Source organism: Nilaparvata lugens, chromosome 8 (assembly GCF_014356525.2).
Source record: "Nilaparvata lugens isolate BPH chromosome 8, ASM1435652v1, whole genome shotgun sequence".
Lineage (NCBI taxonomy): Eukaryota > Metazoa > Arthropoda > Insecta > Hemiptera > Delphacidae > Nilaparvata > Nilaparvata lugens.
The window spans coordinates 37,281,751-37,564,701 of record NC_052511.1 but is presented as its reverse complement, the minus strand read 5'-3'; the positions used below and the strand labels follow the sequence as shown (position 1 = coordinate 37,564,701).

At 33.5% G+C, this 282,951-nt stretch overlaps 5 protein-coding genes and 4 non-coding genes across 12 annotated transcripts; 8 read left to right on the top strand and 1 right to left on the bottom strand.

Moving 5' to 3' along the window:
* Positions 1-66,576: 66,576 nt before the first annotated feature.
* LOC111047912 (amphiphysin) lies at positions 66,577-105,892 on the top strand. Of its 3 annotated transcripts, none has more exons than XM_039434672.1 (9): positions 66,577-66,697; positions 70,705-70,840; positions 81,696-81,886; positions 85,388-85,678; positions 87,973-88,097; positions 90,288-90,319; positions 95,248-95,703; positions 98,950-99,092; positions 102,370-105,892. In XM_039434672.1, exons 3-9 carry the CDS (start codon positions 81,722-81,724, stop codon positions 102,448-102,450), a joined length of 1,293 nt encoding a protein of 430 aa, XP_039290606.1. In that variant the 5' UTR covers positions 66,577-66,697; positions 70,705-70,840; positions 81,696-81,721; the 3' UTR covers positions 102,451-105,892. The 3 variants fall into 3 exon arrangements, with proteins under 3 accessions (XP_039290606.1, XP_039290608.1, XP_039290607.1); XM_039434674.1 differs by having other exon boundaries at positions 66,578-66,697; positions 95,269-95,703; XM_039434673.1 differs by having other exon boundaries at positions 66,579-66,697; positions 95,266-95,703.
* Positions 105,893-109,536: 3,644 nt separating this feature from the next.
* On the top strand, positions 109,537-133,236 carry LOC120352730. 2 transcript variants are annotated; one of them, XM_039434670.1, is made up of 10 exons: positions 109,537-117,246; positions 121,349-121,495; positions 123,972-124,122; positions 124,863-125,020; positions 125,476-125,628; positions 126,818-127,016; positions 128,228-128,413; positions 130,121-130,355; positions 131,975-132,143; positions 133,013-133,236. In XM_039434670.1, the coding sequence occupies exons 1-10, from the start codon at positions 109,547-109,549 to the stop codon at positions 133,119-133,121; spliced, it is 9,207 nt and encodes a 3,068-aa protein (XP_039290604.1). In that variant the 5' UTR covers positions 109,537-109,546; the 3' UTR covers positions 133,122-133,236. The 2 variants fall into 2 exon arrangements, with proteins under 2 accessions (XP_039290604.1, XP_039290605.1); XM_039434671.1 differs by lacking the exons at positions 124,863-125,020; positions 126,818-127,016; positions 128,228-128,413; ... (1 more) ...; positions 131,975-132,143; positions 133,013-133,236 and having other exon boundaries at positions 125,476-125,612.
* Positions 133,237-135,033: 1,797 nt separating this feature from the next.
* LOC120352729 lies at positions 135,034-145,781 on the top strand. The gene is made up of 6 exons (XM_039434669.1): positions 135,034-135,295; positions 138,449-138,592; positions 139,855-139,974; positions 142,220-142,353; positions 144,107-144,288; positions 145,663-145,781. Exons 1-5 carry the CDS (start codon positions 135,116-135,118, stop codon positions 144,177-144,179), a joined length of 651 nt encoding a protein of 216 aa, XP_039290603.1. The 5' UTR covers positions 135,034-135,115; the 3' UTR covers positions 144,180-144,288; positions 145,663-145,781.
* Positions 144,188-280,177, top strand: LOC111047913 (dynein heavy chain 7, axonemal-like). Its single transcript, XM_039435139.1, is given in 54 exon segments — positions 144,188-144,253; positions 145,663-145,710; positions 145,712-145,818; positions 146,853-146,960; positions 147,733-147,845; positions 150,322-150,473; positions 151,634-151,809; positions 153,435-153,663; positions 155,402-155,575; positions 155,577-155,609; positions 157,617-157,786; positions 163,238-163,517; positions 168,341-168,580; positions 170,344-170,509; positions 172,195-172,418; positions 178,586-178,720; positions 180,738-180,892; positions 182,160-182,346; positions 187,007-187,230; positions 201,613-201,803; positions 217,292-217,493; positions 220,413-220,590; positions 221,952-222,118; positions 223,458-223,650; positions 226,715-226,920; positions 228,121-228,277; positions 229,803-229,978; positions 231,051-231,214; positions 232,113-232,303; positions 233,312-233,506; positions 235,480-235,598; positions 236,563-236,740; positions 237,759-237,987; positions 241,076-241,236; positions 241,537-241,671; positions 242,236-242,331; positions 243,204-243,420; positions 245,640-245,775; positions 246,835-247,014; positions 248,071-248,250; positions 253,448-253,665; positions 259,108-259,300; positions 263,129-263,288; positions 264,392-264,600; positions 266,084-266,242; positions 267,250-267,401; positions 268,734-268,885; positions 270,126-270,815; positions 272,306-272,545; positions 273,698-273,886; positions 276,856-277,164; positions 278,568-278,806; positions 279,917-280,049; positions 280,051-280,177. Coding segments are annotated over 54 exon segments (9,807 nt in total). The 3' UTR covers position 280,177.
* On the top strand, positions 162,018-162,158 carry LOC120352890. Its single transcript, XR_005572118.1, has one exon. It is a non-coding gene; the product is annotated as a U4 spliceosomal RNA (small nuclear RNA).
* LOC120352895 lies at positions 166,800-166,961 on the top strand. Its single transcript, XR_005572122.1, has one exon. It is a non-coding gene; the product is annotated as a U1 spliceosomal RNA (small nuclear RNA).
* Positions 175,784-175,904, top strand: LOC120352891. Its single transcript, XR_005572119.1, has one exon. It is a non-coding gene; the product is annotated as a U5 spliceosomal RNA (small nuclear RNA).
* On the bottom strand, positions 187,843-196,277 carry LOC111047929. Its single transcript, XM_022333770.2, has 3 exons — positions 196,091-196,277; positions 194,763-194,910; positions 187,843-191,400 (listed from the first exon to the last, which is right to left on the bottom strand). The coding sequence occupies exons 1-3, from the start codon at positions 196,144-196,146 to the stop codon at positions 188,623-188,625; spliced, it is 2,982 nt and encodes a 993-aa protein (XP_022189462.2). The 5' UTR covers positions 196,147-196,277; the 3' UTR covers positions 187,843-188,622.
* LOC120352896 lies at positions 203,814-203,975 on the top strand. The gene has a single exon (XR_005572123.1). It is a non-coding gene; the product is annotated as a U1 spliceosomal RNA (small nuclear RNA).
* Positions 280,178-282,951: the final 2,774 nt, after the last annotated feature.

Here is a 282,951-nt window from a genome sequence, read left to right as displayed (position 1 = left end):
TTGCTCGTAAATCGTAATTGTATCGTGGACTGTTCTATAATGTGAATGTGATGATGCAATTGAGAGACTTGGATACGTACTTGTGTAGTGCTTTAAAGTGAGATTCATTTTTAAAAGTTAGCATTGATTGGATAAGAAGCTTTGATGTTACTTGAAATGAATATTAGATTCACACCATTCTGTGTCAGCATTGATTCAATGAGAGGTATTGATGAAAATTGATGACATTGAAGTATTGATGAAAGAAATTTGTTATTCATTATTCACTGAATCAACCAAAATTTCCATCAAATCTTGAATGTTCTCATGATAGTCTCAGTTTCTCACTGTAGAAAATATTCTCCGGTGTTGGGTAATCTCTCATTTTATGATGTAATTAATTTTTCTTTGAGTAATTGATTGATTGATTGATTGAGTACTTTACTTATGTAGATTACAATATATACTGGCTTATACACTTATATATAATAGCTTACAATATAGCAAAATTATAGATGAATTTACATAATATAGACTAAGAAAATATTGAACTATATATGATATGAAAAAGAAATTTGTAATAAATTATAATAACTATAGATAATTATTTTGTTATGCATCTACATAAATTGGCGGAGCTTTGGACATATCAATGTCCATTCTTCGGAAAGAATATTTAAAATATCCTCCCCACTAACTCTCTACCAAATTGATTTGATATTTATAGAGCCCAAGCTATGTGTAGTTATGTCACTCTATTACTGTACCGTGATCTTATTGACTTGATATCTATATACAGCCCAAGCAATGTCTAGTTATGTCACTTATTATAGCTGTTCCATAATCTTCTTCTCGTATTTTTTGTGTGGATCATCATGTTTTGGTATGCAGAAATGCAGTCAACTAATTTATAGTGTTGGTTCCACTATATTTAGATTCACTTTATATTCATAATAAATAGTATTATTCATAATACTATTCTATATTTCATTCATAATAAATAGTATCAATATTTGCCAATCAAATAGTGCTGATGATTTGAAGTAAATCTCACTAAATATGTATTTCTTCCAATAGTTTTAACCAATTAAATTACTCATTACAAGAATTCACTCGTGTTTTGAAACGTATCTCTGTAAATAAATAGGGGAGGTGGAAGGTTAAGAATCTAGTCAAGAGGATTAAAATCGTGGGAGGGAAGGTGGAAGGTGAAGATGGTAATTAATTATAAATCCGATTAATGAATTAATTGAAAAAAGTGTTCAACATTGATTAGTGTAATTCCATCGCAATTTTGAGTAGATGTCACACAAAACGTCACTGATACGTATTACTTCCAGAATTATTAATGTTTTTTAGAATAATTAATTAACACCACTCAAATTATTCATTACAAGAATTCACTCTTGTTTTGGATCGTATCTCTCTAAAATCAATAGGATGAATTAATAACAAATATTAATAAATTCGATTAATGAAATAATTGATAAATAGTATTTAACATTGATTAGTGTAATTCCATCGCAATTTGAAGTAGATCTAATTATGTATTACGTCCAATAGTTTTAACCAATTAAATTACTCATTACAAGAATTCACTCAGGTTTTGAAATGTATATCTCTAAAATAAATAGGTAATTGATAACAAATATTAATAAATTCGATTAATGAAGTTATTGATGAAAAAAGTATTCAACATTGATTAGTATAATTCCATCCCAATTTGAAGTAGATCTCACTAAATACGTATTACTTCCAGTATTCTTAACCACTCAAATTATTCATTACAAGAATTCACTCGTGTTTTGAAACGTATCTCTGCAAAATAAATAGGGGAGGTGGAAGGTTAAGAATCTAGTCAAGAGGATTAAGATCGTGGGAGGGAAGGTGGAAGGTGAAGATGGTAATTAATAATAAATCCGATTAATGAATTAATTGAAAAAAGTGTTCAACATTGATTAGTGTAATTCCATCGCAATTTGAAGTAGATCTCACTAAATACGTATTACTTCCAGTATTCTTAACCACTCAAATTATTCATTACAAGAATTCACTCTTGTTTTGGAACGTATCTCTCTAAAATCAATAGATATTAATAACAAATATTAATAAATTCGATTAATGAAATAATTGATAAAAAGTATTCAACATTGATTAGTGTAATCGCAATATTAAGTAGAGCTAAATATATATTACGTCCAATAGTTTTAACCAATTGAAGTACTCATAAGAATTCACTCAGGTTTTGGAACGTATCTCTCTAAAATCAATAGGTAGTTAATAACAAATATTAATAAATTCGATTAATGAAATAATTGATAAATAGTATTTAACATTGATTAGTGTAATTCCATCGCAATTTGAAGTAGATCTAATTATGTATTACGTCCAATAGTTTTAACCAATTAAATTACTCATTACAAGAATTCACTCAGGTTTTGAAATGTATATCTCTAAAATAAATAGGTAATTGATAACAAATATTAATAAATTCGATTAATGAAGTTATTGATGAAAAAAGTATTCAACATTGATTAGTATCACATTTCCATCGCAACCAATACTCAAGGCTCCTCTTGCATAGCTATAATCATTCTCTGTATTTCTATAAATATTCAGACGCTGATTCCACATTGGCAATGCATGGATTTCTCATACTAGGTTATTATTGATGACGCTCACCACAAAATTCTCTACCTTCTAATTTCAAAGTGGCGAAGATTTAATTTCAAGACGTTCCGCTCATCAATAGTGTACATTTCTGAATTCATTTGTGCCGTTGAAAGCTCACCTTTTTACTTACCAACCTGTGTGGTTCTCTATATATTTCTGCATTCATATGTGCCGTTGAAAACTCAGTTTATTACTTACCAAATTTCTATCACTATATATTTTTATGTATATTCATTTCTCGCACTTACTTCGAAGACTTATGTTAAGCCGCCTATGTCTTGAAGTGGGAATCATTCAAAACTCTTGTCAACATGCCTTTCGAAACTAGTGAATGCTTCGCATTAGAACATAGCTGACAGTTGTAAGTGAATGTAAACCATAGTAGGTTGTCGTTACTTTGCCTCCTGGGTGTGTCCCGGTCTCATTTGCATTCCAAATTCCTATTTCTTTGAGCGAAAGACTTTGTGTGAAGTACACAATTATTGTTTGTATTCATTGCTTCGTCTGTGAGTTGTTGCCGTGTAGTGCTGTTGTTGCAAGCATTACATTATTCTTGTTGACTTTCACTATTCTGATGGCCTGAAGTGTTACTCGTACATGGTATATCATGTATCAAGGTATAACATTGCTTAAATGTATCTAGTAGCCTAAACAGAAAAAGATAGGATTATATTAGATTTCTTTATTTATGTATGTATCAATATCTAAAACTCTATCTAGGGTAGAGGAATATAGATGGGATTTACAGAAATATTAATTAAACATTACTAAAATTTATCTAGTATACAGAAACGATATGATACAGAAATGCAGATGAGATTCACAGAAAGATTGATAAATTGGACATGGAATTTCATTTATTAAACCGATCTATTCATATGTAACAATCACAATGTTATGATGCGCTGTTTGCATCAGATAAAGTTCTACTTGTACATTGTATCTCGTACATTTCTAATATGTATCTAGTGCTAGTCTATTATGAAATATGGGATTCCATTTATTTATTCAAGCGATTGGTAACAATAACAATTCTCTAGTGAGCTATTTGCATCAAATAAAATTCTACTCTTCTTAAATTTCTAAAATGTATCCAGTAACTGATATGGAAAAGATGAGATATTCCATTAATTCAACATGGAATCACATTTATTCAACACATAATAATAATAATATCAAGTGACCTGGCTGACTCAGGTCTGGTGTCAGAGTTTTCAGGTCGCAACTGATCAATTTCAGGGCCTCTGACATGAGCTAACGACTGCTTTTTAGGCAGCCGGGACCGACGGCTTAACGTGTCCATCCGAAACACGGATAAACACATATAAATGTTATAGTAACAAATCATAACAACGATTGATTGGTAGTGAAACTATAGGCTCATCCTAAAACTGGTAAATTATTACTAAAATGCATCTAGTTTATACATTAAAAAAAAAGATGAGAAATTCTATTAATTCTACATGAAATATTATTTATGAATATCATTCTTTATTCACAATAGCAAATCATAATAGTGATTGGTAGAGGAGCAACAGGTTCGGAAGGAAATAATATTATTCATTCTATTATTCCAAAATTAATTATTATCAGCTGTTTTCCCAAGGATGAATAATAATTATCTTTTCAATGTCCTTCAGCGAATTTTCCCAGGGATGAGACCTAGTGCAATCGAATTTTTATATTATAAACCTACTATGCTCTGAATTTCGTGAGAATCGTTAGAGCCGTTTTCGAGATCCGGTGAAATACAAACATATAAACAGAAGTTGCACGTTTAATAGTATAGGATAAGTAACAGCAGTTTGAATCTGGGTGAAAGACAGATTCGAATGTATAACAACGAATTGAAAATGGGTGAAATAGAGCGAATGATAGTCAGGTTGAAAATTGACAAATTTGAAAAAAATACTAGGCAGATTGAAAATTTATATTGCAATTTCCTTACCTAACCTTACCTACGGAAATTTCCTTATTTTACTATAATTATTGAACTCAATAACCGGCAAGATAGAAGAATAACAGCCAGTATGAAATAAGTAGAAATTGAACGAATATCGGATTAAAGAGGAATATAGATTAAAAATCGACATAAAATGATAATTTGTATGATACGATACTATGATTGTATGATTTGTATAATACTTTATATCATCCGCTGGCAAGTATTCCCTCATATCATACATCAAGAGCAGTTTAATGTTGAAGGTATTGGAAAGAGTAGAGGCACTCAAAGCTAGCTTTTGATCGGAGAAGAGATCGTGTATGTATTATAGTATGTGGGAATGTATATAGTAATGAATATATAAATATAGTATGTGTGTATATTGGACGTGTGACCGTTTGAGTGGGACTGAGAAGCGGAACTTTCTCCAGTCAGAGCTCTTCATGTGAGACGGTTCTTCTTCTCTTTCCTCATTCCTCTCTTCTTCATCTTTTTATCTCTTCACTGCTTCCTTCAGTCGGCTCTTTACTTCTCCTTCTCTTGTGTTTTTCCTTATACTATCTCCAGTCAGAGACCGTTCTTCTTCTCTTCCTCATTCTTCTCTTCTTCATTTTCTTGTCTCATCCGATATATTCTCTCCTTCAACATGTTGTTTTCTCACTCCTTTGGTAGAGAGTTAGTGGAAAGGATATTTTTAATATTCTTTCCGAAGAATGTACATTGATATGTTCGAAGCTTCGCCAATTTATGTAGATGCATAACAATATTATCTTTAGTTATTACAAATTGCTTTTTTCGTATCATATACAGTTCAATAATTATTTTCTTAGTCTATATTATGTAAATTCATCTATAATTTTGCCGTATTGTAAGCTATTTTATATAAGTGTATAAGCCAGTATGTATTGTAATCTACATAAATAAAGTACTCAATCACTCCTTTCATCACTTATCTCTTTAATTTCCATTCTCTTGAGTTTCTCCTGCTTCTACTATCTTCAATCAGAGCTCTCCATGTTAGGCTGTTCTTCTTCATTTCTTCATTCTTCTCTTCTTCATTTTCTTTTTCTTATGAAATCATTCATATCTTCAATCAGAGCTCTCCATGTTTGACGGTTCTTCTTCTCTTTCCTCATTCCTCTCTTCTTCATCTTGGTGTCTATTTTATTTATTTATTGATAGATACAATATAATTCTCAATTATGAATGATTGGGAAAGGAACAACAGCCTTAAAGCCCAAAACTGTTCCTTTCCCAAATTTAGATGGAAATTGTCCAAAAATAGGTTATGTTTACACTTCATGTCGTCTCTTCACTCCTCTCTTCACCTGGTTCTTTATTTCTCACACTCTTTTATTTCTCCTGCTTCTGCTATCTTTCTGATTCGAGGATTTCCACACTTGAAAAATTCCATAGCAAAAATCTCCACCCTTAACACCACCTCTTTTTTATCCAATTTCTATCTACAGTATTTCCTCTTGTAGTATCCTCCTACTTTTCTTCCCTATTCTCCTTTCTTCCCTTCTGTTTTTCTCTTCTCCTTCCTATTCTCATCCTTTTCCTCACCTTCTCTCTCAATAGGTATTTTTCCCTCCCTTCAATCGATTCCTGAGGTTGAGTGGTAGAGAGGACTTGAAAGTCCTAACTCCGCCTAATGAAGATTTTTTTCATTTTCATTTTTCCTCACCTTCTCTCTCAGTAGGTAATTTTTCCCTCCCTTCAATGGATTCATTTATTTTCTCTTTCTACCCTATTCTTCTTTCTTCCCTTCTGTTTTTCTCTTCTCCTTCCTATTCTCATCCTTCTCCTCACCTTCTCTCTCAGTAGGTAATTTTTCCCTCCCTTCAATCGATTTATTTATTTTCTCTTCCTACCCTATCCTCCTTTCTTCCCTTCTGTTTTTCTCTTCTCCTTCCTATTCTCATCCTTTTCCTCAGCTTCTCTCTCAGTAGGTAATTTTTCCCTCCCTTCAATCGATTCATTTATTTTCTCTTTTTACTTCCTCTTGTCATATCCTCCTACTTCTTTCCTTCTATATTCTCCTTATTTCCATTCTGTATTTCTCCTTTCCATCCTTCCTCACCTAACCTTTCCTCTGTAGGTTATCATTTCCCATCTCTGCAATCTTCTCTTTTCAATGTATTTTCAATCTCTTATATTCTTATCCTTTCCTTCTTATCTTATTCTTTTCCATTCCTCTACACTCCTCCTCCAATCTTCTCGCGTTTTCTTTAAATCATTCATTGATGTAAGTTTTCAAATTTTTGTCTTCCTCATCACTTGTTCTTTCTTAATTCCTCATAATATTCTCATTATTCATTCATTTATTCATACAATAAGTAGCCTAAATCATCAAAATAATATGGAGAGAAAAATAAGATAACATTGTGCTATTTCTCTCCCAAATTTAGATAGGGTTACACATAGTCCAAAATAGTTTGTCAAGTCTTGTAGTTTTTCACTTCACAAAATTTTCACATGTTCACAAGGTAGATTTTCAAATTTAGATGCTTCTTTATTTTCTCATCATATTTTCCTCATGTCTTTTCTTCTGCTCTTTACCTCTTCTAACATACTGTACTTCTCTCCCTCTTATTCTCATATCTCTTCCTATATTCCTCCTTATCTTGCTGTGCCACTCCTGTGAGAGATTCGCCTCTTCCACGTCACAGTCAGCATTCCTCCAAAAAATATCAATGCCTCCCACTCCATCAATGCTGACAATTTTATGTGAATCTTACGATAGTAGTACCAGGTGCATATGGCCTACATTCCGGAAACGGACGCCAACAGGACACACTGCTCTTGCTCTCTCCCACTCACTCACTCTCTCTCTCTCTCTCATTCTCTCATTCTTTTTCTCTCTCTCTCTCTCTCGAGTTCACTCTTGACTTGTACTCTCGTACTACTTATCGGTGTCATTCATTCGTTTGTTGATATGTTTGTTTATTGATGATATTTCTTGCTGTGCTGTTCATTGATTTTGCCTCTCTCAATATATTTTTGTATTATTCATTGACTGCTCTTGTATTTTTATTATAGACTAGCAGGTAACCCGTGTGGTCCGCAAGGATCTCATTGAAAACTTGACAAACTGAAAACTTGACCTACTGAAATCTTGAAGAATTCAAAATAGGCCTATGCTATAACCATTCGTGGTAAATTTAGAATCAATAAGCAAAATTTTCAGTTAATCAGTCTTACTGAAATCTGAAGGATTTAAAATAGGTCTATAACCATCTGTGGTAAATTTAGAATCATAAGCAAAATTTTCAGTTAATCAGTCTTACTGAAATCTTGAAGGATTTAAAATAGGTCTATAACCATCTGTGGTAAATTTAGAATCAATAAGCAAAATTTTCAGTTAATCAGTCTTACTGAAATCTTGAAGAATTTAAAATAGGTCTATAACCATTCTGTAAATTTAGAATCAATAAGCAAAATTTTCAGTTAATCAGTCTTACTGAAATCTTGAAGAATTCAAAATAGGCCTATGCTATAATCATTTGTGGTAAATTTAGAATCAATAAGCAAAATTTTCAGTTAATCAGTCTTACTGAAATCTTGAAGAATTAAAAATAGGTCTATTCGTGGTAAATTTAGAATCAATAAGAAAAATTTGAAGTTAATCAGTTGAGTAGTTCAGACATGATGATGCGTCATTCGTGATTTTCCTATCCCGTACGTGTATAAGCCAATTCTTTCCTTTATTATATTATAGACTAGCAGGTAACCCATGCTCCGCAAGGGTCTATTTTAAAACTTGACAAACTGAAAACTTAACGTAATGAAATTTAGAAGAATTGAAAATAGGCCTATAACCATCCTCGGTTAATTAAGAATTTATAAATGCAAAATTTCAGTTTGCAATCAGTCCAGTAGTTCAGACATGATGATGTGTCACTCGTGATTTTCCTATCCTGTACATGTATAAGCCAATTCTTTCCTTTATTATATTATAGATTTTAATTTTCAAAGCTGTATTTAGAGATTGGCGACGTATTCCACATTCATTAAAATAGTTCCACAAAATAATACAGTTTAGTTTCGTGTACCTACCACATCCAGCTACAGTATTTCCTCTACTTTCTATAATATAATATATTAATAATATAATAATATTATTATTACGCTCTTCGCTATAATAAGCTAAAGGTGCTGTGTTATCTATCTATACTACAAAGGAAAGAATTGGCTTATACGAACGGGATAGGAAATTCAAGAATGACGCATCATCACGTCTGAACTACTGAACTGATTAACTTGAAATTTCGCATATTGATTCTTAATTTACCGAGGATGGTTATAGACCTATTTTAAATTCGTCAAGGCTTCAGTAGGTCAAGTTCTTAGTTTGTCAAGTTTTTAATTAGACCCTTGCGGACCACGGGTTACCTGCTAGTCTATAAGTTATATATATATATATTATATATATATATAAGCTAAAAATGTATATATGTATAGGTAAAAATAAAGGCAGCTATTCTATTCTATTCTATTCTATAAGCTAAGTACTCTGCTATAAGCTGAAGCTGACGATATAGTAGAGGAAAGAATACTTGAGATATTATTTTGTCTTTGGTGCTATGTTCATTTACAATAAAGCACATCACGTGCATATGCATTCGCTTATCAATTAATATGCATCTTGGAGACACCGTATACTCTTTTTAACGGTACTTCTAGCCGCCCTGCCCTGCCCTACAAATATGGCGTCTCCTTCCGCCGGAAATCAGTCTGCGCTTAGAAAGAAGTTGATAATAAGCAATTGACTACTTTGAATCGAAGCTGATTGTTATTTACAACTGGTGACCGTGAAATTGGTTGCTCGATTTCAACTTGACTTTGAACTCTGTCAGCATTGGTTGAATGTGAGGTGAGGGTAGCAAAGTATATGGAATACTGACAGTTTGAAGTGGATCTCACTGTAGTCTGACTCATAAAGTGTTATGTTAACTGCGGACTGCAAATATCGTTATCTAATTTAATAACTTGTAAGTTGAGTTATAAAACTGCAGGCAGAATGTAGAATGTGAGTTTTAGTGTACTGTATCAGATTTAGGTACTTGTATGTTAGTTGGAGTTTGAAAATTTGAAATATTGTGGCTGGGAGTTTGAGAATTTGAATACTCAAATAATTGAATCTGAAAATTTCTGGTTTTTATTCATTCTATTTCATGAATTTCCATTTTCCTTAGGACTTTTATTCTGAGATTTTCAGTTTGATAATTTGAAATATTGTGGCTGGGAGTTTGAGAATTTGAATACTCCAAATAATCTAAATAATTTAATCTGAAAATTTCTGGTTTTCATTCATTATATTTCATGAATTTCCATTTTTCTTAGGACTTCTTCATTTATTCAGAGATTTACAGTTTGAAAGTTTGAAATATTGTGGCTGGGAGTTTGAGAATTTGAATACTCCAAACAATCTAAATAATTAAATCTGAAAATTTCTGGTTTTTATTCATTATATTTCATGAATTTCAATTTTCCTTAGGACTTCTTCATTCATTCATAGATTTGCAGTTTGAAAATTTGAAATATTGTGGCTGGGAGTTTGTTAATTTGAATACTCCAAATAATCTAAATAATTTAATCTGAAAATTTCTGGTTTTTATTCATTCTATTTCATGTATTTCCATTTTCCTTAGGACTTATCTTATACCCAACTATCTAGAATCTCAAATAATATATTCTTTATTGTATTGGAAGGATTAAGTTCAATTTTCTCATTCCATTTTCATATAGGCCTAACTTGATTGATTGCTTTCTTTTCAGTATTATTATCATTATTATTCATTTCATTGACAATCACAAATCATAATTAGGGCCTATAATATCAATTTAATAAGTTGCAAGGAAGGCACTATACCTATTCAATCATTTAGCACCAAAATTATATAATCTACTTCCTGCAAACTTTAAACAGATTAATCATCCTAGAAAGTTCAAAACAATAGTACACAATTGGTTGATGAGCAAAGGAAGACAGAACATAGAAAACATTATTTTAAATAACAACTAACCGCCCAATGACTTACCAAACACTAACTAATTAATAATACGCACAAAAAAAACTAACAAAACCTACTCTAGAACATGGTACGCAATAGTGGAGTAGGTCAATTTCCACACAGAAAAGTAAACAAGTAGAGGACACATTATAAAAATTTTTTTGTAACTAACTATTGTATGTAATATTGTAATTTATCTAATATTTTGTGTAATTGATGTTGTAGTTTTAGTTTTTTTGGGAAATAACCATTTTATTTATTTATTATATAATATGATTGGGAGAAGACAACAGGCACAGCCCAAAACTGTCTTCTCCCAAATTTTTACAAATAAAAGTTTCAAAAAAGAATGAGGTTAAGATTTCTCTTTCACTTCAAAAAGTCTAATTTCCACTTCAAAACTTATTACTAAGTTAAAAATTTTAAATTTTTATATTCAAAAATTAATTAAAATTTAGGGAATTAATTGTTAAAATACAGTATTAAAAGAACTTGAGCAAGAATCACAGTATTTCATTCTTTTATCATACATTTGAAGTAATTGTAAAGAATAATCTATAATATAATAAAAGAAAGAATCGGCTTATACACGTACGGGATAGGAAATTCAGGAATGATGCTTCATCACGTCTGAACTACAGTAACTATATTACAGTTACTATATTATCTGGGTAATATAGTTACTGTATTCTTAACTGATAAACTTAAAATTTTGCATATAGATTCTTAATTTACCGAGGACGGTTATAGGCCTATTTTGAATTCTCCAAGATTTCAGTAGGTCAAGTTTTCAGTTTGTCAATTTTCTAATTGGACCCTTGCGGATCACGGTTTATCTTCTTAACTTTAGTACAGAATTGCACACCATAATCAATTATTGTATTGCTAGAAGGTGACTCTAAAACATTAAACTCACTCTTTCAAAAATCGTGAGAAACCTATAAACCCAGACTTTCCCTTTCTTATTAGCTGCATCAGAAAGTTAGAAATTTGCAAATTATAGATGAAATAACTGAAATAATGCCAGGTGAACATTATTGCCGTGTTTGGGATGGTCGTGAGCATATAGCATACATTATCGCACCGCTTTATACCGTACAATACTTGTACTAAAGAAATTCAATGGTCAAGCTATTATTATAACTGTCTACCCTCTCCATTGTGATAGTCCGTGAACAATTCTAGTAAGGTACAGTGGTACTACAGTATACTATAATTTTGTATAGTAAGCTACTATAGTTTAGTGTGGAAGCGACAATAGATAGTAACTACAGTAGATAGATAGTAAGTGCTACAATAGATGAGACCATGGCTATTGTAAGATTGTAGGCCATTACTAGTTTCACTTCAAACTGTCAGCATTGGATGAATGGGAAGCTTTGATGTTCTTATATGAGGAATGCTGACAGTTGTATAGATGTGGTTATAATGGAGAGACTGTATTGCACTATTATGGTCATAGAAATGTATATTTATATATATTCACTTAATCTTAGAAACATGTATTTCCTCTTTTTTAGTTGTCGTAGTATAGATGAATGAGTAGGTTCGCTTGGGATGTCGATCCTTGGGGAAAATGTTGAACTTCTCAATTTCTTCATAATTTGGAAATCTAAATAATTCAGTAATCACTTAATATTTTATTGCCCGAGCGAAGTGAGGTGTAAGATTCAAGTCGACGGTTTGGAATTTCTCTGAATGTTTATATGTTAATATGTTGCGCATTTACGGCGAAACGCGGTAATAGATTTTCATGAAATTTGACAGGTATGTCCCTTTTTTAATTGCGCGTTGACGTATATACAAGGTTTTTGGAAATTTTGCGTTTCGAGGATAATATGAAAGGAAAAAGGAGCCTCCTTCATACGCCAAAAAGAGTAAAAATCAGACTTAAGAATTATTCATCATAAATCAGCTGACAAGTGATTACACAGATGTGTGGAGAAGCCAGTCTATTGCTGTATTTCCATAAGGTCTATTAGTTTCAATCAGGTACTTGTGGATGAGAATACTGCGTGAGGTCTACTGTTCACAAAACAACATAGAGTAGTTCTGTGAACAGTAGACCTCACGCAGTATTCTCATCCAAAAGTACCTGATTGAAACTATAGACCTAACCATAGACCTTATGGTCTATAAACAGCATAAATTAGTTCTGTGAACAGTAGACCTCACGCAGTATTCTCATCCACAAATACCTGATTGAAACTATAGACCTTATGGAAATACAGCAATAGACTGGCTTCTCCTCACATCTGTGTAATCACTTGTCAGCTGATTTATGATGAATAATTCTATAGTCTGATTTTTACTCTAAAATTGGCGTATGAAGGAGGCTCCTTTTTCCTTTCATAGTATCCTTGAAATGCAAAATTTCCAAAAACCTTGTACATACGTCGACGCGCAATTAAAAAAGGAACATACCTGTCAAATTTCATGAAATTCTATTACCGCGTTTCGCCGTAAATGCGCAACATATAAGCATTTAAAAATTTAGAGAAATGCCAAACCGTCGACTTGAATCTTGGACCTCACTTCGCTCGGTCAATGATAAGATATACATATCTTAAGATGGTAATAAGATGTGTTAAGAGGAAAAAGAAGAAGAAGAAGTCCAAGTAGAAGAAGAAGAAGTTTAAGTAGAAGAAGAACTAGAAGAGGAGGAAGAGGAATAAGAAGATAAAAGGAGCCCCGCCCACCGCCTTCTTGATTTGGGCAGTAGGTGACATCAACTAGCAGTCAGATAAAAAGAGGAGGATTCAAGGATTGTCAATACCAAATACTGCACTGCTTCTCAGCTGAGGTATTCAGGACACCACCGCAGTCTGTGTCAGTTCTGCTTTTCTCCTCATTCTTCTTCTTCGCCTCCTTCGTTTTCGACTCCTTCTTCTTTTTGGCTTCGTCCTCTTCTCTTTTCACTGCTCTGTTACAAGTGTATTTCACTGATTGTTTCTCATCGCTTCCATTTCTACTTCTACTCTTCAACCTTTCTATCTTTTTCTGATCCTTATTACTTTTCGATGCATTTCTGTTGTCTCTTCCACCCTTCTTCTTCCTTATTTTTTTCTTCTTCCAGCTCTTCTAACTCCTCCACTTCTTCCTTTTCATGCTTTCTTCTGTATCCTTTCTATCAACGCTTCTCCACTGTATCGTTTACATCCTCCTCTATTTCTTCTCTCTCTTCCTTCCTTGCAGTTACTTCTACAATCTGTATTATCAAAAGGTTAAGATGGGAATGCACAAGAATGAAATTATTCCTCAAAACGGTGAAAACAGGTTGTTAGATCTGCCCGGAATATCTGGTTATTATTTCGTATTTTTTTACATGTTTTCGCAGTTTTTTTACACACTTTTTACACGTTGTCTGAGATTGGACTCTGGGCTACTGTATGATCTGCGATGCATAATTTGCAGTTGAAGCAAATTTATGAATAAGTGATGATGAGATTCCTGCAAGCAGCTCGCTTTATTCAAATTTGGCCCCCAATTTGTGAAAACTGACTCGACGGAATTTCCTAATTTATGATGGATGCACATCCTAATTTTTTTGCTGCTGAATTGTGGATCTTGGTTCAAGGCGTAGGCTACTACACCATTTCAATTTTATCTTGAAAAATAAAATAAATTGATTAATAATAATTAATAATAATAATAATAAATAATAACTATCAATAAATAAATGAATAATTATTAATTTTTTGTATTTTCAAGTTCAATGCACTGTGAATCGAAATTGAAGTACAGTGTATTGGGAATGAGAATTACTCATTTCTCCAATAAACTATTTCATTTTTCAAGATAATAGAATTTTAAACGAATTAGAAGATATATAACTACAGAATTATGAGACATAAAATTGGATATGAGAATTGCAATTTATTTGTTAAATTATAAATTTTATAATAAATTATGAGTTTCTTTATCTTACTGTTAGACCTTTAATAAATGCAAACGCACAATACTTGAGAAAACAAAATAATTTACCTGTCATTAAATTAGCAAAGATCAGCGACTAGATGGTACAAATCATTGTGATGAAAATTAATTTGAATCATGCAGTCCTTGAAATGAATGAAAGTAGGTCTTTTTCATTGACTCTTTCCAAAATTTGCTGTGTTGAAAATTTTTGACACAGATAATTTGGAAGCTAAATTTAGAACATTCATTCATAAATGTTGTATTACAATAGTTAGTAGTGAAATTGATCTCAGTTTTGTAATATGAGTATTCTATATCAAACGATTAAACTAACTGTTTCCAAGATTTTCATAGTGGGCCTACATTTGATTGAAAACTCTGATTCTCTAGAATATTCCATATCATGCACTTTGAACTCTCTATAGTGAATTACAATGTTCTTTGAATTTTAAATATCTGTATTAAAAACTAGATTTTTGAAGAGTTTCAAACTTATTACAAGAGTTCTTGTAATAAAACTCTTCAAGAGTTTCATACTATTACATACTGTCACAGAGAGGGAGACATAAGGAACTTTTTATTCATGACACTATTAGACAGTTCAGTTTGAAAATCTTAAAATATCTCCTGATTGTTATGGCTTTTCCAAACTCGGGTAATGCACCTAAAATAGGTGTAGAAGTCGAGGAGTACAAGTACACATACATTGTTGTATGTGGTACTAGCATTCCTTTCAAGTAATCCCTCTGTTTCAGAAATTGTGTGCAGAACACTACATTGTCTAAACTGTTAAAGTACTAGTACATAAATAAACTATTGTAGGCCCACTTGTTTCTGCATGTGACTGTTGTTCACCTTGCTTATCTAAGCTAATCGTCGATTAATATTCGATGGGAGAATTGCCGAGTTTTAAAACGGTTTTTGCTATTTTTCGTGTGCAACCACCGTGTCTTCATTGGCCTTAATAGAGTTCGCTGAGAGTTTCCCATCTTTGTCATTCTTATGGCTTGTGCTCATATACTTCCACGACACTCAATTTGTATAAGTTTTGGGTGTTTTGTTTGTTTAGAATGGTTTTAAATTGTCAAATCCTCTATAGAGAGAGATTCACTTGTTTATTGACCGAGCGAAGTGAGGTCCAAGATTCAAATCGACGGTTTTGCATTTCTCTTTATGTTTAAATGTTTATATGTTGCGCATTTACGGCGAAACGCAGCAATAGATTTTCATGAAATTTTACAGGTATGTTCCTTTTTAAATGGCGCTTCAACGTATGTACAAGGTTTTTGGAAATTTTGAATTTCAAGGATAATATAAAAGGAAAAGTAGCCTCCTTCATACGCCAATATTAGAGTAAAAATCAGACTATAGAATTATTCATCATAAATCAGCTGTTGAGTGGATTATTAATTGCATGCCTCATTGAATGCAATTTTTCATGCACTATTGAATGAACTGTTGATTGCATGCATTAACGCGTGCAATTAATAACTAAAATAATATAGTATTGTCTCTCGACCTTTCTCTGCTTTGAACTTGGGCTTTCCTGTTGCCAGTATGTCTTGAAGGAGATCAGCTCTTGATGTTGGCATTTTGATACACCACCCCAACAGCCATTAGCAGTTTTCACACAGATATCTCGCCGACACACATACAGACAGGATTTACTCTGATGGACAGTATAAGAGGAGGCTGTGGTATATAACTGCGCGAGATATACTGTTCACAGAACTACTAGTTTTGTTTTGTTTTTGAATTGTCAAATCCTCCATAGAGAGTTTCACTTGTTTATATTTATTTATGTATTCGTAGATACAATCACAAATCATATAAATATGATTAGGTAGGAGCAACAGGCTAATAGTAACATGTTCAAAAGGACGCAGACTGCATCCTTGACATTTTTGGGCGAGTGCTCAAAATCAAATCTTGGAGTCATATGTGTATAGTATAAATCAAAATGTGTCTCTTATAGTCTAACCTAAATTTTTGGACTGTATTGTATATATTCTAATAGGATCAGTTTTTGATATTATCCTGTTGTTTCTCTCCGCAAGTGTGTTGTTTGTACTCAATTTAAACGAGAAAATAGTTGAATAATCCAACAGAAATGGAATCCCTGATGAATTCTATTATCAATACTTGAAAACATACATTGGATTGAATAGAATTCATCCTCGTTACCATTTGTGATGGTAACCACTGAATTCTCAATTGTTTTCCTGAAAACCTAGCGGAAAAATCATATATGATAAAGGATTTTACAATTGAATTCTTGTTATTAGGCCTACTCATGCCATGACCCACACTTTTTCCCTCTGTCGACATTACTAGAAGCCATAACTTGTCACGAAGGTGTCTCTCCCCTCTGATTTCAAGATGGTTTTTCAGCTCGATAAAAAGGAAAACGAGAATTTATTTGACTTGTTGAGGGAGATCGATCGTTGTAGAGTATTTGTGATTACATTTTTCGATAATTGATTGAAATATGGCATGATCTTTCAAGTTTGTATTGGATATTATATTATTGATAAGATATCAATGAAACTGAACTAAATTTCTAATATTGAGATAACTTAAACTAATAAAACCAATATAACTTGTAGTACCCTTTTCTTAAAACATTTTACAAACTGAAAAACAGTTTAACGACTAGTTTCGACCTACTTTGGCGATTTTCAAGTTAAAATGTCACATTTTGAAACTGGTCAAAGTAGGTTGAAACTAGTCGTTGAAATGTTTTAAAATGTTTCAAAGAATGGGTACTACAAGTTTTATATTGTTTTATTAATTTGAATAAAGTAGCCCATTTAAGTGAAGTGATTTTATGAGAAAACTCAATTTAAACATTTCTTTCTCTTATGATAAGCTGGATGTGAATCGGAACAGGTAATAGCCTAATCCCTGTTTGAAAGAAGAAGAATATTATATTGAAAACATAGATTTTTAAAATTAGAGGTAATAGATGGTGTGAATAAATAAAACCCCTCAACTAGCTGCAGCTCTTCAGAAGAGAGAGGAAGAAATACTAGACAATAGTAGGTCATCTCTGTTATTTTAAAATTTGTGATGATTCACCTGTAGCTGAGTTTTGGACTGCTTTTGGAACACAAGTTCAAATTTGGGTTTAGTGCAAATTGAGTTATTTTGAGGAAGCGTACGTGTAATGAAGTGAGATAGTTGTGTTGAAAACGAAGCAAGAAAAAATAGTAAGTTGGTTCATAGATGTGGATATTAAATGCATTCAGGATATTAAATCTTCAGGCACTCAATAAAAGTATCTTGAAATCTCTCAAGAATGAATTTATTAATAAAACCATAAATTAATTACTAATATAGGAAATTTCAAGTAAAAGAATCATATCAATAAGAGAATACTTGCCGATTGTAAAATTGTTATATCTAATGGATATTATTATGCTGCAATATTTTGCTCAACTCTTATCAACTTCATTTCGATAGAGTTCACTCTCCAACTAAATTTCATTTGTTCAAATATATTTTCAAAAGTATGGATCAATGAATAAATTGAACTCTACTTTCTATATTTCATTCTTGAACTTCATCTTCCAACTGAACTTCGTTCATTCTCCAACTATCTCTCAACTTAATTTCATTCTCCAACTTGACTTCATTTCGATAATTCTTTCTCCAACTGGATCTTCCAAGTCATCTTAATTTTTATACCCTATTATTCTTCAACTCTATCTTCCAACTTAACTTAATTTAAATATTTCATTCTCAAATCAACGTCGTCTCCAGCTTCATTCTCCAACTTTATCTTCCAAGTCAACTCCATTTCGATAATAACTTCATTCTCCAACTTTATCTCCCAACTTGAATTCATTTCAATATTTCATTCTTCAATTTCATCTCCCCACTTAACTTCATTTCAACATTTCATTCTCCAATTTCATCTCTCAACTCAACTTCATTCCTATACTTCAATTTTCCAACTTCACCTCCCAAAACTCTGGTTCTTTGAACTCTAGTGAACCTTAACTATAAATCCACTAAACCGAAATACTGCCATACCTGTTCAGTGAGTGATTCCAATTTAGTAGCCTACTCTGTTGAGCACAGGCGTCACTCTGCCATTGTAAAGGGCGTGGGTTTTATTAACAAATACTTTCCACACACACAAACACACTCACCACATAAATACTACACACAAACATAGAGAGACACAACACATTCACAAGCACACAACAGTTTATGTATACACAAATAACACAACACATTTACAGATATATCACTTCTGATATACCACATATATACACCTTGTAATATACATGTCACACATGTATAAAAAGTGGCAGACGCACGGTAATACACCTGCATGGTACTGCCTACACCCTTTGCCCTATAAGGCCTCTCACTCGGCCAGGCAAGGCCGCGAATGCTAAATACGTCGGCGTATAATACGGCGCGTGTATCCTATGCATCTACCCGAAATTATCATTGTTTTGGCTCTATAATGGCTTTGTTCAATTTCGATTGATTTATTTTCAAATACAATAATTTCAATAGAAACAATATTATACATAGTATATATTTTGAAATTCATCCAGGTATTAGCTATTTGATGAATATTCTTCAAATTGATGTTGAAAGTGTTCCTGGAGGAGTGATTCTGGTACAACCGTCACCCTCTGCAAATTGAAGCAAACAGTAACATTGTTGGTTTAATGAGTTTCATTTTGAATTTATTTATTTATACATTGATAAATGTAATATCATTCTCAACTAGGAATTGTCAGCATTACTTGAATGGGAAGAGATGAACAATTTAAAAAGAATCCTGTTAAAAATATTGTTTTTATAATGAGTTTTACCTACTTCAAACTGCCAGCATCTGTTTAAAGGGGAGCGATTATGTAGTTTCAAGAGAATGTCGATAGTTTCAAGTGAATGTCATTGTAGAATAATGATTTCTTTTTCTTTGTTTTTCTAAAATCTTCGAAACAAATGAAGCAGTTGATATATATTATTTCACAAGCTCATATTATCAAGTCTCTATAAGTATTTATTTAAAGTATTTATTTTCATATCATTTTATTTTTATATTATAAGCTCTTCAGTGATTATAATGTATTTCTCTATTTTCCTATTGTATTAGTGCATAGCTTAGGAATTGATGTATTGATGCAGATTGATATTGATGTAGACACGTGTTCTGTCATCTTGATGAACCAGTTTGAGTGTCTTAAATTTCTCAGTCTAAAAAAAACAGTACTTGACGATTCTGAGCGAAGTGTACTGATTGGATAAGTTACGTGCTTCCCGTATTTTCTTTGGAAGGGTGGCTTCCAAGAGGTCGGCTTCACTTTAGTACCATTTTTTAGCTTTAAAATCACTTCCTTATTCACATATTTACAGTCAGTCATAGTGTGAACAGTCCTATGAGAATTAATTATATTCTCTTTCAACTCAGCAGATCAGAAATCCATTGGAAAACAGGAGGGCTCAATCAGAATTATTGAGATCATGTGGGACTCATCCATAGTGAGATAAACTTAGAGGTGCAAGATTCGTGGTGTCTCCTACCGCTCCCTTACTACATGACCATAAAGCATCACCGAGTATATATTTAACCACGTCACACCAATCCTACACACTGCACATCCCTTCATCAACTCCTACAAGTTCAATCCACTCAAATTCTAATCGGTATTTAAACCGGAAAAGGTATCTCATATCATACCTACGTTCTCTTTTTAGAGTTTGGACAATCTCTTTTACAAAAATATAATTTGAAGTGTCTGTCATCTCCTCCTACTCCTTCTTCTTCTTTTTCATCATCATCATCATCATCATCATCATCATCATCATCATCATCATCATCATCATCTTCTTCTTCTTCTTCTTCTTCTTCTTTTTCATCTCATCTTCGTTATATTATTATTATCATCATCATCATCTTCTTCTTCATCTTCTTCATCATCATCATCTTATTCTTCTCCTTCTCTCCTTTCTCATTCTCCTCCTTCTTCTTCTTCTTCATCTGCCTTCCTTCTTCTTTGCCTTACTCATTTCATTTTCAATTTCCGTTAATGCTGTAGTCTTTGATGCACTGAACCACGTCAAGGTCTTTTGAAAATGACTCGATATATCCATGTAAGTAATACAGTTATAGAGTGATGTATGCAATATGTATAGTTTGTTGTACAAGAGAAGCGCCATATGAGGTGTGTCTCAGAGCCCTCTAACCGGTTACTGTATTGAAAATACAGAATGTGATACGTGTACAAATCCCGATACTTGTTACCCCTGTTTGGAAGAAATGTTTAATAAGTGCATTATGTTTGTTTATTAATTTTTATTCATCTATTATTCACTTTTTGGATCATCCTCTATTAAAATACACAAATACTGTACTTTTATACATACGTGTACTGTGTACATTTCCCGACACCTGTTATCTTCGTTTAGCTCTAGTCTGTAACAAATGTATAAATTTTCATTATGCTTGTTTATCGAATTTCTATTTGATTATGATGTATTTTTCCACTCTTCCTTCATGTATCTATCAAATGTGGTACCTTACATTAAACTTGATAGGAAATACGAACATACAGGAACTTATTTTCTTCCTGATTGTAATATAAATAGTAGGCTCACACATGAGAGATCTGTCAACTTAAGAGTTGGAATAATCTCTTCAAAAGCTTTTTATTTTCAATTTCAATTTATATTTATTAAGGCTGATGTAGAAGTACAAAATAATACAGTACAACTAGTATTAAATATTTGAAATTATTATGATACTTTGAACTTGAAATTTAGTCTTAGTAGTTTATTTTCCATATGTATGGATCTGAATTGTAATACTATTGTAGGCGTAATTGTTGTTTGTTGTCTGTAGAAATTGTTAAGAACGGAAACATAACTGTTTGTAAAGTACGGCTTTTAGTGATTTTGATTCAAAGGTTTGGAAATTGGTTTTAAATATTCCATACCTCAGATCGTTCTGGTGGCCATCAAGGATCTTGCCTTGTCCCCGGGCAATTTTTCTTCATCTTCTTCTCATTCTTCTCCTACTCTTTCTTATTTCTATCCTCCTCCTCCTCCACCTGCTCCTCCTCTTCCTCCTCCACCACCTCCTCATCCTCCTCTCCTTCCTCCTCCCACCCGCCTCCTTCTACTCCTCCTTCTCCTCCTCATACCTCCTCCTCCTCCTCCTCCTCCTCCCCCTCCCACTCCTCCAACTACTCCTCCTCATCCTCCACCTCCTTCTCGTCCTCCTATCTTGTTTTTCTTCACTCCACAGGACTAGCCCACGGTCCTGTTTTATTGGTGTTTAATAGAATTATTCTTGTCTGATGCTATATCATAGTTACAGACTCACAACAAACTGTCAGAAATCCTTGCAACTATTACACCGATGCTTTCCATTCAAATAATGCTGACAGGTTAGAGTGAATCTCACTATAGTAAGATTCACAACAAACTGTAGTAATTCTTGCATGTAACACCAATGCTTTCCATTAAAATAATGCTGACAGATTTTAGTGAATCTCACTATAGTAAGATTCATAACAAACTGTCAGCAATTCTCATAACTAACATCAATGCTTTCCATTCTTACAATACTGACAGTTTTAAAGTGGGGCATTGCGAGCCTACCTTCACCTTGATCTTGTGGCTGTGCATACTACTGTACTATGCTTTATTGTCAGCATTGCTTGAATGGGATGCATTGGTTTCAGCTATGAGAATTACTGACAGTTTGTTGTGAATCTCACTATGGGTTGATTCACTATAACCTGTCAGCATGGGAAGAATTGCTGTAATAGTTGCAAGAATTTCTGACAGTTTTATGTGAATCTGACAACGATAGCAGCGATATTCAAATGATCAACATCTCGGTTATTGGTATGAGAAGGTTTTGAGGGAAGGTATGGGTAGGTGAGGGGGTTTGGAGGTCCCCGGGGGGTGATAGGGTGAAGAGAGGGAGTGGATAGTCGCTCAGGATAAACCTGTTCCCAGATTGTTGACAGCTATCCATGCCATTGAGAGGTTTGGCTCTTGAGGAAACGTTAGTTTGTTAGGGAAATGTGAGTGTTGAAGATGGATTTACTGCGATGAGTTACTAGAAATAAAATAGAAGGAATAAATGAAAATTGACAAATTGAAAGGTGTTTGAATGAAGAAGTATAAATAGGGTACTTGTGATTTCTATATAGATTGAATAAAAGGAAATTTATCACATTATCGAGTTCATAATAAATATCGGGGCACCGAGCTTCCCTTATTATTTTTATTCATTGATAAACACTATAAACAGAACACAATTCTTTAAAATTATCGTGTTTATATTTTACAGCTGGCTATAGACCCGTCAGCTTATGAGTTTCGGGGATGAGATATTTTGATTTTCCACAGACGCACTTTTTTACTATCCACAGACGACGAAAGTCTCAGCTGTTTTTCCAAGGATGAATTGTCCTTTTAATGTCGTTCAGCGAGTTTTCCCAGGGATTAGACCTAGTGCAATCGAATTTTTATATCATAAATCTATTATGTTCCAAATTTCGTGAAAATCGTTAGAGCCGTTTTCGTGATCCGTTGGACATAAATAATAACCATAAATATAAGTAACCAAATATAAAAATACGGAAAATGCTCGCTGAATATAATAGGATTATCAACTAATTTAAAATTGAGTATCAAGTTGAAGATATTTGTATGAATTATAATCAATCAAGAATAATTATTCTTTATTCCACAATACAGTAAGTACAAAAATGATGAATAATATAAAATACAAATAGTTCAGAATGAGTCTGCATGGGCACTGTGGCCTGTGCGTAGACTCGAAAGTTATCAAGCTATTATAACTGTTATTATTATTAGCGTATGGCTTTGAATGGGGGGAGACCCAAGGGTAGTTCCACCTCGCCGTATTATAGTCCAAAGTTCCCTAATGGGAAACAGACACTAAGGTTATAGTTAGCACAATACTTTAAATTTACACTGTTCACTTCGGTATTAAGTTCATTTTGATGTTAAAAAGTCCAAACATATACCAAAACAAAACACAAAAACACTAAGCCATATTATAACTGTGATTGTGTGTAATATTGTGGTTGATTACATCATAGCCCTGTTGCAGGTACGTCTATTAAATTTAACCGTGATTAACTGCTGGTTAAAGACGTCTTCCGCTTTTCTCATTTGTTCTCAAGACATCATAGTTTTGTTAGATGACGTCATTTAATCACGGTTAATTGTAATAGATGTATACGGAAACAGGAGATATTGTTTTAAAACATGTACATGCAAACAGTAGTCCAGGCAACGAATGCTCAAATAAAGGTATAGAGGGAAAAGTTTGGAACACAATTTTCAACTCCACAGATCTTTTAAGGATAGTTAGAGGATTAACATATCAAAAGTCCTCATCCAAAGTCCATATCAAAGTCCTTCAAATGGTTTGAAAGTACCATTTTTTCATTTTTCGCATATATCTCGGAAACGATGCATCTTATGAACATTTGTATTCTGTGCAAAATTGAAGCTTTCAAAATTACCAACAAGGTTTGTCTTTTATAATTTTTTCCATATCTCTCATAGTTTCTGAGATATCCGCTCTAGAAGGTGAGAATTTTTTTGAAAAAACACTTCTGCCTCAAGTATTTCCATCTCTTTGGCCTTATAATTTTTGTTATAATTTTTTCCATATCTCTCATAGTTTCTGAGATATCCGCTCTAGAAGGTGAGAATTTTTTTGAAAAAACACTTCTGCCTCAAGTTTTTCCATCTCTTCGGCCTTATAATTTTTGAACGTTTGATGAAAAAAATCCGTGCTGATTATGAGCTGATAGAGCTTCAAATTATCTTCAATTTTAAGTATATTTTACGCATTTCCCTACGACTGTTGCAGCAGTTTTAGTGTTGAGAGTGAAATTTTCTGTTCAGCAACAATAGATCAGTTGACAATGAAATTTGGAGGGAATGTTTGGAATACAATTTTCGACTTTGCAGCTTTGTTGAGACTAGTTTGGAGGTAAGCGTATCAAAAATCCCAACCCCTACATTATGTGCTAAAGGGATGAGGGTGGTTTGAAAGTTAAATTTTCCACTTATCACTTACATGCTTATATCTTGGAAACAATGACTACAAACTACAGATGAATTGAATATTTCAGTTGAATCACTCAATACAGTGATATATTTCTCAATTAATGAACTGTTGAAAGGTCACTGGAGATTTTAGTAATGTTAGAATGAATGAAACTAGTTGAAAGCTTGAACTGTTGAAAGCTTACTAGAGGTTCTAGTGATATCAGAATGAATGAAAATAGTTAACCAATGTAAATGATGTAGTGTCCTTAAGGTGTAGGCTATGATCAAATTATTCAAAAATCCATTCTTTTATATTAGTTTGACTTTCCAGTAAGACAGCGTGAGAAAGACATTGCGCATAATAATTACTCCGTTCCCAAGGTAATGGATAGTCTATTAAAACGTTAGATGAGACTGTCGTTCAGATTGACTTGTTATTCTTCGTTTTTTCATCTTCCTCGTTTCCTTCCCTTCCTCTATATTTTATCCTTGTCATTTCATGTTCTCTGTGTCATCCTATTAATCCTTCCATAACAGTCTACTCGTATTTATTCACTTACATTTCTTCTACTGATGATTATGCATTTGATCTATCTTCATCTCATTCCTTCTAGTCATTCCTCCTTATTATCTCTGACTTTCTTGATTTTGTGTTCTGGTTGTACAGTACTTCTATCCTACCTTCTCCTTCTGAGTCATTTATTTGTCACTTCCAATCCATATTCTATTCTTGTTTTCCCTTGCTATTAGGGAAATAATGATTTATTCGATCGAAAAATATACATTGTACAAATTGAAATAAAAAACATAACTGGTGTAACCAACACCTACCCATCTGAACAAAACCTATACCTCTCTGATTTTCTATACAATCTCTCCATCTCTTTAGTCATATTCTCTTTTTACTATAAATTTCTCCAGTTCTGTCTTAGTTGTTCCACTATCGATACCTTTACTATCGATAGTATCGATACCTTTACTATCGATTACTATCGATTCTTTACTCTTTTACACCTCTTCTCATACTTATTCCACTTGTCTAGATGAAGAGGAGATTAGATTTCTAGATTTTAATTTCTTTTTAAATTCTACACTGTTTTCATATTATATTTTCCTCGTTGAGATGAGATTTTGAGCACATTTTCATGAGTTTAGTGTGAGTAAAGAAGAAGAAGAAGAATAAGAAGGGGAAGAAGTAAACACCAAGATGGGAGGTGATAATAAATGAAGGAAAGGAGATGAAGATTTACATGACAAGTGGAAAAACAAGAGAAAGAGGTGTAGAATAAAGTATTCAAATTGAAAAAGCAGAAGGTAAAGGAAGGACACAATTTCATTGATTCATACATTTAGTATGATCTTTTTGTGTAGTTGAGAAGTTGATATTGTGGTAATTATTCATATTGAATGAAAAAGACTAAGAAATTGTCAAAAACCACAGATTTATTGATACTTAGAAAGACCGGTTTCGGTTATTACACCATTGTCAATCTCTGTCAAATCTCTTTCTAAGTATCAATAAATCTGTGGTTTTAGACAATTTCTTAGTCTTTTTCATTCAATATTTAGTATGATCATTAAAATGATAGGGAGAGAAAAATAAGGTAACCTTGTGCTATTCCTCTCGCAAATTTAGATAGAAATTGTCCAAAAAAGGTTACACTTCAAGATTTTTGTCCAATTTTGAGTCCAAAATATTTATAAACTAGGAATTTAGAATTTAGAAAAGCTGAAAACCAAATTAAATAATAAAAATACTTCACTAAATTATCACTGATAGCTGAAAAATACTGTATTAATAATTGAATTTTTAAACTTGAAAAGAAACTGAAACTTACTCCTAAAATTTAGTTGCTGTAGTGAGATGCACTTTAAACTGTCAGCATTTCCAATGAATAACTGAAATTCTTCTCATTTAAACAACGCTGACAGAGAGTTTCACATGAGCCGATAGCCGTTAATACACACATGAGTATTGAGTGCCAACCTGAAATGCCACTAGAGTATTGCCAACTTAATTGTTTCCCACTAAGTTACACATATGTTTTGTGAAAGACTAGTGGAGTTGTACCTTGTGTATAAGGTTGTAATTTCAGATGGATGAAACTAGAGAAAATTTGCTTCTTCATTGTTTCCTACAACTTCAACTGCCGGCTGCTCGTACGTGTATGAAATTCAACCACGGTTAAATGACGTCATCTATAGGTGCGTACAGATTTACGCGCCGCGAACATGAGAAATTCACTTTTAATCAGCTGATGCCAAGCTTTTTATATCTGTATCTTACCGTTTCTGTAAAATACAGATATAGTCCAGCTGATTAAAAGTGAATTGCTCATGTTCGCGGCGCGTAAATCTGTACGCACCTATAGATGACGTCATTTAACCGTGGTTGAATTTCATAGACGTACGAGCAGCCGGCAGTTGATGTTGAAGGAAACAATGAAGAAGCAAATTTTCTCTAGTTTCATCCATCTGAAATTACAACCTTATACACAAGGTACAACTCCACTAGTCTTTATTCACGAATTTGCACAAAACATATGTGTAACTTAGTGGGAAACAATTAAGTTGGCAATACTCTAGTGGCATTTCAGGTTGGCATATCCGTATATCCGTTGTATATCCGTACGCACCTTTAACGTGATCAATGACCCGGACGAGTGTGATGACGTCACTTAACAATGGTTGAATTTGATAGACACACGTGCAGCCGGGCGTGGAAATTGTGAATGAAATATGTTGTTGAATGGTATAGTAGTAAAATTGGTAGTAGGCTAATTGCAAATGAAGGAAGCAATGAATTTAAATTGGTGAGTTTTGGCGCGGTATCATAACGGATGTGACTTGAGGCGGCCAGGAAGCCTAATTGAGCTAAATAATTCTTTGAGGAAAACTGAAAACTGATTGGTGGAGAAGATGGATAGAAAAGCGGTTGTGATAGATCACAATTAATAATAATTAAAGGTGAATTTAAATCGTTTGAATCAAGATTGACGAAGATTGAATCAAGATTAACGAAGATTGAATCAAGATTAACGAATATTGAATGGAGATTGACGAAGATTGAATCAAGATTGACGAAGATTGAATCAAGATTGACGAAGATTGGAGTCAAGATTGACGAAGATTGAATCAAGTTTGACGAAGATTGAGTCAAGATTGACGAAGATTGAATCAAGATTGACGAAGATTGACAAAGATTGAATCAAGATTGACGAAGATTGAATCAAGATTGATGAAGAATGAATCAAGATTGATGAAGATTGACGAAGATTGAATGAAGATTGATGAAGATTGAATCAAGATTGACGAAGATTGAATCAAGACTGATGAAGAATGAATAAAGATTGATGAAGATTGACGAAGATTGAATGAAGATTGACGAAGATTGAATCAAGATTGACGAAGATTGAATAAAGACTGATGAAGATTGAATGAAGATTGACGAAGATTGAATCAAGATTGACGAAGATTGGAGTCAAGATTGACGAAGATTGAATCAAGATTCACGAAGATTGAATCAAGATTGACGAAGAATGAATCAAGATTCACGAAGATTGAATCATGACTGATGAAGATTGAATGAAGATTGACGAAGATTGAATGAAGATTGACGAAGATAGAATCAATATTGTCGAAGATTGAATCAAGTTGAAAGCTTGTGCTTTTAGAACTAAGTTTGTTTTTTGGTCCTTCAAAATGATTTCTCTAATACGTAAATATTTCCTATTTCAATGGTAATAATGTGAATATTTCCTCTATGCTTGATTTTGAATCATCTAAATTTAAAAATCTAATTTGTGAAAATAATGACTGAAAATTTCGTGAAGTGTACAACAACAAGACTTAAACTAGACTTGAACTTTTCGAACTAGGTGTAAATCTATCTAAATTTGGGAGAGGAATAGCTCAAGTTACCTTATTTTTTCTCTACCTATCATTTTAATGATGTACTTATTGTGTGAATCTAAAAAAAAAAACAATGAAATTCAAAGATTGAAGAGGAATAATTGAATCCATCAGTAAAAAAGTTGGAGAAATGTGTTAGAGGAATAATGAAGAAAAAGAAAAAATGGAATCAGATTTGAATAATTCTTATGACGAAGACAAATGTAGTTAAAAATTGATTAAAATAAATAAGGATTAGAATATACGAAAAACAGAGTAAAATAAATGAGGATTAGAATAGAAAATGAAATTATGGGACTGAGTCAAAGTGGCACAGCGAGCAATGAACACTCTGACACTGGTCAAGCCGACTGACGACAATCTGTGACGCCGGCGCATCTTAGCATGTCGCATATACATAAATATATTGTGCATGAATATTACTGATTAGATGTATATGTAGAGTGGACGCCGGGCCAAATATTTGGACGGTGATTCCGATAAGAGAGTGGAGATAGGCGAGTGAGAGAAGAGAAAGAGCCACCTCTCTAAATTTAGAGAGCGACCGGGTCGTCAACCGTCACACTCCTCTTTTTCATCTTTCTTCTTCTTTTTCGTCAACTTTTCTTCTTTTTCTTCTTCTTCTTCTTTTTCGTCAACTTTTCTTCTCTTTCATATTCTTCTTCTTTTCCTTCTTATCATTTATCTGTCAATTTCGTCTTTTACATCGTGTCCGTTGGTACTTGCTACCCCTCGTTTCTCAAGTAAGGTATAGTGAATTATGTAAATATTCCTCTTCTCACACGTTGAATACAGTATAGACAGTCATAGACTGGTAAAAATAAAATACCTTGTTTTCTTGTTACTAATTTTTACTTTCCTTGCCCTATTACCATAGGTAAGGAAAGTATTGCTTTCCAAAAAAAATTAAGGTACCCTGATTTCAAGTTTTCTATACGTTTCAAGTCCCCCTGAGTCCAAAAACATGATTTTTGGGTGTTGGTCTGTGTGTGTGTATGTGTGTATGTGTGTGTGTGTGTGTATGTGTGTGTGTGTGTATGTCTGTGAACACGATAACTCCATTCCTAATCAACCGATTGACTTGAAATTTTAAACTTAAGGTCCTTATACCATGAGGATCCGACAATAAGAAATTCAATAGAATTCAATTCAAGATGGCGGAAAAAATGGCGGATAATTACTAAAAAACCATGTTTTTCACGTTTTTCTCGAAAACGGCTCTAACGATTTTCTTCAAATTCATACCATGGATAGCTATTTATAAGCCCTATCAACTGGCATGAGTCTCATTTCTGGGAAAATTTCAGGAGCTCTGTAATATTCTTGAGAAAAATGGCGGATAATGACGAAAAAAACCATGTTTTTCACGGTTTTCTCGGAAACGGCTCTAACGATTTTCTTCAAATTTATACCATGGATAGCTATTTATAAGCCCTATCAACTGGCATGAGTCTCATTTCTGGAAAATTTCAGGAGCTCTGTAATATTCTTGAGAAAAATGGCTGATAATGACGAAAAAACCATGTTTTTCACGGTTTTCTCGAAAACGGCTCTAACGATTTTCTTCAAATTCATACCCTGTATAGTTATTTATCAGATCTATCAACTGGCATGAGTCTTTTTCCTGGGAAACTAATGGGGGTCCACCCTATCCTTGAGAAATGGACTTTGTAACCTCCATCTCGTGCATGAGGTAGGTAGGTAGGTAGAGTAGTTTATAAAAAGTACACAGTTATAGTCAAGATATTTCATCTGTAGAACAGCTGTTTTGACGACTTTTAAAAAAAATCATCGAATTTCACAATTTACACGAAGGAAAAAGTACTCTGAAAACAATAATTATATATACACATATACAGTAGTCTGATCGTAGTTGCAAATAATATGTTGCCGCCAATAAATTGTCATGGTGTTATTCCCACAAATTATTCTCGTTTGAGAATGAGGCTTACAGTTCAATGAGCAAGGAAAGTTGTGTGAGTGTACCACACCAGATTTTTTGATTGGGTGACTCCTCATCTGCATTACAGTGTCATTAGAAGACAGTGCTTATAGTTGAGAGGTTGATTCCTAATATTCGTATCTTATGATCAGTTCTTAGAGATACACTGAATTGTATAGAATTTCACAATTCGTCGTCCCGGTTGCACAAAAGCCTGTTAAATTTTAATTATAAATTAATGCCAGAAGGGCATTTATGGTCTGATTAGTTCTCTAGCATTTAATCATTTAATCATTCAACGGGTTTTTGTGGAAGCGAATCGTGAATTTCTTTACAAGCACTTCTCAAAATGACTAGAAAGTACTTGTTATGAAGTATAGGTTTTAGAAGACGTTGATAGTCATCATTGCTTGTTCTTATCGGAAATTGTAATAAAAGAAATATGAAGCAAAAATATATTAGCAAAATATGAATAATAGAGAATACTATGAATAAGAAGAAGGAAATAGAGGTTAGATTTTATCATGAATTGAAAATATATTGATGTTGTTTTCCATGACAAAACTCTTAATAGTACTTTACGTCACAAGTCCGGTAACGGTAATTTACCGCATAAGTATGATTGTTTCTGCCCGAAACGTAGTTGAGGGCAGAATTATCATACGAATGCGGTAAATACGTCACCGTACAAGTTACGTACAATATTTTTTGTCATATTTATCTGAGAAAGAATAATATTGCTGAGAAACAGAAACTATTACCAGCTTATGCTGGTAACAGTCAGACCCATCGAGCTCAAATAAAATAATAAAGGCCTATATTATAAGACTCCAGATGAGTTCTTATAACTTGAAACTTATTAGACGAGTTCTTAAATTATTTGAGCTATTATAATATTAACATAGGACTATATTAACTATAGAACTAGGGAAACATACTCGACTGTAAAGAAAACATATGATCTCTTTACAGTATGGTATGCTGTAATGAAAATCACATGTTCTCTTGTTCTGCAAACAGCTGTTTACCGGCTTGATTTAATGCATGGAAAACAGCTGCAATTGAGTAAGTATGACAAAACTTTTTATAGTTTAGACACTGTAATGAAACATATAATTATTTATTAAGATGTAATAATTAAGATGTAATAAAATTAGTATCAGATAGCATTAGTATTAGTATCACTGTGTTTCCACGTAAAGGCTGATGAAGCTCGTTCCTCCTTAGAAGTGAAATGCATTCCTTATTTCACATCAGATGTATATGTAGAGTGACGCCGGGCCAAATATTTGGACGGTGATTCCGATAAGAGAGTGGAGAGAGGCGAGTGAGAGAAAGAGAAAGAGCCACGTCTCTAAATTTAGAGAGCGACAGGGTCGTCAACCGTCACACTCCTCTTTTTCATCTTCTTCTTCGTCATATTTTCTTCTCTTCTTCTTCTTCTTCTTCTTCTTCTTCTTCTTTTCTTCTTCTTCATCTTCGCCTTTTTCTTCTTCGTCTCCTTCTATGTTCTTCTTCGTCTTCTCCTTTTTTCTTATTTTTCTATTCCATTATCTTCTTCGTCTTCTTCTACTTCTCCGTGTTTTTCTTATCCTTCTACCTCATTTTCATAATAATTATTGTCTATTTTCACACATATTGTCTATTGCTACTTCTTGTTTCTCAAGTGAGGTGAGCTAGTGAATAATTTATACAGAGTATATCCCTTCTCACTCTCTGGTCTGAGAATTTGTAGAAAATGAAAATCTGTATTTGGGCAATAATTAAATTATTCATTCATTTATCACTTCAAAATAATGTGTAATAAACATTTAATTAATTAAGACGGCCTGTTGTGAGGTGACAAAATTGACATCGCTAATTCATAGCGTTATGAGCAGCAACACCAATTTGAAATATTTTCATTGATATCAGCGCTTGATTAATACATTATAAATACTGGACACGAAATTAAAATTTTGTGAATAATTAGTCTCTATGCTTTTTTAAGTGACAACAAAATGGCGGATAAAGAGTCAACTAGATTATTCAGGACATGGAAAAGTATTCGAGTAGTATTGAGTAGTATTAGTAGTATAAGGAAAAGTATTCAAGAGCATTCAAGAATTATTAGAAAAAGACATACAAGAGCTGTAATTCAAATAATATTAATATAAATCATTTAAGGGCTATACGAAAAATCATTCAAGAATTCCATGATTTTAATGTACTTAAATTTGTTGAAAAGTATAGGTTTTAGGAGTTGATGTCCTTATTACTTGTTTTAATCGAAAGTTGGAAAAGAATATGAAGAATAGAGAAAAATGTCAATAAGGAGAAAGAAATTGATTTCATTATGAATAGAAAATAACTAGTGAACCAGATTATAGAGGAAGAGACTCAGATGAACCAGGAGTTGAAGAATAATGAAATACATGGTGAAATAGGCAATTAATGAATTATTGTATTAGAAATGAAACAATATCAACTATACCCAATGAGGTAGACTCTAACTAGGAGATGAAGAATAAGGACGTATAAGAAGAATGTCTTCAAATTAAAAAACAGAATGGCGTAGAATAATTAAAAAATACGGAGATGCAGGAAATTATTGATTTATTATATTAGAAATAAACCAGATCAACTGTACACGAGAGGATAGACTCTAACCAGGAGATGAAAAATAAGGATGTACTGAGAAAAATGTCAATAAATTAAGGAACAGGATGATGCTGGTTATTAAGTCTTATTAGTGTTAGCGAAAGAGTAATTATAGTGCAGCAGCATTCCTGGTGCAGTTTTCTCCGGGAGAATGTGCATGCATCCTGACTGACTTCAATAATATTAATTCAGTTCAGTTCAGTTGTGAGGTAAATAACAACCAAGATGGGAAATCATCCGTGATTCTGTGTGGTTAGATTCATGTTGAGCTGTCAGCTTTCATCATTAATTGATATTGAGGCTTGCCATTCATCTGTTGCTGACAGTGGATCTACCTGTAGCAGAAATCGCGTGTGTGAAAGTGAGAGTCTTTTGTTTTCCGCTTCCTTCTCTTGGTTCTCTTCCTCTTCTTCAGATTCCTCCTCTTTTCTTATTTTTTTCTTCTTCTTCTTCATCTACTTCTTCTTCTCTACTACTACTCCTCCTCCTCCTTCTGGTACCTCGTCTTCCTCTACTACTACTTCTTCCTCTTCTTCTTCTTCTTCTACTACGTATTCTTCTCCTTTTTCTTCTTCTTCTTCTTCTTCTACTTCTACTAATACTTCAACTTCTTCTAATACTACTACTTCTGCTTCTTCTCCTTTTTCTTCTTCTTCTTCTCCTCCTCCTTTTTCTTCTTCTTCTTCTACTTCTACTTCTACTACTGCTACTTCTACTTCTACTTCCACTTCTTCTTTTTCTTCTTCTTCTTCTTCTTCTTCTTCTTCTTCTTCTTCTCTTCTTCGTCTTATTAGGAAGTCATGTCAAGCTGGAAATGGAGAAATCTCAGCCACATCATCGATAAAAAATACAATTTTATTTTGTTCACTTTAGACCGTCAGTCCGTGCAAATAACTTCAATGCTTTCATTAAACGTATGTGGAGCTAAGGACATGAACGTTTTGAATGCATTTCACTACAGAAAAATTGAAATTACCTATTTTGTTACCGTATAAAATTCATGTAGAATGCTGTGTGAATACTTCTTTATTCGCGCTGCTTCATAGATTTATAAACTATTTTGAAGAGCGTCCTTAGCCAAGCACTGTTGGTCGCATAGCAACTATAGTCCGTACAAAGTTACTTCTGACTTGGAGTAATATGCGGCGCAGAGAAATGGAGGGAGATCAGCCAATTACAGTGATTGATAGAGTAATTGGTGGAAGCGCATCAGTTGCCAATTTGTCAGTCGTCTGACTGCTTTCAGACAGGAAACTTCGCATGTGTAGCACGAGCACATGAACAGTCACTAGAAGTTGGAGAACGCTGGCCGCTTCATAACGGCAACATCGCGCCTCTGTATCACTCTCGCTGTATGCTTTCTCTGCTGCGCATGTCCATCCCAAGTAAGAAGTAATTTTGTACAGAGTATAGTATCAGGAGTTGAAACTGAATCAGTACACAAAACAAAAAAAAACAGGTATATTCATTCTTTCATTTACAATACAGCAGTATATAAAATTTTGCGAAAAATAACGAACAATATGCTTATGGCCAAGTTTTCAGATTCTCTGGTAAAGCCCAAAACGTACATAGCTGTGAACGTTTCAATAATGCATATCATCGTAGCTGACTTGAAAAATCACTCCACGGTGGTTCGGAACCCACCTCGAAGGGAAGGTGTATTCCGCTCTTATTAGACCATCTATTTCTTTCTATTCCTCTCCATATTAACCATCTCTCTCATAATCCACTCAGAATCTTGATAATTTTTGTTTGATAAACAATTTATAAGTACAGATGATATTGAATTTTACGATTGTGAACCACAGAAATTGATACATATCTATAAATGTACTTTACAATGTAAACAATGTAATTTTGATGAAAATTCATTGCTCGCAATGTGGTGATATATTTTGTAATTTAGTGAGGGTCTTTTGAAGTTTTCCGTTTTTTTTCAGCCGTCAATAAATCGACTGAGAGCTGTAGTTTATGATGAAAATAATTTCGTAGACGTTAAAACTGGAGAATTTGACACGCGTTAAAAATAGAGCTCAACTGCAATTCCTTGCGACGGTATTTTTAAATTTGAATTAATCCCTCACTAGGTTTCTTTCTCTCTCACTCTCCTCTAGTTTCAGTTATCTATCTCTCTTTATCCACCTCCCAGAATAAGTGCTACTCCGTCAAATAGTGGCAATCGACATAGTTTTAACAGGTGGAGTATCATACACCATGAAGTAAGAAGCAGCAACACACATGTAAAAAGCAGATTTTAAAGATACGAAGGAATTCAATTTGGAATCGAAGTGAAGTTTTGGATTTTCAAAATCAACTATTGGCTACCACCTCTTTGATGTGTTCCTGGTTAATGTGAACGCATAAGTTTTTGTTTTGGATTCCATGTCAGGTCTGGTATTCTTCATGCTATTCCACATTCAAGATTGTATAAGAACTTCAAACGCTTAGAATATTATTATAAGAATCTCAAAAGTTTATTTCAAGTTCATACTTCAAGTTCATGTAAAGCAGTCTACTAGTAACCTTGTTAAATTCAAGTCTGTATCTTGCTTGCAACATTCATTACTGGCAATTTTCAATTTTTATCGTTCAACGTACTGAACTGTGTGATGAATCTTTTAAATAGATCTCATGAGAAGAGAGAAAATTGTGATTACCTTTTAAAATGAAAGAATTTGCTAAAGGAATAGTTAGCGACCGAGCGATAAAGCTTACTTATCAGTAACTGTATATTAGATAAGAGAACCGTTCTGTACTGAATATTTTCTAGAAAATTATTCAATAAAATTATAATTATTCTGCAAATAAAGCACGAATTATTTATGAATTGCTCATTGAATTTTGAGGTTACACTTTGTTTACTATCGATCAGATGTTTTTAAAGCAGTTCGAACGCAGCTGACTGATTCAAAGTATTGTCAAATATCATGTCAGATTCATGCAAGGTATAATATCATTTCTAAAAATTAAAAAACCATCAATATATTTGGATGAATGAATTCAGATAAGATATATATTATAAACTATTCAAATTGATTTTCAGAGTAGGATAGAACTTCTAACCTAAACCCCAAGTCAATGACAACAAGCATTGATAACGTTGACATTCATACTGGTCAAATTTCAAGTGTGCTAAAACAGCTGATCAAAAACTTTTATTTTATTAACGTTATTATTCAATAATTAAAACATTTATAATAATATCATCTTATTGTCATTTGAAAGAATAAAAAAGTATAAACTCAACCTCCCACATAATTGAACATAATCTTTTAGGTTATTTAGACAAATCAGAATAAAAAATACTTGGTCAATTTTCTGTTATTCAGATTACCTAAAATTCGATAGAGCTATGACCTTACACTTTTGCTTTCGGAAGTGCTTAATGAACAATTATTCTCATATATATATATATATTGTATATTTTTCTGTGTAGCGAAAAATAGCGTTCGCGTAACGGGCAAAAATGCCTTTCCGGCTCTCAATCTTTTCTAGTTCTCGGCCTACGGCCTCGGACTTAAAAACCGATTTCGAGCCGGAAAAGTCTCATTTTCGACCCTAGGTGCGAAATATACTATTACGATTGTGAACCACAGAAATTGATACAGATCCACAAATGTACTTTTCGCCACACTGCACAGAAAGCAGCTGTTTTCCAGTCCCTACGTAGATCTGAAAGACCTTGTTTGCAGACGACGTCAGAAAAGGGTTTCTTTTCCGGGCTAGGCCAGAAAGTTGTCTCTTTCCGGCCGCTTATGGCTGGAAACAACGCGCTAATTATTATTAATAAGTCATCCGCTAGATCGGGCGAGTGTCCACTTTCATAATAAGCTGAAGTCGCCATGATTTTAGTTCCAGTTTCGAATCAAACTAATTCGCTTCGCAACCAGTTTTATTCAATTATTTATTGTTGATTAGTGAATTCCGAATTTTCAAAATGCTTGAAGATGACTGTGGTATTCCAAGTGAAATTTTAAAAGAATCTGAAATCCTGACTGCAAATCTTCTACCACTAAAATCAAGAGATAGGTACGATAGCTTAACGAGTATTCTTTATTTTGTATTCTTTATTTATTTTGTCAGCAATACCTGTAGTGTGGCGAAAAATATCGTTCGCACCACGGGCAAAAATGTTTTTCCAGCTCTCAATCTTTTCTAGTCCTCGGCCTACGGCCTCGGACTTGAAAACCGATTTCGAGCTGGAAAAATCTCATTTTCTGCTCTAGGTGCGAAATATACTATTACAATGTAGACGATGTAATTTTGATGAAAATCTATTCCAGTTTTGTTAATTCGTTTTCTGAGTTCGATTATTTCTTAAGCCTGTCAATTATTGTGTCTGATACGTTCTATATCATCAAGAACCGATCGAATACGATCATTGAAATAATTAAATTAAGCTGGATATTGGAACAGGTCTAAGTGGATGTAGCGAGTGGGGTCAGATCGAGATATTTATTCTTTGTCCTTACCTGCTCATATATCAGCTTTTATCTGTTACCAACCTCGACTTAGGAGCGAACACATCAATTGTACAGCAGATGCAGCCAGAGATCATATAAATTCCTACAATAGAGCTTAAAACCCGACAAGACTCTGTTCTCGAAGTATATTCTGAACGATATTTGGTCCAAATACCGTATTTTAATCCTTCAGAACTTATTAGAGACGCAGTCCCGTAAATTATCTACATCGGGATTTTTGCTCGACCTGTATGATTTTGTATGCTCATTCTTCACAGGTAATAATTTTAAGGTATCCGTATTCAGTGTTTAGCGATCGCTACACTGCTTATAAAAATTTCATCACTATACAATCTGTCATTAGAAGAATCAAGGGTGAGCGAGCGTTTAGGCCTCCCGCGATTCCGACGATTGCATTGAATCTTGTAGTGAATCAATCAGTCTGGTGTACACTCAGCGTCCACGCACGCAATTACAAAATTTATAACCTCAACACCGTTGATTTAGTACAAGATTCACCCTACATATGTGAAGCCGTTAAAAAACGCTTTACATGATTTGCCGGCCCAACGTGAGGCATTTAGATACAGCACTACATGATTTGGCAAATCACCCTACATATGTGAGGCGAGTAAAATACCGCTTCATAACTGCTAAACAGTTATCCGTGGGAATAAATTGGTTGAAATATTGTAACAATTATTTATTTATCAAATAAATAACGGGGAGGAGATGGACAGGATTTTGTGGAGGAGACGACTGAAGGAGGAAAATGCCGACCCCTTATGATTGGGATAAGGCGTAGCCAAAGAAGATTTATTTATCAAATAAATCTGAGAAAGTAGCTAGTATCTTTGTTTAACCAGCATCACTTACTAGTAGACAATTAAGGTATTAAAACATTTAGCAGCAGAATATATACTGCAAATGAAGCCTTATGATTAGTAGAATGTTATCTAGTTGAAAGGCTGACACGCCCATAGTGGGGGAGCATTCAGTCTCTTGGCCAATGACAGCTTTTGAACTCTATCGATCAACCTACCGATAAAATTGCTCCTCGTACTGAGTATATTTTGCTGCTCGATGTTTAATATTCTAGTTTACTAGAGAATGATTTGATGTGTTACAACAGGAATTCATTTGTCATCGTTTCTACAATAAATACGTGAGTAAAGTAGCTTGTTTTGTATGAGAGTACAATGAGAATTCCAATTCGTTTTATTCAAGACGGATATCTGCCACAAAAACTATCAAAAGGGATACATATTTGTTCAACTCTATGTAAATTGAATGAGAATTAAATTTTGATATTGACTTGATTTTTCATTCGGCAATAAAGGTAAATAAGGAAATAAATTACATGTATTTTTCTATTCTCCTATTTTATTCAGTTACGGTATGAAACATGATTTGATAATGATTGCCAATCAACTCCCGATACAATAATTATTATTCACTGTTAAGGTGCGTACAGATACACGCGCCGCGAACATGAGCAATTCAATTTTAATCAGCTTTTGTATTCTGTATTTTTACAGAAACGGTAAGATACAGATATAAAAAGCTTGGCATCAGCTGATTAAAAGTGAATTGCTCATGTTCGCGGCGCTTATATCTGTACAAACCTTTAGAAATTATAATAACAACCTATCACTCGTCAGAAATCATTTTACAGCCTGTTATTGCTGTTCTTGGTTTTCTGTTATTCAAAACCCAGTTTGAGGAGCTATGATTGGCTAGTCTTCTATTGGTATCCTAGGCTTCTCATTGGTCGATGTCCTATTGGGTGAAACGTAGTAAGCCTGCAATTGACTAGTCGTGTATTGGTCAGAATTCAGCTTTCAAGCTTATGATTGGTTGGTCGCTATTGGAGGGAACAAAGTCATCTTCCAGTCATGCGATGTACTAGTTTCTTATTGGTTAAAATTCAGTTTCCAGACCTCTGATTAGGTAGTTTTCTATTGGTTGTAACTCTCAGATTTCATATATTTTCATTGGTTGGTTTCTGATTAGTCAAATTTCAGTATTAAGATCTGGGGTTTGGTCTTTTAAAAATTGATTGATACACATTTATCGGGACTAATTTCTCCTTATAGGCCTTAATTCTTATAGAGGACATGTTTCTAATCCCTAATTGAGAAGTTTTCTATGACTCGAAATTTTTCAACTTTTTGGTCTATAGGTGTACTATACCTTCTATTCAATCTATTGATTGACCAAAATTAACTGAATGAGTTGGGTTTGAATATTTTAGAATATTCATGGTTAACTGGAAGGATAATTTCTTAGTTGATTCTTAATCTAAGATTTATTTCATTCACAACGGAAATATGATTACCGATCTGTGAACATTTAAGAATAAGGAACTATCAATAATTAACAGATGATAAGGAATTGGGTGATAAGAGGTTAGAAACTGATCTCTCGAAACTTGAACTTTTAGAACAGAGCATCAAAATTTGATAAGTAATCTGAGAACTCTTTTATATATAAGAAATATATCATTAAATAGGGAATCAACAGATGATATGGTATTGAGTGATAAGAGGCTAGAAACTTTGAGAGCAGAGTTAAGGATGTAGTGAGTCTGGGTGTAGCCAGCACCCAACACCCAACAACCAGCATTTGACACCGCGCCCGAAATAGTTCCAAGTCTTCAAGCCCCTGGCCAACTGTCGCATCTGCAAATAGATTACTACTTTTCTCTTCTCTTTCCACTCTTATTTTCTCTCTTTTCCACTCTTATTCTCTCTGTTTTACTCTCTTTTTCCGCCGTTTCAGTGTATCACTCCGTTCTCTCTTTTCTCCTCTTTTCCCAGTCTTATTCTCTCTAGTTTACCCTCTTATTCTCTCTGCTTTACATTCCGTTCTCTCTTTTCTCCTCTCTTTCCATTCTTATTTTCTTTTCTCTCTCTTTTTTCCGCCGGCCCAGTGTACACGTTTTGCCTGTAACTGGACAAATGTTACTGAATTGTGAATCTGGGAATATTTTTAGATGAAGCGGCTGTTTTGTCTCAATTTAGGTGGCTCCTAACTAGATAGTGCACTATAATAGACTGCCATATTTTGTCTATCCAGATTCATGTAGGCTATTTAGCTGTTTTGATATTACTGGTGCAAAATTTTCGTGCAAATTCAAAATTTATGTACTTAGATATTCATTTTTAACAATTATATTCATCTATTAAAAGTCTCAAATCATTATCATTATCCTATCTATGATACTGCAAAGAAAAGAATCGTCTATACGGGATAGGAAGTACACGAATGACGCATAATCGCGTCTGAACTAATGAACTGATTAACTTGAAATTTTGAATAGAGTTTTTGAATTTACCGATGATGGACATAGTCTTATTTTTATTGCTATTAATCAATTGTAATTTAATGATTAAATCAGATTCATTCAATTTGTGATTCAAAGTTTATGTAACTATAAAATCTCAACAAAACAAGGCTATCTGCAATTGAATCCGTAGCTTAGTTGGTGGAGCACGCGGTATCAAAAGCTGCTGATTCTACAACTCATTCTATTTTCTTTTTGAAATTTTCAACTCTTATAAAGATTATCCAAGTAATTTTGATCAAAATAATAAATAATTATTATTTTTTTCATATTCCATGGACAAAATGAGATTGCTTTTTGCAAGATAAAATTTTCCCCAGTGCAAAGCACGGGTTACATGCTAGTATACACTAATATACTATACACTAATTATGAAGAGATGTCAACAGGCTGAGCCCAAAACTTTCTCTCCCGAATTCTCTCCAATAAACGTTCCCAAAATAATATTATGTGGATGATGTCGATTTATCTTTGTAAGAAATTGTATAAATCAGGTAATTGGTTCATGAGTCATGAATATATAATGGGATATGATATGCAATATGCCTTCATTAATTTGTATTATGCTACGAAGTTTGGCATTTATATGAATCAGTATTACGTCGACGATGGATATCATTAATGTTGTTATTGTTGTAATCATATTGTTGTAAGAAATTGAAGACATTATGAGAATCAGTTAGTTGTATGGTTGGCTTCAGTCAGACTACTCATGTTTTAAATTGGTCGGAAATATTAATTGCCATAAAAAATGACTAATCATTGATTAGTATTTGTGGTGGCAAGTCTACCGAAACCGAATATGACTTGTGGAAGTCGATATTTTTGTCGCGTTTTCTGCTCCTTTTTCTTCGTTTCCTTCCTTTTCTCATTCTTCGTTATCACTTGAGAACTGCGTACTTGACCTAATTGCTAAATGACGACAAAGTAACGAATTAGTTGTAAGCAGCTTGCTCGGAACATTTTGAGGCTATTCGTTGGATTTGTTGAAATTTGCAGATATTATACAAAAACTTGGCCTACTTTCCACAGAAATATGCAGTAATTCTATGAGTTTAGGACCTTGATTTAGGAAGAGAAGAAGTTTTGCTCCTGTTTTTTCTCCCCAATATTCTGAATTTTTGACCTAGTAAATGAATATGGATATTATTTGATACATTAGAAACTATCTTTAAATGTACTAAAAATGACGTAGATGAAAATAAATTGGAAGTTGCATTTGTTCAAATGATAATTAATGAATAATTATTATTAAACGAAAATCCCAATTAAATGATGTAAATCACCCCGAAGACTTCTGCTACTGCAAATATTGACATCTAGCCATTTACCCTGTTATCAATATTCGCAGTAGCAGAAGTCTTCGGGGTGATTTACAGCATTTAATTGGGATTTTCGTTTAAGAATAATTATTAAAAAATGACTAGTTTTCTTCTAATCTCGAGCAGTAATTCAATTTAACTTGTGTAATAATTCAGATCCAATAACTGTATTCAGATAAGCAACAATCAATCCGTTAGCTCATGATAAGGGTTTTCAATTTTTATTGAATGAATTACATTCCAGAGGCATAAAATTTCTCCTATAAGATACTGACACGTATAGTGTTTATCTAAGCACTATTCTCAGGAATATTCCCGTTAATTCTAAAGAGTTTCTAATTTATATTCAAGTTGAAAATTGAACATCACGATGATATAAATATTGTGGGATATGAAGCCATCTGGAGGTATATTATGCATTTAAATCCAAGGTTTCATCCTGTACAAATTGTCTCAGAAACCTGGATAGGTTTTAAAAGTATTCTCTGTTGCATATCCATACTTTTTCACTGTTGAAATTAAACTTGAATTTTAAAAAACACTCATGGAGTAAAAATGAACTTACATTGGTAGTGAGAATCGTTTCGACCTGTTGTGGGTCATCATTAGACTGTAGGAATTTACTCTAATGTCAAGTTTATGTGTGGTAAGGGATGAAGGTGGAGGAATAGGTCGTGGTGGGGGTTGGTGGATACTTAGTAGGGCGGTAATTTTGAACAGTGGACTATTTTGTCAAAGAGTGTAATTTTGAACTGTGGACTATTTTGTCAAAGAGTGTAATTTTGAACTGTGGACTATTTTGTCAAAGAGTGTGTGTCCTCATACAAAATAGTCCACAGTATTTTGTCCTCTTTGACAAAATAGTCCACAGTTCAAAATTACCGCCCTACTAAGTATCCACCAACCCCCACCACAACCTATTCCTCCACCTTCATCCATTACCACTCATAACTTTGACATTAGTGTAAATTCCTGCAGTCTGATGATGACCAACAACAGGTCGAAACGATCGTCACTACCAAATTAAGTGCATTTCACTCCAAAAGTGTTTTTTTTAAATTCATGAAAGTATCCTGTTGAATTTTAAGCAAATTTGAACGAATTTGATAAATTAATCAATCACTTGGGCAGTTTCAATCTCGTATGGAAATTGTTCATTCTCATTCTCCGGGGTTATAATTTTGTAGAAGTAGAACTACTGTAGGCTACATTTTCCTCATCATTGAAACTAAATTAAACTCTGACATCATTACTAGTCTTCATTATCAGACTGTTAATATGTAGAATATAGAGAACAATTTTGTAGTCCTGAAATGTCTTTCAGACTTGAAACTTGAAGAAATAGAATCCCGTAACTTACTGCTGCAGTTTGTGCCGATAGTTCAGTTAGTGCAGGCTTTTTGCAATTGAAGAAAAAGCCGCTTAAAATGTCAGGAATGACGTCATCACGTCTAAAATTAGGAAATAGAAGGAGAAAGAGCAAGAGAGCGATTGAGAGAGTGTGAGAGATAGTATGCGTGCATGCGTAATTGATGGGGTAAGCGAAAGAATGTGTCTTAGTACTTTCTTTGTTGAAATGCAATTCTTGGTTGAGAATTTGTTAGAGCTTGAAATTAGAATGTGCTTGTAGCTAGATAATGGGTTAGATTGATAGTCAATTTAGACTGCAAGATAGACATGTCATGAACATAGATAATAGATAATACATTTATTACATGTATACATTGGAAATATATTGGTGACCTATTTTTGGCACATGTTATCCTTCATCCAATTTTGGAAGAAGAATAGTTTTGGTGGAGCCTGTTGTTCTATCCTAATAATATTTACTTGATATGCAATTGTATTAATTATTAATAAAAATTCGACTGAGTCACTGTCGATGTTGTAGAACCGTTCCATAATGAGATAGAAACTGTAGAATTTGACGATATATGTGTGTTTTTATTTCATAATAAATAAAAGCAGAGAAAACTTCTATAATACTGATGTTTTCTGTGATAAAAGACTGTAAATAAATATTTTATCTGTGTTGTTGTAGTAGATATCCATGTAAACGACTTGATATTGTCAAAACCACCAATTTGAGATACTAGTTTCATTTGTTACACCTTCATCAATCTCTAGTAAACTTGTGCAACAAGTAATCTCTGTAAACTTGAACATTGAGCGGTAGAATATAGAGTAAGGGGAAGCCCCACGATTGGCCATTAGCTGTTGACCTATGAGCATTGAGCTGAACTGTCATTGGCCGAGAGTGACTAGACACTCCCACATGCCCAAGTATTCTAAATATGGTCATGTGAGAACCGTTCCTTCTTCAAATAACAAATGGAGAGAAACTTAGTAACTAACAAGACCAAATTGATATTGCGATAAATAATGGAAGGATATACAAATTTAAAAACCAGTAAACACGAAAATACAAAACTAAAAATTTATCAGTTCTATCCTATCAGTCTTTCTACCATTGTTTTTTGTTTTAGTTTTTGTATTTAGTCTAAATATTTCAGGAAAAATTAAGAGAATCATAGTACAAGATCAAATTAATGATAATATGAGAAATAATGGAAGTATATACAAATTTAAAAACCAGTAAACACGAAAATACAAAAACTTCAATTTATCAGTTCTCTCCTATCAGTCTTCTACCATTGATTTTTGTTGCAGTTTTTGTATTCAGTTTAAATATTTCAGGGTTGTCTGCTTTTCTCTCTCAATATTAAATATTGTCTCAGTACTTCATCGAATATAGAAGTCATTCTATTCTAGTATTTGAAAGCTACAAATTCATGATCAGAATTGATGAATTACTAAGGTATAAGGAAGTAAATAAACATTATTTTGTAGTGAGTTGATGAATGAATCATTACTTTGTAGATTGAATCACACTTTGAAGTTATGAATTACATCAGAAATGAATGAACTAACAGTACTTGAACTAACTAATTCTCTTAAAATTTGTAGTAAATGCATGAATGAAAGCATTCTGAAGTGACATTCATCATGTTCGAATTTGCAATGACTATAATTTTCTCGCAAAAATTCCTCAATTATTCAAAGTTTACCTTGTTTCATTGGCAAACTATTCATAGAACTCTCTCACCTTTCCTGCTAGGTTAAAATCTTCCACAAAAAGGCGGAATAGCTGTATGTTGCCTACGCTGAATAGTCAGTTACAATCCAGTGAAAGTTACATTGTTTAGTGTAGGAAGTTGCGGTTTTCCTATTTTAACTGAAAGCATGGGCGGTCTCCAGCTCTAGTGTGCATGTACTCAATGCAAGCAGCATTTGAATATTTCTGTCCAGAAGTGAAAACTGCAAACATAGTGTCTTTCACAGTGAATTGAAAGAGTTTACTTCTTTGAAACTCACATTTAAAACTAAAAACGTTGTGTCTTTCTTGTTTAAAGGAAAGCGTTTACTTTACTTTTTTGAAACTTACATTGAAGAAATATCCTATTATATTAAGCGAGCAATTTCTGTAAATGGTTATCTGGTTATGTATGTCCAACGGATCTCGAAAACGGCTCCAACGTTTTCCACGAAATTTGGAACATAGTAGGTTTATGATATAAAAATTCGAATGCACTAGGTCTCATCCCTGGGAAAACTCGCTGAACGACATGAAAAGGATAATATATTATTCATCCTTGGAAAAACAGATGATAATTTCGTCGTCTGTCGATAACAGAAGATGTGAGTGCCTGTGTGGAAGAGAGACAGAATTATGTTCAGCTGTTCAACTAGTTGCAATCAATCAGCTTATTCACGAGAAATATTAATCTAGAAATTTTAATCGATTCAATCAAATTAATCTGATTTGTTGACATGACATGGTATAATCATTCTAAGTAAGAGTATATCATAATTTTCAAAGTTAATCATTATTTAACAGTTTTAAGTGATTAGTGAGTGTTATTTTGTTATTCAATTTGGTTTGTAAACAATCTAAATTAGAACTTTTCTGTTTTCAAATGTTTACTCTGAAAATTGAACCTGAATTCAAGTGTATGGAACATGACCTGTTTTTGGAATATTTGTAGTATATAAATCAAAATTCAGGGAAGAAACAGTTTTGGGTTGTGCCTGTTAGTCCCCCAATCGTTTTAAAAAATTGTGTTCTGTTTATCAATAAATAAATAACGAGCGAAGCTCGGTGCCCCGATATTTAGTGTCTTACATGTTGAATGAAGAGCGATTACTTTGTTGAAACCCACATTAAAAACTTGAAACCTTGTGTCTGTGTCGTTTTCACAGTGACAATTTAAACTAAATTTCCTTTTAAACTGGATTAAATCCATATCAAGTCTAGTTTGTTATAATGTGATTCAATTCTAGTTTAAGCCACCAGCTGATTAAATTCGGTTTGAGCTTCGACTGTGCCAATGGCCATTTGACAGTCAAAGAGAGAGTTCCCTTTGTTGAAATTCACATTTCATTCCATCCATTGATTTTACAATAAATTATTTGTCATAATTGCAGTTTTATAATTCTCTCTCAATTAGGGTTGCCACACACCAGTTAGTCAAGACTAGTCACGCACGATTAGTCACAATACTTCACATAGTTGCTTATGAAGCAACACACACACTGATTAGTCATTGCAATTAGACATGTCTTTACAAGCAACTATGTGAAGTATTGTGACTAAACGCGTCTTGTCTTGGCTTGACTAACTGGTGTGTGCCTAGCCTTACTCTTCATCAATTGAAAATTACTTGTTCTATTGTCAATTCCACTTCATTAATAAAATTTATGTTTAAACAAATTGTTATCAATTTTGTTTATTGTCAATTTTACTTCATTAATCAAATTTACAAAACTGCAGTTTTGTGTTGGAACCAACACGTTTTCAGCTGTAATGGTGTGTAGTCTCTAGATTTGCAATTTTGGAGAAGTCCCACAATATCAATATGTTATTTAACATACTTTATTCTCTCACTTTTTCAAGTTACTTGTTACTTGCTATTTGTATTTGTCCTCCTGACAGTCTGATGGCTGAGTAGATGTCATTATTTTTCTTCACTGTGGGTGATTTCCTCCAAAATTATAGTTCACCTTGTTCAACTTCCGAACAATTAGGTGCTTGAAAAGATCAACAGCTTGAAAGCCTCACTTCTAATTCAGATCATGAAATTAAAATTTTATTTTTTCCTTTTTTATTGGTAAATTTAAATTATATCAGATCACTTACTAAACCAAAAGACCAGTAATAGCCAAGTGCAGTTTTATTATTTCTCTAACTAAAATTACTCTTAATGTTATTTTTTAATTTCAATTTAAATCATATCAGATCTCTTACTAAAACAAAAGACTTTGTAGCATGCACTATATTATTTTACTATTTTTTGATAGGATCATATTCTTCTCCTACTCATTACAAAATCAATTCTAATTTTCCCATGATTATAACAATGTTGGAACACTAGACAGCTGAGTTTCGGTTGGGCTGGATAACTGGACACGCGGAAATAGCCAATGGCCGCCAATCTAATGAGCTCTCATCTGCTGCCTTAGTAAAGTAGGATGACCTTAGTTGGAATGCAGCCGAAAGAAAGCTTTCTATAGTCGCATCCACTTCAAACTGACAGTATTGATTAAATACAAATAGTATTGATGTTATTCACAAGTAATTCTGACCGTCTATAGTGAGGTCCACGTTATAATGGCAGTGTTTGATTAGCAATGGTATTGGAATCCTTGTCTATCATTCAACAAAGCGGATAACGCTATCTCTTTCTCGCTTTGCTATGTTGCCAGATCGTCTTTTAACAATTTTGAATTAATAATTGATTATTAACAAAAAATTTCATCTTTTTTATGAAAACTCATTATTAAATTATTGAAAAATATAATTTCTTGCTTAATAAAATAATATCTGGGCACCGAGCTTCGCTCGTTATTTATTTATTGATAAACAGAACACAATTTCTTTAAAATGATTGGGGAAGGACTAACAGGCACAGCCCAAAACTGTTTCTTCCCCGAATGTTGATTTTTACACTTTAAATATTCCAAAAGTAGGTTATGTTCCATACACTTGAATTAGGTCAAATTTTCAGTCCAAATATTTGAAAACATAAAAGTTCTAATTTAGATTGTTTACATACCAAATTGAATAACAAAATAACACTCACTAAACACTTGGAACTGTAAAATAATGATCAACTTTAAATATTATGTTATATTCCATCTCATGTCAACAAATCAGATTATTTTGATCGAGTCAATTAAAATTTCTAGATATCTCGCGAAATACGGTAAGCTAATTGATTACACAGCTGAACTCCCACACAGGAACACGCATCTTCTGTTATAGACAGACGACGAAATTATCATCTGTTTTTCCAAGGATGAATTATCCTTTTCATGTCCTTCAGCGAGTTTTCTCAGGGATGAGACCTAGTGCAATCGAATTTTCATATCATAAACCTACTATATTCCAAATTTCGTGAAAATCGTTGAAGCCGTTTTCGAGAACCGTTGAACATAAATAACCAGATATGAATAAAATTTATTTTAATATAAATAACCAGATATAAAAATACAGAAATTGCTCGCATAATATAATAGGATCATTAAACCTGTATCAGCTACCGTCTATAGAAGGCATTGACAAGACAGAGGATCGGCAAAGTTGTTCTGCCATTTTAACGTGGACCTCACTATAGTAGGCTGGTTATTATTATAGTAAGATTCACTTCAGTATTTGGAAAATGTTTAACAAACTTGAATTGATTATGAACAAATATAGTGGTATTGACAACATCAATATTTGGTAACTGTAGGAAAAATTTAATGTGAAATATGTGCGCGGGTACATCTTCAAATGGAGATGTTCAACATCTATTTTTCCGTCCTTATAGATTCTATTAGATTGAACATAGCTTATCATACACATGATGAACATAATATGTGTTTATGAACATAATATACATATTATGTTTTTGTCAAGTTCAAGTTAAAGATTCTATTAGATTGAACGGAACTTGACGGAAAAACAAACATTTTGTAACTTTGGTGTAAACGCGGCTTTATTATTTTTATTTATCAACTCAACAAACTTCTAACAATTAGAAACATCGAAATCTTTAAAAGTAATCCATTCTCAATCAGTAGAGACTAGAGATTCAAATCTCAGTCGAGAAATAAAATTCGAAATTTTGGCAATCGCCGTGTTTCCGCTATCAAATTCTTTGCTTAGTAGCAATGCACTGAATTACCGCAGGTGAATAGTACTCGATGTATTTTGGCACAGTTAGTCACTTCGCCAGACATTGAGAAATAAATTAAATAGACAGAAATGAATAAGCCAGGAGTGGGGCAGGCCTTGATTTGTGGTCATCTTTTTACGAGTTTTATCAGTCGGCGCCCGGACTTGGAATTTGATTTAAGATTTTTGGTGACAATTTGAGGATGGATAAAGTGGTGAAGATGATGAGTAAGAAGGAGAAATAGGAAGGAAAGAAGAGTAAGAATTTGGAGTTTGATGAGGAATTAAGAGAAGAAGGAATAAATAAGAGAGGGAGAAGAATGATAAGGTAGGAGAAAATCTGAAGATCTAGCTGGAAGGAGATCGAGAAGAGAGAGAAAGTGATAGAGAAGAAACAGATGATGAAGAAGAAGAGGACGAATAAGGTGACCAAAAAGATGAAAATGAATATAAAGAAGATGGAGATGGCGATGAAAAAGAATAAGGAGGAAGAGATGATGTTAGTGAAGAAATAATATATAAGGAGAAGAAGAAGAAGAAGAGAAGACGATTATGGTGATGAAGAATAATGGTAAAAAGTATAGAAGGAGAAGGAAACCAAGGAGAATAACAATAAAGAGAGCATGGAAATATCATAGGGAGAGGGGATGAAAAATTATGATAGTAAAGGAAAAGTAAACTAAGATATTTATTTATACATTGATACATAGGTTACAATATAATTCTCAACTATGAATGATTGGGAGAGGAACAACTGGCTTAAAGCCCAAAACTGTTCCTTTCCCAAATTTAGATAGAAATTGTCCAAAAAAGAGAAATATTGTAGAAGGAGAAAAAGATAAGGAAAACTGTTCCTTTCCCGAATTTAGATAGAAATTGTCCAAAAAGGAGAAATATTGTAGAAGGAGAAAAGGATAAGGAAAACTGTTCCTTTTCCGAATTTAGATAGAAATTGTCCAAAAAGACGAAATATTGTAGAAGGAGAAAAGAATAAGGAAAACTATATTATAAATGAAGAAAATCCCGAATTTAGATTCTGATATGGAGAAAAGGAGAAAAGAGTAGAAGGAGAAAAGGATATGAAAACTATTCCTTTCCCCAATTTAGATAGAAATTGTCGAAAAAGGAGAAATATTGTAGAAGGAGATAAGGATAAGGAAAACTGTTCGTTCCCTAATGTAGATAGAAATTGTCCAAAAAGGAGATGTATTATATGAGGAGAAAAGGGAAGAAGAAAGGACGAGGAAAAGAAGAAAAAGAAGATGATGGTGATCATGAAGAAAGAGAAGATGAAGAAGAAAATATAAGTATGATGATCATGATGTGATGATGACCAAGATGATTGTGAAGAAAATGAGAAAAAAAGGAGACGAACTAGAAGAAGATGAGGAGAGGGAGAAGAATGTATGAAGAAAAAAAGAAAAAAAAGGAGACGAACTAGAAGAAGAAGAGGAGGGAGAGAAGAATGATTCATTTGTATCAACTTTTCTACCAACGTCTTCTTCATAATTTTAATTTTGCACACTTATAATAAAGATTGTCTGAGTAGAAATTGTTGGCAAATTCTGATTTTAACTGAAGGTCTGTCTCTTCTGGGGTGTAGCAGCGCCTTTGAGGTCAAACTGCTTTGAGGTTTTGGGGAGTGGGGAGGAGAAGCATTCTCGTCATTTTTGACAGTCTCTATAAAGCGTGCTTTTTGATCTTATATTTATCTTTCCCCTTATCATGTCTTCCTATTTATCCGTATTTGTAATCTACTCTTATTTCTTTCTTTTTCCTCTTCTTTTGTGAGTCTTCTCCTCATCGTTCTTTTTGTGACCCTAATTTTTAACCTAACTCATCCCTTTTTGTTGTCTTCCTTCTACTCCTCAACCTATAACTTCTCTTTTCTCATTTTATATTCCATCATATTCTCTTCTTTTTAGACCCCTTTTACTTCTCCTGCGCTTACTTTTATCCTCCTTCTCTCTCTCTCTCTCTATTTTTATCTTGTTCTTCTCCCTCCTTTTTCTCCTCATCCTCCTCCTCCACCCACTCCCTCCACCTCCTCCTCTTCCTCCTCCTACTCATCCTCCTCCTCCTCCCGCTCATCCTCCTCCCACTCATCATCCTCCTCCTCCTCCTCCTCCTCCTCCACTTCCTCCTCCTCAACCACATTCTTTTCCCTTCTCCTTTCTCCTATTTTTCGTTTCCTTTTTGATACCTCATTACGTATCCTCCTCTTCCTCAGTTTCGTTCACGTAGCTCCTCGTTCTTCTTCGTCACCTACTCTTATCCATCTACTTCTCTCTTTCTTCTGTTCCTCACTTTTCTCTTTTCTTCTTTTCCTCAATTTTCATCTTCTTTCCTCTAGTAATTTCTTATTTCACTTCTTCTCCTCCTTCATTCGTAAGACAGGTGCCGGCGACCTTCTGTGTATTTTTGCACCGGCCACTTCAGTGAAGCTGCCAAGTTCTCTCGCGCTTTCTCTCTCTTCCACAAATTTATCACACTTTTCTTGACACCATCCTACTCTCTCGCTCCAACAGACTTTAAACTAGACTATTAAAATGTCTAGAATGGCGGATGACTAATTTCATTGCTGTACAGAACTCCCATGTGCAGAAACATTTGCTAAATTTTTCCATGCAGAAATATTATTTAATATTCATTTTGAAAAAAATTGTGCAACTTTGGTTAGTCTCCTGCAATTAGATAGTTTTCTAGTAATCTTATTCAATCATCCAAGAAGCTACAAAACTGGGTAGGGTGAACACTTTTGTGAATTCAGTGTTCATCAAATCTTCTTGTTCAAATTCTCATTGAGATGATTGAGTTTCATTCACAGTTGTAGACTTCGCCATTTTATTCATAAATTCTTGACATCCATCTCACTTCTAAACCGTCTAGCTCCTACAATAGATGAACTGTGGTCAATAAATTGAATTAGTATATCTACTACTCAATTCATAAATCATGAGATATATCAACCTAACCTTTGGATCAATCACTTCAATTAGTGCAGTAAGAAGTGTTTATAGTATGCTGTATGAGGTGTTTGTTTATGTTTATTCATACATTATATTCAAGATTCGTCGAATTTAAGCTGAGGTTAAAAGCTGTTGCATCAGATTTCAGTTTTCGTCCTTAATAAGATTCTCAACTAGAGGGTACTGCGACTCACTATCAAAAACATAAGTTTTCTCATGTTGGCAGTACCTAAAAAATTCCTTTTGTAACTTCCAATTTGTTTCATTCAAAAAAGGTTGAATAATTTATATGCATTATACATTTTTTTGTAATCGTATTCTAGTTGTAATTGGTTTCTGGCAATAAAGTTTCATTCATTCATCCAAATTTCCAATCTTCATGTATGACTAGCTGGCCCGGCGAACTTCGTACCGCCAAATAGTTTATGCATTTCATGACAAACTTTAGCTGGATGCACACCTGACGAGGCGCGATGCGGAATTTTATTTATATAGATAATTTTCCAACTGCAAAATAAATAATTTACTAAAAATCTATTAATTCTGAACACCGAAGACAGCACAATTATTCGAAACAAAGCAATGTCTTTAGAGCATGTAAGTCTTTAACCTGAGGCCGCACTGCTGAATGGTTATACACAGAACAGTCATTTTGCTTTTAGTCTGGGCGTTTAGAATAGAATACATGGCCGGTTATGAAGCAGCACACACTCCTGTCTACTGTCTACCGACGGCTGTTGTATGACGCAAAGATTATAACAGCTGATTTTTATTTCTGTGTGTGGCCAGCTCACAAATCTTCTTCCATAAGGATTACATGTAAACTTTGAAGGACCGTAGGGAAGAGTCCTGGATTCGGATTATAAATTTGGTAGGCCATAAACCTGGTCCTGAACATGACGAACAAAACTAAAAAAATCATCAAATTCGGCGCACACATAAAAAGTTATTGTATGTCAAAATTTGAGGCTCGATTTTTATTTATATAGATAGATATAGATAATTCATATGCATATGCACTCTTGGGCCAATTTTCCTCTGAATATTAATAGGCCAAAAAATTATTTTGGTTAATAATAATTGGTGGATAGTATTGATTGGAAATTTTGGATAAATGAAACTTCATTTTTGATAATTATTACTCATCAATTGAGGGTCCATTCATCCAAAATTTCCAATCAATACTGTCCATCAATAATCAATCATAAATGAAGTTTAATTATCAAAATAAAGCTGCAATGAGCGTGATAACGGAAAATATGTACCATATCTACTCCATTCATAATTGTGACGTAACAGCCGTTCCAAAGCATAGTCGTCCGAGAAAGTGTTTGCTCTATTAAGTTAGTCAGTCAGTAAGTCAGAGGTGGTTGATTTCATAAGATTCGCTTTCAATCAGTGTTATTGTGTTGGTGGTTAGACTGTGGACAAGTGACAGTAGAGTAATGCCAATGATGGGAGTGTGATGAATGATCGGTATGTCTCACTTTGGCTAACTGCTCTAGATCATGGCTCTCTCTCTCTCTCTCTCTCTCTCTCTCTCTCTCTCTCTCTCTCTCTCTCTCTCTCTCTCTATTTAATAATCGTGACCGCTTCTGTTGAGAGATTTTTCTGGTAGTCACCCAGTCACCTACCTATGTCGTGATTGTCTGGTTATGATTGTGATGATGGGACGAAACAGAAAAAGAAGAAGAAGAAGAGGGAGTAGAAGAAGAAGAAGAGGAGGAAGAAGAAGAAAAAAGAAGAAGAGGGAGTAGAAGAAGAAGAAGAGGGAGAAGGAGAAGAAAAAGAAGAGTAAGAAAAGAAGAAGAAGAGGGAGAAGGAGAAGAAAAAGGAGAGGGAGTAGAGGAAGAAGAGGAAGAAAAGAAGAAGAAAAAGAAGAGGGAGTAGAAGAAGAAGGAGAAGAAGAAGAAGAAGAAGAAGAAGAAGATGGAGACGATGATGATGAAGATGAAGAAAAAGAAGAAGTGGAAGAATGAGTACAAGAGGAATAGGAGGAGAAGATGAAGAGGTGTGGGAGTAGAAGGGTGTGGAGGATAACAATAAGAAGGTAGGAGAGAAGAAGAAAATGATGAGGAGGAGGAGGAAGAGGAGCAGAAGTAAAGGCGGTGTGGGAGTCGAAGGATGAGGAGGATAACAATAAGAAGGAGGGAGAGAAGATGGTGAGGAGAAGGGGAAGAAAGATAAGATGAGGAGGTGTGAAATGAGGAGGAGGATGAGGATGAGGATGATGATAACAAGGAGGGTGAGAGAACTGAAAAAGATGAGAAATAAGATGGATAGAAGCTCTGAATAAAATCATAAGTAGTATAACTAGGACAATAAGAATGATGAGTCATAGGAGAAGAAGGATAAACACAAATTGAAAAGAATAAGAAGAAGGAAAAAGAGAATATTATTATAATATTAGAAATGAGATGAACATGAGGCTCATAGCAGGAGGAAAAAAGAGAAAAGTGGTAAAAAAGAATACGGTTAAGTGCAAATAAAGGAAGAATAAATTAAAATAGAAGTACATGAAAGATAAGAAGAAGAAGAAGAAGAAGAAGAAGAAGAAAAATATTTAAATTAAAAATTAATTGTAGATTAAAAAGTAGATTTGAAGTACATGATGATGATGATGATGATGATGATGATGATGATAATCACCTTCTGCTTCATGACGTCTGCCTTCTTATCACTCACCTATTTATTTATTGTTTGATGATGATAATGATGATTTTTGTCTGGTTTGAAAAGCGTGTGTAATATTAGTGCCAGTTGGCAGTTTCTCTTTAAAGTCTAGACTCTCTTCTGATGGTGATTGATTGATTGAAGGTTTTTGTCTGTCACGTTTGTGAGTAGGTATTTTTATTACCATGTGTCAATAGATTCTGGCTAAATGACAATGAATTTGTAAGGCAATTCAAATTAGTATAGTAGTTTTGTGTAGGATTTTTATTCTTATCTCAAGCAGTTACTTGGATTTTTTCCTTAATAATTAGTTTTATTTTGTTTTCATTCGGGCAACTAGTGTGCTTACTTACTTTTTAAAGGTTTTTGACGTTTAAGGATGTTTCTTTTTACCTGTAGTGATGTCCACGTTATAATGGTAGTGTTTGTTTAGCTATGGTATTGCTATCCTTGTCTATCATTCAACAAAGTGGATAGCGCTATATCTTTCTCGCTTTGCTCTGTTGCCAGAGCGTCTTTTAACAATGTAGAATTAATAAATTATTAACAAAATATTTCATCTTAATTATGAAGTTATTGAATATTATAATTTCTTGCTTGATAAAATATAATTGAGTATTTTAAAAAGAATGAACAGTTAATATTACATCAATAAACCTGTATCAGCTACCGTCAATAATACAAAATCATTGACAAGACAGAGGATTGCCAAATCGTCTTTTAAAAATGTGGAATTAATAAATCATTAACAAAATATTTCATCTCAATTATGAAGTTATTGAATATTATAATTTATTGTTTGATAAAATATAATTGAGTATTTTAACGAGAATGAACAGTTAATATTACATCAATAAACCTGTGTCAGCTACCGTAAATAGAAGGCATTGACAAGACAGAGGATCGGCAACGTTGTTCTGCTATCTTTCTTCACTGCCATTATAACGTGGACCTCATTGTTGGCTGAATGAGATTGAATGTACGTAAAAGAAGCAAAAAGGGTTGAATTGAAAACGGTTTGCTTCCTTTCCAAGACATTCGATGAACGTTGAATGTCTATGCTTATTATATTTTGTATTTACGATATCTTAAGGTGCGTACAGATATACGCGCCGCGAACATGAGCAATTCACTTTTAATCAGCCGACTATATCTGTATTTTTACAGAAACGGTAAGATACAGATATAAAAAGCTTGGCATCAGCTGATCAAAAGTGAATTGCTCATGTTCGCGGCGCGTAAATCTCTACGCACCTTTAGAAAATTTATTTTGACTGTAGGAACAGAGGACCCATATTTAGATCTTTTTTATCAGTTGATCAACCAGTAGCACTCATACAATGTTTATTTATAATAACACAAATGCTTTCACTTCTTCGCTCCAATGTAAAGTAGTTGTATTTGTATATAGTCACATCCTATCCTTCACCTTTCAACTATAACACGACTTATTGCAAATTTTTAACACGATTCAAGATGTCCACATTCCTCAGTATAATTTGTGTTGTAATCAAGCTCACGATAAAATTATATAAAATGAACGTGGAATGTAGATCCTCACTACATAATTCAATTTCATAAGTTATAGATGCAAGTAATTTCAACCCCGAATATAGGTGACTCTTCAGGCTCAAAATTTTCAAAGATATTCTATAATCTTTTCAAGCGGTTTGGTGTTTTCATTACCTTATCAATTTCAAAAAATCAGGATGGGACGAGTGGATTAGATGCTGGCTTTGTAATCCAGAGGCCCGGGTTCAAATCCCAGCCCGGGTAAGGCAATTTTCTCGGGTCACTCCCGTGTTTCGGATGGACACTTTACTCGTCGATCCCGGCTGCCTAAAAAGCAGTCGTTACGTCGTCATGTCAGAGGCCCTGAAATTGATCAGTTGCGACATGAAAATTCTGACACCAGACCTGAGCCAGCCAGGTCACTCGATATTATTATTATTCTTCAAACTTCAATTTGTCATATTTTTGGCAAGTGAAAATCGTGGACTTGGCCTTGTTTCGGGTAATTCTTCCAACTAAATTGAGGAAAGACAGATATTAGGACTCTTCATGTTTTTCCATCCATTTTCATTTTTAACATTCAAATTTCAAATTCATTTTATTGCATTAAATGCATGCATATCCATGTTGGATATATTTCACAATTAGTTCAATTTTGAATGAATTAACCAAAGACCTTAAAGATGCATAAACTCACATGCAGCGCTAGTGTCGTACTTGGAATTGAAATCGGCCATTGAGGGGGCAACCCGTAAGACTATTACATACCAATGCCTTTGTAATCTATAGTATTACAAATATATAGATATAATACCTCGTGCTGAAATACCCCAATGGTGGCCTTCAATTTCAAGTAAGAGCTATCATTGGGAAGGCATAGGCATTGTGGGTCTATAAATCTCTTTAAGGTCTTTGGAATTAACATGTACACTCATATGTTGTAGTCAATCATACTTTACCATAATAGGTATTATACAATGTATACATAATAATCCTTATGATACCAATATGTGAAAAGAGAAATAGAAATACATTCATCTCATCCACGAAGCCTTACAGTTGTGTTGTGAGTGATGTTGTAGTACTTTTCCATAATGAAAACACAAATTCAAATTGTCAACCACTTTTTATTATTATAAATTATTATAATATACACAGAACCTGGTTTCGTGGCTTTACCAACCACATATTTAGTGGTTGACAATTTAAATTGTGTTTTCATCATCCACGAAGGCTTGAGCCTGTGTGTGGATAGGAGTCTGTTTTTTATTGAGAGAATAAGCGTTTTGTAGTTTGAGAAGGATAAGTCATTCTTGAATTGATAATGCCATTATAAATCCATTTCCTATACTATAATATTATTATTTCCATGCGTTGATGGTCCATAATTGAGTGTCTAATTTTAAAATGTATTTATTATTTTTTTAAATTAGTAATGAGTAATTACTTACGCAATTAGACAGAGTTAACCGCTTCCCGATTACCCAATTTGACTCAACTCAACACGCAATTACTCCATTTCACATTGCAATAGATTTGGACTAATGAAACCTAGTGGTCGGTTTCCCTTTGTCAAACTTCTCCACGGAATTCAAATACATTCCATTGTTGGTTGGCCTAGTGAAGGTAGGCTACTACAGTGAGACTCATTTAAATTTGTCAGCATTGTTCGAATTGTAAGCATTTTGAATGAGACAGGTGGATTACACGAACTCGTAAGTAATGCATATGACGTCACACCTTCGTGTAATTGCTTCGGTAACTTGTCTTGTGCTTTAATTTATGGTCGAGATTGTTTGAAAAATAATTTGTGCCAATGTGTTTCTCCTTCAGGAACAATGGGTGTGTAATGAATCTTGAAAACAATGTAGTTGACGAATTCTTGTAGAAAAAAAATTAGTTAAAGATGCTTACGAATACTTGAAGTTTATTATTCATACGTTTTTTTACAGTTTTGTAGATCATCTCATCTAAACATTATATTATTTTATCACAATTTGGTCCACTTTTCTTGATATAATACTCCATTTACTTTGAATCAAATAAATATTACTTGTTTCACTATTGCTGTTGTTGATAACCAATGTAGCAAGTCATTAATAGGTGAAATTAGTTATTTTGAGTCGGAAAGAAAAATAGTTACTCTCACAATTTAGCTTGTCGACCAAGGCTCCAACAAAATAAAATTGTAATCAGTCATATTCACAATTTTGCTATTGATTCATAATTTTGTCGAACTATAAAAATGAAACCTGCTCTGATTTTCAACTGATATTTGGTAACAAATATCTATTTTGAAGCACTATTTCGTGAAAAATACGGCATAAAACTGAAAATCACGATCTATCCTTGCTAGTCTACTTACTTTTCGCAGGGAAATGTGTGTCAAGGACATGAGTGTTTTCCATTGTAATGCAGTTACGAGGCTTATGTAAGATGTTGGTTTTTGTGGAACACACATAATATTATTGTGATGGAATTACTCCAGATAACACCCAAGATAATGCACTCAATTACAGAGTGCTGTGAATATTATGGAAAATATAGTGTATGTTATTCTGTAAAAATTGGAATTGAATGTACTCGCTAGGATAAGAAATGAATATTAAAGCCTATTTCTAAATTCTTAATAATGTAGGCCCTCAATTCAAATCTGGGCTATTCTATATTAGGCTATAGAACTATGCTCCCTGTAAACTAATAAATTTGTCAATATGACAATTCAGATTGATTTACCTTCATTAGAAACATACACATTTACAACTTAAATAATACAGTCAATGTTTTTCAATATTTTTTAGAGGAATCCCGCCAAGAAATCATTTATGAAATACGACTTTAAACTGTCACAACCTCATATTCATTTCAAGTACTGTAAAATAGAAACTAAACGCTGTTTCTACATCAATATCAAGTGAACTAAAATATGTATAATTGGAGAGGTAGAATATATACTGTACTAAAAATTGGAGCGATATGATTGGTAGTTACTGACCCATAAAATAATTTGAAAAGCGCTATTGGACGAGACACCATTGTGGGCGGAGCATTCGTATGCTTGAAAGCTTCGCCCATGATGCTTGTCTCGGCCAATAACAGGCCTCCTCTTTGATAGGTCAGTCAACTACCTACCAATCGTAGGGCTCCATCCACAGTACAGATGCTACTCCTTGTTTACGATTTCAGTTAAATACAATGATGATAACGATGTAAAACTCAAAACTTTTATTTTCATTAAATAAGTTATTGTAACAAGTTTTAGTCGTTTTATGCTTAATATCTTTCAGTGTCACCTTCTTCACATATTCATACCTACAGGGTGTTCCAAAAAATGTATATTTTTTTAAAGTGTATACACACTTTGAACTTCCATAGAAAATTTATTTACCATTCTACCATTATTTTTTTTGCCTTGTAGATAGTTTAAAGTGTGTATACATTTTTTGAAACACTCGGTATTTCTCATTGGATTGTTCAGTAGCCTATAAAAGACCTAGTTAGAGAAATATTATTTTGATGTTGTCAACCACTATAATTTGTTCAATGTTTGTTGTACAACTTAACTAATTTTCCTTATAATTATTTGAGGACATCAATGTCTTATTCTTCCAATTTAGGATAAATACTACAACATTTCGTCCCATTCAAAAAAAAAAATTATTTTCTTGTAATCAATTTTGGATTTCATAATGTAGGCCTATGTCAAAAGTTTGTTTTGCAAAAGAAAGTTTGGAATCTAAACTATTACTTTCGAAGAAACTGGAGTGGGCCTATTATCACCTGTGAACAAGGATTTCATCCTTTTACTGGTTGGTACATGTGCAATCTTAGTTCTAAAATTCATTCATTATTGCAGAATATGTATTAATATAATGTTAAATACAATATATACATTATACGTAGATATTATATTCTGTATATGCCTTGTATGAGACAATTGTATTCTACCATAGAGAAAATATTTTTTCTCTATGGTAGAATACAATTGTCTCATACAAGGTACAATTTATTGTCGAAGTAGAATACAATTGTAGTATGAGACAATTGTATTCTACTTCGACAATTGTACTCATAAAGAAAATATTTTTTCTCTATGGTAGAATACAATTTATTGTCTCATACAAGGCATATACAGAATATATCTACGTATAATGTATATATTGTATTTGAAAATATATTTTTCTCTATGATTCTACTATGCCAATAATCAATATAATCCACTTCTTACCATAATCCTCAACCTTACAACAAGAGTATGTTATCAATATCAATCTTGTGTGAGATCGAGAGAAGACAAACTTATTGTAACCCTCTCTTTTCTTCACATCTCTTTCTATCTGGCATGTTGGCCTTGTTCCTTGTTATTAGGCGGGTCCATTGAGATGGTGATTGTATATGGCGAGCGGCCTTACTGCATTATTCATACTCCACTTGTTCACTTCTTATTGTCAAAATTGCCAATGAAAAGCAACCGCGTTGGCTAACCTAATACTATAACTACCTTTGCTCAAACTATGACTACCGGTCATGTGAATGGATATAGTAACTAACTAAACTTCGTGTAACTAAGTAATACAGATTAGATGAATGTGTAGAAGCTCTCTTTGTAGCCCTCTTTATTAAAAATCTTTTTATTGGTTGCTGTTTAAATGTGATCAATCTGTTTTGTATTTCTTGAGGAACATCATTGTTTGGTAGATCAGCTTTTATTAAGATGGTATAGTTGTTGGAGAGACTGAAATGTTTGTAGGATCTGACTATTTTATTACGTGATTTTTTTTCTGAAAGATCATTACTGCTGGGATGATTAATTCTAAAGATCTTGGTTGGGAAGGTATACTGTATGTAATTTATTAGGAACGCTATTCATAGGTTTATTTATCATGTGAGACATCTATTTTTTATTCTAGTTATTGAAAATATAATGTGATGTAGGATTAACATTAAGAGGTGATATTGTGTCCAATACATTGAGCTCTTTTCAATGTCAATAATTGGATTACGTTGTCCCGAGATTGCTGCCATCTCAAATCATCAATACTTTTAGTTTCAATTACTTAGGCTTATGGAAATTCGTTTGTTAGTTTTTCTTCTTCATTGTTGGTTATTTTTACGTAGAACCTTGATAAAATTACTTTTTAATTGGATGGATGTTCAAAAAAGAGTTAACAGGTTTTTGCCAATTTTGGCAGGTTTTATTCAATTGACTGGGATGCTGTTATGTTTTGATTAAACTATGTTTACAGTATTCTATGCTATCTTATTCTATTCTATAAGTAATTTTATTCTAAATGAAAGTGACCTGTATCCTGTAATCTATCCTATTTTCTACGAGAAATTTTATTCTGAATGGAAACGACCTGATATTGTCAAAACCACTTATTTATTGAAATATTTTGAGACATCACAGAAAGTTAATTCTATTCTCGTTCTCAGTAATTATTATTTTTCTGATAGAAGTATTCACCCGTGCTCCGCCCGCACGAAACTGTGAAACAGGAACACATTCTCTTTTCCTAGGTGGTATGCTCGTCACATCCTACATTATGCAAATAGAAATATTGTAATATTCGTCAAATTTACTCAATATCCAAAAATATGTGATTCATTTCTGTTCCTTCATGGAAATACATCTAGCCTATATTGTAAATATTGTAGATATGGTTATATCTTGTATTTATGAATTCCTCGAATATGGGATAAAATACCATTATGAGGAATTAAATTTATTCAGACAAAACCTGATTTATAAGGAAAATTTAATTTGTTATTGAAATAATTATCCAATAGTATAAGATGTGATATTGAACTAGAAGAGTAGGTTGTATGTTCGTATCAGAACACATACGTGCAATACTCTCAGTATTAGATACCAGCAAAGCATCAACTTCTATGGAAAAAAACACATATGAAAACCAGTCACCATGCTCTCCACACATGAGCTCCTCTCGTATGAATATGGAGAGTAGGTGCTGTTTACAGTGAGTTGGGGAGGTAGGAAAGAGAAAAATAGAGAGAGAAAAAGATAGGGCGATTGAGAGGTGTGTGTAAAAGAGAAAGAGGGTATAAGAGGAGAGAGAGTGCTATAGAGAGTATGAGAGAGAGAGAGAGTGGTATAGAGAGTATGAGAGAGAGAGAGAGTGAGTGAGAGGAGAGAGTAGGAAGGAGATTGAAAACAAAAATGAGAAATTTATCTGTAACCTGTTCCTCCCACGACCCTAGCCTTGGCCATCATAACACCTGACTTTTGATCCTTTTCTCTATAAATCTGTCCTTTCTTATTCCCTTTCTCTTTCTTAGTCTCTCTCGCTTTGTCTCTCAAAATACCTGGTCTCTGAAACAGTACTCACCTCTATCAATTTACCCTCCTTGTTGTTGTTGTAGTTTCATCTTGTCTTCTTATTTTTTTACTCCTCTTCTCCTTTCTTTATGTCCTTTCTCTTTCTCCCTTCACCTTCTCCTATCTTCTTCTTTCTCCACTTTCCTTTTCCTTCTACACCTGCTTCTCCTCTTGCTTCTCTCGATTTCTAACTTTTTCTTGCTTTCTTTCGTCAATTCCCAATTCAACCTTCATTCATCTTTTTAATCATATCCTCATTTTCATCTTCTTCTTACACTATTCCTCCTCTAGCTTCTCCTTCCCACCTTCAATCTCGTCTCCTCCTCCTTCTCACATCAATCTTCTCCTTCTAGTTCTTTGTTTCATTTCCTCTTCCAGTTCTTCCTCTTATCTTCATCCCTTCATCCTTCTCTTTCGCCTCCTCCCTTTTCTCCATTCTCTCTTATTTTTTCTTGATATCATTTTGTTCATGATCTTCTTTTTCAACTTATTCTCCCTCTTCACCATAGAGAAAAGAATACGTTATAGTAAGATCACTTCACTTGTATGGGCTACTTTATTAAAATTATTAAAAACTAGCCGTCAGGCTCGCTTCGCTCTCGAAATTTCGCTCCACCCCCTGGACCCCCGACTGGATCGTCCAGAAATGAGATCAGCGGGCTCGCTTCGCTCGCCTGCATTTTTCATTTGAGCATGCTTCATTCCATCAGAAAGTCAAAGTACTGAGAAAACGCAGAAAAGCTGAGAAAACGCTGATCTTGGGCGTATATTCGACGAAATATTAAAGTCACCTCATCACAACATTTTTAGACCCTACCTAAACCTCTGTCTAAAATTTGGACATTTTCTGTCTATCACTTGATGAAAAACTGAGAAAACGCTAAAAACGCTAATTTTGGGCGTTATTTCAAATTCCTTCTAACACAACATTATTACACCCTAGCTAAGCTTCTGTACTAAATTTGAACAATTTCTGTTCATTTGTTCTAGATAAATCTGAGAAAAAGCTAAAAAACGCTAGGAAAACGCTAATTTTGGGCGTATCTTTGACGTTATTGCAAAATTCCTTCCAACACAATATTATTACACCCTAGCTGAGCTGCTGTACTAAATTTGAACATTTTCTGTTCATTTGTTCTTGATAAAGCTGAGAAAGCGCTAAAAAACGCTGGAAAAATGCAGATTTTGGGCGTATCTTTGGAAATTTTTCCAAATCAGTTCTTAGTGCGCCTCTAAAGGGCCAACTGAACATACCTACCTAATTTGAACGTTTTTGGTCGGGTAGATTTTTAGTTCTGCGAGTGAGTGAGTGAGTGAGTCAGTCAGTACTCACTGAGTGCCATTTCGCTTTTATATATATATATATATATATATAATATATATATATATATATATATATATATATTATATATATATATATATATTATATATATATATATAGAAGACAATATGAAAAAATAGGCCGAAACTAGTTGTTTTAAATGTTTTAAAGTTAAAATGTTTTAAATAAAAGGGTATATCATGTTTTCATATTGTTTTTAATATTTTGTAGTCATATTTAATCTCTGTCTTCACCTCCTCTTCCTCCACTTCTTCCATTATTGTTCATCATCATCTCAATTTCCTGAACCTCTGATTTTGCTGTTGTTATTCTCCTCCTTGTTCTCTTTCTATTTACTCTTTCTCTTCCTCTTCTTTCTTCTGCTGGTGTTTTTGCCTCACATACTGCATGTACTGCATAATCCCACCTACTTTCATCTCTTCTTCCATCCCTTATTTCTTCTTTTCCCCATTCTTCTGCTACTGCTCACTTTCAATCTTCCTTTCTCCCTCCCTCACTCTCATTCTATTATCTCCTCCCTTTTCCTGCTCCAATCAGTGTGCATGATGGAGCAGTGAGGAGGTGGAGTGGTAGAATGTGGGTTCAAGGTCGCCCCCCTGCAATGTGGGCCGTGTCAGAGGTCAAATTGTTGCCACTATAACGGTGCTATGCTTAGCTGCTACTTTCCAGTAACAACCAAGCAGCAAGTGTGTCTATACTTACTTCCAGCAAGCACTTGCTACCTATTATTGGTTTACAACTCCCGGCTATGGAATGTGCTTCGCGAATTATTGCGGAAGTTCAGTATTTTCGTCCACTCCTGATGTTCCGAGATTGTGCTATAGTCAGTGAGTATAGGATGAAACATTCTATATTCACTATATTCTATACTCACTACCAAAGGACCTTAAAGATGCATAGTCTCACATGCAGCGCTAGTGTCGTACTTGTAATTGAAATCGGCCATTGAGGGGCAACCTATTACATACAAGATTATTACATACCAATGCCTTTGTAATAATCTATAATATTTCAAATATATAGATATGCCTTGTAATAATCTATAATATTACAAATATATAGATATAATATCTCGTGCTAAAATACCCCAATGGCGGCCTTCAATTTCAAGTAAGAGCTATCATTGGGAAGGCATACGCATTGTGGGTCTATATCTCTTTAAGGTCTTTTCTCACTACATTCTATCAGAGATGCCAGAAATAATCTGTCATAATTGTGAAGTATCGGAAAGTATGCTTTCACAATTTCGAAACGTTAAAAGAAAACAATAAAATTATTGATATTTATCACCATTTGTAACCAATGTTGTATTTTTTTTTTTAATATTGGGGGCTCCACCATTTCCCAGATGGGTAGAAAAGTTACAAAGGAGATACATAATCAATATTTCTTTACTTTATGATTCTATACTCACTGGCTATAGTGAGATTCACTATGATCTGTCAGTATTGGTTCAATTGGAACCATATATGTTATTCATCAGAAATGCTGATACAGTTTGAAGTGAATCTGATCATTGAAAGATTCACTCAAAATTGTCAGCATTAGTTGAATGGGAAGCATTGATGTTATTGATTAGGAATACTGACAAGTGGAATTTTTCTGTTATTGGGTCAATTTGTCACTGATATCTCATGTTATTTTGTCAATTCTTACAAGTCGTTTTGTTGTTGTTGTTCTTCTTCTTCTGTCTTCTACTTCTTCTTCCTCTTCTTCTTCCAATATCTTCTTCTCCCACTTCTTCTTCTTCTTCTTCTTCTTCTTCTTCTTCTTCTTCTTCTCCTTCTTTTTCCACTTCTTGATCTTGTCTTTGTCACTCTGGGTTTTATTGTTGTTATGTCAGTTTATACAATTTTGTTGGTTGTTGTTGGTCTGATCCCCAACTTTGTTAGTCACTTTTCCCAATTTCTTGTTGTTCTTGGTCTGGTTTACTAAATTTAGTTTGTTTTGCATCATTATTGTGCATGTCATTTATTAAGTAGTTGATACCTTGAGCATTTGAAATGAACTCATATAGAAAAAATATATTTAAAACCCCAGTAGATGTATTTTAGAAGGTATGCCAAATAAGTATGGAAGTATTGTCTAGTTCATGGAAGCGGTTTCTGATAATATTGATGAATTCTTATAGGTTGTATAAATCGGTTTATCTACTACATTCTACAGTATATCATTTGTTTGTTTCTTGAAGTTCTTATTATGTGTGGTATGGAAATGTTCACTCATACCTAAGACTGAGATCATAACTTCAATCTCAATTCCAATCCTTCAATTATATTACACTCCCATCTACCAAATGGAGAGAATGATTATTTTTTAACAAATCTAAATTTTACTTTTGATTAAACAAAATTTAATTCTTGTTTTATTTTTACCAAATTTTGCAGGTCAAAAGCAGTTCACTGCAGTTTCGGAAGGTAATTCAAGTTTTTGTAGGAGAGTTGAACTGCATTTTTGAAGTTTTTCTTGAGGGTATTTTTCTTTTTTGTGTTTTCCCTAGGTGGTTTTTGTTCCTTATCCCGTACGTTCATTTGTCCCTCTTGTAAAGTAGGCTATGCTATTGTGATTCAAGCATTGGTTTTCCTTCAAGGTATTCTCATTTTTAAAATTTCTCCAATTTTCCTTTTTCGTTCCTTTTCCTGTACTTTTATTTTTCATCGTGGAGGAAATTGTTATTGAATGTAATGATCGTATTCGATTTTTCCCTGTATCTTAGTTTTTTAATCGGTATGAATCACATAATCCACATGTATGAGTTTTTATCCCAGAAAAACATTTTCCTTTCTGATCTCTCCTGTATTTCCTATATCTATAATTTCCTATTCCTGTAATTTCCTATATCGCAGAAAAACATTTTGCTTTCTGATCTCTCCTCTATTTCCTATAGGGTATAATTTCTATAGGGTATAATTAGGGTATATTTCTCCTATGTCCTTTCGGAAGTATTCTGATGTGGTAGTGATTCAATATTGTAACTAGAACTCAATTCAAATTCTTAGGAAACGTGAATAATGAATCCTTATTAAATTGAATGACATGAATTGGCTGCTATTTTGAAGTATTCATTTGGAAGGATGATCAGAAAAAATAATTTTTGTTTCTCTTCGCAAATAAGCTTGTTTGGTGTTTCGGAATCCACCTAAAAATGAAGACCCACCACTTTTACATAAAACTGTTGAAATGATAAGATAAACTGACTGTTGTCTGCTAAATTATCCAAATAAATCGAACTTTCTATTTTGATTGAAAATTTGACTGACTCACTTCTCTATCATTGCATTCATTATCCATTCATGGCATCTGGTTTATTATTTCAGACCGTGATAACAAAACATGACTCATAGGCTCATGTGTCATTTGTCATAGAATATGAATCATGGTCTTAAAGTGAAGCAGATATATCACCCAAGAAAACTATCCATGATAAAAATTTATAACTGTCATAAAGATAAGATTTCCTCATGAAAATTTATCACTCCAGTGGAGATGTGATATTATGATAGGTTATTCGACTGAAATAGATTAAGTAGAGGAGCATAACCTACTTTCTGGAACTATTTATCAAAATTTGGGAAAAACAGTTTTGAGCTAAGTCTGTTGTTGCTTTTCCAGTCATTCATGAATATAATTTTTGTATCATCAAATGTATGAATAAATAAACAGTAGATGACTTGAGATTTGAAGTAACCTACTTTTTGGAACCATTTGTATCAAAATTTGAAAAAGGACAGTTTTGAGTGAAGTCTGTTTTCCTATCCCAGTCATTCATAAATATAATTTGTGTATCATCAAGGGTATGAATAAATAAACAGGAGATGACTTAAGATTTGAGGTAACCTACTTTTTGGAACTATTTGTTTCAAAATTTGGGAAAGGATCAGTTTTGAGCTTAGCCTGTTGTTGCTTTCCCAGTCATTCATAATTTCAATTTGTGTATCAACAAATGTATGAATAAATAAACAGTAGATAACTTGAGATTTGAGATTATTTGAAATTGTAAGCAATAAGCCACACAACAGTGATTAGTTATGATGATTAACAACCGAAGATAATTGAAGAGTCAGGATGCAATGATGATTACTTTGAAAGTGAAGGATAATGATATTAAGGAAGTATAGTGTCAGTAATTAGTAAGATATATAGGCCACCACATAGTTTTTCATCGTGTATTATGCAACATATTTCCCGCAGGTATGCTTCATTATTAATAGCTTTTCTCAGTTCAGTGGTTGGAATTGCAGTTGAAAGTGACGATTTATGTAACACCCAGACAGTAATGAAATAATGAATTACTCGTATATAGAAGTACAGACGTACCAGAGACGTATAATACAAGTATCAACTGTATTTTTCCTCTATGCCTATCTAAACCTTCTAACTTTTATACTCTAGTAATACCGTTATCTTCCGAGGCTTTGTTTTACCAAAGAATATACAATTTTGAATGGATATAGAATTGTTTAAACGTCAAATAGATTCATTTTTATTTAGTGAGATCATTATTATTATACTATAGTTCAATTTATATTATATTTCGTTTATATTTCAGTTGTTTAATGTTGGCAATAAAATTGCATTCAATAAAAAAAATTAAAATTTAATTAGAAGTATAAAAGTATTCTTTTATACTTCTGAATAAAAGGCATTTAAATTTAAGTAAATAGTTACTTAAATAGTAACTACTAGTTTTTAATAGTGATATTCATTCCAATTAACTGAACTGTCAGCATTCCTCACAGAATATATCAATGTTTCCCATTCAACCAATGCTGACAGTTTGAAGTGAATCTCACTGTAGCTTGTAATCTCACTATAGATTGTGATTAATTTATTGTTTAGCAGACTTATACTGTATATATTGAACTGTAGCTCGGATATTAATCTGCTTTGGAGTATTGTTTGGATAATGGTAGAAAATGAAAGCTGATTGATTTTACTATTGGTCATTAATATTGTTGTGACGACCCGTATTGTTCTGAGATTATGAATGGAGATTGAAGTTTAGTTGTACGGAAATGATGGTTACTGATGAATGGAGAGATAAGGTGTTGACAATTTCACTTTTCAATTTCCATCCAGTATAACGGTGATCGTATTTTTACTGGAAACAGTGGTGATGATATTATTCAGTAACTGAGATGGAATTAAATTACATTTATCAAAGTTGATTACGAATTTCATAATATTTACTGTACAATATTAGTTTATCAGTTCATGAGGTATAACTTTTTCAGTATAACGGTGATCATATTTTTACTGAAAACCGTGGTGATCATATTTTGTAACAGTGATGCTATAAAATTAAATTAAATTCTTCAACGTTGATAACGAATTCCTTAATATTTACTGTACAGTATTACTCTATCAGTTCATGAGGTGGATAATTATCGTATAGGCCTACTTTTGGGATCAGAATCCTGAAAATAAAATTATATTTTAATAATTGAAACTGTATTATTACTATTCCGAATTTTCAAATGGTTTGAATCCCAGTACAGTAGTTGTTGTTTGTACGAGTAATTATCCCTTGATATTTGGAGTGTAATATACTTACTAGCATTAATAATAATTATTGTTCCATAACCTAATATCTGTTGAATTCTCCTTTTAGATTGTTGTAAGGCTATGATTTTTGAGAAAATGTTGACGAATTTCAGTAATTGTAGTGTGAAATAGCATTTATTTGATTACGAATAGTTTTGAAAACGTTGTGTTTGTTGTCTTATTGCTACTATATGACAATAATTTCAAGTTTTCTCTTGATCACTGAATATTGAATCATTCCAAATCGAATATCTTTCAATCCGAAATCTCTCATATTCATATTATTGTATTTTTTCTCAAATATCTTATGATAATTTTTGGGTTAAATCAACTGCATCCCCGTCAATCATAGACATTTTTAGTTTTATATGAATAAATTATCATATTTTCAACTTATTCCAACAGTTTTGGATCAATATGTTCAATAAGGTTCGAAAATATTTTCCCTCCAACCTATTGGAAATATTGTAATTTGCGATAATATTCAAATGGATCGCACATGAATTTATTGTATAATGGGAGAATTCTTTTCCTCCAAAAAAATTCAAGTACATAATTTCATCTCAGCGAAAATCTCGCTGGAAATACAGTTACAAGACCGATATTTGATTAATACTGAATCATTACTATATTATTATTTACTTGATAATGATATTCAATGTAGTACTGATTTTCAAATGTATTCTTTGGATACGTTAGAGAAGGCTAGAACCAACCCTCTCATGCAAAACTACCCGTTGCCAAACACTTATAGAAACACTATAGATTAAACACTCATATTATAGCTGAAACATGAAGTGTCTTTTAGGGATACTAGTCAATTTATTTAGAAGTTGAAAAATGTTGGCTAATATTTTTGTTTTGTTTTTGTTTTTTTCAGATCCTGCAGAATTTAGGTAAAGTGGACCGAACTGCCGATGATATTTTCGACGAGCATCTCCAGAATTTCACACGTCAGCACACGGCTGCCACACGTCTGCAGAAAGAGTTCAACAACTATATACGATGCATCAGGGGTAAGCAACACCACAAATCTACTGTTACTATTTTCTTATAAAAAATACTTTTTGAAACCATTCAAAACCTTAAAAAATACTATTTGAAACCATTCAAAACCATATATCCTTCAAGGATCCCTTCAAGGTTAAGTAGTAGAGAAGACTAAAAGTCCTAAAGAATGTTTTCATTTGATCTCATTTCAAAACCCCTCTTCATAGAGAATACGTTTAGAACTGAGGTAAAAGACAGAACCACAGACGATAGAAGGAAACATTTCCTCGTATATAGTTCTTTGCTCTGTGCCAGATACAGCAGCAAACACTGTTAAGTGTAAGTATTTACTTAATTATATAATAGCTAACTTGAGTCTTGATTAAGAGGAATTTTATCAAATATTTGATTCTGTGATTGCACAATCAAATTGTGTGATTTCCAATTGGAAAATACTTACTAGAGTAACTAGAGTAATCTAGTGTATAATTATTTAAAGTCTTGTATGCGACTAGGAGGGTCTAGATTAAAAACTTCTCTATTGTGTAGTTTAGAATCTAGTTGAATGTACAATCTAGAATACCTGCATAAACCTGTATGCCGACTTCTCCAAAACTAAAAATAAAAATAATAAATATCTACAATACTATGTTTACAATTTTAAGGCAATAAAATCAATTTGAATTTCGAATCCATAATCTAGTCGTCATATGCTTTATGCTTTCTGAAGTCCAGGCGATAAGTCATTTTTGTCATTCAAATTATCCACATAGATGATTTTCTAATATTGTATATTATTTATTTTTATATTTTTTGCGTGTATCTCTTTTTACTTTCCTTGCCCTATTACCATAGGTAAGGAAAAGTATTGCTTTCCGAAAAAATTAAGGTACCCCAATTTCTAAAATTTCTATACGTTTCAAGGTCCCCTGAGTCCGAAAAAGTGATTTTGGGTATTGGTCTGTATGTGTGTGTGTATGAGTGTATGTGCGTCTGTGTACACGATATCTCATCTCCCAGTTAACGGAATGACTTGAAATTTGGTCCTTACACTATAAGGATCCGACACGAACAATTTCGATCAAATGCAATCCAAGATGGCGGCTAGAATGGCGAAAATGTTGTCAAAAACAGGGTTCTTCGCGATTTTCTCGAAAACGGCTCCAACGATTTTGATCAAATTCATACCTGAAATAGTCATTGATAAGCTCTATCAACTGCAACAAGTCCTATATCTGTTCAGGAGCTCCACCCCATCCATGCAAAGTTTGATTTTAGATTTCCAATTATCAGGTCTCAGATATAATTTGAACGAAAATTTTCGAGTGGAAAATATTGAGCATGAAAATCTCTTCAATTAATGCCCAGTAACATTTTCACCTAAAATTGAAAATAAGCTTGAAATTTGAATAAATGTGATTATTCAATTGCAAACTGTTGGCAACTGTTGATTCTATTAAATCTATGAAGAGATAGCAGATCTCGTGTGTATCCAGCGTTATTGTCCTATCACCAGCTGGCTCAGATCTTTGAATAGTAGACTTGTGATGCGCGGGGACACTAGCGTCAGGTTATCAATTTTCATAACGGCTAGGAACGTTGTGTGATACGCCACACCAGTTTTTTGTATGTTAATTTCCGGCGTTTTTCTAATATTGTACATTATTTATATATATTTTTTGCTGGTATCTATTTTTCTATGCTATTCTTATGTAAAACTGGTGTTGAACCGTTGGAAGTTGAATAAATAAATAATAAATAAGTGTCGCAAAATGTCCCAAAATAACTGTCTGGGAAAAAACGTATCCTCTTCCTCCTGTAACTGACTCATTCTAACTTGTAGAGTCATCTGAGATGATGATGAATTATGATGATAAATGATAGAATGATAAGCTGGAGACAGTAGTAGGGCTGTCATTGAATGAATGGGAAAGAGTTGTGTTGGTGACACTATGTCTGCCTGTTCAATTGTTCCATTAGCATTACTGCAGTATCTTTTATTGGCCCTAGAAGTGGCCAACAATGCAACACTTCATTCATAAATTTCCTCCTTACAACTCTTCATATTGGATTTCATCTTCAACATTTTCCTTTTGTGCTTCTTTTCCTTTCTCTACTTCTTCTTCTTCTAAGTTTTTTCTCTTTTTGGTTTATTATTTAGTTTGATTTTTTTCTCCACCTTCTCCTCCTCATCCTTTGGCTTCTTCTCTTCCTTCTTCCTCTCTTTTCATGTTTTTTCTAGTTCATCTTCAAGTTGTTATTTATCTTCTCCGTCTCCTTACGTTTTTCTAGTTTATCTTCTACTTATTCTCCTTCTACTTCTTCTTTGTTTTCTTCTCAATTTCCTCTTACTCCTTCTCCTTCATTCATAAATTTTCTCTCAACAATTTTTCATATTGTACTTCTTATTCAACATTTTCCTCTTGTACTTCGTTTCCTTCGTCTATTTTTCCCCGTCTTTATCTCGTCTTGGTTTATATATTTAGTTTCATTCTGCTAACCACCTTCTCATCCTCTTCCTTTGGCTACTTTTCTTCCTTCGTTCTCTCTCCTAACGTTTTTTCTAGTTCATCTTGAAGTTATTATTCATCTTCTCTATCTCCTTACGATTTTTTAGCTCATCTTGTAGTTATTCTCCTTCTCCTTATACTTTGTTCTCTTCTTCTCCTTTTCCTCCTCCTCCTTCTCCTCCTTCCCTTCTCATTCTCTTTCTTCTTCACCTCTTCCTCCTTCTTCTATCCTTATCCTCCTTCCTCTTCACATTTTTCTTACTTTCCACCTTGTTCCACTACATCATTCTCTTTCCTTCCTCTTCATTTCTACTACCTCTCCTCTCTTCATCCTTTTCTCCACTACCCCTCAGCCATTTACTTCTCCAACTTCTTCTTTCTCCTCCCAGATTTCCCCAGCCAAGTCAGCTGTTGGTTTGGAACAAGGAGGAAATTGAAAAGAATGTGAAGAGGGAGAGAGGAGATTAAGGATGAGGAAAAGGAGGAGGAGGAAATGGAGAAGAATAAAATCATATAACTCCTAGCTCTGCCACTATTCTTGGATCTCTTCTTTTCCTCTTTCCTTCTATCAGTAAAATTTTGACAGCTTTCAAAATTTGACGATTGCTTATCAGTAAAGTGTGACCTTAAGGTGATGAAATTAGTTTTCTGTTTATTTATTATGCTTATCTGTTATTGTCTGTTTATTTTGACAGGTTTAGATAAAGTTTCTAAAAGTAGTAATCCATGATTTATGAAGTTATCGGTTTTCTCCGTAGTTGCTGAAGAATAGTTAGTAAATATAATAAAAGTTTAAATTATTGATATTTCTGACAACTTCCCAGTGTTTCCATTATGGATAGATATCACAACATCTCACCAACAACAGTATCTGAAAATAATAATAGTTCATGAAATGATGCAGTCCATATATTTGAGCCATACTACTGTAAGCCTAACATATTATACTTGAAAACATGGATCAAGTAATATTTACAACATTTAGATTGGTCTGTTTATCATTTGTGTTATCATTTGCCTTAGGTAATGAGAAGGGTACGGATGAGAATAGGAGTACACAGTTCATTTAAATGAACCAAAGTTTTTAACAGTTCCTAATAAGTTACTAACATTTCCTAATAAGTTACTAACAGTTCCTAATAAGTTTGTAACATTTTCCCATAAGATCCGAACAATTCCTAATAAGTTCCTAACCGTGTTCCTAATAAGCTTTTAGTTCCTAATAAGCTCTTAGCAGTTCCTAATAAGCTCCTAACAATTCTTCATAAGTTCCTAATAAGCTTCTAACAATTCCTAATAAGTTCCTATCAGCTCCTAATAATTTCCTAAGAATTCCTAATAGGTTCCTAACAGCTCCTAATGAGCTTATAGTTCCTAATAAGTTCTAACAGTTTCTAATAAGAAGCTTTTAGTTCCTAATAAGCTCTTTACAGTTCCTAATAAGCTCCTAACAATTCCTCATAAGTTCCTAACAGTTCCTAATAAGCTCCTAACAGTTTTTTTATAAGTTCCTAACAATTCCTAATAAGCTCTTAACAGTTCCTCATAAGTTTGTAACATTTCCTAATAAGTTCATAACAATTTCTAATAAGCTCCTAATAAGTTCTTTACAATTCATAATAAGCTCCTAACAGCTCCTAATAAGCTTCTAGTTCGTAATAAGTTTCTAATAGGCTCTTAACAGTTCCTAATAAGCTCCTAACAGTTTTTTAATAAGTTCCTAACAATTCCTAATAAGCTCTTAACAGTTCCTCATAAGTTCATAACATTTCCTAATAAGTTCATAACAATTCCTAATAAGTTCCTAACAGTTCCTAATAAGTTCCCAACAATTCCTAATAGATTCCTGACTGTTCCTAATGAGTTGCTATCAGTCCCTAATAAGTTCCTTACAATTCATAATAAGCTCCTAACAATTCCTTTTAAGTTCCTAACAGTCCTAATAAGTTCCTAACAATTCCTAATAAGTTCCTTATAAGTTTCTAACAGTTCCTAATAAGTTCCTAACAGTTCCTCATAAGTTCCTAACAGTTCCTAATAAGTCCTTAACAGTTCCTAATAAGTTCCTAACAGTACGTAACAAACCAAACAATTTCTAATAAAATATTAGCAATTCCTAATAAGTTCCTAACAGTTCCTAATAAGTTCCTACAGGTTTAAATAGGTTCCTGAGTCATTGGAAAGCAACAGATTATTCTCTCCTCCACTCAAACTAATTCCTTCTAAAATTTTCACTTCAAACACTCGTGGAATTCAAAAAACAAAATCTATACAAATTAGTACAGCCTGACTAAATTGCTATTACCAAACTGGAGAAAGGAAGAGGAAGCTATTAAGGCTGAAGCATCTGGCCACCAATACCAAATAGGCTTACATTGATGATTTCAGATTCAGAAATGTTATTAGTTATTCCAATTTCTCTAATCCTGTAAAAAGCTCTCAATCCTGTTCCTCACTTCCATTCTTGGAACGCGGCACGATCGGCGATCGACTTTCTCCCGCGCATTCTTTTCAAACTGAAAAAGAAGAAGAAGAAGAATGTGGGAGGAAAAGATAAACAAAATACGATGATGGAGAAGAAGGTGGAAGGAAAAAAGAAGAAAACGATGATGATGATTATGATGAATAAAAAGGTAGAAAAAAGACGAAGGAGAAGATGATGGGAGGAAAAGAAGAAGAAGGTGGGAGGAAAAAAGAAAAAGAAGAAGGTGGGAGGAAAAAAGAAAAAAGGAGAAGATGGGAGGAAGAGAAAAATAAAACGATGACTAAGATGAAGAAGAAGACGAGGATGAAGAATTAGAACAAGAATAAGAAGAAGATGAAGAAGAAGGTGGGGGAAAAGAATATAATGATGATGATGAAGAAGAAAACAAGAAGAAGAAGGAGGAGAAGAAGAATAAGAAGAGAAAGAACAAGAACAACAATAAATACATGAAAGGCGAAAAGAAGAGGAAGATAATTGAAAAGAAGGACATAAGAAGAGCAAGAGGAAGAAAAAGTAGAAGAGCAAAACCAAAAACCGTTTGAAGAGACATGAAGAAGAGTAATAACCAATCAAAACAAGAGGATAATGAGCATGTAGAGATAATGGCGAAGTAAAAAGTGATGAAATGAGAGAAAAGAGAAAGAATGAGAGTACCAAGTGGAAGGAGGGTGATAAAAGAGAAGCAGTGGCAACAAGGTTGAGATAAACAAGAAGAAAATCAAAATGAAGATGGAGAAGAACAATAAGAAAATGAGGTTGAATAAGAAGTGAAAATTACGAAGATGTAGATGAGGAGGAGGAGGAAGGAGATGATAAATATGATGAACAAGAAATGAAGAAGAGAGAGTGAAAGAGATAACAACAATAGCACGATAAAGAAAGTAACGATGAAAATGTGAAGGAAGAAGAGTATATGAGAACTGCAATAAGAGAAGGATAAATCTCAGAGAAACAATAAATATGAAGAATAAGGAGAAGAGGAAGAAGAAGATTGAGAAGAAGAAGAAGGAAGAGAAAGAGGGAAGAAGAATGAAGAGAAAGAGGGAAGAAGAACAACAAGTAAAAGAGGAGGAAGAAGAAGGAAGAGAAGGAGGGGAGAAGAATAAGAAATAGAAGAAAGAGAGGATTGAAAGCTAGATGAAAGGAAGCACTACAAGTAGAGAATGATGAAGAAAGGTAGAAGAATTAGAAGAAGGAGGTGGAAAAGAAGTAAGTAGTAGAAGTAGAAGAAAGAAAGGATTGAAAGCTAGATGAAAGGAAGAAATAGAAGTAGAGAATAATGAATACGAAGAAGAAGGAAGAGAAAGAGGAAAGAAGAACAACAACAAGTAAAAGAGGAGGAAGTACAAGGAAGAGAAGGAGGGGAGAAGAATAAGAAGTAGAAGAAAGAAAGGATTGAAAGCTAGATGAAAGGAAGAACTAGAAGTAGTAGAGAATGATCAAGAAGAGAAAGATCAAGGGAAGGTAGAAGACCTAGAAGAAGGAGGTGGAAAAGAAGCAAGTAGATAGTGGAAAGGAGCGAGCCTACTTCGGATTGAATAAATAAACCAAACATAGCTGGTTCCACTCCACTCACTTCCGTCAAAATGTAAACACTGCCTTCAGAGAGAAATGTAACTCTCCATCTCTCGTATGTGGGAGAGTGAATGTACACATTCTGATATCCAAGAGTTTCACTACAATCTGTCAGAATTCCTCGATAATATCATCAATGCTCCCCATTTAATCAACGCTGATAGTTGAAAGTGTATCTTACTTTAGTAGGTTACATGAAAAAGTTGAGATTTCTGTCTGAGCTTCAAATATGACGTGTTTCTCTTGATTTTCTCAAATACTTTTTCAATTCAAATACGGTAAATGAAATTAATCTTGTTCTGTGAAACAAGAATTTTTGTTTTGAAATATTGTATTTGCTGTCTATTGAGGTGATGAGTTGATGGCTGTAAGTTTAACCATAGAGAAACAATAGCATAAGTAGATATCCCATGGTATAGGGCGTTTATGTCGCAACTTTTACTGTTATCTCAAGCCGATAGCCCACGTAGTTCTTTCCCGAGAAGCTGTGTGACGCTGGTTGTCCCCCATATTGTGTCGTTCATACACTCTCACCCCAACAACAGTAAAAATCGTCAATAATCGACAGTAATTGACTTGAGTTAACAGTAAACGTTGCGACATAAACGCCCTTATGTCGCAACTTTTACTGTTAACTCAAGTCAATTACTGTCGATTATTGACGATTTTTACTGTGTTGTTGAGGTGAGAGTGTATGAACGACACAATATGGGGGACAACCAGCGTCACACAGCTTCTCGGGAAGAACTACGTGGACTATCGGCTTGAGATAACAGTAAAAGTTGCGACATAAACGCCCTATACCATATCTGATTTCGCTATTTTTTCTCTATGGTTCAACAAATTTTTATAATACTATCATCAATACCATACATACAAACAAACATAGAGATTCTATAGAAATTTACCATGGTGCTATTCATAGTGGTATAATGCTGTTGAAGGTTGAGGTGTGTACAGACTTGAGCACCACGAACACGCACTTCACTTTTACTTTTCATCAGCTGCTGCGACACACTATGCTGTCCACCCACTGCCTTACAAGAGGATCAGAAATGATTTTTAACTGAAACTGGAGATCAAGCCAAGTTTCAAAATTCAGACGGCAAAAGCTGATGTCTGCCGGTGTAATTTGTGCGCCAAAATGAACCAGATTATCAAAGAGCATGCACTTTGATGCTATGCTTGTTATATCTGTACCTTCTAGTTTCTGTATAAATACAGATATAATCCTATTATATTAAGCGAGCAATTTCTGTATATCTGTTTATATTTTTATATCTGGTTATTTATGTTCAACGGATCTCGAAAACGGCTCTAACGATTTTCACGAAATTTGGAACATAGTAGGTTTATGATATAAAAATTCGATTGCACTAGATCTCATCCTTGGGAATACTCGCTGAACGACATTAAGAGGATAATTCATCCTTAGCTGAAACTTAGTTGGAAAATCAAAATCAGCTTTCATAAGCTGACGTTTAGCCAGCTGTAAAATATAGCACGATCATTTTAGAGAATTGTGTTCTGTTTATCAATAAATTAAAATAACGAGCGAAACTCGGTGCCCCGATATTCAGGTGTTGAAAAGAGAAATACACGTGCTCGTGGTGCTCAAGTCTGTACGCAGCTTCATGTATCCTCCATAGAAATTTACCATAGTGTTACTTATAGTGGTATAATGTTGTTCATAGCTATAGGTCTTTCGTTGATTAGGTCATCTTATAGGTCATTCATTCATTTAATCAAGCATTACAATAATGGGAAGAAAATCAGATTTCAGCCCAAAATGTTTTCTCTTCAAATTTTATTAGAATACTCGTAAATTATGCAAAGTAAGATTAGACTATTAAATAATGAAAAAGACTAAGAAATGGTCAAAACAACACAGATTTATTGATACTTAGAAAGACCGGTTTCGGTTATTACACCATTGATAATCGACAATCAAATCGACAACACGATTGACAATGGTGTAATAACCGAAACCGTCTTTCTAAGTATCAATAAATCTGTGGTGTTTTGACCATTTCTTAGTCTTTTTCATTTAATATGAATAATTACCACAATATCAACTTCTCAACTACACAACATAAGCTCTTCTACGCTTTACACGTGCTAGCTTCGTCTCAATGTGAACATCATAATATGATCATCAAATTATATAAACTCGTCTATAGTGAGGTCCACGTTATAATGGCAGTGGAGAAAGATAGGAGATCAACGTTGCCAATCTTCTGTCGGATCAATGCCTTCTATAGACGGTAGTTGTGCTTGAAGCAGGCCTTGATAGCCCGTTAAGTCCGTCAGTCTACGTTTAACACTAATCTACGATTACATGTTAGTATGCTCACATTTATTATCATGTGTTTTATTCTGAGATTAAACTAAATAACACCACTGGAGATTACACTGATCTTTAAATAACACCACTGGATATAGCACTAATCTCTAAATAACACCTGGAGATATCACTGATACCTGAATAACATTACTGAAGATTACACTAGCTAGGGGGAGGATACCAGTTTGTCAATATCTCACTTCATCAAGTACTGTACCTACAGTATTTTGAATAGGTAGATTACTCTAGATACTGAAGCAAATGAGGAGTTTGGAAAATGATGAAGTTTCCGTAGCTGATACACAGTGAGCTACATCGTTGCACACTATAGTGAGGTCCACGTTATAATGGCAGTGGAGAAAGATAGGAGAACAACGTTGCCGATCCTCAGTCTTGTTAATGCCTTCTATAGACAGTAGTTGATACAGGTTTATTGATGTAATATACTGTTAATTCTCATTCAAAATAATCAATTATATTTTATGTGCAAGAAATTATATTTTTCAATAATTTCCCAATGAATTTTCATAATTAAGATGAAATATTTTGTTAAATCATTATTAACTCTACATTGTTAAAAGACGATCTGGCAACAGAGCAAAGCGAGAAAGAGATAGCGCTATCCGCTTTGTTAAATGATAGACAAGGATGGCTATACCATTGCTAATCAAACACTGCCATGTGGACCTCACTATAGCAGACTAGCGTCTGCCTCTCAATATGCGGCTAGCCTTTATGGAGGAAGCAGATACTTGACTGAACAGAGGAAAGTGATACGAGAAAGAGGTGATAAAAAAGACAGATAGTGAGTTGATAGTATACTTCAAAGAAAAATAAAGGAATAGTTAGTTGTAGTGAAACAGATTAGGGTAGGATATAACAACATTTCAATTTGGGTGTAATACACACATCTATCTCCCAGTATTCCTTATGGATAACTCTAATGCTTCTCAACTCAACCAATGCTGACATTTTAAAATGAATCTCACTATAACACTAAGGATTTACGTAACGCCCATCCAAGGTCGATCTTGTTTCACTGCACTATTAACACCGGTATTAGTTGTCCATTGCAGCCATCTTTGTTCAATATATTGGCTACTGGATAGCTTCATCTCTCTCGGCTCCCGATTTTAATCGTACAAATACTACGTTATTATGTAGTTTGGTGTAATCTGACATGGGACGGAATCAATCGTAGACCGCCAATGAAGAGATGGTGGGAAAGAGAGAGAGATTGATTGATTGAGACTTTATTTATGTAGATTACAATATATACTGGCTTATATACAATAGCTTAAAATACAACAAAATTATAGATGAATTTACATAATATAGACTAAGAAAATAATATTATTGAACTGTATATGATATAAAAAGCAATTTGTAATGACTATAGATAATATTGTTATGCATCTACATAAAGTGGCGGAGCTTTGGACATATCAATGTTCATTCTTCGGAAAGAATATTCAAGAGCGAGAGAGTGAGTGAGAGTTTGTGTGACAGAGAGAGAGAGAGAGAGAGAGAGAGAGAGAGAGAGAGAGAGAGAGAGAGAGAGAGAGAGAGAGAGAGAGAGAGAGAGAGAGAGAGAGAGAGAGAGAGAGAGAGAGAAAGAGCGAGAGAGTGAGTGAGAGTTTGTGTGACAGAGAGAGAGAGATAGAGAGAGAGAGAGAGTGACTGTGGGAAAAAGAAGAAGTTAGAGAAGTATGGAAAGAGATGATAGATGAGTGAGAGCAGTGGGTTGAGATTGGGAAAGCTCTGTTGTAGATACAAGTATAAGCGCATTGTATTGATTGTATCTGTCTAGTTTTCTCCAATTTTCATATTTCATTGTTGTATGATTTTTTTCTGTACTTATATTTCAAATTAATCTCTATGACGATGTTCAACTGTTTATTGTATTATATATGATTAACTGTGTTGAATAAATTTATATCTTATCTTATTTTATCTTGTGGTTACAGCGGTGCAGGCAGCGAGCAAATCGCTGATGGACTCTCTGAACGAGATCTACGAAAGTGGCTGGACGGGCCATGACCTGGTGTACGTGCAGGCGCAGAACGCAGAGATGCTCTGGCAGGACTTCAGCCACAAGCTCGCCGACCAGGTGCTCATACCGCTCAACACCTACCAGGCGCAGTTTCCCGAAATGAGGGTTAGTATCACAAATAGATTAAGCTAGGCGCACACCAGTTAGTCAAGACAAGACATGATCAGACAAGTTTAGTCACAATGCTAAACATTGTTGCTTATAACGCAATTCACAGTGATTAGTCATTGCAATGAGACATGTCTTCATAAGCAACTATGTGAAGTATTGTGACTAAAGGTGACTAGCCTTGTCTTGACTAACCGGTGTACGCACAGCCCTAAGCTGCGTTTACACCAAAGTTATTAACAAAATGTTCATTTTTCCGTCCTTATGGATTCTATTAGATTGAACGAAGCTTAACAAACACTTATGTTCATCATGTATATGATAAGTGTTGTGTTCAATCTAGTAGAATCTATAAGGACGGAGAAATAAACATTTTGTTAATAACTTTGGTGTAAACTTTGGTATCAAGTTAAGATGATGCTGCATCATATTGTGTTGATAATGTATCATTCATGGTGATATCATAGAGAAAAGATAGCGTAAGAAGATATCCCATGGTTTGTAGAATTCATCCAAAGCTTGGAGGTTTTGTATCAATTTGTGATGTTGTGTATCAAGTTAAAATGATACTGTATCATTCATGGTGATATAGAGAAAAGATAGCATAAGAAGATATCCCATGGTTTGTAGAATTCATTCTAAGTTTGTCGGTTTCGTATCAAACATGACATCAACATGACATGAAATTCTCAATATGACAGTCTTTCCTAAGGTCTTTAGAAAAGTCTTCTAAGATGGTCTTTAGAAAGACTTCTAAGGTCTTTAGAAAAGACTTCTAAGATGGTCTTTAGAAAGACTTCTAAGGTCTTTAGAAAAGACTTCTAAGATGGTCTTTAGAAAGACTTCTAAGGTCTTTAGAAAAGACTTTCATGGTAATGAAGAGTTCAGTTGAGATCATACATTACATGTTGTACTACTGGAGAAGAAAAGATGAGGAAAGTGCATTTCCTGAAAATTGCAAATTATTGGAGTCCTCTCTGATGAGATTTTTAGTATCTCTGTTTTTATTAATATGTAGATCAAATAATCTCCAATAATGTTTACAGATAATGCAAATGAAAGGTTATATTCACGCTGTAAGACCGATAAATGCGAGCGGATTCTATGAACTTCCCAACACATCTCAATTAGATCTCGTACCGAGTTATCAAGCGGTGCTTCAAATAGCCTCTCTGTGCCATGAATACCGGGCTAATGAACTACTCTATATGCGAGACTCTGAAAAAGCAATCCTTCCCAAAGCATAGAGCCACTTTTCAAGAGACAACCGATAAAAAAACGCGTCCTAAAAACGCTTTCAAAGAGACAGCAGCAGTCTGTCAGCTCAGCCACCTGGCTTGCTTCATCTCTGATCTTCATTTCAAGAAAGCAAAAGTCGTTAGCTCATCTCTGGTATTTATTTCAAGAAAACATTTTGCCAGCCCTGTCTCAAATGAGAGAGTTTTACGTGGTTCTTGGTGTTTCATTACAAGCTGGCTCATTTAGAACATAGTTGTATTTCAAAATATTCAGTGAAGATGGAAAGTTCACCTGATAGATTCTATCTTGATTGTAAAAATATCTCCCAGAGTTAAAATGCTTCTAAAAGTAGAATTATTCTATTGTGTGTAGAAATAGCATCTTCTGATTCACAAGCATTTTTGAGAATCTTTTCATTTAGTGCTGCATTTCAATTTAATTGTTTTCATTATTTTACAGATTCCTACATGACATACTACCTTCCTTCCATACAGAGCTGTTCATGGATTTTCAGAAGATATTTTTTTTAATCAATTATTGTAGAGTGCATTAATTCCACTCCTAAAAAGGGGCTTATGTTTGTTTTTAAACTGCGTTCTTCTCAAATAAATTATCAATTACAGATTAACAACAAAAAGATTTGTAAGTTATATTGAATACTAGCCCTCAGGCTCGCTTCGCTCGCCATATCCGTCTAGCCAGGGGGCTCCGCCCCCTGGACCCCCGACTGGATCGTCCAAGAATGAGATCAGCAGGCTCGCTTCGCTCACCTGCATTTTTCATTTGAGCATTTTTATCATATGTTAGAACAATCCAGTCGGGGGTCCAGACTAAACGTCTGGCTAAACGGATATGGCGAGCGAAGCGAGCCTGACGGCTAGTAATATAATATTCCCAGGATAGAAGAAGCAGTGCCCAATAAATTTTTCCGCGATAAATGCATTTAAATCTTCAACTTGGTGCCAACCTCACAAAGTCAACTCAACTTAATGCCAACCTGACAAAATTATTAATTTAGTTGCCAGTTAACAACTGTTTCGAAGAGGTACTCTATCTAGATTATAGTTCTATAGTAACATATGATATGTAAATTTCAATTATAATTAAGAGATTGGGAGAAGAAGAATATACATGCTAAAAGACGAACTTTAAACCCTTAAAAACAACCCTTAGAGTTAAAATATTGCCAAAAGATTTCTTAGTACGCCTCTAAAGGGCCAACTGAACATACCTACCAAATTTGAACGTTTTTGGTCCGGTAGATTTTTAGTTATGCGAGTGAGTGAGTGAGTGAGTGAGTGCCATTTCGCTTTTATATATATAGAAGATTGTGTAGTTTATTCATGACGCATCCCCAACTAACCCATTTATCCCTTGGAAATACAAACATTAATTTGAAAAATTTTCTACTCTCCCTTCACTTTATCGTGGACATTTTTATCACCTTTTTAAATCCTCAATGAATTTAATTGAATTTATTCCTGAATTTTATCTCATGAACAACCAATTCCTGTTCAATTTTTTGGTTGGCCCAATACATTTTTTTTATTCCTATGCATTGTCAGAAAAACATTCTATTCCATTTTGAACAATTCAATAGGCCTACTTTTGAATGTCGATCAAAAAAACAGCAGCTTCAGGAATAAATTTACACTTTTTTGTACTTGTGTACTGTTCTGTATAATTTTTTCATTTTTTTGAGTTTTCACAATTATTATTTATGTTCTCATTACAGTGTTGTGTTATGTGTCATGTCGTATTTTTCCATTATGAAGAACACAAACAGAAATTGCCAACCACTTATTTCAAAAAGTGAAAAGTGGTTGAAAATTTCTATATTTTGTTCATTTTTTGGTTATGTATTGAATATTCTTATTTTGGCTTTCCCACAGTATCTGTTTACTTGTTGCCAATCTCTTGAAAAATGTTCCTTGTCGACTTTTTAGCATTTACATATTTTCCACTTTTGTGTAGTCTAACGCCTTTTCAACGACAGAAAGAGATCCAGTACGTTAGTACCCAATGTCTGTCAACTTTCAATTTATTTCAATTTCAATTTCATTTATTGCCAATTAGAATATTCAAAACATATTACAAAATCTTTATAATATGACATATCTTCAAAAATATAAATAAGCATAATTACTCATACATATACTTGAATAAAATTAAAATTATTATTATTATTTGATCATTATATATCTCTTCCACAACTTTTTTTAAATTTAAATTCACGAATTTTGTTTCGATTTTTTTCAGAAAAAGATCGAGAAACGCAACCGAAAGCTGGTGGACTTTGACAGTCAGCGCCACAACATGCAGTCGCTGGAGGGGAGCGGCGCGGGTGGCGGTGGAGGGCGCAAACGGGACGAGGCCAAGGTGGCGCGGGCACGTGACCTGCTGGAGGATGCCAAGCGCACCTACGAGTGCCTCAACTCGGAGCTGCACGACGAACTGCCCGCCCTCTACGACTCGAGGGTGCTCTTCCTCGTCACCAATCTGCAGACGCTGTTTGCCGCCGAACAGCTGTTTCATTCGGAGACGGCCAAGGTGAGGACTCAACAGTTTCCTCGTTAACAGGATGCATTGATGCAAAGAGCCATAGAGGCATGGCTGAACTTGAATTATTTCCAATCGTTGACTTTTATACAATAATCAACTTCATATTATAAATTATATTTTCGAACACTTCATACGCTAAATTCAAGTTTATATATTACATCCCTGATTAAGCTGATTTACGACTCACACTGGCGCACAAGGAATCTTCCTTTTGCCGGTGTTTTTGCCTCACCCACTGTACTTATGCATGTGAACATAAATTAAATCTTTATTTTATGACAATTGTTTGTAATATGAAGGATATCATTTCGATATTATATCTAATTAAATAAATGTATGTATCTTGGTTTGGGTGCAGTAGCATATACTTATATTTATTTTCTGTAAAGCTTTTTTGTATTTTGTTTTTGGCAAATAAAATTCATTCATTCATTGTCTCTTAGGATGGCCACTAACAGTAGGACATGCATGATAAACATGCATGATGCACATGTTGTCATACATTGTTGTGTCATCACAGGGAAAGGCTTCGAGCAAAATTTTTCGAGGTTAGGTTTTGTATCTTCGATATTTGTTGTTTATTTTTTCTTCGCTGCTCTATTCCTCTATTTGAGGTTTAATTATTTTCCTATCATTAGGCTATAATTTGTCATTTCCCAGTGGCTCATTTATTGTTATTGGCTGTTTATTTTATGTTAGAAGCCTCTCGCAGATGAGCATGTGTATGTTTATGTGTTTAGGTAAACATGACATGCAGGTTTATCATGCATGTTCTACCGTTAGTGGCCAGCCCTGTGGGCTAAACTATTGGTTTTGACTTGGCCATCCACAGTGTAACAAGCCGGAGTGTGTTACTGGCAACACCGCATGCGCGTGAACGCCAGAGGCGATGACGGCTCACTTTAGTTAAGCTATTCACATTGTTCCGTGCAATAAATGAAATAATATATTATCTAAACTCTCCAAACTACTATCATTCATGTTACTACATGGTGAATCAATATAATTTGTGATATACACAACCTAATCCAACAAAAATTTCACACTTGGGGACGTTGCACAGTCAAAGCTTTAAATTTTATCAGCTGGTGGCTTAAACTCAAAATGAAACAAATAATAACTAACGAAACTTGATACGGATTTAATCCAGTTTAAAATTATATTTAGTTTAAACTGTCACTATGCAAACGGCCCTTAAATGCACTTTCCGAACAACTTCTCAGCCTACACTCTCCAATCAAGTAATTTGAAAAAAGTAATGCATCTAGAAAGTATGCGCTCAGAAGAACATTGAAGATTTCTTTACTCTGGTTAAGATATCGCTGTGTGGTTTTCGCCATTCATTTTCTTCTGTATTTCTGGATCGAAATCATGTATCACATGACACTCTTCTCATTTGAAATAAATTTGGATTGGCGGATCTAACATGGCGGACCAAAATTTTGAAACCACAGACAAACATTTTTTCAATTCAAATCCTTAATAGTTAGTTATTTGTGCAACTAGTGCGCAAAGTGACAGTTTGCTGCACCGAAAGAAACGTTTACGCACGAGCCGTAGGCGAGGGCGGAATGGTTTCTTGAGTGCAGCAGAGGAACTTTGCGCACGTATTTCACATTAAATTTTTCCTACAGTTACCATTGAATATGAGAAGTGGTTGATTATGGGTAAAATGATGGCTGAAATCCATCAAATGTTTGTCTGTATAATTTTATTATTATTAACAATTTCAATTTATTTCAAACTTCATAATTCAATTGAAAATTGATAATCGATAATTTATTCAAATTAAAAATTAAATTAATTTGAAAATTTGAATAATTTTGAGTAAAACTTAATTTCTAAATAATTTTTCAACCAATCAATTTATGAATGAAAAAAATATTATTTGAAATAATGAATAATTAATATTCAAAATGTTTAATTTAATGAGTTCTCATTTTTATTTATTTGAAAAGCAGAGAAAAATATAGATAGAACAAATTCACATTCAAAATGCACGCCAACAATATCAACAGCTGATTGGGATGGCTGCAAGATAATACGCAATTATTAAGAGTACGCAAAGTAATACTTTGCGCACTAGAGCGGAAAAGTGGTTTTTTGCGTTCTGTAATCAGTGCAGGAATGGTCACTTTTCAAGGTAACTGTAGGAAAAATAATATTGTCAAATCATCCTTGTAAAAGAATTATTAAGCTGTTTCCGTAATTTTTACTAACTCTGCATGTTCTTCTCATATCTAAAAATTTAGTCACGATCTAATTTCCGATTTGTGATGCAGGTGTATGCGGAACTGGAAGCGATAGTGGACAAGCTAGCAACCGACAGCCAGAGAGGATCCTACACACTGAAGAAGACCGCCAACCACAATATCAACAACACCAAGGCCATCAATTCAAATTCAACGTGAGTTTCTTTCACTTTCCCAGCCACGTTTTCCTCAATCATCGCCCATCAACTTACATTCAATCGGCGTTTTTTGCTCGGAAGCTCTTTACTTCATAACAAGTCCTATATCACAATAATATTATAGTTATACATGTTCATTACTTATTTCCTTTGAAGGTTTGTTACTAGAGACGAAGTAACATAATAATAATCTAATAATTTAATTTGTCTTAGAATTTCCATACTATAGTGAGGTCCACGTTATAATGACAATGGAGAAAGATAGGAGAACAACGTTGCTGAACCTCCGTCTTATCAATGCCTTCTATAGACGGTAGCTGACACAGGTTCATTAATGTAATATAAACTGTTCATTCTCGTTTAAAATAATCAATTGTATTTTATTAAGCAATACATTATATTTTTCAATAATTAATTTACATAATTAAGATGAAATGTTTTGTTGATTAATTATTAATTCTATATTGTTGAAAAACGATCTGGCAACAGAGCAAAGCGAGAAAGAGATATCGCTATCTGCTTTGTTGAATGATATACAAGGGTAGCAATACCATTGCTTATCAAACACTGCCATTATAACGTGGACCTCACTGTAGAATTGTTCTTGTAATTGTTTTCTATAATTAGGTATATATAAGCACACATATTTCTTAAATTCAACATTTATTTATGATACAGGACCATGGTTACGTGGTTACACAGGTCATGCATTATAAATGAATGTAGAATATGCAAAGTCCGTGGGTATTTATTTCTTATTGGAACGGTTCTATATTCTATTAAATTCGTTCATTCTATACAACTCGGAATTATTTATCTGTTTATTTATTCAATGATACACAAAACACAATTCATAAAAATTATGGGAAAAGGACCAACAAGCACAGCTTAAAACTGTTCTGGAAAAGGACCAACAGGCACAGCTCAAAACTGTTCTGAAAAAGGACCTGTTACAGCCCAAAACTGTTCCTTCCCCGATTTTCGATTCATACTCTTGTCCAAAAAATAGTAGGATATGTTTCATTAACTTTCGAATTTGAGTCCAGTTTTCATATTAACTTGATTTTGTTTTGAATTGATGCTGCCACTCAGCGGACAGGATTTTTCCTTTGCTGTGTGATGCGAATAGTGTATTTAAATTGTTTTGTTTATAAGTTTTCTTTCGTTTTAAATTTGATTTCCATTACCGAATTATCTCTAAGGTATTAATAGAATGATTTTATACTTTATCTATTATGAAAAATGTTAACATGTATTAATTTTGGCAATAAAAATTATTATAATTTCAGTGCAAAAACTTAAAAACAAGAAATTTTGGACTTAGATTGCTTGGAAACCAAATAAAATAACGAAATTACATTCATTAACCACTTAGAACTATAAAATAATTCATACATCTATATTATAGAATTTAATTAATCATATTGAAATCACTATTGATATTTTCTACCGAATGTCTAGTGAGTGCCCTTCATTTCTTGAAGACCGTTTTCGGCCAATTATGCTATTATCAACTGATACAATATTGATGATATTATTTGTAATTTGAAAGTATCTTTTATGCATATTTCAATCATAGTATCTTTTAAAGCTTCCAATCCGTATTTAAAATACTATACTTTATGTGATCTTTACTATTGAAATTTTTCAATGTATAGTTTATCCAACGTTCGCTTCACTGTAACTGTATTGGTATTGTAGTTGTAGTGTATCTGTTATTGTCTCTGTATTATTGAAAATTGAAATTGAAATTTATTCACAATACTGGCATATTTTACAAATATTTTTACAATGCAATCATTATAAAGAAACAGTATCATGATGGAAATAAAGAAAAGAACTTCATTAGCTTAACAGCAATTAATTTAAACACTTATGCTATGATACGAATATGAGACCAATCTTCTATGGTAATTGAGTTAATGTAATTATATTATGAAATAAAAACACTCTTATATCGTCAAATTCTACAGTTTTATTTGGTAAGGAGCATGGCTTCGTGACCACACACGTCACATTTTCAAGCTGACTAAATTGTATTGTTGAAACGAATAATAAGATCAATCCTGTAAGTTTTTATGGGTTTCATTAATAAATATTTTACTTTTATAAGTAATCACTATCTAAAACCGTGAACACTTTTGTATGTTAATTGTTCACTCAATTTTTTCTCGATTTTCTTTCCAGGAACAATATTGGGTCACCCACATCAACGACTGGTATGTAGTCTTTATCTTCTATCAATAAAATATCTCACTAACATTTTGTTTTTGTTACGTTAATTTGTCAGTTAATCTAACATGACGCAAACTTTATTGATTTATACATCAAAGAGAAAATTTCTCAGAATGTCAAGTAGGCCTACTTTGGAATGATTCACTTCACTATGAAATTATTATAGAGGTAATGAATAAGTTTGAGCTTGAATAATTTCAAAGCTAAATCATGCTCATTAGGTATTTAGCCTCATGATTCACATTACCAATACATCAATTAAAGTGAATAATTTGTAATAAAAAATAGATCTAAAACATATTCATAGAGCAACCACATTTTCAACTTCATTTTTTGAATTTAATTTGATCAATAAGAAACATGAGTTGATAAGAATAATTATACAATTTTTTCTCAATGATAAATGAATTAATATATGAAATTTTTTATTCGTATTCATAATTTATTTCAATCTTCACTTTACTGGTACAAGAAAATGTGTAGATCTATACATCTGGACATCAATATATAAATTTTCAGTTCGCAATAAAATATTTTCACTCTCATCAAGTAGCGTAATTCATTGTGCTTTAATTTTTTATTGATATTTTCCATAAAAATTTGACAATTTCTTATTCTGAAGTTTATACAAGAGAATCTACTCCTCCACAATCCAGTATACTGATTGATAATGACATTATCCAATTAAGTATTGTCTTTTGTCTCAAGCTGAGGGCAACATTTATTAATTTGTCCATCTTTATTATTTTTTCGCCAGAAATAAGGGTAATTTTTCATTTTTGAATATGCATCAGGCCTGTTTCAGTCTACCACAGTGTTCTTTCCGCCCCTTGACTGTTTCCATCGTTTGAAAGCAGTCACATCGAATTCCAACTCTAATAACAAGTACAATCCCGGTTGGTAATCAAAAATCAAAAAATAAAATTCACCAAAGTCACACTGTATATATTATACAAACACCGGTTTCCTTTCAAAACGTTTCGGGAAATCCTTAATTCTCTCGTCTTCCACCTCGGACAAACTATTTCAAATCTTGTTGATAAATATACTCATTATCCTTGTCTATAGTTTGTTCATCTTCGTTGTATATTATATAATTATTACAGCTCTACTCTAATATTTGAAGTATACAGTCGAACCTCTGTATAAAGAAGTCGATTATCCCGAGAAAAAATTCGCTGCCGAGAGGTATTCGTTATTGAGAGGTTCTGTCAAGAAAACTGCCACGATCCTATGGATCTTATAATATCGTATAACGGCGGTAAATAATGAATATGGTACATGAAACATATCATCACGAGCGTAGGACGGGTACCTAGTAGGCCAATATTAATATAAAAATTTAAAAATTCATGCTGTTGAAAAACATATTTTTTTAATATTTGTAGAATGTAATAAGTAAACTCACCAATTTATTTCCAGAAAGCTTGATTTGTACTATTAGTAGAGCTTAATCAAAGTACATACTCTTTAGCAATATTATTCAACTTTTTACACTACTATTAGATGGAACGCAAAATACGGCTATTTTGTCAATAACTTCACTATAAATACTATAATAACTCAAATTTCCCATTTTTTTTCTATATTTGAAAAAGTGAGTAATATCGGTTGAATTTTGCATTTGAATAAAACATCATGTTCGATAAAAGACTCACATCCATTCAAACAGTCGGACATGTCTGGTACACTATTTTTCAGTTTTAATCCCTGCCTGATAATTTTGAAAGCCTCTAGAACTTCTTGATCTGACGGATTCTTCTCCTCAGGTTCGTCACAGTCATCATCATCATCATCATCAGCATAGTCAGTTCAAAGAATTGTGAATGTGTGACAAAAGCAAGAATGGGGAAGTCCAGTCGTTCACCTGCCTGGTCTACAATAATGACAAGCTCTTGGAATTCAATTTCCGACATGTGTTTCACCCTCTATTGACTGTCTACCACCCTATCTTCTTCCTACCTGAATTGCCATTATTTTTAGTCTATTGACCTTTCTGCTGAAACTAAACAATTCCTTGGAAATGACCGTCTGCTTCCTATAAACACTACACTTTGTATGTTGAAGTCAAGAGAAAACTTTGTTGTTGAGAGGTCCGAAATTCGTTAAATAGAGGTAAATAAGCAGCAGAAACTCTAAAATGTCATGGGACCAGGTAAAAATTCGTTGTGTAGAGGATTTCGTTATAGAGAGGTTCGACTGTATATATATTCCATATACATCCTTTGTTTATAGTGCCCTTGGTTCTTTCGTTACTTCTGAATATATTCTCGTCTCGGTTGATGTACAATTAAACTTGTTTCAATATTTTACTTCTCTTCCTACTCTGTGAATAGTCACCATCTTATTCTTGATATTTATGAACACATCATCGGTACATTTTGCCTGTATTCAGTATTTTATTCCTTATTCTTAATTATTTTTCCGACTATTGCGACATTATACATCTATGATAGTGTTGTTACTTCTGAAATGTTGTATATAGAATGAACCCTGCGAATATGGTCTCATACACCCTAGATGTTTAGAAAAATCCACCATTTTTCATTTCTTGTGATAGTGATTGTCATTCTTCAAATTTCTGGATGCACTGTGAAAATAAATTGGTTGAATACCTTCCTACTTGTTTATAATATTTTTTAAACTAAACTTATAAAGTAAGTAAGGTATGAACTACTTGTGATGATATAATCTTGTCAACTATAAAATCTGAATAGTATAACATACTATGCCACTACTTATACTGTAAAAAGAGTCCCCCCAAATACGTATATCGTTTATTTATGATCCTTGTGAAAATTATACAAATCAAGCCAATAAAAAACACACATTTTTTGATCTCATAGTTGGGTAAAACAATAGAGATTTGAAAGTACCTAAAATCACTACTCCAATTCAAACTCCATACAATTGAAAATTCTAATCGATTCTATTGTGTAATTAAATTTAAATTTAAAGTTTAAATTTTTAAACTTTTTTTCCAAAGTTTTGCGTCAAAAATACACTAGTATGAGTTGATTAGTTTCACGTTTCTAACTCTTATTGTAACTAACCAGTGTGTGTCATATTCAAATATTCACTTGGAGTAAATTTACTCTAAAGTAAAACTTACTCCAAATTTATTAAATTCACCAGTTCCGGGGACAATTTAGTATGGTGATGGTTACAAGGTGTCAGATCTAAGGTAGTAAGTCTTATAATCTTTTGACAACACTATTCTATTATTTATTTTGGTTTTGATAGATCTTGTTGTTTCAAATTCACTTTTTCAGTTTTTTCGTTGTAAATAATATTGTTTAATATGTTTATTTTTGGATTTTTGTTTGAATTTTGTTTTTATATAGGCGTAGGTATTGTTTTAGTTTAGTTAGTCAAAATTCAACTTCTAGGATTCAGGTTACCATCTTTTTTGGATTCAGGTAAAGGGTTTATTATTTTTATTGATTGAAACGTTTTCAACTAAGACCCTCACCACTAACATAGAGATGAATTGAAGAAATCTATTCAAGAGTAGATATCAAGTGATTTTGTGGTTCATGTGCTACGTATTTTTTCTTTTTAAAGTTTCTACTTGTTTTATTCATAATACTATATTACTTAATTGTATCAAGTAACTTGAATGTAACAATTGGATCACAAGACATCATTTACAATATTTTTAATTAATCTTTTGAAAATAATTTCCCTTCAAATCTAATGTAAAAAATCCAAGTTTGAATTCTGAATTTCCAAAACTGACAATTTCCATAATGAGTTTTATTTTTTAAATTGTTTCAATTTTAAAGTTTTTATAAATGCATTTTCTAAAACTTTTCAATGAAACTCAGAAAATATTTGTGAATTGTGAACGTACCATTCACATATTCTTCAGTTCTAAATTATTACCTTCTGGTGTGGCTCTCGTATTATTTCAACTGATACCACGTTATGCTGAAATCCTCTTCTTTTGTAACCATATAATATATCCAAGCACTTCTCAATTATACTGGTAGCAGTCAATTCTTTACTTTAGTTCCTGTTACCTTGATAATTTCAACAGAGAAACTTTCCAAAATTGTACTTTGGTAAATCATTTGTTCACTTGGGTAAATCGAGAGTGTTCTATTCGAATCCTATCTAAGTATGTAAACATACTAGAGTGTAGGGAGGTTTAGAGTGTAGAGTGTGTAAACATACTAAGTAGGGAGACTAGAGTGTAGGTGAGAATAAATTTTACCGACTACATTTTTTTACTTGAATAATTCTTTACCGCTCAGCTAGGTTCCCAGCTACATACTAGCCTTGTCGCGCCACTATGTGGCTCCCTTATTATCATTTCTCTAATAATTTTCTGGCACTCATTTGGCAATAGTCAGCGAAATGCTTATTTCTAACAAATAAGCTTTTCTAATTTATTTTTTATTTTGAGTTACATATTGCAAAAACTATCCTCCTTTCCTCAAAGCTTCATTTTCTTGGAGGAAATACAAGTGCTCCAATCTAGCCCAATCAGATATCTCTCACTTTTCACACAGGAATCTGAGCACTACTGCCTAAATTTGCCCACCATGTAAATCTAGGGGGTAGTGATCTGTGACTTATATTCAAAACAGTTTCTAGTTTTAGCAAGTTCGAACTTGAAATTGTTTTGAAAATGGGCACATGACTCATGTGAGCCTCTCCCACCTAAAATTTACAACATTTTTTCAAATCAAAAATGAATCTTCTCTAACCCAAAATATTGGAAAGTTTCTCTGTCACCCACACACCTAGTACCCAAAATATTGGAAAGTTTCTCTGTCATCCACACACCTAGATATCTGACTCTAGCAAATGGCGCACGTTTCCACTAACCACAAAATGCGCTTTGTAAATGTCGCGCCTGTGTGGTGAGTGTGTGTGCATGCGCGTGCGTGTGTCTCCCTGTCATTAGTGTGGTTTGTGCCGTCAGCAGTCAGCGTGAGCAGCGAGGGAGAAAGCACCAGCAACGGAAGCGCAGTGGTCACTCCACCAACCTCTCCCATCAAGGACTCACCGCCAACTGCCAACGGTCACCATCCTCCCGCCACCCCCACCACGGCTACTTCCCCCACCACTGCGCCGTCACGTGACTCCTCCCACTCTGCCGTCGTCACTTCCCCCACCACTGCGCCGTCTCTTGACTCCTCCCACTCGTCGCCAGTATATAAGGCAGCCGAGGACAGTGTCACCTCCAGTCAGCCGCCAGTCACCAATGGCAGTGTGTCTCCTCCTCCTGTTATCACCTCCTCGTCGACGGCTCCTGTTGTGGATGATGTCATGGTCGCCAGCAGCAAGGAGCTGGAAGTTGTTAAGGAGGAGGAGGGCGAGAGTAAGAAGGCCGAGGAGGAGTTGTATGATATACCGACTGGTGAGTGATTGAAGATGTGCAGAAGTTGGTATGGATGGTTCAGCCACAAGAAAAAGGTTGGCTAGTGAAGAGGGTGCCAGGTTGGCTGCCCTGCTGACTAGTACAAAACAAAGAGAACAGAAATGAATGAGCAGTACTCATAGGTACACTATTACTTGTACTGTGAGTCTCCTTACACCACTACAACATCAACTTTTTTATGTGACTGGACCATCTATACTTCTATACAAATAGCAGAATCAAATTGGTTATCGATTCAAATAAATAAATCTGGTATGACCTAGTTGGTTCAGGCCTCCTCTCAAAGTTCTTCAGGTTATCTGCCAGTAACCTATTAGATTACCTATTAGTAATCTAAAATAACACTATTGTGATCTATTAGATATCAGGTAGATTCTACAGCTTGTGTTTGTACTGCTGTTTTACTTTGCTATGGCATCTGGCTTGTGTAAGCTTACTTTTTAGTTCTGAGGCCCCTTTTTTAACCTTTTCTTCTTATATCCTTCATTTTGCTGAACTGATGTACACTCTGTTGCATGTCATGTTCAGAAAACATCTTGCAAGTCATGCTTGTGTGAAGTGAACTCAGCAATGTATGCTGCAACTGCTTAATTTTGTTGAATCGTACATATTAAAAAATGTGTATAATTGAATAAATAAATAAAAAATAAATATTTAGCAACACATATGACTGACAAAATCCCCCCCCCCTGTCATTGCAGATCCAGGTGTTTTAGCAAAGTGAACAAGTTGTACAGAACCAGTTCAATAATGGAGTAGAAATACTGATAATAGATCCCAATGAACCTACAGGTAGCACATGCCAAGAAGGTTTCTGGCTGCCATTTGAAACAGTGAAAACTAGGGGCCTTTTTGGTGTGTGCCTACTATGAGCAAAATGTTCTTGAATGATTGATGATTCCCAATATTCAGGGTAATTTATTGAACAATCCTATAGGAAGCTTAACATGTAAATGAGATTCTACTACTTCTTCATTACTGATGATGGGAGAAGTTTGTACATCAATGTAATTATTTGGGATGTGGACAGTAATGCTCACTATATTCTTTTTCATCATAGTGTAACAAAGTGAATTTGTTATGCTAGGTATTAGGGGTGGTTAAACTCAGAAGATAGCCAAAGTGAAATTGGCGCCCAACGTGGGACACGAATCTATCAGGTACACTCTTACTGTGGAAAGTTAGAAGTGGATAGGTGCTCTCTGAAAGAGAGTGTCTGCTTTTATAGTCTGTGGTTAAACAAGAGTTGGCAAGAGTTGTGCCACCTTGGCTGAAAGGCGCATCTAGGAAGTGTTTAGCAGTTTAGAGACACCACCACCCATAACTCAAATCAAATAAAGTTTTATTGTTTACATCAGTTTATAACAAAACACACCACATCAACAACAAACTCCTAGCATTATCCTTCTCAATGAATTCACTTTGCTACAATAGCATAGATCAGTGAAATATATCAAATTCCATCAGTATAACATGGAGAAATAAAAACCAAGGATCTACTAGAGTAGTATTTCAGACAACAATGATTAGTGCACCACACAGTTGAACAATTGAAAAATATCAGTTTTATCAACCTAAAAATATCTAACCTCAATTTTGCATCCCATTTGCCAAATTCACATAAACCTTAGCTGGCTAATGAGATATTATTGCACTAAAAGTAAACCATCTTCGACCTGAGTATCAACTGTAAGTATTATTCCATTATCAAATGCTTGCAAAGAGTGTAATTTCTAACTTTTAGACTATTGATTTTCTAATAATAATCACCATTTAATGTTTTTAACAAACAAATAATAAAATTGTCACCTTGAAGTGTTGTTGGTGTAGTATAAATGTGTAGAATAGGCTCAATTAATTTGCAATTAGTAGTTTGGGGATAAATATAGAAATGGAATTAAGTTTCAATGTGTTTAAAGCCGGAGGTGGACTAGTCATTATCATACAGAAACACCTCATCAAAGATTTATAAATTGTCATTTACTTTCTTCAAATTTTGCTTATAATGTTTGTACATGTAGATTGTATCAAAACAAAGATTATCTCATTTAATGGCTGTTTCCTTATCCAGTTTATTACACAATTCTTCAAGATATAATTCAATGAGGAAATACATCAAACAGTAAATTAATAAACTTTCCCAAACTCTTAATTTCTTGCCATAGATGTAATCCTCTTTAATTCTATTTCTATGAATGAAATACATAAAAAAACTTCTCATAGATCAAAAGGAAATGAATTAGTCAATGGATATTCAATTTGTTACATAAGGCTGTCACTTTTACTGAAACATAAATGAAATCCAATTACTATTTTTAATGAAAAATAAATTTAATTATAAATTTAGTTTCATTATATTATTAAATTTAATTATTTATTTTTAATTAAATAAATTTTTAATTAAATAAATTAGTCAATGGATATTCAATTTGTTACATAATACTGTCACTTTTACTGAAAAATAAATGAAATCCAATTACTATTTTTAATGAAGTATTTCAATAGGGCTACTTGATTTGTTAGTTGATGAATAATAATTCCATAGTACACTTTTTATATCAAACACAATAACAGCTAGTTTCATAACATTTCAAGAAAACCGAAACTAGTTGTTATGGTTTAGATTCGGTTCTGTTTTTTTTAAATTCGGTTAGATTAAAGATTTTGTTTTCTTGAAATGTTATGAAACTAGTAGTTATGGTGTTTTATATAAAAATGTTTTTAAAATGGAAGCTTACTATGGAATTATATTTTATCAACTACTCTTTTTTAATTAAAAAAAGGTATTTGATAATGACTCTGATACCTGACTCTGATACCTTTATTACCTGTTGACATGGCCAGTTGTAAAGTGTTGTGGCTTAATAAAATTGATAAATTGAATTTGATGATATAAAAACATATCATGCAATAATAAAATATGAAAAATGGTACCTGAATTTCATTTTCATTTAGTATATTCCAATAGGTGTACCGAACATCAAATAGTTTGGAATTTTTCTCTCAATAATTAATTTTATCCAAAAACTGTTGTATTTGTGAACCAGGAGCAACTACAGCGGAGGGATTGCCGGCATTTCATGCAATAATAAAATATAAAATTGTTACCTGAATTATTTTTTTTTTAGTAAATGGATCTATATTGAAATACTATGAAACTAATAGTTTGGAATGTGTGTTTCAATAATGAATTTCATAGAAAACTGTTGTATTTGTGAACCCCAGGAGCAACAACGGAAGGGTTGCCGGCAGGAGTGCTGTATCGTGTGAAGGCCACTTACAAGTACGTGCGTGAAGACATGGATGAGCTGTCCTTCGATGTTGGCGAAATAATACGTGTGGTCCAGTACGATGATCCCGAAGAACAGGTCAGTTTTCTGCTCAATTCTCATTTATTTAAGCGGCCATACTGAGCGTGATCTGCGATCCCATAGGTATTTATACAGAAAGTTTTGTTGTAATCCGTCCAGTAGTTTTCCAGAAATCGTGATTAGTGAGTCATTCAGATAAGAATTTTATAAGTATAGATGTCCCATGTAAGGTGTAACAGCCGGAGGCCATAGATTCTACATATAAAATTTGCTACAAAAAATGACCAGTAAAATTTTCTCATATCGACCTCAGTTTTTGAGATTTATAGGTTTTTCGATATTTTTGAAAAACATCAATAATTATAAAACTATCACTCAAAATCTAATTCTAAGGATATGGCTGGAAATAGGAGGAAATTTTCAATAAGATTCATATAATTTCTTCCTTTGTTTGACGTTCTTGAACTTCTTATGAGCGCTCAAAGTTGAAAAAAGTACATTTGTCGAGTTTAAAGCCAAATTTCAAACAGATTGAACGCTTATAGAACGTTCAAAAACGTCAAACAAAGGAACAAATTATATAAATCTTATTGGAAGTTTCTTCCGTTTTTCAACCATATCCTTATAATTATATTTTGACAGATAGGTTTCTAGTTATTGACATTTTTCAAAAGTATCAAAGAATTGTTTTCTAATTATTGACGTTTTTCAAAAATATCAAAAAATTGTTATATCTCGAAAACTAAGGTCGATATAAGAAAATTATACTGAACATTTTTTGTTGCAAATTTCATGTAGAATCTATGGTATTCGGCTGTTACACCTTTCATGGGACACTGTATATTGGAGAGCAATGTAAGATATAGGTATAGAAACCTATTGAATCGCATATCGCTGTCAGTGTGGGGCAGCACCCTCAAATGTAGATCAGATATGATCATTATTTGTTAATCAAGATTAAAAAAATAATATAATCATCCACTGTATTCTATATTCTGATAATAAACTGTGTAAACTGCCGCTATCAAACAAAAACATATTATTTGTCAAGTTAGTGTGGTTGTACTCATTGGGCCATATGAATAAAGTTGAACATTTGCTTATACTTCTAAAATATGGAGCATTTGCTTCATTTTCTATGAATAAACGTGAGCAAAACCTCTTGCTCATGCTCATCAAAAAAATAGTTTGAGCATTTGCTCAAAAGTAAAAGCTTTTTCTCAAAATTGTATGAATGAACTAGAGCATTTGCCCAACTTTTGAAGCAAATGCCTCAAAAAAGGTGAGTCTAGTCTAGAGCAGCTTATCACCTTTTGCTCATAGTAAAATGGCTCAACTAATCCGTATGAGGAAGAGGAAACTATACCAGATACAATCACAACCAATAGTTAAGAACTATAAAACTCTTTTTAGATTCAATCATGATATATATCACCATTATCCCTACAAAAGAATAAATACAAAAGATAGCCATACATACCTGTTATAAAGATAGCCATCACAAAATAGGAAATAGGCATTTTTTTAGATTCAATCATGATATATATCACCATTATCCCTACAAAAGAATAAATACAAAAGATAGCCATATATACCTGTTATAAAGATAGCCATCACAAAATAGGAAATAGGCATGTAAAAAGGCATGGAAATATGCAAATAAAAAAGATGAGAGTGTAGACGATTATAAGAATATGCTGAAGATTATTATAGAGATGACATTTTTTCACGCTATTATTTCAAAATTCTAAACTCAACTAACCTAAAACTCTATTCATAAATATAGAAAACAGAGCAGACGACGCAAACACAAGCGGTGCACCCTACTTGCATATTTAGCGCTTCCGTGAGCTATAAAAACAAAGTAAGGCTACAAAAGCGAATCAGCTGATGAAAAATCGTTAAAATACGTGAGCATTTGCTCCAGAGTTCAGGAGCATAAGGTAAGAGTATAAGGTAAAGATTATTCATATAAAAATGAGCAAATGCTTTTGCTTCTACCTTTTGCTCATGAGCAAAACCTTATGCTCCATGCTCTTGCTCATGAGCATTTGCTCTGGTTTTATTCATATGGGCCATTGCTACTTATGAGTCTTTTACTCATTACTAATCATTACAATCATAATTTGGGTTGCTTACGGTGTATACGGTCATCCACCCAACAATGACACTTAAATGATTATTATACAAATTTAAGTGTTATTGTCTACTTCATCAATCGAATTGTATCACATCACACTCAATCATAACAAATACATTCGAAGACGCTCGTATCAATTGTTTTACAATAATAATAAGCCAAATATCGCAATGTTGTAGAATTTCTCCATATTAATGTGAAATAAAAAAATATATAGTTAGCTCCACATGTGATAAGAAATCAGTTTTACATGTGGAACTGGAAATATTCTTCTCATTCCACCTTAACCCAAAAGAGACACACTGGGGTGTTTCACACCCCAGGGATTTTTTTTCTGTTCTGCAGTTGACAATATCAAACAGATGGGAATTTATGCCCAGTCTAAATTAGGTTTGTAGTGTTGTCAACTACTCTCCACCACTTCCAGTCAGTAATAGCATTCTACAAGGTCACCAGCTCATCTTGTTCTTCTTTTGGGGTGTGTAACACCCCAGAGTGTATTTTACGTAGGACTTTTATCAAACACTTTTATTTCAAAGATTTACTTGTATTGTCACTACGAATGTGGTATGGGATGATGGATCAGATTGGAATAAATGCTATGATTCTCTACAACTTGAGATTCAAAACAATAAAATGAAGAGACGTGAGTTTTTGATGAAGTTGTCATTGGCAATGATAAAACCATTCGTTCAAACCGAATTAGGAGCTCCAACACTTAGGCGAAACATACGTACTTCTAAAATTAGTATAAATTTTGATAAGCAGTGCTTTACTTTTGATTTCTGTATGCACTTGGAACAAAAATGATTAAGAAATGATGAAGTATGGTCTAAGTATTTGTTTTTCTGATATTTTTCAAAGAAAAATGCGAAATTAAATTGAGGTGCTCAACACCCCAGTGTGTCTACTGTGTTAGCATAAAGTAAGTGTGTCTCTGTAGGGTTAAATGTCAAGTACTTTTACATAAAACACAAATCTTTTTCTCCCTCTTCAACTGTACTGATTAACTTGCACAAAAATATCACCTCATTTCAGCCTAATCCCTAATGTTATGTCAAAGGTTTTGTAAAATACGCCTATAATTTTCAGTACTAATGAAGTGTGCATGAATATAAATGTACATGCAATAGAAATAGCTTTGAGAGTTGAATCAGAAATGAAAATAATGTGGTTTTATTGGTGCTCCACCAGGAGGAAGGTTGGCTCATGGGCGTCAAAGAGTCGAACGGAGAGAAAGGAATGTTTCCCGCCAATTTCACTAGACCGCTCTGAGTCAGCACTATTTCATCCAACTTTTCGAACCGTAGAGGGCGTGGCTAAACGATGACGATCTGATTCGACGACAAACCAGCTACTATTGCTCATCAGTATTAGTTCCAAATCAGCTCGCTAGGCAGCGCTAGTGGCTGCTAAGTTCGTCTTCAGTTTTCAAGGCTCACTCTTGTCCCCCCCCTTCAACTGCTGGTTTATTACTTTAGTAAATTCTTGATATAGTTTCCCCTCGATTTAGAAATTTTCTTCACAGATTCTTGTTCTGTGTCCCTCACAATTATAAAATTTCCCTTTTACCAACCCTTGATAAAATTATTTCAAAAACTCGCTTTATATTCCGCTACATAACTCGTTTGATAAATCTGAAATTTTTTCCCCCAACCATTGATAAATCTTCAGTTTAGAAACTCTCCTCTTTTATTGTCCTCACCTATATCGGAATGTTACTTCGCGCCTACCTTTATTAATTATTAAATAAAATTCTGTAGATTTTATTTAAAATAAATTATCGGACTCGTGCATCTATATTGATTTTGGTTAGAGTGATTGTAATTGGCTATGATGATATCTATTGATGTTTCTTCAATAGATAATTATGGGAGCAGTGCATAGTTCTATTTATTTTATTGGTAAATTTCGTTGGGGGAAAAAGTTATATGTAATCAACTCCCATAAGTTTGAGATTTATAGTTTAAAAATTGAATAAAGATAATAAAATGGTTGGATAGTTATACTTTAAAGCATTTCGATATTATTAGGGATTCTTCACAAACTTCCAGTTGAAAATAAAATTATAAAAATGAAAAAAAATATTAAAATAAAAGTAACAAAATATTATAATTAGAAGCTAAAAATAATAATGAAAAATAAACTTCAATCATTAACAAATTATAGTGAAGGTAAAATACTTGACCCGATTCTAAATCATTTTTGATAATATTTCAATTAAATTTATTAGATATGATTTTTCTCTAAATAGTTTGTGTAATTGGTGTGTACCGTATGTAAAAATTGAAAACATAGTAAAATAATTTCTTTATATTTATAGTAAATAACTTTTGAATAAATTTAAACATGCGAAAAAATCGAATTGATGGGAGTTGATAACTTGGCGAGAAATTTATCAGAGATAGGGTAGAGGCATAATTTATAATTTTGAAAGTTTTTAAAAGTATTCTACTGTTTTTTGGCAGCTATTAGTGTAGTAAGCTGAAACCTAGACTATTATCCTGCATATGAATATTATCCAGCTACCACTAATTAGACTTTTTAATGTTGTTCTTTTGAAAACAATTCAAATCAAGAAATCCCGTGTTATAATATTTTAAATTATGTAGGATGAATCAAAATCAGGTCTGTCTTAGAAACTTTGTTAGGGGTATTTTATTCGATTTATATATTGTATGAATTCTCTTCCATTTATAAAATGATTGCTCAAACATTTCTACCCATATAAGCCAGCTCTACTACTTAACATTTATAATCGTGAAAATCAAAATTTTCTATAATTTAAATGCCTATAATTTTCAAATCAATCACGATCTATACAGCTTCAATATATTCTATTTCATTTGAATCTGTAATGTTTATCCAAAAGATATTTTTATGTTTAGTTCTCCTAAATGTATCACTGTTTTATGAACAATTTATTTCAACTAAAATATTTTAGAAATAATTGAGAGTTATCTCAATCATCGCCTCACCATAGTCTTTCTTTCAATTTTCTTTGAGTGTGTCTGCTTTCTTTAGATTTTGTTTTGTATGTTTGAAAGTTTAGGGTTAGGAACTTAGTGAATATGTTTTGAAACAGGAAACTATACCTAGTTTAACGACTTTCGCAAATTATTTCTCAATTTTAGATTATCTACTGAGGTACTACTGAATATTTTCAGAGTACATTTTAATAAAACTCCGATATTTTCTCAACTTAGTTGAATTTCTGTCGGTTGGCTGAATGTAACTTTTTCATCACATTCTTGAAAAAATGTTTTTCTGAAACTTTTAGTATTTAATGTTTATTTCTTGCATTTATCGGTTGGTAAGCTCCTCTTCTACCTTTTGTGTGCATTCTTAGCGAGTCAATTAATTCTCTTTGTTATCTTTAACTATTTTTAGTTAATTAACTTCTATTCTTAGTTATCTTCAACTATTCTTAGTTATGAGTAAGTGCCATCTATTGATATTATGACTACTGGATTGTACAGTGTAAGTAACTCGAGAGTTATTGAGCAATGTAATAACTTATTAATAATATTATTACTCTAAATTGGTTACATGACGGAAAGCAAGTACTGTAATATTATTGAAAAAGTGCCTTCACTTTTTAAAACTTGTAACTTTTAAAAGTTGGGAATGGTATCAATGTAAATAAGAAGTACGTCAATTTGATAGGAATGATTTTTGAAGAAGACTGGTATGAAAACTATAAATGTTAACATCAAATCATTTCTCTCCATAATTAAAGCCAATCATTTTTAATTATTTTTTTATTAAAGTTTCCAAGGTTTGAACATTTTATTCTCAGCTTGAAAAATAGAAAGTGATTTTCGAATATTGAAAAACATAATTTTTAATTGTTGACTTAGGACAAATAAAGGACACAATTTGATATTTTGGAGTTTTTCCTTAGTTTAAATGAATTGAGTTTCTTCAAATCCAATCACTTGTAAATTGTTACAGAAAGTATTAAGCTATTGGATGACCTTATTTGAAGTTGGTTCTCTCATTAATGAAGAGGAGGTTTTTAACCTTCGGTAATTTAGTATTAGTTTAGGACAATGTGTTGTTATTTTATTCTGTAACCCAATATATTTTATCATTATTATCATCATCATCATCATCATTATGGTGATGAATGAATCTGACATACGATTTTAAGCCAATAACATCAATGAATTAATTTTAAAATTATTTTTAATTGTACAAAAAAGGAGTGAAATGTTTGACTATTTATAGTGTAGTAGAATTATATTTTCTAAATCATAAATAAATAATAATATATTTGAGAGTGATTGTTTATGTGTGAAAGGTTTGGAAAGGATGTCCATATTACTATAATAATAATTATCAAGTTAATTGTTATCAGATACTGTGTGTGCTGACGAACTCAAAACATCATTTATTTTAATTTCAATTAAATTACCTTACTACTTTCATCCTTTCAATGTATTATTTATTTTTAATTTCAAAAGATATTAATTAATATAAAGATGATTTATGTGATTGAATCAGTTATTATATGTTTTTCTTAGCGCTCAATTAATAGTGAATGTTATGTCAAGCTAATGCCAAATTTCAGTTCAACTTATGGACTTGAATTATGAACTTAATTCTTCACCACAATCAACGGATGAGAGCCTAACATAAATTTCCTAGCGTTATGTAATTATGTATTATGTATATACATATATATACTGTGTATATATACAATTTTACAGCAAAATGTGTTTTTATTCTAGTTTATATCCATTGAACCGTAGGATAGTATGGAAGATATCTGGGAGATCTCTCTTTTTCCTTGGTTTCCAAGATCACACCATATTAGCAGGTATGCGTTTAGCCTTACTATTTACAGACAATCTAATAAAAGTCTAGAAATCTAAAGTTAAAAGTGTTTTAGTCTAGTGTGGACTAAATTGATTGAACCTTCTAATTCAACGATTGTGTCATTTCTCGATTTTACCGAGATATATTGGCTCAGTTGCACAAAAGCCTGTTGAATTTTTTTCTTGATTAAATGCTAACAGAACCATTCAGAGGAGCCTCTTAAAAATTGTCTGTGATTGGTATTCATGACATTTGATAATGATTAAAATTTAACAGGCTTTTGTGCAACCAAGCCTTGGAGTATGTAGGTATTCTGAATTGATTGAAACATTTCATTTGACCTGCTGAAGAATGAGTCGTTTCTCGATGTCATCGAATATCATAACTTAAAGATAAGTAAAGGTAGTTGTACTAGTTTCACATAGGACTCTATGATTCGGACTAAAGGCTAATGCACACAGCAACAGACAGACGGAGAAAAAATCAAAAGTCTGCATACAGAAGTTAGCAGACGTAATGCAGACAGACGGACATCTGTGCTTTTCAACATTCGAACACCTAGGGAGAAATTTCTTCTCCGTCAGTCTGAATACGGTACGTTTGTAGCGTGTGTTTGCCTTTAATATACCTCAGGAGATCAATCTTTCTCAACTATAATGAGCCAATTATAATTTGGGAGTCATAATGAATTTTCATAATTAAGATGAGATATTTTGCAAATTAATTATTCAATCTACATTGTTAAATGACGATCTGGCAACATAGCAAAGCGAGAAAGAGATAGCGCTATCCACTTTGTTGAATGATAGTCAAGAATAGCATACCATTAAATTATAATTTAACAAACGAATGGTGTTAAATTTGTACCATGTAGAACAAATATAGGAGATAATTTTTCAGTCTTCTCTGGATAACACAAAGCGGGACTCCCACAAATCACTATCAGTTACAGTGTCCGGTAAAGTGAGAATATTATTCCCATAAGCTATAATGGGACTATTCTCACTCAGCCCGGCCGAGTGAGTATGAATAATCTTATTAGAACTTATGGAAATCATATTCTCACTGTACTTGTCACTGATACTGATTTGTGGGAATCCAGCTTGATTCAGGATCAGTACTATTATTACTGCATAAGTAATTGTAATCAAATGATGATGATGTGATAATTTGATGTCGGTTAGTGCAACTCAGTGTTATATTCTATCCTCATTGGATGTATCAAATTGACAACTTTTGTTGCTCTACATTTGAGGACAGCAACTTATTTTCCACAAAAAAATTTGTCAATTTTTTGTAGAAAACTATCTGTGAACCATATTTTTCATACAAATTCGGTGTAAATGCAGCTTCAGACACAACAATAAACCATAAAAGAACGTGTTTATGTTTAAAGCCACTTCAAAAAATTTTCTTCACAAAAATGGTTTTCTTAAAAAATTGTCAATTTCTTCTTTAGAAAACAATTTGGCTATTGCTATGCTTTTTAAGAAATTGACAACAATTTTAAATTACCAAAATTTGTTGAGATTTCAGTTTACAACTCTGGTGGCTCACATTACGAAAATTTTTCGATGTAGTTTCTTGAATTTTATGACCGAACGTAGTGAGGTCTATGTTTTAACTCGGATTATCTTTTGTCTGTCTGTATGTAACGCGATTACGGCCATACGCGTTGATAGAATTCGATGAGTTTTGGAAGGAATATTCCTTTTTCAACTGCGCGTCGATGTATACACAAGGTTTTTTGAAATTTTGCATTTTAAGGGTAATATGAAAAGAAAAGGAATTCCTCCATACTCTGATATCACTATACATATCATCTACTTTGAAGATAGGATCAGACTATAGAATTATTCATAATCAATCAGCTGACAAGTGGATTATTCATTGCATGCATTACACATATGTCTGGCTTTGTGTATTTCTATAAGGTAGGGTTTCAATATTTATTATGATGCCTGCCCATATTGATCAGTATCAATATTGCCACATTTGAAAAACAAATTTAATAGGTGATTGTAAAAAAATGAGTAAATGAACTAGATAATGCTGAAGAAATTATAATATTCTTGATTGAAAAAATATAAATTATAAAATAGTTGAGAAAATATTTTTATCAGATGGAAAGATTATCACGGAACTGGATGAATTATCATATGGGATAAAAATTCAAACGTGAACTGAGCTTATTAACATAAGTGAGTTTTTGATCTTGGAAAAAACAAATACGGTAACAGTTTTTAAGAGTAAATTATGATTCAACTGGAACAGGTGACATCAGATACTTGTGGATGAGAAAACTGCGTGAGGTCTACTGTTCACAGAACTACTAGTTATCCATATTACTCCATTATCAACTCTCATCTCAATATCATTCATTCTCCATCCATGTTACTATTCCAATCAGCTGTATAATCCCTTATAATCACGTAATACCCTCACACACTGGCTCAATTCACAATTTTTCAGATAACTCGAAAAAATACACGTTTAGATAAAAAAATGTACTGTGTGTGAGTTACCTATTTTCTCAAACATGTGCTATTTATTTTCATTTTAGAAATGGGTCAATTCAGAAATGGCAACTCTGACATGGTTATAAAAAACTGGGAGTTTTGATAGATTGAAGTTGTACTAGAAGTGATTATATTGCCACAATTCACTGTTTATAGAAAACGATTTTCTAATTTCAGAATAGGTTGCCTGTGAAGAACGGGTGGACAAATAATTGAGCAAGTTGTATTTCGAAAGTCTTGTTCAAGACAATGAATAAGCTGAGTTTTTCTTAAGTGACGAAAATATTAAAAACCTAACGAGTGAGTTATGCAAATTAATTTTTATTTTACATTGAAATTTAAGGTAGACATTTTGAAGGTTTATTATGTAGCAAATTGTAATAGAAGAGCTAGTAAGCTCGTATTGTGCATGAGTACAGAAAAACTTATATGTATATTGATATTATGGTATCAACTGTTGTTGATACATAATGTAGCAGCATAAAAATATTCTGGTATAAAAACTTTATGTTACTAACAAAAAGTAGTTTGCTGGCTACTAGCTTTATTATATCTTTTATTTATTCACTTATTTACTTTATCCACTTTTTCACACATGATTAGATAGCACGGTTTACCCGTCTTACTTTTTCAATATTGATACAGCTCATTGAATATTTGAAAACATCTCAAATCAACTGAAAACAGTTTATTAGGCTTGTAAGCTAATCAATTCAATTGTGGGTCTTTCAAATTAAATGGAATCTTTGGTTTTCTTTTGAAGAAGCCTTTATGAAAATTTTTATTAAATTTCATAAAATTCAATGAAAATTGTTCTTTTTGAACTTATAGAACTGGAAACCTTAGAATCAAATCAAATAAATCTTAATTCACTAAATAAAATACATCTGCAGTTACAATTCATAGAGATTAAAGGTTCTTTAATTGATTTATTTGAAAACCCATATAATTTTTCTTTCTCAATGTAGAGCGTTTTAAATATATTTGAATCTGGTAATTTTGGCAACATATGTTTGAAACATTCACAGATCATGAGCTTAAGAGACAGTCTGGAAAACTCCAAGGAGGACAAGCATCTCAAATTTGACATTGCTGATGAACCGAGAAAGTCAATTGAAAAGATGAAAGAAGACGACCTACAGAAGTTGGATTCACCAGGTAGGTCTGAAAAACAAAGAAAATCTAGTGAAAATATAGGTGAGCTCAAACTTGGAAAGTTTAATAGTGGAAAAGCTAGAAAGAAAGTTGAAGAAAATAAGAAACCAATGCCTGTTACAAGGCAAGTAAAGAATTTAAAATCAAACAAGAGGAATTTCACAAATGCTTTTAAGCCAGTTGTAATGCGTGATGCCGAAACTATGACTGATCTCTTACGAATTTTTGAAAGTCCTTCAAAATCTGTGGTTTCGATGTTTAAATCGACCCCGTTTCACTTACAAGAGATTGAGGTTATGACTGATTTGACGGGTGAAGAAGTGGCTGATGAAGTCGGGTTAAAAGACATGGAAACAACTACTGAAGATCTGGCCGTAAATGTTCTAGAGATGACTAACGATTTGGATTACATGAATCTGAAACTTTTGGAGGATGAAAAGGAGAGGAAAAAATCAGTAGCGGGTGTGGGTGGTGAGTTAGATCAGAATATCCCGGAAGAGTCTGACGGAGTTTATGGGAATCTTATGGAAAGAATGTATGTTTGTCGGGGAATCACTCCTGTTGAAACTATTAAGCGTGATGAAGTTGGAAAACAAGTTCAAGATAAGAAGAAAGTCTCGGAGGTGAAGTTGGAGGAAGTTAAAGAGGAGGAAGTGGTGGGGAGTAAGTTGGAGAAACAGGAGAGTTTGAGAAGCGCGGATACAATGTATTCAACTCTGGAAGATGAAGAAGGCAGCACTGATAATTTATCGCAGTTGAGGGATTCGTCAATGAGGAGTACAATGAGGGACAGTGTGGATGCCTCAGAAAATATTGAGGAGGAGGTGAACTATGAAGGGGATGGTAATGAGGAGGAGAAGAGTCTTATGGAGATCACTGAGGAGAAAAGTGTCATGGCAATCACTGAGGAGAAAAGTGTTATGGGATTCATTGAGGAACAACAAGAACCACTCTCAATCGAGGATGGGGTAGTTGAAGATGTGGAGGAAGTAGTAATCAAAGAGGAGGAGGAGGAGACAGATATCGATGAAATACAGGAAGGCCTCATGTATACAGAGCTGAATGAAGCTTATCATTTCAGGGAACTGTTTGATGTAGATGAGTCAGAGGTTTATGTGGAGGAGAATATTAATTTTGGAAGTGAGGAGGATATCTATAGAGAGGACGTGAGAGGAAGCAACGAGGGATGGTTTCATATCAAGGGTGGGGAAGAGAGGGAACCTGAAGAGTCTGCCACTGAGATTTTAGTGAGAAGAGCAACCATGACCGAAGATACAGGTCCCGCTGTTGAGGGTGATAGCGAAATGGATTTATATCGTAGTACCCTTCTAGCTGAAGTTGTAGTGGATGAAGAGTATCAAAACATCACTGAAAAACTATTCACTGAGGAGGAAGTTGAAGAGTTTCAAGATAATGTCGAAGTGTATGAAGACACTGTAGAAATTGATAAATATGTAGGGGTGTATATTGATGATCACATGGACTTTTACACAGAGATTGAACTGAACTACCCAAGATATGATGATGAATGGGAAATTCCTAAGGTGATCGAAGCACTTCGTGAGGATCAGAGTATTGGCAAAGTGTTGAATGACTTTGGTTTGCTTGAAGATCTTGAAGAAGAAACCCTCCAGATACATTTCCGTCCTACTTTTGAAAGTGATACCATAGGAAGGCTAGATTCTTCCACAGTTAGTTTTCTTGAAGAAGCTACAAAATATGCGGAACAAATCACACATCTGTCTGAACTAGATGCTGCTACAGCGAAAGTTAGCTCGCAGTTTAGAGTGAGTATGATTTATAATGAGGAACCCGGCTCTCATATTGATGAGAAAGAGATTCAATCCTTACTGAAAAAAGAGGAGAGCTCAGCTAACATGGAGAACTGGCTCCGGAGGCAATCTCTTCGCACTGAGATACTCGACGTCGATCAATCGCCCTACATTGTCAGATCAGAAATGGAGTATGACAGAGATCTAGATCTGCATACTAGAGAGTTTGAGAACTCGGTTGTCGATGACTTGAAGTTTGGAGTACGCTCTTCCGAGGAAATTGAAAAGAAGGAAGTGGAAGATGATTCGTCATCTGAAATGACTGCTAGTTTGGGTTCTAGTGCGGGTAGCAACATGGAGATTCTTAGTAATAACGAGTTCTACCCTAGAATCTTGGATGAAGCTAAAAATTCGTCGGCCCATTCCAGCACTTTATCTCTCTTGAAGAAGTTCCAAACTGGTGGGAGGAAACCAAATAAAGATGAAAGCGTCTCAATGATTTTGTATAATGAGGGTGACAAAGACTACTATGATGATGATGATGAAGACGATGATGATAGTTCAATCTCAGAATCGAATCAAGATTCGGTTGATGTTATTCTTGAATTGATAAGGTCTGACCCATACGGCAGTTACATAACACACAAGATGCTGAATATGTTGGAGTATTTCAAGAAAGTTGAGTTCCAAAACGAAGTCCCCCACAAGTTGAAAGCACTGGAAGCATTGCTAGTGAAAAAAGCTGCAAGGAAAAAGTTCACTGAAACTTTACAATTAAAATCAGCTAAACATTCGGAATCGAACATCGATAACTACTCATGTAAACCTGAAATATTCAATGATTCAGTTTCAGTGTTGGTGTGGAATATTTTCAACTGTTTTTTCCTCCCCATCAGTTCCAAAATATCACACCGTATGAGCTCCTCTCAAACCTCTAAAAGTAGAAAACAAGTAATCCCTAAATTGCAAACTGTAATGGATGGAACACCAAAGAAAGAAGAGGCTAAACTAACCACAGCCGAAACTGGTTTGAAAATTAGTGGGAAGGTTAAGAAACCTCTAGCTGGTAGTACTTGGACTAACGTGATTAAACCACCTGTTAATGATGATGAACTGAACTCTATTGCAATACAAACTGGAAGTCCACAAGAAGATGTTGAAAACATTGATGAAATCGAGAAAAATGATGAGTTTGTGATTGTAAGGAGGTACAAAACTATGGAAACTCAGACTGATGTATCGTTTGTGACAAAAATCAAAGAGGAGGAAGCTTTGATTGAGAAAACATTCGCTGTGCACCACCACACCGCTGCACAAACTGACGAATTCAGTCCCGAATTCTTGGATGAGTCATTCGAGTCTCGAGATGGAACTCTTGATGAGGCTGAGGAGGACGAATTTTACTGGAAAAATGTCGAGAATATTTTCACAGACGATTTACTCGTCCAAGAGCAACTAGCCAAGATATCTAGTAAAAAGGGCAGGTCGCCCCTAGAGATTCTCATAACTGTTGGGAAGGATGGCAGAAAACTGTTTGCGCCCCTCAGGTCGGATAAAAGTTTGGAGGAAGCCATGGATCCTAGGTTGGAACAGTTTTTAGCGGTGTTGAACGAAACATCAGTTGCTAATTTGTTTGAAGATCTGCTACACCAGCCTTTGAAATCGGAGATATCTAGAGGAGGTAGGTTATCCGGGGATATCTATCTACAACCTGGCAAGAAGGAAAGTCTGCCCAATCAAGATGTGGACAATATTGCAGAAAAACCTAGGAGAGTTGATAGTAAGGGTGCAGGGTCTGTGCTACAAAAAGCTGACATAAAACAAAGTTCTAGTGATATATTCGGACAAACTTCAACTGAAAAACTTGTAACAGATCATGAATCGATTTCTGATTGTGAGGAGAAGGAGAGACAGGACTTGGAAGAGGTGATAAAGACGGGGATACAGTTTCTGGAAGCTTCAGATCTCGATGAGGAACCAGTAAAAAGACACTCTACCTCGAGTGATGAGTTACCGATACTACCATCTTCAGAAGCGGTTTGCCACAGCAGCCTTGGTAGTTTGCGACGGTTTTACACGTTGAAGTTTCTGGATAGCCTGGACAATACGTCCAACTTTTCAAGTGTGATCACAGTGTCCGAAGTGAATGACAATGAAATTGAATTTATGTCTGATAGTGGAATGGGCCAGCCGAGACAAGGAGAGCGGACTATTCTGAAAGGTGGGTTGCAAGAGCAGAAGAAATCGGTTACAGTATTCAGGGAAATTCAGTTGAAGGACATTCCACCGGTTTACGACACCGATAAAGATTTCCAGCAAAAGGCTGAGGTGAAACCCATGAGGAAGTACATATCTTTCAGACAAAAACCTCGGAGACCGAAACCTCTTCTTGTGAAAAACTGGTTGGTGAAAAACGATCAGGATGAGTGGATCATGGTGAAACAGTATCATCTATTCAAAAAGATACATAACTACCCTGATACGTATGGATCTATCGATCGAATTTCAAAAGATGAGGAAGTTGACAGGCAAGAAAATGTAACTATCGGCGGTAATCCTATTCGTGGTGTTTTGTTTTCATACTTTTTCCCCAAAAGTGTGTTCAAATATGGAATAAGTAGAACCGATAGAGGGAATATCGAGTACTTGAGACGCAGTGATGTAGCTTGGAGTAGGATAGCGCAGAAAAACCCTGAACGTGACCCCTATCACAGAAACAACGCTTTGCCACTAGGTTTCACAAAGAACTACTTGAAAATTGAGAAACACTCGTCATTATTACGATCGCCTGAACACTCGTCCTCAATAAGTTCACCCAGGAATGAATCTATGGATTCCAGTTATGAATTCGTACAAATGTTGAAGATGGAGGGGGAAAAGGTGTCACCAGTTGCATCCCCGATCACCAAACCTGATTTACCACCACCAATCACTGTTTATGAGGCGGAAAAGGTAATGGTTGAAAGGAAAGTAGATGAAGAAATTGTTTTGAAAAATAGAAATTATCAGAAGTTTAAAACAGATGAGCTGCAAAACATACTATTAGAACTGGTAATTGATAATTTTGTGAACTATGACATTGATATCTTTGAAAAAACACTACCTCTACAAGAAAGTGATGAAGACGTTGAGGGAAAATCGAAAACTGGTGAAAATGAAGAATGCTTTCGACAAAAGTGCAAATCAAGTACTGAAACAAATCTGATGAGAGCTAGTTTAACCTCACTCACTGACGATGCCATCAACGATCTGTCTTTCACTGAAAGTGAACTGCAAGTGATTTGCTCGCAGACCTTGAAATCTAAAAGAATACTTGAACAAGCCGATGTAAAATCTTATCAGTCTGCGGAAGATATCGTACTATCTAAAAGAGATTTGAAAGAGTTTGTCAATTTATTGTCAGGACCCAAGATAGTGGAAAATAAAGATCTAAATTCATTTGAAAGTGATGCTATTCATTTCTCTTTAGAAAATGTTGGTTGTTTGAATATGATATTTTCATCTGTTGAACTAGTCGAAGGAGGGAAACACATTGTGCGAGTTGCAAACCTCAATCAAAACCAAGTGTTGAAATTTGTGAAATCTATATTGAGAGAAATTTATCTACATATTTTGTCATTGAGTGAAAAGTTCAATACCGCTACATGTGTAGATGGTAACAGCAAAGACTTGCTTGAAGTTGGAAGTGTTCATAGAATTGAAACTCTCAGTAGTGGTATGTTGTATTTGAATGAAATTGTTAATAAGATTTCCCTCCAAGAATTTTCCTCTAAAGATGATGAAGATTTAGAGAGTAAAAATACATATGTAATCCTTGTATCACCCAAGGATTTGGAAATAATCAGGGAGAAATTTGTTGAACGATCTCTACCACTGGTTAAGCTTTTGGGGAGGAAAGATTTGTGCAATAAATTTCCTTTAGTTTTTACAAAGTCTGAAACTAGCTTACTCAACATGATCTATTTGAATGAGAATATTGGTAAAGTAAGTGATAATTTGATTGAGGAAGAGGTGACCTATAAAGATTCTCTGATCGATTTGATACACAGTGTTCAAAAAAGTCTGTCGAATAAGTTCAGTGATTCGTCAGTGGTGGATATCAGGATGGCATTGACTCGATTCGAGAACGATTGGATGATGAGTAGAAAGTGTAATGACCAGAATCCAGAGAAGTGCGCGATTTCAAACTGGGTGGAAAAATTGTGTTCCAGTAAACATTATTCACAGCCAGACAGAGAGGGTCTAAAAGAAGTATTGAGGAAAATTACTAGCAGCATGGATCATCTAGATAAACTGGAGGAGTATTTGGAGTCGAAAAAATACGCCGAGAGAAGAATCATCGGTCAAGATTTGGACGAAATGGAGTCGGAGGTGGAGGTCTTCGAAGATGATGAAAAAACTAGGAAAGCTGTGAAGGTTTTGAAGAACATCTTGATCAATCGTATTTTGAGTGCTCATGATTTACTTTTGCCTACTGGGGTTGAACCTGTTGTTTCGGAAATTAGTTTTTTGGGTGAAGACAGCGAAAGTTTTGTTGGTTCAATTGATTACTCAGATAGTAAAAGTGGTGAAATTAGAGAGAGAACCTTGGGGGATGCATCAAGTTTTGATAATACTGTTGTGAAGAGAGAGACACGTACCTCCTCTCTCTTGAACTCCTCTGAATGTACTAGCGGTGAGATCTTTTCCTTAGTTTCGCCCTCGAAGTTTCCGTATCTGAAAGCACCTCAGTTGCCTTACATGAGGAAAATCAGCGACAAAACACGGATTCTAAAGTTTTTGAGCCAAGAATGTGATTATGAAGCGTTGAAACGGTTGAAGAGCGTCAAACAAAAAAAGAAAACGTCATCAGTTGTTGAAAAATGTGTGGGGAAAGTGGATTTCAAGTTGATACACTACAGACGGTCCAAGTTCAAAAGGAAGTTGACACTTATCCGTGATCGGAAAATGATGTACAACACGTATTTCTCGTACGGTATCGGTAGCAAACCCGACAAGAGTCTCCCAATTCTGGGTAAAAAACTAGGGGATGTTCCACAAGGGGATGATTTTTGCAAAGATGATGGTAGGTTGAGTAATTGTGAAACATGTTTTGAGACTGAACAAAGTTCCCTGTCGAGTTTAAGCAATGATCTGAGACATCCTCTTTTCCCCGAAGATAGTTTAGATAGTGTGGAACTTGTGGATGATGAAAGATACAATGAAGACGAATGTAATGCAAAACTGACAAGGATCAGGGAAGATATCAAAAATGCTAAAAAGTATACACCTTTGAAAGAAAAGGTAGCTATGCCGAGAATTAATGAAGTGGATACTAACGATCTGTCTCTAAATCGTATGACAAGTATTCTCGATAGAAGAGTGCGACATTTGAAGAATATTGTTACTGGAAACTGGTCTGAGTCTATGACGTCACTACTAGGTAGTAGTAAATTGGAAAGTGGATCAAATACCTCTTCAAAAACTCTACTGAATCTCCCAGAAATCACTGAACCTTGTACTATACAATTCGATAGTAAAACCCCTAAAACTAGTTTCAGTAGAAAATCTAGTTCCAGTCGTGCTTCTAGCGAAAATTTGAAACTACCTGCAATAACTGACCCAAAACCGAAGGAAAAAAGCATTTCCACGAAGAAAAGCTTCAAGGAAAAGCGTTCGTCGTCTTCGGTGAAAACTGTGCCACTTTGCGTGAAACTTTCAGAAGAGTTTAGCGAACAGAATTTGGAGAGCAAACAGGTGACTAAGAGAGACAGAGCGAATTACCGAATGGTTGCCAGTTTGAAGTGTGATTATCAAGTTAGGAGGTGAGTTGGATTATAGATTAATTTTTACAGTAGTATCGTATGGTGAAATGGTTGTCAATATTGAAAATAGTCTGTTTTCTATTGACAATAACGATTTACTGGTATAATATACAGTGTCCCACGAAAGATGCAACAATCGAAATAGTTGACCGAGCGAAGTGAGGTCTAAGATTCAAGTCGACGGTTTGGCATTTCTCTTAATGTTTTAATGTTTTATATGTTTTTATGTTGCGCATTTACGGCGAAACGCGGTAATAGATTTTCATGAAATTTGACAGGTATGTTCCTTTTTAAATTGCGCGTCGACGTATATACAAGGTTTTTGGAAATTTTGAAAGGAAAAAGGAGCCTCCTTCATACGCCAATATTACCGTAAAAATCAGACTATAGATTTATTCATAATAAATCAGCTGTCTAGTGGACTATAATACTACCCGTTCAAAAACATCGAACATTTTGGAAATTGTATCTTTCCATCAACGTTGTAGACAGTTGCAGCCAGACCTGATAACAGCGCTCACACTCACATTCCGGGACGACACGTCACGGTACGATAGGACAGAAAGCTCTTTATTTATTTAGGATTTTTTCTAGACATTTTAAATTGATAAATTATTTATTAATTTTTGAGAAAACATAACAACAGGTCAATGTAACTTACTGAGCGCGAGGTCTACTGTTCTCAGAACTACTAGTTATTTGTGCAACTAGTGCGCAAAGTGACAGTTTGCTGCACCGAAAGAAACGTTTACGCACGAGCCGTAGGCGAGGGCGGAATGGTTTCTTGAGTGCAGCAGATGAACTTTGCGCACGTATTTCACATTAAATTTTTCCTACTGTTACCATTGAATATGAGAAGTGGTTGATTATGGGTAAAATGATGGCTGAAATCCATAAAATTTTTGTGTGTATAATTTTATTATTAATAACAATTTCAAACTTCATAATCCAATTGAAAATTGATAATCGATAATTTATTCAAATTAAAAATTAAATTAATCCAATAAATTTGAAAATTTGAATAATTTTGAGTAAATCCTAATTTCTAAATAATTTTTCAACCAATCAATTTATGAATGAAAAAAACTATTATTTGAAATAATGAATTAATTTTGAATTAATAATATTCAAAATGTTTAATTTAATGAGTTCTCATTTTTATTTATTTGAAAATCAGAAAAAATATAGATAGAACAAATTCGCATTCAAAATACACGCCAACAATTTCAACAGCTGATTGGGAAGGCTGCAAGATAATACGCAAAGTATTAAGAGTACGCAAAGTAATAATTTGCGTACTAGAGCGGAAAAGTGATTCTTTGCGTTCTTTAATCAGTGCAGGAATGGTCACTTTTCAAGGAAACTGTAGGAAAAGAACTTTTCAATAAGATTTATATAATGCTGAAAAACCAATTGAATTGTCAATCACTTTAATATTGTAAATTTATATTATATAAAAATTGTCAAACACAATTATTTCATCTCGTGTTTTTCATTATGGAAAAGTACCACAACATCACACACAACACAACTGTAAGATTCAGATAATTTGTTCCTTTGTTTGATGTTTTTAAACTTTTTATGAGCGTTCAAACCGGTTGAAATTTGGCTTTGAACTGGACGAATGTAATCTCTTCCCAGTCATATCCTTAGAATTAGATTGTGACTGATAGTTTTCTAGTTATTGACGTTTTTCAAAATTATCGTAAAATCTGTAGTCGGAAACTAAGGTCGAGTTGAGCAAATTTTACTGGACATTTTTGTTGAAATTCCATGTAGAATATATGGTCTCCGGCTGTTACATTTTTCGTGGGACATCATTGTATTGTACTCTAGTTATCCCAGTGAATTTACAGGAACAAATGTATCTAGGTTTTATGAGTGTATCTACACCTCTTCCAACTGTATTTGAGAAAGTATCAGTAATTGTAATTGAGAATAGTCATTTGTATTTGAGAAAACGTCAGATGTAAATGAGAATAGTCAATTATTGTATTTGAGAAGTCATATATCACTTGTAGTTGAGAATAGTGAATTTTATTTGAGAAAGTATCATTTCAATTTGAGAACATACGATTTGAAATCGAGAAGTTGTCAGTTGTAATTGGGAAATGGTTTTAAAAACCAGTGCTTCCAGTACTTATATGCTTTATAACTGTACTTAAAAAAAATAAATTATTTAATATTCCAATAGAACTTTTAGTTTTTAAATAGAAAATTATTTTCAAGCCCCAAATTCCATTGAAGAATTGCCGAATTGCTTGATCAAGATATTCAATTGATTGATGATAAAGTTCAATTGCGCCTTGAACATAGAGAATTTGATCTTCATCAAGTGCAATATTTCACAAAATGTTTGGAGACAAAAGTCGTGTTGCCAATACATACATAGAAATGATACTCATTAATCATTCGTAAACATTACAGGGGAAATAATTTCACCATTGAAAATATTAATTTGCCCCCATGCAAAGCCTAAGGTAATAATTGGAATAGTACAGAATACATAGTACAGTATTCTTTCCTGCTCAAATCAAACCTGTACTGTAGACTACAGAAGAGCCACGACATGTAAATTGGAAAATTTTTTCATTTTTCAATTGATATCTTCTCATTTACATTTGACGATTTCTTAAATACAATTCACTACTCTCAATTACATATGATGACTTCCCAAATACAATTGACTATTATCATTTACATCTGACATTCTCTCAATTACAAGTGACAATTCTCAAATACAATTGTTACTTTCTCAAATACAATTAATACTTTATCAAATTAACTTGATACTTTCTCAAATAAAATTGGAAAAGGTGTGTATCTATCAGGTTGTATGTGTAGCCTCCATCACTAATTCAAATACATTTTAATACATAAAAACACTTAACTCATATGGGCTACTTTTTAACAAATTAATAAAACCAATATAAAAATCTAGCAGTACCCTTTATGTTTTAAAAACTTGTTCAACTATTTTAAAGTTTTTAAAGAATAAATGGTACTACAAGATTTTTATATTGGTTTTATTAATTTTAATACATATACGTGTTCCAATAAACCCCATACATGAGAAATAATACAGTTTGTAGGAAAGAAAACCTATTCGGCAGAAACCCTATATCTCTTCAACTATTGTATGGGCCAAGCCACAGGCGTCTTCCAGACGAGTTGGCAGGGCAGAAACCTCTCCGTTTGGCTGATTTATCACCTGATTACCAAACTCTAACCAATCAGCAAATCGGAGAGCTTCCTGCCCTGCCGACACGTCTGAAAAAACGCCTCATTGTGACTTGACCCTAAGCTCTTCAACTTCAACCATCATAATACTGAGTAGTGCAATTGTCACTGGATCATTGGCTGAAACAAAACTAGATTTATTTCAAATTATTTTTTAATCTAAAAAATTCGTAAAATTATTTTTCATGTATTGCCAACTTAGAATGGCACAGTTGCCAACACTATAGTAATACCAATATCATTGGCTAAAACTATTGTTCTACGTCTAGCTGTTATGATTCTTATTTTAACAAACTGTCAAGTGGTATTTGTGCCACTCTGTATAATTATATAACTGAATAAATAAAAAAATATATAATGTAGTAATTTCAATTTATTACTGTAGACATTATTATATTAAAGACATCGTTGCTTCATCCAATAATTGAAATATATGGTTTAAAGTATATAGTTTTAAGTGTGAAGTTTTTAGCTAAAAAATTTCTAGTTTCATTCAAAATTTAGACTTTTTGAATACGGTAGGTAATTATTAAGTTACTGTTCTAGATTTTTTGATTCTAGACTCTAATAGTATCTATTTGATTCAAAATTTGCTCGTTTATCTGAGTATTGAAAAGTGTAAATTGTATTTTGAAAAGTGAAAGTGACACAACCAACATTTTGATTTGGACGGTATAGTATAAATTGGAAATGGGACAGTTTTGGGCATGAGCCTTTTGTGCCTTTCCTCATGTTAAGTATTTGTACAAAATGTGATAAATAAATAAACTGCAATTTCTTCAGAATTGGGAAATATATTTATAAAATTAGGTCTCATGGATTACAACATATATTATTCTTTTTTGCCCCGATCTTTTTGAAGGGATTTGATGAATTTACTAGAGGAGCCGAAAAAGTTGCCTTATCTGAAGCCTCCCCCTGAATACACACCTGTGCCTGGCTTTGGGGACCACCCACTGCTCAAGTTTAAGCTGGCAGAGAGTCATGTGGCTCAAGTTCACAGTTTCAGGTACGATATTTAATTACTCATTCATTAATCAGAAAAATATCCATTCTTATCGTTCATTTATATCATAACTGTAATCCTTTGACGCTCAGTGTTGCATTTAAAGAGCTATAGTTTAACCAGTCTTATTTATTTATTATTTATTTATAGAAAAACTTTATAAAATAGAAACTCAGGAAGTCGAAGTGCAAATTTTTAGTGAGAAAACATGAAGAACCAATACATGAAATAAAATCATAAATAAATGAACTCAAAATGTACACTTTGACTTCCTCCGTTATATCTCGTCACACATCCATTTAAACCTCTATTCTCTACTATTTTCAATATTCTATGATTCTACTTAATTCTATAAAACTCTATCTCATTCCATTCTATTCAATTCTACACAACTCTATCATATTATTGCATTTTGGAGATGGAAATTACTGAGATATTGCAATTATTCAAATGCTAATGAATTAATAATTATTATTAAACGAAAATCCAAATTGAATGCTGTAATTCACCCCGAAGACTTCTGCTACTGCAAATATTGATAACAGGGTAAACAGCTAGGTGGAAATTCGATGAGCGCCCGGGCTGACAAATAATTTTTGAATAGTAGCGCTCATCGAATTTCCATCTAGCTGTTTACCCTGTTATCAATATTTGCAGTAGCAGAAGTCTTCGGGGTGAATTACAGCATTCAATTTGGATTTTCGTTCAATAATAGTTATTAATTCATTAGCATTTAAATAATTGCAATATCTCAGTAATTTCCATCTCCAAAATGCAATAATATGATAGAGTTGTGTAGAATTGAATAGAATGGAATGAGATAGAGTTTTATAGAATTAAGTAGAATCATAGAATATTGAAAATAGTAGAGAATTAATAATTATTATTAAACGAAAATCCAAATTGAATGCTGTAATTCACCCCGAAGACTTCTGCTACTGCAAATATTGATAACAGGGTAAACAGCTAGGTGGAAATTCGATGAGCGCCCGGGCTGACAAATAATTTTTGAATAGTAGCGCTCATCGAATTTCCATCTAGCTGTTTACCCTGTTATCAATATTTGCAGTAGCAGAAGTCTTCGGGGTGAATTACAGCATTCAATTTGGATTTTCGTTCAATAATAATTATTAATTCATTAGCATTTGAATAATTGCAATATCTCAATAATCTCCATCTCTGGCATGGCTTCATATAAAATGAGCGCTGCTATCCAGAGATTGTCAGTTTGGTGTAAGGGTAAGCATTCCTGACCGGCAATTAGGAGGTATTGGGTTCGATTCCCGGGCTGACAAATAATTTTTGAATAGTAGCACTCATCGAATTTCCATCTAGCTGTTTATTACCCTGTTGTCAATATTTGCAGTAGCAGAAGTTTTCGGGGTGAATTACAGCATTCAATTCGAATTTCCGTTTAATAATTATTGCACTATTATTAACTAATAATAATTATTGCATTTTATTCAACACTATTCTATTCAATTCTCTGTTCTTCGTTCTTTATTTTTATCACTACAAATAGAAATTATTATTGATATCAAACTTATTTTGAAACCTAATTCGAGAAGGGACTTATAATTCAGCATTATAATCTTTCTGATCGAGCATTAGGCTACAATAAAAAATGGAAAGAGGGTTAGCTCAAACTGTCTATTGTTCAGAAATTGGACAAATAAATCACATAATTAAAAATCATGACAAATTTTCATGCGGTGCTGAGCTTATTAACTACATGTTGTAGATAGCACATTGCATGTGCATAGTCTATAATGCAATGAGATAAGAATAAATTTATTGACAGTTGTGTTGGCATTAATTTGTTGAACACTTACGTGTAACAAAATAATAACTAGAGGTATTATGACGAAAATTAAGAAGATTAAAAAGACGATCTAAGTATGATTGGTGGAATTACAAATGAACTAGTTACTTGTAAAAGTTACTTTTGACCTTAACGTTTCAAACGAGGAAAAGGGAATAGGCTCAGCTCAATTGAAGACACATCTGAATTGAAAATTTATCATAAAGTGAATATTACAAAAAATAATAATATACTTACAAAAGAGACATATTTAATGTAGAAAAGGGGGTTTAAAAGACATGCATTTTATGTAGTGGGACACTTCATGATGACGTGATTAGCCATAACTATTCGTTTCTGAAAGAAAACAAAAATAAGGTTACTAGTAAATAGGATATCCGTTGTTGGTTATCCATCTTGTTTTCACTAGAATTATTACTATTGTATTCTTATAAAACTTTAAAGTGAAAAAACAGTTTCCGTTTGGCTTGAGAATGTGCAACACCATCACGAAACGCGTCGCCACACCAAAGAATGTGAATGTCTTTTTACTTTAAAGTTTTATAAGAATACAATAGAAATAGGATATGATGAATGTAGCGAAAGGAAAATCTCTTGAAATTTCATAGCCACTTATGATTTAAAATTTTCTATCTTGTTTGATTCATGTCATTGAAGAATGGAGAAGGCATTGAAGAAAGCCCAGTTCTATAAATTCTCAAGTGAGGGAGAAACTGAAACTAATGAAGAAGTGCAATTTATGGATCCCACCAAGTGTATTACGCAGCCTCCATGGTTTCCTGTCAGTGTTGTCCCAAGAATTATGCAAGTGAGTTGAAAAATATAGTAAGTTAGTAAGCATAGTATGTTTGAAAATTCATATTTCAATTTACTGACAAGAACTTATCTTTACTGCAAGATAATGCAAATAATATTTCGTTCCACTTTAGTATTGATAAAATCTATATATTATATTATAAGTAGAATTTGCTATTATCACTAGTACCCTTTAAAATGACAATGTAAATGTATTGGAATTGTATAGGAGGGTTAAGTGGGATATAGGGCCGGCTGCGCCCATATAACTTCGACCTCTAGGTTAAAATAAAGGCAGCCTATCTATCTATTTATCTTTATTTTTCCAAGATATTAAGTGCCATTTGCACAGTAAAAGCGTATAAAGAATTTAATTAGATGGTGGATTAAACTAAAAAAAACCATATTATAACAAACGAAACATTATATGAATTTAATCCAGCTAAAAATGAAATTCGTTTGAACAGGCATAGGGGTACTATGCCTAATTTGAAACGGCATTCGGGGTACTATGAACCTAGTAATTAGTAATTATATTTGAAAAACTAGTAGCTCTGTACATATAAATAGAAAATAGTATTGAAATGTAACATAGGTACTACTCTACAGGGGATCACTCTCATAGATAGTCAACTTCTCATTTAGAGTTAGAACAAAACTTCATTATCATCTGTTCTCTATCATCAATAATTTCCTAATTGAATAGGTGTCGAATAATATTCTTGAATCGGTTCCTTCCTATAACTTTTTCAGAAACAAGTACAATCCCAATGCGAAAGATATAAAGAAACAGTGGAAGATTGTATAAGGGAAGCCAAATCCATTTATGACACGATTATGTTCAATAAAGCAGTCTATGATATCATAAGAGTGAAAGATAAACCTGACTTTGTACATAAAGTGAAACTAGAGTGAGTATAATTACTAAAATATTAATGATATTGGTTAATATATTTTTTATAACATATCTATTATTTCATTAATATTTTTTTTAATACATTAGATTCATTTTTTAGCAATAATTATATTGGTATATTGAATTCAATTAGGTAACTTATATAGAAATTCATAGAAAGAATGATTTATCATTCAAGTAAACACAATACAATTTATACAAACACACATTTTCGGCTGATTAGACAATCGCCCGCCGGTATAAGGTAATAAGTCGGAATAATTAGGTAAAGTAAAAACAGGAATGCAGGAATGTTGTATATTATTGAACATTCAACATTTCCTATGTTTTGTTTTTATATTTTGTTCCTATATATAGTTCCTATTCAACTAAGTCCTAGTAAACTTATCAGCAGGCTACAATAAAAATATTTTTTTCATGAATTAAAATTAAATTGTTTTGATGTGACAGTGTTGGTGGTAAAACAAAGAATCATGCTCAGTTTTTGGAGAGAAGAAAACGCATAAGAGACTTACTGTTGATTGGTCATACATTGCTGAAGCGGACCTACGATTCATTATTGGAAAATATTCCACACACATTTGTAGACTTCACAAGATATAGGTGAGACTCCAATACTGAGACTGATTTATTCATGTTATTATATCATTTTGAATAGATCAATTATTCATAAGATCTTATTTCATTTATCTAATTCCATTGAATCCGGTAAATTATATGTTTACTTACTTGAAAGTCCATAGGCCTATACCATAAAGTAAAGATACCGTTTCAGATATCTAGATTATTATGTCTCTGCCTATACTTAGGTATACTTTATTCAATGTGTAAATATTATCCAAAGTAGTCAATCAATATTTCACTTATTCATGAAATCACTTAATAGATAGATAAATAGATAGAGTAGTAAGTTCTATTAAAATTTCAATAGATTGATTTAGAAATTCTATGTGTATAAAAGCTTGTATATATTTCGGGAATTTGCTTATTATAGAAGTTAATAGTAAAAGTAAATTCGTATGGCTTTTGTTGGTGGGGAGTCCCTTGCGGGAAGGTCCCACCGCCTGAATATATAATTTAAGCCGTCAATGGGCCCTTACGACTGTCAAACTTCAGCCAGGACCGACAGTTTAACCTGCCCATCCGATAACACAGGAGTGATATGGTTAAAAAACTTTTGGCATTGAGAGGGTTTGAACCCGGAATCTCTATGCTGCTACGCAAGCACTCTATCCACTAGACCACGAATCACTCCAAGTTAATAGTACCCTCTTTTTACTTTTTTATATAAGCAAATCATAAATGTTTCGAGCACTCATGCCATTTCAAGTGTCAAATGACATTTATGACACCGACACCTACTACATACATGGCATTTGATACTTGAAAATTAATTGCATGCGAGTGTTCGAAATTAGTTGTGTTTATGTACAAAAGTAAAAACATGGTACGGTAATAGTAATTTCCATAATAACTAAACAACTCAATTAGCCTAATTAATTATTAAATCAATCAATTACCCAGAATATATTTCGGTAAACTTCACTCGATGTCTAAATCAGTCAGTATTTATTTATTTATACATTGATACATTCAATATCATTCTCAACTAGTCCACTCTTTTATGAAATCACTTGCTTTAAAGAGAGCTGTTGTAAGATCTATTATGATTTTGTTGAAGTACCTATATCAATAGATTGATGATATCAATAGATATATTTTTGATGAAGTGCATTTTATAAAGAGTTCCATCAGCCCTGTAAAATAAATCACGGAACAATCTTATTCTCAGGGCAGAAAAAGAGTACTGGAATCTTCAAGAACTCACTGAAAGAATGCTTGATGATTTAAAAAAAGGCTGCGAACATTTTTGTACCGTCTGGTACGTCAGTCTTGATGAGAATTTCAGAAAACCAGAAGTTCTGAAAGAAATGACATGCGACAAAATTAAACGGTTCATGAGACTATTATCTCTCATTTTGTCATATGAGGTGAGAAAACTTTCTTATTTATAATAATAATAAATTTTATTTCCATTAATTTACAAATAAACAATCTAATCAATAAAATGTACATAATATTCAAAAATACAATAAATATATGAAATTTACTGTAAATATAAATAAATTGCATTTTTCGGAAATTAACCTACTCAACTATGGGAAACCCATGTTCTAGAGCGAGTGTATTTAATGCCTGTCTTTTCAATTTTACAACTCCAATAAAACTTTACCTTCAGCTTCTGCAATGAAGAATTTTTCAATTTTTAAATTAATACATTATAACTGTAGCAATACATGCGACAAAATTAAACGGTTCATGAGACTATTGTCTCTCATTTTGTCATATGAGGTGAGAAAACTTTCTTATTTATAATAATAATAAATTTTATTTCCATTAATTTACAAATAAACAATCTAATCAATAAAATGTACATAATATTCAAAAATACAATAAATATATGAAATTTACTGTAAATATAAATAAATTGCATTTTTCGGAAATTAACCTACTCAACTATGGGAAACCCATGTTCTAGAGCGAGTGTATTTAATGCCTGTCTTTTCAATTTTACAACTCCAATAAAACTTTACCTTCAGCTTCTGCAATGAAGAATTTTTCAATTTTTAAATTAATACATTATAACTGTAGCAATAAGTTTTTTCAAATTTTTACAATCTCTTCAAATATTTTCTTTTTTCTTTAAAATTTACTTAATTCTATTCTACTGAACTGATCATTTTCTCTTTCTTTTGTAGGCATATGAGGCCACAAAAGACATCATATATTATCTATTCTTCAGCCTACTTTAACAATGTTTTAAAATACCATTCTCTGATTCCTTTCTTACACGATATCATAGCTGTTTTACTAATAATACAAATTTTACAACTTTTTGTCATTCACACTTTTTTATTAGAATTTTTTCTTACTCCATTTAACTTGAATGTTGAATTTTTTTTATGCTAACTGAATTGTTTTGCTAACTTCATTAAACTTGAATGTTGATTTTTTTATGACCGCACTCAATAGCCTACTATTCTTATTTTTTATTTTACTTTTATTTTATTTTTAAATTATTATTTTATTCTTATTTTTAAGCTATCTTACTTTTAATTCAATAAGTAAATAAAAACTAATATTTTTACTTAATTTACTTTAAAAATGTGTGTTTTTTGAAAGTAGCCTATTATTTTCGTAGATTTCAACGGCGGTGGAGAGGACATTGACGAATTTCACAGAAGTTTTTTGTGATAAGATGAAAATTCCGCGACTCATGTTCAAAACTACTCTTGAAGCAACTGAATTCGATAAAGTGGATCTCCATTTTTGTATTACTCCTGAACTCAAACATATTTATAAAGCTGTATTCAAATGTATGGATAGTGTAAGTTTATCTTTTTAATAAATAAATATAATTTTATTGCCATAACATTCATAGAATAAAATACAACTATAGAATAATAATAATATTCAAACTTTACATTAATATTGAGTAAAGTTTACCTAAATATATCATAAAAATCTTATTCATTTCCGCAAAGCACAGTTTTGCATTAGTCTTGCACAGTCTTGAATATTATTATTATATTTTTCAATCATATTTTAACAAGTAGTCTACATAACTACATAACACTACATAACTACCTATACTTTGATCGTAGGCTATCATTTTGTGCGATTCAATAATTTATTCAATCATTTCTATTCCCAGCCAAGAAAAAACATTTTCCATTTATTCATAGACAATAGATACAATACAGGTAAAAACAACAGGCATTCGCCCAAAACTGCTCTAAACCTCAATTTGGAATACACAGTCTAGAGGTTATGTAAATGATAACTTAATTCACACACTATTTTGAGTCCAAAAAATGAATGTACTATGATAATTTTGAATTTATCAGATTAATTAATTTAAAAATACAAATACAAACAAAAATCTTCCTTTACAATCACAAAAAAATATTAAAAATTTCACTTAAATCCACAAATAATAGGTGTTCATACACCTTATTCCATTATAGGTGTCCATACAAATGATTAAATCAATCTCACTTCAACAGATTTTTCAATAAATATTCAAAAGGTTTCTATACGAATAATCAAATCAATCTTAATTCCATTTAGATTTTCAAAGGAATATATCAACACATATATTTTTCTATGTATTTTACACGACATTCATTCAAATGTTTAATTAAATGATCAAAATATTTTACTCACTGACTGTAGTAGCCTACTTTCGACCGTCAACTGTCAACTGTCAACTGTTGAAAATGATCGCGAGACGGTCGAAAGTACTACAGTCAGTAAGTAAAAGATTTTTCAAATTCAAATTCAAATTGAGTTTATTCACAAAATCATTACAATTAATACAGTACACATGTATAAATAATACAAAACACATGTGAATTTTCCCCACATAGACAAGTCTGTATGTGGGGAAAGAGTTTTAATGAAAAACAACTTGGTACTAGAAAGAAAATGATAAATATTTACATTATAACTTGAATTTACATTATAAAAGTTGATTAAATTTAGTGGAGAAAGTATATTATAGGTTTGAATTGAAGTAGTACAATATATCTATTGTGGTATACAGCTTTAACATGGCACACAAATAAAATTTAGAACTTGAACAATGATAAATTATGAGCAATATATTGATGATGAATACAAGGAAAATATATACATAGTATCAAAATCGGTAAGAGGAGTAGATGAGCTGATCAGCGACATCCCTGCCGGTTTCAAATAACCACATACTTAAATCATTACTTTTGATCATTTACTTAAATATTTGACTGCATGTCGTATGAAATACATAGAAAGAAGTGTGTTAATACATCGCAGCTTGAAATGGATCAAGAAACCATCACCCTTAATAATATATAACATCAGAAAATAATAGTTTATAAGTTTCATGAAGTTTTATTTTTCCAAACTCCAATAAGTTTAATGAGTTTAGTTGAATGACTTTGCCAATCTTTTATACGTTTTATATTTCCACTCTTTTTGCTGCAATTATTCTTCAAATTTTATTACTGAGATGAAAAAAATTCAATCCGATTTTCAACTCAATATTTTTTAGATATTCGATATCGGCCAAGACCTTCCGATGCTCTTTATGCCGGAGTGTAAGCCGATCAAACGATATCACAAAACAAAAATAAAGTTCATCCTCACCAATACACTGGATCTGGCCGAAATACCCGTCAATTTACCAGTACAGCAGAATCACAGGCTCTATGCAGAGTGTCATAAAGCGCTACACGAAAGCCTTGAGGATAATTTCAAAACTCTCAGGACTTATATACAAACTTTGGGTTGGTTTCTATAAGTTTTATTCGAAGTTTGGCTCACTACTATAATGTTTTCACATAATAACTGTAGCAATGAGTTTTTTTTAAAAGATTACGTCTTAAGAGCTCCAGTTATGTAGTATATGACAAGTCAGGTCAATAATTTTACATAATCAACATTAAGTAAATCAAGCCTGTACTCCGTACAAAATAACTTCTGACTTGGAAGGGACATGCGCAGCAGATATTTCATATTTATTTAATACAATTTACATTGCCAGGACTGACAAGACCTATGGCAAACACTGAAAATAATAAACAAAATAATAACACTTCTTTGATAAAAAATTAATCACGATAATAGTACATATGATAACATAAAAAATTAATATGGAAGCCACATATTGAGTATGTAAATAGTAAATTGTCTAGGGTTATTTATTTGTTGAAGCAATTAATTTGAAGCAATTTGTTGAAGCAAGTATTCTTTTATATGGCGTGTTGTTTTGGGGTAACTGTAGCCATGTTAGCAGTGTGCTTTTACTTCAGAAAAAAGCCATCAGGATATTAGCAGATGCGCGTAATAGTACTGAGCATTGTAGACCTTTGTTTATTAAGTTGAGAATCTTAACAATCATAAATCTTCATATATTCACTGTTCTAATACATATAAAAACAAAGGTAGAGAAAATTCCAAGACATACCATACATTCTTATGCAACAAGAAATAAGAATAGACTGAATATACCATTCCAAAGGCTTTCAAAGTCAATGAATAGCTACAATATTATAGGTCTGAAACTGTACAATAAGTTACCTCTAAGCTTAATAAATGAGTCTACAGATAGATTTAAAATGAAACTTTTCAACTGGTTAGTGAAGACACCAATGTATTCTATACAAGAGTTCTTGGATTCCAATATGATTATTGATGTTTGATTCCTTGATTGCTTAAAGCTTTTCTTTCTTGTTTATTACACTTATTTTAGAAACAGTCTGCTTGTCAAACTTAATATTTCTATGATAACAAAGAACAATAAGGAACCTAATTTTCAGAACAAATTGCTGTATACTAATGATCTAACTGAATAGGATATAATATATTTTCCAAATTATAGATTTTTGCTATACGGTTTATCACAATTCATATATGTGATGTATTCTGTGATTCTTTTAGAGTATAAATTCAACCTTCAAAATTCAAAATTTTCTAATCATTCCTGGACCGAAAATCAAGTGACGAAGCAGTGTGTGATTATATAACCTAAACTTTTGGACAAAATTAATATTTTATCAAAATTTTTGGAGAGAAATAGTACAGGCTCAGCCTGTTTTTCCTCCAATGTCATAATTGTATTATGATTATAGTGTTTTATACAATGAATGAATAAATGAATGAATATAGGCTACTGGAGCAAATTGCTATATAATATGATATGAATGTATAGGATATAATATATTTTCCAAATGATAGATTTTTGCAGTATGGTTCATCTAAATTCATATAGGCTATTAGAGAAAATTGTTATACTGTGTAATATGATCTAAATGTATAGGATCTAATATATTTTCCAAATTATGGATGTCTGCATTTTGGTTGTTCTCATTCCATATACCAATAAAAATCTGATTAATTTTCGCAGAGCACAGTTTTGCATTCTTGACCTATTCTCAGTATGCAACATCAACTTCATCGTTCTTGAATAATTCCAAGACTACAAAGGAGGATGTAATCGATCTACTTAATATTTTCAAAGATTATAGCGATAAAATCATTAGGATGTTGCCATTTGCCACGTTTAGTATGGGACTGTAAGTTTAATTATCATTCCTTTCATAATAGTTAACTGTCAATATACTTGAATGTGTGGCAGATTTGTGAAAAACAAATATTTACAGCCACAATATGAAACCTATTATAACAATGTTGTTCGCAGATTAATACTATATTATTTGTAACTCTAATATAAATAACTGTATAATTACTATATTTCATATATCCAGTGAAAGCTATATTTCATAAAATCACTCCACTTATATGGGCTACTTTATTCAAATTAATAAAAACAATATAAAACATGTAGTACCCTGTTTATTTAAAACATTTTACAACTTTAAAACAATTCAACTACCAGATTTTTTACTTGAAAATGGCCAAAGTAGGTCGAAACTAGTCGTTGAATTGTTTTAAAGTTTTAAATAAAAAGGGAACTACAAGTTTAATATTGTTTTTATTAATTCTAATGAAAACTATATAAATAGAACTAAGGACTCCTGCTACTGCAAATATTGACCGACAGACTAAACAGCAGAAGGAAATGTTAAGAATGGCTGTCCAAAAACTATGTCTGTAATTTCTAATAAATCGTCCATCTTTGAATATACATGGTAATTCAAGTTGATTCAATACATAATAGTTGATGATTCAACTGTAAATTAATCTCACAGTCTTTAGAATATTATTGTATGAATTATATTATATTATTATATTATATTTTTACTGTACAATATTTCAGAGTGGAACAGGAAAAAACATTCAAGTCATATACATAGTAATTCAAGTTGATTCAATACATAATAGTTGATGATTCATTGTGTAAATTAATCCCACAGTCTTTAGAATATTATTGTATAAATTATATTATATTATTATATTATATTTTTACCGTACAATATTTCAGAGTGGAACAGGAAAAAACATTCAAGTCTTTAAAAGTTTTTGTGGACGATTACATTGTATCATGTATTCAGACTGTGAGCAGATTTCTGAAACACGACTACTACAGGTAATTAGTGATTGGTGAATGATATTATTTGGTAAAGTGATTGGGAATTTTTCTTAGTGATTGATTAAATTTTCAGATCTTATTGTTATCAGAGTAGAAATTGAGAAATGGTAGGGCAACTGTTCTATTTTGTTTTGTACTTCAATAGGAACATGGATGAACCCTGTGCACTGAAGATGGAGGTCAATGCCATGAATTGCATACCGGTAGAACAACCCGGGTTTTTATAAATCATGTTGAAACATTTGCCGTGCTACCAAATAAACTGGTAAACTATGAATGGATCTATCGCCTATGAATGAGAAAATCCAGTTTTCAGAGCAAATGAACTTATAATCTTCAGAAGAATTTTGGCAATATACTACACAAATACACAAAGAACAATACCTTACACACTTAAGCATCTAAAGTCACTACAAGCTAAATACTTATCCAATTTATATAGTTGAAAAAAAATGGCTACAGGCTTGTATACACAAGAAACAAATTATAGACAAAATAGAACACTATAAACTGTTCAAAACTCAATTTAAAACATTAATAATCCACTTGAACAGAAAAATATTCAGAGAGCACAAAATCAGAACACACGCTGCCAGCCACCATTTTTAGAGAGAAGCTAGCCTAGCAGGCGCAAAGGTACAGAGCAAACCAACTTCAAACAGTGTCGATGTCATGGACACGTCACCAAAAAAAATTATAAATTACAAGTTTAGAATTCACATTTTATATTTGTTCTCAATAAAACTTTATTTTGAAACTGTTATTTTAAATTTTATATATCCTCTTTATTATCTGTTAATTCTGTTAACAGAGTTTGTTTTTTCAGTGATACCATTGAACATGCAACACAATCATTTACGATAAATTCTCAGTCAAAAAGTTGTCCGTATATCGATGACTCTGATATTTACTATAAAGTTTTATAGATCTCGAATTGAAGATTCGATTCCAATCGAGAAAAAATGTAATATTACACATTGTAGGTAGTTTTTATATCTATAGTTTGAATTGATGAGATGAAAATAAGTGTACTGGAAATCATAATAGTGTAACAACCATAACTAGTTCCTCGCATTCTCAATCAATGAGATTGAAACTGTGATAGGATATTAGAGCCAGACCATATTAAGCGTTTTTCAGACGGAGTTCTTAGAGTTGGCAGAGCAGGAAGCTCTCCAATTGGCTTATTAGGTTGGCACCTGGAAAAACGCTTGATAAAACGTTTAATATAATTTGGCCCTCAATCGAGCTTGAAGTATAAAGTTGAGATTGTGTCAATTTCAAGTCTTTCAACTTAAGATGGAACAGAAATTAATAATTATTAATGTAAATTATATTACTGTTTTCTATTCGGAAGTAATCTCTTCAAGAAGTAATGAATTTCACCTCTCTGTTGTTCAATTCGTTACTTGTAATGAATAACAAATAATGGAGTTAATTTGATAACATTTTCACGGTGTTCTACTATGCCACACTGTAAAATTGCTTTAAAGAGTTGGAAATATAGTTGTGATTTGGTAAAATAAAATTGAATAATTGATAATTATTGTGTTTCAATCACTTTGACTATACAATACATTACACTATTTTATAGTTTCTTCAAAGTTAGTACCTTTTTGATAGTTTTTGATTGATTTAATTCATTTTAGAAGTATTTTTTTAATTTGGAATCTGTGTTTCTTGTTTGTTTAGATTGTAAATATTAGAGTATAACTCAAAATGTGAATGTGACATTACCTAGCTATATTTGAACTGTTGTATAAATTAGAATTGGAACCGATTTGGGCGTTAGCCTGTGGCACTTTTTTAGAAGTTGTATGATTCTGAATAAAGAAACAGAATAAACCCAGTACGGTATTTTTTTTTGGACCCCTCTTGTTTATTACTGTTTTTCATTTTCTGCAATCCAGCCTTCAAAGTGAGTTCGAACGCGTGAAAAACCGCGCGCTTAAGCTGCCAATCACGTCGGAAGAGTTGGTAGCACTGGGTGAGTTCATGTCGTACGTGCAGACTCGCTGGATGCGTGACAGGAGCACGCAAATAGTCTCGCTTTCACGCTACTACTGGCAAATACTCGAGTACTTCGCCATGCCACACCACGACTATTGCCAGTCATTGACTGATTGGTACATCTGGTATCTGGAGATGTTTCCTATTTTTCAGCAGTTTGCTACTGTAAGTTGATTACTATATCCTCCCAACTTTGTTTTTTGTAGGTTATATTATTTTGAGATTTGAATCTACTGGCAACTGAAGCTATGTAGTCTTCGATATACCGGGTGATTACAAATGAAATAGACAACTTCAATAGCCTGTACAAAATTAAACTGGTGTATTTCAACATAGTAAGTGATATAGGTTTGTAGGGAATTTCTTAGAGTTTATGTTGGTAGAACTGTTGCTGGCTATTGTTGGCTGCTCCGTGTTACAACAGCCAGTTTAGTTTAGCAATATGGCCGCTACTCAAGTGGAGAAAGCTTATTGTGTTCTTGAATTAGCCAAAACAAACTCTGTTACTGTTGTGCAGCGTAATTTCAGAACAAAATACGGTAAACCACCACCAACAAGGCAATCAATTTATGACTGGTATGAACGTTTTTAAAGCAGTGGATGTGTGTGTAAGAAGGAGAGTACTGGAAGACCTTCTGTTACAGAAGAAAAAATTGATGTTTTTGTACGAAGTCCAGAAAAATCGACTAGATCAGCGAGTTTAGAATTGCAAATTCCTCAACCTACTGTGTGGAAAATTCTGCGGAAACGTTTGAAAATGACACCTTATAAATTGCAGTTAGTACAAAGTTTAAATGACAATGATAAAGTTGTTCATTAAAAATTTTTGTCAAGAGATGCAACATTGTCTTGAAAATGACGACACATTGTTTAATCACCTAATTTTCAGTGATGAATGCACTTTTCACATTAGTGGAAAAGTTAACTGACATAATGTACGAGTATGGGGAACAGAAAACCCAAGAGAGATTGTACAGCATATACGCGATTCTCCTAAAGTGAACGTGTTTTGCGCTTTATCTTGTGAAAAGGTTTACGGGCCTTTCTTCTTCCAAGAACCATCAGTAACCGGAAGAATTTATCTGGACATGTTAACCGAATGGTTAATGCCTCAACTCCATGAAGATAGTTGTAACTTCATTTTTGTACAAGATGGAGCTCCGCCTCACTGGTACTCAGACGTCAGAGGGTATCTGGATGAACATCTTCCTAGACGATGGATCGGCCGTGCAAGTGAGGAAAACGTTGTGTTTCAGCCGTGGCCACCTCGTAGTCCGGACCTAACGCCCTGCGACTTTTTCTTGTGGGGCTATGTAAAAGACAGAGTTTTCGTACCACCGCTTCCTGTTGATATCGATGATCTTAAACAACGAATCACAAATGCTCTTGCTGCAGTTAACCGTGAGATGCTTAGTCGTGTGTGGTCAGAATTTGACTACCGTGTTGATATCTGTCGTGTTGCAAATGGTGCACACATTGAACATCTGTAAATTTTCAATAAAAACTTCAAGAATTCTTCTATCATGTAAGTAATGATCTAAACTTTTAAATAATAAATTCTCTACAAGCTATTCAAACTGTCTATTTCATTTGTAATCACCCGGTATTTATAGCTTATAAATTAGTAGTTGTACATTAATTTCAAAACCTTTTATCCCATTGTAATGGATTTTTATGAGGATCGTGAGCCATGTGTAACGGATTTTTATTTTTATCAAAATTAATAATTTGCAAACCTTTTTAAAAAGAGGGTTTGATGACTGGAATTAAATTATTTTTAAAATACAGGAAAATCTAATTAGGAAAATTGATTTTTTGTAGGATGATTATGGATAAAAGTAATTAGGTCTGGGAAGCATGTATTGAAGCTGGCAATGACAATTAATAAAATAATATTTATTTTTGTACTCACCGATGATGTTAATAATAGATTGCATACATGCACATGGTTTTATCAGCAAACTTCATATATCTGGATATTTTCGACAAACGTTGTCTTTACGGCACGACACACGGCAACACGAGACACAAGGAACGGCACGAGTTACTCGATACGACTCTACGCAGCAGCTTCCGGGATCGCACTATTAGGATATTGACTACTTCATTTCTTGATTCTCTTCAATATTTTTACTTCTATGAAAATGAATCATTACAACATTTACTAGCAACTAAGTATTTAATAGTTACTAGAGTGAGTATACTATAGCTACTGAAGCTAGTTTTCAAATTTATTTGTTCTTTGTACAAACTCATACATACAATCACATGATAATAACAAAAATAAAATTACTAACAGTACAAAAAACTTGAAGATCACAAGACTAATGAGCCGTCTGACCGTGAGCTTGTATTAAGAGGATAAAAATACTGGAGTACAGGATGTAAATAGTTGTAACCAGAAAATGAGGAATGAGTTGGAATATAACTGCACTATGAAACAACGTTATGAAAAAGTCTTACAAAAAAATGAGTTGGAAGAAAAAATATAAAACTGTAGCCTAAATGAGAAGGTGTGACTATAATATTAATAATTATTTTTATTCAATTTAATTTTAGAGAAACAATAGCATAAGTAGATATCCCATGGTATAGGGCGTTTATGTCGCAACTTTTACTGTTATCTCAAGCCGATAGTTCATGTAATTCTTTCGCGTGAAGCTATGTGACGCTGGTAGTCTCTCATATTGTGCCGTTCATACACTCTCACCCCAACAAAACATTAAAATATTCGACAATAATCAACAGTAATCGGCTTGAGATAACTGTAAAAGTTGAGACATAAACGCCCTATACCATGGGATATCTACTTACGCTATTGTTTCTCTATGATATAACTTAATAATGTATATCCAGATCAATAATCAATCACCTCCACTACAGTAGCCTACTTGGCATATAGAAAAATGCACAGATTTTGGTAGGAAGAAAAAAGTATTCGAAAAATTGTGTTTTTCATCACAAAAAAATGTGTCTTGAATTTCAATCAAGATTCGATTGATGACATTGAAAAAATAATCGTGCTTTTCCATAGCAGATTCATGGAGCTAATTTAAAACTAGTAGGTGCATACAGTTACTGTATCCTACAGTATATTATTGCTGACATATCCAAAGTGGAATTTAGTTCCGATTCTATGTCTTTAAAGAGTTAATAGGGTACATGTAGCGATATGTTTGTACTTCCAATAATATATACGACCTACAATCATTGAAAAATAAGTCTATGTGTTCATTAATATTCTTGAATAGTACGGTACCGTAGTGTACATTTTATTAGTTTTTGTGTGATATAATAATATTGTTTATGGATTCTCAGCTATACGAGCAGACTAAATTCGATTTTGATGAGAAAATTCGCGACACAATGGGTTTGATTGAAGACAAGAGGCTGGAGCTGGTTGATAAAATACCACTTCTGAACAATTTGAATGATGTTAGCAAGATCAGTTCTTATAAACAGGTAAGCTGTTCCAAATATAATATATAGCAACTGGAAAGTACCGTATGTAACATGGATTTCAAGACCTTTGATTAAAAAATTTAGCTACAAAAATAATTGTATAAATAATCTTCTTATTCAAGTAGTTTGAGGTACGTATCAGTAGAAAACTACCGTTGCCATAATATAATATGCATGAATTGTTAGGTATTTATCCTTCATTTTCCGGTACCATTTTTAGGTAATATTTTAAATAATTTACATTTTCTTGAGTCAAAGTCTATGCTTATTATTGAGATTGTTCTGCCTTTTAATCATCAATAAGTATTATCATAAACAAATAATTCTATTACCGTATCAATAAACTTTTGTATCAATAATATTATTGGCGAGCATTTGATTTTGAAAATGCCGGGTTAATATGGCGTCTTCGAGATTAGTTGCAACGAAGTCACATAGAGTGCGTCGTGATCGTGAAATTGAATTTCCGCTTTCCAGCTTGAATCGTGTTCATTCCTGACTTTTCTGTCGTCTGTTCTGTTTTTGTAGCCTACTTTGCAGATTTTCTGCGACTGCGAGTTGAAACCTGTTGTTGATTCAATCTTTTCTGTAGCTTCTTCAGTGGCTTTCCTAGAGTTCTATGTTCTATTATATTCATATTTTATCAACTTCAGCACTCAAAGTGAGTACTAATTTTATGGTATAACTTTTTCCATTTCTACTCAGTTTCACAACTACCACCTATAAGTTACCTACAAAAGTTTTTTCTCTGCATTTGACTTGAATCCCCTGTTTGATGTGAATTTTTTGTTTGGGCCGATTTCAAATTTAAATATTGATTTTTATTGATTGTTCAATTGATTGATCATCGATGGCAATTTGGTTCAGAAGTCTGATGGTCTGCTGCTCGGGTGTAAAGTCTTCAGATCGCACTTGATTAATTTCATTACTCAACTACTGTTTCGAGGCAGTCGGGATAAACAATTTAACGTGTCCATCCGAAACACTGAAATTTCCCGAGAAAAAATTCTTGGTCAGGCCAGGAGTCGAACCCGGGACTTGGGAATACCAAGGCAGCCAGCTAGGCTACTAAACGATTCGGCTATTGGCCTATGGCAACTCCTGTATGCCTAATAGAATTTATAGAATTGTAATTTCTTCTCCAAACACAATTATTCTTCATTTTTATCAAAATAGCGACTATTCATTTCCTCATAATTAGCAATTTTTTTATATTACCGGATTAAGTTTTTCAAATGCTGAACAATTATGTTTGTTTTCAGTTTGTCAAGAGATATCTTCGCGATATTGAGTTTATCACGGCAAAAATGGATTGGGTTAACAACGAGGAGAAAATATTCAACCGGACACTGACGAAATTTGGGATGGTGGAAGATTTGAATGTGAGTATCTACTCTATGGTAACTTTGAATTTATTTTAATTTTAAGAAGTTGCTTGATTTTTTTGTGATTCGGATCATTACCAGGTTGAAATAATTTTGATGTTAATCATTACTGTATTTTGATTATTATCATTGAACTCTTTTAATCTAGCTAGATATTTTCATGATTATTTTATACTCTTGATACTTACTTACAATTGATACTTGAAGTTCCCCCATTGGAAGCGCGTTTGCGCCGTTGTCGTCAGATTATTCATCATAGTAGAGCTCAATTTCCTTTTCATGGTTCCTGGTGTCGGTGTTGTGAGATTCTTTCCTGAAAGTACTCTTGTAGACTAAATTTGGTCTTGTTGTGAGGAAGCTTTCAAGTTCTTTTTTAAATTGGTTAAAGTTTTCCAACGTCTTCAAGTCATTTGGCAAACACTTATATACCCTTGAGCAGATGTATTTAGGTCCATATCGGGTCAGTCTGGATCGTACCGCTGACACATGAGTGTCGTTCCTCCGTCTGGTGGTGATATTGCTGATTACTCAAAAATGTATTTGGCTCCATTCTAGTCGTCAAACATGCCTCCAAAACAAACAGTGCAGGTAGTGTGAGAATGCCAGCCTCCACAAACAAGGGTCTGCAGTGGGCGAGGTATGGTTGCTTCAAGATAGTCCTTATGATCCTTTTCCGTAGGAGTAAAATCCTTTCCATGTGTGGACTGTTTCCCCAGAATAGGCTAGTACACCGTAATTCATTATTGTATGGAAACAGCCGTATTAAACATTCATAAGTAGGCCTACTTCTCTATCAAGGAGTGGTTGAATACGGCGCATCATATAGCAAATATTAGAAGCTATATAGAAATTTAGGCCCGGTTGCCCAAAAGCCGGTTAAATTTCAATCGTGATTAATTTCACGAGAACCAATCAAAGAAGGCGTTTTTGTAAAGACGGTTACACAAAAGCCGGTTAAATTTCAACCGCGATTAATCTCACGAGAACCAATCAGAGAAGGCGTTTTTGAAAAAACGGTTTCTCTGATTGGTTCTCGTGGAATTAATCATGGTTAAAATTAACCGGCACTTAGACTGTTGATATTCACAATATATATAACTCTGTCGTATTTTTTCATGTTTCTTCTGTTGAATATTTTCACATCCCTGATGAATTTTATAGTTATTCTATTTTATAGTGCTATTTAGTACCTATTAATATTGTATTGCCTATATCCCTAATAGCACATTACGATTTTTTTTTTTTAATTTTCAAAGCCTTTTCATGAAAATCATGTAATCTTTTCGTGAAGGTTGTCGGCGACAAGGGAGTAAGCTTGTGAAAAGGTTGTTGCAAGGTTTACACGAAGCTCCTACTTGACGCTTTCTGAGGCTTTTGTAACCTTTTTGCTCAACCTTTTGTAAACCTTTTCATGCCTAATATTTTTTAAACCTTCTCATGTAAAGGTTGTGAAAAAATATTACAATAACAACATTAACAATAATCACATTTATAGTACTTGAAAGATATTCACATTTTTCATCATTGAACATGCTGGCAGGGTCGGTCTAGTGGTAAGAAGCGTTACTAACTTCGGTCTGCTACTAGCACCATCTGGTTCGTGGGTTCGAATCCCGCCGATGGCATAGACGTTTGATCATTTCATAAATTTCTCCAACGCACTTTCCATTGCCCTCGCACAAGCTAAAAGCTAATGTGGACATCATCCGCAATAAAAGAATGGAATTACATTATCAATATAATAATATCTAATATGCATGCCTTCTTTCTTCTAATATTTATTTGACATTTAGGCTACTGCATGATAAAATGAACAATAAATTTTCGACTACTCAAATGTCTTAGAGTTTGAAGATTTTGTTTTATCCTTTTATTGCTATGATTTATCATAGATATTAACTTGCATGATTATAAGGCTTTGAAAACTGGTTGTATATGTGTTAATTTTGCGATTTATTGTATGGTCTGAAGCTTGTTGATGTAATTTTTAAGAAGTGATTTATTTACAACTAAAACTCTCTGATCCCAGAAAATTAAAAATGTAATTTTAATTTTTAATTGTAAAATTAAAAACACAAAATTATTCAACCTTTGCTGAATAATAAGTCTTTTATATAAGGTCAAATTATGGAACATGCCAAATGTGTTTACAATTACCCCACTTGACCCTATATATTTCTTTGTCATTTAATTTAGTTCATTTATGTCTTATAAATTTGATTATTTGATCATTATTTTCCAGAATATTCTATTGCCGTTTTGCAAGCTTATTTTCAAAGTCTATTCATGGTACCAGAAGCAAAAGACTTGGTTCAACAACAGCTTTGATCTATTGGTCACTGAAGAAGTAGAAACTACTTTTGATCGCTACTACAAGTGAGTATTTCTACACTAAAATATACTGTTGTATATAAAGTTTTCGAATTAATTTATTCATTCAAAACTATTTTATTTACGATTTACTTAATTAATATGTATCTTGGCATTGTTTGTGATATCTTGCATCATCAAGAACTTCTGAATGATATTAGATAGATAAATGAATGATTTTTTTTTACACTTGAATTTTAAGAAAACACTTATGGAGTGGAAATGCACTTACATTGGTAGCTAGGATCGTTTCGACTGTTGTTGGTCATCAACAGACTGTAGGAATTTACTCCTGAGTTTACTTAGGAGTAAATTCCCACAGTCTGATGATGACCCACAACAGGTCGAAACGATCGTCACTACCAAAGTGCATTTTCACTCCATAAATGTTTTTAAAAATTAAAGTTTAATTTTAATAGTGAAAAAGTATGGATATGCAACAGAGTTTTATTTACACTTCACAATAAAAGTGATGTGGGCGAAATTGAGGTAATAAAAGCCCCCTCTTCCATTCAACCCACGATTATAAGTTACATAAAAATTATATTCTTTACAATTCAAAATTAAATGATAATTAACAATTGTAAGGAAAAAGCTAAATCAATACTCTACAAATTGAATAAATTAAGAAGATATGTTTGTTTTGGATACAGTAGTATCTTCATTCCAATGTAATTATATTCGGCATTAATCCTATTATTTATCTCGTAATAGATTATTAAAGTTCATTTTTTCAAAAAAATATAATTCTTTTCAATTTATAATAGGCTATTCTTGAAAATAAATTCATTCACTGTACTCGTATTTATTTCTAAATTAGAAAATGTATCTTATCTCCGATTAAGTTCCGACCAATAATCTATCAATACTGTATCCAGTTATCTAGTATAAGTTAACTAAAATTATTATTACTAATCTCGTAAATTAAATTCATGTCTTCTCATTTACAGTATCAATTCACTTCCTTATGAACTAGATATAATATGAGATCTGTATAATACACTCTGTAACCTTGGGGTGTGATCATATTGAATGCGCGCGCATAAAGTGCAAGTCATGCATCATGCATGAGCCGAAAAACAAAATTTGAAAAGTGCCATTGAAATACGTTGTGACTTGTCTGTAGCTGTTCACACTGAACACAACCAGCCAAGCGTTCAGTGTGAGTGTTCCTATTGCTCTCTCCAGATGTTGTTTGTCATCTGCAAGTTTGGTTATGCATAAAGGTGCGTACAGACTTTCGCTCTGCTCCGCAACCGAACGTCACTCCAGCAGTGCGATTGATGATCGCCCGGGAGCAAGAGTGGTTCGACCGGGGAACGCGAGAAGATCTAACATCTTCCGTAACGTTCATGATGGGTGTGACTGCAGAGCGGGGGCGGAGCGACTGCGGTACGATGGAGGAACGAGGGCGGTACGAAGGCGGAGCGTGCTCGGTGCGGGTTGGAAGCGCGTATATGTGTACGCAGCTTAACCAAGCGTGCACTTTCATATACACGCATCCAATGTGATCAATCACACTCTTACAAGTAAATTTAAGTTTTTCACTTCTTACTAGTTATTTTAAATTGCTTGTTATTTTAAGTTTTTCACTTCTTACAAGTTACAATATTATTTCAAATTACAAAAAAATGTATTAATTAGGATCTCAATTACATCTTTTTGGAGTGTAAACCTTCCAAAAATATTTACAGTGTAGACCTATGTAATAAGCCACATTTAACCTCATAGTTTAATGAAGTTTTGTCATGATTTGAAGCTCTCTTTCGCAGGGACTTGCTCGAAATGTCGAAAGACCTGAAGATCTTGTGTCGAAGCCTGGAAAAAGATGATCTGAAGTATGGAGTATTCACAGGATATGTTGATGCAGAGCATGAACATCAGTTGCCAGCGCCTCTCATACTTTGTCACACCACATTGCATGATTTGAAAGAATTTCAGGTAAATATTCTTATTTTCCAATCATTAATTTAACATTTTATTCCAAAACTTTACATAATTTGAAAGGATTTCAGGTTGAAATATCTTCTTACATAATTTGAAAGGATTTCAGGTTGAAATATCTTCTTACATAATTTGTAAGGATTTCAGGTTGAAATATCTTCTTACATAATTTGTAAGGATTTCAGGTTGAAATATTTTCTTACATAATTTGAAAGGATTTCAGGTTGAAATATCTTCTTACATAATTTGAAAGGATTTCAGGTTGAAATATCTTCTTACATAATTTGAAAGGATTTCAGGTTGAAATATCTTCCTACATAATTTGAAAGGATTTCAGGTTGAAATATCTTCTTTTTTAGTTCTACATCCCAGTGTAGGCTTTGACCTCCTCCACAACATTCCTCCAAGCATCTCTATCTTCTATCAATCTTTTCCAACCTGTATAACACATTCTCATTAAATCATTCATGAGCTCAACAGGTTGAAATGCCTGTTTAATGATAATATTTCTAACCAAATTCAGAACATTTATTTGTATGATTTTAATTTCAGGTATAGAGAAACAATAGCGTAAGTAGATATCCCATGGTATAGTGTGTTTATGTCGCAACTTTTACTGTTATCTCAAGTCGATTACTATCGATTTTTGTAGATTTTTACTGTTTTGGCCGGTTGAGAGTGTATGAACGGCACAATATGAGAGACTACCAGCGACACACAGCTTTTTGGGAAAGAAATACGTGGACTATCGGCTTGAGATAACAGTAAAAGTTGCGACATAAACGCCCTATACCATGGGATATCTACTTAAGCTATTGTTTCTCTATGTTTCAGGTCATATATTTTTATAAACTGTCGGTCCCGGCTGATATATAACAGTCGTGAGGCCCATTGATGTCTTAAATTATATATATGAAGTATTGACAATAGAATGTCGACTTGTAGACTATATTAATAGAGAAAAATATGAAATATTTACTCTCTGACTGGAGCATGCTTTCAAATCGCATGGAATTAATTGTCGACAGTTATATACTCCGGCGAGGTGGAACGTCCGTCAGGGACTAATCTCAACCAATAGAAAATTCAAGTCCCCTCCAATAAAAGCCATACAAATGTATACATTTTTTTACTATTATTGTTTCAAATCAAAAAAGCTTTATTCAATGACAACATTTACATAACAAATTCCGTTACACAAATGATATTACATATCATTGAATACAATACTGTTTGCTTAAGAATTTATTGTTTTCTGAATTTACATTTAAAATAATAAATTCTATCTATTTTATCTCTTTTTTGTGGTTTCAATCATTATATCTTTTCAATTTGTAGTATTTTTCAAATAGCCTACTCTTTTGTTTTCAGCCGATACTTCAGTTAGTAACAGTTATTTGCAACAAAGATCTGTTGGAAAAGACACTGGAATGAAATGTCCGATATAGTAGGCCAAGATTTGACGCCAAATGCTGGAATGACTCTACTCAAATATGTTGATTTTGATCTCTTCAATGTGATTGATAAGTAAGTTAATCATTTTCTTCTACAACATTGATTATAGCTTTAGCTTACAAAGTGTGTGTTGTCCCATATGAGATTCGCTTTGAACTGTCAGCATTGATTGAATGGGAAGCATTGATGTTATTTATGAGGAATACTGTCAGTTTGAATATAATTATTTCAGAAATCATCTTCACTGATAAACCTGCTGAGTGTTATTAAAAAACTTCAAGTTAAGTTCAACTTCACACTGCAAGTAATAGTTCATTTCATTATAGTTGATGATAATCTATAAAAAATTCTTATCTTACTCACTGACTCATTCACTGATCACGATTTCTGAAAAACTACTGGATGGATTGCAACAAAACTTAAAATATAGCTTCTTTATAGGTCTTAGGTGCTCACTAAGAGATCTTTCGATTAAAGATTATAGGATTTTGATTAAATTAGGAATATAGTGGGTTCGCGATAAAAAAAAAATTGTAACAGGTCTCAACTCTAGGAAAAATTGCTGAAGTTCTTTAAGAAAGGATTTTTGGTTCCTTAAGTAGCAGCTGATCAGAAGGGAGTTTTCCATTGTTGAAAACGAGTGAAAGAGAATGTGAGCAAGTGAGAAAGATTATAATTGCTGTTGAATTACCAAATTTGGCGAACTTATTTTAAAACATTGCCGGATTCATGGAACATATGGAAGAATAGGTACAGAATGTAACCGGATGATAGCAATACGGAATAGATGTATTTTATATTAGCATTTTCATCTAGGGAGAGCACCTTCCCGGAAACAAAATTCAATGACAGTGACGAGACTATATTTATTTATTATTCCAGTTCTATTGATTCAGCAAGCAATTTTTGTTTGTATGATGGATCTCAAAAGCGATTATAACTATTTGGATTATAAATATTTCGCAAAAATAATCATATCTTTTAATTCCCGTGGCGAAGCACGGATGCCCTGCTAGTTTCTAATAAAATTATTAGGTATAGTAATTATAGAATAATTCTCGATATTGGAGAATGATAATATCGAAAGATTATATTGATATTTGCAGACTGGAAATAATAAGTTCAGGAGCATCGAAAGAGCTGCAGCTTCAGGATCACTTGAAGAAAATGTATGACGAATGGAAAGACTTGGAATTCAGTGTCAGCAAATTCAAGTGAGTCATTTTTCCATTGATATTTCATTAAAGGTGTTGTACCTGCATGTATTACATAATTTTGAAAACGTTATTTCAATAAGAATTATCATGCAAATGTGCTATGTAGATGATAATCGAATAGATAGGTGTATTTCTCAAATCTAAAAATGTACTATTTAAAGAAATGATGGTTAAACCAGCCGATTCTTTTTTATAGTAACTCCATGAAATTCTAATATTGCATTTCTATAATGATTATATATTCAATCAAAACAATTATTGTACGTTGTTTCACCCATTTTAGCAAATTGAATTCTGAAGAAATCCTCCTTTTTGAAGAGTCTAGCCTACTCATTTTTGTAGGTAATTTATTGAACGTGAATGTGTACATTTTCAAGAAATGTTTTTTCATTTGACTTCTTTCAAAGGTAACTCCAGTATTCCAATTTTGAATTCTGATACTTTTCAACTCTTCAAAAAACTATGTTCTATTTTTTTAAACTGAGGTTTATTTCCCAATAACTAGGTTACTAAGAAATAAGCAGCTTCTTATTTAAATTTTTTTAAACTGAGGCTTATTTCTCATTAACTGAGTTACTAAGAAATAAACAAACAGCTTGTTGTTTGATTTTTCAACTGAAGTGTATTTGTCATTAACTGAGTTGAGATCTTCAGTACTTCAGTAACTGTATTGATGATTTTTCTTTCTTATAAACATCGGTTTTGACTTTAATAGTATTAATAGCTTTTATCCCCTTGAATATTCATTACTCCAACATTATCTTTGCAGAGAAACGGATATCAGTATTCTGACTGGTGTTGACGATATCCAAGCTTTGTTGGATGATCAGATCGTTAAGACATTGGCAATGAGAAGTTCTCCTTTCTCAAAACCGGTTGAAAGTAATCAAATCCATCCATTTCTGTGATTACCAATTATCATTAATCATATTATATATTGTAATAAACATAGCTATGGCCCTAATTGATCCTCATTATTATCATCATTGATTATATTTACTTGAATGACCTAAAAATTAATATTTTATTATTGCTGATTAATTGATTTTTTGAATTAATTGAATTTCGGACTATGTGTAACCTTATCTAAATTTAGGAGAGGAATAGCACAAGGTTACCTTATTTTTTCTCTCCCTATCATTTTTATGATGTACTTATTGTATGAATCAATCAATAAAGAATTGATGATCCTTAGGGTCCAATTTCTTGCTTGTTCATCCTCATTGTGAATGTAGATAATCAATGCATTTTATCAAGAATTTCATTAAAAAAAATATTTACCATTATCTATTACTTTTATTGGATAGTGTCTAAATTTTTATTTACCGTTATCTATTACTTTTATTGGATAGTGTCTAGAAATTATAAAATTCATACTCCACTACTCATCTCTAGAAATTTTCATATTTTAATAATTATTTATTTATTTATAAAAACATGGAAGCATACAGGATTTCTCCCAAAAATCTTCCATAATAACATAATGCATTATAAGAGTACGAAACTAAGTAAGAGTACAAAACAAGATAATATTAAAAATAAAATTGAATTCCAGTAAACTGGCTACTGGAATATACTGGGTAATACTGGTCCAGTATTATCTGATTACTCTAAACCTAGCTCCGCACTGCAGGCTGGATGCTTGTCTGACTCGGACTAGGCGCTGAGACAGCAAATAATATATATATTTGCTGAGACAGCAAATAATAATAGCAGCGTTAGTGGGAATGCGAGCGGCCGCAGTAAGCTCTTCCACCCAGCAATGGTCGGCGTAGTTCCGCCTAGCGGACAGACGAAAGATCAATCCAGTCGGTTATTTGATCCCTCCAGCCAGGCTCAGCCAAGCAGTCGAGACAATAGAACAATGGAGTGGCAATCTTATTCGCGTTCATCAGCAGTTTTCTTTCTCACGATTATTTTGATTTTTGTGTTACCTATAATCAATAATAACTACAGTCACCAGTAAAAAGTTTCCAGAAACGTGGTGTACTACCATATTAATGACTTATCATGATGATTTTCAATTATTTAAAAACATTGTTGACATTCTGAGCCTTCAGGCTAAACTTGGGGTCGCTGAGAACGAATCTGCAATCAGAATTTCTCTATCACGAAAAATAAGGAAAAAACCAAGCTGTTGATCTTCCGGCAACCGTTAACAGTCATCCTGCAATGCGGCCGAAACACTTCCAAGCCAGACACCCATCTCAAATGACAACAACGCCAAGCAGTGAGAAACCATCCTGCACTGCGGCGCTAGGTTAAGGGTGTAATCACATTGGATGCCTATATGTGCAAGTGCATGCTTGGTTATGTTTAACGAAGCGTGCAGATGAGAAATAAAAACAGGAAAGAGCAATAAGAACTCTCACACTGAAAGCATGCACTTGCTCATTACGTTCAGTTTGAGCAGCTACATGTAAGTCACAACGTGTTTCAATGACACTCTTCGAAATTTGTTTTTCGGTTCATGCATGATTTGACTTTCACTTGCACATAAACGCATTCAATTTGATCACACCCTAGAATTTATACAGCTGTCCCTCGATAATCCGACAGTTAAGGGACCGAGAGAGTGTCGTATTACCGAAAATGTCGGATTACCAAAAATGTCATATTATCAGAGATGTTTTATTCTTAATGTGTTTGAACACAATGAAGTTGAAGAAAAGGAAGAAACAGTGGAGGTACATGTAATTTATTAATAACAGGATACAAAATTACAGTACATGTGAGTTTTTAATAGAAATACGGAAAGACGTTGTAGTAAAATATACAATATTTTATATCCGGAGCGGAGGGAGAGAGATGCATGTTGCTACCGGCAGCGCGTCGGACTACCGAGTAAAGGTAGGCGCACACAGATTGTCATCGGACGGACGGCACGCATCGGACGGATCGAACGATTAGATTTGATGCATTAATTTCAATTGGAGTGCGCATACCTATCCACATCGTATGGGTATGTGCACTCCAATTGAAAACAATGCATCAAATCTAATCGTTCGATCCGTCCGATGCGTGCCGTCCGTCCGATGACGATCTGTGTGCGCCTACCTTTACTCGGTAGTCCGACGCGCTGCCGGCATCAACATGCATCTCTCTCCCTCCGCTCCGGATATAAAATATTGTATATTTTACTTCAACTTGTGCGTCTACCTTTAGTCGGATTAAAAAGTGTCGGATTATCGAGGAACAGCTGTATTGTGTAAAGTTTTTATCAAATAATGTTACTAAAAATCTCCATATTTTAATAATAAACGTCTGATTAACACACTCATAAATTAATATTGTTTGAATTTTCGATGAGGAATATCTTCTCAACAACTAATTACTGAAAAATTGCAAATTTTGATAGATGATGTGAGAAATTGGTACGACAAGCTGGTTCGAATCAACAGAACGATCGACGTGTGGGGCAAAGTGCAGGTTGAATGGCTGCATCTCTATCCCATATTCACATCTGAGGATATCAAGCAGCAAATGCCCAAAGAGGCCAAGTTCTTCCAAGTAAGCGCACTTTGGATTTGAAGTTATTCAAAACATATTCCAATCCTTATTCTCTCATTTTCTATTGTAAATAATATTATTGTATAGATACAAATTTAAAGATCAGTTACAGTAGTTTATAGAAGTGAGTTCTACAGCCCGGGGCTCTCACTAGTAGGCTAACACTGTTCGATTACAAAATGTATTGTTATTGAACTCATAAACTATTTAAATATTAAAATTACCAGTACCATCTCTATACTTGTTTAAATAAACTTTCATATAGTAATTTATTAAACGAAAATCCCAATTAAATGCTGTAAATAATTGTATAATAATTCTATATTTATAATTACAATAATTCTATAAGCTGATAGTTGCAGTGATAGTAGTTTTAATTTTTCTGTTCAAAATTTTCAAGTTTATTTCAATATTATTGAAACTTTCGGATTGTTTAGTGTTAGTTATTTCCGGCTTTTATCAACCCTTCGAAATTCAAAATTCATCAGTCATATCTCGAATACGTATTCTCTGAGTGTTAATCTTTGGTGAAACCAGAAATTTTAAACTTAACCTCACTTTGGACTATTTATGTGCCAAAATCAAGGAATTGAAGAAGTTTTGGGCAATTGCCTGTTTCTCTTTCCAAATATCGTGTTTGTGACTGTTCTAATAAATAGATAAATAAATAAATATATAGTTTTTGTATAGTAGCGCTCATCGAATTTCCATCTAGCTGTTTACCCTGTTGTCAATATTTGCAGTAGCAGAAGTCTTCGAGGGTGATTTACAGCATTTAATTGGGATTTTTGTTTAATAATAATTATTAATTAATTAGCATTTGAACAAATGCAACTTCCAATTTATTTCCATCTGTAAACCTTTATATATTTTGACACTTCAAAATGGCATGTGTGCTCAAAACGAGGTGAATAACTTTTAATAGGGTACTTTTAATTAATTTCTAAAATAATTAAAAAATTCAAGTAGCCCTATTAAAATACTTTATTAAAAATATGGAACAACCAACAATAATAATTGTCCTCCACTATTAATTAATTAGTAGCCTACTTTGATATTAATTATTTATGATAGTTGTATACTTTAATCTATTGAAAAATTATGTTTCTGGAAAGTAATTAATTGTGTTCCAATTTTGAGTTGATTTTATTATTTTCAAGGACGTTGATACGCGATTCAGAAACGCCATAAAGTTGCTGATGGCAGATAGACGGGCCATTGTGGTTGGACCAGCTGAAGGCTTGCTCGAATCATTAGAGGCCTGCATACATCTCATGGAAGAAATCAATAATGGTGTCAACTTGTATTTGGAAAGCAAACGACTATTTTTTCCCAGGTAAAAATTCAAATATAGGCTATTTATTGATTCATTAAGTTTTTGACGCTAGAATGACGACTTTCATTCATTCATTCAAATGCAGACTACAAGTCGACTAGACTGACGACTAGACAATTCAATTCAAAATTTATTTATTTTGCACATCAATACAAAAATTATGACAAAAAATAATTGTTTGTTAACGTAATTTACCTTAAGTAATTATCTTAACTAACAGAAATAACCTCATTTGTTAAATAAAATAACCATCAACTAAAATAATACATGTAAGACTGTATGATTAGTCTGCAAGTCGTCATTCTAGTGTCAAAACTTGATGAAAGATAATATAGCAGTTCGTAATGGATGAATCAATTCGAGATTTATTGATTCCTGAAGTATGGATTGTAAATGAACTTATTCATTTTGTGATTGCTATTTTTTATAAAATATTTTTTGGTGTTTTCATGAAAATTTGTAAGTTCTTTTTATAGAAGCTATTTATTTATTGCTTATTTTATACTAGCAGGCGCAACCGCTGCTCCGCAAGGGTCTAATTAAAAGCTTGACCTACTGAAATCTTGAAGAATTTAAAAAAGGCCTGTAACCAATCTCGGTAAAATGATAATCTATATACAAAATTTCAAGTTAATCAGTCCACTGGTTCAGACTTGATGATGCGTCATTCGTGAATTTCCTATTCCGTATGTGTACAAGCCAATTCTCTCCTTTATTATATTATAGATCACAGTAAAATTTCACCTCCCTTTCTTTTATATAGTGAGATTTACTTCAATCTGTCAGCTTGATTCCTTATACCAATGTCCACTGTTCCATTATTCCAATGTTCCAATGAGCATTATTCAAATGTACTCCATTCAACCAATGCTCACTGTTTGAAGTAAATCCATCTCTAATCTAGGCAACAAGCCAAAATACTCTGAAAATATACTATTTATCGTATTTTCCCAATTTGTAATGAATTTATTAGTTTTCATCACTCTTCGAGTTGATTATTAATTCCAAGATTATAATTTTATCCAAGTCTGCAGGTATTATATCTTATTTATTTATTTATTCAGTCATGTACAATATTATCACACCTTATGTGAGAAGGCACAACAGGCTTATGCCCAAAACTGTCCCTTCTCAAATTTTTACTACAGGCCAAATCAAAATGTAGGTTGAGCTACTATCACGTATTAAAAAAACAATTTATTATTTATATCATTCTTGAAAATAAATTCATTCACGTACTCGTATTTATTTCTAAATCAGGAATTGTATCTTATCTCAGTTTAAGTTCAAACCAATATTATATCTATCAATACTGTCTATTCATTTATCTAGAAGTTTAAGTTAACTAAAATTATTATCACTAATCCCGTAAATTAAATTCATGTCTTCTCATTTACAGTACCGTATTAATTCACTTTCTTATCAACTAGATATAATATGAGATATGTATAATACAATCTGTAACCTTAGGGTGTGATCACATTGAATGCGTATATGTGCGAGTCTAATCATGCATGAGCCGAAAAACAAAATTTGAAAATTGCCATTGAAACACGTTGGACTTGCATGCAGGATTTACACCTCAAAAAACAATTTACACTTGTAACATGTCTTCTATTTTCCAGATTTTTCTTCCTGTCGAACGACGAAATGCTTGAGATCCTATCGCAGACGACCGATCCTCTGCGGGTGCAGCCGCACCTGAAGAAGTGCTTCGAGGGCATTGCCTGTCTGGGCTTCAACGAAGCACTGGACATCTACTCGATGATGAGCTCTGAGAAAGAGGAGATCACTTTCATCAAAAAAGTGTCCACCAAGGAGGCCCGTGGTAGTGTGGAGAAGTGGCTGGTTCAGGTCAGATATAGAATTCTGGATTTTAATGAAATATTTTTAGATTATTGGTAGAACTTTGTGAAATTCAGGGTGTGATAACTTTGGATGCTGAGTCTAGAATTATGGATTTTAATAGAATATTTTTAGACTATTGGTAGAACTTTGTGAAATTTAGGGTGTGATCACATTGGATGCATATATGTGTAAGTGCACGCTTGGTTATTCATGACCAAACAAACTATAGAAACAAACTATGGATAGAGCAATAGGAACACTCACACTGAACGCATGCACTTACTGGTTGCGTTCAGTGTGAGCAGCTGCATGCAAGTCACAACGTGTTTGTATGGCTCTTTCCAGATTTTGTTTTTCGACTCATGCGTGATTAGACGTGCACTTGCACATATATATGCATTCTATGTGAATATACCCCTATTGATGAATACTCAGTTTTGATCAAGCTTATTGAAGTTTATCATGTTATCGCATGATAGTTTGACATCTTGTGAGGCTGGACTTCTCAGTCTTGATTAGTGAATAAAAATTTAGAAATATGATTTCTTGTTTCACAACATTTTACGAGAATGTCTTATCCAATGAAAATCTGTTAATTGTAAAGAATACTCTCCTAATGACGAACTTAGACATAAAAACAAACAGCTATGAATAGCTGTTTAATTTTTTATTAATTTTTAAATTAAAAAATTAATTTTGTTTAATTCGATTAATTTTTTTATTAATTCAAAACCTGACAGCTATGAATAGCGATGTATACTAGATTTTTAGGATCCTGTGGATTAAAGCTTCTATGGAATTACATTAAATAAGCCTGTTCTTCATTCCCCTGTTGGAATTGTGATTCAATGTATAAATAAATAATACTATGCAGGTTTACTGACGATTTACCTCATTATGAAGTATTCAGAACAATAGCTTTTCAATAGTAAATAATTATTTTTCTTAATCATCAAATTGTTAATTTTTAATAATTATGTTCTTGGTAATAGCTGCTCATAGCTAAAAGTTTCATCTCAAATTTACTTGAAACTATTCCAGTGAAACTGTTCATAACTATGTTTTTATTTTGAAAATCAATCATTTCTGTATTATTCCTTAGGAATACAGAGCATTATCTATATTACAACTGAACATTGAATTTCTCATTTTTGAAAATCAATAACAGTATTACATTTACAGAGCTTTTCTCCAAGTTCCTCATGATGCCTACAGTCATGTAACCCATGTCAGAGTATTTAAATCTATTAAACATGGAAAAACCATTTCCAATATGGAAAAATACTTTAATACTTGGATTAATTTACTTAAACTATCGTGTAGCATCCCACTATAGAGTCTATGTGTCAGGATACATTTAGTCTAACAGTGAAATTCACGTTAAAAAGCTGTGATTAAAACCATTTCGGTAGATCTTATTTAATATTAATTGTTGATTCTTCTTAATGATGATCAATCGTATCTGAAATATATTATTATTTTCATTGAGAAAATATAATTTTTCAGTATCACTAATACAAGTAGTACTAATTGTTATATAAATCAATCTCCATTCTCCTATTTACTTTCTTTTTTTTGGTGATTTTATGACCACAGGATCACTGTAGTCTCTGGTTAGTCCTCTTTCTTTGTTTATTCGCTTCGATTCTCTTCTTTTCTTCGCAGTAAAATTTTACCTTTAAGTTATCCATCTTCCCCCTTTTCCTTTGTTACCTTTTACCAATTCATATCTGTTTGCCCTTAGGTAGAGAAGCAGATGACGCGTTCGGTGCGTCACGTGATCTCGGCGAGCGTAGAGGCGTGCAAGCGGCACGAGCGACGCGTGTGGGTGCGTGCGTGGCCCGGTCAGGTGGTGTTGTGTGTGTCGCAGGCGTTCTGGACGGCCGAAGTGCACAGGGTGCTCCGCAAACAGACTTCCCAGGGCTGTCTATCTCTACCATAAGAAGTTGAATGTGAGCGCTTTTCCAATTCAATAGTTTTTGTGTTGTATCATTTATTTATTGTACAAAATACTACAATCATAATATAATTATGACATTGAAGGAAAAAATAGGCTGAGCCTGTAGCTTGTATTGGGTTTATTGTTTGTATATTTTTGAGCTTGAGCCGACCCAAGTGTTGAATGTGAGTTAGGCCCGGTTGCACAAAAGCCGGTTAAATTTTGACTGTGATTAATTCCACGAGAACCAATCAGAGAATGCTTTTTTGAAAAGAATGCTTCTTTGATTGGTTCTCGTGGTATTAATCACGGTTAAAATTTAACCGGCTTTTGTGCAACCGACAAATTTTGAGAACCAATCAGAGATGCCGTCTTTTCAAAAAAGCCTTCTCTGTTCGATTCTCGTGGTATTAATCAAGGTTAAAAATTAACCTGCTTTTGTGCAACCGGCACATAGTGTCTACGTTCCTCGTGATCAATAATAATATATTTGATTGTTACACTTGTTAAAAATACAATATGAATATTTATATTGCAAAGCAATAAAATCGTCGGGAAAGCATACCTAGGTACTATTGTGTTGCCTACTACAGTGAGATTGTAGTTTTGAATACAGTGGATTCTGTAGGATAGCATAACATGTTTTTGCCAAGTTTCACTTGAACATAATCTCAATCATTCTCATGATTATGCTGCACTCAGGGGTCACTTGCTGCTACGGGATATATGCTGATAATGTATCTCACACATTACATTTGAGTAATTTATCGCACATGAGAGAAACATCAGGTAAAGTTTCCAGACTTTTATTGAAGAAAGAGCTGCTATCCATACGTGCCTTCTCAGTGGAGGAATATAAAGATTTTCACAAACCCCAAGATGGAGGTTTAATAAGATAGATAACATTCTACTGTTTGATTAATGACGAATTGACAAATCCGTATACCCCTTTTACAGTTGGTCAGTGGATGAAATGATAATAAATAAATGTATTTGTGTGCAGCGTGCTTTTCCACTGCCGTCTGGAGTAGATAGTTGTGATCAAAGTCATACTGATATTTCTGTTCTAATATTAGTTGTTGATTCTTCTAATGATAGAATCTATCTTAAATAATATTTAATTGTTATATTATAACAATTATAGTTCAAACAATACTTCAAAGCATATTACCAAATTTACTGGTACATTTAAATTACATTACTTTTTGTGTAGTTGAGAAGTTGATATTGTGGTAATTATTCATATTGAATGAAAAAGACTAAGAAGTTGTCAAAAAACCACTGATTTATTGATAGTTAGAAAGACCGGTTTCGGTTATTACACCATTGTCAATCTCTGATAAACAGAGTTTAGAGATTTAAACATAGTTTATCAGAGATTGACAATGGTGTAATAACCGAAACCGGTCTTTCTAATTATCAATAAATCAGTGTTTTTTTGACAACTTCTTAGTCTTTTCATTCAACATTACATTACCTTATAATACTACTTTTGATTGGTACAATCTATCTTAAATATAATATTCTATTTATCAAGAAAATATATCTTTTAACAATGAATTTTTTCATTAATTTTGTTCTCTTATTTCTTATCCTAAAACATTAATGTTTATTTCTAAAGTCTTCCAGTGAAGCCTACAGTTCCAATCTATAATTTCACTACTTTAAATTATTTCACTACACTCTTATTTGATATACTTTAGTCCAAATTGAAGATGATGAAAATATTGTACCTTGAAGATAGATTTTGTTGCTCGTGTAGATAGATGATATTCATCAGAGATTATTAAACCATTGTTCATTGTTCAATGATATTTATTGTTGGGTGGGTTGATTCATGATTGGATTTGTTTAATATTTTGAGTCCAACTGACTGACTAGTTTTAAATTGATTGTGTTCTGATGATTCAAGTAGGACCAATGATTTTGATTGTAGAAACAACTGTCGGACATTAAATATAGTTTTAAATTGATTGTGGTCTGATATGATTCAAGTAAGACCAATGATCTATGATTGTAGAAACAACTGTCGGATATAATTCAGCTGGTGCGGGGCAAGCTGACGGCAATGGCTCGCATCACACTGGGTGCTCTGGTGGTACTGGACGTGCACTCCAAGGATGTCACCTACGGTCTCTATGTCAAGGGCGTCATCAATGAGAACGACTTTGAGTGGATGGCTCAGCTGAGGTGAGTCGTACAATAAAGTCTAGAATAATTCTATTATTGTATATTAAAAAGTCTGTAATATGAGTTTCTTTCTATAGTAGTTTTAGCATATCCATCTCTAATACAGTATTAGAGGTGTATTACAGTATTAGCCACCTGTATTAGAGGTGGCTATGGTTTTAGTCAACGAGAACGACTTTTAGTGGATGACTAAGGCTAGTTTCACTCACATACGGATCCGTTCGGAGACTCACACATGCAAGGTTTTCATACGGTTCTTATTAGGTTTAATATGTTCTTCTCAAACACAGCTGTGTTTGGAATTCACAGTTCATACTGCTATTCAAATATAACAGCTAGTGCCGGTTGCAAAAAAGCCGGTTAAATTTAAATCGTGTTAATACTACGAGAACCAATCACAGGAGCCGTCTTATCAAAAAGGCCTTTTCTGATTGGTTCTCGTGAAATTAATCACGGTTGAAATTTAACCGGCTTTTGTGCAACCGGGCCCCTAGTGATCAAATAGTAAGATGTGATTTTATGGACTCCAAAATTTTCAAGTTAATTCAAATTTGTAAAATTTCAAATCGTTTTTTATTATACTAATTTTGGACGTTCATAGTGATTATTTTTTAAATTGAAAATTAGTTTTGTTTTAGACTACTCTAAATCTTTGAAAAAGTGACGACACATAGTAATAAAATAACCTTATTATCTTTTCTCTATTCATGAAATAATGTAATCACTTTTTGCTATTAGAAAAAACGACTAGCAGTCAGATATTTTACAATAAATGAATTAATCACTCACAACTCAGTCCATATGATCAACAAACACCAGAAAAGGTACCTGAAACAAATCCACCCTACAGCCCCAACTCTCCAAACTTTACCCAAAATCTACAAACCTGACACACCCATTCGCCCAATAGTAAATTATCAAGGAGCAGCAGCTTACAAATTAGCAAAGCACATTGACAAAACACTAAGAAAATTGATAGACATAGAAAACGCTTCATATTTGAAAAATAGCATTGATTTAATAGATAAAATAAAAGACAAGAAAATACCCAACAACTCCACCCTTGCATCCTTTGATGTAACAAACCTCTATACAAATATCCCCATCCAAACCACCATAGAAATAATCAAAAACACCCTCACTAACAAACAGATGCCCACTGAAAAAATCAATGAAATAATATCAATTCTAAAAACTATCACCACTCAAAACTACTCCACTTTCAACAACAAATACTATACCCAACCTGACGGCCTCCCAATGGGCTCTCCAATATCAAGTGTCTTTGCTGAAATATACCTCCAACACATAGAACAAAACCAAATCTTGAACAACAACACTCACAGCAAAAAAATAATATATTGGTTCAGATATGTTGATGACATCATCCTCCTATATAATGGCAATAAAAGACAATGTGACAACTCAGAACAAAAATTAACAAAATCGATAAAAAACTCCAACTTACAGCTGAATATGAACATGAAAATACCCTCAATTTCCTAGATCACAAAACACAACCAACAACACTCCTTCAACATATTCAGAAAGCTAACCATGACAGATACCCTTATTCACAACTCCTCAAATCATCCTGTTCAACACAAACACTCAGCTTTCCTATCTATGCTACACAGACTTCAAACCATCCCCCTCTCACCTGAACACTACAAAGCAGAACTCAATACCATAAAATATTTAGCACAACAGAACGGATACCAACACAAGAGTCGGAGACTCCTACCAAGAGAAGGACAAAACTGAAAAGTTCATAACACTGACATATATAAACAACAAATCCAACAGAATAGGAAGTGTGTTTAGAAAATCTGGGTATAAAGTGGCATTTAGAACAAAAAATAAAATCTACAAGCAAATCAATAAAAGAGAAAAGATTCAAGACAACAAAAAACTCAAACTCCCAGGAGTATACAAGCTAAAATGCTTTGAATGTGATAAATTCTATATCGGACAGACTGGCCGTTCTTTCAATCAAAGATACAAGGAACATATCCAGGGACTAAAAACAAAAACAGAATCTACATTTGCCAACCACCTTATTCAAGAAAATCACAAACACACAAACATAAATACTGATCTACAAATCATACACATAAAACACAAAGGACCAGAATTGGACACAATAGAACAGTTTGAGATATACACCCAATTTAAAAGCAATAGACAATGTATATTAAACGAACAAACCAACATCAAATCCCACATCCTTTTTGATTACCTTCTCAGCTACAACAAACCCAATAGACACCAATAGACACCAACAGACACTAATCCAATAGACACCAACAGCACACTAAAAATTACCATTCTATCCTTCTACTTGTCTATGAGTACAACCAAGAAGATGGCGAACCTGCCGAAAGATCTCGTTGACAAAGTGAGTGATTAATAAATATTCATTTATTGTAAAATATCTGACTGCTAGTCGTTTTTTCTAATAGCAAAAAGTGATTTAATATAATAAGCAGTTCGTGATGGAAAACAACATTGAAGAAATAATGTAACTTGCCTTGGAAAAATAAAAACGTTTCCTGAGTTTTAATTTATCCGTATATTTTTTTTAGGATTTTTGCACAGCACTTACCCTCAAGTTTTAACCAACAGTACATTAATCAGTCGATCCATTTATCATCTGGCAAACTACGGTATTCATTAAAAAAATCTGGTGTGATGCACTCACACAACTTTCCTTGCCGTTATGAAAATTGATCACCTGACGCTAGTGTTCCCGCGCATCTCAAGTCTTCTATTCGAAGATTTGAGCCAGCTGGTGACAGGGCAATAACGCTGGAGACACACATGAGGTCTGCTATAGGTCTTCATAGTGAATGATTTAATAGAATCAACAATAATTTGCAATTGAATAATCACATTTTCTCGAATTTAAAGCTTATTTTCAATTTTAGGTGGAAATGTTACTGAACATTAATTGTAGAGATTTCCATGCTCAATCTACTCCACTTGATTTTTTTTCGTTTCAATTGTATCTGAAGCCTGATAATTGGCAATCTATCTGCATTGATGGGGCGGAGCTCCTGAAATTTTTACAGATATGGGACTTGTGGCAGTTGATAGAGCTTATTGATGACTATTTTAGGTATGAATTTGATCAAAATCGTTGGAGCCGTTTCCGAGAAAATCACGAAAAACCCGGTTTTTGACAACATTTTCGCCGCCATTTTAGCCGCCATCTTGAATTGCATTTGATCGAAATTGTTCGTGTCGGATCCTTATAGTGAAAGGACCTTAAGTTCCAAATTTCAAGTGATTCCGTTAATTGGGAGATGAGATATCGTGTACACAGACGCACATACACTCATACACACACACACACACACACACACACACACACACACACACACACACACACACACACACACACACACACACACACACACACACATACAGACCAATACCAAAAAACCAGTTTTTTGGACTCCGGGGACCTTGAAACGTATAGAAATTTAGAAATTGGGGTACCTTCATTTTTTCGGAAAGCAATACTTTCCTTACCTATGGTAATAGGGCAAGGAAAGTTAAAATTGCTTCAGTGAACTAGCTGAGATGAAATAATTATTGATCATGTAATTTTGTCATAAAAAGATTTTTAAACAGATAATCTCGTTATCAGGTTAAAATAAAAACAAAAACCGAGCATGTGTGAAAGACTTTGTTTTTGTTTGTTGATGAAACCTATTCGTGTTGAGGGGAGTTCGGTGCTGTGTGGTTTTAGAAATATTGTACAAAAAAAAAACGATTGTCTTTTGTATTTTTGTCTAATTGTCTTTTCAAACTTATCGGAAACAACCGAAAACGAACAACAGAACCGTATCTGTGTGAAGAAACTAGCCTTAGCTCTTCGAATTAGATTGTATTTTGAAATGTGCCGCTAAAAATCGAATCAAAATGGCCGCTCCATAAGGAACATTCCTGCTAGTTACAACTTTCTGCCACCAGATAGCGGCAGCGATATCAATCTCAAAAAATTATCACATTTCTGCAAAAAATCAATATTAGTCGAAGTTTTTTCGAAACAGTAATGCTTTAATATGATGATGAAATGATTTTCCCAAGGTTTCAAATCATTTTTGAAGGTTTTTCGACGATAATGAGTGGATAAACAACTAAACTCTCAACGCCCAACTGCTAACTCTCGTTCGAGTTTTGTGTGAAACTTTGATCGGGTTCTGTAGTGTTTGTGGTTACGGTTAACTTTGCGCAGTGGCGATATCGTAACCAATGAAGTTCTACTGAGGTGCGATTATTGCTAATTGAAAACTTTTACCAATACCCCGCCTTGTGGACGTGAAATACCGTCCGCTCTGGCAATTTTTGAAAGCTCATCCGTGAGCTCCTAATCCTACCAACATAGTAATATTAAATTAAAAGGTTAGATAAATTAATTGAAATATTGAATTTACATATTTAAAACTTGAAAGTGAAATTATTAATATTATCATGGTACTGAATGAAAGTCTTTGAATTTGGATGGGATTGCATTGTATAATTCTTTGAATAGATAACGTTTAAAAATATCAATCTTTATTGAAGAGAAAGAAAGAAAACTTTTTTTAATAATCTTTATTGAAAAACAACATGTTATGGCATTACTGCAGAAAACATTGTGTTCAATGAATATTATTGACCAGCAGGTAACCCGTGCTCCATAAGTATCTAGATAAAAAATTTGACTAAATGGAAAATTGAACCACAGAAACCTTGAAGAATTAATGACTTGAAGAAAATCATTATGCAAAATTTCAAGTTAATCAGTTGTGTAGTTCAGACGTGATGATTCGTCATTCGTGAATTTCCAATCCCCTACGTGTATAAGCCAATTCTTTCCTTCATTATAATTATTATTGTAGAAAACATGTCAGATGTCAATAGAACCACTAAAAAATCAAAATCTTTATTGCAGAAAACATTGAACATAATACGTTCAATGAATATTATTGATAATATTTGAAAAACATGTTATAGCAACGTCAAATACATCAAATATACAAAGTAGAACTGCTACAAAAGATTCCATACTGGAAACTCACTATTATCGATAGGCCTACTCTGTGTTAACATTATAATTTATTATTATTATAGACTGCAAAGAAACAATATGATAGACTAGACTCACAAAAATAAGCTGAAAATGTGATAATTACATACTTGAGAGTATCTGCATTGTGTACAATCTGTGCTGAAATAGTCCTCAACAGAATAGATTACTTTTCAATTAGTTATGTATTTATGAAAAGCTTGAAATGTTTTTCATCCGTTAGTCTAATTTTTAATATGATTACCATGTATTATTCACTATAGTGAGGTCTCAACGTTATGAAATTTAAATTTTTAAATTCATTTTCAAATGAGGTCCACGTTTAATGTTCAACTTTTATAAATCGAATCTTTTAATGCTCCATTATTTTCTAGATACTACTGGGCCCGCGACATGACAGTTTCAATTACTAACGCAACCGTGGACTATGCTTACGAATACCTTGGCAACACGGCACGCCTCGTGATCACCCCGTTGACCGACCGCTGCTATCGCACTCTGGTGGGTGCCTATCACCTGCACCTCAACGGGGCACCCGAGGGACCTGCAGGCACCGGTAAGACGGAGACCACCAAGGACCTCGCCAAGGCGCTCGCTGTGCAGTGTATTGTGTTCAACTGTTCTGACGGCTTGGATTATATTGCTATGGGCAAGGTGAGTCGACTAAAAAATTAGAATAATTTGTTGCATCTTTGTATTTGTATCTCTTAAGGTGCGTACAGATATACGCGCCGCGAACATGAAGTATTCACTTTTAATCAGCTGATGCCAAGCTTTTTATATCTATATCTTACCGTTTCTGTAAAAATACAGATATAGTCAGCTTATTAAAAGTGAATTGCTCATGTTCGCGGCGCGTATATCTGTACGCACCTTTAGCTGATCACAACATCTCAGAAAGACACAGTTTGCGTCCCGTACCTTTGCCTCAGTGACTTTGAAACGGCATATAAGCAAGGTATGGTTCGCGGGGTTTGCGAAAACATCAGGCTTCAGAGACCCCTAGATTTAATCTTTATTCTTTATTGATTCATGTAATAAGTACATGATAAAAATGATAGGGAGAGAAAAAATAAGGTAACCTTGTGCTATTCCTCTTCCAAATTGAGATAAGGATGCAAATAGTCCGAAATAGGTTGAGTCTTGTAGTTGTTCACTTCACAAAATTTTCAGTCCTTTATTATTTTCACAAAGTAGATTTTGAAAGTTAGATGCTTCAAAACCAACAATAATAGAAATATTTCACACTATTTATCACTAAAATTGGAAATATTCACATATTAAAAAAATAATTTTGAAGAACCAAAAAATAAAGCCTATAGTGAGGTCCACGTTATAATGGCAGTGGATAAAGATAGAACAACAGCGTTGCCGATTCTCTGCCTTTATTAATTATATTTTTACATTGTCAAAAACCGATTTGGAATCGTTGCGGAGCTAGTAAAGGATAGTGTTATCTGTTTTGTCGAATTATATACAAGGATTGCAACATCAAAGTTAATCAAAAAAATACTGTCATTATAACGTGAATCTCACTATTGATAAATAATTCCTAGGTGGAGGAAGCTCCCTACATACAGAGATTCTTCATGAGTGAGAGAGTTGCAACGTATCACCAATAATGGAAAGAGCATGTTGAACGGATGTCAGCTGATAGACTGTGTTGTGTTGTACCTCAGAATAAACAATCTTCACTTATGCGTTAAGTTCTAAATACACAGCTTTGTATTTATCAGTATAGAAATTTTCAAATTTTCTCTGGTAGTACTAGAAGGCACTACCTCCGTAAACAAAGCCATAGTGCATTCTGGTGACGTCAGCACAGGTAGGGCTCCTACACCAATAAAAACACTAGCTGATATAGATCAGCTGAAATCAACAAATTTTTGTTGGTGTAGGAGCCCTACCTGTGCTGACGTTACCAGAATGCAATATGGTTTTGTTTACGGAGGTAGTGTAGAAGGACGGAGATCCAAAAAGCTCCTTGTGTATCTTTTCGGATGCAACACGTTGATTTTGAGAAGATACAAAAAAGCATCTGCTGCTAATGGAAAGATAAATTTTCAAAAATGTTCCATGTTTTTGAACAGATAGTATTGTAGTCTAGTGGCCTTCGCCGATAGGCAAAGCTACTGGACCCGGACTGTACAATCATTCATTTGATCAAATTGATAGATTAATATGTCCACTGTCAAATTCTATCTTTTTATTATCGATTGCAGTTGTTCAAAAGTTTAGCGTCTTGTGGTCACATTGATAGAAAAATGAATCTCATTTTCACTTTCTTATTTTTTTCTTTCTACTTAATCTACTTTTTTATATCTAATTAGTTATAAAACACTTATTGACATGGGCTACTTTTAAATTAATAAAACAAAATAAATCTTATAGCACCCTTTTTTAAAAAAAAACTTTAAAATAGTTGAATAACTAGTTTCGGTGGTATAAGATGAAGATGGTGTAATATATCACCGAAACTAGTTGTTCAAATATTTTAAAGTTTTTTTTTTTTAAATAAAGGGTGCTATAAGATTTATTTTGTTTTACAAATTAGTTATCAATCTCTGTTGAATTCCAAAGATTGATAATGGTTTAACAACCGGAACCGGTATCTCGATTTTTATTAAATCTTTGGTTGGACAATATCTAGTATTTTTATTCAGTATGAATAAACTACCACAATATCACCTTCACAACTAATCTGAAAAATACTTTGCAATCATTCCGTTGATCAAATTGATAGATTAATAAGACCACTATAGTGAGGTCCACTTTATAATGGCATTGGATAAAGATAGGAGAATAGCAATGCCGATTCTCTGCATTAATTAATTATTCTTCTACACTGTCAAAAACACAATTGGCATCGTTGTGGACCTAGAAAAGGATAGTACCACCGGCTTTGTCGAATGATAGACAAGGATAGCAAAACCAAAGTTGAACAAAAACTGTCATTATAACGTTGACCTCACTATATCAAGTTCTATCATAGAAAAAAGATAGCATAAGAATATATCCCATGCTATGGGGCGTTTATGTTTCAAATTCTACTGTTAACTTCAGCCAATGGTCCTAGTAGTTCTTTTTCGTGAAACTATGTTTCGTTGGTAGTCTCTCATACTGTACTGTTCTCACACTGTCACCCAGCCAAAACAGTAAAAATAGACATTGATCGATAGTAATCGGCTTGAGTTAACAAAGAATCAGCACGAAATTCGGAACATAAACGACATTTACCATGATAGGATATCTTCTTATGTTATCTTTTCTCTATAGTTCTATCTTTTTATTATCTTTTGCAGTTGTTCAAAATTTGTGGTCATATTGATAGAAAAATAAATCTAATAATTTACTTGTTTTTTGTTAACGATTGCAGTTCTTAAAAGACTTAGGACCGGTCTCCGAACTCGGAATAAAACGGGGCGTGTTTTAGAAAGCCAATTTTTTGACTCCAGGGGCTTGTTTCACAAAGGTACAAGTAGGTTACAAGTCTTGTTGCCAACCATGGTTTTGGAGAACAGCTGATTTCAAGCGTTTCACAAAAGCAGAATAATTGTAAACTTGTAGTTAAACTTGTGTTTAAAGTCTAGAACTTGGCTAAATCCCTAGCTCAGAAACCGGCCCTACAAGTTCATAATTTTGGCGCCTACTTGAGCAGCGCTACGCGCGCTATCTAGCGGTAGCAAGTGTAACTGACACGAGGAGAGTTAAGAAATTTTTGAAAACAGGCTATTTTGCTATTTAAACAAATTCTACCAGATTTTTATGGGACTTTTTGTATGATTTGCTTGATCAAATGGTGGAAGTATGATTTCCAACCGTTTTTGAGGTTAGTTGTGCTGTAAATATTTAGTTAATGACCTGTTTCGTACCCAGCTCTCGCCAGAGAAATGTGTGAACTTTTGTAGGAATGGTCTGGGTGAACAGTTGGAATTCATACTTACCTGGCGTGGGGGTTACCGTGATCATTAAGGCGGTTCCCCCAGGGCGAGGCCTTGTCATTGCACTGCGACTTGGTTGACCCCTGCGAATGCCCCAAATGTGGGCATCTCGGGCGCATAATTTTTGGTAGTCGGGACTGCGTTCGCGCTGTCCCGGTCCTAATTCTAATAATTTAGCATTTAAATGTAACGTGTAATTAACACATTCTTTACACTCGAAGCACGAAGCTGGTGGCTGATGGCTGTGTTACTGCTAATTTTTAGGTATCCGTACACTTTACGACTGTTCGGTACACTTTTTTATTATTTAAATTGGATAATCTTTTTCAATATAATTGTTAAGATCATTATAACAGTGAGAAAAAGTGGCAACTGAAATTTTTAAGTGGCCCAATAAGCGAGTTATGGGTTGTTAAAGCACTAACTTTTCAGATTCCATTTTTTTCCAGATCATAAACAGTTTCGAACTTCTCTTAAAAATTAAAAAAATGTATCTTTCCAAACTAAAACATTTTATTCCCCTTATCGTTCATAAATAAAAAGTAACATTTCTTGTAAATTCGATAACTTGTTTATTTTGGCATTGATCGCGAAAAAAACGCATATTAGAACAAATGCAATGATATACTGAATGTATTAAAAAACTCCAATGGAAAATTCGAAACCGTTTATGATCTGGCAAGAAAACGGAGTTTAGCACTTCAACAACCCGTAACTCGCTTATTAGACCACTTAAAAATTTCAGTTGCCACTTTTTCTCACTCTTATAATGAATGATCTTAACAATAATTATTATATTGAAGAAGATTATCCGATTTAAATAAAAATAGAAAGGTGAACTGAACAGCCTTACCATGGGATAACTTATCGATTGCAGTTATTTAAATAACGGCCGGTTTCCGAGCTCGGGATATAGCTATGTTCCAGACTTTAAACAGCTGGAGTCAGAAAATTGGCTTTCCGAAACTGGGCGTACAGTAGTCGCAGCGAAATAATCTTTATTCTCTCATTTCTATAATATTATTGGAAACGTTTTTCCTTGACGAAATGAAGAGTATTCCTAAATAATTCAAAATAGCTGAAACTTTACACTATTTTCTCTTTATTTTATTTTGTGTTCATTTTTATAGTTTTTCTAAATTTAAAAAATTATATATATATATTTTTATTAAATTCAAACGTGGACTGCGAATACGCCCCGTTTCGGGAAGCCGATTTTCTGACTCCAGCTGTTCAAAGTCTAGAACTTAGCTAAATCCCGAGCTCGGAAACCGGCCCTTAGTGTTTTGTGGCCACATTGATAGAAAAATAAATCTGATTCTTTGCTTTTATGTACTTTAAAATTAAAATTGAAATTCAATTTAAAGTATCCTTTACAACATTTTTTTTTATTTTCACACAAGTTTTAAACTCTATTAACTAAGTCAATTACTCTAAGTCAATTTTATTGTATTTTGTATTTATTTTGTTTTATGTGGAATAAAAACATATTCTATTCCAATTTCAAGTGTGATTACTTCTGTTTGTCGATTGCAGTTCTTCAAAGGGCTGGCGTCGTGTGGCGCATGGGCGTGCTTTGACGAGTTCAACCGTATCGAGGTGGAAGTGCTCAGTGTGGTGGCGCAACAGATTCTCTGCATCATTCAGGCCGTGCGAAAGGGTCTCAAGCAGTTTGTGTTTGAAGGCACCACGCTCACTCTCAACCCAGCCTGCTATGTTTGTATCACTATGAATCCTGGATATGCAGGACGCTCCGAACTGCCTGATAATCTCAAGGTGCGTATCAATGTTTGATACAGAACAATTCTTGCGTATCAAGATTTGATACAGAACAATACTTGCGTATCACTATTAACAACGGACGGTCCTGATAATCTGAGGGTTTGTATCAAGGTTTGATACAGAACTATACTTGCGTATCACTATTAACACCGTGTTATCGGATGGGCACGTTAAACTGTCGGTCCCGGCTGAAGTATGACAGTCGTAAGGCCCATTGACGGCTTAAATTTCAGGCGGTGGGACCTTCCCGCAAGGGACTCCCCACCAACAAAAGCCATACGAATTTACTTTTACTATTAACACCGTACGGTGCTGATGATCTGAAGTTTTGTATCAAGGTTTGATACAGAACTATACTTGCGTATCACTATTAACACCGGACGGTCATGATGATCTGAAGATTTGTATCAAGATTTGATACGGGACTATTCAGAATACTGTAGGTTGAAATAACAAGGGTTGAGTCAAGATTTGATATGGAACTATTTAGAATAGGTTGAAAAATTACTGCTTGTGTAGCACTATTTATCCTTGATACACAGAAAGGTTCTGATATCCTGAGGGATCTAATTAATCAGTTGCCTGATAATCTGAAGGTTTGTATCAAGATTTGATACGGAACTTTTCAGAATAATGTAGGTTGAGATCTGTAGGTTTGTGTCAAGATTTGATACGGAACTTTTCAGAACACTAGGCTGAAATCTGGAGGCTTGTGTCAAGATTTGATACGGAACTATTTGAAATAGGTTATAAATTACTGCTTCTGTATCACTATTTATCCTAGATACTGGATTTACCTGATAATCTGAAGGTTTGTATCAATAATTAATAAAAAACTTCACTTAAATAAGTAGACAAATTTCAAGATTTGATACGGAACTATTTAGAATAGGATGAAAAATACTTCTTCTGTATCACTATTCATCCTGGATATACCGGAGTTGCTTGATATTCTGAAGGTTAGTATCAAGTTATAATAAGAAACTTCACTTGAAATAGGTATAGTTCTGATAACCTGGATGATCTAATTTATCAGTTGCCTGATAATTTTAAACATTTCAAGGTCTGTGTCAAGATTTGATACGGAACTCAGGGGTGATCTTCAATCACATCGTAAATGCTCGGTTGCACAAAAGCTTGTTAAATTTTAACCGTGATTAAATGCCATGGGAATCAATCAGGGAAGAATAATTTTCGAAAAAGTCTTCTCTTATCGGTTCTTTTGACATTTAATGATGACTAAAACCCTGATGGTTAAACAGGCTTTTGTGCAACCGGGCCCTAGTCAGATGAATTTGAACTAGTTTTGTAATATTATTTTTTGTTGGTTTAGAACCAACTATCGCTCAAACCCGAGTTTCTAATATTTATAATAAAAGTAATGATTTAGAAGGGAAGTAATAAGATAAAATTTTGAGGTTCAAGAAGATCAAGTAAGATTAAGTACCGTTTGCCTAGTGCCTGTTCAAACGAAATGTCATTTTAAACTGGATTAAATCCTTATCAAGTCTCGTTTATTATAATGTGGCTCATTTTCAGTTAGAGCCAAAATTCAGTTGAAGCTTCCACTGTGCAAACGGTCCTGAGAAGATGGAATAATTACCGTATTCAATTTTTTGTGCCAGAACAAAAAAAAATCTGCGCTTGGCGCAGTTGGTTTAGCCTAGTAATTTTTACAAATTCCTATGTAACTTTAATTTCTTTGTATACAGGTGATTTTTATGATAGTATTTATTGATGATTTCCGTTTTGTTTAGGTTCTATTCCGTACCGTTGCAATGATGGTCCCCGACTATGGGTTGATTGGAGAAATCTCTCTCTATTCATACGGATTCATCAATGCCAGAAAACTATCTGAGAAAATCGTTACAACTTATCGTCTGTGTTCGGAACAGCTCTCCTCTCAGTCTCACTACGATTATGGTAAAATCAAATCACATTTCTTAAAAAATTATACACTTCCATAGATCTAATAAATGTATTTATAATATAAGTTAGTTGACAGTGTTGATTTGATTAACACTAAGTCTAGTTGTAATTCAATATAATTCTAGTTGTATGACAACTGTCAATGCTATTGTGAATGGCCTATGATTTGTATTAATAAATAAATTATATGAATATAATAAATGTATTTATAATAATATATAAGTTAGCTGACAGTGTTGATTGTGATTAACACTAAGTCTAGTTGTAATTCAATACAATTCTAGCTGTATGACAACTGTCTATGCTATTCTGAACGGCCTATGATCTGTATTAATAAATAAATTATTTGTCAATAATAAATGATGATATGATTTACCGGAGGTTAACTTTGATGAACTTTTGACGTCTGAAAATGATTTAATTTGACCCAAGGCAAATTCTAGTGGCATTTTATTTATTTATTGGATAGAGTAACAGTAAACAATACAATAGTCGGAAAAGAAAAAACAGTCTATTGCCAAAAACTTCTTCTATTTTACAATTTTGTTTAAAATCGTCCAAATATTATGTAGGTTATGTCTATTTCAATTTCAAATTAAATGATATCCATGTGCTAATGAAATTCATTATGAATACGGAATATGAATGATGTATAATTGTACAGTGAAATTAGTGTGTTTTCCACTGATCCACTATACATAAATGTTTCAATTTACAATTTATAGTCTGTTTGTAAAAAGGAGAGAAGTCAATATAACTTGAAGTTGGCGCTTGTATGCGTTTAAAAGTGATGAGTAATTTCAGCTCATTTCACTGCTGGACTCGTAAATACCAATTCTCACAATGCTTTCATTGTAATACGGTAGTTACAGTGATTATATATTAAAATTCAGTATTCATTTGACCAAAAACTATTTACATTTCATAATACACAAATCAAATAACATAGGCTAATCAGAAAAGGACCAACAGGCCTAGCCCAAAACTGTTCCCTCTCCAAATTTTGATAGATGAAGTATGTCTAAAACCTATGATAGGTGAGTACTGTGTGAGTCGGTCTTACTGTTTCAAAATCCCTATTGAAACGCGCATGAGATCATACATGTAAACAAAACATGGTCTTTCGGCTTCCAGAACAGACTATAGTGTGTACACATCACTCAGTAAGGTGTTCCCGTTTTACAAGCTTTCTATACTTTTCTGTGAAACAGCCCCCACAATTCAAATTAGTCCAAATATTCAGGTTTTATGTTGTACACCATATTATCTTGAAATTCCAAATCAGGACAAACCTGCTAATTTAAAATTTGGATAGGTTTATGATAAAATTTTCGAAAAACCCCTAAAACAAACTTTAAATTCACAGAATATTGAATTGCTACATTAAATTTATATCTATCTATAATGTAATAAAGTAAAGAATTGGCTTATACATGTACGGGATAGGGAATACACGAGTGACGCATCATCAGGTCTGAACTACTCAACTGATTAACTTGAAATTTTGCATATTCTTAATTTACCGAGGATGATTGGTAGCCCATTTTAATTTCATCAAGATTTCAGCAGATAAAGTTGTTAATTAGACCTTTGCGGAGCACGGGAACATGGGTTACCTGCCAGTATCATAATATTAAATGTATTACAACTAAAAATATAAAATTGAAATTGTTTTGAAGGTATGCGAGCAGTGAAGACCGTGCTCCAGGCGGCGGGAAATTTGAAACTGAAATTCCCGAAACAATCGGAAGAAGTGCTGCTGCTTAGATCCATCATGGACGTGAATCTGCCAAAATTCTTGAACCATGACGTGCCTCTCTTCGAAGGAATCATCTCGGATTTGTTCCCGGGTGTCAAGCTTCCCACACCCAACTATGACAGGTTTATTGGCGCTATCACGAAGGCAAGTACATTTCACCATTGATATAGAATTTTTAATCGGAGATATAAGTTTTATATAGCTTTAATCATGCCAAAGAAACCAAGAAACAGAATACTTTACAATGATAGATTAATAAACCGGAGATAACAGCTGTTATGGCTATTATGCCAAAGAAACCAGTACATGTCACAATATGAAATGAAATAATTTATCGGAGGTATAAGTTTGCTGTGGCTATAGTTATGACAATAAAGCCAAGTTACGACTAATTTTGTGAGGTGGCTTTAGTGTGTTCCACGTTATAACAGCAATGAAGAAAGATAGGAGAACGGTGTTGCTCTCTCTCTCTCTCTCTCTCTCTCTCTCTGCCTGCCAGTGTCTTCTATAGAAGATAGTTGATACTGGTATATCTGATGTAATATTAACTGTTCATTCTTGTTTAAAATAATACAACTATTTTATTGGTCAACTAGCTGGTCTTGGGCCCAGCAAACCTCTTACCGCCAAAAAGTCAATGTATTGTATTGACTTTATTTGGTGAATCATGAAATTTATCTGACAATCAATATTTTCATTTACATCTCAATACGGACTTCCTTTGTTATAAGTCATGCAGCATGTATTATTACGAAAACATATTCTTCTCAATCAATTGGTAGTAATTTCTATCAGTAAAGTGTTGAATTAAAAGAGAAATAGATAGGTTGAACCAGTGTTTCAAAGATAAATTTAATGCGTTCATAGTTGTTGATTGTCAATAGATGGTCCAGGAAATATGCGTTATACGATGAATCACACAGAATTCCATACTCTTTCCATCTTCCATTTTAGAATGAATATAAGCTAAGCTAAATAAAAAATTGTAAATTATTTTGTCATTCTTCAGTAATTAATGAATGCAATATGAACAACTCTCTTTCATAAATACATATAAATTCATATTGTAAATTTTCAAATAAATAATAAATAATAAATAAGGTGAATATTTTTTTCCAACATTTTCTAGTTTCTCAATGTTAGGGGACTGATAATTATTTGTTAGGTCTTCTAAGGAGCCATTATCTACAGCTGGTACCAATCAACTACATTTCAACTCCAAACTACCGTTTTAATACCAGTATACAATTTATATTAAAAAATAAAATATCAATTATTTCTTTAAAAACTAAAATAAATAATAAATAAATCTTTATTCTATGACAAGTACATTACAGAATAACAATAATCAATATTGAATTCAACAAAAATGCTTAGTGTACAGTCAATGAATACAATACTGTTTGCTAAAGAGTGAACTTTGTCTGCAAACAGGAGCATATCTCACAATTGAAAATAAAATAGGGAATTCGCTTAGCGTACACACATGAGATATTATAAACTGAAAATAATGGGAATAAAATAATAATGATAATGAATATGAATGATACCAAATAGTAAATATAATAAATAATTAAAACCACACACACACACACACACACACACACACACACACACACCACACACACACACACACACACTCATACAACATGGAGCTGATTTTGTTAAATCATAGCTTACACCTTCCAATGGTGTATCAAAAAAAAAAAAGAAGAAGAACGAGTGAATAAAGTTCAGATTAAAATTCCAAAAAGATCCTCAATCTCTCCCGGTGAACGATTCATCAACCACAATCTTAATCTAGATTTAAAAGAAGCAATACTAGCTACATTTTTGACTTCAGTGGGAAGACAGTTGAAAAATTTCGGGCCCAAAAAAACGAAGCTCTTCTGAAACAAAGTACAATGAGAACGAGGCAATGTTATGAACCCCCTCTCAGCATTCCTAGTGTAATAGGGTAGGCCTACATCAGGTCCATGGTTACCACTTTTCTTATAAAATAGTGCCAGAACCTTGAAGACATACAGATATCTCAACGGCAGGATGGATCTTGCTTTAAAAAGTGGGAATGAGTGAACCCGCCCACCCTCGCCGCAAATAACACGGATAATTGCCTTCTGCAGCCTAATCAAAGGCAAGAAATGAGATCTATAAGTGGATGCCCAGCACGAAATACCATACCCAAGTCTGGACTGCACAAATGCATAGTACATATTAGAGACAACATTACCGGGAAACAGATGCCTTATGTGATAGAATTTCCGCAGCATCAGAAAGAGAACCTGCTTCAGCTTCTTGATATGGAGCCTCCAATTTAGAGTATCATCTAAAATTAACCCTAGGTACTTGATAGAATTGGTCCGGCAGACAACATCACAATTACAATTCCGCTGCCCCATCAAGCAATCCATATCATGATACCTGAGCGGGGTAGGGAGGTCAACCGAGGTAGACAAGGAAAAGCACATATACTTAGTTTTGTTCGAATTCAGAGCCAACCTGTTCATTCCAAACCACAAGCTAAGATCATTTAGATCTCTCTGCATCATATTGCACAAAATATGAGAATCCTTAGCAACATAAACCAGGGCTGTGTCATCAGCAAATGATGTAACACATCCCTTGAATTTATGGTTGAACAAGTCATTAATATAAACCAGAAATAGAACCGGGCCCAGTACAGATCCTTGAACTAAACTTGAATCAGAACTTGAACTAAACTTGAACTAAACTTGATTTGAACTAAAACTTCAATCAGCCGCCATTTTGAATAAAAGTATCATAGAACATTTTTATTGATGTTATATTTCTTGTTTTAAAAAGGTCTTTAAAATTATGTACCACACAATGGGTGTTTACATTTAAAATATTCTAGCTACTACCCCTAAGTTACTCCCTTATGAGGGGTTGAAATTCAGTTGTACGTCAAAAGGTACAGTATTTGACCAACAACCTATCCTGAAAGTTACAGAATCATATCTACAACAATATCTCCAATTTACTGAAGGGTTCCTATACATATGACTCACTTTGTATAGATGAACATAAAAAGAAAAGCAAAACAGTTTACTTGGAATCTTAGACCTCACTTCGCTCGGTCAATGAGTTTTTTATAACTCAACATTTTTTATGAGATAATCGTGTATTATTTCAACACTAGATTACTGAATGACTTTTCAAAATCGACGTTGAAACGCGGCAAGTACTGGCGTGAGTAGGGGCGCCATCTACCGGTAAAATTAGAAACCACTACAACAGTTGCTCAGCTAGGAACAAGCTTGTTGAAAAATTCACTTTTTTCATCTTTAATGCAAATTTAGCAAATTGAATCGCTCTATTTTGAAGGAAAGATGAAATTGAAATACCCTTTGAATTCGTTGCAGCAGAATCCACAATCTTATCTTTACTATTTATTTCACAATCACAAGTTAAACACACGATGCTAGTGCAACTCTCGCTCGAGTTTTGTGTGATGTGAGAATGGGCTCCCCTGAGTGCCCTTGTTCAGTTAGCTCTGGTTCCACTTCAAAGTCGAATAAATCTTTCGCCTTTTACTAAAGATTTCCGTGGAGTGGAACACATGATGAGTCTACTCTGAATTTTTTCAAGTGCTCGACCGAAAGGTTGAGCCATAATCTGATTAACAAAGCTCTTTCTTCCTTGAGTTGGAACGGTAGAAAACTCATTCTGAACTTTAACCCTTAGCACTCTGAAGGCATATTTCCAAATAAGTCATATCACTCTTGTGGCCTGCAATGCAGCCCAACACCATTTCTCTCACAGCTGTGAATATATAAAGCACTGACGTACCGATCAGCTCTCGTGTCCTGCATTGCGGGACATAGCCATTTTCCGCTACAGGTCTCTAGTCCTGCAATGCAGCCCACTGTTAACTGTTGACTAAATATCTTCTCCTTCTATTTACCACATATCTAGACAAATCCAAGACGGGTTATCCAACTTAGACTAATATAATATATCAAATGAACCACTTTTGAATAGTCGGAAATTCATTTATTTGTGAAAAAATCCTTTTTATTTCGACTATTTTTTTGCTTCAGTGACATATGATTTTATTATCTCATTTTATTAATTATGGAGGCATATAATGTGTATAAAAACATAACAGAGTAAATGTCAACTAAATTACAATGCCACCTACCTACTAACGAAGCTTCTAATGCTTGAAAAAACGTCAAAACTAGGGTGGCTTTAGCAACACATAGTCAGCAGTAACATGGTGTGAAGCATGTTGGTGTGATACGAGTTTACAGTTTAGTGATAAGATTTTCATCATGTTTTTGATGTTTTAATAATATTAGTTTAATAATCATTGTAAGTAATGGATAGAGAAGGGAATCTACCATCAGATTCGATAAGAGATTTGATCTTTGGAGATCTCTCTGGAAGTGAAGTTGAACAAATTGAAAAGTTGAATTTAAAAAAATTCAAGGATCAATAAAATGTAAGTTTTTATTTTTTATTGTTTTATAAACATTCCATATGATTATAGAATAAAATTTTATCAAGATTATGAGCGATTTTTCAACTTTATTCTGACTTGAATGATAAGTTACACACCAAATGTATAGATTTTTTTCTTTATCAAATGCAATTTTTTATATATGTAAAAATTTTATAAAATGGTAAAATACATTTCATTATTGACATGATGTTGAAAAAATAAATCATGGTAATTAAGCCGTTCTCCAGAGAATAGGCTTTTTATATACATAATCTGATTCTGATTCTACAACTGGTTAGATATCTAATTCAGAGTTCAATGGCATACAGTGCCTATCAAATGCAGAGTACACTGAGTGAGCAGTGTTGGTCTGCAATGCAGGACAGGAGACTGGAGAGAGTAGATTACGCTCGGTACAATAAGAACCAGAGCAGAAAACACCATGTCCTGCAATGTGGGACAGAAGAGTGCTAAGGGTTAATTCTTCTACAGCAGAGATGGGAAGTTCGCATCACTTTACTGATTCCGGTTAATCGGTCTCGTTCAGTGCCGCGACCCGTTCAAGACCTTGAAGATACCCCGTGAGATCCGGATCACTCGTTCACCTTACTGATCCGTTCAATTTGAACGGGTCATGACCGAACGACCATCTCTAAGCTACACGTACTAGCTTACTGTAGGTGTAGAGAACTCTGTACACTGTGCAAAGAAAATTGGTTGCTAGCTAGTCTTAATAACTAAAACGCACCTTTTGTGTTTCTATTATTAATTAGCACACTTTTTTATCATATCAAGGGCCCGGTTTCACAAAAGCCGGTTAAAATTTAACCGTGATTAATTCCACGAGAACCAATCAGAGAAGTCGTTGAAAAGATTGCTTCTCTGATTGGTGCTCGTGGAATTAATCACGATTATAATTTAACCGACGTACGTGCAATCGGCACCAAGTGATTTAATCAGTTCGTGATGGGAAACAACATTGAGGAATTTACATAATGTGTAATTTATTTAATTTTAGTTTAATGTATTTGAGTTTTGAGTGTTTATTACTATATAACAGAGTACTCTGTTCGATGTACAGTATCAGTGAACATGACCGGTACAATGAGAATATTATTCCCTTGATTTCCAATGATACTAGGCTATTCATATTTGGGTCGCCGTCTTGGTGTCACCCCGACTACTTGACACCTGGTCATTTTGGCCATAGGCGACTACTTGTACCCTCGTAAAAATATACCATTGCCGTCAAGTTGTCCCCCCGACTACTTGACACCTACTGGACCAAAGGTGCCAACTAGTCATGAGCGTAAACGACAACTTGACACCTCGCACCCTAGCGTCAGGGTGTCCCCCCGATTAGTTGTCACCTCATTAGAAAGGAGGCAAGTAGACGGGAATGGATCACGTCAACATGACACCTTGCACGCTGGCGTTAAGGTGTCACCCCGACTACTTGTCACCTACAGAGCACCAGTTGGCACAACTTGAACCCCCGCGGTGTAGGGAGGAGGGATCAAGCAATTTTTCTTACTGGTTGTGATGTAGAATTGAATTTCAAGCACTTTTGTTTCAGAAAATACAGTAAAAACAAAAATACATCCAATAGACTTCTCTACTAGAACTACAATGGTAATTCTCTTATCTGATTGAAAATGTTGCGATAAATGTTATTAAATAGGAATCGCCTCATATATAATAGTTTTGCCTTTTAACCATTTACCATTATATGAATTTACTATAATACATATTGATATAGAATGGGTGGATCATGTAGTGTGATATAATGTGAATGATTTAATAAGAATTCAACTCAATTTTAACAATAAAATGATTTTTGTTACAGTCTTGTGAACAGCATAATCTACAGCCGTCTGCACCTTTCATAACGAAAATTATACAGACTTATGAAATGATGGTCGTTAGGCACGGTTTCATGCTTGTTGGTGATCCATTCTCTGGAAAAACTTCTACTTTGCATGTAAGAAACTTTATTTTTATCAACATTTATATTAAATAAAACATAATTTATAATAGAATACAATAATGATTCATTTCCGCTTTGAATCAGTAATTGAACGAGCGAAGCGAGTTCCTACTGAAGAACAGAGGCTCTAGTCGCTGTTTGTTTGTGGATTTGTATGTTCGACGATTACATCCGATTTGATTTCATCAATCAACTTGAAATTTTCAACACATCTTTCATTGAACTATTATTTAGATTGATTTCATTGGTCATAAAAGTTGTTGGCTTACCTTAATTCTTTTTGAGGATATACTGCTCAGTGTGCGTTATGAGGAGGGCAATAATGAGATGTAGTTCCTGGTGCCCTCAAATATGTATATTTTAAAATAAATAAATAACAGGATAACATTGAAAGTGCATAAAGAAGAAATAATCATTATTTATAGTGATAATCAGTTGTCAGCTGGAGTTTCAATTGCATGCAATGAATTTTACTTTCTCCGCTTTTAATAGAACAGCTGACAGAAAATCAAAGGCATTTTGAGCGAGTTATCCAGGATGGGTGTGTTTTTCAATTACTGTTTATCATCTTAAAATGTATGAATTCAGGGCTTCTTATTTTTGTTCATAAAATAATATTATAGTACCCTTTTTTGAAAAGTGTTTAATAGAAAATATGTTTATCCTCCCCCAAATTATTTTGCATAATAATTTTGTATCATTGAATCAATAAATGAATGTAATATAAAATAATAGATTAAAAACACTAATTAAAACAAATATCTAGTTTCGATGTGTCACATCATCTTCAGGTTTTTAAAATCGATTTCAAATAATCGTTTTACTTATAGTTTTCAAGAACTGTTTATCAATATTAGTGGAGCCTTGGAGAAAGCTGGTACATTTCTTATGGCATAACGTAAGCCATATTGGATTCGTTCTAACCGGTCTTCCACCTAGTTAAGTTTATTTATTTATTGGATGAAGCAAACAAGTACAATATTCAGAAAAGAAAAATCAGGCTGAACTTGCCTAATATTCTTTTATAGTGAGGTCCACGTTATAATGGCATTGGAGAAAGATAGGTGAACAACGTTGCTGATCCTCTGTCTTGTCAATGCCTTCTATAGACGGTAGCTGATACAGGTTTATTGATGTAATATTAACGGTTCATTCTCGTTTCAAATGATCACTTATAGTTTATTAAGCAAGAAATTATATTTTTCAATAATCTCATAATGAATTTACATAATTAAGATGAAATATTTTGTTAATTATTTATTAATTCTACATTGTTAAAAGAGGATCTGGCAACAGAACAAAGCGAGAAAGAGATAGTGCTATCCGCTTTGTTGAATGATAGACAAGGATAGCAATACCATTGCTTATCAAACACTGCCATTATAACGTGGACCTCACTATAGTTTTCTATTTTGAAGCTATGGGACGCTTTAGTGTGGTCCACGTTATAATGGCAGCATGTAATTTGCGATGGTTTTGCTATCCTTGTCTATCGTTCAACAAAGCAGATGGCGCTATCTCTTTCACGCATAACGATGTTGCCTCATCGTTTATCAACAATGTAGAAATTCAACTAATTGACAAAATTGTTTATCTCAATCATGAAAATTTATTATTACATCTTTAAAAAAATATATTTTCTTGACAAATAAAATATGATTAACTATTTTCAACAATAATGAACAGTTAAATTGATCAGATATACGACCAGTATCAGCTGTTTGGGTGGCAAGACTGAGATCTGGCAACCCTTTTCTCCTATCTTCCTACACTGCCATTATAACGTGGACCTCACTATACACTTTTTTCAAGCACTAGTTCAAGAAGATCCACGCTCTAACAAAACGGTTCAAAACTCTGTCCTCACTTATTATAACATTGCGACATTTTTTGTATTCCTCTATGCTTATCCTATGGTTGAACGCTCACTCACATGGCCGAGCTTCAAAATCTCCCCCTTTATCATGCATTTGTCTGATTGTAATCTGTGATTTCTTTATATTTTATACAGGTGCTGGCAGATGCCATAACGTTACTGACAGGTGGAAAACGACCGGTCAAATATCAAACCCTGAACCCGAAATCAGTCACCATGGGCCAACTTTATGGGCGATTTGATGACGTATCACACGAGTGGTCTGACGGTGTACTGGCCAATGCTTTTAGGTAAATATTACACTCTTACTCTATCTTTATTCCATACTATCATAGAGAAAAGATAGCATAAGAAGATGTCCCATGGTATAGGGCGTTTATGTTCCAAATTTCACTGTTAACTCAAGCCGATAGTCCTAGTAGTTATTTTTCGTGAAGCTATGTCGTGACACTGATAGTCTCTCATACTGTTTCGTTTTCTAACAGTAATAATGGTCAGTAATCTGCTTGAGTTAACACCAGATTAATGAAAATTATTTGTAAACACCAATTTATATAAAAAAATTAAATGGTGGTGATAATTTTGAAGCGAAAAATATTTTTAGCTCTTGTTTCACTTCAATATCAAATAAATATTTCGCCTTTTAAAAATTCGACTGAGTCATTGTCAATATTGTTGAACCGTTCCATAATTTAAAAACACAAATATGTTGTCAAATTCTACACAGTTTATTTGTGTTTTTATTCAATTATTTTGCCTTTTACTAAATGTTTCCACTATCTATAGAAATATATAGATGAATAATGAATAATCTATCTTTCAAATTTTTTAGTTGCTAGAAAAACTACTGTAAAATCTACTTATTGACCGAGCGAAGTGAGGTCTAAGATTCAAGTCGACGGTTTGGCATTTATCTTATGTTTAAATGTTTGAATGTTTAAATGTTTGAATGTTTAAATGTTTGAATGTTCAAATGTTTATATGTTGCGCATTTACAGCGAAACGCGGTAATAGATTTTCATGAAATTTGACAAGTATGTTCCTTTTTTAATTGCGCGTCGACGTATATACAAGGTTTTTGGAAATTTTGCATTCCAAGGATAATATAAAAGGAAAAAGGAGCCTTCTTCATACGCCAATATTAGAGTAAAAATCAGACTATAGAATTATTCATAATAATTCAGCTGACAAGCGATTACACAGATGTGTGGAGAAGCCAGTCTATTGCTGTATTTCCATAAGGTCTATAGTTTCATCAGGTACTTGTGGATGAGAATACTGCGTGAGGTCTACTGTTCACAGAACTACTAGTTAGCTCTTGTTCCACTTCAATATCGAATAAATATTTTTCCTTTTACTAAATGTTTCCATTATCTATAGAAATATACAGATGAATAATGAATAATCTATCTTTTCAATTTTTTAGTTGCTAAAAAAACTACTGTAAAATCTACTTATGTATATAAAATCTATGTTGTGATCTATTTTTTAAGAGTATTGTAATCGTATTTGAAAATGAAATGATTTTGATTGACATTATTGAATAATTTATTTTAGAGAATTTGCAATGAGCACATCCGATGAGCGCAAATGGGTGATATTTGATGGGCCGGTAGATGCGGTGTGGATTGAGAATATGAACACAGTGCTAGATGACAACAAGAAGCTATGTTTGAACTCGGGAGAGGTCATCACAATGACTTGGTCTATGTCGATGATATTCGAAGTCATGGATCTTGCTCAGGTAACATTAATTTAATTGATTAACACTATTAACAGATTTAAACATGTATGAACATGTCTAATTGATCTATGAACATAGATTTGGAATTTCTCCATATTAAGATGAAATGAAAGCGATATTTTCAGTTCCACAAAATTGCAAAAGCTTCTTGCTTTTTTGTGACTAGTAAAATATAATTATTGTTTGCTTTAATTATTTTTGTCATCAGCATTTTCAATGTTTATAACTAATTTTTCATGATGAAAGTCATCTGTATTTTATGTCAAATTTTATTACTAATGGGCTCTTTTTCTACTGATGATTTTTATTACTTTCCTTGCCCTATTACCTATAAGTAAGGAAAGTATTGCGTTCCGAAAAAAATTAAGGTACCCCAATTTCTAAATTTATATACGTTTTAAGGTCCCCTGAGTCCAAAAAAGTGGTTTTTTGGTATTGGTCTGTGTGTGTGTGTGTGTGGTGTGTGTGTGTGTGGTGTGTGTGTGTGTGTGTGTGTGTGTGTGTGTACACGATATCTCATCTCCCAATTAACATAATGACTTGAAATTCGGAACTTAAGGTCCTTACAATATAAGGATCCGACATGAACAATGTCGATTAAATGCAATTCAAGATGGCGGCTAAAATGGCGAAAATGTTGTCAAAAACAGGGTTTTTCGCGTTTTCCTTGAAAACGGCTCCAACGACTTTGATCAAATTTATACCTAGAATAGTCATTGATAAGCTCTATCAACTGCCACAAGTCCCATATCTGTAAAAATTTCAGGAGCTCTTCCCCATCTATGCAAAGTTTGATTTTAGATTTCCAATTATCAGGCTTCAGATACAATTTAAACAAAAAATTTCGAGTGGAAAAGATTGAGCATGAGAATCTTTACAAATAATGTTTAATAACATTTTCACCTAAAACTGAAAATAAGCTCGAAATTCGAGAAAATGTGATTATCCAATTGCAAACTGTTGGCAACTGTTGATTCTCTTAAATCATTCACTATGAAGAGATAGCAGACCTCGTATGTCTCCAGCGTTATTGTCCTGTCACCAGCTGGCTCAGATCTTTGTTTATAAGTAGACTTGATATGCGCGTGGACACTAGCGTCAGGTGATAACGGCAAGGAAAGTTGTGTGAGTGCGCTACACCAGATTTTGTTACAAGTAATGTAAACAATATATTGGTTTATTATTATTTATGAAACATGAATTTTAAAAACACTTATGGATTGAAAATTCACTTGTTGTGGGTCATCATCAGACTGTCAGACTGTATTATTTATTATTTTCACAAGAAAGCACAATGGGATAGAAAAAATAAGGTTTAAATATAACATTTAAATTGCAATTAAAAGGTACAAACTTGTTCATCTTAAAATAGTAAAAAAGTAAAGTTGAAATACCCATTAACATTTAATTTCTTGGGATTGATATATATAATATAATATTATACTCCTTGTACTATTTCTCTCCAAAATTTAGATACATTTTGAAAGCTCGAAATGAGGTTTTGATTCCACTTCTATGAAATTTAGTCCTTTTTCATTCAAAAAGGAGTATTTGTTTTGATTATGGTAATATGAATAATATCATGTGGAATAGACGATGTCGCTTTTATTTCAACTTGAAATAAAATCTATCTACTGCATTTATACGTTACAAGTATTGACAGTACTAAAGTGGGGGTAAAAGCAATTAGTACTGAATAAAACGACTGATGAAAATGCTGCAACCACACGTTTATTTGAGGGCTGGAAACCCCGGGTTGTTACAACGTTATCAATCTCCAGTGATGTAGAGATAAGATCTTATGCTCTCTATCTTTTCTAAGATTCTATTCTACAGGGTGTTTCAAAAGTAGTGTCGAACATTTTAGGGTATTGTTCCTGGATGATAGGAGACTACAAATGACGTATTTGAAGTGTCCAAAACTCAGCGGGTATCCTTATAGCTGCCATTTTGTTTTTTTCACTTCGGAATTTTTATCTCAAATGTTGTATTGATCTGAAATTTGGCATGAATATTTATGCTATAAAGTCTCAACTTCAAAAAATAAAATGAAAAAGTTTTTGATGTACATATTCAAAATGGCGGCGATTTTTAATTTTTGATTGCAAATTTCACGAAAACCGTTCACTTTACAGAAAATTTAGAGGAGACAAAAAAGTTGGAAATTTTTATCAAGATTTCAAGGATACCTTATTGTATTAATATTGGTCAAAGAATAACAGAGAAATTGATTATTTTCATACAGCATGCATGATCTTGAACAAAAAAGATCATCTGAAAAACATTGTAAAATCAGCTGGATGGCCATATGGAGCCATACCGATTTTCAAAGCTTCATCTTAAATACAATTGGAATTAAAATGTATTATTGATGTTTGAATTGTAAAAAGTGGTCATGCATGCAATACGAAAATAACAAATTTCTCTGTTATTCTTTGACCAAACTTAATAAATGAGGTATTCTTGAAATCTTGATAGAATTTGCTAACTATTCTCTGTAAAGTGAACGGTTTTTGTGAAATTTGCAATCAAAAATTTTAAATGGCCGCCATTTTGAAAATTTACATCGAAAAGTTTTTATTTTATTTTTCAAAGTTGAGTCTTTATAGCATACATATTCATACCAAATTTCAGATCAATACAACATTTCGTTCTTAAGATGAAAATTCCTAAGTGAAAAAACCAAAATGGCAGCTAAAAGGATAACCGCTGAGTTTTGGACACTCAAAATACGATATTTGTAGTCTCCTATCATCCAGGAACAATACCCTAAAATGTTCGACACGACTTCTGAAACACTCTGTATTCTTTTTTATTACATTCTATCCCATTGTACCACCTCATATTCTACCATATAATGATTTATTTACAAATTCATGAATTGAAATTAAATTTATAAATTTTTTCGATGAAAGATCTATATCTCCATAGTTAGGTCCACGTTTTAATGCCAGTGGAGAAAGGTAGGAAAACAGTATTGCCGATTCTCTGCCTTGCCACTGCTTTCTATAGAGGAAAGCTGATACCGGTATATCTTATGTAATATTAACTGGTCATTCTTGTCCAAAAAAATCAATATTATATTTTATTCGACAAGCCAATATATTATTCAATAATTGACTGATTAATTTTTGTAATATTGATATTGAATATTCTGTTTATTAATAATATTTCTACATTGTTGAAAACCACCTGGCAAAATTGATTGATTGATTGCCTTCATTAAGTGCAGAGTTAGGACTCCATGTCCTCTCTGCACACAACCCTAAACCTAGACATTGCGGGGCTAGAAAAGGATACTGCTACAAATAAAAGTATAAATCTTAGTACGATTTCAATTTTTTTTGTCACATGTTTTGGACATTAATGCCATAGGACATGGATTTGAAAATCATTTGAAAATGGCATTAATGTCTGAAAAATGTTGTGACAAAAAAATTTAAAAGTGTACCGTACTGTGATTTATATTTTTATCTATATTAAGAGTAGCCCTAAAGAAAAAAGACAATCAAGAATAGTGCTATCTTCGTCCAATGATAGCCTCACCAATGTTAATCAAATACTGCCATTATAACGTGGTTCTCGCTTCAGTTTTCTCTTTGTAGAAACAACATGTTTTGGCTATTAATAATGTCATTATAAATGTCGATATAAAATTATAGCCGAAACATGTCGTGTTTACGAAAATAAATGGGTACTAGTTAACTCATTCCAAAAAGATTTTGAGCTAACCCAGAAGATACATGATACGTTATCAAGAGATAAAAATAACAAATCGAATTACCTTTTTTTTAATTTTTTACTTACAACATGTTTTACTTATTTATTTTATTTATTAAGTTAGCACAAACAATACAATGATCGGATAAGGAGAAACATGCTATTGCCCAAAACTTCTTCAGTTTCCTAATTTAGTTTTAAATTGTCCAAATATTATACATAGGTTATGTCCATTTCAAACAAACAATTTTAGATTTGGATAGATTTATAAAAAAAAACTTTCGTAAAAACATTAAACAAACTTTAAATTCACAAAATAATGAATAAAACCACTTGAATTTTGAGCTCGAAAATGTCACGTTCACCATATTATTACGTTTTGACATATTATTATTAGCGTATGGCTTTCAATGGTGGGGAAATCCAAGGATAGTTCCACCTAGCCGTATATATAGTCCAAAGTTCCCTTATGGGAAACCATATAAGGTTATAGTGAGCTCAATACTTGAAATTTACACTTTTCACTTCAAAATAAAGTAATTTATGTTATTATTAAAAGTCATTATCATTTGCAAGTAGCCATAACAAGAAGGTAATAATTTATATCTATTTATCTATTTTATTTATTTATTCTTAAATAAATGGCTTTTATCAGCAGAGAGATCCTTTTGGATGTTCTGCCTCGCCGTATTACGCAATGTCATTTCCTATCAACACTCAAGTTTATAGGTTATTTATTGGGTTCTTCATGTTTTCTCACTAAAAATTTGCACTTTAACTTCCTGAGTTTCTATTTTACAAAGTTTAAAATAAAGAAAAATTATATTCAAACACAATTCACATTTAAAAAGCAAACAAATATAATATTTTGATGATATATTTATTAAAGAACTATTATGTATTGAAAAAATTAGTTGAATATTTGTTGTGCTATTTGCAGGCTTCACCAGCCACAGTGTCGCGATGCGGGATGATCTACATGGAGTCGTCCACCCTAGGCTGGACGGTGCTGGTGGACTCGTGGCTCACCAGTTTGCCGGCCACCCTGGGCACACATGCCGTCACCCTGGCACCCATCTGTCACTGGCTCATCCCCGCCTGCCTTGCATTCTGTCGCCGGCACGCCACTAGTCAGATCTCTGCAGGCGTCTCAAATACTGTCAGGTGCGTTACTCCAAAGAGAAAAGATAGCATTATTGATCTAGAGCCGAGATATACTTGTTTTAAGAAACCATTGCAGTTTCGAACTTGGAGTGCTCCACGGGGTAAGCAAGAGATGTAACGATGGGGACTTCGGTTCCAGGCTATGTACTATAATTATATGCTAACACCCTGAAAAAATTCAGTTCTCCCCCAATTTGTTACTTATAAATGTTTTTATTGACTGGACTAACAGCTGTCAAATGAACAATGTAGAAATATTTAATTAATCAACAAAATATTTAATCTCAATCATGAGAATTTATTATTTAATGATTGAAAAATATATATATTCTTGACAAATACGATTTAATTGATTATTTTCAATAAGAATGAAACGTTAATATTTCATCAGAAATACGCTATCAGCTATATCTATAGAAGACAGTGGCAAGGCAGAGAATTGGCAATGCTCTTTTATCTTCCTCTACTGCCATTATAACGTAACCTCACTCTAGCGAGAGTCAACTGATCACTTCTTGCTGATCTATGCATTTTTTGTGATGTGTTATGCAAAGTGCAACTTCTCTTAGAGTTGTGATTGTGAATATAGGTTATGTTTGTTTTAGGAGTTTGTTATTGTTTCTGACTCATTTGCATTTTTAGTTACTGGTTGTGTGGAAAAATATATGCGACTTGACTTTAATTTATGTCAAGGGACTTGCCTGATCCAGTCTCAGCAAGTCCCGAAGGGAGTTCCTCTGATCTGCAAGATTTCACATTGTCTTGCATAAAAAATAAGATGAGCATAACCTAAATGGTTCTGTTTAATTTATTCATTAGCCTTAAAATTACAAATAAAGAAGACAAAATGCAATAAAGTTATAAATAGATACATGAATATAGTATGCGTAATTATAAGTTTCCTAGCATAACGTTCAAGATAGGATAAAAATGTACAAAACTTTGCAAAATGTCAAATGAAAATATAATAATTGTTTATTCATTGTGGCATGACTGTTATGTTTGTTATGTTATGAAATGACATTGTGGCAATTATGTTTTCAAGGTAAAAGATAATATTATTAGGAAGGTTAGGTATGGATTTTAAATGGCAATATGTTGATATTATTTGAAAATTTTGGTAATGCTAGATAATAAACAAACACAAATTACGGAAAGTTGAAATATTTGCATATTTGAGAAACCATACAATATGAATGATACCCCGCCTCGAATGGGAGTTATCATGCTTATCCTGTAAACTCATATACTTACAGGCCTTGTAACGTAATATATTAATCTACATTTTTTGAAAATTGTATGAACTATACTGAATTCTCCATTGACTAAAATCCGATCCTATTCATACTGTTTGTTATTGAATTCTAAATAGCTACTCTGAAGTTGTTGTTATTAAGCTGATTTCTTGAAGTACAACATTCCCAATTCATTCAGATTGTATGTGAATTTCTTCTGAATGGCCTCTTTGAATTCACCAATTATAGTTTTGAATAAGGTGCTGTTAGAGTGTGCTTCTAGCAAGATGGCATAGTCCAAAAGGTAGTGAATGAAATCTGGAGACTTTTTGGGGGCTGGCTGTTTGATACCATCTTGTATGTATCCTCGGTTCACATTGGTCTGATCACAGTTTGGACATGTTTTGCAGGTTGGTGACTGCATTTCTGTCGGTTCGCAACTCCAGTATGATTTTATTTTATCATAGGTATGGAGTTTTTCTTGAAAAGCTTTCACTTGAACACAAACCATTCTAGCGCCATCGATACCTCGCTCTCCAGTTTCTCCGCCAATGCCATTAGCTCCCATGTTGCCAGTTTGATTCTGCATCTCTATCTGGGATGCGTCTCCCAGCTCAATCAGTTGCATATCACCCGCATATCCTCCAATTCCTGCAGCTCCACCCAAACCCCCCTTATCCCCTTCATCTCCACACTGACCTTCTTTTAAGACCACTTCTAACTCTGTGTGGAAATTATAATAATTATCACCGTCTCTGGGCCAAAACTCACCTAGATCCAATGGTATTTTAGCATTAGGATTCCCTAAACTATTTTGCAAATAATCTGTTTCAATTCCAGTGTCAAATCTGTACACTCCATCTGCAACACTTTTTCCTCCTGCTCTCAACAGTTCCCAAGCATCAGTTCCATCAATACCTGGGGCTCCTTTACTTCCATTTGATCCAGGTCCTCCTGCTCCACCATTCGACTCGATTTTCAGGTTTCCACCATTCAAAAAGTGCAATCCGACTCCAAAAAAACTACCTCCATTATGTCCTGGCAGGCCAGGCTTCCCATTGAATCCAGTATCAAGTATAGGAAGACCTGGCTGACCACTGAGAACTATTCGCCTCTGCCCAATCACCTGCCATCTGGGTGCTGCTACAAACATGCTCACGCCGCTCAAACTATCAATGGTGTCCTCATCCAAGAAAACTGTATCAACAGCTAGTAGAGCAACCTCTTTGACTGTAATGTTTTTACAATAGGAACGCATCAATACATCTGAGTTGATCTCTGAAAGAATCACATGGAAACCTTTTACTGTTAGTTTACCATTAACATCACAGCTAACGTCATTCAGCTTCAGGAGGGTTCTTGGTATTGTTTCAACTTCTGATTGCTTCCTAGTGTTGGATAGTGCGTCAATGAACTGTTTGAAATCTGTGCTTCCTGTGGTATCCATGAACAGTGCCATCAAGCCATTGGTTGATGTCACACCCTCATGAAAGACTGTTGAGTAGACCTCAGTTTTGTTCTTCTGCATTCTGTAACTTGAGAGCCCCTCGATGAATTTGTTTAGATTTCTGTACCAATGTAGTTCATCTCTGGTTACTTTGATAACTTGTTTTATTGGGTGTGTCCACAAAGATGGGATGAAAACTGCACTTGTATTCACGAATTTCGATAAAATCTTCTCATATTTTTCCAAAACATGTAATCTCTCGTTGTAGTTGACTGGTAATGAGATTTCCTGATTTTTAATGAAACCATTAATCTTCTCAAAGAGCTCATTGTAATTCCTTGTTTCATCAAGATTTTCTGCTAATTGTTTGAGCTCTTTGTACAACAATTCCAGCTCTGACAGAGCCTGGGAAAAACTTGAGTAGTTTTGTACTTTTTCATTGAGAAATTCATTCAGTTTGTAAGACAGTTCATTGATCTTACTTTTGTAGTTTTCACTTGTCAGTTTAAGAAGACACTCAAGGTACATTTTGGCTTCATTTGATAGAGTAAAATCAAAGTCATTCTGCTTCACTTCAACTGATTGCAACTGCTCAATAGTTTTAGTGATGGACTCTCTGTTTTTATCAAGCAATGACATGCTGGTGAGAGGTCCAGACTTGTAAGGGCGCCGGAAGATGGCGATTCTGGTTGCTTTTCCATCCTCATCTCTAGTTTGAAGACTCTGCATAAGTTTTATCACTTTCTCATAGAAATCTTTCTTACTTTTTCCAATATCCTGATTGAGTTTCTCAGCAATTGAAGTTTCTGTTTGATTCAAATATTCCATGATGCTTTCAATATGCATTTCTTCTGTTATCAATTCAGGCATTGCACTATCGCCATCATCTGCCATTTTGTAAACGAAAGGTATTTTGGTTGCTATAAGCACAATGTGATCTCTGTATCTATCAATATCCACCAAAAAATCATTCAAATGATGCAGAGTGTTTATAAAATTATCCTTTGATACTCCATACTGTAGAGAGCCATACTTTTCAAGCAGCAGAATTTTAACCTTCTTGAAGTGACTAACAGTTGACTTCATGACATCCATGGAGACAATCTCATGTGCAGAACCTCTGGAGTCGTGGAATCCTGGTGAGTCACAGAAGTTGGTGGTCGAATTGTAGTTGACGAATTCAGGGTACAGTGTGAACGATTCAGTGGCTGATGTTCCTATTTTCTCCCCATCTTCCAAAATGTACTCACCGGTATCTGCTCTGACTTTTTTCGACTGTAGTTTGGGATTTTCAGTAAGAAACTGGACCAAACTGGTTTTTCCGCTGCCTGCTTTACCCAGTACCAGAACAGTTTCGTCAGCTGACGAATCGGTTTGCGCCTGCAGTGCTTTTTCGCCATCTTTCAGCAGTCTGGAGGTCAGTGTAATCTGTTTCCGAATGTAGTCGGATTCTGCTTGGCAGTCCCAGTTGTTCTTCCTTCCTGTTCGCTGAAAATCAAATTCATTAAATATAATAATTAAATAAATATTAATAAAATAATTAAATTAATATAAATATGATAACTATTATCATAGCCACCTCTAATACAAGGCCCCGGCCTACGATATTGCAACGTCGCAGTGTAGGCCTAGAATCTAATACATGATTGGTGAAAAAGATCAGCTGGTATTTTTTAAAATTGAAAAAGATCAGCTGGAATTTTTTTAAATCTTCTTCACCAATCATGTATTAGATTCTAGGCCTACACTGCGATGTTGCAATATCGTAGGCCGGGGCCTTGTATTAGAGGTGGCTATCCTACTCGTACATCGAAATACTTTTGCACTGAGGCCGTAACATTGGGTTGATTCACGTACGTTTTGCAACAAAATAAATGTTATTGACAAGGGTTTATAGGGTTTAATGTTATAAACAAAGGTTTTGAGGTTGAGTGATAGAGAGGACTTAAAAGTCCTAACTCCGCCTAATAAAGATTTTTTTCATTTCATTTATATGCAGGTAGCTGCTATTAGTATATTTAAAGAATTTGTTAAGTAACCACAAAAATCTTTTAAAACATAAAATAAATAAAAACTGTATCATTCTAAATAATCGATGGATGACTGGGTGAAATCTAACATTTTTTTCAAAATATATTTTAATCTATGAAATATCTTTTATATTAATGTACACAAACATGATGACAATATAAATAAAATTGTTTATAAAAAATTAATAAATAAAGATGGAATCCGTAAATTGTTCACTTGCTCATCTGTGGTCTAGGATGTTGAAAATAAAATAATGTGAGAGTGATAAAATATTCAATTTTTCAAAATGTGAGAACATAATTATTTATATTCTGAAATCATTTTATGTGAGAAATACTTCTGAATATAATTATATTCTTTATCTTAAAATCTCAACTCATTGCTAGCGAACAGTCTAATTGTCTATGCTAACACTGTTATTGAAAATTTTGTTTTTGTTTCCAAATTTTATCACTTTAATCAGTTCATATTGTTTATATTATTCATAGCTTGAGGATGCAATGTAGAAGAAAAATATTTTTGTATTATTTTATAAAAAATAATATGTGACAACCGCTCAACCAACTACTGCAGAAAATATTGAAATAAAAGCTATTTAAAGTCAAAATAGAAAGTGAATGAATGGAAAAACGCAAATATTAATGATATCTTATTAAACCCGGGAAAACTTCATTCTAATCATAATTTTCCAATCACAAGTTATTAGACCAATAAATTTATATTCCATTCCATTTATTTATAAAATTGAAAACTATGGGCTACACATTTTAATGTAAATAAAAAAATATAATTATAAAAAGTAAATAAAAACACAAAGTCAGAATATAAGACCAATTTGAAACAATGGAAAACATATAGTACAACAGCCGGGATTATCCTAAATTGTAAAAGGTAAATTTTCTAATAAATTCATCAGTTCATTGAATGAAAATTGATTCTTTGTTGAATTGTTAATTATTTGTTGTTAAAGAATTGATGCACAATTGATGTGTCACATTGTCGAGCTTAGTATTTATTTATTTATTTATTTATTCGTTGATATAATTACAAATCATATGAATATGATGGGGATAGAACAACAGGCATGGCCCAAAACTATTCTGTTCCCAAATTTTGATAAATAATGAAATGTCCGAAAAAATAGGTTATGTTCTTACTGAGGAAATTTAAAGTTCAAAGTTCTGTCCAAGAATATATATTAGCTAGAAATTTTGAATTTAGAATGATTAAAATACCAAATTATAGTCAAATTTTGCACTTAATATCACCGCACTTTGAATAAATTAAGTTATTTCAGAAAATTTTGAAGCCAAAAATATATACACAACTTTTCAAATTGACATTTTAAAATTTGACATTCGGGTGATTCAAAAGGACTTTACAACTTTGAAAATTCATATAAATCTTATTAAACAATGTACAGAGTTGGTTTTGGTGTTGTTTTAAAGGAAAACACTCCAAGTTTTTTACCTTAAACTAACGATGTTCTATGTGACTTCCGTTGGTTATCCTGCAGACATCCCATCGATAGTCAATTTCTTCGCAGACTCGCACTAGCATTTCAGGTTTAACTTGCTCAACAGCAGCGCAAATCCTTGATCCAAGTTCAGGTAGAGTGGCTGGAAAAGGAGGTACGAACACCATATCTTTTATGAAACCCACAGAGAAAATCCAGTGGGGAACGAGGGGGCCATGAAATTGGTGCATTACGGCCAATCGACTGATTTGGAAAGCGGTCATTAAGAAAATCCCGGACGTCAGTCGGATAGTGTGATGGTGCGCCATCTTGCATAAAGAAAACATTTCGTTCTCGGTCATACTCATCGATCTGTGGTATCAAACATTTTTGCAACATATCAAGGTACTCTATGCCACAGAGCCCCCCTACACCCCCCTCCAACCAACAAAAAAATAAATCGGGAGTTTAGGTAACAAATAGCTCAGGTCTATAATCATTTGTTTAAAGGCTCTTCGCATATCTTTTTCCTTGAACTTATTTTTTTTTTAGTCGTCACTTGGAATTACTTTTCATTACACCACCATGAGTACATTTGTACTTCAATTCATAATATACATTCTCATCCTTTAATTTTTTTCTTTTTGAAGGATGTAAACTTCATGATTGAAACATTGAAAGGATAGGTTACTTAGAAATCATAACCATGTGACTAAAAACCACCAACACCACAATACACAACATGTAAATAGCGGTAGCTGCGCATGCGCAAATGTTTACCGGAACGCCAACTGGAGCTACGGTTACCGTAACTGTAGCCACAGCGTTTTTTTTTCAAACCAAAGCACACAGCTAGCACACTCGGGTTCAGTGAAGGCAGCCATAACTGCCGACGTAACTGCCGCTAGCGCTTGTGCGGCGTGACCAGGAACTAGCGGACTGCACGAGTCAAAACTTGGAGTGTTTTCCTTAAAAACAACACCAAATCCAGCTGTGTACCTTGTTTAATAAGATTTATATGAATCTTCAAAGTTGTAAACTCCTTTTTAAATTACCCGGCACTATTTATATCATCTCTTTTCTGTTTAGGTAATATACTTGTAATATAAATATAAATACAAATCACATTACCTTGAAATAATTCAAAAAGGGTACTAAGATTTGTATTTCTATTTATATTTGTATCAAGTTATCAACAATAATTTATTATTAGATCGAATATAAATAATTACAGAGCTCTGTATGTTCTGCTTGTTAGGAATATCGGAAATCATAGACTTCTTCTAAATATTAATATAAATATCTTCAAGTACTAGTTTTTCTTTCTCGAAAAATGTTATCTATCAATAATAATTGAACTTACTTCAGTTGTCGAAGATTCATCATGTTCTCTAGTTTCTCCTTTTGATGTGTCTTCCAATGGAGAAGCTGTAGATGTTGTACTTGCTAGTGATCTAAAAGTGCTGAATTCTTCCAAGGGCGGAACTGTAGATGTTGGACTTGCTAGTAATCTGGAAGGGGAATTGCTCATTATAATTTATAGCTCAGAGTTTCTTAATGTTATGAATAAAAAAATTAACAGTGCTTATGGAGCGGGTGAATATACTTTACTTGGTTTGTTATCTTGCTTATGTTTAGTCAGCAATGGTTAAGTTTTATTAAAGAAACGTTCAATTTAAAGAGTAGAATTTTTTATTTAATTTTAGAGTAGTCAGTTCCATACATCCTAAGTTGAGGATTTAAATTTATGAATATGATAGAGTTTTCCTGGGTTTAATCAATACTATAATAAAGGAAAGAACTGGCTTAACTGGCTATTTGATTTTGATTTGATTTATACACGTACGGGATAGGAAATATACGTATGACGCATCATCACGTCTGAACTACTGGACTGATAAACTTGAAATTTGGCTTATTAATTCTTAATTCACCGAGGATTAGGCCTATTTTCAATTCTTCAAGATTCCATTACGTCAAGTTTTCAGTTTTTAAAGTTATTAATTAGTCCCTTGCGGAGCACGGGTTACTCACTAGTCAGATATAAAATGAACCAATAGTATCATTATATAGAGATGTTGAAGTGTTTTTTCTACTATCCAAATCCAAGGTGATATTTGACTATTCATCCATCCTTTTTATTTTTATCAAGTAGGCTTTGTCTCAATCACAGTATTTTCTTTGTTGTACAAGAATTTATATTGTTGACGAACCTTATTCAAATCTTAGGCCCGGTTGCACAAAACCCGGTTAAATTTTAACCATGATTAATTTTCACCGAGAACCAATCAGAAAGTCTTTTTTTAAAAGACGACTTCTCTGTCCAAAGAACAGTACAATAACAGGAAAATCAGTATTTTATTATCGAAACACAGAAATATAATGATTTAACATAATGACAAAGTTATTCTATATGAATGAATAAAACAAAAACGCCCCGAGGCCTAGCCTGTGTGGGACATTTGTTTTCTACATTATATCATATTCACATATTATATTATGTTCCATTGTATTATTTTTTTAACAGTTAAAATAGAATTTCTCTAAATTAATACAGATACAATAGGTAAAGCTTACCTTTGGCTTTCCACAATTCACATATTATATTATATTCCATTGTATTATTTTTTTATAACAGTTCGAGTAGAATTTCACTAAATTATTAGTAAAGATGCAATAGATAAAGCTTACCTTTGGCTTCCCACAATTGATAGTAAGGCAATTATATGCGTTTGAAAAATTAGCATTCTGTCTAGATGTGCGCAGAGCTGAGTTTAGAATGACTTGTAAACAGCAATGACTGACTGAACAAGACTAACTTGTAGAATGAACTGAATGAACAAGTAAAAAGTATAGGGTTAGCCGTTAGCCTATTGGTTATCAGAGAATTAGGTTGGATGATTTCATATGGTGTAAAGGGTGTAAAGAGAAAGAGAGAATGAGTGTGTGTGTGTGTGTGTGAGAGAGAGAGAGAGAGAGTGAGAGTGATTGAGAGATTCTCTCACTATCGCTAAGAGAACAAAAATCAGCCTTCAAAATTTTCAATTTACAACGATTATTGAGCAAAGGTCAAATTTTTATCTTTGAATCAATTTAAAATTTTTATTTCTTTATCAAAAAAAGAATGATTTGTAGTGTTAAATCAATACAGAGTATAGTCTGTTTATTTGTTGAGTTGATAAATTGCACTATCACAGTATTGCTGTAGTGAGTTTCACTTTGAATTGTCAGCATAGATTGGATGGGAAGCATTAAATGCTGATAGTGTAGAGTGAATATCACTAATGTTTGCATGACGTTTCTATGTGATTTATTGTAATCTCGTATTTTATTAATAATTCTAACCATCATTGTTACAATTCATGAACTGAACATTGATGAACTAATGAACTGAATTGAAATACAATGGTTTATTTTTTTTATTTAAAAATGAATAATTATTATTCATTGACAAAACGTAGTGAGGTCTATGTTTCAACTCGATTTGCTTTTGTCTGTCTGTATGTAACGCGATTACGGCCAAACGCGTTGATAGAATTCGATGAGATTTGGCAAGAATATTCCTTTTTTAACTGCTCGAAGGTTTTTTGATATTTTGCATTTTAAGGATAATATGGGAAGAAAATAAATTCCTCCACACTCTGATATCACTATATATATATCATCTACTTGAAGATAGGATCAATCAGACTATAGAATTATTCATAATCAATCAGCTGACAAGTGGATTATTCATTGCATGCATTACACAGATGTCTGGCCGTGTCTATTTCTATAAGGTAGGGTTTCAATATTTTTTATGATGCGTGCCCATCAGTATCAATATTCTCAAATTTGAAAAACAAATTTAATAGGTTTGAAAATAAAATAAAAAAATATTAAATTAACTGAATAATGCCGAAGAAATTATAATATTCTTGATTGAAAAAAATTAATTTTAAAATAGTTGAGAAATATTTTTATCAGATGGAAAGATTATCACGGAACTGGTATCATATGGGATAAAAATTCAAACGTGAACTGAGTTTATTAACATAAGTAAGTTTTTGATCTCGGAGAAAACAAATAACAGTGTTTAATAGTAAATTATGATTCAACTGAATCAACTAGAACAGGTGACATCAGATACTTGTGGATGAGAAAACTGCGTGAGGTCTACTGTTCACAGAACTACTAGTACTATTAGTGTAGAAATCAGACAGGAGAAAATAACCTTTCTGGCTTTCTGTAAAGGTCATAAGTAGTTATAAGATCCGTTCTATATTAATTTCCTAACCTCAGAAAAACATGAAATTTTGTAGTTCTACCTTGATCAGAGAAGTCTTCTCTTATTGGTTCTCGTGGCATTTATTGTGTAAGCATGATTGTAAATTAACAGTCTTCTATTCAACTGGGCCAATGTGTACTTTATGCTATTTTGCACCGTTTATTGTCATTACTCTGGGATTTTCCAACTTCCAAGCATTTATTCTATTATTTTTTTTAGAAAAACTGATTTTATTCTACAATAGTTTTGTATGTGTATGATTCTAGAATAGAATAGAAAGATGATTTATTTGAACAAAGCAAATAGGTACATAATAATGCACAAAAACAGTTCACAATATCTTTCACAAGAATAAGTACAGTATCAAAAATTATATTTTACAAAAATGAAATTGTATATTGTGTATAATTCTATTCTATTTATACGATCTTGAACAAGGTTATTATCTACGATTCTATACTAAATACTCATTATTAATCTTTGTATTTATTCTATTCATTTTCTTTACAGTCACAAATTATAATATAAAATATGATTGGGAGAGAACAACAGCCTACTGTCCCTCTCCCAACTGTCTCTGTCTTGACAAATGACTATAGTGAGGTCCAAGTTATAATAGCAGTGGAGAAAGATAGGAGGACAGCGTTTTCGATTCTCTGTCTCGCCCTAACGTCCCAACAACCCAAAGTGCTAGAGTGGTAGAACCCCACCGAAAATCCGGGTTCATTTATATCCATAATCCTCTATACTCTACATCCTTACCCCTCACCAAGCCTTAATAACCTCCCACTTGTACCTTTCATATTTTCCACTTCCCTTTAAATTCTACCCATCCAATTAATTAGCCTATATTAGTTTCATCATTTGTATGAATTTCCACTAATATTTTTCACTATTGTATTTAATTAATTTAGAAGTGTTATTTTTGTTTTGTTTAATTTTATAAGTGTTTGCCTCTTGTCAGACCTGGCAATGTAAGATGAATAAAATAATTATCAAAATAACAAAATAGCTTGCCACTGCCTTCTATAGAGGATAGCTGTGAATCAAGTTATTATCCCTGTATTATATCTTATGTAATATTAATATTGTTTTTTCTTGATAAAAATAATCAAATTTATTTTATTCTTTTAGAAAATATATTTATCAATGATTTTTTATCATCATCAGTGTTCTGCCCTAGGGCAGGTTCATACATGATTCCTCCTTCTCCATTCCTCTCTGTCCTGTTCTATTCTCTTCAGCATGGAGTATTTCCCTTTCTCCCTGACATCATCCATCATCTTCACTCTCCTTTGCCCCAGCACCCTCTTTCCCTCCACAGCCCACTCCATTGCCGTCAAAAGCAGGCATTCTCATAATTGAAATGAACTATTTGTTCATTAGATATATTTGTACATTGTTAAAAACAATCTGGCAACGTTGCGGAGCTAGAAAAGGATAGCGCTATCTGCTCTGTCGATTGATAGACTAGTATAGCAACAAAAATGTTGATCAAATACTTCCATTATAACGTGAACCTCACTAAAGACAAACTATCTCTATCTTCTTAAAATGTATGAATTCAGGGCTAATTATATTTAAAATAACAAAACTATTAGTAAAACGTTTATTTGAAATTTATTTTTAAAACCTGGAAGATGGTATACAACACTGAAACTAGTTATTATAATTTGTATTTTTGATCTATTATTTTATTAATTTCAAAAAATAGGGTACTTTAATTCTATTTTATAAACAAGTAGTTCTGTGAACAGTAGACCTCGCGCTCAATAAGTTACATTGACCTGTTATGTTTTATTAAAAATTAATAAATAATTTATAAATTTAAAATGTCTAGAAAAAATCCTAAATAAACATAGTGCTTTCTGTCCTATCGTACCGTGACGTGTCGTCCCGGAATGTGAGTGTGAGCGCTGTTATCAGGTCTGGCTGCCGTCGATACGCCAATCCAATCAACCCATCAGAGAACATTCTGTGTTGTCGTGTTGGCGAAAAATCGGTGTGTTGAAATAATTAACAAAATAAACTACCATAATGCTGATTTCCTACAAACTTCATTTCTCACTTTTCATGATTTTAGAAATCAATTTCTTTTCAATAATATTTGTTGCAATTTTAATCATCAGATTAAAAAAGAAAAATGTTTTCTATCAATAACTCCAAACTAGAATCATGGCCTCAGCTTATGGAAAGACAAAGCTGTCTACTAACGTTGATGGAATGATACATTTTCAAGATGTTCGATGTTTTTGAACGGGTAGTATTATAGTCCACTAGACAGCTGATTTATGATGAATAATTCTAAAGTCTGATTACGGTATTATTGGTGTTGGAAATTATTTCGAAGGAAACTCCTTTTGCTTTTGTATTATTCTTGAGCTGCGTTTACACCGGAGTTAATAACACGAGTTATTAACAAAAAGTTATTAACTTGACTGAATAATCAAAAATTTCTCTTGACAAAAGTTAATAACTCATGTTTCTAACAGAAAATTCCTTGTTATTAACAAGATCTTGTTATCAATATAATTGACTTCCTTATGATTTATTTAACGAGACTATTCATATGATATAACAGCCGGAATAAAAAGCAAAAAATTGTCTTCAAATTTGAATTGAAACATGTGTGTGATCATTAAAATAATGATCTTCATCTGATCTAGTGTAAATAAATTATAATGCGTTTACACCAGAGTTTAAAACAAAAGTTTTCAACATAAGTTAATAACATTTTCCTCCACCTACTATCAAAAGTCTCATTTTACACCCTGGAATCGAATACTAAAGTACTACTTTTCCTCCCATGGGACTAAAAATAATTCCCAGCGGGAAAAGTGATCACTTTTACTCCCAAGGGAGTAAAAATAAACCCATAAGATTAACATGGGAAGAAGTCCGACAACGCCGCGATTGAAGAATGAGGAATGTGGCAACACTGTCGTGGTCGGTAGAGGAAAAGTAAAAGAGCTCTATTTCGATCTTTGGAATATTTTAGTTCTAGGAAATAAGTAGCTCTATTTCGATTGTTAGGTTATGTTCAACCGTTGGTGGATATGAAAAAGTACACACCTCTAACGTCATCGGCATCTCTACGAGGTGAGGAAAAATGTTGTGTGGAGGAAAAATGTTGTGTGCATCACGGGACTAAAGTACTTATTCTCCCTCAGGGAAATTGTCGCCCTCGGCTACGCCATCGGGCGACAACAGTTTCCCTCAGGGAGAAAAAGTTGCACTTTAGTCCCTAGATGCACAAATAACTATTTCTTTCGGCTGCTAGTTTTGTTATCAACAAAAGTTAATAACTTTGTCACGTGTTTTGTCTGCAGCTGTAGTTATTAGGGAACAGTTATTATTATGTAGTTGTAGGGTAGGGAAGCTGAGCGAGGAGGTTGCGGGGAAGATAGTGACCTGTTATCAACAAAAGTTACCGACTCTCGATGGATAACATAAATCTTGTTAATAACAGGGAATTTTCTGTTGAAAACACGAGTTATCAACTTTTTTCAAGAATATTTTCTGTCGATTCAGTCAAGTTGACAACTTTTTATTAATAACTCATGTTATCAACTCCGGTGTAAACGCAACTCAACATGATGTTATTAAACTTTTGTAATTAACATCAGTTGATAACAAAAATGTTAAAAACTTGTGTTATTAACTCCGGTGTAAACGCAGCTCTAGAATGCAAAATTTTAAAAAAACCTTATGTATACGTCGACGCGAAATTCAAAAAGGAACATATCTGTCAAATTTCATGAAAATCTATTGCTTCGTTTCGCTGTAAATTCGGAACATAAATATATAAACAAAAATATAAACATAAAGAGAAATGCAAAACAGTCGACTTGAATCTTAGACCTCACTTCGCTCGGTCAATAAAAAAACTTTTTCTAATATAGATGAATTTGAAAATCTCATTAAAGTTTCATGGATTGATTTACAGGAGCTTCTGCAACTTTGTAACAGTTTTTCTGACTTCGGCGATAATGGAGCATGATGTGAACCAGTTCAATGCAAACGCCCTATCTTGGATTCAGGCGGCTGTAATTCTGTCGGCCGTCTGGGCGTTTTCTGGGGCACTTGATACCGATTCTAGAGCTCGTTTTGACGTCTTCTTCAAAGATCTTGTCCAAGGTGATTTCAATCGAAGTTTAAGTAATTTTATGTACTAAAGGTACCTTACCTTTAGGTAGGTACTAAAGTTACCTTATTTTTAGGTAGGTACTAAAGTATTTTAGGTAATTTTATTTCTTCAATGTTTGTTTCCATTACGAACTGCTTGTTAATAATCACTTTTGAACAATCAAATTACGACATAGCTGTCAGGTATTTATAAATAAAAGCTATTAGCTTCTACATTAGTGGAGCGCTTCGGACACTACGCCCTTCATCAACACTCAGTGTCCGAAAGCGCTTCACTAATGTAGAAGCTAATAGCTTTTATTTATAAATACCTGACTGCTATGTCGTAATTTAATTGTTCAAAAGTGATAATTTTATTTATTATATACGTACTGTAAATAGTAGCAGAAGTACTATAAATGTAACTCTCTGTACTACAATGTATTTTAAAGTAATGTTAGGTAATTTTTTAATCATTTGTTTATCTAATTTTTTTCCAAATTCATTACCACAATTATGATGAAATCGTAATGTATTGTCATCACTTTTCTATCGCTAAATGCAACTCATTTATTAAAATGTATGAGTGTTTTATTGACAAAGAAAGGAGAAAATATCAAGTGATTGACTAACCTGGAGTTTACAGTAAAATCTATAGCATATAGGCTTAAGTTAGCTTGTCCAAAAAATGTGATATATTAAACTTTTTTGTTAGTAAATAGAACGAATCTTATCAGTCAAATTTCTTCTATAAAAATGACCTATACTTATTCTATTCATTTTTTTTATTGAAGAAATTTGACTGCTATTCCTTGTGCTATTTAATAACAAAAAATTGATTTAATAGTAAACATTTCGTGATGGATTACAACTTTGAAGAGTGATATATTTCTTCAGTGAAATATCCAAATTACAAATAAGTTAGCCTACTACCTATCTTATAAGCTATATTCTAGAATTATGGAAATTCAACTCTTTGAAGTATGTTTTGAACTCTGAATTATAATAATTCTGATTTCGGTTGTGATCACTATAGAGCCCAGGTTTTCACAGTTTAGTTGTATCATAGAATGTATAATAAAAACCAAACGTAATTCAGTTTTAGGTTCTGTATGGTTTGGTTTTACTGTATTCTTTTGTTTATCTGGGTTATGCGAGTTCTTATTCAGTGTATGGAACATATCCTACATTTTGAACTATTATAGTGTATAGATTGAAATTCGGAGAAGAAACAGTTTTGGGCTGTGGCTATTGGTCCTTCCCCAATAATTTTAAAGAATTGTGTTCTGTGTATCAATAATGTTCTTACTTCATTAATCATGGATTGACTCATGGATTAAAATATTGCAATGTTATACTTACTTGCAATGAACATAGAAACTAACAATTAATTAAAATAAGTAATAGCGAGACAAGACAAACTCCCGGTTCCGAAACGTACGTGTAGGCCTATTGAATTTAGTATTTGAATTGTATTAATTTAGTATTTGAATTGAGTATTGTCATCCGCTTGTCATACGCCTACACGTACGTGTAGGCCTATTGAATTTAGTATTTGAATACTATTAATTTAGTATTTGAATTGAGTATTGTCATCCGCTTCTTCCATTATTCATGTGGCATTTACCCTTAATTTGATCACAGTTAAATTTAATAAACGTACGTCCTACCGGAGCAAAAGAATGTGTTACTCATTCTATTGTGAAACTTTTAAAGTTCATAATTTTGGCGGCTACTTGAGCAGCGTTACGCGCGCTGTCTAGCGGTAGCAAATGTAACTGACACGAGGAGAGTTTAGAGATTTTTAAAAACAGGCAATTTTGCTATTTAAACAAATTCTAGACTATTTTTATGGGACTTTTTGTATGATTTGCTTGTTCAAATGGTGGGAGTATGGTTTTCAATCCTTTTTGAGGTTAGTTGTGCTGTAAATATTTAGTTAATGACCTGTTTCGTACCCAGCTCTCGCCAGAGAAATGTGTGAACTTTTGTAGGAATGGTCTGGGTGAACAGTTGGAATTCATACTTACCTGGCGTGGGGGTTACCGTGATCATGAAGGCGGTTCCCCCAGGGCGAGGCCTTGTCATTGCACTGCGACTTGGTTGACCCCTGCGAATGCCTCAAATGTGGGCATCTCGGGCGCATAATTTTTGGTAGTCGGGACTGCGTTCGCGCTGTCCCGGTCCTAATTCTTCTAATGTAGTACTCAAGTGTAATGTGTGATCCACACTATACGCTCAGAGCATGAATCTGAGTCACCACTTTCGGGGTATGATATATTGGCAGTGGGGAAAGATTGGTGACAATATTGCCGATTTTCTGCTTGCCAAATTATGACAATTACATAAGTAGTGAGCTGTGATTGACACTGAGCATCCAGTTCTGCCACTGCTAGGGGGGGTCATAACACAACATAAAAAATATGATCAACTATTTTCAACAATAATGAACAGTTAAATTCATCAGATACTTCAGATAGTAGACACGCTGGGAAGTCTAGCCTCTGTAGCCAGCATCTACTGCCAAATCCGCCCATATTGACGTCACAACCAAGCTAACAACAATGTAAGTTAAACACCACAAACACTTACACAACAAACTGTTGTGACGTCAACGTGGGCGAATTTGGCAGTAGAGATGTTGGCTTCAACGACTTTTAGTATGAATATACAATTGGCCGTGTCTACTCTATAAATGGTCTAAGATCAGATATACCAGTATCAGCTGTTTGGGTGGCAAGGCTGAGATCTGGAAACCTTTTTCTCCTATCTTCCTACACTGCCATTATAACGTGGACCTCACCATAGTTCCGAATTTGGAACAGCAAAACTGCCGCCTTTTAGCACTCCAGGTGGATGTTTTGTCAACTACAATCAAGAAATTCCTAATTCAAAAAAACTTGTTAACTAGGTCTAGGTTATGTTTATAGAATGCATGTAGTAGCTAATGTCAGCACAAGCAGGTATGTTTTCTGTTTCTCAATTATTCTTTTCTAGATTATTATGACAAAGAATAGTGTAAGCTACTTGGACGTGAATGTCTTTTGCAGTGCTCAAATGAAATTCTAGTCTCGGCTGACGCCTCGACTAGAAAGATCATTCTCGCCTGCAAAACGGCCCTTCCCGTCCTTGTGACTTAAGATACTATTTTGGGTTTGACTAGGGGTCCACGTTATAATGACAGTGGGAAAAGATAAGTGACAGCGTTGCCGATTCTTTGCCTTGCTACTGCCTTCTATAGAGGATAGCTGGTTTATTAATGTAATATCAATTGTTTAGTCTATTCGCTAAATAGGCGACTATAAAAGAAAAAAAAAATATAATATATATATATATATATATATATATATATATTAAATAAATAAAAGTAGTTGAATAACTACTGTAGTTGGATAGGTACCCTTTTTAGAAGTAACAACATCTTCAAGTAACTCTAAATTTAAAAAAATCAGAATTATAATTATTTAATAGAAAGGTTATTATTTTTTACTTTTTACAATTATTTATTTATTTAGTCATGTACAATTACTACAATTATATGAGAAAACACAACAAGCTTATGCCCAAAACTGTCCCTTTTCAAAATTATACTACAGTCCAAATCAAAATCTAGGTTAAGCTACTATCACTTATTAAAATAATTTGATGATATGCGTCAAGAAATATACGGTTCATTGATTAAATAATAAACTTTTATAATTAAGATGATGTATTTTGTTAATTAATTATACATGTATTTTATATGTATTTATACATTGTTAAAAACGATCTGGCAACGTTGAGAAGCTAGAAGAGGATAGCGCTATTTGCTTTGTCTAATAATAGACAAGAATAGCAACACTAATTTTAATCAAATATGCTGCCACTATAACGTGGACATCACTTTCTCTGACAGATGAATGTGAGAATCTCAAAAAAGTTTGGTGTACCTCACTTTATAAGGTCCTTTAATTAAAATTACTCTCTCAACTGTATAGATATAGAATAGAGCAAGGCCAAATTGATATCTGCAGGATTTTGATAGCCGGTGCTGTACTGCGTATTCTGAGATAGAATAAACTCTTTACAGTTTAAAATCAATATTGTTTGCTTCTCATAACTACAACAGGAATTGAGAATGGCTCTGGATCTCAAGACTATGGAAAAGATGCTGGAAAAGCTGAAATCTGAAATAAATGAGAACATGAAGATAACTATCAAAGAAGAAATATCTGCTCTCAATTTAACATCTATTATAGCTGAGCAAGATAGAAAAATTGAGGAGTTAGGAAAAGAAAATGAAAGATTAAAACAAGAGCTGCAGGAGCAAAGTAGTTTGATTAATAATATGAAAAGAAGAAGCAATCTTATATTCTACGGAATTAAAGAACCCAATGGAGAAGCTAGAGAGCAGGTTATGCATAAAGTTTTAGATGTATGCAAACAGGTGTTAGCAGTAGAACTCGAATCAAGCGACATAAATTTTGTTAGAAGGCTAGGCAGAAAAGGTAATAATAAAACACGTCCTATTATTTTGTCCCTGGTTTCGGAAATTAAGAAAAATAACATTTTGGCAAACTGCGGCAAGTTAAAGAACTCAACAGTTTTTGTTGCTCGAGACTTGGATAAGGAATCGAGAGAAAAACAAAAGGAGCTCAATGAAGTTCGTAAGCGGCTAAAAGATAAGCATATTGTTAAAATAAGAATGAATTCATTAGAGATCGATGGTAGAGTTTTGAGCTATGAAGACGTTAAGCGTGAGTTTATGGAATTTGAGGAAGATTGTCCATTGGAAGCGAACCGGAAGAAGAGGAAGGGGAGATGACTTACCAAGACAAATAAGGAAAATCAATGCCTCACAATCAGCAGGTAATTCATCCATCACACAGTTTTTTCGTGCCCAAAACGATACCAGCTGCAATAATTAATAGCTGCTCTCCGAATAAAGTGAATGGATCAGGATCTAGCACAACTTATAATAATGTATCATCCCTGAATATTGTTGCTTTCAATGTAGCTGGAATTGCAAATAAATTGAGTAATGTTAAATTTATTGATTTTATAAAAAGATATGATGTATTTCTACTGTTTGAGACATTTGTTGAGGATGAGAACATTCTGTTGAGACTCAAGATAGTGTCGAGGAATATGAATTGATGTGGACTCCTGCAACTAGAGCTGCAAGCCGCGGTCGCGCAAGTGAGGGAACAATTTATGGAATTAGAAAAAGAAAGAATCACGAGAAAATGCTCAACTATAAAACTATTTCCAACTGTAATCTCATCGAACTACACGTCGAGTCGCAGAAGCTCCTCATCGTCCCGGCTTACCTCAACTGTAATAGATTGCAGAATGACTTTGCCAGGCTTAAGGATTTGTTGATTGAAATTGAAAATTCCAACTTCATGTTGATGGGTGACCTGAATGGAAGGATCGGGAATAAGCAGACCATACCAGAGGATACAGTTACAAACTTGCTTTGCCCTCTCAATTGTGACAGAAATTCAAAGGATCACACAATCAATGCTAATGGAAGGGAATTATTAGCTATGTTTGCTGATTTTGGTCTCGTTATTTTGAACGGTCGCACAGCAGAGGACGCATGTGGAGAATATACGTTTATTGGAGCCCAGGGCTCTTCAGTCATTGATTTGTGCGCTCCCTCGATTGAGGCTCTTCCTCTTATTAAGTCGTTCGAGGTGACTCCGCAAATATTCTCAGACCACCTGCCGATATCTGCCGAGGTTCTTTTACCTGGAAAATCTGAAACTTCTGAGATCTGCGCCATACCGATACGGAGAAAGCTGCAATGGAAGTCAAGAGATAGGCTGAAGTATCAGCAAGAACTTGATTTGAGAATAAGACAACGTCTGCACTGGAACAACTGTGAGGATGATCTGAAATATTTGATATCAATAATTCATGATTTCGCTCCTGTCAGTCAATTGGATAGCCACTCAAAGTGCGAGGGAAAACAGATATGGTATGACATTGAGTGTGAGAGAAAAAGGAAAGAATCATTTCGTCTCTTGAAACTATTCAGGAGAACAAATTCAGAATCAGTCCGAGAAATGTACATGGAGAGGAATAAGGAATACAAGAAATTATGTGTGGAAAAAAGAAAAAAGTTTTGGTGTCAATTGACAGGAAGATTCAAGGAGGTGAAGGATTCTAGTCAGTTCTGAAGCTTGTGCGGTGCTTTAGAAGGAAGAAATTCAGCACAGGCACGAGTATAACATTGAGAGACTGGGTATTACACTTCAACCAGCTACTGAATCCATGCATCCTGGCAGATAAAATATTGTACGCTGCTCCTTTCATCGTGAATGATATTCTGGATGCGCCGATTTCCCTGCAGGACCTCAAAAGTGTTCTCAGAAGAGCCAAGGAAAACAAAGCACCAGGGGAGGATCGAATTACATACGAGTTCATCAAGTATGCATCACCTGCTTTTTTGGAAAAATTGTTGGATGTGTCAATGGTCTATTTGAGTCTTCAGTCATGCCAGAGAGCTTTAGGGAGTCAATAATATACCCTATCTTCAAAAAAGGGAATAGCAATGAGGCAGAGAACTACAGAGGCATCTCTTTCTGCAACACAGTAGGCAAAGTCTTCGCTGGGATACTGCTGGATAAAATGGAGAAATGGATTAATTGCCACAACATTTTGCAGGAGTTTCAGGCTGGCTTCAGAAAACATTATTCAACGGTTGACAACATATTCAATCTGATGAGTATTGTGAATATCAAGCTCAGTGGGAAAGGGAAGAAAGTATATGCCTTTTTTGTTGATTTCTCTGCGGCATTCGATCGGATAGATAGGCATGCACTGTTCTATAAACTCGCGGAGATTGGTGTGTCGCGGAAGATGGTGAATGCATTGAGGCATTTGTATGATGGGTCAACATCGAGAGTGTGGGGCCAAGAGGGCTTGTCCGAAAAGTTTGAGACTGGCACAGGTGTTAAGCAGGGCTGTTTGTTGAGTCCCCTATTGTTCTCAATCTTTTTAAACGATTTGGAGGATTGCTTGGAGGGTGGAGTCAGTGTTGGTGGGATCTGCATAAAGCTTTTGGCCTATGCGGATGATATTGTTCTTCTTGCCCCAGACAGAGTATTAATGAGAAAGATGATATCTAACCTAGAGGTGTATTGTGAAAGATGGAATCTTCAAGTTAATCTGAGTAAGTCGAAGATTATGATTTTCAGGAGAGGAGGCAGAACCAGTCGTCATGATGTATGGTTCTACAACAATGAGCCAATTGAAGTTGTAGGGAGTTACAAGTATCTGGGAGTGAACTTAACACCAAAACTTTCACTGAATAATCATTTTAAAGAGAAAGCTTCTGTAGCAAAGATGACACTGAATATGTTCAACAGCCTTCTGACCCAGAAAAATATTCAATTCAAACCTAAGCTTGATGTATTTGAGGCAATGTCTAGATCCACAGTATGCTATGGAGCCCAAGTCTGGGGAGGAAGAATGATAGATGAGGTCGAGAAAGTGCAACGCCTCTTCATTAAGAGGGTCTTCAACCTGCCAATGTGGGCCCCAGATTATTGTTTGTACCTGGAAACTGGACTAAAACCTCTGCTGGTTTATACATTGAGGCTGCATATCAAGTATATGCGTCGATGCCTAGAGCTTCCGGAACAAAGATACCCGCACATACTGCTGAAAAAAGTGATTGAGAAAAAAGTCTTTATGCATAATGATTGGAGCAATCTAGAGAGGGTGTATGGGGTCCCTGCTACAAGTCTCCTGACGGGCGATGTTCAAGCGATTCTGAACGGAGTTGACGAGAAACTGCAGGAAAATTTCAGAAGAAGATTGATGGTGAGCCAGAGGTGTTCAATCTACCCACAGCTTGAACGTTTCACCAACTATGTTCATCAGCAGGACGACTTCACGCTGGTCAAATGGTTCCTGAAGGCAAGGACTGAGCTCATCCTGCTGAACAGGTGCTCCTTCGATCGTGGTGTCAAGACGTGTTCCCTCTGCAATCTGAAGGAAGACGAGGATGTGCCCCACTTCATCGCCAGATGCCCTGTTCTCGCTGAGATCCGGACGAGACACCTGCGGAAGAGTATCCTGTCTGAAGGGGAGCTGCGGGCACACCTGAATGGACAGGACTGGCAGGCGGTGAGCCGGTACTGCAGGGAGGCTTGGCAGTACAGATTCTTTCTGGTCCAGGAGTTCAATTTTTGATTGTTTCTTATCAGGAATATTTCGATTACAAAATTTCAATGAGATTTTACATTTGTAATAAATAACTGCAATTATTATCAACAGCACAAAAATTCCAGTTGGGATAAGAATATAATGAAGTAGGTAATTGCTTTCAGCTGTAAAATCCTCTATAATTTCTAGTGGTTCTATATTTAGATTAGCTTTATGGATCAAGTCGAAAGATAGATTTGTATATAGTGTTCTCGCAGGTTGTTCTGAGGGTAAGGATACAATGCTTTCCCAATAAACGTATGGTTCTAAAAAATTAAACAGCTTTTCTGATTCTTCAAGGTTCAGTAATTGAGTCTTCCTTGGATAAATTGTAATGTTTTGATTTTGTTTACTTATAGTGCAAGTAGTAATATTGAACATTAAATATTTATTTATGACTTGAATGTATCTTATAAAAGGTTGAGCCTCACTTATAACCAAAGATTTACAATCATGAAGGTCCTTATCGTCTAAAAGTTGACTTATACACTTATTAACTATTCTAGACATATTCTTACAATAATAATTATTTCTTATTAGTAAACAATCTCCTGTAAACAATGAGTTATCTTTTCGAATTATGAAGGACGGATGTTCAACAATTGTTCGCAACTCATTTCCTTTTACGACTGGGTAAGATAGGAGAAAAAATGTCTCATAGGCATGAGAATACAAAGGCAATTGTATAAAATAAGTAATGAAATCATCTTTCACATGACAATGTGCAGACCCTAGCTGCCACAAAATTTCGGGTTCATCAGAAATGAGAGACAATTTAGCCGAATGAATTAATAAAGACAATTCGTTTCTAGACAGAATACTTGAATGGATTATGTTTAGTCGACAAAATTCTAAGCTCACCATAATATCGTCTATTTTATTTTTTATGAGAGTCAATGTGTTGAATAAGAAAGAATGTTGTTGAGTTAGCTCTATTGAAGTGAATTGAGTGGTGATTGAATTAAAATAATTTTTCAGCTTGACATTGTTGGCATGAATGACATCAATCCCATTGTTAAATTTGTGTATCAAGTTTCTATTGATTGACAATTGATTTTCGACATTATGCTCTAAATGATATTCATTTGCTTGCACTTTCTCTAAAATTTTGTCATATTTCGCTTTGTCGTCAGAGTCCATATTTCCTGTAATCCAGCTTATTGCGGAACCAAGTCCGTTTATGAGACCTCTCTTAATTCTAAGATTATTTATATGAATATGATCAAATTTTAACTTAATATCATCTAAATACAAACGTAAAATATTACAACGATTCTTATCACTATCCTTAGCTCTTAAAAGGTTTACAGAGTCTTCAATATGTGTTAGTTCAACATGTAGTCGTGTAATGTTTATGTTGTGCATGTATGTGTATGTGCCATTTATAATGAAGGAGTTCTGTACTCGAACTGGTGTAATGCCAGATGATTTGGTCAAGTCCGTTACTTTATACGACATTGCTGGGACCAGCAGCAGGAGAATGAGGATCATCTTGGTCTGAAACAAATTTATTATTTTTCTTTTTAACTATTTTCCGTGGTCGTTTCATCCTATTAGGATGGATTTTGAATGGTCGTTTTTGAATTGCTCTGGAATTTGTAGCAACATTTTGTTGTTTATCATATTGTACTTGGAAGAATTTTGGCTTGTTCTTTTTATTGAAGGTTGTTTTAATAAACGGGGCTTCGGGGATTTCGACGTCTGTTTCCCTATTCTTATTCAATAATTCTGTCCTAGTTTGTTTTTCCATCTCTACCTTATCTTTTACCAATCTATGTATAAGCTGTAACCTATCATGATACTCTTTTGTACGCTCTTCAGTGATAAGTTGTTCTGTAGTGTCATTCAGAAAAGAATTCTCAGAGATGCCGAATGTTATTTCCATTGGTGTCATTTTTAAGGTGGAATTGAGTGTGTTATTGAACGCAATCACGGCCGTTTTCATGTTGGCTTCAGTGGTATTATTTCTATTTTGAAGTTGGATAGAATTTAAAAGTTCAATTAGAGTGGAGTGAGTTCTTTCAATTAACCCTTGCGAGTCTGGATGACCAGGGGTAACATAATAAGGTTCGACTTCATAAAGTTTTAGAAAATCACGTAAACCAGCGTTGTCAAATTCTCTGCCGTTGTCCATCTGTACGATCTTGGGGGTTGGATAGAGAGAAAAATAGTCGAAGAGATGGTCTTTTACCTCGATTTGATTAAGACTCGTGAGGGGGTAGACTACGAGTCGTTTGGAGAAACAGTCGATGATTGATAAAAATTTACGTTTGTCATACTGAAAGGCATCAAGTTGCAGTTTTTCAAAGGGCTTTGTAGGAGTAGGGGATACTTTGTATTCTGCACGAATGGGACGACGTTCGTATTTAGTCTTTAAACATATTGGGCATTTGTTTATGAAGTTAGTAATATCACGCATCATTGAAGGCCAATAGTACCGTCGTCGAATGTGTGAGTAACTCTCTGAAATTCCTCTATGATAGGTTTTTCCAGTATGATAATTGGAAACTACTTCTTTTTGTTCGTCGGGATCAGTAATGTCAAGATTAACTTTTTTATACCGCTTAATCTTAACTGAGTTGAAACTTTCCTTAATGACTTTAGCAAAGTTGTTAAACATTGATTCGTACTGATTACTCAATAAACCATCTTTTGAACAATATACACCATACGTGGTATTCGGTTTCAGGTATTCTAAACAAAATTTGTTTATGTGTTCGAAATCCAAGGGGTCTTGAAAACAGAGAAGGAGTCTGTTCTTATCAAAAATTTTCTGAAGGGTAGGTGTTTTGTTTCCGCGTTCAATAAGTATCTGATTATGTTCAACGTTCAATATTTTATCGTCGTCTACTATCTGAATTTGTTCATTTGAACTGTCTGCTGAATGAATTGTCACAAGGCTGTCAGTGTCATTATGAATTGGTAAAGCATTGTCGTCAATTTCTTTAGTTGGTTGATGAGTATCGGTATGATCGGCATTGTCTTCACGAAGAAGAATATAGTCATTCATATCGAAAACAGAGCTACCAGTACCACAATCATTATTTTCCATATCATGGGGCTCAGAAGTATTAGCATTAGCATCATCTTGGTTATTGAATCGAGTTAAAGCATTCGCGATGTCATCAAGATAACCATTAGGATCATCTATCGGTGGTGGGTCATCGTTACTATTCAACTGAATCAAATCGTCTACGTTTATGTCGTCAAAGCCATGAAAGGGTAGGTCTTCGTTGCCGAAGCCTAAAAAGTCATTATCATCGTTGTCCATTAAATTGATGGGCTGCGAGGGTATGCGGGACAGTGCATCTGCCACGTGATTGGTTTTTCCCTGCACGTAATTAATCTCAAAGTCAAATTCATCTAAAAGTAACTTCCATCTGAGTAGTTTTGAATTAGGTTCTTTTATGTTTCTAAGCCATTGTAAAGGTTGTGGTCTGTTTGAATCAAAAATTTTCGTCCGTATAGATATGGTCTGAAATGTTTGCATACCCATACAATAGCAAGTAGCTCTTTTTCTATAGTCGATAAGTTAACCTCACTCTTATTAAGTGTTCGTGATGCATAGGCTATTGGGAGGTCATTACCATCAAACTTTTGGGACAATACACCTCCGATGGCAAAGTTGCTCGCGTCTGTGGTGACAAGAAACTGTTTCGAGAAGTCAGGTAATTGTAGGATTGGACTGTTTTGTAACATTAGTTTCAAATTTTCAAAAGCCTCCCTGTAGTCCTTGCTATTGGGATTGATCTTTACATCTTTTCTCAAAGCAGCAGTGAGTGGTTTAGCTATTTTAGCATAGTTTCTAATCATTTTGCGATAGTAACCGGTCAGTCCAAGAAATTGTTTGATTTCTTTGGCGGTCTTAGGGATTGGAAAGTTTTTTATGGCTTCAACTTTAGAGGGGTTAGGCATCACACCTTTTTCCGAAATGATGTGCCCTAAATACAACAACTCACGCTTGAAAAACTCAGTTTTATCAAGTTGAATTTTCAAATTGTGTTCCTTTAGTTTCGTAAATGCCGATTTCAAATGCTTTAAATGTTCCTCAAGGCTATCAGAGAAAATTATTATATCATCCATGTAGACTAGTACATTGGTCATTCTTGAAAAAATTATGTTCATGGCCCTCTGAAACGTAGGGGGTGCATTCTTTAACCCAAACGGCATACGTAAAAACTCGTAATGTCCGTGCTCTGTTGAGAAAGCTGTCTTAGGTACGGATTGCGGGTCCATTTGGATTTGATGAAAACCGGAGGCCAGATCAATGGCTGAAAAGTATGTAGCCCTGCCTATTTTGCCAAACAGATCTTCAATGTTGGGTAGGGGGAATTTATCATCAATAGTTTTATCATTCAATTTACGGTAATCTAGAACCATACGGATTTTCCGCTTGCCTGATGCATCAGGTTTTTTGGGAACCACCCAAATAGGGCTGTTGTATGGTGAATTGGAGTGTTGGATAATTTTGTTTTTTAGTAGTTTGTCGATTTCAAATTCAATATCTTCCCTATAAATCTGTGGGTATCTGTAGTTTTTTGTGTAGACGGGAAGATCGTCTTTCGTATTGATTGTATGTTTTAGCAAATTTGTACTACTCAAGGGATCATTTTCTCGTTTTATTATTTCAGGGAACTGCTGAACTAGGCTAATTATTTTAAGTTTTTCTTCCTCGTTCATGTGACTTGTTCGTAATAGAGATGGTATATCTTGAATTATATCAGCCAAGTTTTCAGGACAATTGGTCGTGAATTGTTTTGGCTCAATAATTTCTTCTACATCTTCTACATCCATGGGCTCCTGATAGATAGTCAGAAGCTCATTTGAAAAAACAACACATTTACATTTATTATCAGTGATTTCTACAATACCTTCTTCAACAGTATATACATCTGTATTCACTTCTTTAATTAATCCTGTTGTTACATTTGGGGCTGACTTAACCGGGATTGAGATCACGTTGTAGCCTGGTTGTAATGTAACACTCTTATTATCTAGCAAAAACAACAATTCTTTCATTCCATCCTTATATTCAAGTTTATCATTAGCAAAGTTTACATTCATCTTAAACGCACGTAATGTTTCATTTCCAAGAAGTATGTCATACTTAGTGGAGAAATCAAATATATACATCTTTATTCTATGGGGTTGGGAAAATACATTTTCAGTGTTGAAAAAAATATATTCGTTTCCTTTACTTTCTCCATTAGGAGTTTTTACAATAAAGTCTTCCTTGTATCGAGTGATCTCAGGAGAGACCAATGATGGATGCATATAGTTTTTAGCAGATCCTGTGTCTACTAGCCATTTTCTTTTCTTTTGATCGAGAAAGTAAGGAAGAGATTTGTTTAAGATGTTCAAGTCGAGTCGCTTGGGGGGTCCTCCGAAAACTGGGGGCCTGACTCTAAAAAATGGTTCGTGAGTTTGTTGAGTGATTCAGTCAAAGTGTTTATTTGACATTGCATAGCCTCAATCGGGCTCTGATTGTAGTTATCTTCTGGTTCTTCCTCTAAGTAGTTTACTTCATATGGTGATCTGTAAGTTTTCAATTTTTGTACAGGGTCTGTTCTTTGAGTGCGCATAGACACTGTGTTTGACGAACTTACTTGAGTGTTCGGTTTGAAATTACTGTTTTGCTGCTGAAAGCTTTGTTGTGGAAAACGTTGTTGTTGAAAGTTTGGACGATAGTTTTGTTTTTGGAAGCTTTGATTTGAAAAATTTTGTTGAAAGTTTTGGGGGAAGTTAGTTTGTTGAACATTGTGTGGTGAAAATTGTTGTCTACTTTGGAAGGGTCTGTGTGTTTGTTCGAAAGAATTGTCGTGTGACCATTGTTTTTGAAAGTTTTGTTCGTAATTAGGATTTCTAAATGTTGTTGTGTTGTTGGAATGTTTCCTACTATCTACCCTGTTCATTGTTTCAATAGTGGTTTTGTAGCGTAGTTGTTGTAATACAATACTACAATCGTTTATTAACTTATTCCTAGCATCATCTAGGTCTTGTACTTGTAGTACTTGCAAATGTGACCCTAATGTTGGGTGAACTCCATGAACAAAAGTATTTACAAGTGTAGCATTCAGTTGACAAATCAAATTTTCTAATAGTAAACCTGTAACACCATCTAGCTTATACTTAGTAATTACATTTGTACGTTTTTCATTAAGTCTGTTCAAAAATTCAATAGGATGTTCCCTTTGATAGGATTTCATCACAGTCAACTCAGCAATGAGTTCAGGTACAGATCTGTTATCAGCAAAATTTTGTTTTAGTGATTTTATCAAGTCTTTTATTGAAGAACAACTGTTGTTGAATGCTACTGCTTCGGCTGGTCCTTCAAGTTTGCACATAGCAGCTTTGAAAAGAATCCAGTGATTAGCTTCTTTTTCTTGAATGTTATCAGCACAGTAGCCGATAGAAAGGTCTTCGCAAGTAGATATGAATTGATGTAACTTGTGAGAAGTACCATCGTAATGAGGTATGTATCTCAAGAGTTCATGTGGAATAGGTTTAGTGATTGTTGCCATTTTTGAAATCTCTGAAGTTGAAGATAAGACTGGATGCAGTTTTGAGGGTTTGATGAAGTTCTTTTGTTTGGTACTCACAACTGGTTTGGAGAGCGTACTTGGATCGTCCTGGTCCTCGTCCGTGGATGAATCCGTGTCGCTTGGTTCTCTGTTGGTTAGGGGCCGCCAGGTGTTGTTTCTCTCTGCCAGGATGGAAGGCTGTGCACTTGGTTCCAGAGTGATGAGGGTAGGCCGCAGATGAGGAGTTACACTCGCGTTTTGGATTCGAGACAGTTGGTCGCGAAAAAAAAGTTAATTGAACTTTACCGAAACGTCTGCGGTCCCGTTTGTTCGGGCGCCAGTTAAGTAAACGGAACACGTGACATCCTTTTTAAAAAGATTTATTCAAGAAACAAACCGGCATAGTAACTGCCCAAAATACAGAAATGAGACAAAGAATCTTAATTACTAGAGCTTATATACTATTCTAAGTGCTGTATCAGCTACTATACAATAACAATGGGTATAACTTTTGAACTTTTCACATTTCTTTTTTTTCACATTTATTTGGAGTCTGAACATGTAAATTCCATCTGCTCCTCCAGACGGCACTTTGCCATGGAGAAAAATGCCTACAATAAAATGTTATAACTGATTTATTTTGTAATGTAATTATTGTGAAATTGAATAAAGGCCAATTTATTATTATTATTATTATTATTATTATTAATTAAAATTAAGATCACTTTAATCAATTAAATTTAATAATTAATTAAGGTTTTTACTTTTTTAATTCATTCTCAGGTCACGACCCCGATCACGAGCCTCCCGAAGCGATGTCGAAACTAGTTTCGTCCGTTCCTCCTGACGGACTGTGGGAGGACAACTTCTTCATGTTCAAGGGACGTGGCTTCTGGAGCAGCTGGGCTGAAATGGCACACTCAGCAAAAATCACTCCAACTGACAATCTCGGGCAGCTGGTGGTGCCTACACTAGAAACTGTCAAGTTAGTTGAATTTCTCTTCAAATCGAACAGCCTTTAAACGACGATGAGTCTCACTGGGATTCACTTTCTCAGCAGTTAAAAATTCGATAACAGCGCGTTGTTCAATTCTCGTTGACATAACACCAGAACATGACGCTATACTTTCAATAACCATACCAAACTGGATGAACGCAACGCCATCAAACTGCGCAGCCATGTAGAGGAGAGAAATGTACTTCCACATGCCATCAGACGTGCTTCTGAAATTTTTGATTAATTTTTATTGACCATCAGGCTACAATAAGAGCATTAGGCAAGTCATATATACATAAATGACCATAAATAGAAATACAAATCTCAGTACCCTTTTTTTGAATTATTTTATCACTTAAATAAAATAATTAAAAAAACGGGAACTGAGATTTCTATTTCTATTACAAGTAGCCCTAAATAGAAAAGAGACAATAAATTACCATGTTTATTTAGTATATGCTCAACAAGCATGTGTTCATTTCTTATCAGTCTCCCCTCTTATATAATAATAATAATAATAATAATAATAATAATAATAATAAATAATAAATTTTATTAACCAATCATATCAAACAAAATAATAATACTGTATACAATACAGCAAAATCTTGTACTAATAAACTTATACAAATCAATGAAAAAAGGTCCATCCCTCTATAAGCATAAGCTTGTGCTGAGGGATGAGTCGTAAGAGCAATTACCTTATTACATAGAAATAATAAATGAACAAAATAATAGAAATCATCATCATCAAAGTGTGAAAGATAAATAAATACAATCTTCAAACTATAATTAACTAGATTACGTAATTTATTGATGCAGTTACTAAATAAATAAAGTTTTAATCATACAAAATAAGAATAAAAAATAAGAAATCCAAATTGGTAAGAAAACAAAAATTATATAAACACAAATATCTTGCAGTTGCAAAACAGAATAAAATTATTTCTCTAGGAGTCCTTATTTATACTTTGCAAATTTATATATACATTAATACAAATACAGACAAACGGGAAATATAATGGAAAAATATGCACACAAATATGCTCCAATGAGAATAATATTCAAAATAGTACCCAGTACATCATAGAACTCATAATAACTTGCATTAATTACTTTGAAAACAAAATTAACCAAAAACAAACATGATAAGATGAAAATGATAGTAAATATAAAACAAACAGCTAATAGGAAATGAATCGAAATACTGACAGGGAATGAATCAATCTTGTCTCAGATTGATAAAAGTTTTTAAACAATTTTTAAACTTATTGAAATTTGGAATGCCTGAAATTGAAAGAGGAAGCTCATTGAATAAATGAGGTCCCCTGGCAGAAGCATGACATGCAGCTGCAGAAGTCCTGAAACGATGCTCCTCCAGGAGCAACCTCACTTGCCTTCGAGTTGCATAGTTGTGTGATACAGCCACAGGAAAAGCATGAGGTTTCAAATAAACAAACTTTAATAGGTTGAATTCATATAGCTTGGGTATTGTAAAGACTGAAAATTCCCGGTACAGGCCTTCAGTAGGGTTTGTTGGTTTCCTCAAACAAATTTTTATAATATTCTTGTGAAGTATGATTAACGGTTGCATAATGGAGGCACCACAGTTACCCCAACCTATGATTCCATAACTCACAATGGACTCTATCAATGCTAAAAATACCATTCTTATTTGATGAAGAGGTAAGATATTTCTTAGCTGTACAAATTTATAAATTAACCTTCTCATTTTTGAACACAGATAAGATATATGACTTTCCCAGCGCAGGTGCTTATCTATCATGATACCTAAATATCTAGCTTTCTCCTGAAACTCCAGTCGAACACAAGTACACTGATTATGCTGGTTGCAACCAGTGTTGTGGATAACAATATTGCAATCTTCAAAAACAGTTGGTGAACCTGCAGAAGTTAGCGAAAAGGGGATAACAACAGTCTTGGCAACATTTATAGACACCAGATTATCATCCAACCATTCTTTTATCACAGATAAACCATTATTGGCCAACGTACAAGCATCAGACCAGCTTGAGCTATGAAACAAAGCAACTGTATCATCTGCAAATGAGTATAGAAAACCGCTTTGAATATTTAAACTGAGAAGATCATTTATATAAATTAAAAATAAGATAGGACCCAGGACTGTACCCTGCGGCACTCCAGTACTCAGCTCAGATACTGAACTCAAAACTTCACTTACTTTTGTGGCCTGTAATCTTCCTCTCAAATACGACTTGAAAAACTTTAAAGCAATCCCTCAGAAACCAATTGACTCCATTTTCCGTAAAAGTATGGAATGATCAACCGTGTCGAAAGCTTTTGTAAAATCTAAAAATACACCTAGACACTTTCTACCCATATCCAAGTGATTTATGATATCCTTCGTAACATGAAAAATTGCATCAGATGTGTTCAATCCATTGCGAAACCCAAATTGTGAATTGGATAAATTTGATATAAGTGGGAATTTAGTAGGCAAAGTGAGTAGGCTACAATTCACATCAATATAAATAAAATCTACAAAATTTAATGAAGCTCTTTCAGTTCTACAATAGTAGTTTATCAATTATTTTTCATGTCTGGACACATTTCAATGCCTCCCATTCAATCAATGCCGACAGTAGAATGTGAATCTCAGTGTGGACATCTGTATGCTGCAATATTGTACAAAAGTAGGCTACAAATTATTGATTATTAACTAACTAAAATAATTCTATTTTGTTGTTTACAGTATAATTCATGAAATCGCCATGCTTAAAGGTTACCGTTATATTTATTAATTCATTTAGTCAAAATTACGCAAGAATTAAAATGATATTGGAAGAGCAAATCAGGGGAACTTTTAATATTCCTCTTCCAAATTTAGATTATGTGTTCAATACCATAAATTGAGATTTGTTTCAGATACCAGTATGTAATCGAGAAGTTGGTGCACAATTTCCTTCCGGTTTGCCTGATGGGGCCAACCGGAACTGGCAAGAGTTTCTACATTGATGACTTGATCACCACACGACTGTCGCTCCAGGAGTTCGAACCCTCCAGCATGACTTTCACCGTCAACACTCAGCCAAATTTGGTTCAGGTTTGTTCATTAATTGATTAGGAGTACACCTAAAACATTTTGTTCCCCATCATCGCTCCTCATATGTATAACTTTTTATAAAAATAGCTTCAAGTTGAAAAAATACATTTTCATATAGTACAGTACCGAATTTCATTACATAAATAGTTAAAATCATTCATCAAATAGTAGATTTTTACTGCACGCATAATTTTCAATCACATTTGTTCGGAACCTACCTGAAACTGTGAGTCCACTCATCTCTCGTCATCATGAGCATTGGAATTGTTTTGTGTTCACTGCTTTATAAACAAATCATAACTTAATTCAAAATTAATCATTAACTCCTTCCGGATTATTCTTGGAGTGGAAGAACCTTTGGCATGATCAGAAATTTGTACATAACCTAAATAATTATATAAATAAAAACGATGAAAACTTTTTACTGTCAAAAAACGACGTATAAGAAAAGAATAATAATTAGTAATTAATAATCTAGAGTCTAAGCTAGTAATAAATGATAAAACTTATGATTATTATATACATTTTATGACAATATACATTTTTATACAGTGGATACACATCATTTTACCCGTCGCACAATCCCTTATAATATACGGCCAACTGTAGTGAATGCTTTCAATATTAATTTTACTTCATTAACATCTAGTAAACACCAATTTGAATATCATAGTGATAAACTAATAATTAAAATTCCGGAAGACTTTATAAAGGATAAAATAACAAAACCCTATTTAGATAAATAAAATCGTGGGTAAAACAAAACTATTATTTTAAAATTGAGAATTGAGTTGGCTGAATCACCAAATTTTTGTCAATATTAATTGTGTAAAAATTATTAAAACTCGACAATTTTTATATTATTTTTCTGTGCATCTATAATATTATTTTGTTTATCAAGTACTCGATTATTGATAAATTTCAACATCCATAGATTATGATTCATCAACATAATTGTATCATTTGTAGTGCTGATATTAGATTAAAAAACGTATTTCTTATTTTTAGAACTCGTGGCTGGAGCTCAAGGCTTCTTTTTCCAGTCACGCCAAAAACTATTGTAATTTAATGATTATTTTATTTGTAAAAATATTTCTTGTATTTGGCAATAAATTCATTATCCATTATGACAAAATACTCGCATGCAAGGACTATATTTTTCAAAATTTTATTAGAGATAGTAAGGTCTATGTTTTTCTTCCTCTACGTATTTTCAGTCATTAAATAAAATAAATCAATAAATCATCTATTAAACATTTACCAAGCTGGGCTAATAATGTGAGCTTCATCTTAAATTTCGTTCATTTCAATTTTTGCTCATTTATTGTAAGATATAAATATGATTACTCTGTTGATTTCAGACTGTAGTTCTGTCGAAACTGATCAAGAGAAAGAGGTCAGTTTTCGGACCGCCAATTGGCAAGCATTGTCTGGTGTTCATTGATGACATGAACATGCCTGCCAAAGAAATCTATGGAGCCCAGCCTCCATTGGAACTGCTCAGAATGTACTTTGATCATGGATATTGGTAAGCAAGCTTATAGATTAAGATCCAGTCACCTTAGAATCCACTAAGGGTAACCCTCCACTGGAACTGTATTCAACCGATTCGTTCGGCCGTTGGAACGGACTAATCTGCCGGCCGTTAATTCGGCCGAATATGGTCATCCATTGGAACCGTTTACGTCAGTCTAGTTCAGTAGTTGGCTGAACTATTGAATATTGAATTAACTACTATCATAGCCACCAAAATTTTTCATAAACAATGATAATATTGAGATTTTGAAAATTGAATAAACAAATATCCACTAAATTAGTTATTCATCACAATAATCTTACCTTCAGATCATATTTGTTCAGTAATCTTTGGCTACAGATTCCTTTGAACATCACGACGATGATATCTTTTGGCTTGCATATCCCACAATGGAACATGCTCTTGAACCAAACTTATCAAATTTTATAAAATAGTACCATTTAAAATAATTAATAAAATCTTAAAAAACAAATTGTAACGTAATTTGGTTTTTAATATTTTATTAATTATTTTAAAGGTTACTATAATCCTATTTCATAAATACAAGAACGAAGCCCTGAATTCATACATTTATCAAATTTTCATTGTCCATAGTTAAAACTTTATAAAGCAGAACAAGTTAAAACCCAAAAACAGACAAGACTGTGAAACAATTTTGAGGTTAGGATGATTTTGTCTCAGCTCGACTTTGGCTGGATAAAGCCGGAAAATCCCATTCAATTCGGATCGAAAACTTGATTGGGCTGAGACGGCCGTGCACGGACGTAAGAACCTGTTGCAATGGACGAGCATCTATAGCTTTCTTTGTTGGGGTATCGTTCGGACGAGTTCGGTAGTTTTCGGCCTATGCTAGTTCGGACGAAATCGGTTCCAGTGGACGGCCCACCTTAAACTCATGTCTTTAGTGAATTAATAAATTAGTAATTACTGATCATTTCTAAATTTTGAAATGCATATCTCAAATAAGTGGAAAAATGTAGAGTTTCTGAAAAATTGAGTCGTTTGAGGTACCAATGCATTGTTACCATTCAAGCGACGATGTAAGTTTACTTTTTATTATATATGGTTGGTATGTTGATGTATCTATATGTGGTTGCAAAATTTAATATTTGTTGTTGAAAGTTCCAAGTGTATTATTTATTAGTGAAAATATTGAAAAGATTTTGAACGATTTATTGGGAATGAACATTTGAGAGTTGTATAAAAATAATTGAATGTATGCAATCAATTTTACATGTAATTACTACTGTATTAGGTTATGAACAAGATTTTCGAAGAAGATTTTTAAAGCACCTTAGACAATTCGTAATACCTTTCGTTCTGTTTGAAGGTTTGACCTGAAGGACATGAACAAGATTTTCGTGGAGGACTTGTTCTTTGTGGCGGCCATGGGCCCGGCGGGGGGGAGTCGCCAGGAGGTGTATGCCAGGTTTCTGCGTCACTTCTGTCTGCTTTCCATCAATCTGTTCCCAGAGCCCAGCATGACCAAGATCTACAGCACTCTGTTGGTTGAGGCCATGCGGGTAAGTCGTTATTCGAAAACAAATTTAAATAAATATATTTTTGGACTGTGCCTGTTGGTTCTTCCCCAATCATTTTGATGAATTTTGTTTTGTGTATCATTGAATAAATGTTGTCATCATCTTACATAGTGAATCACTTCATAGTGAATGACTTCAAAGTTGAAACATGTGAGAAAAATAAGAAATTTCTATTGAAAAGGGTACTTTGATTTTAAATGTTTATGTTAATACAAGTAGCTCTAAACTAGAAACTATTCACAATATTATTTGAGTACCTAACATCCTACATGTAGAAAATGATGTATTTTCTGTAATTGTAATAATATTTTCTATATTTTTCATTACTATTGTATTTTTATTCTCTTTACTATTGTATTTTTATAACTAAAGTGAAATGTTTTTTATTTGAAAAACTTGTAACTTGATCAGACTTACATAATTGAAAATATACGTTGTTGGGTTAAGGTTTTTTTCAAATTACTATAATAATAATGATATCGAGTGACCTGGCTGTCTCAGGTCTGGTGTCAGAGTTTTCAGGTCGCAACTGATCAATTTCAGGGCCTCTGACATGACCTGACATGACCTATTACTATTGTATTTGTATAACTAAAGTGTATTTTTTCACTTTAAAGTTACTAGTAGTTCTGTGAACAGTAGACCTCGCGCAGTTATAAACCACAGTCTCCTTTAATACTGTCCATCAGAGTAAATTCTGTCCTGTCCTGTCGTGTCGGCGAGATACCGGTGTATAAACGACTAATGGCTGGTTGGGTTGTTGTATCGACAATGCTAATAATTTGATGTGAACAGCTATATGCTACTATCATCAAAAGCTTACCAGTAGAAAGCAGAGAAAAGTCAGGAGAAAATACTATGCTACTTCAAGTTATAATTGCAAGCCTCACTGTATGCAATTAATATTCCACACAACAGCTGTTTTTCCACCAAGTTACATTGAGATATTGAATTGCATGCAATTTATAATCCACTCGACAGCTGATTTATGATGAATAATTCTAAAGTCTGTTTTTTAAGGTAATATTGGCGTTCGAAGGAGACCTTTTTCCTTTTGTATTATCCTTAAAATGCAAAATTTCAAAAAACCTTATGTATACGTCGACGCGAAATTCAAAAAAGAAACATATATGTCAAATTTAATGAAAATCTATTGCTGCGTTTCGCTGTAAATGCGGAACATATAAACATAGAGAGAAATGAAAAACCGTCGACTTGAATCTTAGACCTCACTTCGATCGGTCAATAAAAATGCAATAGTGATAATATTAGTCAATACAAGATGGATAACCAACAAATTATATTCTTCAACTATGTAAGTCTGATCAAGTGACAAGTTTTTCAAATATAACATAATTTAAAATTAGGTTTTCGACGATATTATACTTATAATTTGTTTCGAATAGTTTCAGAATAAGTCGCATGGAAATAGTCTATCTGGTTCAATTAAAAAAAAAAATCAATCTCCATGTTAGAATCTCAGATTAAACTTTTTTAAATCTCGTTAACTCATGTGCCGACTTTTTTGAAGTTGATAGAGTCTGTAGCATTTGGAATTCAAGCCTCCTTCAAGATGGATTCGCACACAATAGTGACAGTGAACAGTAAATTTATAATTCGCACAATTTCTAACTGGACTATTCCCACTCGGCCGAATGAGTATGAATAATACCATTAGAATGTATGGGAATTATATTTTCACTGTTCACTGTCATTGTTGTGTGTAAATCCAGGTCAATGCACGAATCTGAATAAGATAAATTCTATATACTTGTTTCACAATTATTACATAATTCAATATTATTCTTCAATGTCGTTTTCCATCACGAACTGCTTATTATTAAATCACTTTTTGCCGTTAGAAAAACGACTAGCAGTCAGATATTTTACAATAAATGAATTAATCACTCACTGTGACAACGAGATCTTTCGGCAGGTCCGCCATCTTCTTGGTTGTTTTGATTGTCAACCAAGAAGATGGCGGACCTGCCGAAAGATCTCGACAGTGAGTGATTAATTCATTTATTGTAATAGTATATTTCGCACCTAGGGCCGAAAATGAGACTTTTCTGGCTCGAAATCGGTTTTCAAGTCCGAGGCCGTAGGCCGAGGACTAGAAAAGTTTGAGAGCCAGAAACACATTTTTGCCCATGGTGAGAACGTTATTTTTCGCCACACAGAAAAATAAACAATATAAATATGAGAATAATTTATTGTTTATTAGGCACTTCCGAAAGCAAAGGAAGGTCATAGCTCTAGCAAATCTGAGGTAATCTGAATATCAGGAAATTGTCCAAGTATTTTTATTTTTTATTCTGATTTGTCTAAATAACCTAAAAGATTATGTTCAATTATGTAAGAGGTTGAGTTTATACTTTTTATTCTTCCAAATGACAATAAGATGATATTATTATAAATGTTTTGATTCTTGAATAATAAGCACAAATAATAATGAAAAGTTTTTTTATCAGCTGTTTTAGCACACTTGAAATTTAGCCAATCTGAATGTCAACGTCAACAATGCTTGTTGTCGTTGACTTCGGAACTTTAGGTTAGAAGTTCTATCCTACTCTGAAAATCGAATTTGAATAGTTTATATATATATCTTATCTGTATTTTATTCATCCAAATAAAATGATAGTATCTTATTGCAGAATACTTATTCAATTCTAGAAGCATAAACTGATTCCGTTTCATAAACCATTTTGTAAACACGTTCACATCAAATCAGAATCAGCTGACTTCAAGGTTATTTTACAGCCCTAGGCCGTAAAACGTTTACCGGCCTGGTCAGAAAACAATCATTTTCGGCCTCCATATGACGCACGAAAACCAGCTCATTACATCCAAGTGGGGCGAAAAATATCTGACTGCTAGTCGTTTTTTCAATATTATTATAAATCAAGTATAAATTCTATATACTTGTTTTACAACTATTACATAGATACTTCAACATTATTATACATTATCTGCTATATGTTTTAAAATTATACACTTGTAGCTAATTGATTAATGATGAACGAAATATTTGGGTACATTTTTACAGAGAAAAGGTTTTGGCGTGGATTTCCTGAGTATGTTCAGATCAACGGTGACTGCCACAATCAATGTCTACCAGAAATCGATTCTTAATTTGCTGCCAACTCCGGCCAAGTCGCACTACACGTTCAATTTGCGCGACATATCACGTGTCATCAATGGGCTCATGATGTTCAGCAAGGAAAGCTTTCATGATAAACCTGATTTCATCAGGTGAGATAATAATGCAATTTTAAGAAAACAAAGATATTGTCAAATTTCACTAAAAATTTTTAGTGAAATTTGACAATATCTTTGTTTTCTTATTATGGAGAGATTTCACAACATCACCATCAATTCTACCAATTTTAATAATGCAATTTACGCTGTTTAAGGACTTATAAGTCTAGTTACACACACATCGGTTTGTGGACGAACGATTTTTTGTCGTTATTATGAAATCTGCCAGATTAAACGGAACTTGACTAATATCATCTGTTTAATCTAATAGAATTTATAAGGACGACAAAAAATCGTACGTCCAAAAAACGATGTGTGTGTACTTGACTTTCTAAATGCTATATTAGATTGGATATAACTTGGCAAACATCCCACATCATGTGTTTACCAAGTTAAGCCAGTTACACACACATTGATTTTTGGACGCACGATTTTTAAAATTCTATCTAATTCTATTAATTATTAATTTTATTATATTCTAATATTAATTCTATTTAATTCGATTTATAATTTCTATTAGATTGAACAGATGTAGTTAGTCAGAAAGTTCCGTTTTATCTGGTAGATTTCAACTTGGCACACATATGATATCATAGTGTTTGCCAAGTCCCATTCAATCTGGTAGAATTAATGAACATGGCAAAAAATCGATGTGTGTGTAACTAGCCTTATTAAGCATAATAATGACGGCTCGTGTATAAAATTGAATTTCTTTAATCATGTTTTAAAAATAAAGGGCTGCTTGGAATTTTATTTGCAGAAAATTAGGACAGAAGTTTCACTTGAAGCTTACTGGTAGTTTCAAACTTAGTGATGATAGTTTTTCAATTGTAATTAATAAATCAACAATGAAATTTGAATTTGGTAATTCAAAGATTACTTTGTGTTCATATATTAGGCTAGAGTGGTTTTTAAATGGCTGAACTGTTATTTTCATGAGGAGAATGTTTTAAGGTTTTAAGTTCCAATTGATGTTAGTGTGACTAAGTAATTGTCATATTTCAGGTTAGCTGGGGTTCTATTATAATAATATTTATGAAGTATAGGCTATGGTTGATTCTCTCAAGAAGAACCAACTGTAGAAACAGCTCATTTAAAATAAAACAAACTTGCATTGTCCAAGTAATTGTACCGTATTTCAAGTTCTAGAAATTTTTGAATAATTTCTTATATATTTTCACTTTTTTGTTGTAGTTTGTGGCTGCATGAAATGCTGCGTGTTTTCTCTGATCGACTCGTTGAGAGCAATGATAGGAAATGGTTTTTCACTCAGCTGAAAGAAAGTGTCAAATCAAACTTTCGCTCCACCATGGAAGAAACGCTCAAGGATATGAAACACGAGGGAAGTGAGGTAATTTATTAGTTTCAGATTTTTCAATTTATTGTGCTATGCTTGTCTAGTATGTGCATTTATTTATTTGTTGAAAATAAATTACATTAAAATAATAATACAGCTCAAAGAGGTTTACAGCTTAACGTCAAAACAAACCTAATTTTCCTCAAAAATATGATACAGATGTTGTTCTTTAGAAATAACAATTCAATCTATACTGTTTATTCGACAGAGGCTGGCTCAAACAGCACTCAGGTTTGTGGACTGTATCAATAATTACATCGAGAACTTTTGGGTTGTCTGGCGTCGGGTAGCAATTTGAACAATTAAAATGGCTAAGTGCACAATAACATAGGCCTACCTTCATGTCCAAATCCTCCTTGCTTCCAGGATCCCGGGTCCAGATCACGATACGAGACGAGACGACACTTGTAATAAATCACAATAAATAATCAATAGATCACTTTGCAAAAATCGACATTACGAGAGGTGAGCTGTTCAATTGGCTGTCAATCGACGACTGGCCACAATTATGTTTTGCGCATCACCGTATAATTGCCCCCTCCACCACACAACGCCAGACAAAGGGGAACATTCATATAGCGTCCGAACATATACTATTATAAAGGAAAGAGTTGGCTTATGCCAGGACCTTCTATATACTACCGGACCTGAGCCTAGAATAAAATGGTCGCCGGTGGTCTTATAGAAATTCCTACTGAGAAAAAAACACTACTCAGCTGTTAGAGAGCGTCTCAGTTTGTCGAAATCTCAGTTTTCTCAGGTAGTTCTCGTTTGAAATATCAATGCCGGCCACCACATACGGCGGCCATTTTTTTTGTAGGCGCAGGTCCGGTATATAGGAAGTCCTGCTTATGCACGTACGGGATAGGAAATCCACGAATGACGTCTGAACTACTGGACTGATTAACTTGAAATTTTGCATATAGATTCTTAATTTATCGAGAATGGTTATAGGCCTATTTATAATTCTTCAGGATTTCATTATGTCAAGTTTTCAATTGGACCCTTGCGGAGCACGGGTTACCTGCTAGTATTAAATAAAAATGTAAATTTTACTACTGTCAGCAGTTCCTGTTTCATAAGGCTTCAGATTTCTATAAAACAAGGGCTGACGATATTATTTTTAACCTAATGTGATGTAGGATATTATTTGAAAATCAAGGTGAACCGTATGAATGGGTTTCAACCTTGATGTTCAAATAATTAGATCTTATTTATAGGAAGATTCAATGAATCATGTATTATGATTATAGTAAGATTATAAAAGAAATAAAAGTAAGATTTATAAAAAGAATATGTCAATGAATCTCACTAATGAAGTGCAGATTTTTGTTAAGAATGGATATACTTCACAAATTTCTTACTAAATTACTTTGAAATTTATTCTTTGTAACAAACATAATACAGTACTGAAAAATATGAAATATTATTGAAACAATGTTTCAGTCAACGAATAAAATATTATTGAAGTATGTAATGCATTAAATGCGATTTTGCTTTAAAATAAAAATTTTTTTAGGTAACTGAAGAAGACATGACAAATCTGATGTTCACATCGATATTTGACCTGGATAATCCAGATGACAGGCTTTATGAACAAGTAGTTGACATGGAGCCATTCACAAGGATAATTCAAGACAACTTGGACACCTATAATCATATGCACAAGTCAAAGATCGATATAGTTCTATTCAGGTATTGTTTCATGCTATTTCCACCAAAACATTATTATTATTCATCACTAGCTGACCCGGCGAACTTCGTACCGCCAGATGTTTAATGCATCTCATGACAAACTTTAGCTGGATGCACACCTGAGGATGCTCAATGCGACATTTTATTTATATAGATAATTTCCCAACTGCAAAATAAATAATTTACTAAAAATCAATTAATTCTGAACACCGAAGACAGCACAATTATTCGAAACCAAGCAATGTCTTTAAAGCATGTAAGTCTTTAACCTCAATAATAATAATAATTCCTCCTGATTGCCAATGAATTGCAACCAGAGGAGTTTATTGACAAAACATATACATAATTATTATATTATACATACAAAGTTGCTAATACTAAACTTAGTTCTAATTATGAAGCCGCACTGCTGGATGGTTACACACAGAACAGTCATTTTGTTTTTAGTCGGGGCGTTTAGAATAAAATACATGGGCGGTTATGGAGCAGCACACACTCTTGTCTACTATCTACCGACGGCTGTTGTATGACGCAATGATTATAACAGCTGATTATTATTTCTGTGTGTGGCCAGCTCACAAATCTTCTCCCATAAGGATTACATGTAAACTTTGAAGGACTGTAGGAAAGAGTCCTGAAATCCTAAACCTTATAAATTTGATAGGCCATAAACCTGGTCCTGAACATAACGAACACAACTAAAAAAATCATCAAATTCGGTGCACACATAAAAAAGTTATTGAATGTCAAAATTTGAGACTCGATTTTTATTTATATAGATTACTTGATAATATTCCTGGTGAAAGTGTTTGTTTCACTACCCGAAAAACACTTTTTTTTTAAACTATATAGCTCAGAAGCCAAGAATCTTGTGTAATTACACAATTCATTGGAAATTTTATTTTGTTGGGAATGCTTTTTCTCCAAAAACGCGGGGTTTTCGAGAATAGAATAGACTTGAAAAACTGAAAAAGTCCTGAAATTTCATGTAGAATCTTCAGCAGTAACTCGACACTCTTAGCAGTTTCGTGGGACACTATATGGATGTTTAATAACATATATTTAATTATAGATACGCGTTGGTCCATCTGAGTAGAATCCTGCGCCTGCTGTCAATGCCGGGAGGAAACGGTCTGCTGGTGGGGGTAGCTGGGTCTGGCAGGCAATCACTCACCAAGCTGGCTGCAGCTGTATTCAGGCTAGCCGTCTTCCAGCCCGAGATCAAGGAACTGTATGGTGAGTGCTTTCACATGATTCTGCCCAGTCAGACAAGAAATGAATACCATTGTCTCTTATGGGGGTGTTCACATACTTTTAGTCTGTCAATGTATTAACGTTTCCATAAGAACCAATGTTCTTAGTACCGTATCCAATCACCAATTATTGACGTATAAATTTAATCAAATAATCTTACTTATAACACTTTGTATCTGATTCCTATTCGCGGACCAGTAACATACTGTACTTTTTGTGAGTAGTATCTTGTTCACTTGTAACTTGTCGTTTTATACTTTTGTGAATATTTTGTATGAATTTCGAGTGAATAAATTTGATTTGATTTTTATTGATATTTTATTATGAAGACTGAGATTGTGGAAGATATCATAATACAGATTGTCCCACGGAAGGTGTAACTGACGAAGACCAATGATTCGATTTTTGAAAAACATCAATAATTAGAAAATTATCAGACAAAATCTAATTTTAAAGATACGGTATATGGTTGGAAAGAGGAAAAAATTTCCAATTAGTTGGCATATAGGCTAGTTATTCTGTTCAGTGCTAAACCTTCTCAAGTTCACAAAAAATAGAAAAACTTTTTTATTCTTAAATAACTTTCAAATTATCAAATATAACCTATAAAACTGTTCTGCACTATTAATTTAGATGATTTATAGGTGAGATATTTTCAAATGTAACTTTGTTTTTGCTATCCTGTAAAATTATAACATTGGACTTGAGTTACTTCTGCTCCAGGCCAGCGATTTGTTCATTTGACATTTTAGACCTCTTCAGAGCGCTCACAGTTTATAAAAGAACATTCGACCAGTTTAGAGCCGAATTTCAAACAGCGCACAGGAAAGCAGTGCTTGAGATGTTAACAGCTTCAAGAGTTTCTCTCGTTTATTTACAGACTTCAACGAATGGCGTGATGACTTGAAGCTGGTGATGAAAGAGTGTGGAGGCCGTGGACATCCCATGGTATTCCTGTTCACCGAAAACCAGATTAAGCATGAGTACTTTCTGCAAGATATTGATGTGCTGCTCAACACTGGTGAAGTCCCTAGCATATTCTCTTTGGAAGAGACTCAAGAAGTTCTAGAGGTCAGTGCAGTATACATAATTTGTGATTCTAATCAGTTTATTCTCAGCCTCTCTAGGAATTTCGATTTATTCCTTGTTTTAATTTGTTTATCATCATTTTGTAGATCAAAGTAATATATTTGTATGGTTTTTTGTTGGTGTGGTGGGGAGTCTCTTATGGGAAGGTCCCACCTCGCCATAAATCGGCTAAATATTAAGACACGTCAGTAATAATCAATCATAATTTCCTTCATACATAATCCTCAACAATAATATTATTTATTGTCAATAAATAATCCAACCTAACGCAATCGCAGTGACCACGAAAAATACAATTAACCACCCAGAAGGTATCTCTTAATCATTCAAATCGATTCTTAAAAGACTGATCACTTTTTGAAAAACTATCAACCCTTCTTACAATATTTCAAAAGCACCAAAATAGGCATATCTCCCGGTTTGACTGATTCTATTACATTTGAATTTCATTGAATTTGAAGACTGAGAAAGTTTAATTTCCAATACATATAAGGTTCGGTTGCACAAAGACCTGTTGAATGTTAATCATTATTAAATGTCACGAGAACCACTCAGGCAGAGTTTTTTTTTGAAAAGAAGGATTCTCTGATTTGTGCCATTTAATCACGGTTATTATTTAACAGGCTTTAATGCAACCGGGCCTAAATTCTTAACAATATAGCTGCTGCAGTGAGGCTCTGTTGAAAATATTTCTTTCATAATGTTAAAAACGTGATTTTCTTGTAATAAAGTTCTGTATAATATACATAATATTTGGACAATTTAAGACAAAATTAGGAAAATGAAGAAGTTTTGGGCAATAGCCTGTTTTTTCTCTTTTCCGACCACTGTATTGTTTACTCTATCCAATAAATAAATAAAATCCTTTTCCAACTATGAAAAAGTTTCTATTTCAATTATTATATTACTTTATGAACATTGTAAATTACCATTTTCTTGTCCAAAATGTTCCTTGTAATTGAAATTAATTATTAATAAATGTTTGGATAGATGGCAAGACTTGGTGCCCAAGGTGGAAACCGGAACTTGGACGTACATCCGCTGAGCGTGCTCTCCTACTTCCGGTCTCAGTGCAAGCGCAACATCCACCTGATGGTCTGCTTCAGTCCGATTGGCAACACTTTCCGCAACCGCATCAGACTTTATCCGGCCTTTGTCAACTGTTGCACTATTGACTGGTTCGAGGTAAATCTATAATATAATAAAGAAAATAACTAGCAGAATAGAATTATTCAATGTTGTTTTCCATCACGAACTGCTTATTATTAAATCACTTTTTGCTTTTAGAAAAAACGACTAACAGTCAGATATTTTACAATAAATCAATTGTCTGACAACCAAGAAGATGACGGAACTGCAGAAAGATCTCGTTTTCACAGTGAGTGATTAATTCATTTATTGTAAAATATCTGACTGTCAGTAGTTTTTTCTAAAAGCAAAAAGTGATAAAATAACTGCATAGCCACCTCTAATACAAGGCCGTGGCCTACGATATTGCAATGTCGCAGTGTAGGCCTAGAATCTGATACATGATTGGTGAAAAAGATTTAAAAATACCATCTGATCTTTTTCACCAATCATGTATTAGATTGTAGGCCTACACTGCGACGTTGCAATATCGTAGGCTGCGGCCTTGTATTAGAGGTGGCTATGATAACTGTCTTATAAACGTACGGGATAAAAAATTCACGAATGACGCATCATCACGTCTGAACTACTCAACTGATTAACTTGAAATTTTGCATAATGTAGATTCTTAATTATTAACCGATGATAGCTCTAGGCCTATTTCAAACTCTTCAAGATTCCACTCGGTCACGTTTTTAAATAGACCCTTGCGGAGCACGGGTTACCTGCTAGTATATCATAAAAAGTATAACTTACTTCGTCGCTTGAATGGTAACAATACGTATTGGTAGGTACATCAAAAATGATGGGAAAATATCTTGAAAATAATGGGAGTGGTTGCTCTATTTTGGTCTCGTTTTGGTCGGAAACTTTTTTCAAACCGCCCTTGTAAAATTTCACTTCATTATTAATTTGTATCAGTTAGATTATTTGGTTTGGTTGATTATATTAATTCGTTTTGAACTATTTTGACGACACTACAGTCTGATTTTTGAATAGCTTAAGAGTTATTAAAAACTAGAACTCACATGTGGAGCGCTTTCGGATTTGTTAAATCCATTTTTGGTGGCGGTTGGTTGAAAATCGCCAACACTACCGATACCAACCGACCGTCTCTTATCTGCCAATGACAACGAGATGTAGACAGAAGTGTTGAAAATGGATTTTAATAAATCCGAAAGTGCTCCTCATGTGAGTACTAGTTTTTAATAACTATTAAGCTATTCAAAAATCAGACTGTAGTGTCGTCAAAATAGTTCGAAACGAATTATTAACTTGCAGTTCGTCATGGATAGTGAAATAGATGAGGATTATAATAATTTCGATTTACTTGGAAATAATATGGCGAGTGGCTGCTCTAAAGTTTTGGTCAGAAACTTTCTAAACCGCCCTCGTACAAGTTCGGCTTCTTCATTCGATTACAGTAGTTCAATTAATTCTATCAAGTTAGATTTTCTGGGAAATTATGGCAAGTGGTTGTCGCCATAGAGTTTTGGTCGGAAACTTTTCAAACTGCTCTCGTAAAATTTCGGCTTCTTTTTATCAACTTATAGAGTGAAATGTATGAGAAAATCTTATTAATAAAGAAATAAGGAATTGTCTTATACATGTACGGGATAGGAAATACACTATTGCCATCATCAGTTATGAACTAATGAACTGATCAACTTAAAATTACACATCAAGATTCTGCATTTACCGAGGATGGTTATAAGCCTATTTTCACTTTTATCAATCAATCAATCAATTATAATTGAAAAGATTAAAACAATTTTTTTTTAGATTGTGATAAAAAGGTTACGTATGTATGAATCCAATCCACTCAAATACAATATAAAGGTATCAATCACTTTTCTCCTTTAAATGTATTCTTGACTGGTGTTCTATATAGATATAATTTAAAATTCAATGAAAAATATCATTTGATTCAGCAATAGCAATTAGAATTCACTGTGGCCAATATATATACTAGTTCAATACTTATTTATTAATGTTATGATGATTATTATCTAATGATTTTCCATTCACAGGATTGGCCTGAAGATGCTCTTGAGAAGGTGGCTGAAAGATGTTTTCATAATGATAAATTCGATGAGAATATGAGATCTTCATTGGTCAATGCTTGCAAGTTCTTCCATGTCACTACCAGGTAAACTTTTCAAACTCTGATTCTATTAGTTTTTCGATACTAAAAAAAATCTGTTATAACTTTTCATGGTGTTCAAGAATTGAACAATCATAAGTAATCACTACAATGTTATTACATAAATTATTACATAAGCTATTAAATTCAATAATTCTCTTGAATGTTTTGGTATCAGAACAATTTTCATTTGTATTTATTTATTTATTCATATGTAGATGATTACTTGATATCGAAATGATATTGGAAGGGGAAAAACAGGCGAACCCTTCAATATTCCTCTCCCAAAATTATTAATAAATCCAATACTTTATGGTGGAGTCTGGCAACTCTTCCAACTGTTCGATTGCTGTTTCGATTTTAAAAACGGTATTTAAAATTTCCATTTAATAAAAATGTATTTCAAATATTTCATTGCAAATGCATTTCATCTTTTAGTTCAGGGCTCTCCAACCTACGGCCCGCGGCCACGTCCGGACCGCGGATAGATTTTGTCCGGCCCGCCGAGAGTTATTGCAACAAATTTTCAAAATATATATTTATACACATTTTTCACCTTGAACTTGCTAAATTCATGCATTGTCAAGTTTTCTTATAACCTTTTTGCACTCAATAAATTGTACTTTGTATTAAATTTAAATGAATTGGTTTGTTTCTTCCTGTGTTTTGATTAAACCTACTTAAAACTCCTCATATTATTTTCATGGAAATATGAAACTATGAAATATGATAACTTTACACCCACTTAATTACCCGTCGTGTGTGTCCCCTCGAATCAAACTTCACATACATTCTTGTTATTGGCTCTCTAATCCTCCCAGTTGTGGCCCTTGGATAAGAAAGATTGGAGACCCCTCTTTAGTTTATCAAATGGAACTTAATGGAACAGTTTTCAATACATATGCGCACATACATAATAATCTAAATCTCCAAAAATGTGATAGGATTGAAAAAAAACTTGTGATTGCAGACATCAAGCAGAGGAATTCTTCTTGAATACTGGAAGAAAAACGTATATAACTTCAGGCTCTTACTTGAACCTCATTCGGCTGTACACGAATTTGTTCGAAGTGAAACAGAAGGAAGTGATGGAAGCCAAAATGAGATACGTCACTGGATTGGATAGCTTGCAGTTTGCTGCTGATCAGGTATCATAAATTCATCTTCATTTTAGTGAAAAATAATGATTTTCATGTGTATAAGGTTCCCAGAATATTTTATTCATTCTTTCAACAAATCAGAATTACATACCGTAATTTCTAGTAACGTATGTGTTCTAATTTATAAGCTGATTGGTCTATGGTTATTCATAAGCCTAAAGTCTAAATTGAATTGAAGTGTTTCTCATAATACTAATACAATTGAAAAATCCAAAACAATAAATACTCCTGATGATAATTATACTGTTGTAAGAAGAAATGGATCACCAAAACCATTATATTCAAATTCAATTTATTTGACATAAAACATAATATAATGCAATTACAAGTCATACTATATCTAAAGAATCACTGAGCCATTATTCTATAACATGCAATCATCACTATCATACTAAAAAATAAATATTTTTTCAGCGTGTGCAGATACACAACACATAAAAATCTCAAAAGTCTCAAATGCCTACACATTCACTGTATATTTCCTACTTTGTTGAGATGTGTAGTATTTGGTCAGGGGAACATAAGATTGTCTGAGCGCCATTATTTTCTAGTCCATTTGTTCACTAATGTGTACCATTTAAAGGCGAACTAGCATTACATATATTCGTATTTATAAAAACCGATTGGTATAGGCCTAACAAATTCAAAGTTAAAAAAGGTTGAAATTTTAACTTTTCAAATTTTCACAGAAAAACAACTCATTCAAAAACATCTTCACCATCACAGACGTTCAGAAGTACTAAATCATCACTATAATTTGAAACTAGGAAATTGAAGAAGTTTGGGCAATAGCATGTTTTTTCTTTTACGATCATTGTATTGTTTGTGCAGTAATCTAATAAATAAATAAATAACTATCATTATTATTAATAACTAACTATTATAACTATATTGATTAAATAAAAACATGCACGTCAGCACGTGATAGGCTACTATTCATATAACATCCTTTTCATAAATTTGAAATGATTAATTTATACTAATTTCTGCGTTTTGTTGTTGGCAGATAGCAGTGATGAAGAGCGAACTGGAGGCGTTGCAGCCGCAGCTGCGGGGGGCGGCAGCGGCTGCGGCGGCGATGGCGGCCGAGATTGGGGCGGAGCGGGTGCAGGTGGAGGCGGCACGCCAGCTGGTGGCGGCAGACGAGGTGCGGGCGGAGGCGGACGCCGGGCGAGCCAATCTGCTCAAACAGGAGTGCCAGGTTGAGTTGGCTGCCACCATTCCTATACTCAATGGTACGTATTCAGATAAAATCATGATTGTCTCAAAAAAATCAAAAAGAATGATATAATACAGAGGGGTGAAAATGTCAGCAAGTTCATTTATTAATTGATTAATTAGGCTAATTACAGTATCAAATACAGTAGCCGAAAAAGAAAAAACAGGCTATTGCCCAAAACTTCTTCAATTTCCTAATTTTGTCTCAAATTATCAAAATATTATGTAGGTTATGTCCATTTGGTTGAGTTGGCTGCTACTATAACCTACTGAACGATATGTATTGAGATAAAATCATTATTGTTTCTAGCATTTCAAACACTACTTGATAAAGTGCGATAAATGTAATAGAACACTGTTCTCCTCTTAGTCGAAAATGTCCGATGGAACGTTACGTTAGTGGCTTGCCTAAGTAGGTTACTTGTAGAAGAAAGTTATCCCTGCAAAGGTATAAATCTTGAAGCGGAGACAGTAGGTTATGTAAATTGAAAATCAGTGAAAAAATAAATCATAGACATGGTGGAAACAAATTGATGACAGTTTATGGATAAGAAATCTATGAAATAAATTTAACACAAACAACATAATATAAATAGTTTAAACGAAGTTTAAAACTTGAAGTATAAAATGCATTACTTAATAGTTAGATGTACAGTAGGTATTATAATAAGTAATTATATAATATATAAGGAGGGTCCCTGCAAGGTAGAAAAACCTGTGCGCAGAGGCCGAGTGTTGAAAATGTTTTATATACATTTTTAGCAAAAAAAGATTCTTAGATTGAAGATAAACTAGAAGATTTCCATGGTAACAATGTAAAACTTAAATATTTGATATAATAATGTGGTAGTAAGAAAGATATGAAGTTTTGCAGAAGAAGAAGACTTGATATAAAAACATGGAGATACAGTTGATGGGAATAGGAAAAGATAAGTGCTGAGTTCAGTTGATAAGAGACAAGACAGAGTTTAGATCGGTGCGGATCCAATTTTCTAAGCGTTTTTTAACATGCCCAACCGGCCGGATGTGATGAAATTTTGTGGAATACAATTAAAAATTCTATTACAATTATACATTTATTGTTTTCTGCAAATGGATAAATCAGTTCGGGGACATTCTACTCTTACGCTTCGGATATTTCATGGATTTGGGTGGGTGGTAAATGATTCTGAATTCTTATTTATGAGTAGGATTAAGCTCTTAAAATGAAGCTGTTTTAGAGTGAGAACGCTAATTTCTTGGAAAAGCTCGGCTCTAGGATACAGCCAAGGCTTACCCAAGGCAGCTCTAAGAATATGTTTTTGAACAAAAAACATTTTATTGAAATAACAGTTGAAAGCCCCACCCCAGATCAAGATTCCATATTGGAGCACGGACTGTGCATAGGCAAAATATATTAATCTTATTATATTTTTATTTTAATTTATGAATATTATGGAATTAAGCTGAATAACTTGTTAGTTGTTTATATGATTCCATTAATCTGCATCTTTAGTGGTGCATTTACATCATTGAAAGAGTTTGAAGTCAGATGAAGCTATACATATTTCGAATCTTAGTGAATATTCTTTATGATTAGTCTTATTCTTAACGATTAATCATAAACTATTTATTAATAAAGTTGTTACGTAAATACTGGTTCTTTAAATTTGAATATTTCAAGCTACAAGTTTCAAATGCTCTGAAGTGGACTGTATAAAAAGAATCAAATCTTTGTGCTGAATAATATATCCATTCAGAAAAAAACTACATACATAGAACACATAGAAAGTCAGAAAAGGTACTCACCAAATCCCAAATCCAACATGTTGTGAATGGAATTGCTTGCCTACTTATATTTGAGGTAAAAGGTGGACAGTTGGATAGGATAGAGGAAACTGATGCAAACTGATTTATCCTAAATGCGATTGTTAAAGTCGGTTCCTTGCTGTTTTCCCGTTCTGAGATGAAGTTTACTGTCTGGATATATAACACTATGACTAGACTATTGATAAAAACAAAACTAAAAATTGGGTTCTGGCATTCACTTTTCACTAATACGAAATGTGAGTAACTTTTCACGTAAAACGAAATAGTTATTTGTGCAACTAGTGCGCAAAGTGACAGTTTGCTGCACCGAAAGAAATGTTTACGCCCGAGCCGTAGGCGAGGGCGGAATGGTCTCTTGAGTGCAGCAGAGTAATTTTGCGCACGTATTTCACATTAAATTTTTCCTACAGTTACCATTGAATATGAGAAGTGGTTGATTATGGGTAAAATGATGGCTGGAATCCGTCAAATGTTTGTCTGTATAATTTTGTTTTTAATAACAACTTTAATTTATTTTAAACTTGATAATCCAATTGAAAATTAATAATCGATAATTTATTCAAATTAAAAATTAAATTAATACAATTAATTTGAAAATTTGAATAATTTTGAGTAAATATTAATTACTAAATAATTTTTCAACCAATCAATTTATGAATGAAAAAAATATTATTTGAAATAATGAATAATTAATAATATTCAAAATGTATAATTTAATGAGTTCTCATTTTCATTTGTGTGAAAATCAGAAAAAATATAAATAGAATAAATTCGCATTCAAAATACACGTCAACAGCTGATTGAGATGGCTGCAAGATAATACGCAGAGTATTAAGAGTACGCAAAGTAATACTTTGCGCACTAGAGCGGAAAAGTGATTCTTTGCGTTCTGTAATCAGTGCACGAATGGTCACTTTTCAAGGTAACTGTAGGAAAATGTAATTTATGTACACGAATAAATGTGTAGGCCGAATTTCCTATGATATTAAATGACACGAATATTTAGGCAGATTCAGGACGAATTTTCTGAATCTTAAAGCCTCGACAGGGAGTGCTAGCAATACGAGAGCTGATTTCACACGGACTGGCAAACTATCCAGTGCCTGGAACGATAAATTGATGAGTACGGTAATGGATATTATAAAATTATAGAAATTCTCCTGCCATCTGGCAGTCAATGAGCGAATGAATACAATTTCAAATGGCCTCAACAAAAGTAATAACTCATTAACTTGATCTTATTATATCGATCACTTTCTTAATACATGTAGAAATTATTCGTATTTCATTTTCTAGAGGCTGTGGCTGCACTGAATACACTGAAGCCGAACGACATAACAGTGGTAAAAGCGATGAAAAATCCACCGAAAGCTGTGAAACTTGTGATGGCAGCTGTATGTATTATGATGGGAATTAAGGCTGCCAAAGTTCCTGATCCTAGCAATCCTGGTCGTTTTGTAAGTGTCACAATTCATTTTTATAATAATATTATTTTCATTATCTTCTATTACATTCTTCTAGTATTTTAAGTTTTGTTTATCATTTGTTTTCATAAATATCAATCTACTTCCCGTCTTTCGGAGGAGACCATAAACCACCGGTCCCGATTACCTAAAAAGTATTCGTCATCTCTCATCATCATCCCTCTCACTTATTACCCACGCACAAGCCTAAGATCTTATGTGAGCATCATCCACATATTATTATTATTACTGTAATTATCTCGTAAAATATTGTTTGTAATTGCATTTTTTTAGAAAATGGACTTCTGGATACCAAGTGTTCGGTTGCTGGGTAATATCAATTTCTTGAAAAATTTGAAAGAGTATGACAAAGATAACATTTCGCCAGCTATCATAGCTCTCATAAGAAAGGATTACATCCCCAACAAGGTAAGTTTATTTATGTTATAATTTGTTATTGAGCATTATAATTATTTATCAAGTTCAGAGCAGTTCGAGGAAAAGTGTTCAATCTCTTATTCACTTTTATTCCTTTTTCACTTACATTATTCATACTCATTTCCTTCATTTGGGCAACCTCTCTTTCAACTGCAAAATCTAATTTGAATTCAATTTTAGGTTGTCTTAATTTTCTATTTAGGAAGATTGTGCCAATATATGTTGGCCTACTTGTCTAGAAATTATTTTAGTAGCGAATGATTAATGGTTGTTAGTAAAAGTATTATGATTTGAGGCGCTAATTTTATCTTCTATTACCGACATACAATCCAAAATGAATTACTTTTTACTTCAATGTACGAAGATTTCAATAGGTAGAAATACTATTGCACTGATATTTATAATATTTTGTTCATTATTTGAATTACATTTGTTCCAATAAAACAATACAAAGAGAACCTCATCTTCACTTTAGACCTACTCTATACATATTTTAATAGGGTTTATTGAATGTATGTTGTATGTACATGCATGATTCATTTCAAAATTCTGCAGGAATTCAATCCAGCAGTTGTGAAGAAAGCCAGTAAAGCAGCTGAGGGGCTCTGCAAGTGGGTGATAGCAATGGAGCAGTATGATGAAGTTATCAAGGTAATTTAGAATAGATAGATGTATCTGTTCCTTACTTCCAGTGATTATAAATTATATCATAATATAGCCGATTAACAGATGTAGGATCATCAGCTACCTGAATTTTTGGCATAAAATGAGATTACAATTTTTTCTTCATAACCTGATTCACTTATATCCAATTCTTAAGCTTCAATCAATTCAATGGTTATTGCTCTGCAGTCATAAATCATACTCTTTTTATTGTGAATTCATCACATCGATTTAAATTACTATCGAATCAGTTCTCTCATAATACTCACTTTTATTTTTAGGACTACTGTGATTATCAAAACAAAATAAAAGATAATCAAGTAATAAAATAAAATAAAAGGGTACTTAATATATTATTGTGTTTCAATTCTCTCATAATTCATAATATAGATCACGATTCTGATCATCAAACTATTCAATGAAATTGTAATATTATCAATGTTCACTCTAAAATCAATCATTAAATTATTATATTTATAAAATTATTACTGTTTGATTCTCAATTTTAAGCTTTTTCTATTTTTACGACGGAAACCCCTCAATTGATAGGCTTGTGAACAGCTTTAAACCAGTAACAATCTGAACACAATTATAACCACGAATTCATAACTTTGATTATAGATGGGCAAATATTCGCTCAGAATCACTTCAAACTAGATATAATATGAACGATCAACTATTTTTGATACTAGATAGCGACTACTTATGATACTGTAATGGGCTGTGACTGTGTAATGGAGCCCTTATTGAACTGTTAGAGCTGTTTAGATGAAACGGTAATTAGTAATGTTAGCACTATAGCATCAATCATTGAATAGTTTCATTTATTAAATTTTCACTGTTTGATTTTCGATTCACAGATCGTGGCACCGAAGAAGGAAAGAATGGAAAAGGCTGAGGAGGAGTATGAACGCACGATGCAGGAGTTGAACGACAAGAAAGCGCTGCTGAGTGGATTCGAGGAGAAGCTGTCTCTGCTGGAGGAGCGACTGAAGCAGACTGTGGCGTTGAAGGCTCAGCTCACCGAGGAGGCCAACATGTGCTGGGAGAAGTTGCAGCGTGCTCAGCAACTTATCGGTCAGACTTGTTGCAATTAGATTAGACACTTTATATCACTTTTTCTCCATCCATTTATTATTCATTGCCTACTACTTCACCTTGTCCAATTGTATTTGAGAAAGTATCAATTTAATTTGAGAAAATATCAATTGTTTTTCAAACCAGTCATTTGTAATTGAGAAAACATCTTTGACCGAACGCAGTGAGGTATATGTTTTGACTCGGATTTTCTTTCGTCTGTCTGTAACTCATTCAATGATAAAGATATTAGGTATGAAAGATATAAGGTATGTAACGCATTTACGGCCAAACGCGTTGATAGAATTCTATGAGATTTTGCAGGAATATTCATTTTTAAACTGCGCGTCGATGTATACACAAGGTTTTTGATATTTTGCATTTCAAGGACAATATGGAAATAAAATGAATTCCTCCACACTCTGATATCACTATATATATATATATAATTTACTCTAAAGATAGGACTAATCAGGCTATAGAATTATTCATAATAAATCTGCTGACAAGTGGATTATTCATTGCATGCATTACACCCCTCATGTCTCATGTCTAGAGAAGCACTACCTCCGTAAACTGTTGACGGAGGTAGTGGAGAAGCCGGTGAACAGGTGACACCAGATGTCACCTGACAGATGACCACTGATATTCGTGGATGAGAAAACTGCGTGAGGGCTTTTGTTCACAGAACTACTATTTATGTAATAATGAGAACAGTCTGTTTTATTTGAGAAGTAATTTCATGTTAGGAAGAAATCACACGTTTGAATAGTGATTTGTAATGTAAAATGTAAATAATTAGTTACAGTCAAATTTATATAAGATGTTATCAATTGAAAAGGAGAAAGATATGCCCTTGCGTCATGTGTTCTATCATCAGGTATCATTTTAGCAAAAAGTCATCGATATTCTTTATTTCAATTTGTGAACAAGATCAGCTAGGTTATTAATTATTGGATTGCATGCTTGGTCTCAATCAGAAGGACTTATGTAAACAACACTTTACTAAATTAAATATCAATATAGCCCCAGGACTATACATCTTAAATAACTCGATTTATGTTAAAGAAAATCTCGCGTCTCTACCCCAACGACTCCAAGGCTCAACTCACACTTACGCGACTCAGGTCGAGAAGAGACTCGACTCTAGTCGAGAGAATGTGTTTCCAAATGGTGACACTCAGACCAGTCGATTCTAGTTTCCGCAACGTCACCATTTGAAAACACATGCTCTCGACTAGAGTCGAGTCTCTTCTCGACCTGAGTCGCGTAAGTGTGAGTTGAGCCTAATATATTCACATAACACAAGAAACAAGACAAAATTGATATACGGTACCTTACAATAGACTACCCAAGACACACAATAGCCATCTTCATCTAGCCGCAACCTTTTCAATAAATTGCATCCCACGATCCCAGCAAATATACCTCCCTCTTAATAGATTCAAAATAGTTTTAGAGACATGGCTGAAAAAGAAAGCCTTCTGCAGAATTTGAGGAATTTAGAGACTCTGATATAAGTGAACTAAAGTTTGTCTAAAACTAAGAAGGTCAACTAAATATGTTAATAATTTATAAATAATATTAGTTTCGACAAGACAGGCTCTGCAAGTTTGTGCAAGTAGGTTTTTAGTAATTCATGTTCAATTTGTATCTCATTTCATATCAGCTACTCATATTCTCAAGTTTCATTTTAGCTATTCTTCATCTCTCTATTGGTCCATTCATGAAATCATCACAAATAGAAACGTTTGCACTGTATTATCATTTATCCCCTCATCATCATCTGGGCTTAAAAATGACTCTTGAATGGCTGAAACTACCTAGTTGTGTTGCAATAAAATAAAAGTGTCACTTTTCTTGTATTTCTTGCATTTCTTGTATTAATCCATTCAAGAAACCATCACAAATAGAAACGTTTGTACTGTATTATCATTCATCCCCTCATCATCATCTGGGCTTAAAAATGACTCTTGAATGGCTGAAACTACCTAGTTGTGTTGCAATAAAATAAAAGTGTCACTTTATATTACCCGTACTCGATAACTTTTATTGGGTTTCAATAATTTCAGTAGCCCTAAAAAACGTGAGAACTTAACATGATTGTGTTTTTCAAGGTGGTCTTGGAGGTGAGAAGGAAAGATGGACCCTTTTATTGGTTTCAATAATTTCAGTAGCCCTAAAAAACGTGAGAACTTAACATGATTGTGTTTTTCAAGGTGGTCTTGGAGGTGAGAAGGAAAGATGGACCCAAGCCGCGAATTCGTTGCAACGCTCCTATGACAATCTCGCTGGCGATGTACTGCTTAGCAGTGCTTTCATTGCCTATTTGGGGCCTTTCACATCTGCATACAGGTAAGGGATCGACATTATTTTTTTCAAATATCTATCAATTCAAACGTCCATGCATTATCACCATTATTTTACTTTAAAATCTGCATTAAAATTATTGTTACAGTTGTGAAATAATAGTAAAATTATCGTGTGGCGAAATCTACTTTGTTAATTCTTTAGACCTGTGTTCAATCAAGTAATTGATGAAAAGTTTGTAAACATTACTGCTATTGTAAGATTCACCTCAATCTGTCAGCATTATTTGAATATCAATCAATGATGCTAGTTATAAAGGTTACTAAAATTTTGAAGTAGATCTTACCTTAGACAGTTGCGTACTTATATAGGGTTTTATTTACCTTTTTTCAGTTCATTTATCTTTCTAGGATATCAGCATATCATTACAGTATTTTTATGTCTTCAGTTTATAAATCTTGTACTTATGAATTCCTTTTTTGGACCACTTTCTCATAGACTCTTAGGGACAAGCCACATGAAGCATTTTTGCACTGGCGGCAGGGCAGGAAGCTCTCTGATTGCTTGATTATCACCTCATTCCCGAACGCCAACCCAATCAGCTGAGAGCTTTCTGCTCTGCCCACTCGTCCGCCGCTAGTGTAAAAACACTTCATGTGGCTTTGCCCTAAGATTAGTAGAAAAAATTAACTAGATATAGAAAGCTTGATCTACAGTAACTTTTTATTCCATATCGATGTATGATACTTAAGATTTCTGCTTAAACTACCTATTGAATGTAATTACATTTCTTTAGCTATAATGGCTTTATAAGGTGGACTCGCTTACACATCTTGTCTTTTTGTAAAGATCTTGTCTTTTTTCTCTCACTCCTTTTCCCTCTCTTTCTTCCCTATTATTTCCATTTACACTCCTCTTCACCCTTCATTCCTTACTTTCATACCCTCCACCTGCCTATTACATGGAAAACCATAGTTGGCCAAGTATTTTTCCTCCTTTCATTCTATACTGCACACCCTACCATGACGCTTGTTATTTTGTATTTTGATTGAATTGTTTTTGTATTTTGTTTTCAATAAATTTGAACTTTTGTGTGATTTACAGACACCCACTGATAAATAATTGGAAACACGAGACTGGCAAGCTTTTCATACCCTGTTCGTCAGACTTTGACTTTATTCGTTTGGTGGGCAAAGACTATGTGATTCAACAATGGCACTTGGATGGATTGCCCAAGGACAAATTTTCTGTTGAGAACGGGGTTATGATGGCCAGCACTAACAGGTGAGCTAGTTTATGAAATAAACGCGATTAAAGATTTCGGGAAGGTTTTAGAAGCCTTAATCAAATATAAAAACAAAATCTCTTGTTTTCATGTGTTTGACTCTACATCAAAAGTGAAACCATGATCTACTTTTTGGACTAGTGTATAAATCGAAATTAGGGGAAGGAACAGTTTTGGGCTGTGCCTGTTGGTCCTTCCCCAAACATTTTAATGAATTGTGTTTTGTGTATCAATGAATAAATAAATAAACTGTTAATTCTTATTGAAAATAGTCTCTTTATTTTAGAATTTTTATTATTCAATGATTAAATTTTCATAACTGAGGTTGAATATTTTGTTAATTTTATTTCTACATTGTAAAAAAATCTATCTTTTAAAGTTGCAGAGCTAGAAAAGGATACCACTATCTACTTTGTTGAGTGATAGACAAGGATAGGAACACCAGTGTTACTCAAACACTGCCATTATAACGTGGACCTCACTATAGGCTATCGAAATACATATTTCACTTGAAAATTGTTCGGCTATTAAAATACTCATTGTTAATGAATTTCTAAATTCACAATTCCCAGTTTATAAATATTTTAACTCAAAATTGGACAAAAATCATGAAGTGTAAACATAACCTATTTTTGGACAATTTCTATCTAAATTTGGGAAAGGAACAGTTTTGGGCTTTAAGCCTGTTTATCAATGAAAATTGATTTATGAAATAAATTGTATTCATCAATGAAATAAATTAATAAAATAATAAATGCTTTATGTCTGTGAGCAATTGAGGAATTGATAAAAAGTTGAATATTAGTTATATTGCTATAAAAGAAATATTAGTAAACATTGCTGTAGTGAGATTCACTCTAATCTGTCAGAATTTTTTGATTGTGAATCAATGGTGTTAGTTCTGAGGGTTACTCTGAGGGTTCTGAGGAACAGTTAGAAAAAATCTTACTTTAGATAGTTGCTTACTTACCTATATAGAGTTTTATCCACTAACTTTTATTGTGTGTTTTCTATTGAGTAAATTTGAATTTTTGAAATTTTATTGTGATTTACAGACATCCACTGATAAACAATTGGAAACACGAGACTGGCAAGCTTTTCATACCCTGTTCGTCAGACTTTGACTTTATTCGTTTGGTGGGCAAAGACTATGTGGTTCAACAATGGCACTTGGATGGATTGCCCAAGGACAAATTCTCTGTTGAAAACGGGGTTATGATGGCCAGCACTAACAGGTGAGCTAGCTTGATGAAATATTCGCTATTAATGATTTTGGGAAGGTTTTAGAAACCTTAATCTTGACCAAAGAGCACGTACACTAATTACTTTTATTAAATTCATTTTTGAGTTACACATTCTTAACGAACCTTGATAATAGTCATCATACTAAGATGGATACTTGTATTACATGGAGATATATTAGCCAAATCTTGAAAAATCAAAGGATGAGAATATAGGCTTCTGAAGCTTGATGACATTTTTCTAGTGACCTTCAGCCGTGATGGAAGAGTTCCATTTCATCTAGCACACATTATTTTATTACAACTATATTTAATTAATTTTATTCGCCATAAAAGTAATTACAAAATGAATAATATAATCAGTAATCAGTAGTCTATGAGAAGATAATGCTGGTTAGGACATGTAAATAGACGTTTACCCAATCATATGACAAGGAAAGTACTTGATGTGGAGACACAGCCGAGGGGCAGAGGCAGACCCCGTCTCACATGGCTAGGTTCAGTTCAAAAAAATATGAAGCAGTTGGACCTGACAAATCAGACGACCCAGGATCGTTCCAACTGGAGACTTTGTCAAGGAGAGACGATCCCAAATAATGGGGAAAAGGCAAGGAGGAAGAAGAAGAATAAGTAATCAGTTGCAATATGGCAGATGGCACTACCAACAAAGAACAACTTTTGCGCCAGCAGTGAGCTCGAACAACTATGATTAACATATTAGAAGAAAAGAAAAATAGAGCTTATTATAAACAACTAAACTGAATAAAACTATGTCACATCCCAATACTAACGATGTGTAAAAACGAATACAAAACAATAGGAACCGAGACAAATAATTTTGTAGATTTATAATAAAATCTCATCAACTAGGACACTACATAATGGATTCATATAATTTAAAATTAATATTTCTCTCAATTCATTTCAGTTTAGCCTAAGATTCATTGACCGAGCGAAGTGAGGTCTGAGATTCAAGTCGACGGTTTGGCATTTCTCTTAATGTTTGAATTTTTAAATGTTTAAATGTTTATATGTTGCGCATTTACGGCGAAACGCGGTAATAGATTTTTATGAAATTTGACAGGTATGTTCTTTTTTAATTGCACGTCGACGTATATACAAGGTTTTTGGAAATTTTGCATTTCAAGGATAATATAAAAGGAAAAAGGAGCATCCTTCATATAGTATAGCACCTGAAGCTTTAGACCTTGCATAAAATTTTCTCAGGTTTATTTAAAACTTTTTGTAGTTAAAATGTTTTGTTAGTATGTTTTAAGTATTCGCTATATATTTTAAGGGTGGGGACTCTCCCCCCCGTGGGGCGGTAACCCCCCCCGTAAGCCATAACCGGAAAATAAAAAAAAATAACGGAATCGTATTTTACATATTATTTGAAGAAAAAAACTTCCTTACGACTTTTCCTGAAAATGCTTCCCCTTGGAGTTACAGCGGTTTGAAAATTTGAATTTTCACCCCTCAAATCCACGGTTTTCCCTTAATAAATCGAAAAGTACACGTCAGAAAATGAAGTTTAATGGCTTAAAAGAAAGCTAATTGAAACTGGAAAAAATCAGCTTTTTTTTATTTTTTTGCGGCTATTGGGAAAATAGTATAGTTCATCAAAGATGGCGCTGTCACTGAAAACTCTAATTTTTCACTCTTTACCCCAATTTTCTCAGAAATGGCAATTTGTACACAAAAAATTGTGAGGACCTTTTTTTAAATATTTAAATTTGCTTCAATTTGAGACCAGTTAGAGGTCTCTAACATTCTTCGAAGGAAAGTTATGACCAAAAAAAAAAAAAATTTTTTTTTTGGCCGGAAGAAAATGGCCTGTGGAAAGCGAGGGAAATTTCCGAACTGAAAATCCAAATAGCAGGTGCTTAAACATATAATTTCACATACTCACACAAATTTTGATGTACTTGCTAAGTACACTTTTTGATCCAGACAATTTATGTAATTCGAAATGTGCATTTTTTCAACGAATGTTACAGTTTTCCAGAGAAAATAAGAGTGGGAAATGTATTCAGGATACAATAAAATTACACATATGTTTGCCGCCATTTCCACGAGTTTTCCGAAACTTTTTTTCCCCGTGTAGGACCCGCGTATCTTATAACATGGCCATTTTTAGCCCTAAATTAAATTTTAATTGCTCCAATTTTGTCCATAAATTTTAAGCTGAGAAGTCTTGTATTGAAAAACAAAAATACTAACGACAAGTAATTTTTCTATAAATAAATTTTCAACATAAAAATTTTGTTTTTACTTCTCTTTCGTTATAAAAAAACAAGTATTTTATCTTCGGCGCCCTGCTATGATGCCGATCATAGAACGTGTTCGCTAGAGAGGAGTCTGGATTTCTATTGCTGCTGGATACTTGCGCAGTAGGGTACAAAAAATTTCAAACGCGGTAATTTACTCAAGGTTTTGTACCGTGGTTCGTTAATACCGTGTTTTGGTAATGTATAATAAAAAATAGTTGTGTTTCAAGTCAGAGAATTTGGTTGTACAAACAATCCACAACCAATCCTCAACAACAACGCTGACATTCTAGAACAACAATTAGCAACTACTATGGGAGACGATAATACTGTTTGAATAATAATGTAACTTTTTAAACAATTTAAAAAAATTGTAAAAATATTTTATTTATTAATAAAGTGTACTTTGGTTTCATTAATTATTGTTTCAAATTATTTTTTATATCGGTACCCTTTAAAATAAAAAAATAAAAAAATTTCATGAAAATCGAATGCAATTTAGCACTTTTGCCCTTAAGGGTTGCCCTTTGACCCATAAAATTGCAGGGAAAATTAAATTTATAAAATTTTTGTTCTAATTCTTTAAGTTGCTTCCCATTAAAACAACATTCAAATAAATTTTTATGATAATTTAATGCTACATACACATTTTGCCCTTAAGGGCTGCCCTTTGGGTTTTGGATGATGGAATATATAAGTTTCAAACATTTCAATTCATTTTTTAAATCGCTGCCCTTTTAAACACACGCAGTAAAAATTTTATTGAAATATAACGACAGTTACCAAATGTTGCCCATAAATGTGCCCTTTTTAACCCTTACGTTGGGCTCATTTTGTATGTCACATTGGTATTTAACTAATTTTTAATATTTCAAAAAAATTTGGGCCTTTAATTAATTATTTTCACATTTTTTTTCGAAATTTTATAACTTTTTTTTATTTTACCCATTTTACCCTTTTTTAACCCTTAAAGGGTTAAATTCAATTTCCCCGCCCTGAAAAACTTATAGCGTTTTTTCTACACATCCTAACGAACAATTTGAGCTATTAAAGATTAAAATCGAGGCTGTGGTTTTTTTTTGTTTCACTTTTCGATATTTACGGTTTCAGGTGCTATACTAATACGCCAATATTGGAGTAAAAATCAGACTATAGAATTATTCATCATAATCAGCTGTCTAGTGGATTATAATACTACCCGTTCAAAAACATCGAACATCTTGAAAATGTATCTTTCCATCAACGTTAGAAGACAGTTGACTATAATACTACCCGTTCAAAAACATCGAACATTTTGAAAATGTATCTTTCCATCAACGTTCTAGTCAGTTGCAGCTAGACCTGATAACAGCGCTCACACTCACATTCCGGGATGACACGTCACGGTACGATAGGACAGAAAGCTCTATGTTCATTTAGGATTTTTTCTAGACATTTTAAATCGATAAATGATTTATTCGTTTTTGAGTTACACATTCTTAACGAACCTTGATAATAATCATCATACTAAGATGGAAACTTGTATTACATGGAGATATAATAGCCAAATCTTGAAAAATCAAAGGATGAGAATATAGGCTTCTTAAGCTTGATGACATTTTTTTAGTGACTTTCAGCCGTGATGGAAGAGTTCCATTTCATCCAGCACACATTCTTTTATTACAACTATTTTCAATTAATTTTATTCGCCATAAAAGTAATTACTAAATAAATAATATAATCAGTAATCAGTAGTCTATGAGAAGATAATGCTGGTTAGGACATGTAAATAGACGTTTACCCAATCATATGACAAGGAAAGTACTTGATGTGGAGACACAGCCGAGGGGCAGAGGCAGACCCCGTCTCACATGGCTAGGTTCAGTTCAAAAAAATATGAAGCAGTTGGACCTGACAAATCAGACGACCCAGGATCGTTCCAACTGGAGACTTTGTCAAGGAGAGACGACCCCAAATAATGGGGAAAAGGCAAGGAGGAAGAAGAAGAATCAGTAATCAGTTGCAATATGGCAGATGGCACTACCAACAAAGAACAACTTTTGCGCCAGCAGTGAGCTCGAACAACTTTGATTAACATATTAGAAGGAAATGAAAATAGAACTTATTATAAATCACTAAACTGAATAAAACTACGTAAAACTACGTCACATTTCAATACAAACGATATGTAAAAACAAATACAAAACAATAGGAATCTAGGACAAATAATTTTGAAGATTTATAATAAAATCTCATTAACTAGAACCCTACATAATGGATTCAGATAATTTAAAATAAATATTTCTCTTAATCCATTTCAGTGTAAGATTCATATTGGATCTAGTAACTTTATTATAATGAATTGAGTTGGAACTTCAATTATAAACATATAACACTGATATTCAAACTGACGTCTACATACAATTAAGGTAGACGCACACAGATCGTCATCGGACGGACGGCACGCATCGGATGATTAGATTTGATGCATTGTTTTGAATTGGAGTGCGCATACCTATACGAATGCGGATAGGTATGCGCACTCCAATTGAAAACAATGCATCAAATCTAATCATCCGATCCGTCCGATGCGTGCCGTCCGTCCGATGACGATCTGTGTGCGCCTACTTTTAAAGTCTATATCAAATTGGTATGGATTTGAGGGACGCAAATTATATGGATTACACCTTAAATCGAATGTATAACTATTTTTGTTAATGAATAGGCCTAATTTGATATTTTTTAACATATGTTTGCCTCACTGTAAGCACATGAAATTCTTTTGAAAAAATAAGTCTACTAGGATACGAAAATTTGGGCCTGCATAGTGCAGCTTGATTGGGTGTTTCTGTAAGGTGAATAATTTGTTTGTATGGATATCAAAAGCACTCCCATATCTCAATGCTATACTACCAATTTATCATCATTTATTGTTTTTTTGTCAGGTACACATTCCTGATAGACCCGGAAGGCCAGGCGAACCGTTGGCTGAAGACGATGTACATGGACGCCAACATGGAGGTGCTGAAGATCAGCGACAAACAGCTGATGAAGAAGGTGGAGACTGGCATTCTGTACGGGCAGCCTGTGCTGCTCGAGGATGTCGGCGAGGAGTTGGACGCTTGCCTGGACCCTATACTGCTGCGCACCACTTTCAGACAAGGTGAGATAATTCACGTCAACGTGTCAGGATTGGTTGAATGGGAAGTGTTGCTGTTGTTCGTAAGGAGTGCTGACAGGTTGAAAAGTGAATTTGTCAATGGTGGATATAGTGAGCTTCACTTCAAATTTTCAGTATTGTTTGAATGGGAAGCGTTGGTGTTATCTTGTGAGGAATACTGACATTTTAAAAAAGAATCTCAACAAACGGCCTCTTTCTGCCCCTTGATGGTATAACACCGCTAACTTTTACTCTCAACAAACCGGGTCACCTGGATAACTATTGGTTCTGCTATAGCTTATTCGATATGTTGCTGCAAGCTAGGTTTATATCTACTCATTTGTGGTAACATCTATGATAAATCTAAAATGTAAATCTATCTGACCAACTAATTTATTTTTGTCATAGTCATTCAATTTCAGCTGTTTTCCATGCATGAAATCAATCCGGTAAACAGCTGTTTGCAGAACAAAAAAACATATGATTCTCATTACAGCATACTCTACTGTAATGAAACCATATGTTTTCTTTACAGTCGAATATGTTTCCTAGTTCCGAAATAGGAACAGCAAAACTGATACAAAAAACCACCTTCAGCGTTCCAGGTGGAAGTTTTGTCAACTTTCACAAAATTCCTGATTCTGAATTTGTAAATTTGTAAACTAGGTTATTTTCAAAGAATTCATGTAGTAAAGTCAGCACAAGCAGGTAATGTTTTCTATTTCTCAATATTATCTTCTTTAAATTATTATGACAAAAAACAGTGTACGTTACTTGGACGTGAATGTCTTTTGCAGTTGCAAGAATAAAATCATTCTTGCCTGCAAAAGACGGTAAAGACTCCTTCCCATCCTTGTAAAGTAAGATACTAATATTGATTTTTACAACATCACATATCATTAGAATAATATTGAGAGAGAAAAAACCAGGTGAACCCTTTGATTTTCCTCTATCAAATTCATATTAATATGAGTTCCAAATAAGCTGAATTTATTTGTATTGATTAATGAGTATTTTTAATCATCAATTATGTAAAGAATAATTTTACTGTAAAAGTTAGCGGCATTAAATCTGGAAGTTGCTTAATTGTAGCTCTTTTAATCATCTCCAGTTCCTATAATGAGGTCCACGTTATAACGGCAGTGTACGATTGACAATAGTGTTGCTATCCTTGTCTATCATACAACAAAGCAGATAGCGCTATATCTCTTTCTCGCTTTGCTCTGTTGCCAGTTTGTCTTTTAATAATGTAGAATTAATAATTAATTGACAAAATATTCCATTTTAATTATGAAAATTCATTATGAACTTATTGAAAAATATAATTTATTGCTTAATGAATATATAATTGATTATTTCAAACGAGAATGAACAGTTAATATTACATCAATAAACCGGTTTCAGCTACCGTCTATAGAAGGCATTGACAAGACAGAGGATCGGCAACGTTCTTCTCCTATCTTTCTCCACTGCCATTATAACGTGGACCTCACTATATACGTTTGTTTGTAGGGGTAGATGAGCATAATAATCAACTAACAATTCACAGTAATGCCAAGAGATTTTAAACTCGAATTGTGTTTGAATGAAACTTTTATAATAGAGAATGACAGCATGTAGTTTAAATTCGAAGTTTTGTTATTAAAAGGGACAGTTTTGGGCATAAGTCTGTTGTGCCTTCTCATTTAAGTGTAATAATTGAACATAAGGACGAGGGAGTGTCGCTCGATTAGACCAGGTTTCGTTTACACCAGTTCCTATTCTACAATGAGGCTGAAAACCTGGACTAAACGAAATACACTCGTATATGACTAGGCAAATAAATAGCTTACAAATGTAAGCTATTAAAATTTAATGTAAAAACAATGTAAACACTTCATGAAACAATTGAAGCCTCACCTATTAGTAAATAAATAAATAAATGTTTATTTCCCAAAAAAAACTAAAACTACGATATCAATTACACAAAATATTAGATAAATTACAATTACATACAATAGTTAGTTACAAAAAAATCTTATAATGTGTCCTCTACTTGTTTAGTTTTTTCTGTGTGGAAATTGACCTACTCCACTATGGCGTACCATGTTCTAGAGTAGGTTACCTGTCCAAATTTTATTGGAATCTAGACAATAAACCCAAAACAGCAACCACTCCGTACATAGTTTTAAGTTTTGTGTGTGTGTAAGTGTGTGTGTGTACGCATGTGTGAATGTGTGTGCGTATGAATGTGTGCAAGAATGATTATAAATTGACATATTGATTTATTTCAATATAATACCATATTCATTATTATGTTCTTCAAGTTTAAATTTGTATATAATATTTTATTATACAGAGTGTTTCAGAAGTAGTGTCGAGAATTTTAGGGTATTGTACCTGGATGCTAGGAGACTACAAATGTCATATTTGAAGTGTCCAAAACTCAGCGGTTATCCTTAAGGTTCGAACCCACTAGAACGTATCAGACACGGACCGTGTCAGACCATGCCAGGCACGTAAAATAACAACTATGCCCACTACACCGGATCAACAGCGGTCTATGCCAGTACATTACGCGTATGGTACGCGTATGATACGGGTATGATAGCGTATGATACGCGTATGATGCCCGGTCAGAAGTTGTTGGGAACGCGTCAGTTAGCAAGAGAATGTAGCGGTGAACTGGTTACCAACGCGGTGCATACGCGGTTACAACGGGGTTTGCAGGCGTCACGTGCCATGCAAGGACCGTCCGTCACAGACAAATATACTGGCCGACAAATGTTGACCTGGACGTGCATGGCACGCTCCGTGCTTGGCGGTGACGGAACGGTCTAATGGGTGCATTACATATCAAATGATGCAAAGAATATTTTTTTGCATGTGTCGGTACGGGCACGGTCATGGTATGATACGTTCTAGTGGGTTCGGACCTTTATAGCTGCCATTTTGTTTTTTTCACTTAAAAATTTTTATCTCAAGAACGAAATGTTGTATTGATCTGAAATTTGGCATGAATATTTATGCTATAAAGACTCAACTATAAAAAATAAAAAAAAAATTTCGTTGAATTTTTTCAAAATGGCGGCCATTTTAAATTTTTGAGGGCGAATATCTCGAAAACCGTTCATTTTACAGAAAATTTACAAGAGACAAAAAAGTTAGCAAATTTTTTCACAATTCCAATGATACCTAATTTATTAAGATTGGTCGAAGAATAACAGAGAAATTAATTTTTTCGTACTGCATGCATGACCACTTTTCACCATTTAAAGATCAATATTAATTTTTTAATTCCAGATGTATTTAAGATGAAGCTTTGAAACTCGGTATGGCTCCATATGGGCAAACAGATGATTTTACAATGGTTTTCAGATGATAATGTTTGTCTTGTAAAAGTATTGTTGTTTCATTAAAAGTAAAGAACCAGATGTAGTGCTTCCTATTTCTTAGTCTCACGTTTCCTAGGTCTTATTTCTATCTTAAATTTCCAGTTTCAATATTTTCTTACGTTGCTTCTACACAAATATTTAATTATTGTAATGGAATTTAGTTCGCTGGAGTACACCGATATTCACTTCATGTATGGAGCAGCTCTTGGCAATGCGACCGAAGCAAGAAGAATGTATGCAGCTGCATTTCCAAACCGCCGTCTCCCTTCCGACAAGGTGTTCACAAGAACTCACAATCGGCTGAGAGAAGTTGGTTCATTTGAACGGAACAGGGTAATTGCTGGTAGGCCTCGAGCAGTTCGAAATGTTGCTTTTGAAGAGGAAGTATTGCAGAAATTCGATTTCAATCCTAGAACGAGTACGAGAGCAGTTGCAAAGCAAATCAATTCAAGTGCTTCTTCTGTGTGGCGTGTACTAAACAAGGAAAGACTTCACCCCTTCCGCTTTCAAAAAGTTCACTCATTGGTTGAACGCGACTATGAGCCAAGAGTAAACTGTGCCCGTTGGTTTCTTCAGCAAGACATTATCCAACCAAATTTTCTAGAAAATGTGTTATTTACCGATGAGTCCAGCTTTACAAGAGAAGGAATCTTCAACTCTCGCAACAGTCACGTCTGGGCCTTAGACAATCCTCATGAGGTCAAAGTGCGTGGTTATCAGCATAGATTTTCGCTGAATGTTTGGACGGGTATCTTAGGTAATCGCGTGATTGGACCATACATTCTTCCTAATCGTCTGAATTCTCCCACGTACATTACTTTTTTAAGAGACATACTACCAGAACTTTTGGAAGATGTGCCTCTTGCAAACAGATATAATATTTGGTTTCAACATGATGGTGCCCCTGCTCATTTGGGAAATGTTGTTACGGACTTTCTGAACATGACCTATCGTCAGCGGTGGATTGGGCGGGGTGGACCAGTACCGTGGCCCGCACGTTCACCTGACCTCAACCCTTTAGATTTTTTTTCTGGGGCCATATGAAAGACCTTGTTTACAGCACGCCAGTAGAAAACGAAGAAGACCTTGTGGCAAGAGTGGTTGCTGCAGCAGGTGCCATTCAAGATGATGAAAATGCTTTTATAGCAGTTCGACGGTCCATGATTGAAAGGTGCAGACTGTGTAATCAAGTTGAAGGACGGCATTTTGAGCAATTGCTGCATTAGTATCAGTGAACCGATTTGAGTGAAATTAATATTTTTCAATGTAAAATAAAATTTGGAGGAAAGTTATTCTTGTATATTTCTGTAATAAGAACGGTTTTCATGAAATTATAAAAAAAATTAATATTGATCTTTAAATGGTGAAAAGTGGTCATGCATGCAGTACGAAAAAAATTAATTTCTCTGTTATTCTTCGACCAATCTTAATAAATTAGGTATCATTGGAATCGTGAAAAAATTTGCTAACTTTTTTGTCTCTTGTAAATTTTCTGTAAAATGGACGGTTTTCGAGATATTCGCCATCAAAAATTTAAAATGGCCGCCATTTTGAAAAATTTCAACGAAAAATTTTTTTTTATTTTTTATAGTTGAGTCTTTATAGCATAAATATTCATGCCAAATTTCAGATCAATACAACATTTCGTTCTTGAGATAAAAATTTTTAAGTGAAAAAAACAAAATGGCAGCTATAAGGACTAACGGATAGTTTGACAAAATTATATTTAGGTATGTTTCATACTCAGGAACAAAGCCCTAGAATATTGGTAGGGAGTTCGGAAACATTCTGTATAATAATTCAAGGAACTGGTATAAAAATACATGGTACCATGAGTATTATCTGAATTTATTATTTTGTTTCACTTCAATTTTCACTAGAAAATTTGAGACTTTCTAGAAAATATGAAGCCCTACCTGAACTTCACTTAAATCCCTACAAATCCATCATTATTCAATTGGTTGTTGGTTTTTTAATATCAGTTGTAACTCAACCAAACATTGATGATACCTAAGTTTCATCTGCAAGTGAATAGTTCTTGAGTGGGTGGTTTCTTGTGTCTTGTTTACAGGTGGCAGAGATTACATCACAATCGGCACCAAAGTTATAGAACTTCACAAGGACTTCAACCTGTTCATAACCACTCGACTGAGGTGTCCGCACTTTCTGCCCGAAGTGCTCAACAAAGTCACTGTCATCAACTTTGCCCTTACCAAGGAAGCCCTCGATGATCAGTTATTGGCCATCGCCATTACAATTTTGAGGTAATAACTTTTTATTTGTTGCTCAAGTTGATTAAGTTTCGTTACCTTTGGAATCGTACCTCATATTTTCAATAGTAGTAATTATTGATAAAGTTCATTTTTGTTGGTGGTTCACTAGAATCATCACGTATATAATCAAAGTATATAGCCTACTAGTAGTTAATTCTAACCTTATCTTGGACGTTGTAACCTATAAATTTGGAAGAAAAATAGCACAAGGACTACCTTATTATTTTATCTTCTATAATGTTATTGCATTAGTGTCATTTGCATTGTGAATAAATAAAATAAATACAGTTCGGAGAACAGTGGAACTCGCTACACTCACTAACATCACTACTCACACACGCCCGCCTATTCACACACAAACACACATACAAATTGGATCTAGAGTTTGATGATATATGCAATAGGATCGAGGTAAAATTTCCGAATAAAGGGCCGCCATCTTGAAACGGGGATGAATTTAAAAAAAATGAATATATACGTTTCTGCGCCTTGTTTCAAAGTACTTGTATACCAAATTTTATCCAAATCGGACCATAACTGCGATTGTAACTGCGGTACAAACAAACAGACTAACGCCGATTGACTTGAAACATAGAATTCGCTTCGCTCATTTAATTATTTTACTCCATTACCGTTGTAATCGTTCCTCATATGTTCAATATTAGTAATTGATAGAAATCATTTTTGTAGGTAGTTCACTAGAATCATCACGTAATCATTCAAGTAAATATTATTTTATTTAAGAAGAATAATGAAAACACAAATAGAAAAAAGTTTAATTTCAATTCAATTGGCAACTTCAATTTATGTTTTCATTATGGAAAAATACCACATCACGCATAGCACAACTACTGTTGTAATGTTAAAGAGGATAGTAGTTTCCTCCAAAACAACAAAAATGATTCAATAGGCTAATTTATCTTTTTGAAGTAATAAAATTAATAATAAATTGCGTATGATTGATTAATATGTCAATAAAAAATGACTTGAATCATCACTACCACTATCATTTATTAAAAAAATAGAGAAATTAGTTACGGTTGTTACACCATTATTAATCTCTAGTAATAATATTATTCCAAAAATCTAATGAAAGCTATATGAATAGCTTTATACAGTAAATGATAGCAGTTGGTTAACTGCAATTTCCAATAAAATCTTCAATCTCTAGCGAATTCAGAGTCTTGGGCTCGGTTGCACAACAGCCGATTAAATTTTAACCGTGATTAATTTCACAAGAACCAATCACAGAAGGCGTTTTTGAGAAGACGGCTTCTTTGATTTATTGGTTCTCGTGAAATTAATCATGGTTAAAACTTAACCGGCTGTTCTGCAACCGGCACTTAGATTACTGAATAATAACAGTGATAAAAGTAGTTTATTTATTTCCTTTTAGTCTTCCTCTTCGATATTTATTTATTACAATATTACAAAAAGTAACATTACACAAGTCATATATATGCAAGCTCTTTCGAGCATGACCGCATATATTTATCTTCTTCTTTATTCAACTACTAAAGATTCAATATAAGTATATTTTACAAAGTACCTAGCTATTAAACTTTATAATAATTAAAGCTGCTCTTCCATTTGAAGTAAGCTCTCCACCATATCAGCATTTATTGAAGCAATATTCTACAACTTCTTCCATATAGGCCTACCTGATGCTATTAAACTTTCATTTCTATTGGCATAGATATTGATTTCGATTCCTACTCCGTTAATATAATCCCCGACATTTCCACTTGGTTTCTTGTGCAAGTTGACAAGTGCTTATTGGAATTGAAAGTGATCCTGAAACTTGTATAACTTCTTGTAGAAGTTTGGAGTGTTCTTGGAACTTGTAATATTGTAAGTTGTTAATATCGGTTATGAATTTCCGAATTCAGAACTTGGAAGTCATCGATTCCTAGTACAGGATATTGATAATATTGCCAGTGGTTTCTGGATTGATTAGTGCCGTTTCTCGGAATTTATGGGTTTCATTGAACTTTGGTTGCAGTCAGGAACTTGGAAGTTTGTTGCTAGTGGTTGTCTGATTTCGAAACTTAGATTTAAAAGGTCATTCTGAGGTGTCTCTGTGGTTTGGGATGAAGGTTATTTGGAGGTGACTCATTGATTGAGGAGATTGAGCTTCATTCTGTAAAGTTTACAAACATTATCCAACAGCCATCTTTCAGATGAAATAAACACAATATAGGAATGAAAGAGATTGAGTTTTAATTCCGTGGAGTTTAAAATCATTATCCAACCACCATCTTACAGATAAAATAGAAACACAAAAAATATCATCAACAGGATAATACTACAAACACAATATATTATTTCAGTTTCTTCTCGAATAGATCGACTCTCATAAAACTTTAGTTTCTTTAGAAAGAAAAATAAAAATCTTAGTACCCTTTTTGAAATATTTAATCACAACATGTTTCGGACATTGATGCCATTTTCAAGTCTTGATTCATCACATGTTGTGATTAAATATTTCAAAAAGGGTACTAAGATTTTTATTTTTCTTTCTATTTCTATAAAAGTAGCCCTATACAGAAAAAAGATAAATTTAGCTTCTTAGCTGTCATGACATCATTGTAAGTTGCAAGTTGCGTTAAAACTTGGAATTCTTGCAAATGAAACTATCAGAGTTGCAAAAATCAGTTTTTATTTATCTCATCGATAAGGAGTGTTTTATTGTGATCAATAATTTTTTTTTCATTTCATCTTGAAACAATTCCACAACATTTATGACAACTATGTTCATATCAACAATGAACTATTTCAAATTCTTGTAACTAAGTATCTACAGTATCTATTATTTATATAATGAATAATGAATTCATATCGGGGACCGAGCTTCACTGTGGAGTACAGAAGCATAAACAATTTATTACGAAAGAAGAAAACTATAATAATATGCATAGTTCATACAGAAATGTTCTATCTAATCACAGTGAATTGAGTTTAATCAGAGAATTGATGATTCATATCGGGGACTGAACTTCGCTCTGGAGAACAAAAACATAGAGAATTTATTACAAAAGAAGAAATTATAGAAATTGGAAATTAAATCCCCAGAGGAATGAAAAATTGCCCTCACAAAGGCCCGGTTGCACAAAAGCCGGTTGAGGCTGTGCAAAGGCTAAAAATAAACTTTCTACTGGTGATATTTTTCAAAGTTTTTCGATGTGTATACCATCAAGCTATCAAAACAAAACGTTTTGTCAGAAAAATTGTTTTCCGATCATTGCTTTTTGAGATATGAGTGCCTAAAGTTCAAATATTTGGGAAAGAACATTTAAAATTCGGTAAGATATAAATCCATGAGATTTACAGGATGGATTCTTCATGGTATTGTTGATCTAGTAAAACAAAAATTTTCTGAAAATATACATTTTTAAGATAGTTATTCAATTTACTAAAAATAACAAAAAATAACTTTAAGTTGAGTTATTTTTGGTAAATTGAATAATTTTTTCAAAAATTGATATTTTTAGAAAATTTTTGTTTTACTAGATCAACAATAACATGAAGAATCCATCCTCTAAATATCATGGAATTATCTCTTACCAAATTTGAAATATTCTGTCCGAAAAATTCAAACTTCAGGCGCTCATATCTCAAAAAGTAATGATCAGAAAAAAAATGTTTTCCTGAGAAAACTTTTTCATCTTGATAGCTTGATGATATACAAATCGAAAATCTTTGAAAAATATCACGAGTAGAAAAGTTTTATTTTAGCCTTTGCACAGCCTTAATATTTACGGCAGTGTCTACTTGTAACAATATCTACAGTATATTTCCATATTTTCTTGAATTTTACAGTCCAGAACTGGAAGCAAGACGAGCTAGTATGATAGTGCAGAGTGCATTGAACGCAACGGCACTGCGTAATGCTGAAGAGGATATCCTCAAAGCGTTGTCAGCTCCTGATAAGAATGTTCTCGAAGATGAAAACACTGTCATTATTCTCAATGAGTCTCAGGTAAGAGAATAATAATAATAATTTCTCTGATTGCCAATGAATTGCAACCAGAGGAGTTTATTGACAAAACATTTATACATAATCAGTATAATATACATACAAGAGTTGCTAATAATAAACTTATGATCCTAATTATGATACCCCACTATAATAATATGTGTTGGGGTGATCATAATATTCTTTTCTGAAACATGCAAAAATGCAATGAAATCTATTGTGAATGATTTTATAAGTAGCCTAATTGTGTACTTATAATAGCCTACACAATCTTAGGCACAAATATTTGTTTCATGTATTTATTTTTATTCATTCAAATGTACACTATTACACAATTTTCAAAAAATTACCACAGGCTCGAGAGAAAAACGGTTCTAATTATAATGTTTAAAACATTCCTAATGTAGCTAGGCTATGTGTCATTTTCGAATTACACACTGCAGTTCACAATCCGAAACAAACAAGAAAAAAAGTTGTAATTTAAAAATACTTTTGTAATGAATTAAATCAATTGAAAGTCTAAACTTTGAATAAAATGTAACATTTTGACACCAAAAAGACAAACTATTTAATTTTATTTTATAATTATTCAACATTCCAATAAAAAGGTCACATGAAAAAATATAAATTAATTGCTTTATTGGTTCAATTACTGTTTATCTGTCACAGATTTATCTTTCATATAAGGCCAATTTCACACCGGGCCGAGCCGAGCGGAATCTGCCTGCGTTCGCACTGAAGCCGATTCACTCAGTAGGTTTTCTAGCCTTGTAGTGAGAACTCACTACGTGGGAAGATCCAACTAAACTGAAAGAAGGCAGAATCCGCTTGGCTCGGCCCAGCTTTCGTGGTAAACCCCACTAACTGTCGATATTGAAATCAGATTGATGAATAGTATCTCATTCGACCTAATGTATTCATGTGATTCATAATAATGAGAAAATATTTTATCCATATGGTAATAATAAGTTTGTTTCTTGTAGGCCTATTACAGATTTTATGTCTGGAATGTTCAGGCTCCTTATTTTCAAAATGTATATTGATATTATAATCGAAATATGCAGGATTACTGATTTCTCAAATACTGGTTTCATTGGTTTTTGTAGAAAATAGCGGCCGATATAAAGGAAAGAGAGAAGGGCACGATCGAGACCAGCGATCGTATCTCAGAGTTCAACAAGTCGTTCGCTCAGCCTGTGATCTACGCCAGGTCCCTCTACTACTGCCTCACCGATCTTCCCAACATAGACCCCATGTACCATTTCTCACTGCCCTGGTTCCTCAGGATATACTCGGGATCGCTGAAAGCTGATTAGTGAGTACTTAGAATATTCATTACTTAATTTGTTGTAAAACTGATTAGTGAGTAGACCTACTTGATATATTTATTACTTAATTTGTTGTAAATCCATTATTTTCCACTATTAATTTAAACAATGATGACCAACTACACATTGAAACGTCGTCTCTTTTGAAAAGTGTTTCCACTTGAGAAGTGTTTTCTATTCAAAATTTATCACTTGTTCCTTCTACTTCACTGCTTTACTGTACGTGCTTTTCAATAAAGAATAAGCGTAGAAATATTGCTTGTTTGCTTAAAAACTCAAAACCAGGAAAATATTGATGTAGGCGCTATTTTAGGCCCAAATTCACCAAAAACAAAAATCTGGGTTTGAGCGGCAGTTGGTTCTGAGTCAGATGATTTGAATTGGTTTTGTAGTATGATTTTTTGTTCATTTAGAATCAACTGACGCTCCAAGTTTTCGTTTTGGCGAATTCGGTCCTTAGTTATTGCTTGAAAAATCCAATCCATCATACTCCATTAGTGAAAAAAGTTTCAAACAGAACCTTTGTTTTCTTAAAACAAAATTGAAACAGCTTACACGTGATAATTCTCGCTCATTTAAAAATGCATCATATCAATAACATTTCTCTTGGAATAGTGAAATGAGTAAGGACCTAACCGCGTTTTTCCAAGCTTTTTTCAGACGAGTCGGCAGGGTAGGAAGCTCTCCGAACTCCGATTGACTGATTATCAGCTCATTCCCGAACACCAGTCGTGTTAAAGGGAAGGTTATTATTAATTTTATATCCTTTTTAGAGAATCTACAATAATTATTTGTTGAAATTCCGTCGTTTTATGTAGTTACATCACATTATTATATTATCGTTAATAAAACTGCATTCTATCTTTATTCTCATAATCAATTTTGTATACTCTGTAAAATTCGTTGAATAACTAGCAATACTGTATTTAATGTAAATTAGTGTATAAGCAAGTATATACTGTAAAATACATAAATAAAGAAGACTAATTAAATCTAATCTAGCGTCAACCCAATCTGCCAATCGAAGTGGCTCCTGCCCTTCCGACTCGTCTGAGAACGCCTTAAAAAAGGCTTCATGCTGCTTGGCCCTAAGCTGTCTTTATTTTGATTTTTGTATTGTCTCAGAGTATTTTAATGGGGGCCGTTTGTATCAACTTACACTACATACCATAACATAGAATAGTTTTGGGCGATATCTGTTATTCTTTACCTTATTCTTTATTTGATTATTCGTTATTCTTTATATGATTTGTAATTGTACCGGTATCCACAAATGAATAACGTCGACCACTATCTGTTTAACTATATTTCAAGCAATGTGTACAGTAGAGCCCAAAAAACTAATGCGAAAATATTAATTTAATTGTGTAGCTTGACAAAATCTGTAACCACGATGTCTAGGCCTATTTTTTAAGCCAGAAAATTACATGATTACTAATAACTTAATTACTAATTTCTCTCAAATTCTAGTGATCATTTTGTGGAAATTTCAAACCAGTCCGAATCAGTGAGGAAAAATGCCCGATTTATGCCAAACATGACATTCAGCCTCTATTCGAACGTTTGTCGATCTCTGTTTGAAAAAGACAAACTTCTGTTCTCATTTATTCTGTGTACCAATCTTATGTTGTAAGTTCCATTATCAATTTTCTTGAAAATTATTTGCTCTAAATAACTGTCGTCCTATCAATGTACTTTTATAAAATAAATGTCAATTATAATGTTATAAATAATTATGTGTAATAATTAATAGCATTTCTATCATGTTTATTTATTTATTGAGAATACATTACATGAAAAAAGTACAACTCGAAGAGGTATACAGCTAAACGCTAAAAAACCTCATTCACACAAAAAGTATGACACAAATGATTTAGAAATAATTATTAAGAACTTGAAATTACAAAGCAATGTTATTATGATTGTTATTATAGACGCCTAGCTTCCTTATGATATTTATTCATACCTTGTGGATTTTATTGGCAGAGAGATCCTTTCGGATGTTCTGTCTCGTCGTAGTACCTATGTCACTTTATATTCCTATTACTTTTATAGGCTATATTGGGTTGAATAGAATATAATATCTTCTGAATAACTGAGTTCAATGAACCCACTTCCAATGGACTTGATAGTAGTCTCATGTCTCCAATGTTTAATGACAGCAGCTTCGTTTCAAAGCATATTGCTTATTACTACCGGGATCCTATATTGTTCAATATTATTCCTCACTTCTGAATAAGGAAGAGCTTCAAGTCTTGAATATTGGCTTTGACTATAGAAAGAATATTGGCTTCGACTATTCTTTCTATAGTCAAAGATATTGGTCAGTGCATTTTAGTAGTGAATTGTATCTGACGATAATATATTTTTTTATTGCTTATACTGTTCCTGAAATCATATATGGTTCAATTATTCCTGACCAGAATAAAAAATAGCTTGAACTCTTGAATCATTTAGTACAGTACCTACATTTTTCTGGCAATGCTATTGAATTATTATGCTCATCTACCCCTACACATAGACGTCTTGTATGGGAATTCCTGTAATTTTGAGTATACTGTTAGTAGCCTACATATTGTGAATTTAAATTTGTGTAATGAAATAAATCTGGACTATTGATTTTTTCCTTTATTCAGGACGGAATCGAAGATAAGGATGGAAGATTTGTCGTTCCTTTTGACTGGAGGAGTGGTTCTGGTCAATTTGATTCCGAATCCGGCTCCAGATTGGATAACGGTCAGGTCTTGGGACGAGCTGTGTCGACTCAGTCTACTCGATGGATTCCAAGGTACTAAAAAATCACAAAAAGTCGATCATTATTTATCTAATCATTCAGAAAATGTCGAGTTAATTATTTTATGCTATTTTATAAACATAATAAGAAATATAAAAATAGTAGAATAAGTTGAAGAGCTCAAAAAATAGAATACATCTAATTGTAAAAAGAATAGAATAAAATATGGAATATAGTATAATTATTTATTTATATAATATATAGTATAGTATGGTACGTAGATCAGTTGAGGTATTAAATATTTCAATATAAGTGCATAAAAATATCTCCCTGTATATTGGAATTAAAAACATCTAGTATAGCTACCTTAAAACTTTTTTCATTTGAATTTTTTGTATTATTGGTACGAAAACTAACAAAAATGAAAATTAAACAGAGGTTGAAAGCTGGAAATAGGGCATACTTCAGCCTACAGAAAATTCTCAGATCAAGGCTGTTAAGCTGGAGCAGTAAAATTAAAATTTATTGGACAGTTCTGCGACCAGTGGTGATGTATGCTTGTAAAACATGGGTGTTGACAAGTTGTGATAAGATGCTGTTGAATCGATGGGAGAGAAAAATCCTAAGAAGAATTTATGGGCCAGTGCTACAGGCTGATAGGTGGCGACTCAGAAAAAAATGATGAGCTCTATAATCTGGGCATTGTTACAGTACTGAAATTAGAAGAGCAAGAATTGGTTGGTTGGGCCATGTGGAACTTATGCCGGAAACCCGTACAGCACGTATGTCTCTGTATCAGCAACCAGGGGGACAGAGAAAGCTAGGCCGACCACGCAAGATATGATTGGACGACATGGAGGCAGACCTTCAATCCTTGGGCGGGAGAAGGTGGAGACAGCGAGCGCAGGACAGAGATTCATGGAAAAGGCTTGTGGAGGAGGTCAAGGCTCTTCAAGGCCCGTAGAGTCAATGAGTAGTAGTAGTAGTATTGGTACGAAAGCCATAATCAAGGTTAATAATAATTCTCCTGAGTACATGATGGAATCAAATATAAAAAGTGCAGAGAATGTAAACAAATATAGAAGCATTTCATATCAAAATGGAAAACCTTGTTATTGATTGGATCACTGCCTTGATTATGGCTTTCGTACCAATAATACAACAAATTCAAGTGAAATAAAACTTTTTCGGTAGTGTAACGGTAACTATACTAGATGTTTTTACTTCCAATATATATAGGGACATATGTTTATGCACTTATATTGAAATATTTAATACTTCAACTGATCTACGTATCATACTGTACCACAAAAACCTGGAGATGTATATTGTTAAGAATAACAGAATATATAGTATTATTTATAGAATAAATCATTTTGTCATCAGGTCTAAAGGAGCATGTCGAGAATAACCTTGCAGAATGGAGATTGTACTATGACAAGGCTGAGCCGCACAATGAAGCTCTACCTGAGCCATGGGATTCAAACCTCACAGCCTTTCAGAAACTGCTGGTTTTGCGGATTTTCCATTTGGATAAGGTGAGAATAATTCAAAATTAATTACAAAATGAAATTAATTTAAAATCATTTTTCACAAATATTTTCTTTAGGTAACTGCAGAAGCAACCTTCACGATGCAAGTGAAATTTTTGAATTATCTATCAAGTTATCAAGTAGTTATACTGAATGGTGTCTATTAACCATGCACTCATTCATTCATTCTAATTTTTAATAATATATTTTTGTGTTTTGGAGCAAAAATTGGAGTTCCCTTCTGTCCTCACAGATTGTAATTCTCCAATGAATGATTCAAAAGTTTTGGCTCTACAGTAATAAAATAATGGGTGTTCCTTATACAGGCAAGCACCGTTAAGAGTGCTGTTTCTTGAGATTGTTGTGCATTCCGTTGCAGAAAATTGTTTACTAAAATTGAGAAAACAAAGTTTTAATTTTGTCACATCCACATTTATTGAATTCAACACTGAACTGCAGTCCTATCAAAACATTTTATGAAATAAAATAAAAACAGTTTTTTTTCAATTATGGAGAAGTTCCTTAATATCATCATCATCATCATCATCATCATCATCATCATCGTCGTCGTCATGGATTAGGCTTTTGAAGCCTGTTCCGGCGTCCATCTCTTCCTCGGTCTACCAATACTTCTTCTGCCTATTGGCTTGTGGAGTAGGGCATTCAATGGGAAACGGTCTTCAGACATTCTAAGGACATGATCTGACCACTTATTTATATATGTTTTTATCAAACTCAACACTTGATGGTTGAACATAAATAATAAATAATAAATTAATAACAAAAATATTAAATAATAATCACATTCTCTTCTTATATGAATTCATAATCAACAAACTATATTCAAAAATATTATATTCTACCTCATGCCTACTGTACCAATATTTTGTAAGTTAAACACAGTTTGCATAATGAGATAAAAACACAATAATATGTTGTCTTTTCCCGTTAGATAGTTGTATTCACACAAATCTTGAACTTCCACGCTCATGGCATATGCTGATGATGCATTTAATGTTGATTATTACATTTCATTTCATAAAGGATAAAACTAAAGGTTCCTGTGAAGATGTTGATGATTTTATGAGATACAGACGTATGGTTATTGTGATGTAGATAGGTATGGGCTCTACAGTATAATAGATTAGAACTATGACAATCTCTGACGGGTGTGTTATTCCTATCTTCTCATGTTCATCTATCATATTATTATCTCATGAATAATGTTGGGAACTTTGATTGGCAGATGGTACCAGCAATCAGGAACTTCGTGGAACACGAAATGGATGAATCGTTCGTGACTCCACCACTGTTCGACATCGCAGAGTCCTACAAGGACTCCAACAAAGTGACTCCGATGATATTCATTCTGTCTCCAGGCGTAGACCCCATGGCAGCGCTGCAGCAGTTCGCCGAAAAGATGGGCTATAAAGAGCACGAATTCGAGTCGGTGTCACTGGGTCAAGGTCAGGGTCCCATAGCCGAGAACCTCATAAAGAAAGCACGATTGGGAGGCACCTGGGTTTGTTTACAAAATTGTCATCTGGCCACTTCTTGGATGCCAACACTTGAAGCAATCTGTGATGATTTGGTATTTTCTACAAAAGATGGATTCCGGTTGTGGTTGACTAGTTACCCATCCGACAAATTCCCGGTCCCGATTTTGCAAAATGGCGTCAAAATGACTAACGAACCACCAACCGGTTTGAAACAGAACATGTTGCGAACGTTCATGAGTGAACCAATCACCGATCAGGATTTCTATGGCTCGTGTAGTGCTGACAGTGCAAAACAGTTTGTGTTTGCGCGATTGTTGTTCGGACTGACGTTCTTCCATGCGGTGGTTTTGGAAAGGAAGAAGTACGGACCCATCGGCTGGAATATACCCTACGGGTTCAACGAGTCCGATTACAATATATCTGTGCTCCAGCTGCAGGTGAGTAATGGTTTTTATAACTGAAAGATAGCATTTGTTATGTTAAAAAACGGCCATTAATAATATCTAACTGATGTGTATCAGAGACATATGTATATTCTACATATCATTGATACATAACTGATATTATATCAGTGATTTATGTGATTATTCATGGAATTTATTTAGTTTATTTATTATTCTTTCAATTCAATTCTTTATTTCCAAGCAAAAAACACTTTTAAAATAAAAATAATATAATCTATGGAAATTTTTTGGACTGTAGATCCGTGTGCAGGGAAAGACGCGCACCACGTCTTGAAACCAATTGGAATCTTGCACTATTGTTTTCAACCAATAGGATAATTGGAAAAATGTTTTTGTTTTTTTTACAACTGAATTACTATTTATTGTTTTTTTTTCTATTGATGTTTCCACAACCACTATGAAATGACGATAAATAACTTGAAGTCATTCTATTCAATATCACTCCACAGTATTGAAGAACACTTCAATTTATAATTTACTCCTTGAAGAAGTTTAGGGCAATATCCTCTTTGTTCTTTTCTGATCATTGTTATTGTTTGTGCTAACCTAATAAATAAATGAATAAATATGAAGTATTCTTGGTATTAAATCAACTGGGTGTAGTTCAAATTTTACAAATCGTTTTGCTGAAGTCTTAGCTTTTTACAGTCTCATTGATTCTTTGTTGATTTATGATTACTAGTTACATTCAGGATTTTTCAAATAATAAGTTTCACCACAGAAAAATGAAAGAATGCTTCATTACACAAGCACCTAAAATTGCCTACTTCACCCTTCTTAAATTCGTGAAATTATATTTCTGAATGATAAAATATTTCATATCCAAAATATAACATTTAATCAATCTCTAAACCTCTATTTAATATATCAGATTGTTGTAATTATATTCAGTTATAGTCAATCAATCAATAATTATTTTATTCAACACAAAATACATAAAAGAAATCACTTTTTGTGTAGTTGAGAAGTTGATATTGTGGTAATTATTCATATTAAATGAAAAAGACTTACAATCAAAAATAAAAATAAGTTTCTAATAAAATACAAAAACAGGATTCATGGTGGGGTGTGCTGAAAAGGAAAAAGGAGGAAAAATACCTAGCCAACTATGGTTCTCCATGTAATAGGTAGGTAGAGGGTATAAAAGTAAGGAATGAAGGGTGAAGAGGAGCGGAAAAGTGAAGAAATGGAGAAGAAGGCAGGAAAAAAGAGAGAAAAAATATGAGCAAAAATGCGAGTCCACTTTCAACAAAAATGTATCTTAAAGAAAAGGCCTTGCAAACAGTAACTAGTTAGAACAGAAATCTCGAGACACATACGTCGATATGAAAGAAAGAAAGAAATACTGTAGGTCCAGGTTTTTATTTTTAGAATAGTGCCTTCTAACTTTTTTAAAAATAGCTCTGCATCTCTTTGATTCATTATTTTTTTTTTACTTTTAGAAAATTCTTGTTTATTTGTAGCAATACATGTTGGAGTCGGAAGAGGTGCCATTCGAGGCGGTCACATACCTGACAGGCGAGTGTAACTACGGCGGTCGTGTGACTGACAACTGGGATCGGCGCACTCTCAACACAATGCTGGCCAGCTTTGTGAATGCACACATTGCTGCCAACCAAGACTACTGCATGCTCGACAATTTCAGCGAGTTGACTGTCAATGCCAATCGGCATGAGTTCGACTATTATATTGGTATCATCGAGGTAATTAAAAGAATTTCGCAATAGAATTCTTCCTTTTTTCAATGTTTCAACGTTTTCCAAGTATATTTTATATATTCATACTTATTTTTAAATATCGTTGGTTGAGTGGAGGAGAGATAACGTCTTCACTTCGTCCTGCTCTTTTCGGAGTGTATATGAAAAACGTCTGATAAGAGAGGTGAAAGTGTTTAAGTTGTTGCTACTTTACAGAGATTACAGAGATTGTATGTAGATTTAGTATACTATAGATAGATAATGGGTTCAACAACGATTTCAAGTAGTTTTCATTCAACAAAGAGTTACATTCGATCGGGAAGATGAATTCAAAATAGAAATGAGCTAATGAAACAAGATTCTGACAAACATATAGACCGCAGAGAAGTCAATTGAAGTGGGAGTAAGCATATGGATACCCGATGTTACAATGTTGGATATTTGAATTTCCTACAATTGGAGCAATGTAACGCAAATAATAATATTTCTCAATATATTTATAGACATTATTCTCTTCAATAGTAGTAGTAGTAGTAGTGGTAGTAGTAGTAGTAGTAGTAAAACAACCTGTATTGACAAAATTATAGTACACAATACAATAATGAAATGTATTACACAATAAATTAAATTATATATGATATTATTAGGTTGGTAACTGGCATAACCTTTGAAGTTGTCTGCCAGGAGTCGGTCATAGCCTAATAATTGATTTCCAATAACAAATCCTTTCTCAAAATCAAAGCCGCTATCAGAAATGCTGTCGATCTAACCAACTCTTCCCGTTCAGCCATTCGATAACCTCAAACTCGGAGAGTCTACATTTCCTAAGCCATGTTCTTCGGACACATTTTCTCTTCAGTATTAACATTGATTATTACTGTGTAAATGTAGAAATCTATTTACAAGTATTCTTTTATATTCATTGCTTATTCATTGGTGGTTGGTTGCTATAAAACATAAGCAACGAACAGGGTCGTTCCTTGAACGGAGTATAGTTTATCTTGATAATTCTTTGTGTTTTTACTTCTCTATTGCCTTACCTACATCATAGGTAAGGGAAGTATATTGCTTCCCAAAAAAGTAAGGTACCCCAATTTCCAGTTTTTTATACCTTTCAAGGTCCCCTGAGTCAAAACCAATTATTTTTTATTGTTTTAGAACATAAGCGACGTGCAGCCAGCTGAAGTGGTGGGTCTGCACTCGAACGCTAGCATCAGCCGCGACCTGCACTGCAGCCGAGAGCTGCTCGAAGCCATGCAGCTGGTGCAGCCCAAGGTCAGGGGCGGAGAGGGGGGCAAGCGCGATGACCACATGGTTGAAGCTATCACCACCGACATTCTACAGAAGGTGAGTTGAAAGCAAAACAGAATATAGAAATCATCATTTCCAACAATTAAAAATTACCAACACACTACTAGCAACAAAAATTTGAAACCTACTTCATGCCGCGTCTACATATTGGTTGGCCCAATGATGACCAGCGCAGTGTGTGGATGGTTGCTTTGCTATAGTGAGGTCCACGTTATAATGGCAGTGGAGAAAGATAGGAGAAAAACGTTGCCGATCCTCTGTCTTGTCAATGCTTCTATAGATGGTAGCTGATATAGGTTTATTGGTGTAATATTAACTGTTTATTCCAGTTTAAAATAATCAATAATATTTTATTAAGTAGAAAAATGATATTTTACAATAATTTCATAATAAATTTTTATAATTAACTAGCTTACCCGGTGAACTTCGTACCACCAAAAATTCGATGTATCTCATGTCACACTTGCCTTTATTTGGTGAATCATGTAATTTATCTGACAATCAATATTTTCATTTACATCTCAATACGGACTTTCTATGTGCTTAGTCATGCAGCATTCATTATTCCGACATTGCAACATATTCTCGATCAATTGGTAGTAATATCTATCAGTTAAGTGTTGAATTAAAAAAATAGATACCGGTAGGTTAAATCAGTGTTTAAAGATGAATTTAATGTTTTCATAGTTGTTGATTGTCAATAGATGGTCCAGGATATATGCGATGTACGATGAACTACACAGAATTCCATATTCTTTCCATCTTCAATTTTAGGATGAATATAAGCTAAGCTGAATTTGAAAAAAAATCAATTTAGTCAGTCATTCTTCAGTAATTAATGATTGCAATATGAACAACTATCTTTCATGAGATGTATAATTATTTTCCAGTTTCTCAATGATAGGGGATTGATAATTATTTGTATAGGTCTTCTAAGGAACGATTATCTACAGCTAGTACCAATCAACTACGGTACACTAACTTCAACTCCAAACCACCGTTCTAATACCAGTACACAATTGATCACAGGGTGACGTGTTTATTTTACAGCTGGTAACTTAAGATGCTAAATTATAAGTAGCCACTTGGCCTAAAATTTCAAAAACATAGGTCTGTAAAATGGATTAATAAATAATTATCACGTATTAGTCCCCCTATTAAAATGTCTGGTCAGAAACCATCCCCAATATTCACACAACATATTCCCAAAGTTTCATGCCGTTCTGTCAAGTAGTTTTCGAGTCTATAGGTAACAAACAAACTAATAAACACACAAACAGACATTCATTTTTATATATTATAGAGATATGAAATATTTTGTTAATTATTAATTCCACATTGTTAAAAGACGATCTGGCAACAGAGCAAAGGAGAAAGAGATGGCACTATCAACTTTGTTGAATGATATACAAGGATAGCAATACCATTGCTAATCAAACACTGCCATTACAACGTGGACCTCACTACAGCGCTGGCCTTCATTTGTCAACGTTGGGTTATCAGACTGGACCAACAAGTTGACTAGGCATTAGACATGGCTCGCCATAGTGAATTAGGTTAATCTTCTTACTCCCTTATCAACATAACTTCTCACAAATATGTTGAATTAATTGTCTAACATTCTTATAGTATTGAACTGGTTTATAGAGTCTAAGAAGAAGGATACCGAATTAAACATAACAGATGAGGCAGATTTACTAATCAGAGCTGGGCTACGGAATCAGCTTAAAGTTGATGTTTTCCCAGAAGAACCCAGAATTTAAACTTTCGTCGTTAGAAAGACGAATCGCTCGGAGTGCGAGGATGAAAGGGTATTGAAGGCGAAAGCGGTAGACCATAGTAAATAATAATAATAATAACCATAGCGTTTATGATAATGGTTAATGGTGAATTACTGTGGTCCTTAGTTTTGCTGGCCTATACAAAATGAATGAATATTATAGTATTGTTTTTTTAATTGTTTAGCATTATTGTGTTGTGTTTTCTCTTTAATTAATTTAATATAATTTAATATTGTGTTATTTTGAACTGTTAAATATTATTGTGTATTTTTTCAATGTTGTAGGCAAATTTAGGACATCTAAATGAATAAGCATAATCAGCTAATGAAAAGCGTAATAAGCGTGTTTGTGGCTGTAAGTCTGTACGCACCTTTACATCTTGAACCGAAAACTCTCATTAGTTAATCCATGTGGCTTTTGTTGGTGGGGAAATCCTTATCTTATTATTTGAAACTCAAATTAAAATTTATTTCACACTCATAAATACATGTACAAAAAAATCATGGTTTTGGACTCTGGGGACCTTGAAACGTATTGAAAGCTTGAAATTAGGGTACCTTATTTTTTGGAATGCAATTCTTTCCTTACCTATGTTAATAGGGGAAGGAAAGTAAAAATTAAAATAGAGTCCAGCATGACAAAAAAGTACAATAATTCAACCAAAATTCAACAATAGATTGTAAGTGATAAATCCACTGGCATAAGATTACTATTGGTCGCCAGTGGGAGTGGGAGATAAGATTATCATACACTTAACTTGATTTAAATTGAATTAGCACAAAAGTTAATATATACACAGAATAGAAAATCTAAAACGAAGAATTGAAACAAAATAAAGAAATTTTCTCAAGTATCTTTTACTTCATATAACTACTTTATTTATTCTCAAAAAACAGATGTAACTTACTAATAGTGGGTAGGTATGTGATTGTGTATTCAAATTTTTCAAATTAGTGTAATATTCCTCAAGTTTATCTATTCATTGTGATTCTTTAAAATTTTTAGATAATTCCTGGACCAAAAATCAAGTAAAGAAGTAGTGTGTGATATCATAACCTCAACCTTTGGACAACATTAACTTTTTATCAACATTTTTGGAGAGAAATAGTACAGGCCCAGCCTAGTTTTTCCTTCAATTTCATTATTATATTATGATTGTAATATTTTGTATAATAAATGAATGAATGAAAAAAAAAGAATTATTCAAATGATTGTAATTTTCAGTTACCTCGCGCTTTCGATCTGGACCTAGCCCTTGAGCGCTACCCAGTGACCTATTCGGAATCGATGAACACAGTGTTGGTGCAAGAGATGGAGAGATTCAACCGGTTGACGCGCGTCATGAGGACGTCAATCGTGATGCTGCAGCGCGCCATCCTTGGCGAGGCTGTCATGACGCCCGACCTTGAGACGACCTTCGCGGCGGTGCTGGCCAATAGGCTGCCTAGTGCCTGGGCCAGGGTGTCCTATCCCAGTCTCAAACCACTCGCCGAGTATGTCGCTGATTTGATCGCTCGGTTGAGGTTTTTGCAGGTGAGCAGGGGTGTTTTATTTAGTTGGTTTTTGTTGTGGTGTTGTAGAGAGAAATTCTGTAGACACAGATCATTATATTTTGCGGAAAATGTGTGTTTACCGATATGTGAAAATGCTAATCTCGAGATTGCTATTCACATGTTTGTGTACTTCAAGCGTTTGGCTCTCAGTTTTGTCCAGTTGCGATATTTTTTGCCTTACCATAAAAAGTAAACTGAGAACTTGACGAATTGGAAACTTCATGAACTGATGGCTTGACAAACTGAAAATTTGACTCACTGGCCTCATGATGTACTGAAAACTTGAATAATTGTAAACTTGACGAACTAAAAAAATGATGAATTGAAAACTTGACTAAATGAGATTTTAACAAACTCAAAACTTGTCTAAATGAGAACTTGACAAACTCAAAACTTGTCTAAATGAGAAATTGACAAACTGAAAACTTGACTAACTGTAAACTTCTACTAAAAACTTAGCCCTATTGATTACTTGAAGAACTGAACGCTTCATGGATTGAAAATTTGATTAAATTGAAACAATAAAATAATTGAAAACTTGTCAAACTAAATTTTGACGAACTGAAAACTTGACGAAATGATAACTTGAGAAACAGAATCTGATGAATGGGGTGTTTGTTGTGTTTTCGAGAGGGAAATTCCACAGATACAGATTAGAATATTCTGCACCTAGGGCGGAAAATTTGGGTTTATCATCTCCAGATAGCAATTTTCATGATTGAGACAAAGTACAGAAAAAACAAACAGAAACAAAACAAACAGAAAAAACAAACAAACAATTAGGCACACCAAAAAACGCAAACTGAAAACTTGTTGAGTTTATAACTAAATAAAATTAGAACTATAGAACTGAAAACTTAATGTACCATATTAAAAACTTGACAAACTGGAATCTTGAGGAGTTGGAATCTTGACAAAATGAGAACTATAGAAGAACTGAAAACTTGGCAAACCTAAAATTTCACAAATACTTGATCACTACTTCACTTCATCCTCAATTTTCATAGCACTAATAATAATAATACTGAGGGTGAAGCCCACATAAGCACTTAGGCTTGTGCGTGCGTGGGTAATGAGTGAGAGGGATGATGATGAGAGATGACTACTTTTTAGGTAATCGGGACCGACGGCTTATCGTCTCCTCCGAAATATGGGGTGGCCTTATCTATGTGATTGTGCTGTGGTTATAAAAACTTTTGCCTATTCATTCAACTTTTTAGAAGTAGACTATATACTATGTATACTATGTAGATATACTATGTATATCTCTTGATGTAATATTTGTTTGATTATCACTATGTATATCTCTTGATGTAATATTTGTTTGATTATCTCTTTGTATTATCTCTTGATGCAATATTTGTTTGATGGGAATGATTGCAGGATTGGTACGATAAGGGCATCCCATCCTGCTTCTGGATCTCGGGCTTCTTCTTCACTCAGGCATTCCTGACGGCGGCGATGCAGAACTATGCGCGCGCACATGTCATCCCCATCGACCTGCTCACGTTCGACTTTGTGGTGACGTCACATGCTGCTAACAGTGACGTCACCAGTCCACCAAAAGATGGAGTGTATGTGCACGGTCTGTTCTTGGAGGGAGCACGTTGGGATCGCCAGCTGTAAGTGGTGTTTGTTTTGGGACGTGCCTTGTAGTTCATATTTCGTGATATTTTAGTATTTAAACAAATTGTTATCTTTGATTTTCCTTTTTCTAACTTATTTATGAATAAAAATATTGTAATGGTATGATTGGCCCGAAACGTTCGATCTTGGAAAGAAAAATGGTACTAATAATTATAAAAAACTACTGTTATCATAATGTGTTTAGAGGACAAGTATAGGTTCTTATCCTGTGCTCTTTATTGTAAAATTATTATAAATTTATTCATATTGAAAATTGCATGAATTTTCAAAACATTTCGTCTACCGTATTTCAAAATAAAAAGGTCACTATTGTAGTTCAATTAAAAATATATAGGTGGTCAGCTAAATAAGACATCTACATTTGATCATAAAATAAACAATTGTAGGAAACAATCTGTATAAGTTTTTTCCACTTTGAACATCTCATTGCCCTTGAAATACCTATGTAGCTATCAATGAGTAAAATATTATTATTATTATAAATAAAAAAAAATTAAATAAGTAAATATCAAGTATATAAGTAAAGTGTAAGTATTATATGTATATAATAAGTAAATATTATTATTATTATGAGTAAAATATTATCATTATTATTTGAAAAAAATATTATATCACTACTGGAAAAAATACTTTTATGAAACTGATACATTGATACAGTAGAATTTACACAATATTTATACTATAATAAATTATTGAGAATGGTTGGGTTCTAATCTAATGGATCCAACTTAAATGGATGATTGTAATGAACAAAAAATGTATTCTATTCGAATTTTTCACTCTTACTCATTCAACTGTTCGTAAAAACAAATTAAACACTTTTGACATTTGATAAATTTATTATAAATTTATTCATATTGAAAATTTATCTTTGATAACTATTTAACTTTGATACATTATTTATATTTTATGTCAATTGAAACAAAACATTTATTTTAATCATCTTTTTTAATTCCTTCTCACTTCACTGTTTATAGAAAATAGATTCAATCCATTTAGCCTTTTTATTTATTTTTGATTTTAAGAAAACTTGATAAAATTAGTTTTTTATTCGAATCTGAATTTGATTCTATTTTGTATTCCAGGGGCCAACTAGAAGAACAACTGCCGAAAATGCTGTTTGACATGATGCCTGTGATCCACTTTGTGCCGAAACTGAAGAAAGATGCCCGGGAGGATGGACGCTATGCGTGTCCTCTCTACAAGACGTCGGAGCGCCCGGGGCATCCTGTCCACAACGGGCCATTCCACCAATTACGTGCTGCCTTTGCTGTTGGCCTGCAGTCGAAGCCCCGCCCACTGGGTCAAGAGAGGTACGGCGCTCCTGTGTCAGCTTGATAATTGAACAGATTTGTTTGAAAATATAACTGAATTCATGGAAAATTGACTGGAAATTCAACCAAGTTGTTCGAAATTGTAACTGGAATTATTGTTCCCACTCTATTCAAAAGATTAATTCGAAAACGTTAATGGAATTGTTGGAAAATTGACTGGAATTGTTCTCATATTGTTGTAACAAATTGTTGAAAAGATTATTCGATAAGGTAAATGGGATTGATGGAAAATTGACTGGAAATATACCGAATTTGTTAAGAGGAATTATTGAATACATTTATTCGAAAATATAACTGGAATTCATGAAAAATTTACTGGGAAATACACCCAAGTTGTTCGAAAATGTAACTGGAATTTATGGTAAATTGACTGGGAAAGTACTCAAATTGTTAGAAAAATTACTCGAAAGATCTATTCGAAAATGTAACTGCGATTGGTGGAAATTGACTGGGAAAATACCAAATTCGTTGAACAAATTATGAAAGATTTGTGTCTTGTTTAAAGTTGAGATTTATTGAGAGAAAAGTGAAACGAACATTTTAAAATCGACTGGTTTGAATCAGGGGAATACTAGTTATTATGAAATAGTTGTGTGAACTTGATAATTGGAGATTTGTTGAGAAAGTTTTCAAAAATTTATAGAATCTGGTTGAAAATATAAACAAAATATTATGGAAGAGTTTTGAAGAGTTATATCAATTTGATAATTGAAATTACTTGGAAAATAAAATTTCAATACTGATAAACTTGAGTGGAAACTGACTGAATTTGCAGAGATAAATCGAAAATCGTAAGAATTAAGATGATGAGAATTGATCGAATTTGAATTTAATGCAAAACGTAATTCAGTTCGAAATAATGAATATTAATGATAATGAATGAAATGTCAAGAGAAAATTTAAACAAAGAATTTCCGAAAAATATGCAAAAACTTTTACTGAATGTTGAAGAAAATTCACCCGAGCTTCACTGAAAATTGAATTTATATTTAGGTGAATTGATATGTGAAGAAAATTTTATATTATATTTTTACAGAAAATTGAAAGTATAGAAAGGCCGTTTTTCATTCATGTTCTGGAAATTGACTGAATATGTAATGAATCTGACTAAATAAATTAATTTGAAATAAATAAAACTTCAAATAAATAAATTTTATAATATTTTTCTTCTATCATTATATTCTAGAGTTCTGCTGTTGGAACTGCTGCTTGTAGTAGATACCTATGCTGCTGCTTCTGCTTATCATTAAGGAACATCGCTTCAAGCTCTGTGAGTATTGATTCAGTATTGATCAGTAGTATTATCAGTTTTTAGTTATTCTGAAGTATATTGTATTGATAGTATTGATTCATACGTATTTGTAAGCATATATAGCATATTTGTTAGTATATAGTATTGATTCATACGCATTTGTAAGCATATATAGCATATTTGTAAGTATATAGTATTGATTCATACGTATTTGTAAGCATATATAGAATATTTGTAAGTATATAGTATTGATTCATACTTATTTGTAAGCATATCTATTCGATTTTTTCAAGTAGGTTTGAACAGTACATCTTTAATCGAAAAATATGAATATGTTTTATAGCTAAATATTATGATATCTTGAATATTTCATACTTTTTCCATTTTCTACCAATGACAGTGCAGGTTTTACCTTCGGTGGATGGGTATTTATACACAGATAACCGCCAAATTATAAAACCATCAAACAGTTTATTTCTATTGAAGAAGTACATAGGATTCTTAACAGACTCATGGGAGATAATACTCATTGTTAATGGGAGATAGTCCTTGGTTAAGTGATTGGACGACACGACTCAGTTTTTAAAAATTAAAACATTTATTTTACACTACAAACTACAAAAAACCGAATTACAAAAACCGAATTAATTTTGGGAGCTAAGTGCTCTCGCCAAGTGATAGAGTACAACCATAGATAAAGGATAAGCATAAGCATCTATATTTCTTGTCTCTGGTACAACTGACTAAAATCTATTAATAATTGAGACATAAAGAAAACCGTGCCCAGTCAGCTGTATGCTATAACAATAGGGTTGTATACTACTACATAGATATTTAGCTCTTGATAATAGTCCTAATTAAGTTCTTGGTAGAACTAAAAACATGATCTAGTTTACCGTTCATCAGGTAATCTAAATAAGTTTATTTTGTGTGAAATTCTAGTTTCAATGTTGCATTGTAAGTGGCTACTTACCGGACTATCTCATTTACAGTATCATTAGGCCTAAGTAATACCCAATACATATTCTATCATATATAAAGTATTTCTATATGATTACTCCACGATTGTATTGATTTCAAAACGATCATAACGTAAAATCATGTTCAGTTTAGAGCCCGTAGCAACCGTATACCCTATAAGTAGGGCTATTCAGAAATGCATTGCCTCGGAATACAAATGTATGTATTAGTACGGCTAAATCTACAGTTGAATATGCATTTGGCAAATCATACCTTGTGCATAGGTGCAATCCAGGGTTCAATATTGAGTCGGCATGCCAGCCTCCCAAATACATAATAATCAGTCCATATTAATTTCGGTTGTGTGTGGGGGGGGGAAGGTTAATTCCTATAACTGTATTCCCTCTAGTTTCTCGTGTAATTATGTATATTGAGAGAGCGTATACTCGGTCAATAATATTTGGATAATTAGGCTACTATTGTGTAGATATATTGAAACATTGTTTAATTTAGAATTCGAATTGGTTTATTATACTGTTGAAAAAATAATAATTAAAGTAGCTCCAAATTATTT

What these genes read in the sequence shown, in the direction of transcription:
- LOC120352729 (XM_039434669.1), top strand. Translation starts at nt 135,116, where the DNA reads ATGTCGTACGTGCAGACTCGCTGGATGCGTGACAGGAGCACGCAAATA. An exon ending in GGATGGTGGAAGATTTGAAT is followed by an intron (nt 139,975 to 142,219) that starts GTGAGTATCTAC and finishes ATTATTTTCCAG; the next exon opens with AATATTCTATTGCCGTTTTG. An exon ending in ACTTTTGATCGCTACTACAA is followed by an intron (nt 142,354 to 144,106) that starts GTGAGTATTTCT and finishes CATGATTTGAAG; the next exon opens with CTCTCTTTCGCAGGGACTTG.
- LOC120352730 (XM_039434670.1), top strand. Translation starts at nt 109,547, where the DNA reads ATGAGCTTAAGAGACAGTCTGGAAAACTCCAAGGAGGACAAGCATCTC. An exon ending in TGTGATTATCAAGTTAGGAG is followed by an intron (nt 117,247 to 121,348) that starts GTGAGTTGGATT and finishes ATCTTTTTGAAG; the next exon opens with GGATTTGATGAATTTACTAG. An exon ending in TTGTCCCAAGAATTATGCAA is followed by an intron (nt 124,123 to 124,862) that starts GTGAGTTGAAAA and finishes TAACTTTTTCAG; the next exon opens with AAACAAGTACAATCCCAATG.
- LOC111047929 (XM_022333770.2), bottom strand. Translation starts at nt 196,146, where the DNA reads ATGCTAATTTTTCAAACGCATATAATTGCCTTACTATCAATTGTGGGA. An exon ending in TCAATTGTGGGAAGCCAAAG is followed by an intron (nt 194,911 to 196,090) that starts GTAAGCTTTATC and finishes TTCCCCTTCCAG; the next exon opens with ATTACTAGCAAGTCCAACAT. An exon ending in ATGAATCTTCGACAACTGAA is followed by an intron (nt 191,401 to 194,762) that starts GTAAGTTCAATT and finishes TTTGATTTTCAG; the next exon opens with CGAACAGGAAGGAAGAACAA.
- LOC111047912 (XM_039434672.1), top strand. Translation starts at nt 81,722, where the DNA reads ATGGACTCTCTGAACGAGATCTACGAAAGTGGCTGGACGGGCCATGAC. An exon ending in GCCATCAATTCAAATTCAAC is followed by an intron (nt 88,098 to 90,287) that starts GTGAGTTTCTTT and finishes TTTTCTTTCCAG; the next exon opens with GAACAATATTGGGTCACCCA. An exon ending in ACGATGATCCCGAAGAACAG is followed by an intron (nt 99,093 to 102,369) that starts GTCAGTTTTCTG and finishes GTGCTCCACCAG; the next exon opens with GAGGAAGGTTGGCTCATGGG.